The sequence below is a fragment of the Typopeltis vanoorti genome, chromosome 15 (genome assembly GCF_054136105.1).
Source record: "Typopeltis vanoorti isolate ZY-2024b chromosome 15, IOZ_Tvanoo_1.0, whole genome shotgun sequence".
Taxonomy (NCBI): domain Eukaryota; kingdom Metazoa; phylum Arthropoda; class Arachnida; order Uropygi; family Thelyphonidae; genus Typopeltis; species Typopeltis vanoorti.
The window spans coordinates 71,555,642-71,843,999 of NC_143563.1; the positions used below are offsets into that span (position 1 = coordinate 71,555,642).

A 288,358-nucleotide genomic window follows, 5' to 3' on the forward strand; every position below is an offset into this window, starting at 1 on the left:
TTATCAAACATAGCAGTAGTTTACAATATTCGTTTCGATGCAAATATTTTGTATTATGATGGTGCCATCTACACTGCTTTCTAGCATAATTTTTAATTCAATGTTTTTTTAATAAATTTACGAGTATGATGTCTTCTGCGCCGAGATGCAAATTCTCTTGTGTATTATAGTAGTTAAATAAGAGATATTTTTATACCGAAATTGTATCTGTGATCGCGTAAATTACGTTGTTTTTCATCTGTTCAGTGAAAGCGTCATTATTGCGTGCAAGTTTGGTTCGTTATTAGCGCGTGGCTATGTTTAGAAACTTCTCGTTTCATTTTGTTGACTCTATCAACTTTTTTAAACTAGACCTTGATAAAGAAAGGTTATTTTTATTTTCTGTGAAACCCGCTATTGTAATTCGGTCTTGTTAAATAATGGCTAACTTACGGTTTAGTTTTTTAAGCCTTTTTTTTTTTTGGCAGAATTGTTAAGAAATAAAACAACCTTTACTCGGCGTTTTCTCTTTGCTAAATTTATCATATGACATTGATTTTGCTTTGTTACATTGGCGGTTAAGTAAATTTACGATCTTGGAGATATTGTTTCACCGTAGGCACCTCTTGTCTGATTTATGTGAATCTTTGATAGTGGCAGATTGAAACATGTGTTTAATCTAATTGCTTTATTGTGAACTTCGTTACTTTTCATATTTCGGTCTCAGCGAAGTGTCTGATTGGGAATTAATTATACAAAAGAAATTAATTTTCTTAAGAAGATGATTTATTTTATTTATTATTTTTTAAAAAAAGTTATATAAGAACTAGCTTAGTAAGCTGGGATTCGTGTTGAAAGACTCCTCTTAAATTCTTGCACCATCTCGGTAGTCAATGTTAAAAATAGGCTTACCTTGAATTCCCAGGTAAACTTATTATGTGACACCTCCATGAAGTCCAAAGACTCATCGAGGGAGAGTGTGCCAACACCATCGAACGATTGAACCCCTTCTAACTGCTAACCGCGCTCAAACTTGTTTAAGTTTTTGCGAGCGATTAACAGCAGAGGCTCTGCCAATCGACCAACCTTCGCTAAAAGGTGGAGGAAGCAGTTTTGCTGCGTTTTCATACCCTTTTTTCATAAATATTTATCTAGGATATAGTTGCCAGTTCAGAACATCGTAAAATTTCATCTGCTAATTATATTTGAGAATCTTGAAGAAAAAAAAAAATTACGTCAACTGGAATGAATAGGTGGAGCTGTTGTCGTTTACGATGACAACCTTAGTATTATGAAATATATTGTTTTTAAAATCTCAAACGAGACTGCACTTGCATCAAAACCTGGATGACTTTGTTTGTTCTTGTTGATTCAAATCTTCCATCCCTGAAAATTAAGAGGAGAAACCGATCGCCAACCATAATTTTTATTACTTGATAGGTTATTTATATAAAAGTTAAATAAAGGCTTCTCAAGACGAATCTTGGTCAGATAGACGGCTTATTTGGTAGTTCTGGAGAATAAATGAAGATAATCTATTAACAACATTTGTAAATACGCGTGCAGTAAGAAAAGTGTCATCTGTCATATTTACGCTTGCAATTAATCTCTGTTTGCTTTAATAATTATTCTGCTGTCTTGTTTCTAGCAGACAATACTATACACATCAAAGGAATAGAGTAGAGGTGCTTTCGTAAACAATGTTATGTATTTAATTGCTTCATACAGTAGTACTAATAATTAATTACAGTAGCGAACAAATTAATCCGAACACTCACATTTGAAAGAAAAATTTTAATTTCACAAGAAAAATAAGTACAAAAATTAAACTCCAACTTTACCTGATAATTTATGTGCTCCTCTGTTCCTAATAAGTTCATTAATTCGCTTAGGCATGGACTCTACCAACATAGAACACATTTTTCTTATTTTTGCATCTCGAAACCATACTTTTATAATGGATTGTATTAAGTTATCGTTCGTATCACAATTTAAGTTTCTAAGTCTTTTTTTTTTTTTTTTTTCACTGTGGCCCACAAATTTTCTATTGGGTTAATATCAGGAGAATTGCCTGGTCACTGAAGCAATTAGATGTTGTGATTTTTGAGGAACATTTTCACTTTTTTTGAAGTGTGGTATGGAGCGAGAGCCTATTGGAAGACGAGTTCTTTGTCTTTCTGGATCTGTGGGGCCACTCTTTTCTCCAATGGTCACTTTTCATCATACCATCAACAAAAGATCATCATGTGTAAAAAAAAAAAAAACACCCAGAACATATTTTTAGCTGGATGTTTAAGAGCTCATTGAAGGTGGGCGGGAAGAAGGCTTCTCAGCCGCTGATTTGCGAACATAAGGTAATCGCTTTCCTTAGACAAAGAAATGGCTGTCATCTGAGAATATGACTACCTTCTACTTCTCAACAGTCCAATCTTTGTATACTAGAGCCTCTTTATCTGCAAAGCCTTCGTCAACAGTTTTTTTTTTTTTTTTAGTTTGTGGGCAGTTCTCCCCGCTTCCAACAATCTTCGACATTAATCTACTAGCTGCCAAGTCTCTATTTAAGTCTACAGTAGATAATCTTGGATTCATGTTGCTTTTCCTTACTAGTAAACGATCTACACTGAGTAAGTGTAGCTTTCCTTTTTCACCCACAGTTTTCTTTTCTGCCAAGAGAAAAGGTACCTGTGTCCCTAAACCTCTTTAAAATCAGCAGTACCCAAACCAACACTGCACTCATTGGCAATTTGCCTTTAAGTCATGGATGTGCTGAGAAAGAGTACATATTTTTGAACTCTTTCTTGGAGATGTATCCATATTTATAACTACACAAAATGAATAAAACACTATGGATGTCAACTTGTTTACACTATTTAAATTGCACAACACTATTAATAAACATTGTAAAGAGAATTAACACATGCAGCACTCAACCAAAATAGGAATGAACCAAAACCGAAAATAGTAAACCGAACTAAAACCAAAAACTTGACGAAACTTCGACTTGTTTGGATTAATTTGTTCACTACTGTATTTTCACTATGCATTTCGAGTTCAACTAATATTAGCAATTTCGATGGAGCTAGATTTGGAATACGAGGAGAGCTGAATCTGAAGAATTTAAGGAATAAGTTCGAGTATTTTATTTCCGAATTATATAAAATTGGGAGGTAAGTGGAATGTTGTCCTGATTGAGAAAGAACCACCGGTCTCTTTTTAATCACCCCCAAAGATTTTATCTTTAACCGTACTTTTGTATTTTATGTTCAACATTGGATGAGGTAAGAAATGAAAACACGAGAGTAATTTTTGCTGATCGTTCTGCGTTAATAGGAAACGGAAATTTAAGTAAATAATTATTTACTTAAGTTAATTGATGAATTGCAGTATCTTGATATTTAATAATAAAACCTCTAACGCCTTTTTATTCCCCAAAGGTAAAGTTCCTCCTTAAACTCGGATTTTAATCTCTCTCAAAAAAAAAAAAGTCACACTAACTACTTTTGGAAATGGGGAGGGGTGAAAAGTCGGAGCCTGCTCCCTTAACTACCCAAAAGCTGAGCCTGTCAGTATCGATGATTTTATAAACACAAGGGTAAGAGTATAGAAGACAACTATCACCTTGTGATTCTCCTAACACGCGAATTGTCTGAAATAGTGTTACTTTTTTCTTCTTTTTTTTGGAGGAATTAAAATCCGAGTTTGAGGAGAAAAACCTACCCTACTACTTCCCTTTTTCCCAGAGCTCGACTAACTAGGTAACTGGCTGGAACAAGGCGTAGAAGGAACTAGAGGAACCAATAAAGATCTTTCTTCTGGCGATTTATTATTATCAAAATTTGTTATAAAATACACGAAAAGAAATTTTAGTTACAAAACTTTGTTTTATTAACAATTTCATCTGCAGAAATTAGCACGCAGATGTATTTACTAAAACGGATCACAAAATACAATGAGTAAACAAGTTCTATGGCCACTGAATTAGAAATCTTTATACAGATGTACGTAAACGTCAATTACGCAGCGTATATGCAAAACACTTCACGTGCCTCATCACGTGAAGTGTTTTGCATATTTGAAATGGCTGCTAGTCAGCAATCGTCGATAGTGTTGATCGCAATTGGATAAACAAAGCATCTTTCGGAGTTCGATAAAGGACTTATTGTGAGTGCCCGTCTGGCTGGAGCCACGATTTCAATAAAGAAACAGCAGAGCTGACTGGTTTCTTAAAAACATGAGATATATGCTGGGTGTTTAATCAGTGGGAAAACAAACATTGCTTGTATAAGAGGCGTAACTATGGTCCTAAGACAGTCTGTCAAGAACAAGATCTGAGAAGGCCTGTACGGACAAACAGAACTTCCTGCGTGCAGCAGTTGATCGAAGTATCTAATGATGACTGTTCCCGATCCACATCTCACCGAACAATGCGCAGAGAATTGAAGGGGATATATTGGCAGTTGCATGTCTATACGTAAAATAAAATTTTCTAATTCAGTGGCTGGCATGCGTACAAGTTACTTTTTTGCAGAGTGGTTTGACCTTGCCAGCAACAGTTCTGCACTGGCCCTCGCGTAGCGTTCTGAAGGGAGTTCCTAAACAATCTTTGATCAAGGCGGATTGATATTACGTTTAGGATACAATTTTAACCTTCTTAACTGCAATGTATTTCCTATATATTGAATTCACTCTCTCTCTGCTGAAAAACACTACTGAATAACTACGATATATGGTATGGAGTAAACGGATTTATCAACAAAGAAATATGTTTCCACATGATGATATGTACATCCACAGCTATCGGTGGAATCTTGGTCGAATAAAGAATTAATGACAATAGATTACGTGCTCGAAATCGGCACCTTGTGTTTCAAGACGGGTTTTGTAATGCATGCGAAGGTTCCCTGTCATCTTGGAGACATCTGCTGGACGTATCGTGTAATTTTATCCTTTAGTTCATCAAGATTTGAAAGTGGGTCATGGTGGAATACCCATTCCTTCGACATACTCCAAACGAAGGCATCAACTGATGAGCGATCAGGAGAACCTGAAGGGTACCGGAATTCTGTGAACCTCGAAATGGGCCTGCCAGGGAAGTGTTCTGATAAATAAGCTCTAGAACACGATGTGTGGCAGGTTGCTCCGTCCTGTTGGAATACCTGTGCACGAGATGGAATGTTTTTTTGCACGACACATCTTATGCAAATTCTGGGTGAATGGAACTGACACATTCTCGATGTAACGTGCGCTATTCTAGGTCATGGTTACAAAACCTTTTCAGTGAAGTAGTGCCCAATTGTGCCATGGCCAGAAACTGCACACCATGCTGTTACCTTCTCGCTGTGAAGAGGTTTCTGTTGGACAAATTCAGGTCTCGAGAGAAACCTGTAGGTTCGTCTGTTTACATGACTGCTTCGATGGAAATGCGCTTTGTCCAAGAACCAGACATTGAGGAAGGACGGATCTTAATAGACATTGACCAGCACCCGTGCACGGTATTGTCGCCGTGCAATGTAATTAGTTGTTGTTAAACACTGACTCTGAATGACGTACATAAAGGCACCCAGCTCCTTAGGATTCTCTGTAGTGACCGCCTCGGTATCCGAAGTTTTATCGCCGTTGACTGTGTTTCGGAGACTAACACTTGCTCCAGCACATGCCCGTGATTCTCATTTGAATTAATAGTTCGTGGTACCGATGTGCTTTGCATTGCGGCAGAACACTCCTGGTACGTCGGAACCTCTCGCTTAACGTAATGATGACATTATTGCTTGGAGAACGCTTACGGAAACGACGAACAAAAATAATGCTCAACTATAAACGTCTTTTCTTCCAATGTCACCCGTGCTACAGTTAAATATAATGACGAAGACCCTACACGTGCTCTTGTATTAATTTGCATGCAGTCGAACGGCATATCTCATAGCGCGTGTACGTCAAGAGTGGTGTCGAAATTCACTATTCCCCCCCCCCCCCGGATGTACTATATTTTCTCAATTGACACAATAGTCATTGGTTATCCTTTCATAAAGTAAAATTATGTGCGTTTAATAAAACGCACGTACATGTGACATCCAAAGGGGAATCCTTCTAATATAATATCGATATTATAAAGAAAATGCGACTTTTGCATACTATGTGCAGCTATATCCAAAGACAAAAGTGTTTCTAGTTGTAGATAGTTTATGAATGAAAAATAACCAACTTATTATCCTCATATTATTGACATTTTGTTTTGGACATCGTATGTGCATTTTTTTCAACTCCCATGATTTTAATATCTTAATATATTTGAAATTGTGAGTTATTTTGTAAGCTGTCAGATTTAAATCATCTGAGAGTACAAAACTAGTAGATATAAACAAAGTAATCAGAAAAAATCGTTTTTTAATTAATGCGTTACACGTTGAAACAATGCTAATTGTTGCTGTTATGTTCTGTGGTATGACATGTCATATTCCAGGTGCATGGTTGTTAGATTTTTTTTATCTGATCACACTTGATGCAGGATTAAAACCTTCCTTTTTGTTATACTGTAAGGATGCTGATAATTTCTGATGTTTTTAACCTTTCTTATAAAACAATTATGATCGAGATATGGCATTTCTGTTTCTTTCCAAATTACTTGGTGGCTGTGTTTGTTGCATGGAAGGCGTTTTGATTTGTGCTGTCTTCTTTTCTAAGCATCATTTACATGTTCAGACATGAGTGTCTTTCCAGCCCACCCCATCTGACTTACATAGGAAATGCCACAGGAGTAATGAAATTTGTAACCCTCCCCCCCCCTTTTTTTTTTCATGGGGAGGATGTGGATGTGAAAACTTCGAAATTTTATACATTGCAAAAAAGCCACTTTAGTATTGTAATCATGAAGCAACATTCTTGATGTGAGGTAATGTAATCCCCCCCCCCAACACACACACACCAGATTTAGGAAACTTCTTTATGGAAAATTTCGTTGTTAAAAATTATCATAAAATACTAAAAAGTTGCTTGTGTTATATTGACAACTTTAAGATTATCTGAACAGCTCACCCCAATATAAAATTCACTATTGAACTGGAAGACTCTCCAAAAATTATCATTCCTTGAAATCCATCTCAAAGTAAATGAAGAAAAAAAGAATGATCTTTTCAGTACTGGAAGATTTTTACATGATGCTTCATACCACCATCTATTACTAAAGATAAACACGATTAAAACATTACAAGATAGAGCCTACAGAATTCCCAGTATGCCAGAAAAAAAGGAATGAAGAATTATGCCACTGCGGACGACATAACAAAATTTCTGATAAGCCTTGAACAGCTCCTTTACATAAACAAGCTTTCAAAAATGCAAAAAAAATTTCAAAAAAAATGTTACCTAACATCAAGAATGTTGCTTCACAATTACAAAGTTAAAGTAGCTTTATTTGCTATTTCTTTAAATCATGAGGTTCTTACCACCAAAACAAAACCTCCATATCCTTCTGTGGGGAGAGAAAAAAAAAAAAAAAAAAAACAGGAAATTACAAAAGTCACTACTCCTGTGCCATTTGCTAGGTAGGGCCAGATGGGACGATCTGGAAAGATATGCAAGTCTGAACAAGTAAAAGATAGATGTTGAGAAAAATATCAGAGTTTGCCTTTCACACAACAAATAATAATAACAACACAGGCTGCCCAGTAGTTTGGCTGGAAACCGAAATGCCATATACAGATCATAACTATTTCACAAGCAAGTTTAGAAACCTTTAGAAATGCTCCATGTCCCTGCAATGTAACATAAACCAAGGTTTAAATCCTGCATCAAATTGAGTCAGTTTCATTAAAAAAATCTAACAACGACAGACCTAGGATATGACATGTCATGCCACAGAACGTGACAGCAACTAGCATTGTTTCAACACATACACGTTAATTAATACTAGGTTTTTATGGGGGGGGGGTTTCTGTCACTGTTTATATGTACTAGTTTTGAAGTTCTGATAACACCTATGTATAATTAAATTTTTTATTACAAGTTTTGTACTCCTGACAATGTAAGTCCAACAAGTTATGAAACTTGTTGGATTATATATTATTGTAATAAACCTGTTTTATTTTAGAAACACGTGGTCTGAAAATTAAATGACAATTTACTAAACCATTAACCAGAGATATTCGTGTTTCTAACAGAGCTATGCCCAAAATTATTTTATAGTTGGCTTTTATGAGGGGCTTCCAAAAAATAAGGTAACACATTTTCTTAATAATGGTGAAAGGAAATGGGATAAAACATGGTAGACCTGTTAATAACATTCAAAAAGACTGCCGTTGCAATTTGGTGCTACCGTCGTCTCACAGCTAATTCCAGTTGCAAGATGGTGGCGAGTGTAGTCTAAAACATGTCTGTGAAGTTATTTGTTTTTCATCAGTGGGAGCCAGACCCAGAAGTGATACCAAGGTTGAAGTAATATTTCCTTGGTATCATTTCTGGGTCTGGCTCCCACTCATGAGACCTCAATAAAGGTCGAAACCAGTCTGGGTAGTAGCCCTTTGCATAATGCATTACATTATACATGTCTATAAGGATAAGTGTGTGTTGCATTATGGGATACTAAGGCAAGTGATGTAAAGTCTTCAGCCTCTATATACAAGTAGCCCAGTCATGTTGATACTTCATGTGCAAATTTTTATTTGCTTACACTTGGATAAATGATGAAATCAAGAATCTAATTTCTTGGCATCTTTCATTTATAGTATAACCAAGTGAAAAAATGTTCAACATCTAATCCATCATTCTTTTATATCATGATCAATCTCATTTGCTGGCATTTTTTCTTTCAATAGCCAAATAAAGCTTAGTTTACATATTTTTGAATATTAATACCAAGTTCCCTTTCAATATCTTGATTTTTAACATGGTTCTGCCACAAAAGTGAAATAAATAAAATGCCTCACTCAACTAAATCCTTATTTCGACCAAATATGGAAGTTGATTAAGCCTGCATGGGATGCACATCATATAGTTTGAGGTAAAACTTGTTTCTGCTAGGTGTGTTGAAATGCTTTATTATAACAGTTGATATAATAACTACAAAAATTAGTAACATTTCCAATACTTCACACAAATCAAACTGGCATCACAACTTGCATGCTCATGGTTTAGAATTAGGGCAGAAGCAACTAAGGCTATGATGCTAATGTACTATGTCTATAAACTGCTTGTGTTCAAGCTGGCTGCTTCACCTGTTTTGCAGAATGAAAAAGGATAAGTGAAGTTTTGGGGAGCAATATGGGCATTGGTGGAAACTCTTGCTTATTGGTTTAAAAGTCTTCCAGATATGTATGATTACTTTTTGTATCTAAATTTGTTAGGGGTTAGGTTGGTTCTTCAAGCAGAAGCAGATTTAATCAAAAAAACACATTTCAAGCTTCTGTGAATGTCCCCCCACTCCCCCAATTTTTTTTTTTTTTTTTTTGCGATCTTGCAGACCATACATTGTGTTGTCACAGTGTATGGTCTGCAAGATCTGAGCATTATAGTGGCAAAACTGGATGTAATCCTTACATTCAGCAATCCTGATGTCAACTATCCTTATTCTGACTAAATTGGAGTTAATTTTTAATAGAGAAACTTAAGAGTAGCTCTTCCAGGAATTTACATTAGCCCAACAAAGACAATGATGCCTACTGGATAGTTACCCATGCAAATGAAGACTTCACTTATTTTTTCTAGTGAGTCATTCTTACTAAAAAAGGTAAGATGAAATGATGTTGCTTTGATGCTGGAAATAGAAATAGGCTACTTGGGTGTGTGTGTGTGTGTGAGAAAGAAATGTTTGGGCAGAAGAAAGTGACTGTGCTGAGCAAAAATGACTTGTCTGCAAGTTTGGCAGATAGGAGGTAATATGAATGAGACATACAAGATAGTGAGAGGAGCCTTAGAGATATTGCACTTGGAAACTATATAAGGTTCATGTAAGGAAGTGAAGAGATGTTTTGCATGGTGAGTGAGTGAGTACTTAATGAGTGGACTGCATTACCAGAGCAGGAGATAAATGTTCCAGTGCTAAATGATTTCACAGCAATGTACTGTGGTCTGTGAGAGTTTGGCCTGAAATAAATAATTGTGGAAAACAATTCAAACTGAAACAAACTTAGTTCTACCACAGCTAACATGGATCCTCCACTCCTGCTAGTTATCCCATTTTTGATAGCTCTCTCACATAGTGGAATTATTAAAAACCAATATAATTCAGACTGGTTGGCTGAGTGGTTAGCATACTTGCTTTCAAACAGGCTGCATGTTTGAATCTCACCGTGAGCATGTCTTTAAGAGGAGATGAATTTTATTGCCCAGTGAGAGACCAGCGCCCCTTACTGGCGGCCTGAAAAATTTCCAAATATTTGGTTTCTAAAGCAGGTTTTTCATATAATTTACAAAAATAAAGTAAAAAAATCTCTTGTCACCCATGATACAAATGGATTATAAGTTGACAACCTTTCATAGGCAAGAGAGTCACATAGAAAAGTCATTCCTTCCCACCACCCTATAGTAATGCCAGTAAGTAAAATTACTTATTGGTACTGTTGGTGGACTAAGGAATTTTTTTTCTATTTTTATTAATTTTATATATAGATTATTATTTGTTTTTTTAATAATCCATAAACCTTGCTCTAGAGACCAAACATGGAAGTTTTTCTGCTGCCAATAAGCATGATGGCAGACTCGCACTGGGAGATGTAATTCATCTCCCACCTGAAGACAATCAGAAACATCCATGCTCAAGGCAGGATTTGAACCCAGCACCTGCCTTGAGCATGGATGTTTCAGATATATATACTCAGACTAGCAACTTTATAGTGACTGTGCATAAAGATAACTAATTCAGCAATTTTTCACAAGTCCAGTTTGTTGTACAAATTAGAATACAGTTAAGAATACAAGATGAATCAAATTAATCATCTAGTAGAGTATAATCAAAGGATTAAACATGAAACATACTATTTCTGGAGATATTCCTACAGCAAACCTAAAGGACTCTTACACATGCATTCCATTGGTTTTAAGTAGTTTGGACATTAACTTTCCATTCCCAAAAAAGGGAAAAAAAGTTTCCTTTTTTTATTTTCCCAATGATCCACTGCTTTTGTACATCCTCAGAAGGGAGATTAAATAACTGTAATAATAATTTATTACCTACCATACTTCCTTAAATGATGTGGTTTATTTACTCCAGATGTAATGTAATCTAACGAACAACAAAGGAGAAAAACAATTTGGTTGTTTAATAATTCATTTTCAATACATTAAATATCTTAATTACAAACATTTTACAATAATTCCATATAACATGGAAGGTTCAGATTAGGAGGTTTTCTGTTCACATATGTAAAATACTTTAGTAGACTATATATATATATATATATAATAAACAGTTTAAGTTTGTGAGACTTTAACTTTGCATTCACTTTACTTACAGGTGACTGGATTTATATACAACTTCCTTTCAAATAAGTGTAAGGACAGATTCTCAGTATCTAAACATAGATATCGGTTTTGAAATGGCTGGATCAGTGAGTTCAAAAACAATTTTCCTCCATTTTGGAGCTAACTGAGGAATATAAAGGAATACCCTGAACTACGCTCTCATTGGTTTGGCTCCAAGCTGTAGTAACTTCACCTGCACCTTTATTTCCATGCAAGTTTCTCGTTCCTGTTGTATTTGATGGCTTAATTCGGCATTCTTTTTCTAAACAAAGAATACAATAAATATTTTATATTAAAATATGCATAATACATCTGAAAGGTTTTATGCTTTAAGTGAGTGTTTTGCAAACTGTATGCCACATATAATTCAAAGGATGTTTTCATATTTGAAGATATTTTTTTTATGAATTTTATTTAAAAGTAACACCTGAACAAAATATATTGTTATTAGCTGTTTATCACTACTCATGACTTTTGAACAAAACAGCGAGAATACTATCACTGAAAAATGTACATTGCAGTTTTCAATTATTTCAATTCAAATATGTACACATTAAAATATCTTACAATGATTTACATCAGTGTAATATAGTAAACAAGATGTATTAGACTTAAAAAGTTTAAGGGGGAACAAACTCCTTTACTATATTACTTTTCCATCAGGACACTTTAATACATAAGATATGAAAATTTTCCTAGTTCCATTAGCATTAGAAATAAAGGATCAACATTTGTGATTATATATATAATACAATAGACGCCGCTTATTGTGATCACTTTAGGACAGTCGCATTTTGATAACAATATCCGGCTGATAACATTAAGTAAAGGATATAAAAAACTGCATCATTTATTTTAATTTATTGTTATAAACAACTTTTAATAAGGAACAACATAAAATTTATTTTAAAAACTTATCTAGTGTTGTCTGTCGTGTCTTTGAATATAGTAGTTCATGAATAAATTGCTCCTATTCATAATGCCTTTCGAAGTTTGTCACTCTATGTTGCACACTGCAATGAAGTATTCGTAGAGCTTCTTGCATCTGGGCATTGGTTGGAGGAGCTTCTAAAATTTGTTCTTCTATACTTTACAGAAATGTTTCAGCACTTGGCTAGAGCAGGCAGAACAAGAGGTCATATCTGGAAGTTGAGTATGTGAGAATGTGATTAGCAAGGGCATGAAGACTAGATTTTTCACTTGGAGAGTGGTGAATGAATAAAATGGGTTGCTTGAGAGATAGATAAGGAAAGGATAGATATTGTGTTGATAGTTTGAGTCTCATATGAGTCTTAGGACTCCATGGAGGTGCACTGTGCAATAATAATAATAACAACAATTAGTGAATATAGCAAAATTTTTATTTTATGCACTGATAACAAAAATTAGAGAAAACAGTCACTGAAGGGGTTAACAAATACAAAAGAAAATAAAAATACCAATACACATGCAAAACTCAAATAATTAATTACTATGAATCTTATATACAAAGCTCCAGATATGACTGAACTGAAAGGACACCTACCTCTAGTTTAAAGTTATCTTTCATGAGACACTCTAACAGCTGCTGTAAATCTTCTTCATCATCTCCATCCTAGCACTAGTTAAGTTTTTTTTTTTTAATTAAAAAAAATACGAGCACAAAACACTGAAATAGGGAGTGTTTTTAGAAATTTTCATGTTTAATGTGAAAACTTTAAAAAACATCTTTAGAACGGCATCCAATGTAATTCTAAAGAAAATTCTCTACAGAAAACCTACTAAATAAATTATTCCTTTGTCTCTACAAGTTTACTATATGAGAGTTAACTCTTATATAAAATGCCATGGTGAGAAAGAAAAGTAATAGTTATTTCTTGAAGGCTTGGTCATTTAGAATTAATGCTAATGCAGCTAAGATCATAAGACAAGTATAATATGTTTGTCAATTATGTATATTCTGTGTTTCTTGCAACCTTGATGAGATTCAAACCATAGAGACTTTAATCTGAGAATACTAAATCAGCTTAAGCTGAAAAATCCCAGTTTTCTGGGATTCCAACTGAAAACTAAAGGAAAAACCTTGGGCATATGCTTGTAGAGGCATTTCTGACAGTATGAAAAGTTATAAGTAATTTTTAAACAACACAGCTGAACACAAATAAGTGCTCAATCAATACTGATTATGTGAAAACACATGGAATATGCACTTCTCATAATGCTTCTTATAAAACTTAGTTCATCAATTTTAAAAAACATCTAAACAAAAACCTAAAAGTGTGATCATATTTATAAAATGACCAATATTGTGTTTATATTAATTACAGTATAAGAAAATAAAAATGTCTCATTTAAAGTTTAACATCACAGTTTAATAGAGGATACTACAGATAAATGCTGAGGGTATTGCAACAGAAGTCTCAACTTCCTGTTGAATTTCTCAGGAGTTTTTGCATAGCTGTTTTTATTTAATATTCAGTATGACTGCAAGTAATTTGTGCCTTTTTTTTTATATTTTTTTTTTTAACTTTGAATTATACTGGCATACATGGCAAGTGATAGTGCAAGAAGTCACAGTGTTCAAATGATTATCTGTATTAATGCCCTTACTTATATAAGGCATTAAGGGTATCTTCACTCTTTGTCTCCTACACTATAATTTACGATAGCCATACCTCTTGAAGTTTCTTTACATCCTGGATTTACTACATGAACTTCTTGAAGAATGTGGTGGGCCTGAAACACATGAGGCATAAAAATGTCGATTATGTGTTACAGGTGTCAGTATATGCTAGCTGAGAGGATAGGCTATCCAATCTTCAAAAAGTAGGTTGTGGGTTTGAATCTCACTGTACACATGGATATTTATGAATGTTTTAGGCGACGGATATTTGTCATCTGGTGTAAGATCACAGCCTTGCTTACTGGAGGTCTAAAGTGGCTTGAAAAAGCATGATGTTTGCTCTCTTTCAGAGCAGAGAACCAGATTATCCCTAGCAAAGGCAATAGTAACCATGAATGACAGGTTTAAAACCTTTTATGGATGAGATTCACAGAAAAATTATATATATATATATATACACACACACTGCTTGGAAAGAAGTCAACACAGACACCATAGTATGAGGAACAAACAGCCATGGTGTCCACCTTAATAAGAAGTAGGATCTCCTTTCGCTGCGATGATTGAATTCTACTTTCATAAGCATACAATAGTGATCAATGGGAATTTTGTGCCATTCTTTTTGTAGGCATGTAATGAGGTCCTGGACTGTTGTGGGACAGACATCCCTTACCTCACCTCATGCTCCAGTTCATTCCACAGGACTGAGATCAGGGTTCTGTGGAGGCCAGTCAAGTGTAGTGAGGATCATGTCTCCAAACTATGCAGTTACAGCAGCAGCCTTATAATACAGTGCATTGTATTGCTGAAAGAGACAATGGTTAGGTACTTAGAAATGCAACAAAGTAGGAAGAACTGCATTGTCCACAATGTTAAGATAGTTCTTGGAGTTTAATGTTAACGGTACCAGAAACATGTCCAAGACCAAACCAAGAAAAACAGAACTACGCCATCACACCGCCACCTTCAAATTTCATAGCTGGGATTACGCACTCTGGTAAGAGACATTCACCAGGCATCCACCACACCTGCTTGGTAGAAGGTGTAGTAGTAGGAAGAAATGCATGATTCATTGCTCCATAACACTTCCAAGCTTCCACATCCCACTGTACACGCTCTTGCACCACTGAAGATGAAGCTGCATGTTTGTTTGGGTAATATGGAACTTGCATATTGCGGTCGTACCATGTAAACCATGTTGTGAGCCTCTGTTATGAATGTGTTTGTGCAAATTCATATTCCAGTCACTGCTTGTAACTCTGAATTCGAAGAAATGCATGATTCATTGCTCCATAACATTTCCAAGCTTCCACATCCCACTGTACATGCTCTTGCACCACTGAAGCTGCATGTTGGTTTGGGTAATATGGAACGTGCATATTGCGGTTGTACCATGGAAACCATGTTGTGAGCCTCTGTTATGAATGTGTTTGTGCAAATTTGTATCCCAGTCACTGCTTGTAGCTCTGAATTCGACATATCAGCCAATGAATGGTAGCTTTTACATATTATCCTTGGAGTATCCTACAGTCACATTCAGTGAGTGTGGTGGGTCATCCACTGCAGGTAGCACTTGCAGTTGACTCCCTGTGCTTCCATCTCAAATATGGTATCACTCATTATTGACCTAGAATGGTCCAATTTATCAATAATTTGCTGAACAGATAGGTCTGTAACATGGCATCCTATCGCAATGCCTCTTTCAAACTCTGTCAGTTCCCTTCTCGCAACCATTTCACTTGGACACAGTTGCACTGATTTAGGAGCATAATATTCCTCCAATTTATACCAGCCACAAACACAACATGCATTTGTCACCAGTATAAATTGGTCATTACATGGGGTGATGCATCTTGCACATGGGAGTGTCTGTCCATTGACTTCTTTCCAAGCTGTGTGTGTATGTAGGTATGTATGTATATATATATATATATGACAGAGAGAGAGAGAGATGGGAGAATACATGAATGAGAGTGTAAGGTGTACTAGAGAGGAATGAGTGAATTGGTGAAAAAAACAGTTAAAGAGAGATTAAAAAAGAAATTTCAAATATAAAATGGAGTGATTGCAGAAAGCAGACAAATGACAAAAATGCAAATTTTAAAAAGAGTGAGTAGTAGATAGATAAATATGGGAGATTAAAGAATGAAAAGCAGACATATGAATACAGAACAATGGAAGAAGTGATAGTTTTGGAAATGAAAGGCAACAGATATGAAGGAGTAATAAGTGAGGACAGTATGATGTGCAAGGTGAAATATTAAGAAAAGATTGTATGATTTACATAATACAAATATAAAAGATATATTTATTTACAAGTGACTGCCAGGAGGTGTGAATAAGCATGTTACTATGGCACTGGAGCAAAACTTTTATTCACACTTCAATGACAGTGTTAACTGGTACAAATGATCTGAGGAGGTCCAATCATGTGGCAAGGTATACGAGAGAAATATTACTGATATGCAATGGAATAATAAATGCCATATAATTTTGTGTCCAAGGGTTGACAGTCTTGAGCTAAGAACAGCAAAAACTTAAATGAAATATAGCCAGAATGTATGGGAAAGTCTGGTAGTAGAAAGGATTTGTATGTATTTGAAATAGTACTAAGCAGTAGGCTTGCCAAATGCAGAAGGTGTGCATTTGGGGAGGTTACTATTTAGTAATCAAGTACTGGATATCATAGCACTGATTAAAAAAAAAAAAAAAAAAAAAACTGAAGAGAGGAAACTGGTAACCTAATTGTCAAGAGTAGAGGGAATATAAGATGATGGCAGTTTGGTAAGGAGATTTCTGTGCTAGATTACATCAAATGACCTAGAAACATTATCATCATCATCAAATTCCTGCCATGCACCCTCAAGGGATGTACAGGATACGATAGTACTACATGAAAAAAATTACTTCATTACTAACTTCCTATCTACAATTTTCCTCCAAATCAGTCTGTTACTTGTCAAGACTACAACATTATCAGATCTTATATTTCTATCGTCTAAGGCACTTTGTACCGTATCAATCCACCTATATCTTGGTCTTCCTCTGGGTTGTTTTCCTGCCAACCTGGCAGAGAAGACTTGTTTTGCTAATCTTTCCTCTCCCATTTTATTTAAGTGACCATACCACATGAGATTAGCTCTGCTAACGCATTCCTGGATGCTGACAATGTCAAGTTCTTTCTTAATATCCTCGTTTTTAATATGATATTGCCATTGATGCCATCTGTTCATGCCTGTAATCTTTCTCAGGACTCTCATATCTGCGGTCTCCAGTCTTTGGTCAAGTGTTTTACTTCTGACCCACTTCTCAGATCAATAAGTTAAAACTGGTTTGAACACTGTCCTCTATACAGCTAATTTAGACCATTTCTCTCTTATTCCATATGAATTTATTCAATTGACTTCCCACCATACTAGCCTTGTTGATTCTGTTGTCTATTTCCATATTCAATTTACCATCTTCACTAAAAATCGTGCCTAAGTAGCTGAAATGTTTTACTTGTTCCCACAGGTTCCCCGTTCACAACACAGTTGACATTTTCAACAATTCTACCTATTTTCATTGTCTTTGTCTTTTTAATGCTGACCTTCGTACCATATCTATTACAACAGTTATTCAATTTAGTCAGGGAATCTTGCAGACTTATAGTGGATTTATTTAGAAGTATAACATCATCTGCATAAAGTAAAGCGCTGACATTAACATCTCCAATTTTGATATCATGTTTAATACCACCTTTCCTTCATAATGTGATCCATATAGATAATGAATAACAGAGGGGATAATGTACATCCTTGTCTCACACCAGATTTAACATTAAACCATCTTCCTGTACTTCCTTCAATTCTAACTGCTGACTTACAACTCAAATAAAGACCAAGTATTGCTTGATATAATGCCCCATTGACACCATATAACTGTAGCATATTGAATAGATTCTCTCTTGGCACCTTGTCATATGCCTTTTCCAGATCGACAAAATTTAAATACAGATCTTTGTTATATTCCCATGCTTTCTCGACTATTTGTCGTAAAGTGAAGATCGGTTCCTGACAACCTCTATTTGGCCTGAATCCAGCTTGTTCTTCACCAAGCTTTTCTTCCACAATTCTTCTCAATCGTTTCTCAAGTATACTTGCATAGATCTTGCCAGGAACACTCATTAGGGAAATACCTCTGTAATTCTCACATTCAGTTTTATTTCCCTTTTTATATATGGGGACTATTAGACCTCTACTCCAATCATCAGGAATTCGTCCCTCTGACCAGGCTTTCTGAACTATGCAGTGCAGCCACTAAGACTTTTATACCACCATACTTCAGCATTTCTGGTCGAATATCATCTACCCCTGCTGCCTTTCCACATTTCAAGCCTTTGATGGCTTTTTCTACTTCAAGTATGGATATGTATTCCTGACTGCATGGCTGGTCAGTGTTTTTTACCACTGTGCTGTCATCATTGCTTGTTTCATTTAGCAGTTTTTCAAAAGTAATTACTCCATACTTCAAGGATATCTTTTTCTCCCATTTTCATGTCACCTTTATCATCTGTAACTCCTTTTACAGCCCACTTTCCTCCATTCCACTCCAGAATATTTTGCCACCTTTTTGATTTTTTTTTCTATATTCTTGCCAAAGTTCTCCCATGACTTTTGTTTAGCTAGTTTTACACCCTGTTTAGCATTCTTGCATTTGTCTCTGTATTCTTTAAGAGCACAAGCTGACTTATTTGCCAGGAACTTTTGATATGCTTTCTTCTTTTCCTTCACTGCTCCTTTAACTTCCTGTGTCCACCATGTAGTTCTAATTTTTCAATCCTTGCAGACAACTTCACCACATGCCTCTCTAGCTGAATCGATCAGGGCTTTCTTCAAGGCTTGCCACTGAATCTCCAAAGCTTGATTCCTGTTCTCAAACTCTTTCATTTTTTCTTCAATAATCATTGTGTATTTTAGTCTACAGTTCACATCTGAGAGCTACTCAACTTTCATTCACTTTAAAACTTTCTTACATGTTATTCTTTTCAATATGAAATTCAATTTTATCCTGCTCAAGACTAAATAGTGATTACTTCCAATTTCAAATCCTCTGTACACTCTGGTGTCCTGCACCAAGAAGAAAACATCACTATCAACAATAACATAGTCAATGAGACTTTTCTTATTTCTTGCCTCTTCTCTCCATATGAATTTGTGCACATTTTTATGTTGGAACATGGTGTTAGTAATAACCAGTCCATGTCCTGACTGAGCAGAAATCCAACAGATATTTGCCATTATTATTAGCTTTGCTCTTTTCTCCAAATATTTTTGTATGTCTCACAATCATTTCCTACTCTGCTATTTAGATCCCCAACAAGGACCAACTTTTCCCTTTTCATTGTGTCAGTTGTTTTTTTCTAAAGCCTCAAAAAATTCCTCCATTTCTACCTTAGTAGAACCTTCTGTGGGACCATAGGCACAAATAAGTCTCATTGTCCAGTTCCCCATTCTCATATTTGCCCATATTACTCTACTTGAGACTGACTGCCATTCAAGAAGATTAGCCTCGTATTTTGTGTTGAATACTATGGCTACTCCTTCTTTTCCTTGATTGTTATTGCCTGAATATAACATTTTGTATTTATTGCTCAGAAAGATCTCACCGGTTTTTGTCTTTTTTGTTTCAGTCACCCCTATTATGTCGATCTTGTACTTATCTAATTTTTCAGCTAGCTCCATTTCTTTGCCATTCAGGCTTCTTATGTTGATAGTACTGATCTTTAACTCTGGTGATGTTGAGTTGGGGTGTGTTTTCAGATTTGTTCCAGTAGCTGACTTTTCGCTGTTCACCCTGGTTCCCTGGTGAAAACAACGGGGGCCTTGTTTAACCGGGCGACGCCCCAGCCGGCATGAAATTTTGTCATGTTGTACCATCATTTTTTATTTTTTTTTAACTAATAAGAATACAATTTGGTCAGCTAAATCCCAAATTGCCAGCCCATCCTCGTTCGTTCAGTATCCAAGTAGATACCCAACAGGGTACACCATGAGAAGGTGAGGATTGGACATTAGGTCAGAAGCCCTGGTTGGTTCTCTGCATTCCTTTAAAGGCTATGTGGAGGTCTTCTTTCAGTTATACAGCTTTGACCCTTAAGAGTGACCAAATGACTTTTCCAAACTGATTCATGGCATGATCGATCTGTTGCAGAGCAATGGGATTATATTTTGAGGACTGACTTCATTTTGCTTTTTAGGGATGAGTTGGATATAGATTTGCTTCCATGTTGTTTAGGTAGATACTGTGTAACTGCAAGGAAAATAAAATGGTGCCACTTCACAAAGTTGGTACAAAAGTAGAAATCTGAATTAAAAATCAGAGTGCATTCTATAGTGGTATTTAAGGTTTTGGAGAAGTGAATTAGAACTTGGATCCAGATTGGGGTAAAAAAGAACATAACCCTTTGGCAGAATGAGCAGGGATCTGTTTAAGGGACAATTGTGTTTAGTAATCTAGTTACATTTTATTACAGAGCAAGGGGTGGAGTTCATAAAGGACATGTATAAACTTTTTTGTATTTTTGGATTTTGCAAAGGCATTTCACAGTTTCTCCATGGAAATTAGTACTTAAACTGCAACATATAAGGTTAGATACTAGAAAAGTTAGATTGAGAAAGGACTAGCAGGAATCAGACTAGTACAATTACAGCTGAGAGAAAGTTATCAAAGAGTTGTACACAAAAGAGAAGGGATAATATAAGTGGAGTACTGTAAGGCTTCCTACTTAGTCCACAGCCATTCAACCTGCAAAGTTTCTTCACAAAGTAAGGTAAGTGAGGATTTCTATCAGTTCAACATAGTTAAATGTAAATTTCTGTACCTTTGGATTTGCTGGAAGGGGTATATACTGCATGGCCACTTTATAAGGAACAGCATTTAATAATGAGTTGGGTTCCCCTTTTGCCTTAATGGCCTGTATTCTCTGTGGTCGATTCAACTGTGTCTAAAATGTTTTTCTGGGATGTTTGTTCACAATGGCATTGCCCAAATGTTAAAAATTGAATGGTGGCACACTGTTCTGCAAACCCACTTCGCCCTACCTAAGAGATGCTCTATTAGGTTGACATCTGGGAACAGAGCTATCACTGAACTAAAGGAAACTCACAGTCACGTTCCTAGAACCACTTCAACATGCTATGCATTTTGTGGCATGGCACAATCTTGCTGAAAGTACCCATTTGACAATGATTAAACTACAGGCATGAATGGACGAACATGATCAGTGATGATGTGAAGATAGGCTGTGGCATTTAGGCAGTGTTCTAGTGGTATTAGGGAACTTAATGTGTGCCAAGAAAACATTGCTCACAACATTACACCTCTCCCAGCATGAGCTGTTGCTACTTGGCAGGAAGAGTCCATGGCCTCATGGTTCTGCCATTAGCATGATACAGTACAAACCAGGATTCGTCAAGGCCAAGGAACATTTTTTCAGTCATCAGCTCTCCAGTGTTGGTGATCATGTGCCTACTGAAGCTGCATCTTTCTGTTCTTAGCTGACGGCATTGGGACCTGAGATGGTCATCCTGTACTCCATCTGTGACAATGCATAACAAACTATGTGCTCCAAGATGATGTTCTGACTACGACTGTTGTATTGAGCTGTGATTTGACTGTTTGTGGCCCTCCTATTATGTTTCACAATCACTGCCATTCTTCTCTGACCTCGTGCATTAATGAATTGTTTCCGTCCAAAAGACTGATGTTGGCTCGAAGTTATGATTATTATACCAATCTGGGTACATACCAAACACTGTTATGTGTGAAAAGCTCAGAAGAGTGGATGTTTGTGAGATACATCATGGCACACTCAAAGTGACACCTTTTACTCATTCTGGTGCATCAAATCCCCTGAAAAAACAGAACCATTGAATGCCTATCTACCTGATTTATATATCAGTGTCTTCAGGAACTTCTAATAATGTGGCCACTCGGTGTACACTATATTGGTGGTGAGGTGTTGAAAGAAATGAAGTGATTGTGGAGAAATGACAATGGGGCATTGAAATTCTCAGGGCATCACTGCAAAGGTGACAAACAACCCAAGGTGCTGTGGTGAGGAGAATAACCAATAGAGACAAGAATGTGTAATTGTTCCCTTTCAAACTTTCTAAGATTACATTTTCCTGGTGTTCTTTTGATGACGTCTTAAATGAACCAAACATGGAAAGTTTTCAGCGCGGTTACTTCCAGTTTTTTAGGATCTGTTAAAACTGACAGTTATTACAGAAATTTTGTAATGAAAAGTGATGAGATGAAACCTGTGCTGTCAGTGACAAAGACATTACTGTATGCCCACAGATGCAAGACCTTTCGACACTTCTGCACATGTCAAAAGAAGAAGAATCCATTCCGATATTAGGGTAATCAATGCGTTTCGTGGGATGAGTGTTTATTATTATATGTTGGAAAATCAGCTTTTCTTTTATGAAAATTCTAGTTCTTAAAGTGGTAACTATTTTACTTGTACAACAGCTGGAAAATTTACATACAAAGCATGTGTTGGTGACCAATTCGTACATCCTTTTTCTTTTTTCCCTTCAGAATGAACTGACTATTCTTGGCACATTGCCAAACTCAGTTCTATGAAGTGTGGGCATATAATACTAGAAATAATATTCAGCCAAGTGAAACATCAGTATGCTTGTGTTTTTTGTTGCTGCTTGATCAAAAAAACATTAAGGCTAGATGCAGAAAAAATTAAGAAAGACTTAATTTTTTTTCACAGGTCACCATCCAATTTTTTACAAAATACATATTCTGTAGGTTCATATGAAATGTAATTAATTGGTAGGTGACAAGGCAATTTTCAACTCATGTTCAAATTCATCACATTGAAATTATCTGGATTCAACTCCTTTCCCTTCAAGGCAAAGCAAAATTTTTCAGTTTGTTGATCATTTTAACATGCTCAAATGTGAATCAGCAACACACATGTAGATTACAATAAGTGAATAGTGTGATATGGTGTCTTCTAAAAAGTCCATGCCTTTTTTGAATCGTTCATTTTATCTACATAAGCAGCTAAACGTTTTATGTGTATGTATGAAATATCATCCCAAAAATCTGAAAATGCTTAGCATTATTACAACACTTCTCATATTGTCTTTAAATTCTTTCACAGTTATAGAAATTTTTTCCACTTGGTTACAAAATTAAACTTTCTACGACTCGCTCTGATCCAGAACATTATAATCATAAGGTGATACACCTTTTTACTACTTGTATATGGGAAATAAATTACTTCTGCATTTCAACTGATATCTCAATAAAGGTCAAAATTTGTCTGGGTGGTGACTCTCCCATAATATATAGCATTATGCATTATAAGATACTAAGGCAACTGATGTGAAGTCATAAAGCCTCTATATACAAGTAGCTTAGCTGTGAATATACTTCACATAAACTTTGTTTGCTACACTTGGATAAAGGATTAAACAAGAATATAATTTCCTGGTGAGTTTAATTTAATTCTTTCCATTCTTCACAACTGTTATCTGGCAACATGTGAATGAATCTTTTACTACTTTCCATGGAACACTGAAATTTTTATATAAAAAATGATGATACTGACAAGTGCTGGAATAATATTAAGCATTTTCTTTTTTACAATAGGATCACACACAAATGTAGTTCAGCTACTCATGCAGAAGAAATGAACATTTCAAAAAAAAGAGTGAACTTTTCAAAACATATCCTATAATATATTCACTTCTTGTGGTTGGCATATACTGCTGGTTCACATTTGATTGCGATTTCAATGATCAACAAACTGAAAAATTTTGCTTTGCCTTGAAAGGAGAGAAGATGAATGTGGATAATTCCACTGTGCTGAATTTGAACATGCCTGCCACTCTCCTCCAATTTTTCAGAAATCAAAACTAGTACAAGTTTTCTGACCATAATAATCATGTTAATTATTTAGCATATGATGATACAGCAGTAATCTATTGGTTATAATCTATTTTTTTTTTGCTGTCAATTGCATGTGTTCTTCTGGCTGGTTTTGCTTGTTCTGAGAGATGAAAAACTCAAGTTTCTGGGAGAAAAACCCACTACCTCTGTATAAGACCAGGTAACTCACTCATGTCATGAATAAGAAGTGAACCCAGGTCCTTCCAACCAAAGGGCTTTGTCTATACCAACTGAGCTATGGAGACTCTTAATAATCACATATTCATGTTTACCATGGTATCTCCCCTCACCACAATCTTGCCCTAGATTCAAAAAAGAGCATTAAAATTTATACCCCCTCCTAGATTCAAAAAGAGCATTAAAATTAAGAGTCATAACAAATAAAAACAGAAATATTATATTACAGAACATGGTCTCAGTTGTATTGGCACTATAATGAAATCATTCCAAAACTACAGGAAATATATAAAAATCAAAGGATACTGTTTCACTGCTGTCTGATTCTGAGGAACTATTTTCTGATGAATCAAAAGAATATTGTTTATATCTAGAAGGAAAAAATTAAACATTTACAATATTGAAAACAGTCTTCATTTGATAAAATGCTAAAGATCATATACTTGCCCTGTGAATTAACAAATATCATGCTTTTTTATAAGTAGAAATAAATTTAAAGTAAATAATTTTTATTTCATGCTGATGGAAACAAAAAATTACACTTACTTGAATTACAATAATTTCAATTTTCTAAGTGAAACTGAATTCGAATACTATTATTATTTAATAGAATTTAAAGATAATATCCATATTTAACATGTACTTATTATATCATATCTCTGTATGATTAAACATTATTTACCTGAATTCTTTATTTCAATTTTCTAAGTGAAACTGAATTCAAATTATTTAATAAAATAATTTGAATTATTCTATTAAATAATATTATTTAATAGAATAATTATTTATTTGGATATTATTTAATAGAATTTAAAGATAATATACTTATTACATCATATCTCTGTATGATTAAACATTATTTACCTGAATTTTTTAAATGACAATTACCTTAAACATAGCTAATAAACCAATTTCACTCTTAGCACCACAAACAGGTGGAGGGTTACAAGACAAAAAAATATTACATTTTAAATTTATAAATATTTTAGTTAGGTCTATATTGAAATATATCTTCCCTAGATGCCACTATTAGGAACAGAAAAAATATAAATATTACTTCAGAAGAATGCTAAGAAATAAATATCTTGTTACACCCTGATACCTTAAGAATGTAGAATTCCCAGCTATCATGGTGTAACATGAAGAGAAAATAAAATAAAACCCCTGTATAAAAGCTAATAGATGAATTATTTAAAAGAAAGAAAAATATTCTTGCATCCAAGTAAAATATATAACAAAAAAGTGTTTGTTGAACTAACTAATAAAAGAAGCAATATATTAGTGTTGTGATATAAAAAAAAAAAAAAATTTAGCTAAGTAAGACAGAAAGGATTAGTCATAAGAAATTGTATCTGAGAGGCTAGAGATTAAAATATTAAGTAAATTCTTAAAAATTTGGAAGGGGGATTAATTTAGAGGCTAGCAAAAGAAAAACAATAGACTATCACTCAGGGTCAATTCCCGGATCTGAGACATCGTCACGGGCTCGCCGACCAAAGGATGTTTGGCAGAAAAACGCCACCCTAATTGGTCGGTGAAGTCGAATCAAGTAAGAGGTGGAGAAAAGAAATTAAAGAAGGTGCCGTTAGGAGTCAAGGTATAAAAAGGTTAGAAATGCCCCCCACAAGGGCTTTTTCCCCGGATAGTTTCTTCACGAGCTTTTTCGTATAGGTTTCACGTGGTTTTCCTGAGTGGCGGGATTGGAGTCAATCTCCGTCGTCACAACAAGGAAACAAAAGTGAGCGGGATTTCGATTCCGTATTTCCTATGGTAAGAAACGAGGAATGCCACTTAGCTAAAGGAAAGAAAGTACTATCTGTGTGTTTCATCATCCAGTGACAACTACGAAAAAAGGAAATCTGTAAAGAAGTCGGTGTCCACGTGGTGAGTTTCACAGCCATGGTATAGATGATTCTAAAGTGTGTTCTTGATTCAAGTACGAAAAGTAAAGATCACATAAGCACAGTTTAATGCCAAAAGAACTTAGGAGAGATCATACCAGGATAGTTCAATCGGAAAAAGGTAGAGGCCAATATAGAAAACTCAAGAGAAAAAGGTACTGTAAAATCTTGTGTTAACTGAAAATCGTCTGTAATTGTAATCATTATTCTATTACCGAACTGTTCAAGAGACTAAGGAAATTTATACTAGGACTTTAGTACATGACTAATTATAATGAAAGTATGCTTGTTAATATTAATATTATATAAGTAATTCATGTGTCCTGAGAATTATGCATGTGTATTGTAACGTATAGGAAAGTTTTAAATGTCAAAGTTGTGTTAGTACAGTGAAAGGATAATTTAATCTACATAGTTTTGGATAGTTAAATAGAGTGAATTGATCACATGTTCATGTGCTACAGCATATAACGTATATTCAGACTAATATATAATTAGATCTGGGATTATACATATGATTGTATGTGTTGAATTTGTTATGGCGGCATGATTGCAATACCCATATAGGATCATAGCCAAATTACTTGTGATAAGCTAATATTATTTTGTAAATGTTTTCTTAGTATTGAATTATATTAGAAATTGAATTGTACCATACTAAATGAGTTTAATAAACCTTTGTTCATTGATTAAACAGTTGTCTGAAATTGCTGCCCAAATGCACCACTTGAAAAACGTACGAACCTAATCATGCGGGAAATTAATGTGTTAAAAAACGAGATAAAGTGTCACGACTGCAATATTGTTTCACATTCAGACATATTTTAGTAATTGCTCCTTGTTTTTGTATTTAATATCTCAAACTAAATGTCCCAAAAGGTGCAGTATAATATAAATATTAGGGACACTAAGGGGAGAAATAGCTTAAATATTTGTATTTTGGGGTGATATCTCGTGCATAGATAATAGTTGAACATAGATAAGCAGAATTTCACTAGATAGAATAATAATCATAAATTGGGACACAACAATCTGTATACAACTTTAGAGGATTAATGATTGAATCTCACTTCTTTTGCATGCTGAGATGGTAAGGGGAGAAGGGTTCAGTGATTAATGTAAATTAGTATTTCTCAAACTGGGTATTTATATAATTTCAAAAGTGCAAATTTTTAGATTTTTTTTTATTATACCCCCCCCCCCCCCCAAAAAAAAAAAAACTTAATTTACTAACCATTTAAAGAGAAAATAATAATTACTTAGTAGATGTCTATCACTACTCATTTGATTTTTAAAGAGATTCGTACTGGACAAACTGATGGGACTGACATTTTCATACAAAATGTATGCTGCAGGCTTAATTATACATGCATAATTAAATAACTAAAAATGTTACTATATATATTCCAGAAATATAATAAACTTCCTTTAGCATAGTGTCATAACTATAGGGCTTTGGTTGAGACTTTTCAGTAGTTTGTTAGACAGCTGATGTAAGTTCATAGTGTTCTCTTAAAATAGTAAATTAAAAGAAATAGGGTACAAATATACGTTTCTTTAATTTGAAGTTTAATTAAAAAATTTATTAAGTTAAAGTAACAGTTTGTTTTGTTTTTGAAAAATTCTTTTTTTAGAATTTATCTTATGGATAAAGAATTAATTTTTCAAACTTCACCATTTTTATTAAAGAAATATGGTATAATGTATCATATTTATTTTTAAGAGAAGAGTATCAAATGCCAGTTGTCCATTAGGAAACCAACTTTTTCACATCAGCTGTCCTAACTGCTTCTCCTCCCTCCCCTAGGCTGATATTATGCAGCTAGTTGTTCATCACTTGTATCGCTCTCTCTCTCTCTGTAACTGGAAATAATGACCAATTATAAAATTGACTTACTGCCAAAGTTTTCAGGTTATTTTTGATTTTAATGGCAGTGTACTCATATATATATATTTAGGTTCATTGTGAAGATTTCAGGTAAATAATATTGAGCTAATGTAACATTTTGAAATTTAAATGCTAATTCTGGATTTTCATTTTTATAATTTCACACTTTCTATATCATCTATATGAATCATATTATGAAAGAAAGTGGCATTAAACCTGATATCATAATTGGAGATATCACACAGCTCTTTGTTTTATGTAGATGATGCTAAACTCATCTAGTGCAAGTCTCCAGGATTCTCTAAATGAAGTAAATAACAGCTGTAACAAATTTAGCATGAAAATCAGCAATAAAAAGATCAAAACTAAAAATAAGCTGGAACATAGAAAACTTCAGCTATCAAATTTTTCTCTGAAGAAAAACTTCCTTTTATGATGAAGAACAAACTGTATAGGGTGAACAGAGACCCTACAGAACAAGTAATTATTTCAGCTATTTGGGCACAGTTTTTAGTTAAGGTTAAATTTGGAGATAGACAACAGAATAAGCAAACTGGTATGGGGACAAAGATGATTTATGAAGAATCAGGGACAGTCTTTCTTCAAAGACTGTCCTTGATTCTTCAAGGTTAGATTCTTGTTTTCGAACTTTTTAATTTTTTTTGTTTAATAAAATTCATATATTTCATCTCTAAAAGCTGCTTAACTTGAATGATATAAAAACAATACCATTTGTGCATATATTTCTTTTCAATATCACTGTATTAGTAGGTCAACATTTGATCTCAGAGAATTCAGAAAAAAAAAAAATGTAAGAAAAGAAAGCACCGTGTAAAACTAGCTGTAGTAAAATCATGAGCAGATTTTGGCATGAAGATAGAACACAAACATCACCTACTGATGTTGGGTTCAAGGCTACACAGTGATTGGTCAGTGAATTTAGTGCTCGTGTCTATATTTGAGTTGTAAGTCAACAGTTAGAATTGAAGAAGGCACAGGAAGACGCATCATCTATATGGATCAGGGAGAAACCGTCAGGTGGCGTCTGTGAGTAAGTTACTATAAACTAGTGCTCCAGCATTTTATCGCTACTGCAAGAGTTTTCCATTCAAATTAAATGCCAAAAAAGAAATCTTAGCAGCAGGTACCAAGAAGCAGATAACCTCACCACATGCTGTAAGTACTTTTATTGCATTAAACCAGTTATATTTCAATCTTAAAATGGGCCATGTGCAAGTGCCCACTATGCCTACCGTATGAAGCAAAGATGGTGGCAACAAAAGCCAACAACAAACAAGCACCCCATGTCTCACTAGCATAGCACCATCGATTGCTGACAAACTCACAAAGTGCCGCAGCTGCAAAATCGATATCAGCAATAAAAAAAAAGGGTATAATGTGCGAGTTCTGCTGCCACTGGTTACATGCTTCCTGCACAAAAATGGACAAAATGGCACACAAGATATATATCGACCTTCACAGCCCTATTTCTGTTCGCTGTGCCTCTTGTCTGTAAAACAGCTCCTGAACTTAAGCAAATAAATAGAAAGCCTCAAACAACACGTCAGTGTTATGAAAGAAACTCTTTCCTCCAAAATACGGGCACTAGAAACCAAGCTCGAACAACTGACGATCAGTGGCGCAACGCAAGTTCATCCCTCCCCGTGAATAAACTCTGTGAAATAATCGCAACAACGGTACATGATTCGATGGAGGCCAAAAACAAAAAATTCAACACAATCATTTTGAACTCTCCAAAAGAAAACATCAAAAAAGCGAAGAATGCGACATCAATCCTAAAAATATCGTTAGATGCCATCGTTTCGGATCAATAAACAAACGCAAGGACAGAACGAACTTTTCATGCCTTGTAAAAGGGATTTGCGACATGCCGACAAGCACATCAAAACTAATAGCAGCGATCAACAACAAATTCAAAGACACTTGTCCCCAGTTGCGCATACATGCTTGACCAGACTTATCATTTGCACACATGGAACAAGGACACCATCTTCTAAGACAACTTGCAGAAAAATGTCAAAATGGTGACTACAGTTGGACAATTGACTACAGCACCTAACCTAGAATCGCTCAACTTTGATCTCCTCCGGATGAAAATATCCCTATCCAACTCAGTCAAATTCATATGCTGTCTCTATCGCTCCCCAAATGCAACCAGCCACACTCTTAATTTCCTCTCCCTAAAAATTGACTTTCTCCAGTGTCCCACTTTCCCAACAGCGAAATCATCCTCTTAGGAGACTTTAATGTCCACAATACCAACTGGCTTTCCTCGTCCAGCTGTACAGATCTTGCAGGAAGAAATGCTGAAACATTCATCATCACTAATAATCTTACACGACTCATTTAAATGCCAACCAGAATACCTGATACCAGAATTGACTTTCTCCAGAATACCTGATAACCCAAACCACTCTCCAAACACCCTAGACCTCTTCCTGACCAATGACCCTTCCAAATACACAGTGAAAGTAGAGGGCTCACTAGGTAATTCTGACCACAACCCAGTGCTCATCTCCTTCTCCATGCAACAACACTTACACAGCCACTCCCATACAAGAATAGTTTGGCATTATAATAGTGCTGTGGGACAGCCTCCGCAACTTCTATGCCTCATTCCAATGGTTAGACTATTGCTTCCGACCTTCCAACCCCACCTCACTGGCATGGAATTATATATTCCCCACAGTACTCTGACCTGCCATTCCCTAACTAAACCTTGGTTTTCCAAAAGATGTACCAGGGGTACAAATAAAAAACCAAACATACCATCACTGGCTCAGATCAAGAATCCCATCCTCCTTTAGAACTTATACCCAAGCTCAAAATAAATGCAAAAAAACAATCAATGCTTTCAAAATGGAATTCGAAAGAGCAAAAAGCAGGAAATTAGCAGCCTGTCCAAATGGCAGCTGAGCCTTTTGGTCTCTCGCCAAAGCAATCGGCCGTAACTTCTTCCCAACACTATTCCCACCTCTATCATATTCACATGACTCCATTGCATCATCTCCTACAGAAAAGGCTAATCTCCTGGCCTCACACTTTGCTCCAATGCATGCACAATCGACAATGGCAAATGTCTCCCAACCATTTCAGATGCCCAACATACAATGCTCCCCTACATCCTTTTGCTAGAAAGAGATTAGCAAAACACTGTCTAAATTAGACACAAAAAATTCTACTGGCTCTGATGCCATTCCTACAATTGTCCTGAAGGTTTGCACACCAGAATTGTTTCCTGTCCTATGTCGCTTATATATACTGTCTTACTCTACTGGTATCTATCCCACAACCTGGAAATTGGCCTATATTCAACCCATTCCCAAAAAGGGCGACAAGTCACCATCGTCCAACTACCGCTCCATCTCGCTCACCTCAGTCCTGTCTAAAGTAATGGAAAAAATCATCAATTCTCAACTCCTACACTACCTTGAAGTTACCGATCTAATAAATAACCGCCAGTATGGATTCTGTTGCAGCTGATCAACAAGAGATCTGCTCACATATGTCACCCATCTCTGGTCAAATGTCATTGAGAAGTTTGGCAAATCTCAAGTGGTTGTACTTTATATTTCCAAGACATTTGATAGGATCTATCTCAATACCTCTGTAATTGGATTGCAAGCTTTCTGTCTGGACGCTCACTATGTGTGTGGTGGTGGTGGATGGCTTATCCTCTCACCATTCAACTAATGCTGGAGTTCCTCAAGGTTCTGTCCTCACCAACCGTCTTCCTACTATATATCAATGACCTACTTCAGCTTACCTCCAACCCAATACACAGCACTCCTCCCTTTCTTTTGATAAACCTTACTCCACACAACTCACCTCAACCTACAGATTAGCAACCACCACTGCCCTTAATTCAGACCTCAAAGACATCCTCCAATGGGGTTCAGATAACCTAGTCAATTTCAATTCCAGTTTCCCCCCAGTAGTATTTTTGACAATATCCAAATTTTCACACAATCTGAGATTTCTCTTCTTGGAATTACCCTGTCATCAAGCCTCTTTTGGAACAAACATATAACAACCACTGCATCATCAGCTTCTAAAAAACTAGGATTTCTCTTTCACTCAAGACGTTAATTCACCTTGAACAGCTATTACCCTTATACAAATCTGCCCAACCATTGAATACTGCTCCCACATATGGGGTGGGGCCCCCAAAAGCTCCCTCAAATTGCTGGACTCCATACAGAGGAGAGCAATCAGGCTTATTAATGACCCATCTCTTACCAACTCACTCCCCCCCCCACTTTCGCACATACGATCGGTCTCTGCACTATGTGCTTTCTACAAATATTTCCATGGAAAATGTTCATCTGAAATAGCATCAATAATTCCCCCACTTAGCATGTAGCAGCTGCACGTGATCTCATTGGAACACGTGCAGCTGCTGCTCAACATCCCTACACAGTGCACCTTGAAACCCACAGAACAAGTTTCTTCTCCTCCTCCTTTGTCAATGCAAGCGCTATACTATGGAACAGTCTTTCCTTTAATGTGTTCCCTAGGGAATATACTCTACAGCCATTCAAATCTAATGTGAACACGTACCTTCTTTCCCAACCCATACACGATACTAATGTACTACTATAGGTTGATCTACCAACCTCTCATTTATGGACTCAACATAAACCAGAAAAAAAAAAAAAAATGGATCACATTATGAAGTAAAGTGATATTAAATCTGATATCAAAATTGGAAATGTCAATCTCAACTCTTTACTTTATGCTGATGATGTTATACTTCTAAATATATCCAGTACAGGTGTCCAGGATTCCCTGACTAAAGTGAATAACTGCTGTCAAATTTGGTATGAAAAGCAGCAATAAAAAGATAATGATAACAAGCAAAGACAACTTTGAAAACTTCAACTGTATCTGAATGGAGAATCTATGGAATGAGTAAAACATTTCAGCTATTTAGACACAAAGCTGGTATTGGTTGGAAGTCAACTGAATAAATGAGAACTTAGTCAAAACATTAAACTAGTTGTATACAACACAGCATTCAAACCAATTTTAACTTATGGATCTGAGAGACAGATTAGAAATAAAATACTTGACCTTAAGACCACAGATATGAGAATGCTGAGAAAGATTAGGGGAGTGAACAGATGGCAGTATCATATTATAAACAGGGATACAAGGAAAGAACTTGACATTGTCAGCAGAGCTATTCTCAGGTGGTATGGTCATCTGAACAAAATGGGAAAGGAAAGGATGCAAAACAGATGTTCCTCTCCAGGATGGCAAGAAAAAGACCCAGAGTAAGACCAAGATCTAGATGAATTGATACAGTAAAAAGCATCTTAGAAGAAAGAAATATAAGATCTGATGATATTGGAGTATTGACAGATAACAGGTTAATTTGGAGGAAAATTATTGATAGGAAATTAGTAATGATGTAATCACGTGTACTCTACATCCTGTACATCCCTTGAGAGTATATGTTAGGAATTAGACGATGATATCAAATTTATTTTTATCATGCTCAAAACTAAATGGCAATTACTTCTTATTTCAAATTCTCTGTACACTCTTGTGTACCAAACCAGCAAGAATATACCACTATCAACAATAACATAGTCAATGAGACTTTTCTATTTTTTGTGTCTTTTTCTCCACGTGCACATCTTTATCCTGGAACATGGGGATAGTAATTTCTAGTTCATGTCCTGAACTGAAGTCCAGCAAGTATTTACCATTGTTAGCTTTGCTGTTTTCTCCAAATTTTCTCAAACATGTATGATATTCATCATTTTTCATCATTCATTCATATGATATGATCCCTATATGTATGATATTCATTTCTTCTACTGTTTAAATCTCCAACAAGGACCAACTTTACCTTTATGCCAAGAACCTTCTCTAACAATTAAAAAAAAAAAAAAAAAAATCGCTTCTTTTGCAAAACCTTTTATGCATCCATAGGCACGTATAAGTCAGATCAAAATGGACAATTCGATAATTGTCCATTTTGATATTTGCCTGTATCACTGCTTTAAACTGTCTGCCATTCAAGATTATATTCATGTTTAATATTGAATACTGTAGCTACTCCTTCACCGTGCGGTTAGCCTAGTGGCTTTGCGCTTCGCAACCATATGCCTGGGGAAGGAGTGTCCCAGGTTCGATTCCCGTTGTAGACGTGAGAAATTTGAGGATCTTCCTCAGGTAAAGCCAAGTTAGCCGGTCTTGGGCGCGGTCAGTAGGGTTTTTTCCGCCAGTTTATCTGGCATTTTTCATCCCGCAAGCAAACCGGCCCCGTGAACATACGCCTCTACAGTCAAAAAAAATATACCCCCCCCCCCAGCGGCAGACCAGGCAATGGGTCGGTTGGGAGTAGTACTAACAAGAAATCGCATCTATGTAACACACGGACCCTGCATAGGAAGCGGGAATAACGCGTAGAAGAAGAAGACTGTAGCTACTCCTTCCTCTCCCTAATCATTACTGTGTGAATATAACCTCCTGTTATTTAGAATCCAACCTATTTTTGTCTTCTTTGTTATGGTAATACCAGTTATACTGACATGCCATTTATCAAATTCTTCTATCATTTTGATATTACAAGTAGAGCCTGAATTCTGCTGATGTTGAGTGGAAGTTTGTTCCAGTAGCCAACTTTTCGCTGTTCTTCCTTGGTTCATTAATAAAAACAGTTGAGGTCTTGTATGACTGGAACACCCCAAGTGGCATGTCATCTTGTTGTATTAGCAAATCTTTTTGTTTAGGCCAATACAATTTTTGTCAGCTACCTCCCAAATTGCCAGCCCATCCCAACAGGTTTTTTTGCATACAGAATTGTGAATGATTGGAATGCCCTGCCTGAGAGTGGTGTCTCCAGAGCATTTGAATGTGTTTAAGGAACAGTATGATGAGCTGTGTGTATGGCAAAGGGACCTGCTAGATGAGTCTTTGACTCCATGGGGTCTTAGGGTAATAATAATAATCTTGGACTCTATGGAGGTGTCACATAATAATAATAAAAAATAACATGTGATGATAGTGTTGTGGATTTGTCTCTCATATTCTATATCTCTGACATACTCCTTGATGCACTGCCCAATAGATTTCTCAGTTACCTGATTTTTAAAAGGATGAAGAGATGTTGGAGAGGGTCAAGAGGTGATTGACTCAGTGTCAGCAGTATGGATTCTTGTTACACCATAGGCAATAAACTCCCAAGTATTTCAGCACTATATCTACATTAAGCAATTCAAGATAACAATTTATTTAGATGCTAGGGGTAAACCTGTTCTTACTTTACAAAGAATTTTGACTAGTGACTAAACAGAGCTAATATAGGAAAGAATAAAATCTTTAACTTCTCCATTATTGGGAGTGTTGGAGGGCAAGTAGTCTGGAAATGGTACATCACATTTATACCATTTGTAACTATCATGGCTATGAGAATTCTACACGATGCTGTACCTAATGTCACTGGTATTCTTTTTTACTACATCTTTATATTTTGTTTATTTCACACCTGAAGGATTTCTATATAATTAGGATCAGTCATATAAATCATTTAGTATTAAATAATTTTGATATTAAGTTTTGTTGGTGTTATACACACATCAACACAACAGCTTCATGAGCAAGAAATATGGGGTATACCATCACAAATCCTAGTGAATTTTGTCAAACTCCTGCAAATACATAACAGAAAAAAGATATGTGACCTGAATATTAACTTATTAAGTTTATTAATACTTTGAATTATTGAATTTAATATAGAAGTTCTTCAATTCAGGAAGAAACATATAACAAGATTGTACTTAATGTTTATTCCTATACAAAGCTAGCAGAGTTTATTGTAACCATTTCATAAACCTTTAGAAGTATATTATACATTAAATTAGAAATTCAGTAGGAACCTACTTGTACAGCTGCTGATACTCTGCTATTTCAGCTTTCAACCTATCCACCTCAAGACGTTCTGTATTGATTTTTCTTCTCAGTTCATCTCCGAGTAGCAGGAGTTCTTCCTGATGCAAGAGTAACATTCTTTCTTCATGTAGCAATGCTAGCAACTCTTCATCATCATCTTCTTCTTCCTTTTCAGCAGTCTTTTCATACTGTTCAATCTGTTCTACTGCGAATACAAACATTACATATAATGATTATTTTATTTCATAAGAAGAAGATCAAAAAATCATCAATTCCCAATAATACCCTCACAGGGTGTACAAGAGACTGTGATAGTACTATGTAATAAAGTTTAGATTATTAGTTCCCTATCAAAGATTCTCTTACAGATTCAACATTATACACACACACATGTATTATATTAAAAAATTGATGTTAATGTTAACATAATGTTATGAAATATCAAATAAAATGGTATATATCACTTAGGAAGTACACAGAACCAGTAATGAGCTGCCAAGATCTTAACAAATGGTTCTCTACATAAATTCTGATTTATAATAGGGATGTGCCACACTGTATTCTCTGACCTTTTCTTCAATTCCATTTGCATTAATAGTGTACTTTTGCTATTCTGAAGATGTGTGTACAAATTTTACTCTGAAGTAAATGTGATGCGCATAGTGAGAATAGCCAAGTTTTTTTCTGCCTTCAATTATCAAACCACTGTATTTCTTTAAAAAATACTGTCTGCTTAGAAGTCAAACAATCAGGTACTACATTTTTTTTATTTAAAAATATCTATATTTAAAAATAAAAAAAACATCTAAAGTTATTTAAATCCTCTTCCATTTTGATAAATCTCAATCCATCTGCTGTAGAAACTGAGTTTTCTTAAAATTTCACATTCCTCTGAAGTTTATTTTGTACATCATATGTTTTTCATACCATTTTATGATTAAGATAATTTTGTAACAATATATTTTGTTTTTGTAGAAATTTTTAACAATCAGTTCTAAAACTGCTTCAAGCTTTAACAGCTAGTTTAGCTACAGCTCATCACCAGGCTATAACTAAATCATAAAAAACTTAAACACATTAATATATCTCTCTCTATATATAGAGAAAGATAAACAGATACATAAATATGCATACAGAATGATTACCAAAATGCAAAAACAACACTTTAAACCAAATTACTATTTGATATAATCAAATCATTATGTTTTGATATAATCAAAACATGATTAATCTTTCAAAATTACACGAAATATTAATGTTTTGAAAATATTCTTTGTGGGGACAGTATTCTATTTAAAATAAATAAGGCATTGACATTCGTATAGATAGAGCTTTAATTCAACTCTATTACCAAGTCAAAGTTTTTTTTTTATGATGTTATAGCATCTTTAAAACTTAATTTACTTTAGTTTATTATGTCGACAAGTTTTTGAGCAACATTTAAATTATTATCTTTGGAATACAAAAGCATAATTCTGATGAAGAAAGCTTTTCCATAAAAGTAGAAGCATCAGGGCTTGACTGTATATGTCACATAAGTTCTAGTACCATAAAATTTCTATAATGTAGGACATGCACAAATGTTTAGAATATTAATATAGCACCTAGTAGTCATGGTTCCATGCACTATGGATAGTACACATTATCCATACCACAAGAAACAACCCCCCTCACTCTCGCCAAACTTCATCAGTGAGACAGCACCCTGAAGTAAAATGTATTCTAAATGCATCTTCTATACCTAAACAGGTCTATCAGATGAAAAATGGCATGTAGCAAGACTGGTTACTCCACAGGAACAACTTCCATTACTGTATAGGTCATGTTCCATATGCTATGTCCCATGCCACTGACAACATGCATTCAATGTTGGTAATAAAGATTTGCAAACTATATTTCTTACTCTGTAAAGATTAGTATAATGCGGTTCTCATTCTCTTCATATATCATAGAAACTTATGGAATGATATTAAATGGCTGACCAGTACGTATAATGACATCTTAGAGGAAGGAACATAGCCAACACTCTTGAAGAGATCAAAATAATAACTTTCTTTTTTAAAAACTGGGAAACATCCAGCTCTTGCTGCAGCTATTGATATATATATATATATATATATATATATATATATATATATATATATATATATATATATATATATATATATATATATATATATATATAGCATACATACACATCCCATATCAATAGTTTTGTTAAGTATCCTCAAAAAAACTTCTTGAGAGACTGCTGTACAACAACTGTACAGCAAGTCTGAAGATTGCTTTTCAGTCTCTACACCAATACCAATGACATTTCCATCACTGTCTCAGAGAAATGTACACAGATGACATCACATTTCCAACTCATAGTACCTCTTTCAAGTTACAAAGAATACACCAATAGAGGATACTAATCAAATTACTTGATTACTTTAAACAGCAGAATACAAAATGAGAAGCATGAAAAGCATTACGCTTACAACCCAGTCAGAATAAAACTGATATCACTGCTTTCCATTCAAATAACAGCCAATCAAAACTATGTTCCTAAACGTTTTATACTCTTTAGAAATAGTGTTTATTTTAAAAACCCTTGGCTTTCAAAGACCATACTATTGAAACTAAAAAGAAAATCATGTTAAAATAACAATCTTTAATATTAAAATTTTGCCTATTTGTGAAACACGACTTCAATACAGAAATGGAACAGCATAATATACAACCTTGTCCAAAAAAGAAACCAAACTTTTGATAGAAAATAAAACACAGGCCAATTATAATTATTCAGATCATTTATTTCAATCAATATACTCTCCATCAGTTTCGATACAGCATTTGGCATGGTCAATTAATTCGTTAAATGAGTTTTTTTTATATCGGTTTTTGGGATACTGTTGAGGGTTGTCGTTACTACCACTTGAATGTTTTCAATGGTGTCATATCGCTTTCCTTTCATCGGCAAATGATGTCAGGGGAAGAGAAAGAAGTCACAGGGTGCTAAATCAGGTGAATACGGCGAGTGATCCAACACACAAACTTGATTTTTGCTCAAAAACTGTCTCACAATGTTCGACCGATGAGATGGTGCATTATCGGGCAAAAGTGACCAGCTGCCTACATCACGATATTCATACCATATGCGATGAATTCTCACCATCAATCGTTTCAAAACTTCGAGATAAAACTCACCGTTGACGGTTTGGCCAGGCAGAAAGAATTCTTTGTGGATAATGCTCTTGGAATAGAAACAAATCAGCATTGTCTTTACTTTTGACTTCTCCAAGTGACTTTTTTTTTGGATGCCCCCTCTTCTAATCTTCACTCAGCACTCTGGTGCTTTGTTTTGGGCTCATACTCAAAACACCATGTTTCATCACCAGTAAAGATCATTTCAAAGAAGTTCGAGTCCTTACGAGCGGTTTTAATGAGGTCCTTGCAGTGTTCAATTTGATACTTTTTTTTTTTTTTTTTGGTTGTCGGTCAACTTGTGGGGAACAAATCTCGAATTCAATTTACGAAGGCCCAAACTCTCGGTCAAAATGTTGTGCACAGTTGATTTTGGAATCCCCAATTCATCTCACAGACGATTTCGGGTTTTCCTTGATGAAATCAAGCACTTTTTGGATGTTAACTTCGCTCAGTTCAGTTTTTGGACAGCCCGGTTTTTCATCGTCCTCAAGCATCTCACAACCACTTTGAAATTGCTTAAACCACTCATAAACTTGAGTACAGGATAAGTTCATCACCATATGCTTTTTGAAGCATTTGATGCATTTTGGTAAAACTTTTACCATGTTTAACACAAAAGTCAATCGCAGCTCTCTGTTTGAAATTCATTTTCCGACCGTTCGTCAAAACACACTGTCACTCTTGCCACTATAGCTCGGCTTCTAATGAAACAAATGTCATAAACAGTTGACATAACACTAATGAAGGTTGCCGCTTTTGACAACAAAAAGATACAACAGGTGGCACCACTAGTTTCTTCTATTTTCGAAAAGTTTCGTTTCTTTTTGGACAGAGGGTGTACAAATAACACAAATAGTCTAAAAATACTACATTTATTTGAATGCACTAGTTTCATCTTCTCAGAAGACTTCATCAGACACATAACATGAAAAGAGAAATACAAAATACATATTACAAGAAAACAACAGCTATAAAACAAGCTGAGAGTTAGCCCTTTACCATCCACTTATGGCATGCTCGACAATACTGTGGTATCCAGAACACGTTTGAATGTCAGCAATCTGTTTGTAACTCAATTTATAGTTTATAGTTGGAGCTCTCCTATTGCAATTAATATCATGCATTATAACATACACACTTTAATCACAATAATTATTCTAATTTGGTCTATCGCTTTTCCTATGTGCATTCAGAATGGCTGGAAAACATGACTGAAAATTCAGCTGATAACAAATGATAATTTTTCTTAATGCTAAGTTGTTATTCAATAATTAATTTTTACATCATGTCTTTTACTTTCATGTCAATATTTCGCAATAAAAAACAGCTTGCTTTTAAGTGCTTCTGGAATTTCATGCAGGATGGGACATTGCCAAGTTAAACAAGGCCTCCATTATTTTTGTCAGGGAACCAGAGCAAACAATGAAAAGTCAGCTACTGGAACAAACTCAAACCACAACTAAACATAAGAAGCACCAATGGGAAAAAATGGAACTAGCAGAAGAACTGGATAAGTACCAGATTGACATAATACGTATTATTAAAACAAAACAGACAAAAACAGGTGAGATCTTTCTAAGCAACAAATATAAGATGATATATATACAGGAAATAACAATCAGAGAAAAGAAAGAGTAGCTATAATATGAAACACTAAATATTAGGATAATTCTCCTTGAATGGCAGGAAATATCAAATAGAGTGATATGGGCTAATATCAGAATAGGGAGCTGGACAATGAGACTTATCTGTGTTTATGGCCCCACAAAAGGTTCTAATAAGGAAGAAGTGGAGGAATTTTTTGAGGCATTAGAGAAGGCAGCTGACACAATGAAAAAGTTGGTCCTTATTGAAGATCTAAACAGCAGAGTAGGAAATGATTACCAGACATATAAGAATGTTTTCAAAAAATTTGGAGAAAAGAGCAAAGCTAATAATAATAGCAAGTACCTGATAGATTTTTGCTCAGGACATGGACAAGTTATTACTAACACCATGTTCCAACATAAAAATGTAAAAAAATAACATGGAGAAAAGATGCAAGGAATAAGAAAAGTTTCACTGACTATGTTATTGTCCACAGTGATGTTTTCTCACTAGTTCAGAACACAAGAGTGTATAGAGGATATGAAATTGGAAGTATTCACCATTTAGTCTTGAGCAGGATAAAACTGAATTTCATATTGAAAAGAAGAACATATAATAGAGTTTTAAAGTGAATAAAAGTTGAGCAGCTCTCAGATGTCAACTGTAGACTAAAATACACAAATATTATTCAAGAAAAAATGAAAGAGTTTGAAAACAGGAACCAAACCTTGGAGATTCAGTGGCAAGCCCTGAAGAAAACATTGATTGATTCAGCCAGAGAGGCATGTGGTGAGGTTGTCTGCAAGGATAGAAAAATCAGAACTCCATGGTGGACAGAGGAAGTTAAAGAGGCAGTGAAGGAAAAGAAGAAAGCATATGGAAAGTTCCTAGAAAATAAGTCAGCTTGCGCTCTTAGAGAATATAGAGAAGACAAATGTAAGAAAGCTAAAAACACTATGTAAAACTAGCTAAACAAAAATCAGATATATAAGATCTGATAAAACTAACTAAACAAAAGTACTTTGGTAAGAACATACAAAATAAATATCAAGAAGGTGCCAAAATATTCTGAAAGCCATTGAAAAAGCTCAGAAATGGAGGAAAAAGTTCTGTAAAAGGAATTAGAGATGATAAAGGTGATATGAAAACTGAAGAAAAAGATATCCTTGATGCATAGTGTAATTACTACGAAAAATTGCTAAATGAAACAATCAGTAACAATATGGTGGTAAAAACCCTCATATGGAATGCAATCAGGAATATATATTGATATTTGAAGTAGAAAAAGTCATCAAAAGCCTGAAATGTTGAAAGGCAGCTGAAGTAGATGATTCAACCAGAAATGCTCAAGTATAGAGGTATAAAAGTCTTACAGTGACTGCACTGCATAGTTCAAAATGCCTGGATAGACAGACGAATTCCAGATGATTGGAGTACAGCTCTCATAGTCCCCATATATAAAAAGGGAAATAAAACTGAATGTGAGAATTGCAGAGGTATTTCTCTACTGAGTGTTCCTGGTAAGATTTATGCAAGTATATTATTATTATTATTTGTCACCTCCAGGGAGTCCAAAGACTCATCGAGGGAGTGCATCTACTCTACAATTCTGCTTCTACCACTCACAATCTACCAACTGACCGCAACTACACCAATGCCATCTACCACCAACCACCACCACTAATATTTCCACAGACAATCACAAACATCCATGCCCACGGCAGGATTCGAACCCACAACCTCTTGACTGGAGAGCGGACACGCTAACCACTCGGCCAGCCAGCCTGGCTGGCTGAGTGGTTACTTGAGAAATGGTTGAGAAGGATTGCAGAAGAGAAGCTTCGTGAAGAACAAGCTGGATTCAGGCCAAACAGAGGCTGTCAGGTTCAGATTTTCACTTTACGACAAATAGCTGAGAAATCATGGGAATATAACAAAGATCTGTATTAAAGTTTTCTCGATTTGGAAAAGGCATATGACAAGGTGCCAAGAGAGAAGCTATTCAATACGCTACAGTTATATGGTGTCAATGGGGCATTATATCAAGCAATACTTAGTCTTTATTTGAGTTGTAAGTCAGCAGTTAGAATTGAAGGAAGTATAGGAAGATGGTTTTATGTTAAATCTGGTGTCAGACAAGGATGTACATTATCCACTCTGTTATTCATTACTATATGGATCACATTATGAAGGAAAGCAGAATTAAACATGATATCAAAATTGGAGATGTTAATGTCAGCTCTTTGCTTTTGCTGATGATGTTATACTTCTAAATAAATCCGTTATAAGTCTGCAAGATTCCCTGACTAAATTGAATAACTGTTGTAATAGATATGGTACGAAGGTCAGCATTAAAAAGACAAAGACAATGAAAATAGGTAGAATTGTTGAAAATGTCAACTGTGTTGTGAACGGGGAACCTGTGGGAACAAGTAAAACATTTCAGCTACTTAGGCACGATTTTTAGTGAAGATGGTAAATTAAGTATGGAAATAGACAACAGAATCAACAAAGCTGGTATGGTAAGAAGTCAATTGAATAAATTCATATGGAATAAGATAGAAATTAGTCAAAACACTAAATTAGCTGTATACAAGACAGTGTTCTAACCAATTTTAACTTATGGATCTGAGAGCTGGATTAGAAATAAAATATTTGAACAAAGACTAGAGACCGCAGATATGAGAGTCCTGAGAAAAATTAGGGGTATGAATAGATGGCATCAATGGCAATTTCATATTAAAAATGAGGATATTAGGAAAGAACTTGACATTGCTAGTATTGTGTTAGCAGAGCTAATCCATTCTGTTTAAGTGACCATAATAGTATGGTCACTTAAACAGAATGGGAGAGGAAAGATTAGCAAAACAAGTGTTCTCTGCCAGGTTGGGAAAAAAAAGACCCAGAGGAAGACCAAGATAGATGTGGGTTGATACGATAAAAAGTGCCTTAGAAGACAGATATATAAGATGATGATAATCTTTGAGTTTTGACAGGTAACAGATTGATTTGGAGGAAAATTGCAGATAGGAAGTTAGTGGTGATGTAAGTTTTTCATGTAGTACTATCATATCCTATACACCCTCTTGAGGTTACATGTCAGTAATTTGATGATGATTATGATGCCTTTTTCAGTCTTGGTGAAGATTATGTTTTCTATTGCCTACTTTGGAGTTTCGTTTCAGAGTCATCAAGCTTCATCACCAGGAATAACTCTATGAAAAAGCCAACTGTGAAGAAAAATCAGATCAAACAAAAAGCCACTGCTGCTTTTGATCTTCACTCAAAATTCAGGGAACCATCTTTGCAGAAATGTTTCATCATCATCATCATAACACTAATTATGGGTATAGACCATATTGGTCTGTTCCAGTCTCATTATCCATCCAATATCCTTTTTTGAGGTCTACCCTGCAGAAATTTTTCTTATTCCGAAATCATCCATCAAAATCTTCCTCACTGTTTCTCTGTCTAAATTTAATCATGGCATTATCACCATAAAACATGTTTAACATGTCTGGAGTTTTTGCTTGCACTTTTTCCTAACTTTGCACAAAACTGAATGTGTGTTTTTCTAAATTCTGTTCACTCATTTTTCGACAGAAAGCAATAAACAGACACGTGCAAACTCTACCACAGTTTGTCAACCACTCGTTTGATTGTTTTGATATGACTCAAAGCATCCTCCCACAATGAGTCTCTGACTTCATGGAGATCGGATGTTAATAATAATAATAATTGCACAGCCATATGGTTCTGCCTGACCTGTCATACACACAACAGTACAAGGTCATTCCAGGAATTTAACTGTTATGTCTCATATTAAAAATGGACTTTCATATCTAAAAACTTTTCATCACTGGATGTATAACTTTCCCAGATGAGTCTTTGACTCCATGAGGTCTTGGGTAATAATAATAATAACTTTTTTTATAATTCGTTTTGCATGCAATTAAATTACATGCAAGTGCCAATACTTAACAAGGATGGCAAATTGTTACTATGTGCACTCTTGAAGATATGTATGTTGAAGAAGTATCTTCGACATTAAATTAACAATAAATTAATTTTTAATCAAACATTGTTTTTATCCAACAAAGTATTAAATGTAATCAATGAAACTCATGTGGAAATTAAGAAGAAAACATTTTCCATACACATCATTTCAAAAGTTACATTCATGGTACTTCAACATTTCTTTAATCACCATTCTGCCTTATCAATGTTGTTTAACATTTGGATAATGTCTTGTATTCCTGTTTGTAAACTTTTTTTTTTTTTTTGATAAGTCAGATCACTTTGGCAAAGGCCTTAACAATGATCATCAAGCATTTCCCTTAGAGTAGTACTTTTAATTTAGGAAACAGATCGAAGTTTGGAGGGCTAATGTCAGAAATGTGTGGGGAAAGAGGATGCATTTGCTATCCATATTTTTCTCATAAGATCAGATACTTCATGTGAAATATGTGGTAGGTCATTGCATGATGTCTGACAAGTCAGATTCTTCCTCCGTTTTGAAGTCTATTTCATGGGACAAGAACACCAGAAGGAAACAGAAAATTAGCGCACAGTATTTTACTCAATTACTGGTTTACAAATGACATCAAGGTAGAAACTATTACATCCCATTGGTCACAGATGCACAATGTACAGATCTTTTGAACCAATTCTTGTATTTGAATAAATATAATATATTTAACAAAAAATTCTTCAACAAAAAATTTCATAGAACATCTTTATTATAAATACATTTTAGTATGTTTTACTTAAAACATGAGCTTCAGCACCTGGCATTTTTTCCCTGACTTCAAGCTGTTGATCGGATGGAATATTTTGCGTAGTAGTCATTTCTGAGTTTTCTTCTGTTTCTTCCTCGATCTTCTCCTCTTTGCTATCTTGACTCTCAGATGGCTATTAAAATTTAAATCAGTTGTCAAAAATCTTTTAAATTCTTAGAAAATAATTCAAATTAACTTTCTAATTACATTCCTATAAACATGCACAGCAGTTTCTGAGTGTAATTCTAAATATTGCTAATAAAACTATACGAGAATGAACAAACTGAAATGGACTCCAAGTTATTGCTCTTTTTTTTTAGTTACAATTGAGACAATTAATGCCTTGAGACCAGTATTTTGTCTGTTAATTAGGTGTGTCTCCAGTTGGTTTATGTTTTACAAGAGAAAACATTTTTTCACATATTAGAGCATTGTACACATACGAAGGCAGAGATATCTGCAGTGAGTTGTGATATTTCTCAGCCTATTATGGATATTGCACCAATTATTATTCAGAATACTTAGACACTAATTATTATTTATGTTTATTCTCAAGTTGATTATCCAGTCCATGTTCACTAGTATGGTAAACAATCAATATTTGAACTGGATGAAACCAGAAAATACACCTACACTACTGCTCTGAAGTTGCAGGTAATATTGACACAGATCACTGGATTCAGTGTTAAAAAGCCTGTCAATCTCTCTCTCTCTCTCTATCACTATAAAATGAAAGCATAAATTTGAGACTGTTTCAGTAATTGGCCACAACTCCACAAGATTCTCTACAAACTACATAAATATGGCTGCCTCATGCTACCAAAAATCTGGGAGACTCATCACGAGTATCCCAGATTTTTGGTAGCATGATTATAAGTTCATAATAATGAGACTGTCAAATGAACATCGTGCCTACGAAGATGCCTTGGTGACCAAGGCTAATATTGGTTAATTCTTTGATAATTAAATAAAAGTTAGTTAATTATTATCCCTAAACATATGTTTCTTTCTTTAAACAAAAATACAAGCATATTTACAGCCATACACTAGTTATGTAGTGTGTGGATGGATGGTAGTTGTGTGGTGCCTTCTCACAATGGCTACTTGAACTCTTTGGAGGTGCCATGCAATAATAATATCACATGTCCACATGACTTATCACTCTGCAGGTGAACAAGGGGATTTAAACATGAACTGAGCTGTTCTAGAGCAGATTTATATATATATGAATTTAACCCATGAAACTTATTGTAAATTTAGCACCTGGAGTAGGGTAAGAGATAATCCAAGAACTAATAATCTAAGAGATTATCTAAACTAAGAGATATTCACTTTTTCAATTTCCAGCCACTTTAGGCCTTGGATAAACAGGATGGTTTCAGAACAGGTGATGAAAATCATCTGTCATCTAAAGATATTCACAAATATCTATGCCACAGTGGGATAGTTTGTTGCAAGGTGAATGTAATATCCAACTTGGACAACCAGGTCAGCATATAAACTGCATACTTGATCTTTAAAACATTCTAGTAATATCTGAGCTTTATGACCTGCAGCATTTATCATCTTGAAATAGTCTATCACTTCTGGGAAAAAGTGATAAGTAGGTGCATCTGAATCATTATGTTATTAAACCAGTAATTCAAGCATTCATCCAACTCCCATGCCATTACACTATCAAGCATTGGTCTGGACTGTATCCCCAGAATGTGAAAAGAATCATAACTTCATTGTGAAACGAAATTAGATAACATTCAGTAAGTCATAACATTGCATTTTATACTATTTACAGAGATAGTTGTTTTGGTTATAAGAAATTAGAGGTTTATATTGCCTCTATTATGGCATTATTGTTATGGAGGTTTTATGGCTGAGACTTTAGCAGTTTGTTATAATGAGAGAATTCCCTGTGGTGGTGTTTGTTATAGAGAGAGAGTCAACTGTAATTAGAATTTACTATATATAAATATATATTAAAATCAAATAATTATTAAACAATACATAAGTCACGATGATATCTGCCTATTTCATATCTCTAAAGTTAGATTTTTTTTTTTATATATATTCTCCTATTTGAAAATGGCTAAGGGAAGAGCATCCTGAAAAGAGAGGGGGGGGGAGGGAGAGAGAGAGAGAGAGAGAGCTCACTAAAGATCAGGATCTGAGTTACCAGTTTCAGTTTAAATAATGAAGTATAAACACAACAAACTATATTATATTGGAAAGAATTCAAAAGAGTAGGCTTTTCGGTAGAATGAAATGACAGTCTCTGGGCTTCAAAAACTAGCTGATAGGCAAAAGCATATAAGATTATTAAAGGGGTTTAATAGGGCTGACACTGAAGACTTTTTTTCAGTACACTTCAAGAAGGGAGAGAACAATCTTTAACATAAGAAACATTAAAAATGAGGAGAAGGGTTTCTGGCACTGGTCAGGTAGACATGGCCAAAAATACAGATGTGGGAAAGACCAAGAGGTCAATCACCAGAATTCATTAATGAATGACTTTAAGGAGTATGATAGACTATGTGAATAATGGATTTCCCACAATGAGTTTTCTGACTCCATGGAGATACCTGTATAATAATAATAATATTAATTAGTGAATTCCGAAATGTTTGCAATAATGAGTGCGGTTAATATAGGAACTAGAACTTTTTCAGAGTTCATGCTAAAAAGTGGCTGTGCTTCTGTACACTTTCATTCACTATGAAAACTATATTTATTTGGCAAAAAAATTAGGTCCATATTACAGTTAACTCTCATCACAGCAAAAAAACTTGCAGGGTGCAAAGAAAAAGTATATTGAAATAAATTTAGTTTAATCCTTTATCCAAGTGTAAACAAACAAAGTTTGCACCTGAAGTATCTTCAGGACTAAGGCAACTTGTGGAAGGTGGACCAAGCTCTCATCACCTTGTCTTAGTATCTCCCATAATGCAAAGCACATCTCCTTGTGGACATGTATAATGCTATGCAGAAATGTTAGTTTGTTATAGCGAATTTCAATTACAATGGCATTGTAGTTAAGGAGTTTTTATGGCTGAGACTTGAGCAGTTTGTTATAATGAGAGAATTCCCTGTGGTGGTGGTGTTTGTTATAGAGAGAGAGTCAACTGTAACTAGAATTTACTATATATAAATATATATTAAAATCAAATAATTATTAATTAGAAACAGAATTACCTTGGCATCAGTGCTATCTGGCTCATCCGTTTTCTCCATTTCATCCTGTTCATAAATACAAGTATCTGATGTCTCCTGTATAGTTTCCACAGGAGTTTTATTTTCACTACATTCTTCTTCTTGGTCGTGGTCTCCATCTCCCATTCTGACTTCAGTTATTTTTGATTCTGCACTTTCTTCTACTGGCTGTGGCTGTTGTAAACGTGTATCAACATGGAAATCATCTCCTTCAGGTTTTGATACGACTTGAGATTCCCCACCTCCAACTTTAGAAGTATCCTGTACTTGTCTTAGGAACCTTAGCTATAATGGTTAGAAGGAAAAGATTTATTAAATAATTTTACTTTTCCAGTAAAAAGAATCAAAGAAAAAATTTATTATATTCATTATTTTTACTAAATAGCTTAAGGAAATTACAATGTATACTAGGATATACATTAAAATAAATTTTAAGACACTTCCAATATTTCGGCAATGTCACATTGCCATTTTCACAGGAACTTAAAAACAAGACACGTGCACGCAAGTACAACAATGTTTGTTGTGCTTGCGTGAATGTGTCTTGTTTTTAAGTTCCTGTGAAAATGGCAACATGAGATTGCTGAAATATAAGTGTTTTAAAATTTATTTTAATGTATATCCTAGTATACGTTGTAATTTCCTTAAGCTATTTAGTAAAAATGCATAACCAACGTCTAAGCCTTTCCATGAGAATTACTATATTTAGTACCAAATTATGTAGAGACTAATGTCAAAATTCTCTGCTATTATCTGCTGGTTTGGTTGGCTGAGTAATCAGTGTATCTGTTCTCCAACCAACAGGCTCTGGTTTCAAATCCTGCTACTGCATAAATGTTTATGATTGTCTTTAAGTGGGAGATGAATTTTATTGCCTAGTGTGAGACCACCATCCCACTTATTGGAGGCCTTAAGCAGCTTGAAAAAGTTTCATGTTTGGTCTCGGAAGCAGGGCTCCAAACTATGTACAAAATAAATATGTAAAATTAATAAAAAAAATCCTTAGCCCACCTACGGTACAAATGTAAGATAGGTTAGCAAAAACTTTTCGTAAGTCAGAGTTATATAAAATATATATATATATGTAGAAATTTACATGTATTACTATGCTTCTTGTGTGAACCAGACCTATTTTATTACATGAAAAGGTGTTATAGGATATCAGTTCATGAAATTTTTTGTTATATGCAAGGTAGGGAGAGGACAAGGGGGGGGGGTATCTATGGAAGTCAAGTTTGTGTGTGATTAAAAAAAAGAATCAGAGCTAGATTTTTCTCTTATAGATCAATGACTGAGTGGAACAGTTTGCCTGTTAAAGTGGTGAGATCTACTCACCACTTCAAGTTATGACAACTAGTGTGGGTGATGTGTGGTCTCTCTCAATCAGTTCTTGACTCCCTGGAGGTCTCTAATAATAACAGTAAAGGAGGGCATGTTTTTTGAATGTGCATATTATAATAAATGCTGTTTTTGAAACAGCATTTATTATAAGAGATAAATGGGACAATACCACTGAGTAAAAATAACTTTAATCACATTAAAGTATATAATCACTGTTAAAGTATATAATTTGATTATTCTATAGCATACCAGGTCATTTTTGTTTGTGTATGAAATTAGAATTTTATTTCATACTTTATTTAAGTAATTTATGAAATACTAAGATATTTTATAGAATAAGTAGTTTTAGATGTAGTTTTAGTAGCTGTATTTAAAAAATAAAGGTTGCAATGGGCTGTTACATTCCTAAATAAAAAACACGATTTTCACTATCCTAAACTTATTTTGTCTGGTGAATATAAATGAAAAACATTATTATTACTTGACACCTCCAGGGAGTCCAAAGACTCATCGACGGAGGGCACCTACTCTTCAGCTCTGTCTCCAGCACTCAATCCACCAACTACAACGAACTGCAACTGCACCAACGACATCTACCACCCACCACCACTACTAGTATTTTAACAGACAATCGCAAACATCCACCTACGGCGGGATTTGAACCCACAGCCTTTTGGCTGGAGAGCAGATATGCTAACCACTAGACCAACCAGGCCAGCAACATCATCAAATTCCTGACAGGATCTTATGATAGTACCACATGAAAAGTTACATTATTACTAACTTCCTTTCAACAATTTTCCTCCAGATTAGCCTATTATCTGTCAACATTCCAATATTATCAGATCTTATATTTCTGTCTTCTAAGGCACTTTTTACTGTATCAATCTGCCTACATCTTGGTCTTCCTCTGAGTCTTTTTCCTGCCATCCTGGCAATAAACACTTGTTTGGCTAGTCTTTCCTCTCCCATTCTGTTTAAGTGGCCATACCACATGAGATTAGCTCTGCTACACATTCCTGAATGCTAACAATGTCAAGTTCTTTCCTGATAGCCTTGTTTTTAATATGATACTGATTGATGCCATCTGTTCAGCCCCTTAATCTTTCTCAGGATTCTCATATCTGTGGTCTCCAGTCTAATGAAAAACGTACATAGTAAAAATAATATATTAATGTAAATAATGTGAAAAGAAGCAGGTGTTTCTTTATTTGCAAATGAATTATAATGGCATTTTGAATTGTACAAAACATTTCTTTTCACAAAAACATTTTGTAGTCTGACAACTTTGCTTACATATTTCCCAAAACTCTGACCTGTACCAGTTGAGTGCACTGCTAAAACCATTTCAAGAGAACACTTTTTCTGGCAGAATTTCCTCAGAGGAAGTAAGTTTTTTCCTAGTAAATACCAAATTGTAACCATGATTAAAATTGTTTTAAACAATAAATTACATGGGAACCACAGTAATTAACCTTAATGAAATGAAAGTATAGATATTTTGTACTGAATATAACAGTACATTATCAGTGTGTAGAAGCAAATCAAAGGAAACGGGAATACAAAGTACAAACGGCAGTTGGTGGTTTACCAATTAAAAACTGTTGCTGTGTACTAGAAATTAATATTGATAAATAATATAATTAAAAATATTATTTATTAAAGACTATTTTTGATGGTTAGATAACATAAGAATCTCCCAAACTTTTGGGAGGGAGAGAGAGAGAGAATTGTTCCGATTCAGATTTGGTGATTTAAAAGGGCTTCGCAATTTTCTTTGAAAAGGTGTTCATATTTAAACCTGCTTCTATGGAGAAGATGAGCTTCATTCCACTGGATACCGTGTTTAGTGTCAATACTATATTGTGCCAGACCAGACTTTTAAGGTTTCATGTATTTGATATAATAATGATGTTCATTAATTCTTTTTACCACAGAACAGCCTGTTTGCCCAAAGTACGTTAGATTAAATCTAAATGGTATCTGGTAAATGGCAGCTAATGACAGAGGTGACAGTTTGTCTTTTGTAGATGGCGACAGATGAGAAATTTTGCTGATCGGAAAATATGGGGGAATGAGATGATACTTCTTCAAAATTCTACCAATCAGTTCCGAGATGCCAGAAACATAAGGGATTATAACCCTGCGGTCTGTTGAAGAATCCTGAGGCACTGGAACATAGCAGTCGATTATCTGCTGGATTTGATTAGGGTTGTAACCATTAAATTCCATTAATGTTTTGATAGTGAGAAGTTCTTGTTGTAAACTTGAGGGAGAGAAGCACACCTTATGTGCCCTATTAATTAAAGACTTGATAACACCAATTTTTTTGAGAGGTGTGATGAACAAACTTTGATGAATGTATCTGCCAGTAAAGGTAGGTTTTTGATAAACACTGGTTGATAAATTACCGGAGGCTGTGCGTGTAAGAAGGATGTCCAAGAATGGTAAACTACCAGCCTTTTCTTTTTCCATGGTGAATTGAATGCGTGGGTGAAGGCTATTGATCTGATGTAGGAAAGTGGTAAGTTCATATTCAGAATGAGGCCAAACAGCAAAGACATCATCAACATAATGAAACCGATGAGGGGGGTTGGGAATGAATGGATGAGAAGAAGGTATCTTCCAGATGGTTCAAAAAATAGTTTGCCAAAGGTGGAGACAGAGGGCTACCCATGGCAGTACCTTCAACCTGTCTATAGATCTTGTTTTTCCAGCTGAAATATCCTGATTGTATAACAAATTCAAAAATCTTTACAATATCAGGAGGGTAATCATCATATAGTAAATTAACAGTGTCAGATAATAGGATGTTGGTAAAGAGGGAAACAATGTCACAGCTGACTAACAAATACGATTCTTGTATTTGAATATCTTTGATTTTCTCAAGGATATTCAACTGTAATAATGTCACACCTTATTACTTATTCAACATCTATCTCTAATCCAGAATATTTTAGTAATAAGGTATGACACCTTTTGACTACTTGTATATGGAAATATGACTTCTGCATTACTTCAACCTTGGTCTTGGTCACTTCTGGCTCCAACTGATTAGACCTCAATAAAGGTTGAAATGAGTCGAGGTAGTGGTATCCTTCCCATAATGCATAGCATTATACATGTCTGTAAGGATATGTGCATTACATTATGCTAAGGCAATTGATGTGAAGTCATTAGCCTCTATTTATATAGAGGCTAATGACTTCATATTCTATATACAAGTAATCCAGTTGTGAAGGGACTTCAGGTGCAAACTTTGTTTGCTTATTCTTAGATAAAGGATAAAATCAAGAATATAACTTTTTGGCATCTTTAATTTATGTTTTTCGAAGCATTCCAATTTCACACTCCTTTAATCTGAAAACTCCATTAATTCCTTAAAGAGCAAAGTAAAATACTTTGAAAAAACACTACCTTATATGCTTACATATAAGGTAGCGTCAGTATACTAGTAAGCTAAATCATTAGTGTGTGTGACAAAGACAACCAAAAACAAAATAAAACAAAGATAACATTCGCCATTTGGAAAAGAAAATGAGATATTTCAATATTAAAATATAAATAGCCAAGTGTTGCATGCCATGTCATCTTCCCTTTTAATACTTTAAATAATCAGTGCTAACAATTGGCCCAAATTGATGTTTTTGGAAAAAAATCGTGTTTTGTAAAATTTTCTTAGGAACGTATTCTGTTTGGCATTTAGTTCTTTGAAAGAAAACTGTGAAAATATAGACTCCTGTCAGTCTCGATTTTTTTATAGGTAGGTTACATCATTATACGTCAGATGGCACACTAATCTCCAAAACATCAATTTGGCACTCGGTCAAGTAATGCATAACGCGGGACAATTGTTACTTTACATTATCCTCTTATTATATTCATTCAAATTACTTTCACATCTGAAAAAAAAAAATTTTTTTTTTTAAATCTAGGACCATTAAACATACTTTGCGCTTAAGCTGTGTAACCACTCGCTGAACTTCCCATAACTGTTCTTCTTTGTGTTTATCTCTTAATCCTGTATTCAATTCAGCATGCAGTTGATTTAGTAAATTTTCTTGCTTCCCAAGCTCTTCCTCAAGAAGTAATGGAGAATCTGGAAGCTCTAAAGATAACCGAGAAGTTTCTGGCTGGAGTGGTGGTGCATACCTACAGGATCCAACATTTTAAAAAATAAATTAGGATGTTTTCATTTGACCAATAACAGACTACAGATTTTAAAAAATATATATAATAAAATAAATAATAATAAAAAAAAACACTATGAACTAAAAGCATCAATTTCAGAACATCTTTGGACAACAGCTGGTTAATGATATAACTATAAGAAGAATATATACACCACAAGGAACATTACCAACTCTAATTATCATAGGATATGGTGTACTCTGAGATTCAGAGGACCTGTGTCATCTTATAATACCAGAAAATCAAGGATCTGATAATGCACTAGGAAACTCACCATCAAACTACCTATTTAACAAACACATTTGGGGTTTATATTTTCTGGTAATCACTGACAGACTTCACAATAACATCTATATAACTGTACACTCTTATGATTATATAATGTTAACAGGACAATGTTCAAAAATTAATATCAGTCACCTGATAAGTGGTGTAATTTTTTTTTCATTTTTATAAGTAAAGATGCAACTGTAATAAAAGAAATTTAATTTTTTGTTTAAAGACCAGCCTTATACACTCAAGGAGCTATATAAACAGAAGCTATATTTCCAGTAAGAGAGATGTCTGAAGAAGATGTAATCTGACTGTACAAGCAATCCAAATGCAATGAAAATTTTTCTTGCAATGTAGCACTTAAACACTGAAGTTATGAGGAAAGCTGGACTGTGATGATTTAACTGGGCTGATTTTATTTGAATTCCAGCAAAGCAATGAAAGCTATGAGCCAATGTATTGTCTGTTAATGTGCATAAAGCCAATTGTCCTGTTTTGATGGAAGAAAAAAATGTATGTTTTTGAGTGGGAGAGGAGGAAAATCTTGTATAATAGCCTTTGTGTGAAACAGGCTAATTCAACTTCAGCTAAGAAAATTCTTTATAAAGATTCCTCATCAAAATCTTTCCAACTGAAGCATAAATGTCACAATGCTTATGAATGATTTAAAATTAGGCTGCTGCAACATAAAAAACACCTACACCTTTAACAGAATAGAGAGACCATGCTCTGGCACATAGTAGATTCTTCATGATTACTGTATTGTTGATGATCCTTAGCATTGCAATGCAGCAAACATTTATCATCTCCAATATTGAGTTGATTCAAAAACATGACTATAAGTTCATTATTATTACAGATATTGCCACGGAGTCAGAAAACTCACTGTAGGAGACCCACATTAATCTTTATGCAAACAACACCTATCATATCTCTCCTTAAATTTATTCACTGCCAGGACACTCATTAACTAATTCTGGCAATCCATTCCACTTGCTCACCACTCTCCAAGCAAAAAAATCTAGTCCACAAACCCTTACTAACCACACTTTTACATAACTTCTAGGGATGATCTCTATTTGTCATCTGTTGAAAAGTATCCTTTGAGTTGACTTATAGAGCCTTTTTAATAACTTATGAGTTTCTATCATGTCCCCTCTTTTCTGCTTATCAACTCAACTTCGCAACCCACACACACCCCATCAACCTATTATTATTATTACAGATATTGCCATGGTAACAGTTTGTTAAGTTAATGATTTTCATTATAGCTAATCTCCTTTAGTCAGGAATTGATGCAATGAACTTCCTATCCTCATAGGAAGCATTCCACAGACTTGTCACCAGCTTGGTCACTCATCTCTGAATCCTCTCCATCAACTTCTGATCCCTAAGAAACCCATGTGGCCAAATCTGTGCACAGTAGTCAAGATACAGCTAAATCAGTTTTATAAAGAGGGGACAATAACCTCCTATTGTTTTTTTCAACATCCAAGTAATCCTTTGAGCTATTACCAACTTTTGCAAAATGTCATCTGAACTTCAACTCTTTGTTTGCCATTATCCCCAAGTCTCATCAATTTCCTGCAATCCAGCCTCATCAATGTGATATACAGTATTTAACCTTTTCAACCCAAAGTGTAACCTTACATTTTGCAACGTTAAATTGACAACCATTATCCTTAGTCAACAATGCTGATTTATGTAGATATCCTGCAGGATATCTATGTCACCTTTATCAACTACTGCCCTCCTCAGTTTTGCATAATCAGCAAACAATTGAAGAATATCTCCCTTAAATCTTTCCCTCTATCATTAACAGACAAATTAAATAGTGGTCCAAGTATAGAACCCGAAGATACTCTAAGACAGACTGTCTGTCTTGGAGTCTGTCTGTCAGCACCCCCCCCCCAATCCATGCTATTGGATTGGGGGTGCCTGAATGGATTGCCACTGGATATGGTGAGTGCAAGTGTGAATGAGTTCAATAACAGACATGGCAGCTGGTGCAGGTAATATGTGATCTCCCTCACTGAGTCCTTGAAGAAAAGCTACACTGCAAACATCTCAAATATTTTTAATGTCTAGCAAAAATGAAACACTTCTAAGTAAAACACAGATTTCTGCTAATTTCTACACATACAGTATTCCCCCTTATCCATGGAGTTTCAAGACCCATAGTGGATAGTACCAAACCCTATATATGCTATGTTTTCTCCTGTACATACATACATACCTATGACAAAGTTTAATTTATAAATTAGGCTGAAATCTGTCAACAGGTTTGGAAGAAAATATACTGGCCTAGAGATTGGAAAAATCAGCATTCATCCCAATACCCCCCCAAAAAAATCAAATGCCAGAGATTGTGACAATTATAGAATTATTGCTTTAATTTCACATGCAAGTAAAGTTATGCTGAAAGTGATTCAACAAAGGTTGGAGCCATATGTAATAGAAAAATGCCATAAGAACAGGCAGGCTTTAGGAGAGGTAGAGGAATTAGAGACCAAATAGCCAACATGAGATGGATTATGGAAAGAACAAGAGAATTTCAGAAGGAAGTATTAATTTGTTTTATTGATTATAAGAAAGCTTTTGATAGTGTGGATCACAACAGACTGTGGATTGTAATGGGATCAATGGGAATACCTGAAGATCTAATTCTCTTGATAAGAGAGCTGTATGATATGACAACCAAGAAGCTTCAGTAAAAACAGTCTTTGGAGAAACAGACCGTGTTTGAGCAGAAAAAGGGATATAGCAGGGTTGTATGCCATTGCCCTACCTTTTGAATATTTATAGTGAATATGCTATGAGAATGGCTGATTTAGACAAAGATCCAGCTGGAATTAAGACTGGTGGCAGGAAAATAATCAAAAATATGCAGATGATACAACCCTCTTAGCAGAAACTAAGGAAGATCTGGAGCTGTTGATTGCATTGATTAAGATGGAAAATAACAAAGCCAGGCTTAATTTAAACATCGGCAAAACATAGGTGATGGCTTCTGGCAATTAAAACGAATTTATAATAGAGGGAGATAAAATAGAAATCATTGAAAGTTATGATTTACTGGGGTTCCAGAATAAAAAATGATGGTAAATGTGAAGATAAAATTAAAAGAACGATAGTCATGGGGAAAAAGGTGATGTTAAACCTGACAAAAATTATGAAAGATAGAGGTGTGAGAGGTCAACTGAAGTTCAGTAAGAAAGTGTGGGAAAAATCATCCTCAGTCTTGGCAGTTATGCACAAGCTTATGAGAGAGAGAGCACAGCAGTGAATGCAAAAAACTATTCTGACCATAGAAATTTAATTCTGAAGCCACTGACAGTCAGTGAAAGACTGTTCTCATTATATGCTCAACTAACTGAATTAAATGGAAATTAGGATTCTAACAGCATTTGTGAAGCATGTCTAATGCAGTTATTAGTTAGGGGAACTATGTTTAATCAAAATTAAAATAACAGTAAATAATAACTACTATATAATAGTATCATTAAAAAGGTATCTTGTAGCTAATACATGATAGTCACTTCCTGATGTAGAGAACTTACAGGGACCAAGGTAACAATTTGTTAAGTTAATGATTTTCATTATAGCTAATCTCCTTTAGGCAGGAATTGATGCCATGAAATTGTGGCTAGGATTTCTTTTTGGTAGTTTATTATACTAAGAGTTGACTGTATAACATATTTCTAGAACTGAAAAGGCCTAAAATAAGTTTTTTTTTTAAATGTGAATCCCATCATCCAAAAAAAAGTTATAAATCCACACTCCCTTAATACTATAGGTGGGCTTATGGTTAGATAATTCAGAAACCTTGCTAAAGGAGTCCATTAGAGAGTTGCTAGATGCCAGGCTGTTGGGAAACAGGCCTGGAAAAGTTCAGTATTATTTTGTGTAGTAAATGGCAATATGGATTGCATTTTAGTAAAATTTTGTTTATTTTTGATAGCTTAACATATCCGTGTAACTGTGGAGCTTTGTTGGTTTGTTATTGATGTTCTTTATTAAATATTTTTGCATTAGACAAAATAACAGTACAAATGAGATCTGCATGCTGTGCAGTGCAAAAATCTAATGTAGTTGTAGATCAGATGTAATTAACAACACAGATTTTTCAAGAATGGGAGTGCAGCATGTATGTGTGGCGGAATGTAGAGGATGTGTTTGTAGAGAGACTGAACAGGAGATGGGAAAAGGTAGGTCTGCAGAAAGTATGATATTTGGATGGACTACAGGTTAACGGTGAATGCAAAGCAAATTAAAGGAATAAAATCTAGCATAATTGCAGGTGCAAAAGACTATATGAATGATGGAACAAAAGCAACTGTGGAAGTAAAAGAAAGTAGAAATGAGGAAATGAAAGTGAGTGAGAATGTAGAAGTGAAATGAAGGAATAACAAAACAACAAATTTATGAAAAATGACAAATGAGATGTAGAATGTGCACACTGAGATTATACATTTGGTGGATAGGAATGAAGGAGTGCAAAATGATAGAATGAAGGAAAGTAGAGAAAAAGAGGTGATGAATGAATGACTTGAGAGTATCGATGTATGTGGATTCCATTATTAAAGGCGTGGTGATGGTTTCACATGGATCCACAAGGTCTGGTTTCCAGGAGGGAAGATGAGCAAGACAATTGATGTTTTGGATAAGAGAAATAAAAGAGCAAGAGAATATGGTGGTGGTTGTGTGAACAAATGATTTGGTTGGATATAAGGAGAATGTGAGGATGGATATCAGGCAGTTATTGAGGAGAGTGAAAGATAACAGTGTGCTAAGAAAAGATGTCAGTATATGTTGCCAAGATATGAGGATGAGTTGAGATGAAAAGCAAGAATCATGAATGGTATGTTGACAGAGCCATGTGAGGAGAAAGGAGTGTAGTTTGTCAATATGTGGGCTGCATCTGAGGGCAAAGATGGATTTGTACAAATGTGACAGACTGCATGTAAATGGATGCAAGGATGTGAGTGTGTCATTTGGTGTGATCAACTGGAGAGACTGTTGCAACAAGGAAGTGCAACAAGTGAGCAAGTGATCAAAGGATAGTAAAAGGTGAAGTGAAAAATTAGGAGAGTGGAAGTGAGACTGAAGAACTTGTTAATGGAAACAGTAGTAATATGAGAGAGATGAAAAAAACACGAGCACAGGATGGACAGGGAAATAGGAGGGGAGTCAGGGTAGACAGACAGTATAAGGAGTGCAGATGTGGGAAGCAGTAGTGAATGTTGTGTGTAGGTATTCATGTTACACTTTAATGGAATAATAATAGCACAGGGCAATAATTAAACAATAGGTTTAATTGTTTCCAATATTTCATCTCAGTCAGAGACATCATCAGGAATACAATGTTAAAATTGTAATAACACACAAGAAACAATAAGTGGAAGAAATGAGATTGGAATAAATTAAGACTAAAGTCCTATGAGGGACGTCCTCTATGGGTACTGTTGACTAGCCTTAGATGTTGGGTGGGTGGCCTAAGAATCAGAGTTTCCTAAATTTTGGGAAGTTTAATACAACATATTTATTAAGATTAGGTTGGATTTTTAAGTCTGCTACAGATTCTAAAAAGTCTTTTAGTTTTGTATTTGCTGTGATGGAATATGGTGGTTTTTCTTCCATCTGATTCTGCACAAGTTATCCAAAGGCATACACTTGACTGATCATAGTTACAGTGGTGGATGTATTTTTTGGATTTTTCTAGGCATATGTTAGCAGATCTCCTAGTCTGACTATAATATCAGTTGCAGAACAAGGAACCTTGTAAACACCTGGAATAGAGAAGGGAATGGATCCTTAGAAGAGTGGAGAAGGGAAGCCAGCTTCAAATGAGGTATGAAAGCAGTGTAGACATTATATTTCTTTAAAGTTCTGGATATTTTTTCTGAAGTGCCACAGATATAGTGAATAGTAATGGCATTACTGTAGTCTTTCTGCTGAGATGGATGTGAGAAGGTGGAAGGGAGAGATAATTTGTAGTTTTTTTTTGGCATTGTAACCATTGGTGAATCAAAGCAAGTTCTGCTGTAAGGGAAGCTTAGGTGGAACAGAGGTTGGAGGCTCTGTTAGCAAGGGTTTTGATAACCCCCTATTGTTGAGAAGGGTGGGAACGTTTATGTAATGTATCTGCCAGTGTGGGTGGGTTTTCTGTAAACTGAGAATGAAAGGGTACCACTGGGCAGATGTATGATTAGAGTATCTAAAAATGGTAAGCTGTTGTTTTTTTTCTTTTTCAATAGAGATTCTGGGATGTTGACTGTTGAGGTGCAGAAGAAAAGAGTCTAATGTGTCTGAGCCATGTTCCAAATAGAGAACACATCATCAGTATATCTTAACCAAATAGAAGGTTTCAGACTGGCAGTATCAAGAGCATGTTTTTCAAACTGCTCCATATAGAAATAGGCCAGAGAGAGGGAGAGAGAGGGGAAAGCCCATGGAAGTACCTTCTATCTGTTTATATACGGTGCCCTTCCAGGAGAAGTAACCAGTATGAATAACAAAATTAAAAAGATCAATAATGTCATGGCAAGAGAGCATTTAGAACATGCAGTAATTTAGTGTCAGAGAGGGGAATATTTATAAATAAGGAGGCAACATCAAAGCTCATCATGATATTGTTATTGTTTAAAACTAAATTCTGGATTAAAGATTTGAAAGGTGTGTAATTTTTATATAAGAAGTATGGCCGTTAAGTGATATTAAAGAGTTTGCTGTAGGGTGACCAGATTTATGAATTTTGGCAAAGTGTATATCTGGGGGGGGGGGGGGGGAAACTAAAAGGTTTGAGTTTTTTGTTTTGTTTTTTTTTCTGAGACTTGGTAGGATCATAATCCAACAGTTTATAAGTGGTTCGGTCTCTGAACAGATTTTTTTTTTTTTTTTTTCAATTATAACCACTGGAATTGATTATATTGATTAAACCTGTTGTTTAATTATTTCTCTCTGTCTGTTATTGTTCTATTAAAGTGTAACATGAATGTAATATTAATCAGTATCAAGCCAAAATACTAGTGTATAGTGACTGTCAGTAAGCAATGGGATATAAAGGGTAGTTGAGTCTGAAGATATATGGGTAAGTGATAATAATGGTGATTAGGTATAGGTGGGTGTGGAGAAATCATAAACAAGTAGCATGGGTAAATTGGTTATAAACCTAAAAGTCAACTGCCATGTTTATTTATGAATGCCAGGACCATCAGAAATTTAGATAAAGAGCTGAGATGTATATCTCAGCTCTTTACTTTATAAAGATAATGTTATACTTTGAAATAAATCCAGTATAAGTTTGCAGGATTGCCTAACTAAATTGAACAACTGCTGTAATAAATTTGGTATGAAAATCAGCAATAAAAAGACAAACTATGAAAACAGGCAGGAACATTGAAGGCATCAACTGCATCCTTACTAGGGAAATCTACAGAACAAGTAAAACATTTCAGCTATTTAGGCACAATTTTTTAGCAAAGACGGTAAATTAAATATGGAAATAGACAACAGAATTAGGGGTAGTATGGTAGAAAGTCAAATGAATAAATTAATATGGAATAAGAGAGTAATTAGCCAAAACACCAAACTAGTTATTTAGTGTGCTCAAACTAATTTTAACTAATGAATATGAGAGCTGGGTTAAAAATAAAACAGTTAATCAAAGCCTGGAGAGCACAGATGTGAGAATTCTTACAAAAATTATTTTGGGAGTGAACATATAACATCAATGACAGAATCATATTAAAAATGAAGTTATTAGGAATTAACTTTACATTTTTAGCATTGAGGAATGTGTGAGCAGAGCTGGTAGGGTCACTTAAACAGAATGAGAGAGAAGTTAGCAAAACAAGTGTTTGTTGTTGCAAAATGGCAGGAAAAAGACCCAGATGGACTGATACAATATGAAGTGCCTTAAAAAAGTGAAATATAACATTTGACATTATTGAAGTCCTGACAGATAACAATAATTTAGAGGAAAACTGTTCACGGGAAGTTAAAATGATGTAAACTTTTCTTGTAGTACTATCATAATATCTTATAACTATGAGGGCTCATATCAGGAATATGATAATGATGATGACAAAGTCAAATAACAAAATAGCAAAGGTTAATGGAGCAGTTTCAATGAGAAAGGGAAATGTGATGTTTCAAAAAAAAAAAAAAAAACTGACTGCAACAAATCTAGATGATAGTATTGTTTCAGCATTACAAATGCACTCAGCAAACACTGATGGTTTTAAAAGTGATAGAAAAGACATGCCAACTTCTTTATAAAATTTTATTAAAGCAACGAAGTTTTTTTTCAACACATGAGTTTCTAGTGAGTTGCTGATTTTAATTCCATCAGCAAAAAAAAAAAAAAAAAAGACTGCATTCAGCTACAAATGTGAGTGATTCCATGCTCTCTTCATCAGTGAGGAACTCCTGGTCCAAAAAAAGATGAAAATTACATGGTGGAAGATTTTGACTGCAATGAAAGAAGTCTTGCAATTCATATTTTTCGGCAATAACAACAATTGTACAGGGACAAGTATTGTGAAACCTAAATTTTATACAAATGTCTGACTCCAACTCATTATACAATGACTCACCATATTTTTAGGCATTTACTGTGAATTCTTTAAAATCATTAAAGTGCATAAAAAGTAACCCAGTAACCCAGAATATAATTCAGTTTTCTCTGCAGACTACTGCCTGAATTTCTTGAACTTTGGAGAAATTGCATGCTTCCATTTCATACTAAAAACAGTGACGCTCCAATTTCACCTAAAGTAATAGCATAGTTTCAGGACAAGAACACTGTGAAAACCACCTATTTTCACAGTGTTTGTGCTACAACTAGCTTGTCTCCAAATGCTTTAGTTTCCTCTCTTGAATACTAAAGTACTCATCATGCACAAAATTAATCAAAATGCAATCGATTATGAAAAATTCTTACAAAAGTTCCATATCCACTTTACTTTATCAACATTCACAGCCTTAACAGCAACATTAATTAAGTGCACCACCACCAGTTACAGTCATCCAAAACCAGACCTATCATTCCTAACAAAACCTCAACTGATGACCTTGATAACTACCACCCATCTCAACTGCCCAAACTACATCTCAGACAATGCCTTATACCACAAGCACGGTGTTTCTGCATTCAGTCAGAATACAAAACCTCAAGTTCTCCCTGTTTCATCTACTCCAACTCAAAGGTTTGCTTTCAGACCACTAGAAATGAACGTGATGATACTAAACCATAATGCATTCATCTGCCTTCCAAACTGTGAAGCTTTAACTATCTATTTCTAAAGCTTGGTTTTATGTAGTCAAAATACCCAAATAGTGAAGTCATCTTCCTCAGAGACTTCAATACCTACAACTGAAACTGGTTCCCCTTTCTCTAATTTCACCAATCAAATAAGCAGTGATGCCAAGGCATTTGCCATTAGCAATGACCACGCAGAGATAACCCATCACCCACCAGAATACCAGGTAATCATCACCATCCAGCAAACACCCTACATCTCACCTTAGCAAGCTTTCCTTCTAAAAGCAATGTAAATGTCAGTCCTCCTCTTGGTAACTTACACCACAACCTCCTCCAAGTTTCCTTCTCTATGAAACATACTTCACTCAGCCATTCATAGTCTTGTGTTCTTTTTCATCACAAGAATACAAAATGGCATGATTACTAAGACTTCTACTGCTCTTTTCTATGGTGTAACTGCTATTTCTGTACTCCAGATCCAACCACCTGCTCAGACCAAATAACAGAAAAAAATCTTCCTGGAATGAAGGCCTTCATTCCCCCATTCCACCCAAAATATTTGCCTACTATCTATGGTTCCCCCCATAAGCAAGTGTAACATTTGACCATGACTGTCCAAGAAAGAAAAATTCAGCATATCACAAGTGACTTGAGCCCAAAATTCAAGTATCACACTAAGCCTATGCTGCAAACCTGCCTCCTGCACACTGGAAACATGAATTGCCCATTCATGTTTCCACTGCTTTCACATCCAGATGGTACCATTATACCAACCCAAACATAAAGCTGATTTACTAGCATCCCTTTTCTCCTCCAACCCTTGCATAAATGACAATGCAAAGCACCCCCCCCACACACACACACTTTATCAAGGGCTGCTTATCCCATGCAACCACTAGTCAGAAGGAAATCAAAAGTATTGCAAATAACTTGGGCATCAATAAGTTCTGATGGCATCCCCTATTTTGCTTAAAACTTTATCCTAGAATTAACCAATCCTATATGATTCTTTAATGTTTCTTACTCAACTAGCATCTATCCTACAGCATGGAAAGAAGTGTATCACCACATCCTAAATAGTCAGACAACAAAATATCATCCAACTGCTCTTCATTCAAGGTCCCTGGAAATCTGCTGATCCATAGCTACTCTTCAGCTTTGGGCAAAAGCCATAGAAGCCTTTTGTCCATATTTCTAGGGCACCTGAGCAGGTCTGACACAGACGCCTGTTCAACAAACTCCCTATAGGCTGTCTTCAATCCTTTGTAACTGAGTGTCGGCTTCCTCTCTGGTCACTCACTATGTATCATGATAAATGGTTTTCGTAGATTTACCCAGCAGGAATACCCAAGGACTGAAGTTTCACCCACTTTCTTCTGCTTATACATAAATGATTTTCTCTCATTGACTTCAAGTCCTATTAATAGTTTTGCTGATGACAGTACACTCCACTCCTTTTCCCATTTAATAAACTTTCAGGTACCCAACCATTAGAAGCCTGAAGATCTTTCAGTTTATGCTAAACTCTGACCCCTCTGCTATTCTTTAGTGGAATGAAGATAACTTTGTAAACTTCATCATCAAATTCCTGCCAAGTACCCTCAAGGGGTATACAGGATATGATAGTACTACATGAAAAAATTACATCATTACTAACTCCCTATCTACAATTTTCCTCCAAATCAGTCTGTTACTTGTCATGACTCCAACATTATCAGATCATATATTTCTATCGTCTAAGGCACTTTGTACCTTATCAATCCACCTATATCTTGGTCTTCCTCTTGGTCGTTTTCCTGCTAACCTGGCAGAGAACACTTGTTTTGCTAATCTTTCCTCTCCCATTCTATTTAAGTGACCATACCACCTGAGATTAGCTCTGCTAACGCATTCCTGGATGCTGACAATGTCAAGTTCTTTCCTAATATCCTTGTTTTTAATATGATATTGCCATTGATGCCATCTATTCACGCCTCTAATCTTTCTCAGGACTCTCATATCTGCGGACTCCAGTCATTGGTCAAGTGTTTTACTTCTGAGCCAGCTCTCACATCCATAAGTTAAAACTGGTTTGAACACTGTCTTGTTATACAGCTAATTTACTGTTCCGACCAATTTCTCTCTTATTCCATATGAATTTATTCAATTGACTTACCAGGTTTGTTGATTTTGTTGTCTATTTCCATATTTAATTTACCATCTTCAGTAAAAATTGTGCCTAAGTAGCTGAAATGTTTTACTTGTTCCACAGGTTCTCCATTCACAACACAGTTGACATTTTCAATGATTCTACCTATTTTCATTGTCTTTTTATTGCTGACCTTCATACCATATCTATTACGACAGTTATTCAATTTAGTCAGAGAATCTTGCAGACTTGTAGCAGATTTATTTAGAAGTATAACATCATCTGCATAAAGCAAAGTGCTGACATTAACATCTCCAATTTTGATATCATGTTTAATACCACTTTCCTTCAGATTGTGATCTATATAGATAATGAATAACAGAAGGGATAATGTACATCCTTGTATCACACCAGATTTAACATTAAACCATCTTCCTGTACTTCCTTCAATTCTAACTGCTGACTTACAACTCAAATAAAACTAAGTATTGCTTGATATAATGCCCCATTGACACCATATAACTGTAGCATATTGAATAGCTTATCTCTTAGCACCTTGTCATATGCCTTTTTCAGATCGACAAAACTTAAATACAGATCTTTGTTATATTCCCATGCTTTCTCAACTATTTGTCGTAAAGTGAAGATCTGATCCTGACAACCTCTATTTGGCCTGAATCCAGCTTGTTCTTCACCCAGCTTTTCTTCCACAATTCTTCTCAATCGTTTCTCAAGTATACTTGCATAGATCTTGATAGCAACACTTAGTAGGGAAATACCTCTGTAATTATCACATTCAGTTTTATTTCCCTTTTTATATATGGGTACTATGAGAGCTCTACTCCAATCATCGGGAATTCGTCCCTCTGTCCAGGCTTTCTGAACTATGCAGTGCAGCCACTGTAAGACTTTTATACCACCATACTTCAGCATTTCTGGTCGAATATCATTTACTCCTGCTGTCTTTTCACATTTTAACCCTTTGATGGCTTTTTTTCTACTTCAAGTATGGATATGTATTCCTAACTGCATACCTGGTCAGTGTTTTTTACTACTGTGCTGTCATCACTGCTTGTTTCATTTAGCAGTTTTTCAAAGTAATTACTCCAAGGATATCTTTTTCTTCTGTTTTCATGTCACCTTTATCATCTCTAACTCCTTTTACAGCACTGTTTCCTCTGTTCCAAAGCTTCTTCAACAACCTCCAGAATATTTTGCCACCCTCTTGATATTTATTTTCTATATTCTTGCCAAAGTGTTCCCATGACTTTCGTTTAGCTAGTTTTACACAGTGTTTAGCATTCTTGCATTTGTCTCTGTATTCTCTAAGAGCACAAGCTGACTTATTTGCCAGGAACTTTTGATATGCTTTCTTCTTTTCCTTCACTGCTCCTTTAACTTCCTGTGTCCGCCATGGAGTTCTAATTTTTCTATCCTTGCAGACAACTTCACTACATACCTCTCTAGCTGAATCAATCATGGCTTTCTTCAAGGCTTGCCACCGAATCTCCAAGGTGTGATTCCTGTTCTCAAACTCTTTTATATTTTCTTTAATAATCTTTGTGTATTTTAGTCTACAGTTCACATCTGAGAGCTGCTCAACTTTTATTTGTTTTAAAACTTTCTTAGATGTTATTCTTTTCAATATGAAATTCAATTTTATCCTGCTCAAGACTAAATAGTGATCACTTCCAATTTCAAATCCTCTGTACACTCTGGTGTCCTGCACCAGGTAGAAAACATCACTATCAACAATAACATAGTCAATGAGACTTTTCTTGTTCCTTGCCTCTTCTCTCCATGTGAATTTGTGCACATTTTTACGTTGGAACATGGTGTTAGTAATAACCAGTCCATGTCCTGAGCAGAAATCCAACAGATATTTGCCATTATTATTAGCTTTGCTCTTTTCTCCAAATTTTCCCAAAATATTTTTGTATGTCTGACAATCATTTCCTACTCTGCTATTTAGATCTCCAACAAGGACCAACTTTTCCTTTTTCATTGTGTCAGTTGCTTTTTCTAAAGCCTCAAAAAATTCCTCCACTTCTACCTTAGTAGAACCTTCTGTGGGACCATAGGCACAAATAAGTCTCTTGTCCAGTTACCCATTCTCATATTTGCCCACATCACTCTACTTGAGACCGCCTGCCATTCATGAAGATTAGCCTTGTATTTTGTGTTAAATACTATGGCTACTCCTTCTTTTCCTTGATTGTCATTGCCTGAATATAACATTTTGTATTTATTGCTCAGAAAGATCTCACCAGTTTTGGTCTTTTTTTGTTTCAGTCACCCCTATTATGTCGATCTGGTACTTATCTAATACCTCAGGTAGCTCCATTTCTTTGCCATTCAGGCTTCTTATGTTGATAGTACCGATCTTTAACTCTGGTGATGTTGAGTTGGGGTGTGTTTTCAGATTTGTTTCAGTAGCTGACTTTTTGCTGTTCACCCTATTTCCCTGGCGAAAACAACGGGGGCCTTGTTTAACCAGGTGACGCCCCAGCCGGCTTGAAATTTTGTCATGTCGTACCATCATTTTTTATTTTGGTTTAAATAAGAATACAATTTGGTCGGCTAAATCCCAAATTGCCAGCCCATCCTCGTTCGTTCAGTATCCAAGTAGATACCCAACAGAGTATACCATGAGAAGGTGAGGATTGGACATTAGGTCAGAAGCCCTAGTCGGTTCTCCGCATTCCTTTAAAGGCTATGTGGAGGTGTCCTCTCAGTTATACAGCTTGGACCCTTAAGCACCCCCTCTTTGTAAACTTTTATTGTGTAAAAATTATGGAGACAAAAACAAGATAAGAAGGTAGTCTTGTGAATTTTAATGATAAAAAACATACGGTCCTGCCTCATTTCTCACATTACTTCCCCTTACTTTTGATAATACTCAGATCTCCAAACACAATCAGATTTCACATCTCAAATTTACTTACACCACCAGTCATTTCTTTCAGACGTAAATATCCTCAGCCATAGATTGTTTAGCCTCCAACAACTAGGTGTACTTTCTGATCAAGACACTACTTCTTGCGTGTTCAATTTCTAACAATTCAGGAATAAATCCCAAATCCATCCAACCACAGAATAATACACACACAGCTGGGATGGTGCATCCAAAATGTCTCTAAAATTGATATTGTACAGAAGAGAGCAACTGGATTAATCAATGACTATCTCTCACAGATTGCTTCATGCACTCTCATTTTTACCCTGTGTTTCTTCTAGGGTATTTGGATATGGACAATGTTGTGCAGAACAGACTACCATCATTTCTCCTCTTTCTTCCAAACTGTTAATAATGAGATCAGCTGCCATTCAACATCCACTTACAATTTAGCAGCAAACTTGCTGAACCAAGTCTTCCTTCTCTTTCATTCCATTAATTAACAGTCTGGAAGAAAGAAACAGCCTCTCTTACTCTGTGTCTTTCCCAAAGATATAACTCTTATCTATTCAAGAAATGCAATCAACAGATTCCTTCTTTCTTCTTACCCTTATTACTCATACATATAGTGCTGCTGTACCATAGGTCTTTTCTGAGTGGGTCTGAACAATGTGTACATCCCAAATCCATCCATCTATATATACAGTATATATAAGGAATACATAGAAATAACATTGACATTATACATGCATAAAAGTTTATCTGCAATGATATGCCTGTTTTTATATAACTACTTGTAGCCATAATGATAATGTCATCACCTGCCACCAAGGCACTTGGTCACCCTAAGTAACATTCCATAACTTCTGAACGGTTCTATCTTTTTACAAATTCTCGCAAAATGAATTTGATGTTCTAGAATGAATTTCAGCTCCTTTTATGCCTTCGGTCCATATAAAATTCACACTGCTACTAGGTTATTTGCAACAAGGAAGTTGTTTTATCTTGGTGCAAATGAAGAATGATGTGTTTACACTGAATCACTGGTACTTGGCATACCACAAAAATATGTTTGTTCTCTTTCTCTTAACCATTAGGAGAAGGCAGCACATAAAGAAAATTCAACACAGAATCAATACTTTGTATCAGAAACTCTCATTCTTTAGTGTAGTACAAAGCATGTCTTGCAGCTCAAATATCCAAGTCAATCTATCAAGCAGTTTTGATCAAAGCAGAGAGTTATTTCAGTTATACACCTGTAGTCACCAGTTTTGGACGTTGCAGAATAGAGGAATGACAAAACTCATGCTATTAATGGAATAATTACAAAACAAAGAGAAATAATTAAACAGCAGGTTTAATCATTTCAGTATTTTGCCTCTGGCATGGAGAAAACTTCAGGAATACAGTGTTAAAATTGTAATAATACAAGAAACAACAAATGGAAGAAATGAAATTAGACAAAATGAAGACTAAAGTCATATGATGGGTACCGTTTATGGATTCTGTTCACTAGCTTTAGATGTTGGACAGGAGGCCTAAGAATTAAAGTTTCCCAAATCTTTGGAAGTTTAATACAACCATATTTATTAAGATTAGGCTGGTTCTTTAAATATGCCACTGATTCCAAAAAGAATCCCAAAAAAATTTTGAAACATAAGAAATTAGAGAAAGACATATCTTGAAATACATAACTAATTTACTATTAGTAATCATAACTGTTATTACTGTCCCACTAATTAATCCATGGAATAATGTTGAAAAATTATGTGCCTTCCACATTTGCTTATTAAGCCACAAATACAACTTTCGATAGCTCATAATGAAAGTTTGTATTACAATGGTATATCTTATTTCAGTTATTTATAAAGTCCAACTGAGGTTAAACTGATATGAATACTTTATGGAGACAAAACACATGTGTTAGAATAATTACTTTACTTAACATTAAGCAAGTAACAATCGACATTTTGACCTCTGTATTGAGGTCGTCATCATTAGGAAAACATACATATGTACAAGATACAAGCTGCATGACAATGCACTATACAAAAGTAAGATGAATCTAAATGCTTGTTAATCATTTATCCTAGCTTAACATGTGGTGAGGAAAAAAAAAAAAAAATGGAACTACATTAAACAATTTCTAAAGTCCTTTCATATTGAGATTTTCTTCTGTCTGGGGTTGTTCTGGTTGCTATATGGGTCTCTCCACATTCTTGGAATAATTAATCTAACATTTTTGTTCAGATTTGGATGATGTTTCAGCATTTCATAAGCTTCTTTTAATTTGCTTTCAAACCAGGTTTTAGTGCAGTGCAAGTGCCTTTCCATTTCCTTAGCGCACTCCAAACATGCCACAGAATTGACTGGAAAGGCATTAAGTCCCTGCACCAAAACCTGGTTTGAAAGAAAAATTCAAAGAAGCTTGTGAAATGCTGAAACATCATCTAAATCTGAACAAAGAACAACCCCAGACAGAAGAAAATCTCAATACTTTAGAAATTGTTTAATGTAGTTCCATTTTTTTCCCCCCATCAGAGGTCAAACTAGGATAAATGATTAACAAACATTTAAATTCATCTTACTTTTGTATAGTGCAGTGTCATGTAGTTTGTATCTTGTACATATGTATGTTTTCCTGATGATGACCTAAATACAGAGGTCGAAACATCAATTGTTGCTTGCTTAATGTTAAGTAAAATAATTATTCTAACATGTGTGTTGTGTCTCCATAAATTCTTCACTATGATATGAATACTGTTTGATTTGAAACTTCAAGAACCACTTACTTTTTTATTTCCACTCCACTGAAAAGAACATTACTATGGGCAAAAAAGGCATGCAATACTCGGTGACTAATATGCATTGTAGAACTAAGAAATATTGAAACATTCTGAAGATTCATTTTATTTCTTTTCTCCTATAAATAAAAAAAAAGTATACAGATTTTGTTATAAATCAAAACAGAAAATCATAAGTATATTTCATTTAGAAATCATTATTAACAAAAATTAAAATAGGTTTTAAGCCTTAGTTTGAGAGGGAAAACATTCCTTTTCATGTAATATACTATTTACAAATTTCATGTATTATTATTATTATTATTATTAATTGAGCACCTCCACAAAATTCCAGGATTCATTACAGGAAGCTTATCTCATACAAAATTATCATACTTTAAAGTGATTAACTCTTAGTGCATCTATCATTCCCTCCAGCAATATATTCTACTTGCTCATGAGAAAAATCTGTTCACTCACTTCCTCTCTCACTCCATTTCTAGGAATGGCTATTCATTCTTTCTTTCTCCTCCTATTATGTACTGAAAAATCATATCATACTTTATTCTTACCCTATCTTTATAAAATACCTTCATAAATTTATTTTTTCATAATGTGCCAATTTATCCCTTCACCACAAAGCAATACTAATCCATGTGTTTCCTACCATTATTATAATTATGGCCAAGTAGGATGATCTTTGCAATTTCTATGCTTCTTGGCTGGATTATTATTATTTTTTCCCATTTGATCAAAACATTTACACTGAAACCATCACTGAACAATTCTTTTAGGTATGGAAATATTTCCTATTCTATTCAAATTATCATTCATTATCTAAATCTTGATTCTTTTCTGCCTATATTAAACTCAAAATAACAGAAAGGAAATTTAATTCTGAAATGTACAAAAGGAGGAAACTTAAAAAGGAAACTCATTTTCCAAAGAGCAGTTATGCTCTCCATTTTTTACTTTTCTGCTTATATTAAAGCTTAACTACTTGCAAAGAAATCTGATTTTGAAATGTTCAGAAGCAGGAAACTTGTATTATGTCCAAATAGCAGTTATTTTTTCTGGTCTCTTGCCAAAACTAGTGAACCTTAACCTTGACTATTTCTTTTAACCTAGATGGTACTATTGTATTGTTATCATAAAAAAGCCTATACTTCTTCCCCCAATTTCTACACTGTCAATCTTTGAAAATATACTCCTACTTTCCCCAAACATGCAATATTCAATGTATTCTTCGATGTTTTACTGGAAAGAGATCAGAAGCCCATTCCAGAAAAAGTCTCCTGGTAATGGCTGCATTTTTTTTTAATGAGGTGCTGGACTGTTGTGGGCCAAATTGAATATCTGTAGGATGAACTGGAGCAATGCTCCAGTTCATCCTACAGATATTCAATAGGGCTCTGTGTAGGCCAGTCAAGTGTGGTGATATTCATGTCCACCAACCATGCAGTTACAGCAGCCTTGTGACATGGTGCATTGTCTTACTTAAAGAGACGATGATCAGTTCCATAGAAATGCCACAAAACAGAAATCACTGCACTGTCCAGAATGTTCATATAGCTCTCAGAGTTCAATGTTCGTAGTACCACAAACAGAGGCCCGAGGTCAAACCAGGAAAAACACAACCATAACATCACATTGCCACCTCCAAATTTCACAGTTGGGATTATGCGCTCTGGTAAGAGCTTTTTGCAGACATCCACCACACCTACACCCTTCCATCTGCTTGGTAGAGGATGTAATGCGATTCATCGATCTATAACACAGCTTTCCAAGCTTCCCCGTCCTACTGTATATGTCTGCGCACTACTGAAGATGATGCTTCATATGGGTCCGTGTAATGTGGAGCTTGCATATTGCAGTTCTACCATGGAAACCCATTTGTGAGCCTCAGTTCTAAGTGTTTTGTGCAGATTCGTGTTCCAGTTGATGCCTGGAACTCTGCATTCAATGTGGAGACCGATGAACAATGGTTTATATGTATTATCCTTCATAGCACCTTACAGTCACATTCAGTGAGTGTGGTGGGTCGTCTACAGCGAGTAGCACTTGCAGTAAATTCCCTGCACTTCCATCTCATTACGGTATCACTGACTGTTGATCTGGGATGGTCAACAATCATTTTTTTTAGTGAATCCAATTTCTATTGGGTTTTTTTTCCCTCTCCATTTTGAAATGTAACTACATTATGTGTAGAAATTCAATTATATAGTTTATTTCTAATAAAGTTTGTATATATAGATGTCATGTAATAATAATAATATTCTGCTTTCTATTTTTATGTTTTTATTAATTAATGAATAAATATCAGCACATTTATAATTAGCAAACATTTGAGTTTCCATTGTTATTATATTGGAATAGCATACCTCATGGAATCCAAAGAAATGCCCATATTAATCATTATTCATCACACAATAACTATTATGATTCTCTTAAACTTGTTCACCAATAGAGCATGCCCACAACTGTCTCTGACAATCTATTTCACTAATTTACCACTCTCCAAGCAAAAACCTTTGCAAACTAAATTTTTCTGCAATTTTCAGGTGTGACTGACCCTTTGTTCTCATCTGCCTCATCTCATACTGGAAAACCTCAATATTTATTCATAACATCTCTTTAGTTTTTTTCTATCACGCTCCTCCTCTTTTCTAGTGTTAAATTTGTGACCCATAAACCTTCAGTTATTCCCTACAGAGAGCACTCCACAGTGCTCTCTATATGGAATGACCATTCAAATCCTCTCCGCCACTTCTATATTCCATATTCCCAAGAAACCCAGCTGAGTAAAGTGTGCTCAGTAATCCACTTGTGATTACATCAAAGCCTCATAATAAGGGATAATAACTACCTTATACTTTTTCTTAACACCCAAGTGATCCTATGAAATATTCTGCCCATTTCTGCAATATGTCCTCTGAACTTCACTCTCTGTCCACCATCACCACCTCTAAATCCCTAACCCCATCAATTTCTTTTCAGTGCAGTTCGATTTATGCAATACACAGCCTGTGGTTTTTACATCACAAAGTGTGCAACTTAAATTAAAATTGGCAGTTATTTATTAATTCCTTTGTCTAAATTACCAGTCTATTCAGATCATCTTACAAGAGTATACATCATCTTCATAACTACTGCTCTTCCAAAGTTTAACATCATTATTAACAAAAAGCTGGATATTCTCCCTCATACCATTCCAATATCTCTGACATACAAATTGAACAGCAGTAGCCTATACAGAGCCTTGTGGCAGATTACTGGTTACCCGCCTTATCTCTGATTCAACTCCACCATATATTACTCTTTGCTGTCCATCCATCAGCCACAATCTTATCTATGTCATCAGTTTCATGTCCAATTCCATTGCTCCAATTTATATAATAACTCTATGCAGTATCTCATCCTTTTGCAAAATTCAGCAGTATTATGGTATAATCATTTCCTTTATCCAGTTTAGCTGTCACTTTAATGCAAATAAAATAAACATTAATAAAAGACCTCCCATTCATAAAGTTTCCCCTATAGAGTATCATACTTTTATTCACCAATTCCTGATTTCTGCACTTAATCAACTTTAACAATACTTTTATCCCCATTCCTGAGATTTTAATTAGTCTATAATTTGAAAACTGGAGAAGCCTGCTTTGCGTAATGAAAATATTTTGCCCTCTTTCCATTCCCATGGAATTCTACTAATTCTACTAGCGCTAAGATTAAACACTAACATTCTGGTTAAGGGCACTGTCATTTCTCTTGTACTTTCTTATAACACGTGCTGATATCTCAACCAACTCAGTGGTTGTATTTACACTGAGATTTCTTAACATCCTAAACACTTCAAGTTCATCTACCTCTGTTCCTGTCTCAATCTCTGTCACATTTGTCACTGCATTATTTCTGCCTGAGTAATGCATATGCAAACTGACCACTCAGTAATAGTATGTTTAGGCTGGATGTTAAATGGAATGAAAACAACACAAGGAATGAATTCAAGAATTTAATGCTTCCATTATTTCAATTTAGTCACAGAGATATCTTTATGAAGCACATACAATATAAATTGTAACAAACACACACGCAACACAAAGTAAAGTGCAACTTAGTTGACTAAAATCTAGAATATTAGCTAAGAAGAGTGCCCTCTGGGCACTAGTAGGTAAGTCAGGATGCCCAAGAATTACTGCTCCCTATATTTTGGAGATTTAATGCAACCACACTTATTTAAATTAAGTTAGTTTTTAAGAGCAGTTGCAGATTCTTAAAAAAGAATCTCACATTTTGAGCTTGTTGTGATGAAGCTTCCCTCCACTCCTTCCGGATTCTGCATGTAGTGTCCAAGGCATGATGTTAGATCTGCAGTCTTTAGTCTTGATTACAGATGTATTTTTTATGTTCCTTCAAGCAAATGTTTGCTGATCTTCCAGTGAACTACACTGCTCAAAACAATTAAGGTATATTTTAGTTTCTGTCGGATAATTATAAATTTCTGCAAATAATTATAACTATTGGGTACTTTTATACACGAATAAATATTTCTTACTTATGGATAGGGTGCAATTGATGAGATATTGTTTAAATAATCAATATTTATTACAAATTTAACAAATTATACATTTTAGTGTATTAGCAAAAATAGCCAAAAACACTTTTGTTAATTTTTAATAGGGTGTATGGTCTCCATTAACAGCCAAAACAGCGACACAGCTTGATTGCATGGACCAGATAAGATGATTAAACAGTTCTTGTGGGATATTTCCCCACTTTTCTATGAGAACAATTTTGAGCTCTTGAAGTGATCGTGGTGGCACCAGTTGAGCAGAAACATGCCATGTTTCTACTCAACTGATGCTCAAAAAGGCATGTTCGATTGGATTACAACCTGGTGAACAGGCAGGCCAGTCCATTCATTCAATACCTTCTGCACGGTGTGGATGAATTATAGGTTCCAAAATCTCATTGCGATATCTTTGGGCTGTTAAGGAACCATTTCTGATAAAATAGAGATCAGTATGGCCACCTATACTTATTCCAGCCCATACCATCAAACTCCCACCTTGGTGTTGGGGTCTTTCACGAACAAACTGTGGATTATTTCTTGTTACACTTCACAGATACCAAGATATGTCGGTTATCTGGTTGCAGACTGAGATACACAACATGTTTGAGCGGCAACTTGCTGCGTTTGTCCAGCTTCTAATCGACCTATGGCTCTCCAAGCCATGGATTCGGGATATCATGTTGCTCTGCCATTTCTAACAAAATAATGAGTGGTAGGTGACACAAGTTTACAATTGAAGTGATATTATGCACTGTGGAAGTAAGCGCAATAAGCCATGCTTTTATACCCCCCACATGTTGATACAGCTAAGACACATTTCGACAAGTCTTAACATGATTTTGTATGCAGTTGCATGTTCTACACTGTTGTATATTAAGAATATTTTAAAATAAATGTGTTACATGTTTAAATTATTTTTATAACTTTATAATTTACAAGAAAACCAAAATATCCCCTAATTGTTTTCAGCAGTATATTTCAATAATAAGCCAATTTGCAGGAACAAGGAACATACACACCAGAAAATGAGAGGTGGGAGTTGATCCTTAGGAGAATAGATAAAGGCAGGGAGTTTCAAGTGAAGCCCGAAAGCAAATGCAGAGATCGTACGTTTTCAAAATTCTAGCCTTTTTTTTCTGACATATTTATTCCAGACAGAGAATAATGAGTGCCCTATGTCTGGGATGCATGATGATGTGCTAATTTGGCTTCACAGCCTAGACAAATTACACACTCTTCATCCTCTACTTCAACAGTCAACACCCAAGAATCTGTTTAATTATGGAAAAATTGACTAGCAATAGTCTCACCTTACAAAATGGTAACCTTTCTTTTGTAGTGTACAGAAGACCTACTCACACGAGCAGATATATTCACAACAATGACCCCCTCCAGCACAGTATGGTATTATTAAAACCATTCCAACGAAACTTCTTGCACAGTTGAACTTAATCACATACATTACACCTTCTTATCTAATGGTTACAATTCCTGGAACTAACAAAAAACTTGATCCTTCTTGCAATCCTACCTTAACTACAGACTGATTATAATAATGCAATCACTATTCCTAGCATGGACTCTAACTTCAGTCTTACTAAGTTTCACTTCACTTTGTGTTACTTGTGTGTTTGTGACAATTTATACTGTACTCCCTGAAGATGTCTATGTGACAGACAAAACAGTAAAAGCATTAAACTTTGTTTAATTCATTCCATGTGTTTTTCCATTATATTTAATAACTAACATGTATTCACTCAGTAATGTAGCTGTCTGTTCTCCTTCTGTCACCTCTTTACAATCAGCAGTCATTAAAGCTCACAATTATAGTAAAGTAACAAAAAAAAATTTTTTTTTTCTTGTTATAAAGGGTGAAAAAGCTTAACTTTTTTTGTGTTGATGTTGAAGATATTTTATGAAGATTTTGTTAAAAAAATCAGTCATTCCATACTAATCTGTATGGAAAAGAGAATACTGAGTCACCCTCTTGGAGATTAGTTACTTGTTTTTTGAACTTGCCTTCAAAATTAATGACAGTCTTATTTTATTCAATAATGTCACTTAAAAAGGAAAGTTATTTTTATGCAAATTAATCTCCATATACTTCCAGTAAAAATTAAGGAAAACTGAAGTCATGAAACAAGACCACCTATGTATATATGTATATCCTGTCTTAGACTTACAAACAAAAAAAGACAAAAACTGGTGAGATCTTGCTGAGCAATAAATACAAAATGTTATATTCAGGCAATGACAATCAAGGAAAAGAAGGAGTAGCCATAGTATTCAACACAAAATACAAGGCTAATCTTCTTGAATGGCAGGCAGTCTCAAGTAGAGTGATGTGGGCAAATATGAGAATGGGGAACTGGACAATGAGACTTATTTGTGCCTATGGTCCCACAGAAGGATCTACTAAGGCAGAAGTGGAGGAATTTTTTGATGCTTTAGAAAAAGCAGCTGACACAATGAAAAAGGAAAAGTTGGTCTTTCTTGGGGATCTGAATAGCAGAGTAGGAAATGATTATCAGACATACAAAAATATTTGGGGAAAATTTGGAGAAAAGAGCAAAGCTAATAATAATGGCAAATATCTGTTGGATTTCTGCTCAGGACATGGACTGGTTATTACTAACATCATGTTCCAACAAAAAAATGTGCACAAATTCACATGGAGAGAAGAGGCAAGGAACAAGAAAAGTCTCATTGACTATGTTATTGTTGATAGTGATGTTTTCTCCCCAGTACAGGACACCAGAGTGTACAGAGGATTTGAAATTGGAAGTGATCACTATTTAGTCTTGAGCAGGATAAAATTGAATTTCATATTGAAAAGAATAACATGTAAGAAAGTTTTAAAGCGAATAAAAGTTGAGCAGCTCTCAGATGTGAACTGTAGACTAAAATACAGAAATATTATTGAAAAGAAAATGAAAGAGTTTGAGAACAGGAATCAAACCTTGGAGATTCAGTGGCAAACTCTGAAGGAAACATTGATTGATTCTGCCAGAGAGGCATGTGGTGAGGTTGTCTGCAAGGATAGAAAAATCAGAACTCCCTGGTGGACACAGGAAGGTAAAGAGGCAGTGAAGGAAAAGAAATCATATCAAAAGTTCCTGGCAAATAAGTCAACTTTAGCTCTTAGAGAATACAGAGACAAAGGTAAGAAAACAAAACACTGTGTAAAACTAGCTAAACAAAAATCATGGGAGGATTTTGGCAACAACATAGAAAATAAATATCAAAAAGGTGGTAAGATCTACTGGAGGTTGTTGAAGAAGTTTAAAAATGGAAGAAAGAGTGCTGTAAAAGGAGTTAGAGATGATAAAGGTGAAATGAAAACAGAAGAAAAAGATATTCTTGAAGTATGGAGTAATTACTTTGCAATAAATACATTATCCCCCCTGATATTCTTGAAGTATGGAGTAATTACTTAGAAACACTGCTAAATGAAACAAGCAGTGATGACAGCACAGTAGTAAAAAACAGTAACCAGGCATGCAGTCAGGATACATATCCATACTTGAAGTAGAAAAAGCCAACAAAGGCTTGAAATGTGGAAAGACAGCAGGAGTAGATGATATTCGACCAGAAATGCTGAAGTATGGTGGTTTAAAAGTCTTACAGTGGCTGCACTGCATAGTTCAGAAAGCCTGGACAGAGGGATGAATTCCCAATTATTGGAGTAGAGCTCTAATAGTGCCCATATATAAAAAGGGAAATAAAACTGAATGTGAGAATTACAGAGGTATTTCCCAAATGAGTGTTCCTGGCAAGATCTATGCAAGTATACTTCGAGAAACGGTTGAGAAGAATTGTGGAAGAAAAGCTTGGTGAAGAACAAGCTGGATTCTGGCCAAATAGAGACTGTCAGGATCAGATCTTCACTTTACGACAAATAGTCGAGAAAGCATGGGAATATAACAAAGATCTGTATTTAAGTTTTGTCGATCTGGAAAAGGCATATGACAAGGTGCTAAGAGAGGGAGCTATTCAATACGCTACAGTTATATGGTGTCAATGGGGCATTATCAAGCAATACTTGGTCTTTATTTGAGTTGTAAGTCAGCAGTTAGAATTGAAGGAAGTACAGGAAGATGGTTTAATGTTAAATCTGGTGTGAGACAAGGATGTACATTATCTCCTCTGTTATTCATTATCTATATGGATCACATTATGAAGGAAAGTGGTATTAAACATGATATCAGAATTAGAGATGTTAATGTCAGCTCTTTGCTTTATGCAGACGATGTTATACTTCTGAATAAATCCACTACAGTTTGCAGGATTCTCTGACTAAATTGAATAACTGTTGTAATAGATATGGTATGAAGGTCAGTATTAAAAAGACAAAGACAATGAAAATAGGTAGAATTGTTGAAAATGTCAACTGTGTTGTGAACGGGGAACCTGTGGAACAAGTAAAACATTTCAGATACTTAGGCATGATTTTTAGTGAGGATGGTAGATTAAATATGGAAATAGACAACAGAATCAGTAAAGCTGGTATGGTAGGAAGTCAATTGAATAAATTCATATGGAATAAGAGAGAAATTAGTTGGAACACTAAATTAGCTGTATACAAGACAGTGTTCAAATCAGTTTTAACTTATGGATCTGAGAGCTGGGTCAGAAATAAAACACTTGACCAAAGACTAGAGGCTGCAGATATGAGAGCCCTGAGAAAGATTACAGGCGTGAACAGATGGCATCAATGGCAATATCATATTAAAATCAAGAATATTCGGAAAGAACTTGACATTGTTGGCATCCAGGAATGCGTTAGCAGAGCTAATCTCAGGTGGTATGATCACTTAAACAGAATGGGAAAAGAAAGATTAGCAAAACAAGTGTTCTCTGCCAGGTTGGCAGGAAAACGACCCAGAGGAAGACCAAGATATAGGTGGATTGATACGGTACAATGTGCCTTAGATGATAGAAATATAAAATCTGATAATGATAATATTGTAGTCTTGACAAGTAATAGACTGATTTGGAGGAAAATTGTAGATAGGAAGTTAGTAATGATGTATAGTTTTCACGTAGTACTATCATATCCTGTACACCCCTTGAGGGTGCATGTCAGGAATTTGATGATGATGATTGATGACTTGCAAACAGCTGGTTTGAATGTCTGCAAAGTTTCTTTTTAATGTTCCAGAATCCTTCATGTATGAGTAATCATTTATACTGTTGATTTATAAAGAGAGAAGAGTTTTTCCTTATTTTGAAGAGCTAAGTAAATTCGGTTGAGGAAAAGTTTTTTTTTTTTTTTTTTTTTTAAATCTTTGTATGTGGGATAGATCTCTGCAACAAAAGAAAGAAAAGCCTTTCCCTTATTTTGGAGAGCCATGTAAATTTGGTTGAAGAAAAGATTAATTTATTTTTCATCTTTGTGCATAGGAAAGATCTCTGAAATAAGTTGCTTCCAAGATATTATAAAAATATACACAATTTTAATGATCTCTCGTGAACTAATGCTTTTATGTGAAACTTGAGACTGTGAATTTCAGTTACTAATGTGAGAAATTATGTTGTCAGTTTTTAGTTTAGCCTCGAGTGTTTTAAACTTTCGTAACTGTGAGACAAAACGTTGACATACTGAGAAAAGCAGTAATTAAATATGTGAAAAGGTCAGAAAAATTCAATTCAGAATTTTTTATTCAATATGAAGCTCTTACTAATTTGACATAAGAAGTTAAATGGACATTAAAGTGATGTTTAAATCTGACATTGTTGGATGAAAAAAAATTCTCATGTAACTATTTAATTATGTATATTCTACTAATAACTGAAATATGATTCTGTAATGAAATTCTGAAAGTTTACTCTCATCATCTGAGAATTAGATTCATTTTTCATCACTTAATCTTTCTTCCCTCAAAAGAATATAATATTGATTAAAGCAAAAATGTTCTCAGAGTGCAAATTACTCACATTTATATTTTTTTGTTATATTCAAGAAATTTCTAAAAATCTAAGTTATACATCTTTGATACACATATGTGGCTAAAATACCCAACACTGCATTACTATTCAGTATAATAAAAATGGAAAATAAAGCAATGGCCTTTTGTGCTGTAATTATCTGCAATTTCGGAACAATGCTGCTGTAGTTGCAGGGATTATTTTGCTTGAAAAATTTACACTCTCAGCTGTGTAATCACTATATGGTTTATTTTTATCGAATTATATGGTTACCAACCCTCAGTTTTAGCAATGGCTGTCTTTTGCCTTTGGGAAATCAAGTTCCCCCAAATCCATTTAAAAACTGAGAACTGCTATATGACATTTACAACCTGTCCACATTCAAACTGACTAAACTCTACTCCACATGGCACCTCACTGCACAAAAATTTCCTCTATCTCATTACAAGCACCTATATTTCATTATTTACATATCACAAATTTATACACAGGCACCCTACTACTTTTGCACACATTTATAGACTCATATTATTGTTAAACCACTCACCAGATTAATTACATGAAGCATGTGGACAAATATCCATGACAGTAATAATCGATTACATGAAGGAAGGCTATTGAGAAGAATTTTCAAAGTTTCAATCTTTTTTGCCTCAATCTTCATTGCTGTCAAGATAGTTATCAAAACAATGAACTAATCTGAATTACATAGTTGAAAAGCTTTTATTATGTAAATTAGGATAAATCAGAAGTTCCCAACATGCATGTCAATATCCATTAGATGTTACCAATTTTTAAAATGATTTGCAAAAATTTGCTACATATTAAAGTCATTATTTAAGATGACGGTGTATCAATCTTTAAGTGCAAATAGAACTTACAAATATTTAAGTTCATATACAAAGTGTGTGACAATAATTAAATGATTCTTTATATTATTAATTAACTAATGTAATTATATTGCATTATAAGTATACCATATTATTATTTCTCGCAAAGTTTCTATCCATATATCATAAAAATTAAATTCCAGTTATATGTGATATAACATAAAAAATGCTGGGAAATTCTGGAATAAACTACAAATTAATTAGATATTTTCTTTCAATAATAATAAAAAAAACATGAGTTGCATAATTAAAAGAATGATAAAAATGAAGGAAACTCATTCTGTGATCTTGTACTAATGATACCTATGATCATTGTGATAATTCAATATTAATAAAGTTTTTTTACATGAGTTTTCCTCCGTTTTTATAATTATTTTAATTTAGATTTTTTTTATAAATTTAGACCATCACTGATGTAAGCAAAAAAATTTTTTTATCTAATATATAATAAGCAAAATGCTTCTTTTTTCATTATGATATGTAGATGTGGCGTATCTGATGAGTTTCACTCAGATATTTTTATTAGCTAACTTTGTATTATGCAATCTTAATCACTTCCTATCCTTAACTGATAATAATTTTCTTTTTGTCTTGAATAAATGAATTACATAACATTTTGTTCTATTACTGGAGAGAAAGACAAGTGAATTTAATTATAGCACTAAAAAGAATTGGAAAGAAATAGAGTTAATAAAAGATTTAATTTAGTGTTATAATTAAATTCACTTGTCTTTCTCTCCAGTAAGAGAATAAAATGTTATGTAATTCATTCATTCAAGACAAAAAGAAAATTATCAGTTAAGGATAGGAAGTGAGTACATATATTGAAGATTGTGTTTAGAGAACTGTAGGGAGAAACTGTTTAGAGAAGCAGTTTAATGCATTATCTTCATGCTTAATTTTCTAGAGTGAGGCAAATGTTTCTGAGAATTGTTTGTGCTCCAGGGGTAGGATGTGTTCCTTATTTTTGCAATTTGTTAACCTTGAGCCAGAATGAGATGATTCCTTATTGGAACTAATTTTATTAAAATGCAATAGGCGTTTTTTATCATACAGAGGATTACTAAAGGAATGCATTTCCTTTGTTTATTGTTTACAGACTGTAGTGAAAAGCTATAGCTGTTTAATCCTAAAGAGGATTAGTAAAGGAATTTGTTATCTATGTATTGTTGCTGGAATTTTTTTAATTCTTGAATTTCAAGTAGATGAGTCTAAGAGAGAAAGAGTATTCTCTTATGATTTTCTTAATGTAAATAATTATGTTTGTATAGTTATTTAATTAAACATTACTTCTTTTGTATTAGGATTTCTATTGTTACATTTCAGAAATAAGATAAGTGAATACGAGAGCGGTAATCCTCTTCTATGTAAGGAGTACAGTTTTTATCCCACTCAATGACATGGTTGGTTCTGGAGAAATGGGAAGATAAGCCCGATATATCTTGTCTGTTGTTTTTGACATATCCGATGTGTTCTTTCTGTCTTATCTCAAGGCTTCTTGAAGTTTGGCCGATGTAAGTTAAACCGCACGAGCATGGGATATTGTAAACTCCAACATATTTAAAGAAAGTATGAAAGTCTTTTGGAGATCTTAAGAGTTTTCGAATTGTATCTTTAGGTTTAAAGGTCACTCTTATTTTATGTGGTTTGAGGAGTTTAGCAACCTTGTTAGAGGCTGACCCCACATATGGAATGACGATTGTGTTTGACACTAAAGTCCTAACTAGTTAGGACTTCAGTGTCACCCACGTGGCTGGGCTTAGTATTGTTTGTTATTTGTATTTATGTTACATTAGTTTTTTTGTAATCCCTGAAGATGTCTCAGTGACTGAAACGAAATATAGGAAGTATTAAATTCTGTTTTAATCCTTTCTGAGTGTTGTAAAAAATCTATTACGCCTCCAACATGATGTCCTGACAACACTTAAGTCTCTACACACGGATTGTAAGAAAACAAGTTTGTGTCTGAACTATTTTCAGGACTGGGGCAAAACTATATACGAGTTGCCCCAGTCCTGAAAATAGTTCAGGTGCAAACTTGTTTGCTTACACTTAGATAAAGGATTAAACCAAGTATATAATTTCTCGGTATCTTTAATTTATAGTATAACCAAGTGGAAAACTTCCAACAATGGCAATATAATATTAAAAACGAGGATATTAGGAAAGAATTTGACACTGTTAGCATCCAGGAATGTGATAACAGAGCTAATCTCAGGTGGTATGGTCACTTAAACGGAATGGGAGAGGAAAGATTAGCAAAACAAGTGTTCTCAGCCAGGTTGGGAAGAAAAAGACCCAGAGGAAGACCAAGATATAAGTGGATTGATACAGTAAAAAGTGCCTTAGAAGACAGAAATATAAGATCTGATGATGTTTGAGTCTTGACAGATAGCAGATTGATTTGGAGGAAAATTGTTGATAGGAGGTAAGTAATGATGTTTTTCATGTAGCACTATCATAATATCCTGTATACCCCATGAGAGTACAAGTCAGGAATTTAATGATGACGACGACAAAGATTTTTTTTTTTTTTTTTTACTCCCAAGCTAATGATTTTACTTCTGTTTTCACTGCCATATTATTTTGCTCCACCATGCAGTAGTGCACTTACACAAGGATTATATGTTTCCAAATAGGAAGAAGCTGAATATAGCAAGTGAGAGAAAACAGTTGTTGATTAGTACAGAATACATTCTGGAAGTTGAAAGTTTTAAGAAAAAATACAATACAAAGGAAGGATATTTTTTAAGTGAGAAAGGAGGATAAGGTTGTTAAGAAGAAGGCAAACAGTTTCCCCAAATTAATCAATGATCTTTTTGATAACAAAAGGAGTTTCCAAAAGAAAAAAAATGGAACTTGAAAGCTATCTTTGTGCTGTATTTCCAAGGAAACAGTAACAGAACTGATATATATTTGAAGAAAATATTAATGGAAAAGCATATTCAAGATATGTGTGTATTTTTTTCTTTAATTTGCAAGAAAAACAGGCACTTATTTTCTTGCAAAATTAAAATTTTTCTTTAAAATGTGTGTTCGAATTAATTTTTTCGCTACTGTAGTTAATGTGAAGTTTATTTACACTTAATATCCATTCCTGGAGTGCATGTCACAGCCAGTAAAGTGATTCTTTCTTTTAAGGTTACATGGTGGTCAGCATTCATAGTGAAGAATTTATGGAGACAAAACACATGTGTTAGAATAATTACTTTACTTATCATTAGGAAAGTAACATTCGATGTCTTGACCTCTGTTTTGAGGTCATCATCAGGAAAACATACATATGTACAGGATACAAGCTACATGACATTAGACTATACAAAAGTAAGATGAATCTAAATGTTTGCTAATCATTTACCTTGCCCACCAAGGGGTTTACAAAATTCAATGTAGTTGTACTCTACCTTACATAGGGGAAACAGGAAGCACCATCCCAATTAGAAAAGATGAACACAAACGCCACATTAAATACCTCCACTATGGAACAGGCCTGTCAGACAACACACTCCAAACATGTCACAAATCGACTGGAAAGGCACAAGTCCCTACACCTCACCAAAACCTGGTTTGAAAGAAAATTTAAAGAAGACTGTGAAATGCTGAAACATCATCAAAATCTAAACAATGATGGATTAATTATTCCAAGAATATGGAGGAGCTATCTTCAATCAGTATAGCATCCAGAACACCCCCAAACAGAAGAAAATCTTAATACAAGAGGTCTTTTTTTTTTCACCAGAGGTCAGGCTAGAGTAAATGATTAACAAACATTTAGATTCATCTTACTTTTTGTATAGCTTGTATCCTGTACTTATGTATGCTTTCCTGATGATGACCTCAATACGGAGGTCGAAGTGTCGATAGTTACTTGCTTAATGTTAATAATTATTCTAACACGTGTTAGGTCTCCATAAATTCTTCACTACGAAAGCCAGTAGGGTGATTAATAATAAGGTCTACTAAATAGACCAAGACATCTTTTGTACATGACGGATATCACTTAGTTTATGATAAACATAAAGAAAGAAAGCTTTTTATATAGTTGCAAACAGTTAAAATCATAAATGAACCATTTACATATAATTAAAAGAAAATAAAAAAAATCAAACACCTGCAGCTTCTTCAAATTTAGGAGTTAATTCTTCTGTCAATATAGGTTCAGGCAATTCACGGAGAAACTGCTTCAATAAACTTGCAACAATATGTGGTTCATGTTCATACAGATACACTTTTTCCCCTTGATTATACTGGTTTCTTAAATTTCGCACTTTTGACTTGACACCAGACATTCTATATATCCCTTCGCAAGCCAACCCTAAATAAGATTGAAAAATTCAATTAATAATTACATTAAGTTACGAGAAAACTGATATATTAATGAAAATATTAACTATTAGAAATAAGCATAGTAACAATATATGTTGCAAGAATGTTCATCTTTCTCAAATGGTGTTAAATTGCAAAATAAAAAGAAATAATCTCCATAAGCTTACATAACTAAATTACACATTGTAGAATTCTTTTATCAAAGTATAATTTCTCATTTTCCTTTTGCATGTGAGGTCCAATGGGCCAGGTGGCTTGGCTTCTTGAAAAATTAATTAATTCTATTCTGTTTTGTGGGATGAAACACCCTACTACCTCTACATGAGACAAACTAACTCATCTTCAACTGAAAGCTCTGATAAAGGTTCTTCATATTCTGCACAACCAAAGTGCATTATCTAAAACAGAGCCACAGAGGCTCCTCAAAGTAATTCTAAATTCTAATTATGAGCACTTTACTATTATTATGGTGCGAAAATTAAGGATGTAAGTGAGAGTATTAGTGCGCAGAAGCTGAGGGTGAAAGAAATGATAGTCATAGTGGGAATGAATGATTTGAAAGGAGATAAATTTGATATGAGAGAGGACATGAAGGAATTATTAGAGGTAGCAAAAGAAAAGAGTGACAGAGTTAGGATAGTGAGTCTCTTGTCGTGCTATGACAGAGAAGAGTTTAGGAGTGCCATAGTTGCAAATGACTTTATGCGCAAGTTATGCAGATGGTGTGGTGTGGAGTTTGTGGATGTGTGGCGTGAATTTGATGGGTGAAAGGATTTGTACAAGATGGATGGATGGCTTACATTTGAATGAATTTGGTGTGCGAAGACTGGAAAAAGTGTTGCTGAGTGAAGTGAGAGTGGATGTGCAAAATTAGGGAAAATAGAACTATTAAGGAGGGGAGGAAGTGGATATGCAGACATCAGTGAGGCAGTGAGAATGTAAGAATGTTTATAATGTGCCCGAGCCAGTACGAAGGACATGGAATCGGAATGGGATAGTTAGTATAACGCATCAAGATAGGGGTGGGACAAATGGACCTCTGCATTTCATGTATACTAATGCCAGGAGTATTAGGAACAAGAAGGAAGAATTTTTGGCCTTGGTTGGCTCTTTCTGGCCACAGGTTATTGGTATTAGTGAAACATGGCTGACATAAGATGATATAGTTGGTAGGATAGAATGTGTAGGGTATAGTGTGTTCAGGAGGGACAGAGAGAATAAAATGGGGGGGAGGAGTGTTATTGATGATAACTGATGAACTGCAACCAAGGAGAATTGAAGTTGTATTGCAGAATAGTGAAAGGAGCTCATTTGAGGCTATCTGGTGTGAGATTGAGACTAACGGAACAAACTGTACAGTTGGGTGCTGCTATAGGTGAGTGATGGAGATAGTATGCATATGCAAATTGATGAAATGAGTGGAAGGAGGGTAATTATTATGGGGGATTTCAAATATAGTAACATTGATTGGAAGGAGGAGAGGACACATGTGAGGAAGGAACTGGATTTTATTCAGTTTACTGAGGAATGACTATCTGAAACAGCATGTAATGGAAAATACTAGGGGTTCGAGGGTGCTTGACCTAGTAATAGCATCTGAGAATTTCACTGTAATGAATATGACCATGTTGCCACCTATTGGTGAGAGTGATCATGGGGTCTTTACCTGGGAGGTGGCTAAATGTGTGAAATTTTCAGTTAAGACAGGGTACATGTGGAATTACCGTGCTGGCAAGTATGGCAAGCTTAGGAGATTGCTTGGTTCAGTGCCATGGCATGTAAAACTGCAAGGGCTGGATGTTGATTAGGGCATGGGAAGTGATCAAGGAGCATTTGCAGGAGGTTATGGCACACTATATACCTAGAGTCCAAATAGTAAATCAAGTAGGGGTTAAATGGATGAATAACACCATTAAACTTGAGTTGCAAAAAAAGAAACAACTGTGGAAGGAATTTCAGGAGAAAGGTGACCTGCAGGCACATTAAAGAGAATCCCAAACAGTTCTTTCAATATGCTGCTAGTAAAAGAAAAACTGTACATGGTAGAATGATTTTAAGGAATGCCGATGGTAGGGAGGTCACTGAATCAGTCGATATAGTGGAATTATTGAGTAAGCACTTTGCAAGAGTATATCATCCAGGTGGTGACGTTGAAGGAATGAAGGAACCATTAGTTTATATGGGAATTATGGTGAATGAAGTGGAAGCGAATAGTCTATTACAGAACCTTAATGTGAACACATCTGTGGGAATGGATGGTATATCAGCACGGATCTTACGTGACGTGACTAAAGAATTGTCAGTGCCCTTGATCTTATTGTTTAATCTGAGTCTCGGGTCTGGTTTAGTCCAGAAGGGGTAGAAAGAGGGGAAAATAGTTCCACTGCATAAAGGAGGATCCAAGACTACTGTTGCAAATTACTGACTGATCAGCATATCAGGAGTCGTTGTCATGGTCTTGGAGAGTAGTCAAGGGTAAAATACAGGAATGGATTGATGAAAATGAGATACTATATGGGGGACAGCATGGTTTTGTAAAGGGTAGATCATGCCTCAGTAACTTGCTCAAGTTTTATACCACAGTGACGGCTGAGCTGGATAAGGGTAATGGGTTTACAGTGATACTGCTGGACCTGGCTAAGGCCTCTGACAGGATACCACATGGAAGTCTAATTTGTAAATTGCAACATATGGGAATGGATATAGAGTTGGTGAGATGCATAGGAGGGTGGTTCATGGAGAGATACCAGAGAGTAATTTACTCAGGAGTAGAGTCCAAAAGACGGTCTGTGACTAGTGGCGTGCCGCAGGGTTCTGTTCTTGGACCACTGCTGTTTAATTTGTTCATTAACGATATAGGGAAGGATCTGAGAGGAACGGTTCATTTGTTCGCTGATGATGCTAAGTTGGGTAGGGCAATAGTGAATGCAGAAGATGTCAAAATTTTGCAGGATGATTTGGATAGATTGAAGGTATGGGCTAAGGAGAATGGATGTCAATTTAATGTGGCAAAATGTAAGGTTATGCATTTTGGGGTGAAAAGATTAGCAGCAGTATATCGCATTGGTGGAACTGTACTCCAGAGGATTGATGAGGCCAGGGACTTGAGAGTGTTGGTGGATAGGGAGATGAAGTTTAGGGGGCAAAATATTCTTGGATGCTGAAGAATACTTTGACGAGCAGAGATAAGCAAGTATTGTTCCTCTGTATCGAGCCTTGATAAGACCCCATCTTGATTGCTGTGCCCAGATATTGTCACCTAGGTTTCTTCTTAATGGGGAGGAGGTTGAGAGGATCCAGAGGCAAGTGACCAAGATAATAGCAGATCTATGGAAATGAACCTTATGAAAGCAGGTTGAAGATTTGTGGGCTGCAGAAATTGGTCGATAGGCAGAAAAGGGGAGATATGATTGAGACATTCAAATTACTGAAGGGTTTCTATAGGATTAATTCAGAGGATATTTTTGAGAACAGGACTGGTGGTGGGAGGACTAGGGGACATCCATGGAAGCTGGGCAAGAGTGTGGGTGTTAGTAAGGGTGTTAGAGCTGGATTTTTTACTTTTAGAGTGGTGAATGAGTGGAGTAAGTTGCCACTGTCTGTTGTGGGTGCTATGACAGTGAATGAGTTATGATAGATACTGTGTGAATGTCGAATAGTTGTGATGGACATGATGTTTAGGGCCTCCCTCGATGAGTCTAAGGACTCCTTAGAGTCACCCGTAATAATAATATTAATAATAACTTGTGAATGAATATACATAATATCTTCTTCTTTGAGTGCCGTCTCCTATTGGAGGTTGGCAAATTTTGAGCGATCCTCAGCCACTCTAAACAGTCTCTCAGAGCTCATGCCAGTCCACTGTCTGATGTCTGCCAGCCAAGATTTTCTTCGTCTTCCTTGTCCTCTTCTTCCATTTATCTTCCCTTTTATAAGCAATTGAAGTATTTTATATTTTTCATTATGAAGCAGGTGACCAAGATATGGAGTTTTCCTTCTTTTTGTGGTATCTAAAAGTTCACGTGATTTCCCCATTTGTTCCAGTACTTCCTGATTGGATGTTTTTGCTGTCCATGGGATTTGTAACATTCGCATGTATAACCACATCTCAAAGGCTTCAAGTGTTTTTATTGATGTTGTATTCAAGGTCCAAGTTTCTGCACCGTACAGCAGTATAGACCATACATAGCATTTAACCATGCGTACTCTAAGCTCAAGTTGCGGGTACACAGTGTTGATTTCATCAGGAGAAAATTTTTTCTTGCCATTTCAATTCTAACTTTTATTTCCATTTCTGGATTGCATTCTTCATTTAACCAGCATCCGAGATATTTAAACTTTGTCACTCTTTCTATTTGTTTCCCATTTAAAGAAAGTGATGAATTAAGAATTGGTTTCTTGCTTATGACCATAAATTTAGTTTTGGTGATATTTATTTTTAATCCCATTTTTTCACTCTCTTCATTCACTAGTTCCAGATGATTTTGAAGATCCTGAATATTGTCAGCCAGGAAAGCTGTGTCATCAACATATCGGATGTTACTGATGATTTCACCATTTATATTAATCCCTTCCTTTTAAGATTTTTTGAAATATGGCTTCTGAGTATATGTTAAAAAGAAGAGGTAGCAGCACACATCCTTGCCTTACTCCTCGTTTGATGTTAATGGGGTCTGTAATAATGTCATCAACTTCAACAGATGCCTTTTGGTTCCACTTTAAGTTTTGAATGATCCTGATGTCTTTACCATCTAATCCAATTCTCTTTAATAGTGCAATCATTTCAATATGTTAGACTTTATCAAATTCTTTCTCAAAGTCAATGAATACTTCCTTGTTTTGATCAATACATTTTTGGAATAAGATTTGAGAGCAGAAAAGAGCCTCTCTTGTTCCCAAATCATTTCTAAAGCCGAACTGGGTATCACTGATGGTGTCTTCACATTTTCTGTATATTCTTTTTTGAATTATTTTCTGGAACATTTTGAGAACATGACTCATTAGGCTGATCATTCTATAGTCATTACAAGTTTTTGCATTTGCTTTTTTAGGTAGCATGATGAAGGTCGACTGTAACCAGTCTTGTGGGAATATGCCTGTATCATAGACCTTATTAAACAGCTTTACTAATATAGCTATAGCAATGTTGTCACCTTCTAATAACTTTACTATTTCTGCTGGTATTCTATCAGGGCCTAAGGCTTTACCATATTTAGCTGAGTTCAGTGCACATTCTACCTCTGATCTTAGAATGCATGGACCGTCCAACTGTTCATAAGTATTTTTTGGGTTCTGTCTGTTATCAGAAAAGAGTTCTACATATTTCACCCATTCTTGTATTTTGTCATCTTTTTTGGATATTATTTCTCCCTTTTTCTTTCGAAGGACACATAGTTTTTTAATCTTAAATATACCTGAGGTCTCTTTCAGCTTTTTGTGTAGATTAAAACTGTCATGCTTTTCTTGTAGAATTTCAATTTTTCTACATTTTTCATTCATCCAGATTTCTTTTGCTTCTTTGATCTTGCCTTTAATAATTTTTTGAACCTCTTCATATTTTGTTGGACTGTGATTTTTATATGATCTGCATTGATCCATGAGAGAAAGAATTTCATCAGTTATCCAATCTTTCTTTTTTACTGCTCTATCAGGACACAAGGTATTGGTACATTTCTCTATGAAGACAGATTTTAATTTGTCCCATGATTCATCAACCTCATGACATCATCATTCTTGATAAGTGCTATCTCTTGATTCAGATCTTGACTCAATTTGTTTCTTATCTCTGGGTTTTTTAACTTTCCTAAATTAAACCTTTTTTGTTGATGTTTCTGAAGTATAGCTTTCAGTCTAATTTTTAACACTGTCACCAGTAGATTATGATCAGAAGCAATATCCACACTAGGATAGGTTTTTGTGCTCTTTATGGAACTTCGAAATCGTTGATTAATTAGCAAGTAATCAATTTGGTTTCTGACTATATTTGTATTATTATCTTGTGGTGATCGGCAAGTATATAGCTTTCGGGATGGTAGCTTAAACTATGTGTTTGTGACTAATACATAATATGTCTAATGTAAAACTAGTCATATGATGGGTCTTATGCTGAACACGAGCTCAAGCTACTAGAAAGCCATTTGGTAGGTGGTAATATGAAGAGAAGAGACTTAGGAGGAGATGAGAGAATGATGTCTTCCAAGAGAGAGAAAGAGACGGTGAATGTAAGGAATAAAGATGATAAAGAAATTATCAATGCAGTATCTCAAAAGACTAAATGGAATGGTATGGTCATTCCATTCAGTACCAGTAGTTCTAAGGAAATATTGCAAATGCAGAAGAAGCAGGAATAAGGGTGAGGTGTTTGGGACATCAATCTGAATATACATAATGAAGACAAGGTTTTGATGAAGAATCAGTAATAAGGGTGAGGTGTTTGGGGCATCAGTCTGAATTGCCAAAAATTAGAGGTGTCAGTGGTATTTAATTGATGGAGAAAGATATGGTCAGAGGAATAGAATGTAAGGGATACTGTTTTTTCAGGATGGACAGAGCAGGAGGTCAGGATGGTGTAGGAAGTAAGGTATTTGAGATTAATTGGCTTGCAACAGACACCAATAAGACAAAACATAAAGCTAGATGCTGGCATAGGTTTGAAGGTACAGAGAAAGATGTAGATGAAACATGTCAGCAAATTTGTTCAATGAAAACAGTGGATAATCATTAAGACTGGAAGGAGGGAAAAGACACATGGAAGAAATTGAAAGTTTATTTTTCACTTGGTTAGACTATAATAAATTTAGTTTAATCCTTTATCCAAGTGTGTATGGAACACATGGAAGAAAGGCTACAGAATTAACTAAGCATCTCTTAGCTAATTAACTAATTAGCTAAGAGATGCTTAGCTAAAACAGCAAGTGAGAGGAAACCTAGGATTTGAGGATGTTTGAATTTGATTATAGCATCAAATTCAAACTCTCTCTCTCTCTCTTTTTAAATATCACTTCCACACAAGGTTTCTGAACCTATTGGAAACTAGTGTCATGTATGGACAAAGGTTAAGAGAGAAGGAATCTATTAATGTTCTTTTTGAATAGCTGAAGATTGTAGATCCTGAGAAATACTTCATGAGTAGATGAAATGGAAGGACAGCTGCAGAAGATTTGATGTGGTAGAAGTTGAATTGTAAATGGATGTTGAGTAACTGCAGCTTGAATATCAAAAAATGGGAGGAATGATGGGATGCCAATTCTGTGGAACAGCACCCATAGAAGTATCTGGGGGTAGGGAGAGGAGAATTGAAGATATCAACTTCTCTGGTATAGAATCATACAAAATATAATTTGGGTAGATAAGATAGCTGTAGTTGCTGTTAGCTCTATTTGACATGCAGACAGAAATAGGAGAGCCTGATCTGGATGTCTGTAAGTGGTAATGCTGATGAACAACATTTAAGTTCATATTTAAATGTTTATAAAAGGAAGTGAAGCTTTTTTCGGTAAGGTTTTTCAAGGATTTGTTAACTTCAGTAGCACTACAATTATTTAATTTTCTTGCTGTGTTATATTTTGATAGTCAGCTAGCCTGGTTGGTGAAGTGGTTAGTGTACACACTCTCCAACTAACAGGCTGCAGGTTTGAATCCTGCCATTGCATGGATGTTTGCGATTGTCTTTAGGTGGGAGATGAATTTCATCACCTAGTGAGACCACCACCCTGCTTATTCGAGGCCTGAAGCGACTTGAAAAGGTTCTATGTTTGGTCTCAAAAAAAAAAAAAAAAAGCATAGCCTGCCCACAGTACGAATGTACTATAGGTTTATAGAAAAACCTTTCGTTGGTGTGGTGGGACCTAAATATAAATAAATGAAAATAATGAGTAAGTAGATGCAGTGAGAAGAGATAGACACTTAGCCATCTGCTTGCTATAACATGAGCCTCGATAGTTTTCAATGCCACATTAACCTGGGCTACTGCCAGACCATCCAGCAGCATAGATGGGAAAATGCTGATCAAGGAAGCTTTCTGAAGTACTACCATCAGGCTCAGTTCTGAGCACTACCTGGCATTTAGACTGTGTGTATTGCTTTACTGCTATAACCTTAAATGGATAAAGTTCTGAATCTCAACAGCATGTCTAACATACTCTTAAAGGACATACTCCACAACATGTAACATGGAAAGATAGAAGCTGGAATTCCTGATATGGAGACCAAATATGACATCAACCACTTCAAGATCTCAAATAAGCAAGGCAGTTGCATTTTTTCAGGCAATAGGTGTAGTTTAGAATTTCCTTCAACCATGAAGATGACCTTTTCCAGTGGAATACTCTGAAATCATCAGACCCCCTTAAGCAAAAAAGGACTACTGCACCATGAGATGGCAGGGTTGACAGACCTGGAAAGGCAAAGGCTGGTCCATTTTTAAGGTTAATTAAGACTATTGATTCCTCTCTCTCAGTTAGGGTAAAAGTCACTCTGTATTATGGATGTGGAAATACAAAGCAGGTCATAATGATGACAAACTCAGAATGTATCTTCAAAGTATCATTGCATTAAAAAATTCTAGGAAAGGATATTAGGAGGGCTTGGGAATAGTCCAAGGAAGTTTGACGGAAACAATGTCAAACTACATTCAGAGTTAGAAGAATAAATCTCAAGTAGGAGTTAAATGGATAAGCAACATTAATAAGCAAGATCCACAAAAAAATTAGAGAAACACTATAAGCAAATTCATATACAGTATATACAACTAGAAGAGTGCACAGTATGATAAGCAAAGTAAAAGCAAATTATTAGCGAAAATTGGCTGAGCAGGCACAGGTTTGGACTATTAGTTCATAATAATTAATGTGAGACATCATTTCTTTTGAACAAGTGGAAGGATGGAAGCTTATTGTGCTTCCAGGTGGCTTTCTTGAGTAAAACAATATATCAAAATTTTGTTTTAATAAGGAGAATCATCTTAAATATCATATAATAAGGAGAATAAGGAGAATCATCTTAAATATTATAATCAATTATGAAATAATTTTTTTAATTACAAATGGTATCAAATAATTATTAGATGTTTTGTTAAGGTCAGCATTAAATGTTTTTGGAATGCATTTTCTCTTTAAAATTCCTTTCAAAATCATGATTTGACACTTCTGATGTTTCAAATTTCTTAAAACTTAATCTCACCATGCTCTTCAATGTAATCTATACATTCTCTTACAATCACTGGTAAGTCAATACCATCGTGGCTACAATTTCTTTCCACTGCAATCTGAAGAGGAACTCCAAATATTGGTTTTTCTTCTGAAAATGAAAAATAAATGAACATCACTAAACAATGTTTAGGTAACATTACTTAAATGCAAAGAGTTAGTCATCAACAGGGTACAAAACTTGCATACATATTTTTTTTGAATTACAGTGATCTCTCAATTATCTGACTGTCAAATAACTAAACCTTTAATTAACCAACTTCTGAAAAACGAAGTTACAGAAAACAAAAGGATAGTTACAGCACCATGTAACTGTACCTTTAGTTAACTCTTCAATTATATGATAGCAAACTGATCTTCTATTATGGTTGGATATTTGATGGATTCCTGTATTTATATGACTACAGTATAACTAAAAACAGGCTTAGCAAGATGACATTTTTCAAATCAAGTTTAGAAAAATATATCAAATTATTTTATACTCAAAGAATAACATCTAAGCCTGACATCAGACTCAAAAAATGTTATAGGGTTGCCTTTCATAATAGAGAACACTGTTAAAGTAAACTAACTCACTTTAACAAAAAGTCCTAACCAAAGTCTACAGGCACAACATTATTCTAAAGGAAATTCAATACAGAAAATTATCCAGTATAACAAACAATTCTTATGATCCCTATAGATTTCCTATATATATATATAGAGAGAGAGAGAGAGCTGACTGTACTAAGTATGCTTTTACTATGTTTATACAATCTTATACTCATCTAACAAAAGTAAAACACTTAAGGCTGAATCACACAATGTTCATAAGAACAGTGGCACCAATAAACACCTGGATTATTAAAGTTACTGTTAATAATCCAAGGTTGCTGTTATTAAAACTTGAAATAAAGTCCAGAAAAAATAAATAAAAATTACTGTTTGTTTCTTTTGACACATTAAATTTGGAATTCAAAAACAAAGTATGGTACCATCATCCACCACTGGAGTATAGCTTCCTTCCAATTTCCTTTTGTCCTATGAAGCAATATTTTATTTATTTATTTTTGTTAATGTTTTTCCCACCTTATAACCAACGAAAGGTTATATGCAAACTCATAGTACACTTTGTAGTGTGGGTGGGCTAAGGATTTTTTTTTTCTATTTTTATCGATTATATATTTGTATTTTTTAATTTATTTTTTACATCGTCCAGAAACCTGCTCTAAAGACCAAACATGGAACATTATCAAGTCACTTTAGGCCTCTAATAAGTGGGGGTAGTGGTTTCACACTGGGCAATGAAATTCATCTTCTGCCTAAAACAATCACAAACATCCATGCTCATGGTGGGATTCAAACCTGCAGCCTCTTGGCACACTAACCACATGCCCAACCAGGCCAGTAATCTAGCGGTAGTTTTATTCAATTTGAACATTTAACATTTTGTGACATGTATAGATAAATAAAAGTATAGCATCAGAGGAGGGAGAGTGTTAGTAAATCAGTGCATTTAACTGAGTGAATGGAGAAGAACAGTGAGCATAATTGCATCTTTTCATAAAAAAAAAATAAAAATTTTTACACAACTTTTAAATTTAAATGTAGATGAAATATTAGATTGGATGAAATAACATGCACACAAGCAACATAAACACAAAACAAGTGAAATTAAACAGACTGAAAGTTTCTCTCCTATAACTTTATGTTTTCAGTCGATTCATTTCCATTTTTATGCATGTATGTATGTGTGAATCCCACCTACAAAAGGTGCAATCTATAGTACATTCACATTACTGGAATGTATAAACTTTAATAAACCCTGTTCTAGAAACGGGGTGCTTAAGGGTCAAAGCTGTATAACTGAGAGGAGACCTCCACATAGCCTTTAAAGGAATGTGGAGAACCGACCAGGGCTTCTGACCTAATGTCCAATCCTCACCTTCTTGTGGTGCACCCTGTTGGGTATCTACTTGGATACTGAACGAACGAGGATGGGCTGGCAATTTGGGATTTAGCCGACCAAATTGTATTCTTATTGGTTAAACCAAAATTAAAAATGATGGTACGACATGACAAACTTTCATGCTGGCTGGGGCATTGCCCGGTTAAACAAGGCCGCCGTTGTTTTTGCCAGGGAACCAGGGCGAACAGCGAAAAGTCAGCTACTGGAACAAATCTGAAAACAAACACCAACTCAACATCACCAGAGTTAAAGATCGGTACTATCAACGTAAGAAGCCTGAATGGCAAAGAAATGGAGCTAGCTGAAAAATTAGATAAGTACCAGATCGACAGAATAGGGGTGACTGAAACAAAAAAGACCAAAACTGGTGAGATCTTTCTGAGCAATAAATACAAAATGTTATACTCAGGCAATGACAATCAAGGAAAAGAAGGAGTAGCCATAGTATTCAACACAAAATACGAGGCTAATCTTCTTGAATGGCAGTCAGTCTCAAGTAGAGTAATGTGGGCAAATATGAGAATGGGGGAACTGGACAATGAGACTTATTTGTGCCTATGGTCCCACAAAAGGTTCTACTAAGGTAGAAGTGGAGGAATTTTTTGAGGCTTTAGAAAAAGCCACTGACACAATGAAAAATTGGTCCTTGTTGGGGATCTAAATAGCAGAGTAGGAAATGATTGTGAGACATACAAAAATATTTTGGGAAAATTTGGAGAAAAGAGCAAAGCTAATAATAATGGCAAATATCTGTTGGATTTCTGCTCAGGACATGGACTGCTTGTTACTAACACTATGTTCCAACATAAAAATGTGCACAAATTCACATGGAGAGAAGAGGCTAGGAATAAGAAAAGTCTCATTGACTATGTTATTGTTGATAGTGATGTTTTCTCCTTGGTGCAGGACACCAGAGTGTACAGAGGATTTGAAATTGGAAGTGATCACTATTTAGTCTTGAGCAGGATAAAATTGAATTTCATATTGAAAAGAATAACATGTAAGAAAGTTTTAAAGCAAATAAAAGTTGAGCAGCTCTCAGATGTGAACTGTAGACTAAAATACACAAAGATTATTGAAGAAAAAATGAAAGAGTTTGAGAACAGGAATCAAACCTTGGAGATTCAGTGGCAAACTCGGAAGAAAACATTGATTGATTCTGCCAGAGAGGCATGTGGTGAGGTTGTCTGTAAGGATAAAAAAATCAGTATTCCCTGGTGGACACAGGAAGTTAAAGAGGCAGTGAAGGAAAAGAAGAAAGCATATCAAAAGTTCTCAAATAAGTCAGCTTGTGCTCGCTCTTAGAGAATATAGAGACAAATGCAAGAATGCTAAACACTGTGTAAAACTAGCTAAACAAAAGTCATGGGAGGACTTTGGCAAGAATATAGAAAAAAAATATCATGAAAGTGGCAAAATATTCTGGAGGTTGTTGAAGAAGTTTAGGAATGGAGGAAAGTGTGCTGTAAAAGGAGTTAGAGATGATAAAGGTGACATGAAAACGGGAGAAAAAGATATCCTTAAAGTATGGAGTAATTACTTTGAAAAACTTCTAAATGAAACAAGCAGTGATGACAGCACAGTGATAAAAAACACTGACCAGGCATGCAGTCAGGAATACATATCCATACTTGAAGTAGAAAAATCCATCAAAGGCTTGAAATGTGGAAAGGCAGCTGGAGTAGATGATATTCGACCAGAAATGCTGAAGTATGGTGGTATAAGAGTCTTACAGTGGCTCCACTGCATAGTTCAGAAGGTTTGGACAGAGGGACGAATTCCTGATGATTGGAGTAGAGCTCTCATAGTACCCATATACAAAAAGGGAAATAAAACTGCATGTGAGAATTACGGAGGTATTTCACTACTGAGTGTTCCTGGCAAGATCTATGCAGGTATACTTGAGAAACAGCTGAGAAGAATTGTGGAAGAAAAGCTTGGTGAAGAACAAGCTGGATTCAGGCCAAATAGAGGCGGTCAGGATCAGATCTTCACTTACGACAAATAGTCGAGAAAGCATGGCAATATAACAAAGATCTGTATTTAAGTTTTGTCGATTTGGAAAAGGCATATGACAAGGTGCCAAGAGAGAAGCTATTCAATACACTGCAGTTATATGTTGTCAATGGGGCATTATATCAAGCAGTACTTAGTCTTTATTTGAGTTGTGAGTCAGCAGTTAGAATTGAAGGAAGTACAGGAAGATGGTTTAATGTTAAATCTGGTGTGAGACAAGGATGTACATTATCCCCTCTGTTATTCATTATCTATATGGATCACATTATGAAGGAAAGTGGTATTAAACATGATATCAAAATTGGAGATGTTAACGTCAGCTCTTTGCTTTATGCGGATGATGTTATACTTCTAAATAAATCCGCTACAAGTCTGCAAGATTCTCTGACTAAATGGAATAGCTGTTGTAATAGATATGGTATGAAGGTCAGCAATAAAAAGACAAAGACAATGAAAATAGGCAGAATCATTGAAAATGTCAACTGTGTTGTGAATGGAGAACCTGTGGAACAAGTAAAACATTTCAGCTATTTAGGCACGATTTTTACTGAAGATGGTAAAATAAATATAGAAATAGACAACAGAATCAGCAAAGCTGGTATGGTGGGAAGTCAATTGAATAAATTCATATGGAATAAGAGAGAAATTAGTTGGAATACTAAATTAGCTGTATACAAGACAGTGTTCAAATCAGTTTTAACTTATGGATCTGAGAGCTGGGTCAGAAGTAAAACACTTGACCAAAGACTAGAGACCACAGATATGAGAGTCCTGAGAAAGATTAGAGGCGTGAACAGATGGCATCAATGGCAATATCATATTAAAAACGATTATATTAGGAAAGAACTTGACATTGACAGCATCCAGGAATGCATTAGCAGAGCTAATCTCAGGTGGTATGGTCACTTAAACAGAATGGGCATAGAAAGATTAGCAAACAAGTGTTCTCTGCTAGGTTGGCAGCAAAAGGACCCAGAGGAAGACCAAGATATAGGTGGATTGATACGGTACAAAGTGCCTTAGACGATAGAAATATAAGAACTGATAATGTTGGAGTCTTGACAAGTAACAGACTGATTTGGAGGAAAATTGTAGATAGGAAATTAATAATGATGTAAAGTTTTCATGTAGTACTATCATATCCTGTACACCCCTTGAGGGTACATTGCAGGAATTTGATGATGATGATGTTCTAGAAACTAAACAGGTAGTTTTATTTCAAAGCCATTACAAGGATACAACAGTAAGTGAGGTGGTGTCACACTGGGTAATGAAATGAATTACTGCTTAAAGACATTCACAAACATCCATGCCCAGAGTGGAATTTGAATCCACAAAATGTAACTGTTGGATGGAGTGTGGGTATGCTATTCACCTTGGCTGCTAGCTTGGTTGCATGCATGTTACAATTTCTATGTTAGAACCCTCAATAACATTTCTGTGACATGACAGACATAATGTCACAGAAATGTTACTACTACTATAATTATAATAATACTATTATTATGATGTCTTTTGACTGATGGAGTCAAAATCTCATTGCAGGAGGCCCACTCTATTCATTCACAATACCTATCATACATCTCCTTAAATCTATTTACTGTTGGGACAATCACAACCACCTTTGGCAACCCATTCCACTGCTCTCAAAGAAAAGAACCTAGTCTGCATACTCTTACTAACCACACTCTTAGACAACTTCCAAGTGTAACCCCCCCTCCCCTTATTTTTTCCCCTACTCCCCATGTATTGAAAAATTTCTTTTATGTCAATCTTATAGTGTCCCTTTAATATCTTATAAGTTTCTATCACATCCCCTCTCCTCCACCTGTCAGCTAAACTCTGCAACCCACACAGCCTCAATTTATCCTCATAGGGAACATTCCACAGCCTTGTCACCAACTTGGTGACTCGTCTCTAAATCCTTTCTACAACCTCCTGATCCTCAAAAAATGCAGATGACCAAATCTATGCACAGTAGTCAACAAGTAGCGGAATTATAGCCTTAGAAAGAGGAATAATAACATCCCTATCTTTACTTGTCAATGTGCTCTTCAGCATCGAAGTAATCTTCTGAGCTATTTTGCCAACTCTTGCAATATGTCCTCTAAATTTCAAATCTAAAGTGTGTAATTTTTTCATCCTGAAGTGCATTACCTTACATTTTATAACTTTGAATTGACAACCACTGTCTTATGCCCACACTACCAATTTATTTAAATCATCTTGTAAGATATCTACATCACCTTTATCAACTACTCCCCCCCCCCCCCCCCAGTTTTGCATTATCGGCAAACAACTGAATGCCTCCCCTACCAATTTTCTGCTATATCATTAATATACAAATTAAACAGTAGTGGTCCTAATACAGAGCCCTGGGGCACTCCACTACTTACCCTCATTCACCTTGATTCCACTCCACCATACACCACCTTCTGATGTCTAACAGTCACCCCTATCCATGCAACCAGCCTCATTCATTCCCATTTGCTTCAGGTTGGTAGTAGATTAGTAGAGCCTCTGCTACTAATGGCTCACGCAAAAAGTTAAGCAAGTTTGAGCGGGGTTAGTAGTTGGAATGTCAATTGTTCGATACTGTTGGCACACTGCTCCCTCGATGAGTCTTTGGACTCCCTGGAGGTGTTACATAATAATAATAATATAATAATAACTCGTGCAATAGTTTTCCACGTAGTATTTTGTCAAATGCCTTTGCAAAGTACAGCAAAGGCATTTGACCATGATGTAGCCATTTCCTTTATCCAATTCTGTTGTTATCTTATTATAAAATGTGAATAAATTACTGAGGCAGGACCTGCCTTTTATAAAGCCATGCTGCCTCTATAAAGTATCATATTCCTATCCACCCATTCCTGAATTTTACTTTAAACCAACTTTCCTAATGCTTTAACCACCACTCCAGCGAAACTAATTGGGGTGTAATTTGCTACTTCTGTCTTGGAGCTAGGGGGTGCTTAAGGGTCAAAGCTGTATAACTGAGAGGAGACCTCCACATAGCCTTTAAAGGAATGCGGAGAACCGACCAGGGCTTCTGACCTAATGTCCAATCCTCACCTTCTCGTGGTGCACCCTGTTGGGTATCTACTTTGATACTGAACGAACGAGGATGGGCTGGCAATTTGGGATTTAGCCGACCAAATTGTATTCTTATTGGTTAAACCAAAATAAAAAATGATGGTACAACATGACAAAATTTCATGCCGGCTGGGGCGTCGCCCGGTTAAACAAGGCCCCCGTTGTTTTCGCCAGGGAACCAGGGCGAACAGCGAAAAGTCAGCTACTGGAACAAATCTGAAAACAAACCCCAACTCAACATCACCAGAGTTAAAGATCGGTACTATCAATGTAAGAAGCCTGAATGGCAAAGAAATGGAGCTAGCTGAGGAATTAGATAAGTACCAGATCGACATAATAGGGGTGACTGAAACAAAAAAGACCAAAACTGGTGAGATCTTTCTGAGCAATAAATACAAAGTGTTATATTCAGGCAATGACAATCAAGGAAAAGAAGGAGTAGCCATAGTATTCAACACAAAATACGAGGCTAATCTTCTTGAATGGCAGTCAGTCTCAAGTAGAGTAATGTGGGCAAATATGAGAATGGGGGAACTGGACAATGAGACTTATTTGTGCCTATGGTCCCACAAAAGGTTCTACTAAGGTAGAAGTGGAGGAATTTTTTGAGGCTTTAGAAAAAGCCACTGACACAATGAAAAATTGGTCCTTGTTGGGGATCTAAATAGCAGAGTAGGAAATGATTGTGAGACATACAAAAATATTTTGGGAAAATTTGGAGAAAAGAGCAAAGCTAATAATAATGGCAAATATCTGTTGGATTTCTGTTCAGGACATGGACTGGTTATTACTAACACCATGTTCCAACATAAAAATGTGCACAAATTCACATGGAGAGAAGAGGCTAGGAATAAGAAAAGTCTCATTGACTATGTTATTGTTGATAGTGATGTTTTCTCCTTGGTGCAGGACACCAGAGTGTACAGAGGATTTGAAATTGGAAGTGATCACTATTTAGTCTTGAGCAGGATAAAATTGAATTTCATATTGAAAAGAATAACATGTAAGAAAGTTTTAAAGCGAATAAAAGTTGAGCAGCTCTCAGATGTGAACTGTAGACTAAAATACAGAAATATTATTGAAAAGAAAATGAAAGCGTTTGAGAACAGGAATCAAACCTTGGAGATTCAGTGGCAAATTCTGAAGGAAACATTGATTGATTCTGCCAGAGAGGCATGTGGTGAGGTTGTGTGCAAGGATAAAAAAATCAGAACTCCCTGGTGGACACAGGAAGTTAAAGAGGCAGTGAAGGAAAAGAAGAAAGCATATCAAAGTTCCTGGCAAATAAGTCAACTTTTACTCTTACAGAATACAGAGATAAATGTAAGAAAGCTAAACAGTGTGTAAAACTAGCTAAACAAAAGTCATGGGAGGACTTTGGCAAGAATATAGAAAATAAATATCAAGAAGGTGGCAAAATATTCTGGAGGTTGTTGAAGAAGCTTAAGAATGGAGGAAAGAGTGCTGTAAAAGGAATTAGAGATGATAAAGGTGACATGAAAACAGGAGAAAAAGATATCCTTGAAGTATGGAGTAATTACTTTGAAAAACTGCTAAATGAAACAAGCAGTGATAACAGCACAGTGATAAAAAACACTGACCAGGCATGCAGTCAGGAATACATATCCATACTTGAAGTAGAAAAAGCCATCAAAGGCTTGAAATGTGGAAAGGCAGCAGGAGTAGATGATATTCGACCAGAAATGCTGAAGTATGGTGGTATAAGAGTCTTACAGTGGCTGCACTGCATAGTTCAGAAAGCCTGGACAGAGGGATGAATTCCCGATGATTGGAGTAGAGCTCTCATAGTACCCATATATAAAAAGGGAAAGAAAACTGAATGTGAGAATTACAGAGGTATTTCCCTACTGAGTGTTCCTGGCAAGATCTATGCAAGTATACTTGAGAAACGGTTGAGAAGAATTGTGGAAGAAAAGCTTGGTGAAGAACAAGCTGGATTCAGGCCAAATAGAGGCTGTCAGGATCAGATCTTCACTTTACGACAAATAGTCGAGAAAGCATGGGAATATAACAAAGATCTGTATTTAAGTTTTGTCGATTTGGAAAAGGCATATGACAAGGTGCCAAGAGAGAAGCTATTCAATACGCTGCAGTTATATGGTGTCAATGGGGCATTATATCAAGCAATACTTAGTCTTTATTTGAGTTGTGAGTCAGCAGTTAGAATTGAAGGAAGTACAGGAAGATGGTTTAATGTTAAATCTGGTGTGAGACAAGGATGTACATTATCCCCTCTGTTATTCATTATCTATATGGATCACATTATGAAGGAATGTGGTATTAAACCTGATATCAAAATTGGAGATGTTAATGTCAGCTCTTTGCTTTATGCGGATTATGTTATACTTCTAAATAAATCCGCTACAAGTCTGCAAGATTCTCTGACTAAATTGAATAGCTGTTGTAATAGATATGGTATGAAGGTCAGCAATAAAAAGACAAAGACAATGAAAATAGGCAGAATCATTGAAAATGTCAACTGTGTTGTGAATGGAGAACCTGTGGAACAAGTAAAACATTTCAGCTACTTAGGCACAATTTTTACTGAAGATGGTAAACTAAATATAGAAATAGACAACAGAATCAGCAAAGCTGGTATCGTGGGAAGTCAATTGAATAAATTCATATGGAATAAGAAAGAAATTAGTCAGAACACTAAATTAGCTGTATACAAGAACAGTGTTCAAACCAATTTTAACTTATGGATCTGAGAGCTGGGTCAGAAGTAAAACATTTGACAAAAGACTAGAGACTGCAGATATGAGAGTCCTGAGAAAGATTAGAGGCGTGAACAGATGGCATCAATGGCAATATCATATTAAAAATGAGGATATTAGGAAAGAACTTGACATTGTCAGCATTCAGGAATGCGTTAGCAGAGCTAATCTCAGATGGTATGGTCACTTAAATAGAATGGGAGAGGAAAGATTAGCAAAACAAGTGTTCTCTGCCAGGTTGGCAGGAAAACGACCCAGAGGAAGACCAAGATATAGGTGGATTGATACGGTACAAAGTGCCTTAGACGATAGAAATATAAGATCTGATAATGTTGGAGTCTTGACAAGTAACAGACTGATTTGGAGGAAAATTGTAGATAGAAAGTTAGTAATGATGTAGTTTTTTCATGTAGTACTGTCATATCCTGTACACCCCTTGAGGGTACATGGCAGGAATTTGATGATGATGATGGTCTTGGAGCTACTTTTATGTAATGGAACTATCTTATCCTCTTTCCACTCTCTTGGAACCTTGCCAGAGCTGAGACTTAGACTTGGATTAAGCAACTTCATCAGAGGCACTCACTTGCTCGTGTGCTATGAGAATGTGCACTCACTTGCACATTCTCATAGCACACAAGCAGACATACTGTCCATACCCACTGCTGTATTCACATTGATATTTTTCAATATAACGAGCGAGTCTCTGTAGCTCAGTTGGTATAGATGAAGCCCTTTGGTCAGAAAAACCTGGGTTTGATTCCCATCCATGACATGGGGAACCTTTATCTGGTCTCTTTCAACTAAAGATGAGTTAGCCGATCTCATACAGACTCTCTACCTCTGTATGAGACCAGCTAACTCATCTTCAGAACTTGGGTTTTATTGTTCCTCAAAAGAGACAAATTGGCCAGTAGATCACACGCAATTTACAGACAAGAATACTTAGAGGAATAGGGATAACTGCCTTATCCTTGTATTACGGATGGGAAGGCCATGGGTGCTTAAGTGCCTGTTAATAGCCACTGATGGATGGATGGATATCAATTAAATTATTTTATTATTATCATTATTAAGTGATACCTACTCTATAGCTCTGTCTCAATCCACCAACTACAACTAACCCCAACTACACCAACGCCATCTATCGTCCGCCATCACCACTAGAAGTATTGTGTTGACATAATTGCTGTTACCACGATAAAGACTAAAACAGGTAAGATACTGCTAAATAATTCCAATACACAATATATTTGGCAAGTTTTTTTTATATTTTTATTTATTAGCTAATCAACCTATAGTACATTAATACTGTGTATGGATTGGGAAAGAAGAAACTTGTTTAGGTTTGATTTAAAAGCCTGTATATTGTATTCCTTAGGAAATACATCTGGGGGAAGACTGTTCCACAATACAACAGTAGGAGGAGGAGGAGGAGGAAAAGAAACTTGTTCTGTGGGTTTCAAGGTGTACTGTGAAGGGATGTTGGATTAAAACTGTAAGTGTTCCACGGACTTAGTACTGAGTGGGGGAATTACTGATGCTATTTCAGATGAGCATTTGCCATGGAAATATTTATAGAATACACCTAATGCAGAAATCAAATGCCTATGCAAAAGTGAGAGGAGTGAGTTGGTAAGAGATGGATTATTAATCAATCTAACTGATCTCCTGTGAATTGACTCGAGCATTTTGAAGAAGCTCTTTGGGCCCACTGCAAATGTGAGAACAATATTCAATGGCTGGGTGAATTTGTGATTTGAATAAGGTTAACAGCTGTTCAGAGGTGAAGTAATGTCTTGAGCAAAAGAGAAATCCTAGTTTTTTTTAGAAGCTAAGAATGCAGTGATTGTGATGTGTTTATGCCAGGAGAGGCTTGATGTCAAGGTGATTCCAAGAAGAGAAATCTCATCTTGTCTGGAAATTTGAGTGTTGTCAAAGGTAATACTAGGAGAAAATGGTTCTTTTTTTTGGGAGAAATAAAACAGAAGTGGGTTTTACTAGCACTGAAATTGATGAGGTTATCTGAACCCCATTGGAAGATGACTTGAAAATAAAAACCGAGGGCAGCGGTGTTGATGTTCTGTAGGCTGAGGTGAGTTGTGTAGAGTAAGGTTTATCAAATGAAAGGGAAGAGTGCAATGTGCTGTCATCTGTAAAATTGTGCATTTTGTTGGAGGTCAATTGAAGTAGTTATCGATATATAGAAGGAAGAGGGCTGGTGAGAGAACAGAACCTTGTGGAACCCTGGCATTAGTTGAATGTTGAGAGGATAAGAAACCATCCACCATCATACATAGTGCGTGTGTTCAGAGAGAAAGCTGGCAATCCAACTACAGAAGTCCTGAAACAGACCAAATGATATGAGTTTGTTTAGTAAGCCTTTGTGTCAGACCTGATCAAGAGCTTTGGAGATATCAAGTACAATGACTTGAGATTCATCAAACTTCTCCATGGCATTTGTCCAGAGATGGTTGATGTATGTGAATAGGATCTCCTATTGATCGTCAGCGAGAGAATCTATACTGGTAGTCATTTATTAGGTGGGTACCTTTGATGTAATGTAGGAGCTGGGAATTGATGGTTCTCTCCATTACTTTAGATAGGGCAATAGCTTAATGGCAGAGATTTGTCACCCTTGTTGGGAATGGGTTGAATATAGGCCAATTTCCAGGCCGTAGGATAGATAACAGTAGAGTAAGAGTGTGTGTGTGTGTAGGCAACATAGGACAGGAGTCAGTTCTAGTGCACAAACCTTCAGGGCCAGACTTTTTTTGCGTCTAATTTGGACAATATTTTTCTGATCTCTTTCTGGCAAAAGGATATAGAGAACATTGTATATTGGGTATCTGGAATGGTTAGGGGATTTATCATTGCCAATTATGTGTGCATTGGAGACAAAGCACACATAACTGTGCTTTGTCCTATGAAGCCAGGACTTTTTGTGTGGGTGATGATGCAATAGAGCCACTGGGATATGATACGGGTGGGAATAGTGTTAGGCAAAAGTTATGACTGATTGCTTTGGTAAGAGACCAAAAGACTGCCATTTGGACAGGCTGCAAGTGCTAAAGGAGGATGGAGTTCTTGATGCGAGCCAGTTGTGATATGCTTCATTTTTTATTTGTACAGCCTTGGCACATCTTTTGGAGAACCATGGTTTAGTTAGGGGATGGCAGTTCAGAGTAGCATGGAAAATGTATGTTTCCATGCAAGTAAATATTACTTCAGTGATGCATTCAGTGTATATATTTGGGTTGGAAGGCAGGAAACAATAGTTCAACCACGGGAATGAGAAATACAAGTCATGGAGGCTATCCCATTTGGCACTGTTATAATGTCAAACTACTCTTGTATGGGAGTGGCTGTATAAGCATGGTTACATGGAGATGAGCACTAGATTGTAGTCAGAATTACCTAGGGTCCATTACATTTTCGCTGTGTACTTAGAAAGGTTAATGGTGAGGAAGAAATCTTTCTAGGGTGTCTGGGGGAGTGGTTCAGGTTATCTGGTATTCTGGTTGGCATGTGAACAATTTGTGTAGGGTCATTAGTGATGATAGATGTTTCAGCATCTCTGCCTGTTAGATCTGTATACAACTGGAGGAGGAAAGCAAGCTGGTGTCGTGAACATTAAAATCTCCTAGGATGATGATTTCACTGTTAGGGAAATGGGACTGGAGAAAATCAATTTTTAAGGAGAGGAAATTAAAGAGCTCAGAGGGGAATGATAGAGACAACAAATGAATATGCCTGTGTGGGGAAGGGAGATTTTCAACCAAAGAAGATCAAATTTGGACAATTCTAGGTTGGGTGCTCTCTGGCAAGGTATGTCAAAGTGGATATATGTGCAGATGTCATCCTTAAGTCAAGAGGAGTTAAAGAGCATATAGTTTGGAAGGTTAAGATGAATAGTGCAGGGGGAGGTGAAATTTGAGTTTCTGCCAAAAAAAAAAGTAGGTGGAGGTTTGGTAGACTAGAGATGATAGTGGACACTATTAAGGTTGGAGATGAGGCCACAAATGTTAGTGAAGTGGGTATGCAAGGCTCTGTGGAGCATATATTTGACTGCAAGGGTCTTGCACATTTCCTATGCAGTGCCTGCATATTGATCTCCATGGTGGCTACTAGTGGCACCACTTGATTTTTGCAGAAATTTAACTGCTTGTAGTCAATGACCCAACTGTTGTCTCAATTTTGGCATTTTTCTCCAAGTTGTTTTCGAAGTTGACATCCTTGTTCTCTCTCTCTCTCTCTCTGGGCAAATGTTAGGTCAGGTCAACCATGTATGCACAATTAGGGCAAGTGTCCCCGAAATTGTTATTAATCACTGTTATTAGTTTAAATGTGCTTATCGGTGTGTCACAAGTCGCTGTTACAAGGCATGAAAAGTTCATTCCATCCTTTCTTTTATTCATTTCTTTCTAGAATCAAAGTTGCATTTGCCTGCTACAAGTCATCAGGACAAACTTAGCAATAAAAAAGGGAAAAAAACTATGAAAACAGGAATAATGATAGCCTTGGTGTTGATGGTTATTCATAGTAGTGCTTCACAGTATAAACACCAGAAGAACAAAATAAATACATAATTTATTGAGTTTATTATTATTTCAACAGAAAGTGAATTTGAAATGAGACATTTAAAATTATAACTAAAAAGGAACTAATGTCCTAATGAGATCCCCCCCCCCACTTCCCCAGAGACTGGATAAAAATGAAGTTAATTCAGAACACTCAAGCAAAATGTTGTCATAGAATGACCATCTCACAATTATAAGACAAATTAATGCAGCCATACTTATTAAGTTAGGGAAGTGTTTCACAGCTGATGTTGATCCTGAAAATAAAATCTCAGACTTTCACCAACTTCTGTGCAGCATAGCTATCTTCTTCAATCCAAAAATATCAGTGTAGTAATCAGTATTTGGAACAGGCATATGGTGGAAGATTGAGAAACAAGCTGACCTAGCTACAGTACCCACACCCTCGTTTTCTTTAATCCCAACATTGCTTGGAATCCAAGAAGTGTATATCCAAGTGTAGCTTCCATAACTGAAAAAGGACATGTAGATTCGAGAGTGCTGGATGTTGTTGTTGTAGTTCCAGTGTTCTTATTGCACATAGCAAATTCTGTGAATCTATCTTGCCATACTGATGATTGTAAATTTAGTTTTTATATTTTTCGTGGCAAATGTTAACAGATATAACTGGTCTGTCCAAAGTACAAGGAATTTCTTAAGAAGCTGATTCTTCAGAGAATGGAAGATAATTGGTGGCTTTAATCCAGCATTAGTACAGGAACAAACTGGTTCCTGAACCTACACGTGTAAAGCTTTATAAAATCAATGCCACTATCACTGCACATCACAAGAACTATTTGAAATGCTAAATCCCAAACTGTGGTCAATCCTCTACAACAGGATTGACCACAGGAGATAGGATACATCCTTGCTTAACCCCCTTTTCTATCTTAAACCATTCTGAGATATTTTGGACTATCTTCACTGTTGCTGTGTTCTTGTCATATAATTGTTTTATTAAGTTGATCAGGTATTTTAGAATTCCTATTTTGTTCAGACATTTCCAGAGTACCTTCAAATTGACACAGTCAAATGCCTCGTGTTGCTGTCAAAGCTAAAACAGACGGACGGACGGACGGACGGACAGACAGACAGACAGACAGACAGACAGACACAGACACACACACACACACACACAATGATAATGTGACCTTCAGATTTAGTTCGATATTGAAATCAAACCATTAAACCTCATTGTGTGATTGTGATGTCCTTGTAGTTTTGCGATTAAATCTAATCTGATTACATCATGAAGTCTTCTGACTCTTGTTTCTGTTTTGTAGTTTAACTGAAAATTACCAGGTCTGATACCTCCTTCTCTCAAGTTTGTTTTAGTTTTCCAATTAAACTTATTCTAAATATGCCATTATATCCTGCAGTTTTCTAACCATAATAATCTAATATCATAAAATAAAATAAAAATAAATAAATCAGCTAATGCCTTTTATTCCCTTATAGGGAGTAGGCGTGGCCTTTTATACTCTATCTAGCATTTGGAAACTGAGTGGGCAGTTCAATCTGTACCAGTAGCTAATCAGAGATAGCTGGCCCATATCTATCGCATTATAGCAGTCACCGATGAAGAGGCTGCCATCTCTTGGTACCTAACAAGATATGTTACTGTTTGAAATAATGTGGGTACTACGGTCGATTTTCTTGAGTTTGCAGGAAAAAAAAAACCTGCTTGCCTGTGCCAGAGATCGACTAACTCGGGAATCGGTCAAAGAAAGATTTAGAAAAAGTTTCTCCAGTCGGCGACTAGACTTGAACTTAAGTCTGACTTCGAGTGACCAAGGCATAGAGGACGCAAGCACCACTTCCACTGAGCTACGCACGCTTCAATCTAATATTATTATCTGATTATGTTTTTCTTCAGTCAATTCAGTTACAAAAACTACCAAAGTTATGGGTTCATACAATTTGGCTCAAGAAAGGTTAGGTTAGGTTAAGCTCCAAATAATAAGTAAACACAAAGCTATCATAATTTGGTGGCTAGATTAGGTTAAAAGGAACTTAACAAATTTGCAAATGGCAAATTTCTATTGTGTTTATGAATCTTCACTTTAGCTATTAACAACACTGTTCAAGTGTTATTATATTCACAGCACTAAATGGATCATCAGTGATGGCTCAGAACATTACAGCAATGATGTGAAGGGGGGGGGGGGTTGTTTGTTCAGCAAAAATGCAAAAGTCAGTTTCTTAGAGCCTAACTATGTGTAGGTTGGAAATGAATGAGGTAAGAAGAGGAAATTATGGTGTGGTAAAACCGATGAAGATGTTGATTTGAAAATAAATCAAAGTTAGATTTGAAATGACAAGCTGCTTTTAAAGAGATTTACAGGTAAAGATATACAATGGTAGTACTTAAGTATAATATTATTTCTTTAATGTTTCTTATGTTTAAGTATGATATAAGTTTTCTTTTATTCAACTTTTTTGTTTCTTCATGCTCTTCAAAAAACAAAATCTTTCTGATAAGTAATTCCCAAATATAAAAAGTCTAATTTTTGTTATATACCTTTCTCTGGTTGGTCTTTCTTTCTTCTGTCACCCCTTAATCTTGATATCATTTTCTTATCTTTTCTTTTTTTCTCTTTAGATTTTTCTTTTTCTTTCTTGTTCTCTTTGCCCTCTTCCTCCTTTTTAGAATCTTTTAGTTCTTTATCTTTTATTTTTAAGGATTTTTCTTTCTTGTCTTTTCCTGGAAACTTGAAAGGTGCCTTGGTCTTTTTGCCTTTTCCAGGACTTCTAACATGACAATAGAGAAGGGCAATTTTATAAATTTAATTATAAAAAAAATGTTCAAAGTAAAGTAACACAATAATGAATTTCAAAAGGTTGATAGTAATTATGGTATAACTGCAATTACTTTTAAAATAATACAGCAGTTAGTACTTATTAATATGTGTATGTATACAGGGCTCCAGAAATCCACTCATCAACTTGCCCCAGGTGAGTAAACAGAGAAATGTGGTGAGTGAATTTTTGGTCTCATTCTAAATGCACTTAACTTTTTTTTTTTTTTTTTGCACAATTTACACTTTTTTTTTATTTAAACATCTCATTCACTGTCAAGTTCTTTAATCACAGGTGGCTGCCATTCATTAGAAAAGTTATATTTCCAGAACTGGAAATAAAACTTCTGGATCTGAAATCCTTAATTCAAATACTACAGGGTTTTGAAAGTTTTTCCCCCCACTTGGTTAGAGACTATAATAAATTTAGTTTAATCCTTTATTCAAGCATAAGCAAACAAAGTTTGCACCTGAAGTATCTTCAGGACCGAGGCAACTCATGGTAAAGGTGGACCAAGCTCTCATCATTCCTTGTCTGAATGTTCAAGTACAGGTCAAACTCCAAAAACTCAGCATTGTTCCCCTCAGTAACAGGCTCAACCTGCCACTGAGAACTCTCAGAACCAGTTGGCTTTACACTGTGGTAGGCTCACCCCACCACCGAGCAGAGCCGCTCATTTGCTCATATCTCATCTGAGGGGTAACAGCAACAGCCATGCCTCAGTTAACTTCACGGTGTTAAATTGCGATTGATAAAATTCCTAAGAGAATTTATTCTTTCATAATTTAACAAGCAAAGAACCAATAATAGAAAATTTGCTTGCATCTAAGAGTGTAAACTACATATGTGAACAAAATTGGATATATTAAACAAAAGGATAATAATTGGTACACAATAAATAACGGAAAAAACTCACGTAGAAAGATTATTTATTAGTATAATTTTTGTCTGTGTGTCACAGGCATCTTCAGTACATTAAGCTCAAAATTAAACACTAACTGACAATTCCAAAAAGCGCCACCTAAGTAGCTGGTGTAAGATAACTAAAAAGGTCAATAACTTTCCTAAAAAAAAAAAAAAATTAATACAATAAAAAGTTAGGAAAGATTAGCTGATTTGTAAAGTACTATCTCCCATAAAGGGGATAGACGTAAGCCGTCGGATCTGTTTAAGTTAGGAGAATGAAGTAGAGTTTCACATGTTTCTTTATAAAGGCGCTCCATGAGAAACTGACTTTTGTGAAGAACTCTTGTCTTTCTCCAATGAACTCTGTGTCTAGTGAAGATGGCATGTTCAGAAAGTCCAGACTTTTCAGGTTTAAAGTATTCAATATAAGATTGGTGTTCTTCTAGCCGAATAGAGGCGGATCTTCCCGTTTGTCCGAAATAAGATAATCCACAAGAGCACGGAATTTGGTAGACACCTGGATGATTAAGATTGGAAGCTTGTCCTTAGGAGAAGTGAGAAAGGTGGCTAGAAGAACACCAATCTTATATTGAATACTTTAAACCTGAAAAGTCTGGACTTTCTGAACATGCCATCTTCACTAGACACAGAGTTCATTGGAGAAAGACAAGAGTTCTTCACAAAAGTCAGTTTCTCATGGAATGCCTTTATAAAGAAACATGTGAAACTCTACTTCATTCTCCTAACTTAAACAGATCCGACGGCTTACGTCTATCCCCTTTATGGGAGATAGTACTTTAGAAATCAGCTAATCTTTCCTAACTTTTTATTGTATTAATTTTTTTTTTTTTTTTTTTTTTTTTTTAAAGGAAAGTTATTGACCTTTTTAGTCATCTTACACCAGCTACTTAGGTGGCACTTTTTGGAATTGTCAGTTAGTGTTTAATTTTGAGCTTAATGTACTGAAGATGCCTGTGACACACAAGCGAAAATTATACTAATAAATAATCTTTCTACGTGAGTTTTTTCCGTTATTTATTGTGTACCGATATGTCTACTCATGGTTTACCTCTTTTAAAAGGATAATAATTGTAAAAATGCATAAGAAAGATGTGTTATTCCATTATGTAAAAGGATTACTTAAGCTAGTTAAAGATTGGCGGTAAAATTCTAGAGAAAAAGAATGTTATAGTATGATTAAAGCAGTATACCATTCCTAGGAATTAAATAGACAAAGTTTAGATGAATGACCCACAATTTTTAACGATAATTGTAGTGTAATCCAAGGCCAAGAGCACAGGATTAAAGGAAATTGCCGCAAGCGTATATCGTGTACACACGGCACATGATGAGTAAGTAGAAAAGAAGAAATCCTCTACCGAGAGATATCGCGTTGACTGCTATCGAGGGGGGGGGGGAATTGTGGAAGGTGCCGAGTTATAAAAGAGTTAGGAACCCCCCCCCACGGGGCTTTTTTCCTGGTGGTTTTGGTTTTGGTGTGTGGACTTCGCGAGTGGAGCTTGGGAGCTTGAGGGGAAATCTCTGCCCTGATGCCCGGCAGACGTCGCGTAGCCACGGGAAAGGTTATGCATCGCAAGGTCTGAGGTGAATCATATTATTCCAGAATAAAAGGGTAGTCTGTGTAGAGGCCTCAGAATCTAGGTAAAAGGGTAACATGAGCAAAAGAGTAACTTAGTCCCAAGAATCCTATTGAAAGGAAGGCATAACTGACTGAAACAAATGGGCCAGCATATAATCGAAGAATTCCAGGTACCAATCCCCACACAAAGAAATCAATTTGACAGTCAAAGGAAGAGTAAAGAGAGGAACAAGCACAGGAGATAACTATAATATGGTACCGTGAAATTTTATTGTTAAATAGTGTAAATGAATGATATGTGAATCAAGATCTAAGGACTTAACAAAGATAAAACTTAGGACTGTAGCAAATTATAAGCTGTGAAAGTAGACAAAGTGTAACAAAGAGTGATAACCTTAGGATGTGTGAATACAAGGTGATAATGTATGTTTACTAGGTTTTAATTAAGAGAGTTATGAGGATCTTATGTGTGAAGTGATATAGAACAGCTCTATTGTTAATCCTATGTGAGTTATGAGAATTTACTGTTCGTATTTGATAACTATGATAGCACATAAATTTGTAGTTTAGAAATGATCTTTCCCAGACTTTCATGAACTGTATATATGTTAGAATGTTAAATAAATCTTTTGCTTACTCTGATTCAGTTGTTTGTTAGTATTATCCAATGCACCACTTGCTAAATATGCGAACCTAAGCAGGAGATTTGAGTAGTGTGTCTACAGTCACGATTGCACAGTTGTTAGTCACTGAGGTATAGCTGGGTGTTCACTTCTTGTTTAAGATTTTTTCCTTTAAACTAATTGTCCTAAGTGGTGCAGTGAAGACAAATAAATGTCTTAGGATTTTATGAGAAGAAGAACCTCAGAAGCTTTGCTACATTTGGATTTCGGCTCTACCCCAGGGCAATTCCCTTTGTACTTAGATAGTACCACGTGACACCAAGGGGCGAATAAACGTAAAGAGCATAGATATCAAAGTTATTAAAAAAAGGTGATATAACAATGGGATATAGCATTGCCATTCATTACCCCCCCACACACACACACAGGACCTGGGTGACAGCAACAGCTGAGCCTCAGTTAAAACTTCATGGGCTACAGCATTGCCATTCATCACCCAAGCTTCCAACCGGTTTCGACCTTCGTTGAGGTCTCGTCAGTGGGAGCGAGACCCAGAGGTAGCGATACCAAGGTGAAAACAATGAAGAAGTCATGTTTACCTATACGAGTTGCAAAAGGTGTCTTAACTTATTATTATTAAATTACTCTGGATTTAGAGAAAGTTGTTAGAAGTTTTTCCCACTTGGTTAGACTATAATAAATTTAGTTAATCCTTTATCCAAGTGTAAAAACAAATATTGGAGGCTTAATGGATTGTATACAGCACTCAGAAAGGATTAAAACAGAATTTAATACTTCCTATATTTCGTCTCAGTCACTGAGACATCTTCAGAGATTACAAAAAAACGAATGTAACATATACACAAATACCACATAACACTAAGCCCAACCACATGGGTGACTAAAGTCCTATCTAGGTGGAGCACCCTCTAAGGGCGGTTGTAGGTGGCCTGGAATGTAAGGTGGGATCTCTGATGATAAGTGTTTCCCAAATCTTAGGAAGCTTAATGCAACTATATTTATTAAGATTCGATTGATTTCTGAGAGCTGCTGCTGCTGATTCTAAAAATAGTCTCTCTCTTTTTTGAATTTGCTGTGGTGGAGCATGGTGATTTTTCTCCATGAGATCCTGTGGATACAACAGGATCACCTTGGATACAACCCAAGATCTCCATGAGATCTTGGGTTGTATCCAAGACATGGTCAGCCAGGCCTGACTGACCATAGTCGTGGTTGCAGATGTATGACTTGTGTTCCTCTAGGCAGATGGTTGCTGATCTGCCTGTCTGTCCAAAGTATACCAGCTTACAGGAACAGGGTACTTTATAAACTCCAGCCACTGAGAGAGGATGGAGCTGATCTTTTGTAGAACGGATAAGGGTAGCAATTAGTAAATATTACTTCTCCATTGCTTCCACCTTGGTATCACCACCTCTGGGTCTGGCTCCTACTGACGAGATCTCAATAAAGGTTGAAACCGGTCTGGGTAGTGGCCCTTCCCTTAATGCATAGCATTATACATTTCTGCAAGGAGATGTGTTTTGCATTATAGGAGATACTAAGACAAGGAGTGATGAGAGCTTGGTCCACCTTTACCACAAGTTGCCTCAGTCCTGAAGATACTTCAGACGCAAACTTTGTTCGCTTACACTTGGATAAAGGATTAAACTAAATTTATACAGGGTTTTCTTTTGAAGAATCGCTGAAACAGATGAAATTTTAGTTGTTTCCTTCAACTAAAAGTCATAATATAAACCAATCATCATCATTTTCTTCCCTTCCTTTATCTCCTTTAAGTTTCAGAACTTTGATTTTTCTTTCTATAAAAGAAATCCAGTACATTTAAGTCCATCTTACTCTACAAGAGGACTTAATTGCACTGGCTGAATGAGTAAATAAGTGAGGTTATCAATTCAATGTTGCAAAGTGTAATGTTTTGAAATTTGGGAAGCAAAGATAGATGTAGAGTACACAATCGGTGCTAATATCTTGCAAGAGGTACAGGAGATGATCTGGGAGTGATTGTGGACAAGGACCTAAAATTTCGGGAACATATTGCCAAAAGTGTGAGGACAGCACAGTGGATAATAGGAATGATGCAGAGGGCACAGACTTGTAGAAGTACAGGTGTATCATTCCATGTATAAGGCTTTGATCAGATCATATATGGATTGGTCAACTGGTTTTCAAAAAGATGAAGATGTATTGGAAAAGGTCCAGAGACAACTGATTAAAGTGAGTTCTGGAATGCTGAGCATGAAGATAGGTTCCAAAAATGCAATTTGCAGAAATTGGTGGATAGGAGGAGGAGGGGATATAATTGAGACATATAAACTGTTAAGGGATTATTACCAGATTAATGTAGGGAAGGTTTTGCACAGAATGGGTGAAGATGGGGAGAGAACAAGAGGTCATCCCTGGAAGCTGTATAAGGAGAGTGTAAGCAAGGGGGTGAGGAGCACACTTTTTGCATGGAGAGTGGTGAGTGATTGGAATGCATTGCTCAAGAGTGAAGAGAGCACAGAGACAGTGAACATATTTAAGGTGTGATATGATAAACTGTGCGTATAACATTGGGACCTCTCATAATGAGTTCTTTAACTCCACGTAGGTTTAATAATAATAACAATTGATAAGTTTTTTTTTTAATGTATGAAAGACTTCATCAATATCCACTGTTTTGAGTTTCAAAAATTTCATTTCTCTTATAGTAATATTATATAATTCTTTTCATTCCATGCATGACCACTATGCAACACACTTCCGGTTTCAGTCATGAAGCAATAAAAATGGGCCACCATTATGTGTTATGATTACAGTGCTTTACTTGAAAACAGTATATCTCGCACACTTGAAATGTGAGAAAATATGTAAGTTGTTCACATCATATATGCATTTAAATTATTATCTGACTCTTCCAGGGAGTCAAGGACTCATTGAGAGAGAGAGAGAGAGAGAGAGAGAGAGAGAGGGGCTATAAATCATCCAAACCAGTTGTCATAACTTCCCTTAAATTCATTCACACTAGATGATGCACTCACTATCCCTAAAGCCAAACTATCCCACTCATTCACTGCTCTGGAGAGAAAAGCCTGACTCTTACCCCTTTCTTGACTGCAAACAAACTTAACTCCCATAGCTGCCCCAGTGTTCTCTCCCCATCTTCCATATAACAAAAAATTTCATCAGATGATATCCTATAACATACATTCAGAAGTTTATAGACCTCTATTATATTACTCCTCTTTTTCCTGTTAACCAGTCTGTAATCCACATACAATCTGTCCTCATAATTTAAATCCCATAATCCAGATATAAGATATAATCTTTGTAACTTTTTCCACAGCTTTTTTATCCCCTTAGAACCTGGAAGACTAATGCACATAATCTTAATCTGCACATGGTCTTATCAAGGCCTTATAAAGAGGCAAAAATGATTTTCTTATCCGTATGTGTCTAAGTTCACTTCAACATTGCAATCATCTTCTGAGTTGTATTTGCAACTTTTGCTATGTTGAACTTTAAATTCCTATCCACCATTACACCAAGATCCCTAGCCTCATCAGTTTCTTGTAGCATAACTCCCACCCTTTGCTAATATAATATGTTGCTGGAAATATCATCATGTCAAAAGACCAGTAAGTGTTAATAAGTGCATAACTTTACATTTACTAACATTAAACTGACAGCCATTTTTGTTTTCCCAAATTTCCAGCCTATTCAAATCATTTTGTAAGTGATGGATATCAGTAGCATCCCTGATTGCCAAAAGTTCTTCAATCCATCATACACCTCTTACCCTTTATCCAATGTAGCAGTAGCACTGTGCACTATGTTACATACACCTGGTTGATATATCTTAGCAAATCAAGCACTCATTAATTGAACAATCTCATTAGTTTTTGATTCATTCACTACAGTATCATCTGCATTCAGTAAAGTTATTCTTCCGCATTCATTTTTTTTTTTTTTTTTTGGTTGCAGCATAATGATAAAATTCTCTTAGAATGCCTTTAGCCTGCATAGCGAATTTCTTTTCATACTCTGATTTAGCTTTCTGCACAATACTTGTTACTTTTCTGGCCTGCATTTTATATATTTCAGAAGTCTTCTCACTCTTATTCTTACAATATTCTTTCCACATCATCTTCTTGTGAACCTCTTGCTTAATAGGGTTGCACATCCATTTCACTCTCAGCATATTTATTCTTCAAACATTAGGGATACATTCAGATACCACCTCATTTAAGCACTCCTTCAAAGATTCCCATGCATTGCTGATATTTTTCCCATTCAGTAATTGATACCAAGGGACCAAAGATAGTATTCTCCTAAGTTGACCATAATTTCCAGCTTTGTAGTTCAACATGTAACTTGTTCTAATGGGAATATCAATATAATCAGATACTTCCCAAGAAAGCATGACATGATCAGTGTCACTAACTGGTGGTAAAATAATCACAATCTTAACAAATACCCATTCTGATGGTTGGAACAAATCTACACTCTTTGACCTCAAGTTCCTTCTTTTACATGCTGCTTGAGAAAGCTGTCTCACAACAATTCAATAAATCCCTCTTCATTCTTATCATGAGATTTCTCTTCTACCCAATCAATGTTTGGATATAGTCACCCATAATGATCACTCATTTAGTACCCAAAAGGCTAAATTGGCAATGCATTTCTTCAGTAATCATTTCCAATAAATAAAATTTTAATTAAATCAGTGTATTCATTTAGTTCAATATTAAACTTACATGTACACTATCTACCAATAATTGTCCAGACACTTTAGCAATTTACAATTGACACCAGCAGGCAAACCCTAATATCCGGTATGTCCACCTTTGGCTTTGATCACCTCCTGTACCTTTTGAGAGAGACTTTCGATCAATGTGCGGCAGATATCAGGTGGAATTTGTCTCCAATCCTCCATCAAAGCAGCACTAAGTTCAGCAATAGATCGAGGACGTGCTGCTCTGGACCTCAATTGCCACTCCAATTCGTCCAACAGGTGTTCAATAGGGTTGAGGTCAGGACTCTGCGAAGGCCAGGGCAGTCGTTTAACATCCATCTCTTCATACCATTCCATAACAGCTGCAGCTTTGTGGCATGGGGCCTTGCCATCTTGATAGTAACATGGGCCAATTCCATGAAAACTCCACAGTGTAGGCAGCACTTCATTATCCAGAATATCAAGGCAGTGAGCTGCCTTCATGGAACCACAGACAATGACCAGCAGTCCCTCTCCAAACTAGCTGGGTGCACACCACACATCATTACTCCTCCACTACCAAACTTTACTGATTCATCACTCCAGACTACTGTTTTCCAACTCCACCTCAGGTTGGTTACTCTGAGTAGTGATCACTTCAGCCAGTCCCAAGCCTGGATAAAGGAGGAGGGTTGTGCACTGGGCTAGCAACCCAATCACATAAAAAATTTTATGCTAAGAAACTGATACTTATAAACGAAACTTTGTTTGTATTTGGATTATGAAATAAGCAGAAAAATAAGAAGCAGAGATATCAAATGACAACATGGAATGTAAGGACAATGAAACAAATAGGAAAGATGAATGAAGTTGCTAATGAAATGCTGAAATATAAAATAGACCTCATTGCACTACAAGAAATGCGATGGCAAGGACAGAGGAGAATTGATAAACAACATTATAGTATTATTTATAGTGGTCCCAATGAACAAACTGGTCAGTTGTGTATTGGCTTCATATTAAGCAAGGAAATATGGAAAAGTATGTTAGAATATGAAGTATTAGTGACTGAATATATAAAATAAGACTAAAAGGAAAATTTAGAAATATTACTGTCATTTCAGCTATGCACCAGCTGAGGAGAAAGAAGAAATTAATAAAGATAGATTTCATGAGCAACTTGATGAAGTGTGCTATAAGACACAAAGGTATGAATACTATTAGTCATAGGAGACTTTGATTTTCATCTTTCCCAATCTTAGCATTAAAAGCAAGTGGCAGGAATATTTACATTACATGATAAAAACAAAGAAAATGGTGATTTACTGATGCAATTTGCAATCAGACACAAATTGTTCATAAGAAGCATCATTCACACATAAAGCAATTCACCTGGGGAACTTGGAGGGTACCAGGCACGAACGAGGCAAACCAGATTGATCATGTTTTAGTCTCGAGATATCATTTCTCCTCTATCATTGATGTCAAGAGCTGTAGAAGCCATAATTGTAACAGTGATCATTATTTAGTGAAAATGATTACAAGAGAAAGATTATCAAATGTGATAAAGATGAAAAAAAAAAAGGCTGGGTTATGGGACATACATAAACTTAGTAATGATGTAAAGGAAGCTAAGAAATACCAAGATAACTTGAAAACCAAATTAACTAAAACTAAAAATAACACAGCTGATAGAGTTAGAAGTATTTCTGGAAAATGGAATAGAGTAGAAAATATGATTAAAGAAGCAGCTTGAAATGATAGGTGAAAAGAAAAAAACTCATAATGAAGAATGGTTTGATGAAGAATGTGATTTATCTATAAAAGAGAAGAATAGAGCCAGAGCACAAATGATGCAGCTAAATACCGTAAGTAATCGGGAGAAATAAATGAACTTAGAAGAAAAGCGAATAATATACTAAAAAAAAATAAAAATAAAATTATTATGAAACAAATAAAAGAAATAAGAACAACTTAATACTCAAAATGAAAATAGAAAATTTATTCTGCTGTCCCAAAAATGAAAAATGGATTTCAACCAAGAACTAGTGGATGTAAAGATAAAAAAGGAAATTTATTAGGAGAGGAAAAGAAAATAGTAAAGAGATGGACAGAATATTTTAAGGACTTAAATAGTGAAGAAAATGGAGAAAATATTCAATTAGAAACAAGAAAGGACACTGATGTAGAAGAAAATACCTCTATAAAACCACTAAAAACTAGTGAAATTGAAGCTAAAATACAAAAAGCGAGAAATAATAAAGCACTGGGAGAAGATAATATAGTTGCTGAAACACGGAGGAAATTCAATATGTTTGGAGCTACAGGATATATTTTTAACAGTCTGATCAAAGGAAGAAATGCCAGACCATTGACATGTTCCCATAATCTGTCCTATTTATAAAAAAAGGAAAATATTAATGTGGATTTAGATCGAACAGAAGTACCATTGATCAACTTTTCATTATCAGACAGAAGACAGACAAATGTTTTAAACATGCAATAAACCTACATATGTTATTTATAGACTTCAAGCAAGCATTTGACAATCTAAACAGAGATAGTCTGCAAAAGGCTATGAAAGAAGTGGAGATACAATGAAAATTAATTAGATCAATGATGACGGAAAAAACAAAAGTTAAACAGACAATAAATTTGGTGACCCCTTCAAATTTAATAAAGATGTAAAATAAGGAGATGCACTATCAACATTCTTCATCATAGCTTTACATTATGTGATTAAAGATTTAGATTAAAGACGGACAATTTTTAATAAATCAATTATGATGATGATATAGTCATGTCAAGAACTAAGAAACGGTTAAGTGAGGTGTATAATGAACTGGAAAGAAAAACTAATGATATGGGATTAGAGATCAATATGAATAAAACTAAATATATGATGTCAATTTCAGAATAAGGGGTGAGGGTCAAAGCTGTATAACTGAGAGGAGACCTCCACCTAGCCTTTAAAGGAATGCGGAGAACCGACCAGGGCTTCTGACCTAATGTCCAATCCTCACCTTCTCGTGGTGCATCCTGTTGGGTATCTACTTGGATACTGAACGAACGAGGATGGACTGGCAATTTGGGATTTAGCCGACCAAATTGTATTCTTATTGGTTAAACCAAAATAAAAAATGATGGTACAATATGACAAAATTTCATGCTGGCTGGGGCATTGCCCGATTAAACAAGGCCGCCGTTGTTTTTGCCAGGGAACCAGGGCGAACAGCGAAAAGTCAGCTACTGGAACAGATCTGAAAACAAACCCCAACTCAACATCACCAGAGTTAAAGATCGGTACTATCAACGTAAGAAGCCTGAATGGCAAAGAAATGGAGCTAGCTGAAAAATTAGATAAGTACCAGATCGACAGAATAGGGGTGACTGAAACAAAAAAGACCAAAACTGGTGAGATCTTTCTGAGCAATAAATACAAAATGTTATATTCAGGCAATGACAATCAAGGAAAAGAAGGAGTAGCCATAGTATTCAACACAAAATACGAGGCTAATCTTCTTGAATGGCAGTCAGTCTCAAGTAGAGTAATGTGGGCAAATATGAGAATGGGGGAACTGGACAATGAGACTTATTTGTGCCTATGGTCCCACAAAAGGTTCTACTAAGGTAGAAGTGGAGGAATTTTTTGAGGCTTTAGAAAAAGCCACTGACACAATGAAAAATTGGTCCTTGTTGGGGATCTAAATAGCAGAGTAGGAAAAGATTGTGAGACATACAAAAATATTTTGGGAAAATTTGGAGAAAAGAGCAAAGCTAATAATAATGGCAAATATCTGTTGGATTTCTGCTCAGGACATAGACTGGTTATTACTAACACCATGTTCCAACATAAAAATGTGCACAAATTCACATGGAGAGAAGAGGCTAGGAATAAGAAAAGTCTCATTGACTATGTTATTGTTGATAGTGATGTTTTCTCCCTGGTGCAGGACACCAGAGTGTACAGAGGATTTGAAATGGGAAGTGATCACTATCTAGTCTTGAGCAAGATAAAATTGAATTTCATATCGAAAAGAATAACATGTAAGAAAGTTTTAAAGCGAATAAAAGTTGAGCAGATCTCAGATGTGAACTGTAGACTAAAATACAGAAAGATTATTGAAAAGAAAATGAAAGAGTTTGAGAACAGGAATCAAACCTTGGAGATTCAGTGGCAAACTCGGAAGAAAACATTGATTGATTCTGTCAGAGAGGCATGTGGTGAGGTTGTCTGCAAGGATAAAAAAATCAGAACTCCCTGGTGGACACAGGAAGTTAAAGAGGCAGTGAAGGAAAAGAAGAAAGCATATCAAAAGTTCCTGGCAAATAAGTCAGCTTTTACTCTTACAGAATACAGAGACAAATGTAAGAAAGCTAAACAGTGTGTATAACTAGCTAAACAAAAATCATGGGAGGACTTTAGCAAGAATATAGAAAATAAATATCAAGAAGGTGGCAAAATATTCTGGAGGTTGTTGAAGAAGCATAGGAATGGAGGAAAGAGTGCTGTAAAAGAAGTTAGAGATGATAAAGGTGACATGAAAACAGGAGAAAAAGATATCCTTGACGTATGGAGTAATTACTTTGAAAAACTGCTAAATGAAACAAGCAGTGATGACAGCACAGTGATAAAAAACACTGACCAGGCATGCAGTCAGGAATACATATCCATACTTGAAGTAGAAAAAGCCATCAAAGGCTTGAAATGTGGAAAGGCAGCAGGAGTAGATGATATTTGACCAGAAATGCTGAAGTATGGTGGTATAAAAGTCTTACAGTGGCTGCACTGCATCGTTCAGAAAGCCTGGACAGAGGGACGAATTCCCGATGATTGGAGTAGAGCTCTCATAGTATCCATATATAAAAAGGGAAATAAAACTGAATATGAGAATTACAGAGGAATTTCCCTACTGAGTGTTCCTGGCAAGATCTATGCAAGTATACTTGAGAAATGGTTGAGAAGAATTGTGGAAGAAAAGCTTGGTGAAGAACAAGCTGGATTCAGGCCAAATAGAGGCTGTCAGGATCAGATCTTCACTTTACGACAAATAGTCGAGAAAGCATGGGAATACAACAAAGAGCTGTATTTAAGTTTTGTCGATTTGGAAAAGGCATATGACAAGGTGCCAAGAGAGAAGCTATTCAATACGCTGCAGTTATATGGGGCATTATATCAAGCAATACTTAGTCTTTATTTGAGTCGTAAGTCAGCAGTTAGAATTGAAGGAAGTACAGGAAGATGGTTTAATGTTAAATCTGGTGTGAGACAAGGATGTATATTATCCCCTTTGTTATTCATTATCTATATGGATCACATTATGAAGGAATGTGGTATTAAACCTGATATCAAAATTGGAGATGTTAATGTCAGCTATTTGCTTTATGCGGACAATGTTATACTTCTAAATAAATCCGCTACAAGTCTGCAAGATTCTCTGACTAAATTGAATAGCTGTTGTAATAGATATGGTATGAAGGTCAGCAATAAAAAGACAAAGACAATGAAAATAGGCAGAATCATTGAAAACGTCAACTGTGTTGTGAATGGAGAACCTGTGGAACAAGTAAAACATTTCAGCTACTTAGGCACGATTTTTACTGAAGATGGTAAATTAAATATAGAAATAGACAACAGAATCAGCAAAGCTGGTATGGTGGTAAGTCAATTGAATAAATTCATATGGAATAAGAAAGAAATCAGTCGGAACACTAAATTAGCTGTATACAAGACAGTGTTCAAACCGGTTTTAACTTATGTATCTGAGAGCTGGGTCAGAAGTAAAACACTTGACCAAAGACTAGAGACCGCAGATATGAGAGTCCTGATAAAGATTAGTGGCGTGAACAGGTGGCATCAATGGCAATATCATATTAAAAATGAGGATATTAGGAAAGAACTTGACATTGTCAGCATCCAGGAATGTGTTAGCACAGCTAATCTCAGGTGGTATGGTCACTTAAACAGAATTGGTGAAGAAAGATTAGCAAAACAAGTGTTCTCTGCCAGGTTGGCAGCAAAACAACCCAGAGGAAGACCAAGATATTGGTGGATTGATACGGTACAAAGTGCCTTAGACGATAGAAATATAACATCTGATAATGTTGGAGTCTTGACAAGTAACAGACTGATTTGGAGGAAAATTGTAGATAGGAAGTTAGTAATGATGTAATTTTTTCATGTAGTACTGTCATATCCTGTACACCCCTTGAGGGCACATGGCAGGAATTTGATGATGATGATGATGATGATTTCAGAATAAAAAGAAAACCATAGAATTTACAAGTTGGGTATAAAATCTTTGTAGGGGTGACTAGATTTAAGTATGTAGGAGATATTGTTGAGAATGAGGCACGATCAACCATAGCAATTAAAGGATGTATTCAAGCTAGTAATAAAGCATGCTATGCAAATATGAGCATGATTAAAAGTAAGCTAATAAGTAGAAATACTAAAATACTTATAACTTATATAAAACACTCATTATTCTCATGATTACATATGGAAGCGAAGCGTGAACTCTTAGTAAAAAAGACCAAGATAATTTGAGAGAGAGAGAGAGAAGATATATGCAACAAGAAAAAAAAGAAGACCGAGATTAAAATGGATTAATAATGTAATCCAAGACGTGACTATTATGAAAGTGAAAGGTTGGGAAAGATTAGTCAAGGATAGAAGACTGTGGAGACAAGTTGTACAGGAGGCTAAGGCTCACAACAGGCTGTAATGCCGGATAGTAGTTAGGTAGAGTACTGTTTTCCTTGGTCAATTGTCCAGTTCACACGCTCTTTGCACCAGGCCAGATGAGCTGCCTTGTTCGTTTTTGTGATGTTCAGCTTGTATGCCACTGCTCTTCCATGGCAACCCAGTAAATGGAGTTCTTTTCATAGCGTATCGGTGTTCACCATGGTGTTAATGGCATTCGAACTCGTCACGGATGGTCTGTGCCGATTGTAGCCTGTTTTAACCAGTCATTTTTGACAGCTGCCCTGGGTGTCTTCCTGCACTAGTGATGCCAGAATGTCTCCATCTGTTGATTGCATCACCAACCATTGATTTTAGTTCAGTGGCAATGGCATGTATAAACATGCAACCAATGTGGCAGAGCATGATGACACCTCTCGAAGTCACTGAGTTCACATCGTGTTGCTATACCACCTGTATTCAACTGGTACGATGAAATACTGCTTCTTACTATCTGCACACCAGTTTTCATGTTATCAACAAACTTGCTGTGTTATGGCATATATTTTAAACACAACTTCAAGAAAGCCTATTTCTGTATAATTACTTGTAATGTAAAGTAAGAATTAAAGAATGCAATATAATTACTTGTAATGTAAAGTAAGAAGTAAAGAATGCAATATAATAAATTTAGTTTAATCCTTTATCCAAGTATGAGCAAACAAAGTTTGCACCTGAAAATATCTTCAGGACTGGGGTAAGGTAGTACAACACCGGGCAACTCATTATAAAGGTGGACCAAGCTAACATCACTCCTATCTCAGTATCTACCATAATGCAAAACACATCTCCTTGCGGATATGTATAATGTTATGCATTAAGGGAAGGGCCACTACCCAGTTTTGATCTTTATTGAGGTCTCTTCAGTGGGAGCCAGGCCCAGAAGTGGAGATACCAGGCAGAAGCAATGGCGAGGTCATCTTTACCTATAGGAGTTGCCAAAAGGTGTGCCACCTTTTTATTAAATTACTCTGGATTTAGAGAAAGATGTTGAAAGTTTATTTTTTCACTTGGTTAGACTATAATAAATTTAGTTTAATCCTTTATCTAAGTGTGAGCAAACAAAGTTTGTGCTTGAAAATATCTTCAGGACTATAAATTTATTATAGTCTAACCAAGTGAAAAAATAAACTTTCAACATTTCAATTAAAGAATGCATTACTTTGTTTTGTCAACATAGCATTTAGTTGCTTTTTTTTTTTATAACATCCACCTTGGTTATCACCAAGTATATTTGTTTTCTGAATGCCATTGCAGAAAGTTTTTTACCTTGAGTTTATTATACGTTAAAGAAATTATATATGTTATATAATTTCTTTAATTTTGTTTTCATTTTATATAATTTCTTTAATATACTCATTTTTAATCCTTTTTCCCAAGGAAAGAAAGCAATGTTTTGCACGTGAAATATATTCACGTCTGAATTACTTGTATTTAGAGGCTAATGACTACATATCACTGGCCTTAGTATGTATCCCATAATGCAAAGCACATCCCTTTCAGACTTATATAATGTTATATATAATGGGAAGGGCCGCTACCTAGACTGGTTTAGACCTTTACTGAGGTCTCATCAGCAGGAGCCAGACCCGGGAAAGATACCAAGGTTGAAGTAACGCAAAAGTCATAAATATATATATATCTCATATACAAGTAGCCAAAAGGTACTTGATCTTATTAATAAAAATCTCTGGATGAGAGAAAGATGTAGAAAGTTTTTTACCTTGTGTTTATTATACATTAAAGATACCAAGTTATTAGCCTCTATATACAAGTAGCTCAGATGTGAATATATTTTTGGGAAAAAGGATTAAAACTGAGTATATAATTTCTTAGTATCTTTAAAGTTACCAAGATGATATCAGGACTATGGAATGTAGATTATGAGGAGAGACTGAGAGTATGTGGACGGCAGACACTTGTAAACAGGAGAAAGAGGAGTGATATGATAGAGTACCCCTGTCATATCAATCCTCTTTCTCTGAAAAGATATAACTTCCGAAAGAGTGTTACAAGATATTGACTGATAAAATTTTTCATTATACGGAAAGTGGGGATACAAGGGGGAAGCATCGGTGGAAGTTAAGTTTGTGTGCAGTTAAAAAAGTGGTAAAAGCTAGATTTTTTTTTCTCTCATAGAACCATGAGTGAATGGAACAGTTTGTTTGTTGAAGTATGAGTTTAAGAGAAGGTATGACAGCTGGTGTGGGTGATGTATGGCCTCCCTTAATGAGTCCTTGACTCCCTGGAAGTCTAATAATAAATTATATCACAGCATGAAATTATCATTGAATAAAATGTGACAGTAATATAAATATGCTAAATTTCCTTTACTATAAAATAACCTCAGTTAACATGAAAACTTTAAACTTACTGAATTATTCTGTGACAGACAACACAATGCTATATATGATGAAGAGATAGAGCAAAAACATTTAAGAGAAAATATAAGTTAAGGAAAGATATTAACCAACACTGATAAAATTATATAAAATTCTAAGAATTGCTAAGCACCTCATTTCTTCTACATCATCTTCAGAACTTTCTCCCTCAAATGCAACATAACCTTTGTCTTTCTTGGACTCTTTCCTTTCTCTTCTTTTGCCAATAAGAAGATCCTTTCTTGATACTTTTTCTTCATCACTATCTGTAATTTAAAAGGAAAAAAAGTACATGAGTGAAGATACAAAAAAACAAAAAAAAAACGTGAACAGAAATACTTGCAGAAAGCTGTGATATATCTTAACATTTATTTAACTGTTTGGCATAACTAAAAAAAAAAAAAAAAAAAAAAAAACATTCAAATTACTTTATTGGTATAATGTAGGGATGCACAGACCCCCATTGATTTGCTAGTGGCCCGCCTCACCATGTATTATTTTAACTTTAACAAGTTACGTGATAGGTAATTTTTAAAAATGGTATATGCGCAAAGCAAAGTAGCTGTGATATCACGATTGCCTGTCTACTTACAATAATTGGTTAGTAATAATGTTAACAAATTTTATAATTCGTCTATTTGTCATATGAGTATTTTGTTTGGTGCGGTAATTGTAGCAACCGCACATAGGTGCGGTTGCTACAATTAATTATCACACCTAGGAATCGGTAAAAAATAAATTCTACAATGGATAAAGCAGGGCCAAGTAGGAAACACAAACTACAGGATGAAAAACGGCAGGTTTCAGGATAGCTGGACCGAAAAACATGGTTTTGTGCAGTTGTTTATTAATATCATGTGCTTGATTTGCAAAAGTGCTGTGGCGATACCAAAAGAACATAATATAAGGAGACACTATGAAAGTCTGCATTCTACATTTTCAAATCTACCCGAAGAACTACGTAAACAAAAGATTTCATTTTTGAAACGAGAATTGACAGATCAGCAAGTGATGTTTACAAAACCTATTCAAGATTCGGAAATCGCAACAGAAATAAGTTTTGAAATATCTCGCCTTATAGCAAAAAGGTGCCAACCATTTACAGATGGAGATTTCATTAAAGATTGCCTTGAGATAGCTGCTAAAAAAATTTGTCTTGAATCAGCCAAAAATGTTGAGAAAATTCAGTTAAACAGGATGACTGTGCAAAGAAGAATTACTGCAATGTCGGAAAATGTAAAGGCCAATTAACATCTCATTCAAAGAAATTTGCCTTTTTCATTAGCTATTGATGAATCAACTGACATTACTTCCACAGCCCAGTTGTTAATATTTTCACGTAGAATAACGCAAGAGTTTGAGGTAAGTGAGGAGCTTATTGTCATTAAGACACTACACAACAGGGCTAAACTTATCTGTTCAAATGACAATGCCCTAACCACAGAACTAAACCACACTCTCAACACTTTCTCAGCCAATGGCTACCCCCCCCCCAAAAAAAAATCCAAAAAATATTGAAACCAGTAAACCACAATCCCCCCCCCCCTCCTTCACAACAAGGATTACTCTAAATTCATCACCATACCCTATATCCGAGGCACCTCGGAAAAAATTACAAAAATCCTAAAAAAACATGACTTAACTTCTTGTTACAGACTATATAAAAAATTGGCATCCCTTATCTGCTCTACTAAAGACCCCCCCCCCCCTAGACCTACATGGTGTATACCAGGTCCCTTGCAGCTGTAAGCTGTCCTACTTTGACCAAACAGACAGGACAGCAAATATCAGAATTTCAGAACACAAGGACTATATACAGCCACTCTGGTCTTGCTGACCATGCGCTGGATACTTGCCATAGAATACGGTGGAAAAAAGCCATGATAATACACCATAGTAAATACAAATATGAAAGGCTTTTCATGGAATCAGCTTCAGCCCTAAGAAACAATCCAAACCTCAACAAATTTGGCTGCATGAGACTGCCTCAAATTTGGGAAACCTACATCAGAAGACCTTCAGCCCAATCGCCCAAGAATACCAACATTGCCTGCTAGGGGGGCACCATCAGGACTTTAGGAGAAATAATAGCTTCCTGCTTCTTCCTCACTTACTGTTTGTTGTGCCTGCATGCACGTGTCTTGTTCTTAAGTTTCTTGAAAATGGCAACGTGACGTTGCTGAAATATTGAAGTATATTAAAATTTATTTTAATGTATATCCTAGTTGACGTTGTAATTTCCTTAAATTATTTAGTAAAAAATTATGATAGGTATAAATAAAATAAACAATATATGGTAGATAACTTTCAAGTTTTTGTTTGGCGGCCCTCCCATAAGTAACAGTGGAACTATGGGGCCCTTGGCCTTAACAAGTTTGTGCATCCCTGGTATAAAGCAAAGAGCTGGGTTTAACATCCTTAACAAAACTATGCTGCATTCTACTCAATAAGTCAAGGATGGGAAGGATACTGTTCCCAATTATTTTTTTCATTACTTTGTTGATAATTCCTATGAGACTACTGGATATGATTCTCCATTTTATGCAATGAATCTTGTCTTCCTTGTGAAATGATATTATCCATGCAAATATCCAGTCAGTAGGGGCAATTCCAAAATTTCGGGACTTGTTGAAAAGCAGTTCAATTATCCCTTACATTTACAGACATTTTAAAATATCACCAAGTTCCTTATATAACCTTTATTAGATTTATTTACTTTCTTAATTTGCATAATTTAATAATTACTTTTCAAGTGTTTATATAGAATACTTCCATTTTATTTAGATGAATTTCATTGCCTAATGTGAGATCAGTGCTGCACTTAGTAACCTGAAGTGGCTGAAAAAGTTCCATGTTTGGATTTGTGTCAAAAATAAATAAAAAAATAATAATTAAAAGACCACAGCCTACCTAGGACTAAAGTAACACATGTTTAAACCTTTTGTGGCAGTGATATAAAAAAAAATTCGATTTTTTTTCTGTATCTAAAAAATCACTTTGAATTGGTATTACTCTCCTAGCTAATGGTAGCTTAAATTCAGCTTTATAACTTTAATTAATGATTTAATTAAAAACAACTTTTCTTATATTTATCAAACTTTTCAGCTGATTTTCCAGATCAATATTCTTCTCAAAATCTGGCAGATTTCCTTAAAAACATGGTTATTCATCCAACCAACTCCAGTTCTATTCTTAAACTTATTTTTTCGGTATAAATTTAGACATAAAATTATGAAATACAACATATCCTTAAAATTTCCCATTTAGTATTAATATTCATTCCATTAAATTTCAACTCCCAATTTATGCATTTTAATTTTCTTATTATATTCTCGAAATTAGCTTTCTTCAAGACTTGTTGCTTCCTTATTACAGCTTTTTCCCTTAGATTTAATTTCCATGCAAAGGTTAAATGAACACTATTGCACATGGCAATCTCTAACTAACTGATATGACTAATTCTTAGTTCCTCTAATGCTAATATGAAATCTAAGACTCTACCACCCTGAGTGGGTTCACTTATATGTTGCTTTAAAAAAGCTATCTCAAATTTACTCTAAAAAAGTGTTACCTACTCATTTCACTACTGTTTCATTTACCCAGTGTCAATACTGCCTATATTACAATTATCTTTCCTAATTCACTGAATAACTGGCCCATAATACCATCAATGGTTTCCTTACTGATAATATACTCCCACTCTTAATTTCAGAGCCCATATATTTATCACACACCACATTGTTTCAAATTCATCCCTACTACATGTATTTAATGAATCATAAATTTCCAAAGTTATATCCTTCCTAATAAAGCAATACACCTCCCACTCCCCTTTTTTCTACTTGGCCTCTTCTGAGAATATTATTATTTCCCTTGTGTAATTCTTCATTACACAAGGAAGCTTTTATATTAAGTCAAGTTTCTGCAACTCCAATGAGTGGCACACTCAAGATTTAATATTGTGTGTGTGTGTGGGGGGGTGCCCCCTGAGCACTCAAGATTTAATCTTGGGCGGGAGGGGGGGGGAGTTGAGTACACGATTTAAGAATAGACACTACACATTGTATACAACTATGACTGAGCATCTGCAGTGATCACCAATACATGAAACCCGTGATCTCCTGTGGTTAGGCTCGGACAAACGAAGTAGCGCTCGGTCTGCCCGAGCACTACCTCGTTCGCCTTGCGTTTACAGTGGCCATGATTCCCGAGAATATAAGGTATTCCCACCTTATGTGACCGCTAATTCATAAGTAGTATAGAAATAGAAGACATGACACAACATAAATAAAAAAATTAATTTCAATTAGGAAACGATTTTTAGAAAATCTAGTGTTGTTTTCCTTTTTTTTTTGGCACCCCCCCCCCAGGTGCACTACTGACTTCAATTACATATGGTTTATTATCTTCAGCTACTAATTTAAACCACAGGAGTTTATTTTTTTAAGCTGCATATATATGAAACTTTAAAACTCTCAAATTATACCTTGAAGTTTCTATATTATCTAACTTTTCGGCCATTCACATAAAAAAATAATAATACAGTGTAATTCAATAATAAAATTAGACTGGAATATATTGGCCAAAGATTTTAATAATAAATTAAGCCGACTAGTTTCGCCAACTTGACTGTTGGCTTTATCTGGGCATACATAAGGTGATAAAAGGTGATGTAATGCATCTTTTGAATTTGTATAATGTTTAGTACTCATTTATGTTTCTTTCTTGACCTGTTTTAAGCTGTTTTTTTTTTTTTATCACCTTATGTATGCCCAAAAGAGCCTGTGTAGCTCAGTGGATGTGGCGTTTGCACACCATCGCGCTAGGCCGCACGAAGGAAGTCTTGGTTTCGAGTCTAGTCGGCGACTAGAGGAAATTTTTCTAAGCCTTTTTTCGACCGGTTCCCGAGTTAGTCGATCTCTGGCACGGGCAAGCAGGTTTTTCCTCCCGGAAACTCGGGTTTTTCGTCCTGTAAACTCAAGAAAATCGACCGTAGAACCCACATTATTTCAGACATTAAATATATTGTGTTAGGGTTAGAGACCACGAGATGGCGGCACATTTGAGCCGTCTCTCTTCACTGCGTACCGCTTAATTAGTGATAGCCTTGGGCCATCTGTCTCTGATTGGGTACCAGTGGAGATTGAACTGCCCACTCAGTCTCCAAAAGTTAGATAGGGCTAAATGGCCTCGCCTACTCCCGTATATACGGGAATAAAAAGGCGTTAGCTGATTTTTTTTTTTTTTGTATGCCCAAATGAAGCCAACAGTCAAGTTGGTGAAACTAGTCGGCTTAATTTGTTATTAAAATCTTCAGCCAATATCATCATCAAGTCTTTCCGTGCCTACTGGCACATAAGGCTGCAATGCTGGTTTTCCATCTGCCCCCTGTCCCTCGCAGCTGCTCTTGCTTCTGCCCAACTCGCCCATCTTGCCTCCTTCATTTCGGATTCCATCATTATTCTCCAAGTTAATTTTGGACGACCTCTAGAGCGTCTTCCTTCTGGAGCCCAACTCGGTGCTACTTGGGGAAGTCTGTTTATCCCCATGCAAAGAACATGTTTGGTCCATTTCATCTTCTTGGGTGAATCTCCTCATCTATTGACTTGGAGAAGGTTTTCTTTAAAAGTTCCTTGTTAGTAATTGTATTTGGCCAGAAGATTTTTAAAATTCTTCTTAAACACTTGTTTTGGAAAATATCCAATTTATTACTTTGTGCTTTGGTAAGTTTCCAAGTTTCAGAGCCATATAGCAGTATTGCATGCACAATAGATTTATAGACATTAATTTTCACTTTAATTATAATATTTGATGCTTTCCATAATTTGTTTAGTGACCTGAAACAATTTTGTGCTTTAGCAATTCTTTGTAAAACATCTTTGTCAGTGCTGCCTTGTTTATTTATTACTGATCCAAGGTATGTAAAAGTATCAACATCTTCAATTGTTTCATTTTTTAACTTAATTTCTTTATTTGATTTATTCATATGAACTTGGTTTTCTTCTTTATATGTAGACCCACAGTTTATGCGCAGCAAGCAAAAACATCAGTTTTTAACTGTAAGTCATTTAACTTGGAGGACAGGAGCACTATGTCATCAGCAAAATCAAGGTCTTCCAGTGTGGATGTAAAGTCCCAACATATTCCTCTCTTCTGATGATTAATTGAGTTTTTCATAATCTAATCAATTAAAATTATAAATAATAGACCAGATAACACACAACCCTGCCTAATTCCAGTTTCAATGATAAAGAAGTCTGTAAGTTTTCCATCTACTTCCATGCAAGATTTGCTGCCATCATACATATTTTTAATAATGTTGATAAATTTATAAGGTATTTCTCTAATATTTTCCAAAGTTTCTCTCTATTTACTGAGAGAAATGCTTTACTGAAATCGATGAAGTTTAGGTAAAGTGGGGCTAGAAATTTTATACACTGTTTGATTATATTTCTAAGAGTGAATATTTGTTGAGTGGTCCCCCAACCAGTTCGAAAACCTGCCTGTTCTTCTCTTAGTAAATTTTTGATTTCCTTTTTTAATCTATTAATTAAAATGTTGGTAAAAACTTTTGCAGGAATTGACAGCAAACTTATTCCTCTCCAATTTTCACATTTAGTCAGATCTCCTTTTATAATTACTGCTTCTTTCCATTATTCAGGAATTTTTTCTGTCTTCCATATTTCATTATATAACCTTTGTAATTTGGCAGTAGTTGTGTTGAGATCAGTTTTAAACATTTCGGCATTAATATTATCATTTCCGCATGCTTTGTTAGATTTTAGTGCCTTCAGGGCATCTTTGACTTCGCTCAACGAAATCTCGTCTTCGAAAATGTTCAAAGTGGGTGTTACACTAGTTGTAATATTTTCTGCCTGTTGAGATCCTGTATCTACCTTCACATTTAAAGTTTCTTCAAAATAGTCTTTCCATCTTGCTTCGATTTTGGAGTCAATTGTCAATAACTTTCCTTTTTTGTCTCTAATCGAGGAAGGGATTGCTTTTTTGTTATCGCTGATTTGTTTTATAATCTGATAAAGTTGTCTAATTTGTCCATTTTCTGCAGCATGTTGTGCTTCTTTTGCTAATTCATCAATATATTTTCTCTTGTCGGCTCTTGCAGCTCTCTTTACGCTTTTATTTAGTTCATTATAGCAATTGCTATGCACCTTATATAATCATTCTGAATTTGTATTGTTCATTAATGATTTAATCTTTTTTCTCTCTTCAATGATCTTCCAAGTTTCTGCAGTTAACCATTCTTTATTTTTCTTTTTTCTTCGTTTACCAATTACATCTTCAGCAACTTCATTATATGTATTCCTGAAGTTTTTCCAATATTCTTCTACTTTGTTTTCTACTGTTACATCTTGATTTTCCTCTATTTCTAATATATTGAATCTGTTCTTTATCTCCAAAGCAAACTTTTCTCTTGTTTCTTTAATTTTTCAATATCAAATGCAGTTCTTGAACTTCTTTTCTTTCTTAATACACTTTGAAGTTTTAATTTCAACTTTGTCACTAATAAGAAGTGGTCAGAACCAACATTTGCACCACATTTGACTCTCACATCAAGCATGGATCTTACGAATTTACTATTGATAGCAACACGATAATTTTTTTTTTTTTTTTTTTTTGTGCTGCCGTCCAGTGCATCCAAGTCAATTTATGTATTTCTTTATGCTTGAATTTACTTACTCAAAGTTGCTCATTTCACAAAAGGATACAAACATCATGCCATTTTCATTTCGGTCTCCACAAGCCTCGAAACCTACGAATTTTTTTTCTACATATGACCTTTTACCCACTTTTGCATTAAGATCGACAATGAGTATTATCATATCATGTTTTGGAATAGAATTTATTACTTTTTGGAGTTGTTCATAAAAACATTTTATTTCTTCATCTGCATCATTAGTAGGTGTGTAAACCTGCACAACAGAAAGTTTGATAAATTTGGAATAAAACCTGGCTTTTATAATTCTCTTCTTTACTGGTTCCCATTCCATCAGGCTTTTGGTTACTTTTGGGTTCAATATTAGTGCAACTCCTTTTTCATGTTTCTCCTCAGATCCAGAGTACAATATTGTCTTGTTGTCTTTAGTTGTAAGTCTACCAAAACCAGTTCATCTGAGTTCACTGATGCTTAAAATGTCTAACTTGTAATTATCTATTTCATTTGTTACCTGCCTAGTTTTTCCTACTTGGTACAGTGTTCTGACATTCCATGATCCAATCTTTAAAATTTTTTGTGGCTTCATAAGTGACTCTTTCAACAACAAGGGTTCCAAAAGGCTTTCCCCTTGGTGTGTCATATATATACGTTATCCACATCAGACCATGCTAGATAACAGTCTTCTGGGAGTCTCGCAAGTCACATCTGTTGCCAGGAGCATTTGTTCATCCAGATTTGCAGTTTCCATAATCAGATAATTTTTTACAGGGAGGGGTGATTAGCCCTTCGTCCAACCCCCGAAGGGGACCCAGCTATACCCCTGGGGACTGGATCGCCATTTATCGCCTCTTATGATACACAGGAGTGCGGTTGGAGTATTCTACTACCAGCCCCAACATGGGGACCTCAGTCAATATATCCCAGTCTAATTTTATTATTGAATTAAAGTCGGTGGTCAAAAAAATAGAATTATAATAATACAGTACACATACACACACACATTATTTCTTCTAATAATCATTTTTGTTGATTTTACAGGTGTGCAAAATATGAATTAGCAAAACACAGATACTGTTAGACTGAATACCACCTGTCTGTACTACAGCATTGACAATGCATGTCTTAAGTGACAATTTCTAAAGTAAAAATTATTGCTTCACAAAAAAAAAGTTGCCAAGTATTTTGTAAATGCACATTTCAAATATATGGGACAGACAATTCATACATTTATTTTATAATTTTATTACTATCTATGGCAGATAAAGATTAAAACAAAATATAAAGTTCAAAAAAAAAAAAAAATATATATATATATACACAGAGAGAGAGAGACAGTTACAACAGTTTATAAATTGCATGTTTAGTTTTGAACAAATTATTAACCTAATCTGTTTGTTTCATACAGTGATTTATTGTTAAGTAATGACATTTTTGTAAAATCTCTTAAGAAAGCAATAAAATAAAATTTCTCCCTTTTAATTTCTTTCTTCATGTTTGAAAGAACTATGCATCAATAGAAAGTATGCACCCTCTGCATGTAAAAGAAACAAAATATAGCTTAATAACATATAACAAAGGAACAATGACTGAATGATATTCATGGCCTTTGTTACTGCCATGGTAACATTGCAGGTATACATACATGTTTTCCATGTATAAAAGAATGTATGAATTGTGAACTTTCAAATTAACAACTATACAAAAAATCAAAATAATTCTTTAAATTATTTCAGTTCTTAAGCAACCTAATCCAACAACAACAGAGTACAAGACCAAAATACAATCAAAATAAAAATTTTGATTCAAAGATATAGTGTTTCTGAAAATTCAGCATCGTCTTTTTTTACAATATTACTATGTGTGTGTGTGTGTGTGTGTGTGTGTAATTATTTAGTTTTATAGAAATCTAAAGATTAAGTTTGTTCATTAAATAGCTACATATATCAAACCCATTTAAGTAAGTGAAATTATTTTAACAGCTAAAGGCCAACAAGGATATGACATAAGACACTTACTTCCACCATGAACACATGCCAATGCATTCACTATTACCTTTAGCATGTCAACTGCAAATGAAACTTGTACAGGAAATAGTTTGAGATTTATTGTTAGTCATGTGCATAAATTATCCCTTTTCACTCAGCATTCTAACTGTTAAAGAATCCACTAGCATTATGATAAACCTTATAAGTAGAATACAACAATTTTCCTCTATCTCAAATGAAACAAACCTACTATAGTTAAAAAATGAACTGGCAGTGACACAGCATTAGAAGAGGCTATCCACATACACTTGAGTGAACAGTGACTAAAAAGCCAGTACTTATGTAATACCTTAGCAATAATCATATAAAGAATAAACTCAACTCTGCTTAAAGAATTAAAACAGAACTGACATTACCATTTATTTCCTATAAAATATGCTACTTGAGAGCAAGCTTTCTTTTAACTATAAGGATAGTAGTATAATAAAGAACCTTTAATACAACAAAATTTTATCCACTAATATTAAACTTTGGTCATGTTACACCTGCCAACTGATAAGGATAACAAATGCTCTCAATAAAGCTTTAAAATAGTTTGGCTATCTAATGAAAACACACAGTTCTGAAAGAAAGTGAAAATAAAAAAATGTTGTGTTAACTATTGAATGACATGCAAAATATATATTCCTTAAATTTATGTTTCAATAGAAATTATGATTTACAATAGAAAATAAATTTTGATTAAAGATTTTTTAATTAAAAAAATAATTATTTTACTTAGTTTAGTATATCCTCTCATTCATATTATAAGAATAAATATCAATCAATACATATATATATATCAGTTGATATTTATTTATAAAATTAAATTTATAAAATTTATTTGATATTAGATCAGTTAATATTTATTTATAAAATTAAAAAATAATAAATTATAAGAATCACAGTAATGATACATTTATTACCAAAAAAACATTTCTGTTTAACTACAAAATTTATTTTTTAATTTTACATAATATTTGGAAACAAAATGTTTCTTTAGGAAACATTGTTTTTTTCTAATTTGTCCAAGAAATGCAAATCAAATTAATCTTCTGATAAACAATACTTATCTTTTAGGGGAAAAAATATCTAAAACAATAAAAATGAAGGCTAAATGAAAGGTATTAATAAAATGTGAAAACAAAGAAATTGCATCTGCTAAACCAATAAGAAAAATTTACTCGGGCTTCTCATTTAGCTAAGTGTGACAAATTTTTATAAATCACTAGTAAGATATTGAATTGATTTAAATTATTCATCAGATACATTTTGGTAGTGCCCTTTTTTATCTTTCAAAATAAGCAAAATATGGTTCTTTTCATGTCTACATCTTTTTAATATTATATCAGAATTTAAAAAAAAAAACACTCAAGGCACTATACATCCTGATGATTTTTCACTTGATTTTCGTCTCTTATTGAAACTTTTTTGTAGTCATGAAGGTCATCCATATTTTTTGAAAGGATATGAAAATTAAAGATTTTGATGAATTTATTCACCGAGTTAATAGAAATTTCATGACAGTAATGACTAATCATTCTTTTTTTTATACATATATATTTCTCTGTTTATTCAATGACTATTACATAATAGCACATAAAGTTGAACACCAATAAATAAAAAAACAACTAAAATACAAAAAATTTAAAGAGAAAAACTTGTTTTATGATATCAACGTTTTAAGCCTCAAAGAACAAACCACTGTACTGTTTAATTAACTGGAGGCTGTGATGCATGCATTATAATGTCTCACAGTATGTTGTCCTTTGTTGTGTGGTAGCTCTATTAAATACATGGTAGAATAGTGAAAAATCCTTTGATTTGCTATTACATAAAATGACATTCACTAGGATTCTTAAAAGTTTAGAAAAATTTTAAGAATTCTCAATCCTGCATATTCAAAGCTTGAATGGCTTGAAAAAAAAAAAAAAGCTATGTTTGGTCTAATGAAGGGAAACCAGATTATCTAGTCTTTAGCCATCTATTGTAAAACCAATCAGTACAACTTTTTGTAGTGATTAAACATTACATAATCACTATGATGTTAAATCTTTTCTTAATCTACACTGGTGTCCAAAAGTTAAGGATGAGCTACATTTTTACTTGTATATGAAAAAATTCTCTGACTACAGTGAAATGTAGACATAAATTTATTGCCAATTATGAATAAATTATATTACACAAAAAATGTGTTATAAATTTCATACAAATTAAATTACAATATGTTTTGGGCAAAAGTTACAAATTTCCTAAGGATGTAGTTAACAAATTAATGTACAGTGCTTCGAGAAAACTATGCAGAAAGACATTTCAGTATGATATATGTCCACCCTGAACTGTGAGGCAGCTTTTACATCATCATACCATGCTTAGTGATTCAGGAGTTCTTGAGGCAAACTAACCCACTTCTCCTTCAGAGCAAGGATAAGGCCTTATTTTTTTCTGGAGAGGAATTTCGAGCAGCAATGTGTCTCTCTATTGTGTCCCAAATTCTATGGGGATTGAGATCTGGGGAAAGTGCTGGTCACTTGATTCGATTAATATCCTCAGTTTCCAGAAATATCTCCACTGCTCATGTATGATGTGGTGTTGCACTGTCATTCAGAAAAATGAATTCTTTGCATACAGCACCACCGAACAATTGAACATGATATTGAAGAACTTCGTTGCAATATTGTTCAACAGTCATAATCCCTTTTTCCAGCACTTGTAGCTTGATGCATCCATTAAGCATAATGCTCCCCCTATTTATTCCTTTCAAGAACATGCTCGCGATGGTAAGTAGCATCACTTTCATGCCAGATCAAGTGTCACCTAGAATCGAAGGAAAGACTAAAACAACTCTCATCTGTAAAGAGTACATTAGCCTACTGGTGTCTTATCTAATTTTTATGGATACAACAACAGTGAAAATTTGCTCTACAATGAGATGTGGATAAAGGGATGCAGACTATAGGCCTTCAGGCATACTTGTCGCAGATGTCTTGCCACAGTTTGACCTGCCATGGTACATTGATTATGTTTTGCTGTTATAACCAAAATCTGTCTTCGTGCTCTGTTGTAGAGTGAGGGTGACCTCAACAAATGTCTGGAACAAATTCCATTGGCTTTGAACACTTCCCACAGCCTGGATACAATGTTCTAGCAATATCAGTAATTTTGTGACCTTCTTCAAGCTTTCCAATAATTCTTCCCTGCGTGAAATCGTCTAGTGATGTTTTTGAGACATTGCAAGATATCCAAGATTGAAACTTTATTCCTTCACGAAAAGAGTTTCCTTCAAACAGAATTAGCTTAGTGCAGCCTTTTGCCTTTTATTTTGTTGAGTGCTACCACATGATCTCTTTGTGCATGATTCAAAAATTTGAATGTGTATCCGTTTTCTACTCAAAACTGTCAGTTATACAAATTGCCACAAGCTGATTCATTTGAATTTGCAATTGTAATCTTCAGAAATAGTGTTTGTCATTAGGTTTTGGACACCTTTTTATATATCAACACAAAGCAAATGTTTGCTTTGTATTGATATACAAAGCAAATGTATTTGCTATCATTATGTTACTTGGACTTAATTTTTTTGTGCATCTCAAACTTTCATCTGACAGCCTAAGTGTATTCCATCCAATATTTTTTCATCATACTATCACAAGTTTTTCCCACTGGAAAGGAAAGTAAATTATACTTTACAATTATATTTGAGGAGAAGTTATATTCTTGTTTTCATCCATATTTTACAAAAGCACGAGCAAACAAAAGTTTGCATATGAAATATCTTCATGAGAAGACTACTTATAAATGTGGATGCAGAGCACACTCCATCCTCAGTGTGTATAATGCTTCATGGAGTTTTCATACAATGACTTCAAGTTTTATGCAATGACACAGGTTCAAGCAGAAATAACCAAGAGGTTATTGTCTCGACTCAAAATACAGGTGGCCAAAAATAGCCAGATAAGCATAAGTTAATATTACATTAATAGAATTATGGCAAAAGTGGGGCTATAATCAGCTATGAGAGAAACTCATGAAGCATGTGAGTAAAGGCAAAGTACAGTATGAGCAGCAGCATTCAATCAGATAAGAAAAAACGTAGGAAGTTCTTTAGTTATGGGACTTGTAAAAAGAATGATTATGGGAAGATGTTAATTTGAATATTTAATAGGCAATTCATTAAGGTATTTTATACTGGTGATTGTGATATTGTATAGTCTGAGTGAGAATGGAATGGTAAAGAGGAACTGAGAAATGAGTGTGCAAGAGGTATGAGGATTTTAAACCTATAGCACATTAACAGTGGTCTAGAAATTGTGTACAAGAAACCCAACATGGATTTTTTTAAAATATTTCATGCAACCAATAACCAGTATAACAGTCTCACACCGAGCAATGAAATGAAATTTATTTTAGGTGATAAGCTTATAGTGTACTTCATGTTAATAACACTCACATTACATTATGATGATAAATCAATGCATGCTTCAAGGAAATATTACAGGGAGATAACCATGCTGCTGATATGCCTCTTTATCAAGTCTTGCAACAGGGAAGAAAGATGTAAAGGATTAAATTACTCCATTGCACAAAACCAATGTTTCAAATCCATCTCTGGAGTGTGGTTAAAATGCATTTTAAGTTGATGATGGTTGGGATTCAGGGTCTTGCTGTTATGCAAGATTTTATAAAAGGATCAGCATGAATTTGTTAAGGGAAGGTTGTGTTTTAGCAATTTATTTATGTATTACAACAGGGAATGGATATACTATACAAAGGAGGTGTGTGTGTGTGTATACTGTATACACATATGTATACAGTATAATTTATTTAATGTGAATTACATTAAAAGAACCTAATGTACTACAGTTTATAACTGAAAGGTTATAACCTATAGTACATTAGTATTAATACTACAGGCAGATTAAAAAGCAGATGGAAGAATGACAGGATAATGCAGCCTATAATCACAAAAGACCTGAGTTTGATTCTCATCTTGATGAAAGGAATTTTCCCATTAAAAAAATCAAATATACTATAGGTGGGCCAAGGTTAGATACATACCTCTGTAGAGCAGTCAGAAGAATGATGGGACAATGCACCTTCCAAATGGAAAAAACTAAGTTCAAGTCTCATCATGATGAGATGAATCTTTGTATGGACTTTTTCCAAGTGAAAGTGAGTTAGCTAATCTCATACAGAGGTTTGATGTTGACAAATTCAATTTGCCTGTATCCTGAATACAGGCAAATTGACCATCAAACACATGCAATTAAAAGACAAAATTACTATTAGTGGATAGTAGAAAGATATAGTGTGTATGATGAATTATATAATGTGTAGCTGATGGAAATGGATGAAGAGGCTAATTGACTGGAGAGCAGATATGCTTATCTACTCAGCCAACAAGGCAGGTATATTATACAGTACTATACATAGATTTTACAAAAGCTTTGACAGACCTGCTACATGATGATGATAGTGAAATTTAGGCAGATTGGATGGGCTAATAAATTAGTGAGCTAATTAAGAGTTAGTTGTCTGATAAATATCAGCAAGCTGTGTATGGAGAATAGCATGCTCTTAAAAGAGAAAGTTCACTAGCAGTATATGCAAGGGCCTGTTTCAGGGAGCCATTATTGTTTAGCATCTAGCCATGACGTCTATAGACGTCAACTAATCTGGATATGATTCTGTAATGGATAAGAAATGCAATTTGGTCTCACTATTTCATCCACCTCACTGGTAGGGAGGTTAAATGGGAATATGCAGTTGTTTGAAGATGATGAAAATTTTGAAAGACTCAACAAAACAAATGCTGTGGCTCTTCAAGAGGGTTTTAATAGACTGTCTATTATATGGGCAGGTGTGGTTCTACTAATTTAATCCTACAGAAGTGTTGACATTTGGGAGGTAAGAATTGTATACAGTGAGTCAACTGGTAAGGATATAGAAAGTTTTCTCCTTTGGTTACAAAGTAAATTACAATAGATGAGAAATTATATTCTTGTTTTGATCCTTTACTCAAGTGCAAGTAAACAAAGTTTGTGCATGAAGCATCTTCATGACTAGGCTACTTGTATACAGAAGCCTCAAATTTAGAGATTACATTTTGAGAATTGTAAGACAATAAAAGGAATTATGGCAATACTAAATGAGACAATGACAAGTAAAAATAAACAAATTACAGATCCACTCTATAAAGCTTGGAACACGAATCAACAGACCTTTCCTGAGAATAGTCCATCGCCAAGTGAAGGTGTTTTTTTTCGCTCTATATACAGTAGTATAGTTAAGAAGTACTTCATGCATAAACTTTGCTTATGATTGAGTAAAGGATTAAAATAAGAATATAACTTCCTGGCTATTGTAATTTACTTTGTAAACTAAGCAGAAAAAACTTTATACAACTACCTCTGATCCAGAATATTTTAATAATATTCTGGATCTACTTTAATGATGATACACCATTTTATTGCTTGCAAAATGGAAAGCATATGATTTCTACATTGATCAAAGATTGGTTGATTGGTAGAGCCACTGCTACTAATGGCTTGAAAAAAGTTAAGCAGGTTTGAGCGCAGTTAGTAGTTAGAAGGAGTCAATCGTTCGATGGTGTTGGCACATTCTCCCTCGATGAGTCTTTGGAGGTGTCACATAATAATAATAATAATAATCTAACTTTAGTATTCCCCTGGATCTAGTCCCACTGATGAACAATAAAAGGTTGAGTGACTCTACCCTTAATGCACAGCAACATATGCTTTGAAAGGAAGCATGGTGTGAATAATTATAAGATAATAGGGCAATTTGATATGAAGTTAACAGCTTCTATATATATATATATATACCAGCACCCTAGTTGTGAAGATACATCATGCACAAACTACTTACACCTGGGACTAAACAATTATATAATTTGTCTATTGTAATTTACTATAATGAGGATGTGTTGAAAGAGATTAATAAGGATTTCAAATTTAGAGACTTGAACAGGAGTCAATAGATCTCCTTCCCCTGTACATGGTGTCCATCCAAGCCCAGTGGACATGGTATCATGGTACAGAATATATTTTACTGGCCAGAATTAAGATCTCTTGCACACTGATCAACATAATCAAGAGCAACATGGCAATGGCACAGTGCGAGCAGACACGCAACACACACACCGTCTTCTTGAACCATCAAGTAAGTCACACTATTGTGTTGATCAGTGTGCAAAGGGATAGTAATGTGGTCATAATTCGTTAAGTCAGTGTTACATATATGCATGCATAATAAATTTAGTTTAATCCTTTATTCAAGTGTAAGTAAACAAAGTTTGCACCTGAAAATATCTTCAGGACTGAGACAAGGTGGTACATCTATTGGCAACTCACAGATGTACCACCTTGCCTCAGTCCTGAAGATATTTTCAGGTGCAAACTTTGTTTGCTTACACTTGGATAAAGGATTAAACTAAATTTATTATAGTCTAACCAAGTGCAAATAAACTTCCAATATGCATACATACAAACCACAGTAACAGAAAAACATATTTTATGTTTAACATAATAAAATACTTAACTATACCACTGGACAGTTATTTTATTGTGTGTTACAGTGTTAAAGATAGTAACATCAGTTATCTAGTAAAAATTTTAATCAATAATTTGTAGTCATGTAATAGTGAAGAAAAGAAATTTTGCACTTGGAAATTTATCCCATCATGACAATATTTTATCATTAAAAAAATCTGGAAAATGTGAACTGACAAAAAAATTAAGATAAGCATGGAAAATATATACTATTAAACCTGAACTATAATGATTTGAGGGGGGGGGGGGTTGTTCCCCCTCAAAATTCATTGTATTACATTGTATCAGTGTATTACTATTTATCTTATTATCTTGAAAAATGGATCAATAACAACAGAATTTACCTACTGGAACAATAATGTTATTCATTTTTAACCAAAGCTCACTCATAAGTGAGCTACATGGTTAAAACCAAATAAGATAAGCTCACTCATTTTTTGTTTTCCCACTTTCATAATTGTGCAGCAACTGAGTGGACACTTTAAAATGCATACAAATGAACTACACAATTATATAAATAAACTGCACAGTGGGAAAGATGACACGAGTCATTTTCCCCAAAACTTGGGGGGGGGGGGCAAGTTTAACTTCCTAGCATCATTACTTACTTCATCAATTCTGTTATGCATCTTTTACTAGAAGTGAAATGAGGTGGTGAGAAACCAGTGCCCAGAACAGTAGCAATTGTACTTATTAAGAGTCAAGCAAAAAATGCATAGCATGCAATTTTTGCTTGACTCTTAATAAGTACAATATGCTTGACTCTTAATAAGTATATTAATGAAAAAAAAAACACAATTTAACAATAAAATTTAGTTTTAAATTTTATGCATATTAATTTTTAAAATAGGTCTGTTGATTTATACCCCCCCCTTGACACCGCAAGGTAAAAGAGGGGAAAAAGGAAGATGAGATGAGATTTTTAAAATAATACTGAGAATTAATGAATCATAAGGGTTATTTTTTTTTAGAGGAAGTTAAGCCTCCTCTGATAAGTTGGCCTCTGCTTCAGTTCAGTTTGAAATATTTCTTCGTTGACTGGAAAGCCCCCACCATTTTGTAATTTAATTTCTAATCCCATATGACTTGTTTCTCTTAGTATATCATTAATTTCATCATACTGTAGTGGAATTGCTAGATGCATGGATATTTTATTTAGTGTGCTAACACTAAGAAAGTATTACTCCAATGCATGTATATTTATCTGAAGGGCTGTGTTCATCATTAAGTTGATATCATACTTGACTGCTTCTCTGTGCAAGTGCAGGGTCTTTAGATGTAATTTTTCTGAGAAAGAAAGGAGAAGAATTGAGTTGTACATAAGACATGGAATCAAGGATGATATAATAAGTGATGAAGATTTGTTGAAATATAGTTATATTATTAGAGTTGGTGTCTTTCGTGAACAAATTTAAATAATCAATTCTTATGTCTTATGTACATAGGACATGAAATCAATTCTTCCCCTTTCTTTATCTCAGAAAAATTACACCTTGTAATAGCAACTTATTACAAGAAAACTTGTAATAAGCAACTTTTCATTCTAAGAAAAAAAAAGTTACACAATTTTGTATGTTATGCAATTCAGGATATTGTATGATTTGATTAACTGCACTTAGTTTGAAAGATGCATGCTATTGTAGTGACAATGTTTCAACAGAACTTGAAGTGCATGTTTGAGTTATCTGTTAGTATGGGTATGAGATATTACAGATCACAACTTTGATCAAGTTTAAAGAGCAGTTTCTCTATTGCAGATGATTATGTCTACTATATTAATTAATTGTTTAGTTCTTTAGGCTTTCATTTTAATATTTTTATTGAGAAAAACAATTAGAAACAAAATATATAACATTATATCTTATTTGATTTTAATAAAACCATAAAGATGTAATCAATAAGGACATGACATTAGCACATAAGCCTTTGCAAAAATGCAGTTTTGAGGTACTGCATTTAGCTTCTTGTTTCATTAATGAATTTTTGTGGAACCACTGAATATATCAAAATCACAATTTGCTTATATTTTAAAATTCTCATTAACTTAGCTATTATAGTCACACAACAACATTTTGTACAAAATTAGGTCTATAAAAGCAGTTCCCGAGGATAATACCTCACAGAACTTTTCTATTGCCTCAATGCAGAATGTTCAAGCAGAACCACTATTTCAATGAGGATATATTCTCTGCAATAGGATCTCTTCAAGATCTTTAGGATTCTTAATATTTTCAGGACTGACCAAAAATACAGTGTGAAAAGAAGACAGCCACACAAATGCCTTTGAACCAAGTTACTTCTAGAAATGTGAGAGGATGTTTGTTCTACCTGCTTAATCATTCCACTTCTGAAGATGTTTTGCTAGTCAGTCAATTATATAATAAATGAAAAGTTCTGGATCCATAAAACACAATGCTTCTCCTGATGAATTGCCATCAAACTGATATGCAATGTGTGTGCTAGTAAAATTTCAGTGGATGCATTGGAATATAAACATAAAATCAATATTCTGATCCAAGATCAGTCTAATTAACTGATTACATATATACAGGGTGTTCGGGATAAATTTGACAGTTTCGTAAGGAAAAAGAAAATCTTCTTTGTATCTATTAAATTTAATGAATTGACAAAAAAACATTACAGGCAGAGTTAATTACAATACTATCAACAAGATTTACTCAAAATAACCACCATTAGCATCGATCACAGCTTCAATTCTGCTTCGGAACCTCGAACAAGCTGATGCTACAGTCTCCCTGGGAAGGGCCGCAAAAACTGTTTTAATTTTATCCATTAACTGGGCTTTTGTATTACTGGAAGTGCGATTGGTGTCTTTTTCAACTGCGCCCCATACAAAATAATCCATGGGGTTAAGGTCTGGGGAGTTTGGAGGCCAAACATTTGGACTGGTGATGTCGTAGAAATTTTCAGACAACCATTTTTGACTTTTCCCAGAGGTGTGGCAAGGGGCCAAATCCTGCTGCCATACATACGGCCTACCATTGGCTACCCTTGTTATCCAGGGCTTGACTACAGTTAGCAACTCCACGAACAAAGCCCGAATTCCAATGCCAGGGTTCTTCAACACCTGTTCCTGCAGATTTGCGAGGAATTCTGCTGTACGAACGCAATCAGATCGTCTGCTAGGGATCTTTCTTCTTGCTACATCCTCGTAGTCACCATTGCAAGTCTCTAGTTCATGCCTGATTGTTTTTACTGTATTCAGGGAGCATTGGGCAGCAGTCATAATATCCTTATTTTGATGGCGGGCATGAATCATCATGATACAAGTTATTCTCTTCCATGATTCAGGTGGGTTCCAGCTATCCATCCTTTCTGACATCTTGTATATGAATGAAGAAGGGTCCAAACTTTTAAATGAAGAGAAGTGTGTGTTAATACATGTAACTTACGGAAAAATATAATTAATTATAAATATGTCAAATTTATCCCGAACACCCTGTAAATAATGTAATGAAATAAAGAATTTAATATATCTTACTAATATTTCATGATGTGTATCACATCATAGTGAAACATATAACAAACTACTGAAGTTGCATGAAGTAAGAAAGAACTGAACTAAGGTTACAAAGTGTTTCTATTCTGCCACTCTCTGGCCAGTCAAGAGGGTACTATTAGAATTCTGGGAATGTAGGACTTAAGTCATTAACAATTGTAAGCAAACATAGCCAAATGGCATAGGAGAGTGGAGTTAAATTGAAGATAAGGTGTATAAAATATAGAACAGTTTTAACAATAAAATTACTAAATTTAATTTTATTACTAACATTAAATTAAGATATCTTGAATATTATAAGAAGTCATGTATAAAAAAAAATATTATTTGCATACACGAACATGGGAATATTTGTGGATATATACAGGATGGCCATAATTAAAGGGGTGTTCAGAGCCCTGTAGCGAAAAATATGTTGGATGAAATTCAGCCATACTTTGGTGTAAGCACTCTTGAAGTTTTTATTTACAGAAAATAAAAATAGTACAAAATTCTGCCACCAGGGGAGTTATTTGGTGCTAGAATCACATGATATTTGCATAATATCATTGTTTCTACTGACAAGTTGGTGGATATAATGGATACCAAAGCAGATTCACATCATTCTGATAAGACTGAGGTACTATGGATCTCACCTTACCAGAACGTGTGTTGCTAGTCAAGCTTTACTATCAACAACGCAGTAATGCTAATGCCGCACTTCAAGAATTTCAGTGTTTGAAGGACAGGAGATAACGTCCAATGACAATAACAAATCTTGGAAAAATGATTTTATGATTTGAAAATAGCAGATCTTTAGCAGTGAGGCCAGGATCATGGCACAAACAGATTATTCTTCAACAAGTTGGCGAAGTTACAACTGCTATCATGAAACATGGAATGAATAACACACAACAGTCCAACAGTGCTTGGGCAATATCAAGGCCACTAGACATGCCATACTCAACTGTGTGGAAAATCCTTTGACAAATGCTGAGGTTTTTCCCCTACAAGATCTAACATACTCAAAGATTTGATTTATGGTGATGTGGAAACTCAAATGCAGTTTGCCCTGACATTCTTAGCTCAAATGGAGGTGAATGATGCATGGCTGTGGAAAATCTTGAGAAGTAATGGAGCACATTTTTAACTGAACAGTACTGTTAAACTCACACGTTTGATGCATTTGGGCTGTGAATAACCCAAGTGTTCCACCTTAACACTCACCAAAAGTCACAGTGTGGTGTCACCGCATCATTTATTATTGGTCCGTATACTTTTTCAAAGAACTTCACCCAACAGAACCAGTGACTTGTACCATCCCTGCTGTTAGGCATCGAGAGATGCTGTGCAACTTTGTTGTTCTGCGACTGCAACAAGAAAGATGCCTTGACTCTAACATATTCATGCAGGATGGAGTACCACCTCACAATGGATTACTGGTACAGCAAATGCTACAAAAACACTTCACAGAACAAGAATGATTAGTCATACATTTCCTACAGCATGGCCATCTCATTTGCCTGATCTCAACCCCTGTGACTTTGATTGTGGGATCATATGAAACATGGTGTATGAAGGCCATGTTCCTGATTTAGCAACCCTGAAAGACAGAATAAAATAACGCAGCATGTGAGGCAAATCAATGCAGATCCATTGCATACTGCTGAAGACATTTCATTCATAAAATGTAGTTATTAGAACATATTAGGAAAGCATATTGAACCACATCTGTAAGATATACAAGCACGAAAATTGATTTCTTGTGTTGCTTCTAGCATTCCTATTTAATTAATCTCAAACCACGTGCTTATATCACTAAATGTCCCCTGGCAGAAGAATTTTGTACTATATTTTATCTTCTGTAAATACAAATCCCTTGTTCCAGAGTGTACTTACACCAAGTTGATTGAATTTTGTCCAATACATTTTTTGCTACAGGGCTCTGAGCACCTCCTCTTTAATTATGGCCACCCTGTGTATGTGTGTGTGTGTGATAAGCATTTTTTTGTGTACTAATTACAGAGCATTTTTTCTGTTCTACTGGAGAGTAAGTTAGATAAAAATTTTAATAATTTAAATGTAGAACTGCCAATACAGTCAACCAGTGGTTTCATGGGAAAGCCTGTTTTATGTATTTTTGTCCTACCATATATAGTCTAGGTGTGCTAGCATGCAAAATCTTTTTAATGGTGTCATTCAATGAGTTTGTACTGTCTAGCAACTGATTTGTTCACTTGTGACTTGGTGGGATCTTTAACAATAGATCTGAAAGTAGACAAGTTTTGAAGCTTTATGTTGATTTTATATTTATATTCCAATGCATCCATAATGACAGTGCAATTTTTTTCCTTTTCTGCCTTAGAAATTGTAATATTGCAGCTGATCTTTAGAGAGTGTAAGGCTTTTAGTTCAGCTCTCAGGATGTTTAGTGGTGGTAACTTTGCACTATATAAAATCTGTGCCTCTTCAAGTTATAAATGGTTAGATGAGCAGAATGACCAGTCTTCTCATAATAACAAAGGCCACAAGAAACAAGAGATCCTGTAAACTAACAGGATAAGAGAGAGGAGGATATTTGTCTTTTGGAGAGACAAGGAAGGAATTTAGTTTACTAAGTGGTTATTCTGCTCAGATGCATCTGGAAGAACATCAAGAACTTATTTTACTTCAAGAGTCAAAAAAAATCTGGTTTAGCTACCCATGCCTTGTCAACTAGCCATAGAATTCATTGGAATAAAGCTAAAGTCCTACACAAAAGTTATTTTCTTTTTGAAGGATTATATACAGAAACCGGCAAGGCATACATTCACAATCCTAACCTCAACAAAAAACAATTGCCTTAAACTTTTTTCAATTTTGGGAAGTCATCCTAAATAACACTCCTCATTCATGTGTTTCATAAATTTGTGATTTAAATTTTATTTTTATTTCTTTTAATTCTACTAGTCAGATGGTGTTAACCTCCAGCAGTTGATAGCACGTATACTGTCACATGTTTGCAATTTAAGTGCAATTTATTTCTTTTCAACTATATTGATAAAGGCTATGAAACATAGCAAAAATTCTGCAAATAAATAATAATTTCATGTGTCATCTGTATTTAATTTTATCATTGTTATCCACTTACGTCTTGAATCTTAAATTCAGTGAAATGGAATCTTTGTATAAATTCAACAGTAAATGTTACTGTTCAACATTCAGAGAAGATTTACAGAAGTTTACATTTTTGTACTTATGTGACTGAGGCAAGGATAGAACATTACATGAAGAAAATATAACTTTCCCAAAAAAAGATTTTTCACCAGAAAGAAAGAGAATATCAAACACAAATTTCTCAAATGAGATGAAGAAAATATTTTTGCCAGTACTGAATATTAAATTGTCTCAGGAAAAGCTCTGGATAAAATGTGAAAATTATTGGTAAAACAGTGGAGATTTTGCAGTTAAAGTACTTAACTGCAAAATCTCAAATAAGTGCAAAAGCCACACTTCATAGATATTATATTGTTCAAAGGTTTTTTGGGTAATAACAAAACTAGGGAAAAAAAACTAAACTATAAAAAGTTGATCAACTTATGATAAAGTGGCACAAAATGATGGACCAAACTGTCACTAAAGATTTTTTTCATTTTCACATGGATTTCTTTCTTGAAAATTTGGTACAGCCAGCCACAAATTTCATATAGGATCATGGTAATGAAACAATGATATCAAGGAAAATGCTATAGTATGGTTGAAGATTATGTTCCTTCAAGACAGATGAAAGAGTATATGTGAGGAAACAAAGTACTTGCAAGAATTTTTAAATGTGTCCATTTTAACAATCTTTCATTTTCTTATTTACTGAAAATACAGTAAAATACATAAGTGCTTGAATTTTGAATGCTTATATTCATTTGACAAAATACGAGGGTGTGCTGAAATGTTGTGATAATCACCATGAAGGAAGTGGGGGGGGGTGCTTAAGGGTCAAAGCTGTATAACTGAGAGGAGACCTCCACATAGCCTTTAAAGGAATGTGGAGAACTGACCATGGCTTCTGACCTAATGTCCAATCCTCACCTTCTTGTGGTACACCCTGTTGGGTATCTACTTGGATACTGAATGAACGAGAATGGGCTGGCAATTTGGAATTTAACCGACCAAATTGTATTCTTATTGGTTAAACCAAAATAAAAAATGATGGTACAACATGACAAAATTTCAGGCCGGCTGGGGCATTGCCCTGTTAAACAAGGCCCCCACTGTTTTCGCCAGGGAACCAGGGCGAACAGCAAAAAGTCAGTTACTGGAACAAATCTGAAAACAAACCCCAACTCAACATCACCAGAGTTAAAGATTGGTACCATCAACATAAGAAGCCTGAATGGCAAAGAAATGGAGCTAGCTGAGAAATTAGATAAGTACCAGATCGACATAATAGGGGTGACTGAAACAAAAAAGACAAAAACTGGCGAGATCTTTCTGAGCAATAAATACAAAATGTTATATTCAGGCAATGACAATCAAGGAAAAGAAGGAGTAGCCATAGTATTCAACACAAAATACGAAGCTAATCTTCTTGAATGGCAGTCGGTCTCAAGTAGAGTAATGTGGGCAAATATGAGAATGGGGAACTGGACAATGAGACTTATTTGTGCCTATGGTTCCACAGAAGGTTCTACTAAGGTAGAAGTGGAGGAATTTTTTCAGGCTTTAGAAAAAGCCACTGACACAATGAAAAAAGAAAAGTTGGTCCTTGTTGGGGATCTAAATAGCAGAGTGGGAAATGATTGTCAGACATACAAAAATATTTGTATGTCACAATCTGGAGAAAATTTGGAGAAATGAGCAAAGCTAATAATAATGGCAAATATCTGTTGCATTTCTGCTCAGGACATGGACTGGTTATTACTAACACCCTGTTCCAACATAAAAATGTGCACAAATTCACATGGAGAGAAGAGGCAAGGAATAAGAAAAGTCTCATTGACTATGTTATTGTTGATAGTGATGTTTTCTCCCTGGTGCAGGACACCAGAGTGTACAGAGGATATGAAATTGGAAGTGATCACTATTTAGTCTTGAGCAAGATAAAATTGAATTTCATATTGAAAAGAATAACATGTAAGAAAGTTTTAAAGCGAATAAAAGTTGAGCAGCTCTCAGATGTGAACTGTAGACTAAAATACACAAAGATTATTGAAGAAAAATTAAAGAGTTTGAGAACAGGAAATAAACCTTGGAGATTCAGTGGCAAACTCTGAAGAAAACATTGATTGATTCTGCCAGAGAGGCATGTGGTGAGGTTGTCTGCAAGGATAGAAAAATCAGAACTCCCTGGTGGACACAGGAAGTTAAAGAGGCAGTGAAGGAAAAGAAGAAAGCATATCAAAAGTTCCTGTCAAATAAGTCAGCTTGTGCTCTTAGAGAATACAGAGACAAATGCAACAATGCTAAACACTGAGTAAAACTAAGTAAACAAAAGTTATGGGAGGACTTTGGCAAGAATATAGAAAATAAATATCAAGAAGGTGGCAAAATATTCTGGAGGTTGTTGAAGAAGCATAGGAATGGAGGAAAGAGTGCTGTAAAAGGAGTTAGAGATGATAAAGGTGACATGAAAATGGGAGAAAAAGATATCCTTGAAGTATGGAGTAATTACTTTGAAAAACTGCTAAATGAAACAAGCAGTGGTAAAGAACACTGACCAGGCATCCAGTCAGGAATACATCTCCATACTTGAAATAGAAAAAGCCATCAAAGGTTTGAAATGTGGAAAGGCAGCAGGAGTAGATGATATTCGACCAGAAATGCTGAAGTATGGTGGTATAAGAGTCTTACAGTGGCTGCACTGCATAGTTCAGAAAGCCTGGACAGAGGGACGAATTCCCAATGATTGGAGTAGAGCTCTCATAGTACCCATATATCAAAAGGGAAATAAAACTGAATGTGAGAATTACAGAGGTATATCCCTATTGAGTGTTCCTGGTAAGATATGTGCAAGTATACTTGAGAAACGGTTGAGAAGAATTGTGGAAGAAAAGCTTGGTGAAGAACAAGCTGGATTCAGGCCAAACAGAGGCTGTCAGGATCAGATCTTCACTTTACGACAAATAGCGGAGAAATCATGGGAATATAACAAAGATCTGTATTAAAGTTTTCGATTTGGAAAAGGCATATGACAAGGTGCCAAGAGAGAAGCTATTCAATACGGTACAGTTATATGGTGTCGATGGGGTATTATATCAAGCAATACTTAGTCTTTATTTGAGTTGAATTTTGAAGGAAGTACAGGAAGATGGTTTAATGCTAAATCTTGTGTGAGACAAGGATGTACATTATCCCCTCTGTTATTCATTATCTATATGGATCACATTATGAAGGAAAGTGGTATTAAACATGATATCAAAATTGGATATGTTAATGTCAGTTCTTTGCTTTATGCGGATGATGTTATACTTCTAAATAAATCCGTTACAAGTCTGCAAAATTCTCTGACTAAATTGAACAGCTGTTGTAATAGATATGGTATGAATGTCAGCAATAAAAAGACAAAGACAATGAAAATAGGCAGAATCATTGAAAATGTCAACTGTGTTGTGAATGGAGAACCTGTGGAACAAGTAAAACATTTCAGCTACTTGGGCACGATTTTTACTGAAGATGGTAAATTAAATATGGAAATAGACAACAGAATCAGCAAAGCTGGTATGGTAGGAAGTCAATTGAATAAATTCATATGGAATAAGAATGAAATTAGTTGGAACACTAAATTAGCTGTATTATACAAGACAGTGTTCAAACCAGTTTTAACTTATGGATCTGAGAGCTGGGTCAGAAGTAAAACACTTGACCAAAGACTAGAGACTGCAGATATGAGAGTCAGAATGATTAGTGGTGTGAACAGATGGCATCAATTGCAATATCATATTAAAAACGAGGATATTAAGAAAGAACTTGACATTGTCAACATCCAGGAATGCGTTAGCAGAGCTAATCTCATGTGGTATGGTCACTTAAACAGAATGGGCAAACAAAGATTAGCAAAACAAGTGTTCTCTGCAGGTTGGCAGCAAAACAATCCAGAGGAAGACCAAGATATAGGTGGATTGATACGGTACAAAGTGCCTTAGACGATAGAAATATAAGATCTGATAATGTTGGAGTCTTGACAAGTAACAGACTGATTTGGAGGAAAATTGTAGATAAGAAGTTAGTTATGATGTAATTTTTTTCATGTAGTACTATCATATCCTGTACACCCCCTTGAGGGTACATGGCAGGAATTTGATGATGAAGTGAGGTAGAACCATGTTACTTACACATTATTCTACATATTACCCATGAAGTGTTATACACTTGTTACAATGCTACTGCATCATTTGCAATCCTCAGAGAAAAAGGTCTTTCCCTTGTTGCACAAACCAGTCAGCTGCAGATATGACTTCATCATCTGTGGTGAATTTTGTTCCTTTAAAGTGTTTCAATTTGGGAATAGGAAATAGTCAGATGGGCCAGGTCTGGCAAGGTGAGGCAAACAATGAAAGCCCAAGTTGTGTATTGTCTGTTGGGTTTCATGAGCAGTGTGACCAGATGAGTTGTTTTACAAAAGCAAATGCCTCTGCTCAGTTTCCTGCAATGTTTTTCCTTCAGTACCTACTTCAATTCCTTCAGAGCTGTTGACTAAACTGCTGTTGTAACAGTTTCACCTTTTTTGAGGTACTTAATATGGATTACACCATCCATATCCCAAAAGACAATGGCAAGAATCTTCCCTGCTGACTTTTGGGTTCAGAACTTCTTTGGCCATGGAGAAGAACCTTTGTGTCTCCACTCCATTGACTGTTGTTTGGGCTCTAGGTCATAGTGATGAAGCCATGTTTAATCAACAGTCACAATACAAGCCACAAAATATGCACCTGATTTCTCAAAAAAATGACCTCAAATCCTTTGAGATGACAGCACACATTCTCTCTTTTGGTCAGCATTCAAACATTTGGGGACTCACTTTGCTGAGAGTTTCTGCCCCAACTCATTCTCTGGATATCTCCAGAGTCTTTGCAATGTTTTTGGCTCATATTCATCTATCATAGCATGCACTGCATCTATGTTTTCAGGTGTGATCACTGTGGAAGTTCTTCCTGACCTGGGGGCATCTGTTGTCTCAGGATGCCCAGTTTTAAATTTTGTCACCCATCTGGCAACTGTTGGGTACGCTGGGACACAGTCCCCTAAAGTCTCACACATAGTTTGGTTAATCTCAGTTGCGGATTTTTCTTGCAGCACAAAAAACTTGATGGCCTGAACCTTTGTCTTAGAATTTCTCCAAAACCTCTGACATGTCTTCAAATACATCCTAAAAGAAAAAGAACAAATTATGAAACATGGGAGTTGAAGGGTTTTAAGATGTTTTTTTTTTTTGGGTTATATCAGTTGCTTTAATATCATTTTTGCTTTCAGTGTTTATCAGAACTTTTCAGCCCCCCCCACCCATACATCTTTTTTTTCCCTCTAAGCAACAATTGTTTCTTCATCATCATCATACGTATCAAGGATTTAGGCCTAGTATGGCCTGTTCTGGCCTTAGAAGTCATCAATGAATCGTTTAAGAGGACGTCCTGGTTTTCTTTTTCCTAATGGCTTGTACTTTAAGGCTTGTTTTGGTAATCTTTCTGTTTTCATTCTTTGAACGTGTTCCATCCATCTATGTTTATATTTTTTAATTTTTTCAATTACTGGTTCTTGGTTTAATTCTTTCATAATATCTTCGTTTCTTTTGTGATCAAATAGGGTATACTTTGCAGTTTTTCTCATAAACTTCATTTCTGCTGTTGTTAATCTTTGTTTGTCTTTTTATTTTATTGTCCAGATTTCGCTTCCATACATTAAGACCGGTAGGGCTAATGTATTGTATACTTTTAGCCTGGTTTGTTTTTGAACTAGGTTTGGTTTAAATATAGAGTTAATTACTCCTGTTATTTTTAAATATTTTGCAATTTTTATGTTTATACGTTTTTCATTTTCATAAGTGATCATACATCCTAGGTAGTTAAATGAATTCACCTGTTCTAAGATCTTGTTATCTAATACTATTTTAGTTCTTGCTGGATCTTGTCCTTTAAAGGCCATAGTTTTTGATTTTTCCGTTGATATTATCATACCATAATCTTTGGATATCTCATTTAGATTTAAAATAGCTTTCTGTAAGTTATCTTCAGAATTTGTAATTATTATTTGGTCGTCTGCAAAAAGGAGAGTGTTTAAGTTAACTGTAGGTGAAAGTTTAATTCCTTGATGTAAATTTTTACTCCATTTTATTATTATTTCATTTAAGTAGATATTAAAAAGAGTTGCTGAGAGGGGACATCCCTGTCGGACCCCTTGGTTTATCTCTCTTGTATATGATAGCTCATGATTTAATCTTATTTGTATTTGATTATTTTCATATATACTTGAGACAGCTTTTAGGATATTATTTGGTATTTGTCTTTCTTTTAATATGTTAAATAATATGTTTCTTTTAACTTTGTCAAATGCTTTTTCAAAGTCAATAAATGCAATATGTGTTTCTAAATTATATTCTCTTCTTTTCTCTATTATTAATTTTAGGCAGAAGGCTGGGTCTATACATGATCGTCCTTTTCTAAATCCATTTTGTACCTCTAGAATAAAGTTTTCGGAATATTTCATTAGTTTGTTATTTAAGATTCTGCTGTATATTTTGTAACATGAATTTAGTATACTGATACCTCTATAGATTTTAGGGTCATCTCTATTACCTTTCTTAAAGATAGGAATCACAATTGCTTTTTTCCATTCTATTGGGGGGATACCAGTTGAGTAAATTTTATTTAAAAATAATAAGAGTCTTCCTTTGAATCTTGTTCCTGCGTATTTATATAGTTCTGAACCTAGCTTATCTTCTCCAGGTAATTTTCCGTTTCTTGTTTCTTTCAGGCTGATTTCTAATTCTTCTTCAGTTATTTCCTTTTCATTAATTGTTTGCCAGTTGTCTTTTTTAAAATATTTGTCTGTCCACAGTTCTGTGTAGTAATTTAGAAATTCTTCTAATTTCAATTCAGTGTTTAATTTTATGTTTTCTTTGGTATCTGCATTTAGGTGTTTCAAAATCTTATATACATTGGGTCTTATTTTATATAAATCATGTTCTAAATTAGAAACAAATTTATTCCATGATTCTCTATGTCTTTTTCTGACTTCTCTTTTTGCTATGGCTCTTATTCTTTTATATTCTATTTCATCTTCTAATCTTTTACTGCTTAACCATTTGTGATAGGCTTCTTTTTTCTTTTTGATTATTTCTTTGATTGTATCATCCCAGATCTTCAGTTTTTTTCTTTTATTGAATTTTTTGGTCTTTCCTAAGCTTTCAATTGCTGCTGCATTTAGTATCGTTTTTATATTAAGCCATTCTATTTCTATTTCTTCATTTTGTTTTATTTTATCTAGATACTGGTTAATTCTTTGTTCATATAGCCATTGTACATTTGTGTCATTCAATAGTCTAGTTTTATAAACAAATGTTTCAATTTTTCTTTCTGTTCTTGTTACTTGTAGCCATTTAGGTGGTAATCTTAATTTTATTTTAACAAGGAAGTGGTCACTGCTTATTTCATATCCTCTGTGAACTCTAACATCTAACATCTAGTGAAAATTTTGATGTCTTTTCATTTAATATGAAGTAATCTAATATTGATTTCCATCCTCTTGCTGCCCAAGTATATTTATGTATGTCTTTATGTTTATAGAAGGAATTCATTATTTTTAGGTTATTATAAACTACAAAGTCAATCAATTTTTTACCATTTCTGTTTAAAGTGTGTTCTCCATGTATTCCTATATTATTATTAATTTTTGTGTTTCCAATTCTTGCATTTAAGTCTCCTGCTAAAATTATGTAATCATTTTTATTTATTTTATTATATATTTTGTAGCTGATTATAAAAATCAATATTATCCTGTTCTCTTCCTTCTTCTGGGGCATATAAACCAATTATTGTTAAATAGGATCTATCTATTTTTATTCTAGCTTCTATTATTCTTTCATTCCATAATTTATAATGTTTTAACTGTTTTGAAAGGGAGTTATGAATCCAAATCATGACTCCTGCTTGTGCTCTTTGGTCTCTGTCGACTCCACTTTATATCACATTAAAATTTTCAGTTCTCATAGTTCCTTTTAATTTCTTTTTTGTTTCAGTGATTACTGCTATTTTAAAGTTTCTTTCATTTAATAACTGGTCTAATTCTATTTCTTTATATGCTATTCCTCTTACATTCCAGTTTGCTATGTGTATTATATTTTGTCGTTTCCATTTTCGTTTTCCCTTTTCCATTCCAGGGTCGTTTCCCATAGATTCAATCCGATTATCTTTTTCTGTCAGCTTACAAGTATGATTATGTTCTCCATGTCAGGGGACTAGCCTGACGATGGAATAGTTCAGTGGTAGGGCTGCTACCTTAAGGCTTCTGAACTCGCCTTCTTCCGAATTTAAACCCATAGGAGGAATAGGGTATATTGAAGGGGAAAGGGTAGATTATAGAAGAAATATAGTAAGGTTTATAGAGAGGACATAGTTGTAAGGCCAGAAATGAAAAGACCCCATGGCCCTCGAGTACTCTAATAGCACAAGGGTCATAAAGTAAGAAGAGTTGGCTGATAAGGCCTTATAGGAAAGATTAAAGTAAGTGGGTCTTCCTCAAAGTAGAAGAAGGAGAGGATAGATCCAGCTAGGGGTCCATGGGAGTGCCGCTTCCCTTACAATCAAGATGATTGCCCCTTATGGCCCTGTTGGTCCACGAGTCCTTATTCAGTATATTCGGACCACCCCACCATATATATATACAGGGTGTTCGGGATAAATTTGACAGTTTCGTAAGGAAAAAGAAAATCTTCTTTGTATCTATTAAATTTAATGAATTGACAAAAAAACATTACAGGCAGAGTTAATTACAATACTATCAACAAGATTTACTCAAAATAACCACCATTAGCATCGATCACAGCTTCAATTCTGCTTCGGAACCTCGAACAAGCTGATGCTACAGTCTCCCTGGGAAGGGCCGCAAAAACTGTTTTAATTTTATCCATTAACTGGGCTTTTGTATTACTGGAAGTGCGATTGGTGTCTTTTTCAACTGCGCCCCATACAAAATAATCCATGGGGTTAAGGTCTGGGGAGTTTGGAGGCCAAACATTTGGACTGGTGAAGTCGTAGAAATTTTCAGACAACCATTTTTGACTTTTCCCAGAGGTGTGGCAAGGGGCCGAATCCTGCTGCCATACATACGGCCTACCATTGGCTACCCTTGTTATCCAGGGCTTGACTACAGTTAGCAACTCCACGAACAAAGCCCGAATTCCAATGCCAGGGTTCTTCAACACCTGTTCCTGCAGATTTGCGAGGAATTCTGCTGTACGAACGCAATCAGATCGTCTGCTAGGGATCTTTCTTCTTGCTACATCCTCGTAGTCACCATTGCAAGTCTCTAGTTCATGCCTGATTGTTTTTACTGTATTCAGGGAGCATTGGGCAGCAGTCGTAATATCCTTATTTTGATGGCGGGCACGAATCATCATGATACAAGTTATTCTCTTCCATGATTCAGGTAGGTTCCAGCTATCCATCCTTTCTGACATCTTGTATATGAATGAAGAAGGGTCCAAACTTTTAAATGAAGAGAAGTGTGTGTTAATACATGTAACTTACGGAAAAATATAATTAATTATAAATATGTCAAATTTATCCCGAACACCCTGTATATATATATACACACACACACGCACGCGCATGTACACACACACACATGGTGGGCTCCCCTATCTGCCACCCAGGGGACGCGCTCTCTAGGGGTTACAGGGTCCCCAAGAAACAATTGTTTCTTGCTTATTATTATTCTCTAGTTTTTTTTTTGGGAGATTGAACTGCCCACTCAGTCTCCAAAAGTTAGACAGGACTTAAAAACGGCCTCGCCTACTCCTTATACGGGAACAAAAAAGGCGTTAGCTGATTTTTTTAAAAAAAGAGCCTGTGTAGCTCAGTAGAAGTGGTGTTTGCACTCTACTCTACAGCGTTTGACCGCAAGACAAAAGGCGTTCGAATCTAGTCGCCGACTAGAGGAACTTTTTCAAAGCCTTTTCTCGACCGGTTCCAGAGTTAGTCGATCTCTGGCACAGGCTAGCGGGTTTTTCGTCCCGTAAACTCAAGAAAATCGATCGTCGAATCCACACTATTTTCAGAAAATAAATATATTATGTTAGGGACCACCAGATAGCGGCATTTACTAGCCGCCTTCTTCACTGCATGCCGATTAATTAGTGATAGCTTTGGGCCAGCTATCTCTGATTGGCTACCAGTGGAGATTGAACTGCCCACTCAGTCTCCAAAAGTTAGATAGGGCTAAAAAAAACGGCCTCGCCTACTCCCTATACAGGCACAAAAAGGCGTTAGCTGATTTTGATTTTTTATTATTTTTTTAACAATAAATCACCATGTTATGGCAAACTCACATCAAAGAACTCTGATGTGCTAGAAAAACAGGTTCCATTTATCTATACTTTAATATGGAATACACCTTTTGATCCTAGTAACAAAATTCTTATCGAAACATGTAATTCACAAGAATACTGGATTATTTCAGAAGGTTATTTTGTCAATCAACCTCGTTCACTCTGTAAACTCTACCATTAGCTGTCTCCTACCTTCCTCTGTGCTTAAATGGACGTTAACATATTAGACAAGCAAATTTGAAATGTGCAAGTACAATTCTCTATCATTTAACTTATGTGTGATGTACAGAACTGAGCAAGGACATCATTCCCAGACTGCAAATTTTTACACATACATCTCAATTTTTTTTTTCTCTTCTGTACAGAGTATGGCTCATATGTTATAAATATTTGTTTAAGGCTTAGTAAGCAATATGGTCCATCACAGGAATATTTTGTTACAGTAGATGTTTATAAACAACTGCATATGTTGTGTGTGTCATAAAAATATATGCAGGTGTTTCAAAAAAAATAAGTTAGCAAGTACTCATATGAAGAACTTTATTCTAAAATGGATGCATGTATAACATTAATTCAAATTTCATACCCATCACATGGTTGCCAACAACATATATCCCACCATGGTTTACAATATAAAAGATACTGTATCAAGTTTAACCAGGAAATGACAGTGTGTTGCACTTTATCATTGAGCAGTTGTTCAAAGAGACTGAGTGTTCAATGGATCCAAAATCAGGACTGACACTCGAGATACTGAGCTAGGCCAACATTCCCAGACTGCAAATTTTTACACATACATCTCAATTTTTTTTCCTAAGTTATACAAAACCCACATGTGAATTTTCACATTGCCTTATCGTTAATATCATGAAATCAGATCACTGTGCAGTTCTAAGTGTAATCATGTTCTCAGGTGCTTTGCTATTTAACATGGTGTGGCTGTAATAACATCTACATGATACTGTCTCATGATAGTTACACAAAAAGATCTGGAGATCTGGGTAATGTCAAAGTGAGGGGGGATATGAAGTGCAGTCTTTCTTGCGTGAAATAAGATGAGACTATGTTTTGGAAGCATCGAAATTGATATTATCCTAATCCCATTGAAGCATAGTAAAATTCATGTTTAGGAAACCGATTATGGAAGATCTTCTAGGTTGAAATATATGGACATTGCAGAGTTTCAAATGAAAAAGATGAAGAGTGTATACTGTTGTCAGCAAAACTGTGAATAGGATTTGAGGTTAGTGACTGAAGGTCATTTATGAATAGGAAAAAAGAGTGCAGGCCAAAATATAGAGCCCTGAGGTATTCCAGAATTTGCAAGGAAATCTGAAGAAAAAAAAGTCATCCACCATGATACAGAGTGAATGAACAGAGAGACAACTGCCAATCCAGTTGCAAAAGGTAGAAGGCAGACTATATAATGATAATTTGATAAGTAGGCTTTTCTACCAGACCCAATCAAAAATATAAATTTATGCAATTGATAAAGCTAAACACAATCACTCTTGATAAGGAATACCTAATGAGATTATTTTGTCTGCGTGCACAAGATCAAAGGAGGACAACCAAAAGTGAATTGTTTGCACCACTACTCATGCAATGCTTGCTCAACTCCATTATATCCATCAAAAAAATAGTGGAATATGTTTGCATGAATATTTTTTTAAACAATCTTATCCAAGAAAAGTGAGACTGTCACTTAAAATAAAAAACATTGCAAACCTATATTGTGAAAAGCTAAAGAATACATAATCTGGGAATCCTGCTCTGCAGAATGAACATTATGCTTGTCAAGTGCCTTTATTTCACTCTGTTATCAATAAAAGGATGATGGTTTCACATCACACAATGTAAATTATCCCATCCTCCATATTGTGTAGACTCAATAGCTGTCAAAGATGAGTACCCTGGCTTCTTAGAAAACTGATATTGCTTATGATAGAGCCTAATCTTACCTGCATTGTTTGACATGACTGTATTTAAACTGCACTGCATGTGTTCTTGGCTAGTTTGCTTGTTTTTTGGAATGAAAAAACTACCTGAGCTTCTTGGAGGAAAACCCTGCCACCTCCATGAGATTAACTCACTTTCAGTTGAAAAGCCCTAGATAGGATTCAAACACAGGTGCTTGAAATGCATTCTCTGTATTCTAGATAGGATTCAAACACAGGTGCTTGAAATGCATTCTCTGTATTCTAGATAGGATTCAAACCCAGGTGCTTTAAACCAAAGGGCATTGCCTATATTGACTAAGTTATGGAAGCTCAAAATAAATAATGTACTACCTAACATATGATATATAATGCTTACAATGCAAATCAGAGAAATGATTTACCAACAAAATCAATAATATGAATGAATCAGATGTAATGGCTTTGTTCAGTGAGGGGGGGGGGGGGTCACAAGGACCTCACATAATTCTTTAAGGTCTTTTGTAGTGGAATTTGTTACTATACAATATTTCAATTTTATTACACTCCAATCCTATGAATGGTGTGAGTTATAAGTAGTTCTAGCATCCAGTTGCGAATTATAGATTTTTGAATTTTTTTTTTTTTATTCTAAATATGAAAAGTTGCAGAACCTACAGCACATTAGTGCTGAATGTATGGATATGTTTAAGTGCTATAAATTTAACAGTAGCTGGGTGTCTTTTGTATAGAAAATTTAACTGATTCTGGGCAAACAGATTAGCAAGGTGAAAGCTTTTTCATTAGCAAACATGATTTACATATACTAGGTTATAATATTACCTTACTTATTGGATGGAATGATAAACTCTGGTAAATTATGTTCTCTCACAGCTGAAATATATTCAAACACATCCATCTAATTTGAAAAGCATACATTTCATACACATTTTGAATGGTCTCCAATCACAGAAAGCTCTTCAAAATCAAACTTGAGCACTATGCAGTCCTACCATGGAAACAGAGCTATGAGTAAGCCATCATCATATTCCTGAAATGTACCCATATGTATCCTGATATTTACAGGATATCCTGATGGTATCCTGATATGTACAGGATATTTTATGATAGTAATGATGTAACCTTTTCATGTAGTACTAACTTCCTATTGACAATTTTCCTCAAAATTAATCTGTTATTTGTCAGGACTTCAATATTATTGGACTAATAATTCATTCTTCTAAGGCACTTCTTATCAATCCACATAACTTTTTCCAAGTGGTGGTCATATTTTTTTTTTTTAGGTCTTCTTCTGGGACTTTTATCCTGCCATTTTGACAAGCAAAAAACTTGTTTAACCTTTCCTCTCCCATTCTGTTAAAGTGACCAAGCCAAATGAGATTAGCTCTGCTAACACATTCCTGAATTATAACAATGTCAAGTTCCTTCCTAAATATCCTCATTTTTAATATGATTCTGCCATTCATACCATCTGTTCACTTCCTTATTCTTTCTCATAACTCTCATATGTGATCTCTAGTCTTTGATTAAGTGTTTTATGTCTAATCCAGCTCTCAGATCCATAAGTTAAAATTGGTTTGAACACTGTTGCATATAGCTCATTTGGTGTTTTGACTAATTCCACAAATTTATTCAGTTAAGCTTTGCTAATTCTGTTGCCTATTTTCATATTTAACTTGCCATCTTCACTAAAAATTGTTCCTAAATAGCAGAAATGTTTTACTTGTTCCATAGGTTTGTCATTCAGGATGCAGTTTGTTTTCATTGTCTTTGTCTTTTTATTGCTGATTTTTTCACACAAAATTTATTTCAGCAATTATTCAATCAGTCAGGGAATCCTGCAAACTTTACTAGATCTATTTAGAAGTTTAACATCATTTGCATAAAGTAAAGAACTGAGATTAACCTCTCCAATTTTGATATCAGGTTTAATTCTACTTTCCTTCATAATATGATCCATATAGACAAACCTCAAACAATTTTAGTACCTCCCTCAATTCTAATTGTTGACTTACAACTCAAATATAGACTATGTTATGGCTAATGTCATATCCCATTTCAACTATAACTGTATTGTTTTGAACAGCTTTTTTCTTGATACCTTGTCATTTGCCTGTTTCATATCTACAAAACTTAAATACAGATCTCTGTTAAATTCCCATGATTTCTCAACTATTTGTCTTAAAGTGAAATTCTAATCATGACAACCTCTATATTTGGCTTGAACTCAGCTTGTTCTTCCAAACTTCCCTTCCACAATTTTTCTTACACACAAAAATCGTGCCAGGACTTAGTAGGAAAATTCCTCTGTAATTCTCACATTTAATTTTATTTCCCTTTTGAGAGCTCTACTTTAATCATTTGGAATTCGACCCTCTGACCAGGGTCGAATTCTGAATTATATTATGTAGCCACTGTAAAACATTTATGTCCCCATAACTTATTTTAACTGTATTACATCACCAAAACCTACTTATAAATTTGCAGAACAGTTAGCTAAGTTGCTTTAACCCCTTTACTGGTAACTCCTCTACTTTTATATAAAAACAAATTCTGTCCATTTCAAATCACTAGCTAAAAATTACATCCTTAAAAATTCAGACATAATGGTTAGTTTGATGTCACTTCTTTATTTATTAATGTATGACTAATAGACACTTGATTTAATAAAATCTAATTTCTCTCATGATATCGTCAAGCTATTCAAATTTACTATGTATGCAGGTTACTTTAAACGGCAAGGAAAAAATCTACAAACAGATTAATGGTATTGCAATGGCACCCCCCCCCAACCAAGCTAACTTTTACATGGAACACTTCGAAAACAAAATACAGTACTTTGACAGCTACACACAAGTCCTTAGTGTGGTTATGCTTTGTTGATAATATGTTTGCCATTTGGTCCCATGGGCAAGACACTTTGGATTATTTTGTTATCTACCTAAACAGCCAACACCCCAAAATTCACTTCACAGTAAAAAAAAAAAGAGTCTAATAAGTGTCTGCCTTTTCTTGATACATTAGTCAGATGGTACACTATCTTTTTTCCATTTATAGAGAGCCAACATACATACACGCACACACAGGATGATATCCACATACAGAATCACATCATCATTCAGCCCAATAGCATGGTATTCTAAAAACACTTACACACAGAGCTAGGGCTATTTATTATAATGATGCAGCTCTTTCCACAGAACTTAGATATCTTCACCATGCTTTCCTGGCCAATGGCTACAACTTCCGCAAAATAGATGAAATGCTACATGGCCCTCTCACACAAGAACAAAACACCACTATTCCTATTCCATATGTCAAAGGTAAATCTGAAAAGATAGCCGAAGTACTAATAAAATATGACCATCACACCATACATTAAATTAGCAACTTTGATCTGCCCTCCTAAGAATAAACCCCACCCCCCTAGCATATCCTGGAGTGTACGAAATTTCTTGTGACTATAACTTGGCCCACTATGAACAAACAGGAAGATCAGTCTTGGAGAACATAAAAATACATTCGTTATCATTACTACGGCAAGTCTGGACTGGCAGACTATGCTTCAGACATTCCTTCACAGGATTAGATGGAAGAAAACCAATGTGCTATATAGAAGTTGTTACAGGTCAGAAAGTTTAATTTTAGAGTCAGCCATAGCTTTGAAGCATTATTCTAACCTGAACGAGCATGGTTACATTAATTTGCCAAAAATTTGGGAGACTTATCTTAAGATCAATTCATACACAGCTGTAATATTTCTTTCTTACAGCATTAGAGTGTGTCAAATTAGAAATTTAGATCTTTTTCCCGTTACAATTTGAATTGTTTCACTCAGTGTCACGTGTAAACTGTAACATGTTGTTTTGTGCTCTGAAGATGAGGTTTTGAAATCCAGTGAAATATAAGCCAATTAATAAACATCTTTTTTATAATTAAGTTTGTTTTGGTGTTGTAATACCGTTAAAATAAGTTATGAATAATGTCAACACCTAAGCTTGTCTGTTAGATTTTGTGTCTCCATATTTGAGCATTTCTGGTCAAATATTATCTACTCTTAGATATCTTTCCACATTTAAGGTTTTTGATGGCTTTTTCTACCTCAAGTGTTGATTAGTACTCTTGACTGTATTCCTCTTGGATGTTTTATAACCACCATGCTGCCAGTGTTTATATTTAGCAATCTTTAAAGATAATTATTCCAGATATCTAGAATATCTTTATCTTCAGATGATAAAGGCAACATGAAAACCTCCAGAATATTTTGCCACCTTCCTGATATTTATTATTATTATTATTACATAACACCTCCAAGGCCTCATCAAGGGAGGGCACTCTACAACTTCCCATCTCCACCATTTAATCCACCAACTACATAAAATTCCACTATCATCGTCATCATCTACATATAAAGCAGTCTACTGACTACACCACCACCACCACCACTAGTATTTTTTTTTGTGTAAATTGTTTCTGTTGAATGTATTTTTTTTAATCGAACATATTTTCTACCAAAGTCATCACAGAATTTTGCTTAGTTAGTTTTACAGAGTGCTCTTTCCTTTCTTAAATTTTTCTTTGTATTCCATCAGAGCACAAGCTGACTTACTTTCCTAGAACTTTCAATATGCTTTCTTCTATTCCGCAACTGTATCTAACTTCCTGAGTCTACTATGGACAACCTCACCACATGCCTCTCAGGCTGAATCAATCAATGTTTTCTTTAGTATGTTAATGTATCTCCAAAGTTTGGTTCTTGTTTCTAAACTCTCATTTTTTCTTAAACAATATTTGTGTATTTGAGTCTATAGTTCACCTCTGAAAGCTGCTCAACTTTGATTAATTTTAAAACTTTCTTACATACAGTCACTCTTCTTTTCAATATGATATTCAATTTCATTCTACTCAAAACTAAATGGTGATCCCTTCCACTTTCAAATCCTCTGTATACTCTTGTGCCCTAAATTAGCATGAAATATCACTATAAATAATAATATAGTCACTGAGACAGGACCATTCTTATTTCTTGCATCCTCTCTCCATGTAAATTCTTGCACATCTTTATACTGGAACATGGTGAGTAATGATTAGTCCATGGCCTGAACAGAAATCTATCTGGTACTTACCATTATTATTATTTTCTATTTTCACCAAATTTTTCCAAAACTATAAGTGATATTCATTTCTTAAATCTGCTGTTCAGATCTCCAACAAGGAATAACTTTTCCTTTGTGCCAGCTCCTTCTCTAATGTCTCAAAAAATTCCTCTGCTTTCTTAGAACTTTCTGTGGGATCACAGGCACAAACATTCTCACTGTTCAGTTCTCCATTATATTTTCCCACATCAATCTACTTGATATTACGTGAGATTAAAGAAGATAATCCTCATATTTAGCACTGAATACTATAGCTACTCCTTTTAACTGATCATAATTGCCTGAATATAACATCTTGTATTTGTTGCTTAGAAAACACTCACCTGCTTTTGTTTCTTTCTTTCAGTAATATCTATTATTCGATCTGTATATATTCAATTCTTCTACTAGTTCCTTTTCTTTTCCATTGTTTCTAATGTTGATGGTGCCAATCTTGGACTCTGTATATATTAAGTTGGGGTTTTTCCAGTAGTTGGCTTTTCACTGTTTGTTTGTTCGTTCGTATCTCGGATTCTGAAATTCTATCAAGCTGCACAATCATTTAGTTTGGTTTAAGCCAATAAAAATACAATTTGATCTTGGTCTTGGTTTTACCTTTCAGTCGTTTCCGACCATAGGTGACTTTGTAGGCATTGTCCACAAAGTATTCCTGGTGAGATTTTTACAGGGTAGTTCACCATTGCTTTTCTCAATCACCCAATTTTATCTGGGCTCAGGACTGGCATATGGGACCGACATACAATTTGATCAGCAAATCTAAAATTGCCAATCCATCCTCACTTGTTCAGTAATACAGGTGTGACTATGTGTACACATCTCCTGTGACTATGTAATTTTCTAAAACAATCATCCAAACAGCTATGGATGCCTGGACACTTCTGGTTGGAAGAATTCATTAATGCATAATAAAAGGAATGCAGAGCACTTTTCAATACTTTCCTATCCCTTCTAGCAATTTACATAACCTATCTGATGTTTTCTGGGATTTCTATTCACCATCACAATTTAACAATGTCACAATCTGATGCCCAATTCCCCACTCAGGCCTATAGTAGATGCCACCAATGCACCTTGCTACAGACTGTCTAACAGCTGGCCAACTCTCTGACCCCCCTCACCGGAAGGTCCACTTCCTATATAAAAAACTCGACCCACTTTGAAGCCCTCACAGAAAATTTAACCTTGAATAATGCAGACATATTGGTAAGCTTTGATATCTCCTCTTTGTTTACCAATATTCCCTTAACTGACACCTTATCTCTCTTAGAAAACGTTTTTCCCTCTGACATCTTAGATCTCTTTTCCTTTGCCATTAATTCTGGGTATTTCTCTTGGAAGAACAAAATCTACAAGCAGATAGAGGGAACCACCATGGGTTCCCCCCCCCTCACCCCCCTTGCCAATTTCTATATGGAAGATTTCAAAAAACGAGCCATAGACTCAGCTCCACTCAAACCTTCTATCTGGCTAAGATATGTAGATGATGTGTTCTCTATTTGGCCTCATGGCCCAGACACGTTACTCCTTCCTCAGTCATCTCAATAGCCTACCAGTTTACTATGGAAAAGGAAAAGAACAATTGTTTACCCTTCCTAGACACCTTAATCACACACCTGCTTAATGATACACTTGCCTTCACTGTATACAGAAAACCCACACACACAGGCAGATACATTCACAAACTCTCCCACCACCACCCCTCACAACAATATGGCATCGTCAAAACTCTTACCAAGAGAGCCCACAATCTTTGTTCCAGTGGAACTGCCCTTACTACTGAGCTTAACCACATACACAACACTTTCCTCTCCAATGGCTACAGCGAACACAGTATCAAAAAAATAATCAGTTCCTCCCCCATTTCCCATCCTTCTCGTCAACAAGATTTTAAAAATACCATCACCATACCCTACATCCGTGGCACATCTGAAAAAATAGCCAAGATACTAAAAAAGCACAGCCTACACACAGCATATAAGCCCTACCGCAAACTTGCTACCCTTATCCGTTCTACGAAAGATCAGCTCCCTTCTCTCTCGCTGCCTGGAGTTTACAAAGTACCCTGTTCCTGTAAGCTGGCGTACTTTGGACAGACAGGCAGATCAGCATCCATCCACCTGGAGGAACACAAGTCTTATATCTGTAAACACAACTATGGCTATTCAGGCTTGGCTGACCATGTTTTGGACACTACCCACAGAGTATCATGGAAGAAAACCACCATGCTCCACCACAGCAAATTCAAGAAAGAGAGACTTTTCTTAGAAGCAGCAGCAGCTCTCAGAAACCAACCAAATCTTAATAAATACGGTTGCATTAAGCTTCCGAAGATTTGGGAAACACACATCACCAGAGGTCCCACCTTACATTCCAGGCCACCTACTACCGCCCTTAGAGGGTGCTCCACCTAAATAGGACTTTAGTGTCACCCACGTGGTTGAGCTTAGTATTGTAAGATTTGTGTGTGCATGTTACATTAATTGTTTTTGTAATCCCCGTAGATGTCCTAGTGACTAGGACGAAATATAGGAAGTATTAAATTCTATTTTAATTCTTTTTGAGTGTTGTAAAAAATCCATTAAGCCTCCAACATGATGCCCTCACAGCACTTAAGCCTCTACACACGAACACAATCTGATGTTCTAATTGTACTGGAAGTCATATGATCAAACTGATGATGAATTTGGCTGATTGTTGATGCTGTTTGGATTTCTGACTAAAGTGATTTCTGACTAAAGTGAGTAATTAAGATTATGAGAGCAATGTATTATGTCTGTAAATTGTGCATGTCCTTCTGAACTGAATAACATAACCAAATCCATTTAGCATACATTTGCTTACCCTCCCCCCTTTTTCTGTGCCATGTGGTTTGTCAAGTTCAGTGTTCAAGAAAAATGGAAGAGGGAGATTATAAAAGATTAATAATGCTACTTCAATGAATTAAATTACATGAAATAAGAAATTATCATCATTTAATCATTTTTATCCTTTACCCAAGTGGGATGTGAAATATCTTCACAACTATGCTACTTGCATGCAGAGGCAGATGACGTCACATTAATTGTCTTAGTAATCCAGAGTATTTTAATAATATGGTGATATGCCAATTTCCTGATGAAATGAAAAGTGAATATGAAAATTAACTTCTGCATTGATTTAGCTCTCAGTATTTCCACAGGTCTAGCTCCCAATGATGAAACTTCAATAAAGGTCAAAATCAGTTTGGTAGTGACCCTTCCCATAATGATGCATAACAATATATACATCAAAAAGGAATTATGCTTTTCATTATGGATAACAGAGCAATTTGATGTGATGTCATCTACCTTCATACACAAGCAGCATAGTCATAAAAATATTTCATGCACAAACTGTTTGCTCATGCAGGTTAAAGATTAAAACAAGAACATAATTTCTTGTCAAGTATAATTCACTTTGTTACCAAGCTCTTTCTACTACTTAAAGAAAAAAACTGAATCATGTGACTGAACATAACTAAAACTAAATTATATTAAAAAAATTTCTATTAAATGTAAATTAAGTGTGAAGCATTAAAATTATGTGTGTTCTCAGAATGAATTCAGTGATGCACAATGGAAGGAATGCACAACTGTCAAACTTCAGGGGTTGATTCTTTGAGTAACTTAAGCCAAAAAAATTATTACATCAATGTGGGCCCTCAGGATCTACATTGATATATATAAACATGTGAAATGCTCATTTTCATGTTTATATATGTTCAGCTGCTGTTACTGCACTGTAATATAGACAGTGTCACCTGACCACACATATATTTTTGGGCATTATGCAGTCTAGTTTTGCAAGCATTTTCAAAGTTTGGGAACAGTGTTTCCACTGGTGTGTTATTTGGTTGAATGTTTTAATTGCACGCTTTTACAGAAACAATAACCAAAAACTTAGTTTTCAAACAAGAAGTATGCTGACATTCATTTCATTTACACCAACTCAATAGCCATCAGTATTTCTCAAAAGCTGCTGTTGAGGAATAATGATGACTAGTTTTCCCCTAAAATAACAGTTTTGGTACATGCATCCCAATGTCTGTAGGAAACTAGATCACTTGGTAATATACCTACATGTGATTTTAATCACCATATTCAAATAACATTCTCGAATGGAGTGACAACTGTGTAAAATACATTAGAATAAAAATGTATTCCCAGTAAAGAAGTTTAATTAAAGGTAAAACTTATTGTTGTTGAGGAATAATGATGACTAGTTTTCCCCTAAAATAACAGTTTTGGTACATGCATCCCAATGTCTGTAGGAAACTAGATCACTTGGTAATATACCTACATGTGATTTTAATCACCACATTCAAATAACATTCTCGAATGGAGTGACAACTGTGTAAAATACATTAGAATAAAAATGTATTCCCAGTAAAGAAGTTTAAAATTAAAAAGAAAATTAAAGGTAAAACTTATTATTGTACAGGCACCTCCATGGAGTCCAAAGACATTCAGGAGATCCAAACTGTCCATACACAATCTATCACAGCTCTCCTTGAACTCATTAACAAAGCGCAAACGACTGACTCTGCTAACCCATTCCATTCATTCACAACTCTCTAAGTGAAAAATCTAATCCTCACATCCCTATTAACCATACTTTTACTCAATTTCCAGGGATGACCTCTTGTTCTGCCCCTCTAGCTAATGCTGAAACATTTATTTCCCCTGCACCAATCCTATAGAACCCTTTAAGTAACTTAAATGTTTCTATCATATCCCCTCTTTTTCTCCTACCAACCAACTTCTACACTTCATACACCTTCAATTTATCCTCATAGGGCACATTCCACAGGTCACTCACCATCTTGGTTGCTTGCCTCTGAATCCTCTCTACCATTTCCTCATCCCAAAGAAATCCAGAAGACCAGGTCTGAGCACATTAATTCAGATTTGAATGTAACAAGGCTTTACAAAGAAGTTGTAAGGTTCTAAGATTACTTGGCTGTTGAAGACCACCTTCAACAACCAAGTAATCTTATGAGCTACCTCAGCAATATGTCCTCTAAACTTCAACCCGGTATTATTATTATTATTACGTGATGCCTCCAGGGAGTCCAAAGACTCATCGAGAAAGGGCACCTACTCTACAATTCTCTGTCTCCACACTCAATTCATCAACCACAACAAACTGCAACTACACTAATGCCTTCTACCGCCAACCACCACTACTAGTATTTTCACAAACAATCACAAACCTCCATGCCCACGGCAGGATTCGAACCTGCAGCCTTTTAACTGGAGAGCTGATTTGCTAACCACTCAGCCAACCAGGCTGGCTGTCACTCAACGCCTATTTACACTTGCAATCCCACTACTGCATGAAGCAGAAGCTTTTGCCTACTGCATTTCTGCCCTGGGCAAGTTCACTTCTCATTAGTCAACCTGGTAACTCTGAGCTCCCTCCAAGTCACCATACTGATGTTGTGCTTAGTGTGGACATCGGATTGACACAGGAACATTGCAAAACAGAACTCTGTTCCTCAAACCATCCTTCAGTTCAAGCCTCCAAGCAGCTGGATTACATGAGACTGCCACAACTCCAAGCACCTTAGCCCCAGTAGCCACCCATCTTTGCATAATCCAGAGAGAGAGTGCTAGATTAAAAAGTACTGTACTATTACGATCCCCTCACATACACAGGATTTGACAAATATGCTCGGCTATGGTGAGTAGATTTTGCTAGACGGCAAGTAGTTGAAGACAGAACAAAATATAATATTTTGTTCTGTTTTTATAAAACAAAAATCTTCTTCCTAACATGGATTTTAGGCCAGGTGGCCAGTTCCGGTCTCATGCCATCTCTTTCTTGGTCTTCTGATTCTTCTTTTACTCCTTATTTTATATCTCTATAATATTTGGGTAGTCTGCTGTTGTCCATTCAATTTAAATGTTCTATCTAGTTTTGTTTATACTGTCTTATGCAGTGATTAATTGGTTTTATATTCAGGGATTGTAAAATTCCTTCATTTGTTTTAGGTCCCACTTGGTATATCCGGCTGTTTTTCTGAGAAATTTCATTTCTGCTGTTTGAATTCGTTTTTCATCTTTTCTTTTTATAGTCCATGTTTTGCTTCCATATAGTAGAACTGGTTTTGACAAGACATTATATGGTCTGATTCTAGTGTGTTTTTGTACTAGGGATGGCTTAAATATATTATTTATTATGCCATTTACTTTAACAAAAGTTTGATATTTTAGTGTCTATGTCTTTTTCTCCTTCATATGATAAATCACATCTCAAGTATCAGAAAGCATTTACTTGTTCTAATATTTTATTATCTATCACCATTGGGTTTTAACAAGAGTGCTATTATTTTGTGTTTTTTTCCTTTAGATATTGTCATATTATATTGTTTTGAGATATCATTTAATGATCTTTGTAAATCATCTTCTTTAATGATCTCTGTAAATCATAAAACAAAATTAACTTTTCGAATCACTGTACAGCACTATTAATCATTTTATGGAACTCTTACTGGCTTATTGCAGTATGATTTTGCATAATTTGTCAATCCCTGAACACACACACACACCTATTAAAAAAATTCATCATCATAATCAATCTTTATCTGTTCACTACAGCCTCCATAGCTCAGTCAGTATAGACCAGGGGTCTCAAACTCAAACGCAGCAAAGGCCAGTCAATTAGATGTATATCAGACATGGGCCGTATTCAATATTATTCTATGAACCAAAACATAAACTAAAAAAAGAAAGGCTCTAACAAAGGCCCTTTTGTTGCTGGGGCTTTACGACTTATGTAAACAGTTCCACCACCATTTAAATTATAATTTATAACCATTTTTATTTTTAAATTTTAAAAATATTTGTCAACTGCAATGAAAAATGCTACAAAACTCTTTATTTTTTCATGCAATATATCTTGGAAGTTCTCTGCTATATCTTCAACACGCTTAGCAACTGTATTTCCTGATAGGCTTATACTTCGAAATACTTGCTTTTTTTCCAGACATATGATTTTGACTGCACTTAAAATACAATTTTTAATAAATTCTCCATCAGTAAAAGGTTTTCGAAGCCCAAGCAATTGTTTCACTTATGACGTAACTACATTTAACAGCAGGATCACTTGTTGTAATAACATTCGAAAATATCCTCTGTTGAAACATGGTACAAAGAATTGTAGTAATAAGTTTTACTTTTGTTTAAAGCTGTCATAAGACATTTAGAAGTTTGAATTATTTCTGTTTTAATTCCAGCAGGATGTTAGAAACATTGATTTTTAGAAAAGAAATCATTAAAGTCGCAAGCCAGATGTGAAGCCTTCGCAGGCTGCATCCGGTCCGTGGGCCGCCAGTTTGCAACCCCTGGTATAGACAAAGCCCTTTGGTCAAAAAGACCTCAGTTCAATTCCCGTCAGTGATGTGAAAAACCTTTATCTAGTCTCTTTCGACTAAAGGTGAGTTAGCCGGTCTCATACAGGGGTAGGGGGAGGGTTTCACCCAGAAACTCGGTTTTTTGTTCCCCAAAACAGGCAAACCAGCCCCATGAACACACATGGATTACAGTCGTGAATACATCCCAGCCATATGCTGAACCCTGTAAAAATTTCACCAGGAATACTTTGTGGGCAATGCCTACAAAGTCACCTACGGTAGGAAATGACTGAAAGAGAAAACCAGTCAGTCATCCGTCCACTGCTGGACAATGATCTCTATATTTTTCCACATTTTTCTGTCTGTGGCACAGAAGCTAGTCATTTCCCATTGAATGATGTAGTGTTCATCTCTCTACCTTGCTGATGATCTTCCAGGTCTTTTTTGCAAGACAGAGAGACAACCACTGGACAAAAAACATTTTAATGATAATTTCCCATATTTTTGACCATTAAAATCCATCACTGTGATTGAGATTTGTATGATGAAGAACTTCAGCACTTTCTTTGAAAAGACATTCAAATATGTTCACACAGAGCATGAAATTGATAACGTCAGCCAGAGGATCATTTGAGATAATGCTAAGCTTCTACATAGAAGCACTCTATAAATTTGAAAATCTTTTCACAGAAAGTGTTGAAGTTCTTCATTGTCCAAATCTCAATGATGGATTTTCTATGCCAAAAATATAGGAATCTGTCATCAAAAATTGCATTTCTTAATTTTTATATATATATATATATATATACACAAACAGAACTCAGGTTTGCCCATGGGCAGTCCACTTGCTCCAGTTTTAGCAAATCTTTTTATGGAAACATTTGAAAGTAAGGTCCTACAAGAATACTATTCCAAGCCTAAATTATGGAAAAAGACTTGAGATGAACATATCATCTCAAGTCTTCTTAGCCAGCATACCATTCAATACACTTCCAATAATGAGATCTTCTTAATATGGAACCATGGATAATTTTCCTTTTTGAATTTCTTTGAGCACCTCAATAACCAACATCCTCCAATAAAATTTACTTATGAATTGGAATCAAATGATTTGCATCCATTTCTGGATCTAAGACTAAAGATTGTGGTAAATTAAAAGTCTCCATCTTCCAAAAAACAACACATACTGATAGTTATCAGCATGCCTCTTCTCACATTACAGACCTCAAAAATTGGGTATAATTTCAACATCAGGAGAAAGAACCTGCCGCCCACCTCATTACTGACAAGGAGGAACTATCTAAAGAACTCCAGTTTTAAAAAAAAACATATCATCTCAAGTCTTCTTAGCCAGCATACCATTCAATACACTTCCAATAATGAGGAAATCAAATGTTTGATTTCTCTACTCTATAATAGTTTTATTTCCATAAAACTTGCAAAAATCCTTACAGAACACAAAATCAAAACAGCATTCACTCCCTTTATTAAGATGAGATTGCTATTTCTATCCATAAAACCTCAACATGGCTCTATAAAATATCCAGATGTGTATCAACTATGGTGAGAGTGCACAAAACCATACCATGGACAAATTGACTGAGAAATCCAATTAGCAGCACAATGAAGAACATTATCATCATCAAATTCCTGACATGTACCCTCAAGGGGTGTACAGGATATGATACTATTAAATGAAAAATTTACATCATTACTAACTCCCTATCTACAATTTTCCTTCAAATCAGTCTGTTACTTGTCAAGTCTCCAACATTATTGGATCTTATATTTCTATCGTCTAAGGCACTTTGTACCGTATCAATCACCTATATCTTGGTCTTCCTCTGGGTCGTTTTCCTGCCAAGGCAGAGAACACTTGTTTTGCTAATCTTTCCTCTCCCATTCTATTTAAGTGACCATACCACCTGAGATTAGCTCTGCTAACGCATTCCTGGATGCTGATGTCAATTTCTTTCCTAATATCCTTGTTTTTAATATGATAATGCCATTGATGCCATCTTTTCACGCCTCTAATCTTTCTCAGGACTCACATATCTGCGGTCTCTAGTCTTTGGTCAAGCTTTTTACTTCTGACCCAGCTCTCAGATCCATAAGTTAAAACTGGTTTGAACACTGTCTTGTACACAGCTAATTTAGTGTTCTGACTAATTTCTCTCTTATTCCATATGAATTTATTCAATTGACTTCCTACCATAACAGCTTTGTTGATTCTGTTGTCTATTTCCATATTTAATTTATCATCTTCACTAAAAATCGTGCCTAAGTAGCTGAAATATTTTACTTGTTCCACAGGTTCTCCGTTCACAACACAGTTGATATTTTCAATGATTCTGTCTATTTCCATTCTCTTTGTCTTTTTATTGCTGACCTTCATGCCATATCTATTACAACAGTTATTCAATTTAGTCAGGTGATCTTGCAAGCTTGTAGCAGATTTATTTAGAAGTAACATCATCCACATAAAGCAAAGAGCTGACATTAACATCTCCAATTCTGATATCATGTTTAATACCACTTTCCTTCATAATGTAATCCATATAGATAATGTATAACAGAGGGGATAATGTACATCCTTGTCTCACACCAGGTTTAACATTAAACCATCTTCCTGTACTTCCTTCAATTCTAACTGCTGACTTACAAATAATGACTAAGTATTGCTTGATATAATGCCCCATTGACACCATATAACTATAGCGTATTGAATAGCTTCTCTCTTGGCACCTTGTCATATGCCTTTTCCAGATCGACAAAACTTAAATACAGATCTTTGTTATATTCCCATGCTGTTTCAACTATTTGTTGTAAAGTGAAGATCTGATCCTGACAGACTATTTGGTCTGAATCCAGCTTGTTCTTCACCAAGCTTTTCTTCCACAATTCTTCTCAATCGTTTCTCAAGTATACTTGCATAGATCTTGCCAGGAACACTCATTAGGGAGATACCGCTGTAATTCTCACATTCAGTTTTATTTCCTTTTTTATATATGAGTACTATTAGAGCTCTACTCCAGTCATCGGGAATTCGTCCCTCTGTCCAGGTTTTCTGAACTATGCAGGGCACCCACTGTAAGACTTTTATACCACCATACTTCAGCATTTCTGGTCGAATATCATCTACTCCTGCTGCCTTTCCACATTTCAAGCCTTTGATGGCTTTTTCTACTTCAAGTATGGATATGTATTCCTGACTGTATGCCTGTGGATTATTTCTTACCACTGTGCTATCACTGCTTGTTTCATTTAGCAATTTTTCGAAGAAATTACTCCATACTTCAAGGATATCTTTTTCTCCTGTTTACATGCCACCTTTATCATCTCTAACTCCATTAACAGCACTCTTTCCTCCATTCCTAAGCTTCTTCAACAACCCCCAGAATATCTTACCACCTTCTTGATATTTATTTGCTATGTTCTTGCCAAAGTCCTCCCATGACTTTATTTAGCTAGTTTTACACAGTGTTTCGCTTTCTTACATTTGTCTCTGTATTCTCTAAGAGCAAAAGCTGACTTATTTGCCAGGAACATTTGATATGCTTTCTTCTTTTCCTTCACTGCCTCTTTAACATCCTATGTGTTCTGATGTTTCTATCCTTGCAAACAACCTCGCCACATATCTCTCTGGCTGAACCAATCAGGGTTTTCTTCAAGGCTTGCCACTGAATCTCCAAGGTTTGATTCCTGTTCTCAAACTCTTTAATTTTTTCTTCAATAATCTTTGTGTATTTTAGTCTACAGTTCACATCTGAAAGCTGCTCAACTTTTATTTGCTTTAAAACTTTCTTACATGTCATTCTTTTCAATATGAAATTCAATTTTATCCTGCTCACGACTAAATAGTGATCACTTCCAGTTTAAAATCCTCTGTATACTCTGGTGTCCTGTACCGGGGTGAAAACATCACTATCATTCATTCTCTACCAATCGACCATAACGTTGGTCGATTGGTAGAGCCTCTGCTATTAATGGCTCAGTTAAGTAAGTTTGAGCGCGGTTAGTAGTTGGAATGGGGACCAATCGTTCGATGCTGTTGGTACACTCTCCCTCGATGAGTCTTTGGACTCCCTGGAGGTGTCAAATAATAATAATAATAATAATAATAATCAACAATAACATAGTCAATGAGAATTTTCTTATTCCTTGCCTCTTCTCTCCATGTGAATTTGTGCACATTTTTATGTTGGAACAGGGTGTTAGTAATAACCAGTCCATGTCCTGAGCAGAAATCCAACAGATATTTGCCATTATTTTTCTCCAAATATTTTGCTTTTTTCTCCAAATTTTCCCAAAATATTTTTGTATGTCTGACAATCATTTCCTACTCTGCTATTTAGATCCCCAACAAGGACCAACTTTTCCTTTTTCATTGTGTCAGTTGCTTTTTCTAAAGCATCAAAAAATTCCTCCAGTGCTACCTTAGTAGAACCTTCTGTGGGACTATAGGCACAAATAAGTCTCATTGTCCAATTCCCCATTCTGATATTTGCCCACATTACTGTACTTGAGACTGCCTGCCATTCAAGAAGATTAGCCTCGTATTTTGTGTTGAATACTATGGCTACTCCTTCTTTTCCTTGATTGTCATTTCCTGAATATAACATTTTGTATTTATTGCTCAGAAAGATCTCACCAGTTTTTGTTTTTTTTTGTTTCAATCACCCGTATTCTGTCGATCTGGTACTTATCTAATTTTTCAGCTAGCTCCATTTCTTTGCCATTCAGGCTTCTTATGTTGATTGTACCGATCTTTAACTCTGGTGATGTTGAGTTGGGGTGTGTTTTCAGATTTGTTCCAGTAGCTGACTTTTCGCTGTTCGCCCTGGTTCTCTGGCGAAAACAACAGGGACCTTGTTTAACCAGGCGACGCCCCAGCCGGCATGAAATTTTGTCATGTTGTACCATCATTTTCTATATTGGTTTGAGCTAATAGGAATACAATTTGGTCAGCTAAATCCCAAATTGCCAGCCCATCCTCGTTCATTCAGTATCCAGGTAGATACCCAACAGGGTGCACCACGAGAAGGTGAAGATTGGATATTAGGTCAGAAGCCCTGGTCGGTTCTCCACATTCCTTTAAAGGCTAGGTGGAGTTTTCCCCTCAGTTATACAGCTTTGACCCTTATCAAAGAAATGAGGCCTTTCCTGTCTTCTGTGCACCCACAAGATTCCAAAACAGAGAAACATCGAGTCTTATGGAATAAGCATGAACTTTACATAGGTGTTATACAACATGACAGAGAAGAATTTGGAAATCTTTGGAAATGGCATTGGATCTCACACACCTAAATATGAGGGTGGTCTGAAAAGTTATCGTCCTCGACCATAGATGGCAACACTATCGGCAAGATTTTTTTTTCTAAGTTGGTACATCTGTCATAAGCATCCATGTGAAATTGCAAGTCATTCTATCAAGTAATTTGTTTTATACAGCTGTCTGTAGCAAAAGTGTTGTCTGAATCCCTTGAAATGGATAAAATTGGGTATCATGCAGTCATAAATTTCTTTGTAAAAGAAGATTTAATGTCAAAAGAAATTCATTCAAAGTTGTTCTGTTTCGTTTTCGACAATTAAGAAACGGGCTGCCAAGTTTAAAAGTGGCCGTACCAGCCTTGAAGATGAACCATGTGAAAGACATCCAAAAAAAAGTGTAACAACACCAGAAATCATTGAATAAGTGCATGATATGGTATTGGATGACCAGCAAGTCAAAGTGCGTGAAATTGCTGAGACTATAGGCATTTCAAAAGAATGTGTAGGATATATTTTGCATGAAGAATTGCAAATGAAAAAGTTTTGTGCAAGGTGGGTGCCTTGCTTGCTCATAGCAGATCAAAAACGCACTCGCATGAAAATCTTTGAACAATGCTTGGAGTATTTTAACAAGAATAAAACTGATTTTGTGCATCGATTTATTACTATGGATGAGACTTGGATTCACCATTACACACCAGAATCCAAACAGCAGTCAAAACAATGGACAGAAGCCAGTTGTTCAGCACCAAAGAAGACAAAGTTGGTTAAATCAACAGGAAAGGTCATGGCATCAGTGTTTTGGGATGCTAAAGGCATTTTGTTTATTAATTATCTTGAAAAGAGTAAAACAATAACCAGGGAATATTATTCTGATCTTTTAACCAGACTAGATGAAAAAAATTCATGAGAAAAGACCTGGTTTGCAGAAGAAAAAATCAAATGCCCACAAAGGTGTTTTGGCAATGCAAAAATTAAGGGATATGCACTATGAATTGTTGGAACATCCACCCTATTCCCCAGATTTGGCTCCCTCTGACTTCTATCTCTTCCCAAAACTAAAACTCTTCCTCGCTGGTCAGATTTTTCTTCGAATCAAGAGATGATTGCAGCTGTAAAGGGGTATTTTGCAGATCTTACTAAGAACCACTACAGGGACAGGGATAATGGCGCTGGAGCATCGCTGGAATAAATGTATTAGTCTTAAGGGAGATTATGTTGAAAAATAAAAATAGTTTTGAAATTATAAATTTGTTTTTTCATTCTTAGGCTGAGAACTTTTCAGACCACCCTTGTATAAACCATAATATCAACTTACTGGAATATATCCTGACAATAGTTAGCCAAACTAGCAGGTGTGAAAGTGAAAATGCACAGCAAGCTCAACAATATAATGCATGTCAAACAATTTCAAATTTTTGGATTCGCATATACTCTATAATAGTTGCCACCTTGTTAATCTTTTACTGTTTTTTTGTATTTTAGCTTTTCTTTTGTACACCCTGTTCTAGAGACCAAACACAGAATTTTTCAATCCACTTTAGGCCTCCAGTAAATGGGTTTGTGGAGGTATGGGATAAATTTGAAGGAGAGAGCTGTTTACTATTGATAGTCTGCATCTGAGTGAAAGTGGAAGTTGAGTAGATAGTAAGTTAGATGAGACATTTTTATTTTATTAAAGCAGTCATTAGATCATATACTGGTTTACTGCCTTACAAACTGTTGTTTTATATATATAGAATCCTAATAGCATAATAGTTTTTTAAAAAACAACAATGTAAGTGCACAGAGAAAGATACCATTCTCTATGCACTTACAACTGTTGTTCTTAAATTTTCAATTATTCATTTGTTCACATAATCGTTGAAGAAACTTAAACTGAAATAGTTACATGTAATTTTTACTTTTAATGAAACCTTCCTTTGAATAAACATTTTTATTCAGATTCAAATAACATGTTTTGAGCTGTATAACACAGTACAATAAACGATATTCCTAGAACAAATGTAAATATACATCAATAGGACTCAAAGTGTTAACTGTTTAGACTATTGCATCTGGGATCATATGAAAAAAAAATCAAAAGCTTATCAGTCAGAGAATTCTGGATGCTGTACAACTACATTTTGAAACAATCAACTATAGAGAGAACAATCTGCATTATTAAGACAAATTTGTAACCAAGGAGAAGGCAGATAATTTCAATAACTGTTAGAAGACTATCCAGATTCATTTCATAAAATAATTGATTTCCAACTTCAGAACAATTTATATGATATTAAAACATTTTCCAATTAACTTCTAAATTATAAAATAAATATTTAAGATGATATTTTTCCCTTACAATTGCAATATCTCTAAGCCAGTTAGAAATCAAACCCATGTTGAAATGAACTTTTGTGCTTAAAAATCCCTCAGGAATCAGATGTAACTACTACTCTGTCTGTGTGTGTGAGAGAGAGAGAGAGAGAATGTTATCTCATTATAGTTATATCTATATAGACCATTTTTATGCCAGGACCATCAAATTGTATTTACATATGCAATAAACATATCATAACAGACATCTCATTTAATAGTAAATACAGTACTCACAATCACTTCCTCGATCTTGACTTCTTTTGGCAGCATCTGAAGCATAGAGTCCAGGAAAGTCTTTCTCTACATCAGGACTTTCAAAATCCATAGTGAATAATTACATGAAGTTTATCTGCAAAATAAATCATAATCTTATTCTCAATGCTTAGTGTTCATGAACAATGAATATACCATAAAATTACAAGAATTACGTAATTTGTGCGATGCAAAAGAAGGCGGAATGGTAGAATAATGAAAGAAGAATGGTAAAGAAGCTAGCATGTGAGAAGATATGAACACGAGCTAGACTATTGGAAAAGATTTGGTAAGGTAGAGGAATGAACTGAGAAATGTGCAGAGTGAGATAAGACATTTAGAGAAGAGATTAGTAGTTGGATGTGTAAGGAAGATGCCAGTGGCAGACAAGTCAAAGATGAATGATTGCAGTAGAATGGTGGAAAGTAGTGTAGTGTTGTATGAAGCTCTATGTGAAATATGTGAAAATGGAACAGGGTGTCAAAAGTATGTCTGAGAGGAGCAATGATAGGAAGAGTGAGTGAGGCTGTGGAGAGGAAAGGAAATGCAAAGGAATTGACTGTGATGGTAGGAACAAATGATTTGGAAGGAAGTGTAAATGAAGTAATGCCCATTTCACAAGTCTTGCTAGACAGTGAAATGAGGGAGAACTGTGAGTGTGTTGCCAAGATATGATAGCAGAGCTGAGAAGAACAATGATCACAAATGGCATCACAACAGCTAGAAGGTACAGGAAGAGAGGACTTACTTGATTTTTTTTAATGTAGTTCCTACCCATGAAAGGTTTTTCTGTAAACCTATGGTACATTCATACTGTGGTTAGACTAAGAATTTTTTCCATTTTATTATTATTACATGACACCTCCAGGGAGTCCAAAGATTCATCAAGGGAGGGCACCCACTCTACAACTCTATTTCCAACTACAACAAACTACAACTACTATCATCATCATCTACACCAATGGCATCTACTGCCAACCACCATCACTAGTATTTTCACAGGCAATCACAAACATCCATGCTCATGGCAGGATTCGAACCCACAGCCTTTTGGCTGGAGAGCAGATAAGCTAAGTAATTGGCCAACCAAGCCAGTATTTATATTAATGTTATTTATATTTTTTGGTATTTTTTTTAAAATTTAGTTTTATATAGTCCAGAAACCCTGTTCTAGAGACCAAATATGGAACTTTTTAAAGACACTTCAGGCCTCCAATAATTGGGTTTATGGAGATATGGGATAAATTTGAGCTATTTGCTGCTAATGGTCTGCATTTGAGTAATTAATTAGTGTATGATGATACAGTGGCTGTTGTATGATGATACAGTGGCTGTGAGTCCCATATGGATAGTACAGCACTATCTTATGAAACCAACCTGAAGCTGTTGGTTATAATGTATTGTTGTCTGTTAATTGTGTGTGTTCTCCTGGCTGGTTTGCCTGTTCTGAGGGATGAAAAACCTCTAACTTAACTTTAGTCGAAAGAGACTAGATAAAGGTTCCTTACATCATGGACAGAAATTGAATCCAGGTCTTTCAGACCAAAGGGCTTCGTCTATACACACATATATATATATATATATATATATAATCAAAATTCCTTTTAGCAAATAAATCAGTGATTACGAATTGCCAGGTAACAGGTCATACAGATGACAAATGACCTGCCATCATAGAGGCCAACCATTTCAGTAGGAAAATGTGAGCACTACTTTGACCTCCTACATATACTTCACATTTGAGTGGTATCCTTTAGCTAATTAAGTTCTTAATTCTCAGCAATATTGTTAGTTGGCTTGGGTTTATCCTCTGCTGTGTGAAAGATATAGCTGCTTCTATAGAAGATTGACCAACATAAAGACATACATAGATCAGTGCACAGCATGCATGTTTACACTTCCAATGTTAACATGGTATTTATAAATGCTTTCAAGTATCCTTCGAAGATTGTTTGTGATCACTATGAGAGCCAATACTTAATACGCCATTCCAAGGAAGCAGTAGGGGAAAGAAAAAGTATATGAAAATTAGAACAGATATGTCCAGGAAATAAAGTTTGGGATCTTTTGACAGCTCTATTTTCGGAGCAAAGCATCAATTATTATTATGTGACACCTCCATGGAGTCTAAGGACTTATCGAAGAAGAGCACTACCACACAACCTACTGTTGGCCGATACCAATTTTATAACTGCACCAGCTACTGCCTATTAATAGTACTTTTGTCCATTAATTGTGTGTGTTCTCTTAAAATGTTCTCTTACTGAGGTAGCAGGGGGAAAAACCTTATTACCTCTGTTATGAGATTGGCTAGCTCACCTATAGTTGAAAAAAAAAAGTCCATATAAAGATTCCCTCATCATGATGAGAATCACGCTCAGGTCTTTTCTAATTGAAGGGCACATTGTTCTGTTGTTTTTCCAACTGTATTACAGAGGTACTGTTAATCCAATAAAATTAATTTAGTAAATTAATTTCAGTAATTTAACAATTCATATTTTTAAACCAACCAGAGAAAGAGAGAGAGAGATCAAACAATTAAGTTGAGATTTCTAGCTTGATTATACATAATTAGATTATATGTTAAATAAACTAAACTAATTATGGACTAAAAGTAAATTATGATTTTGTTGAAAAATCATTGGCCATTTAAACATGTTAAGGTAAAAAAAATTTGCACTTCTAAAAACAGGAACTTCTCTAACGTCAGATATTACTTGAAATAACATCAGTGCTTTACTCTTTAAGTTATATTATGAAGCAGTCTTCTCCAAATGCTGTCTTGCATTTCTCATCAAAGCAGTATTCGAAGTAGGTAAAAGCAATGACAGATTAAAAATTAACTTTGACCTCTAAATTTAGGTATCTACTTTTTCTTCATACTGTGAGTGCAGAGATTGCAATAGGCATTTAAAACCCTTTTAGCGTTTGTCAGAACTGCCTTTTGACCAGCCTGAACTTGGTATAGCCAATGATGCAGCCTTGTTATTAGAGGAAGGGGGGGGGGGAGCTTTCCTTTCTCTTAAGACTGGCTATACCTTGTAGTGTTTCTTGGTAACATGGTTTAATTACTCAGTTGTTTGTTCTGTAATTTTTTAAATAACTGATATTAAAAAAAAAGTGAGTCTGAATCAAGTTTGAATCTGAAAATGTCTTCAGAAATCTTTGAAATTACCAAACAGCCATCAAGGAAAGCAAATAGAAGTTTATCATTACCATTTCAAAAGAAAGTCTGGCAAGTATGATGGAAAAGCATGAGCACAATGATTATTTTCTTTAACCATGAAAAATTGTGCATCAAGAATTCATTTCTGCTGATCAGAAATGACACAAGATAGCTGGTTGTTTCATCAGTTTCCCCAGTGCATACTCGTGTCTGTGTAATAGATTTTGATCAAATAACAACATGATTGTGGTCATGGAGCCTCCATTCTCCACAGAAATGGTTTTGTTGACTTTGTAATTTCCCTATGATGAAATTATAACTCAAATGGAGATTTAAGAACTTTTTTTTAGAGATAGTATTACTTCCAAGCCTTCATGACTCATCGCAGGATATTGAACACTTGTAGACCACAATAACTACCTTACCTTGAATAAGTTGAATTTTGGAGCACTTACCATCTACTTTGGCAATACATTCCACTCATTCAACATGCCCAGGGAAAAATCTCTTTTTCACTTCCATTATCACATGACCTTTGTACAGTTTCCAAGGATGACCTCTTATTCTCACATCACCAATTATCCTATGCAATAATTTCCATGTATAGGAATTCCACATTCCCTCAATTTGTCCTCATACTCAATATTCTGGTGCCATGAGACAGTCTTAGTTATTGTATGTGCAGTCTTTCCAATGTTTCTTTATTGCCAACATAGCCAGATAACCAGATCTATGCATAGAAATCCAAATGAGGCCTAATTAGTGCCTTATACACTGCTGGAACTATTATTATCTTCTTATTCTTACATGTTAATATTATTTATGTTATAGCAGCAGTTTTCTGGATAACCCTTAAAACTTTCACGGTGTCCCTCCCAACTTCAGTTCCCTATTCACTAAGATCTCCAGATCCCTCACCTCCTCCATCTTCTGAAGCAGTTCTCCAGTAGGATAAACCTCGTTCCATCTTGCCAAAGTGTATAACTTTACACTTAATGACAATAAAATGACATCCCCATTCTTCTGCCTTGAGCACCCCAAACTATTCATATCTTCTTGTAATAACTCTAGTAGTAAGACTTATACGTTGGTTAGACATAACTGGTAATTAATTTACGGAATTAACAACGCATATGAAGTATTTTAATTAAAGATAACTTTAATGAATCACTTCTATATTTCGGCAATGTCACATTGCCATCTTCAGGAACATAAAGATATGGTATGTGCACTAAGGAACTAACAAAGCAAATGAGGAAGAAAGTAAGAAACTACTTTTGTTCCTAAAGTCCTAATGATGCCCTCTTGCGGGCTAATTTGGTAGTCTTGGCAGTTGGGCTGAAGTTCTCATAATGAAAGTCTCCCAAATTTGGGGCAGTTTCATGCACCCAAATTTGTTGAGGTTAGGAACGTTTTTTAGAGCTGCTGAAGATTCTTTGAATAATCTTTCGTATTTAAACTTGCTGCGATGGATTATTTTTGTTTTCTTCCAACGAATTTTATAATGGGTATCTAAGGCATGGTCTGCCAACCCAGAGCGGCTGTACTGGTGAAAACAGATGTAGTCTTGGTGTTCTGAAATCCTGATATTTGTTGTTCTGCCTGTTTGGCCAAGACTTTAGGAACAAAAGTAGTTTCTTACTTTCTTCCTCATTTGCTTTGTTAGTTCCTTAGTGCACATACCATATCTTTATGTTCCTGAAGATGGCAATGTGACATTGCCGAAATATAGAAGTGATTCATTAAAGTTATCTTTAATTAAAATACTTCATATGCGTTGTTAATTCCGTAAATTAATTACCAGTTCTTGTAATAACATCACATCAGAACTTCCTGATGTGATGTTGTTATATCACATGATAATCCGGCAAACAACTGAATGTCTCCTGTCACACCCTGAACTATATCATTTATATATGTGAAAAATAGTGGTCCCATATAGAATCCTGTGCTGCTCCACTCATCTTCCTTTTTCAGAGCACTGCAACACAACAAGCAACTCACTAGCTTCTATCAACCAACCATCCCTATAACCAAGACACCAAATGTGACTATCCATCTACATCCTGCTCAGTTTCAACAATAGTTTATCATATGGTACTTGACCAAATGCTTTTAACAAAATCTAGATAAATCACTGTATAAGCATCTTCTCATTCCAATATACTAGTCATCCTATTATAAAATGTAACCAAATTACTAGAGCATGACCATCCCTTAACAAACCCATGCTGCACTCTCAAAATATTTCCATTCTCATCAATCCAGATTTGTATTCTGTCTCTAACCTCAATAAAAGTTACTAAATAACTTACTAAATTGCCGGCCTGGTTGGCCAAGTGGTTAGCATATCTGCTCTCCAACCAAAAGGCTGTGGGCTCGAATCCCGCCATGGATGTTTATGATTGTCTGTTAAAACACTAGTGGTGGTGGTCGGTGATAAATGGCGGTGGTGTAGATGATGATGAAGGTAGTTGTGGTTGGTGGATTGTTGGAGGCGGAGCGTTGTAGAGTAGGTGCCCTCCCTCGATGATAGTTTGAACTCCCTGGAAGTGTTAAGTAATAATAATAATAATAATAATAATAAATTCCCATCATTTGGTGTGTCCCAGGACCTCTGCGGTTGGATTGCCAGCTTTCTGTCGGGATGTACAGTATGTGTGATGGTGGATGGTTCCTTATCCTCTCGCCATTCAACTAATGCTGGGATACCACAAGGTTCTGTTCCCTCACCAACCCTCTTCCTTCTATACATCAATGACCTACTTCAGTCGACCTCCAACCCAATACACAGTTTTACAGATAACACTGCACTCTTCCCTTTCATTTGATAAACCTTATCCTACACAAATCACCTCAACCATCACTGCCCTCAGTTGTGGCTCAGATAACCTCTCTTACTATCTCTTATAATCTCTTACCAACTCATTCTTTCCACTTTCACACAAGAATTTGGTTTCTGCAATATATGTATTCTATTATTCAAATTAAGTGGATATTGAATCCAACATGATTTCAAAGCTGAATATAGAAACTATAAAAGTTTCAGTGGATCCAAGCGTAAGCAAACATTTCATGACAGGAACAACTCGTAGTAAAGGTGGAGTAAGATCTGATCACTATCCTTAGTATTTCCCATAATGTAAAACACATCTCCTAGTGGACATGTATGATGTTATACATTATGAGAAATACTAAGGATAGTGATTGGAACTTAGTCCACCTTTACTACGAGTTGCCCCTGTCATGAAAGGTTTGCTTATGCTTGGATCCGCCGAAACTTTTATAGTTTCTATATTCGGCACGAAACTCATGTAATTTCTCTATTCAGCTTAGAAATAATGTTGGATTCAATATCCACTTAATTTGAATAATTGTGCATCGCTGAAGTGAAGCCTTTTGGCTCTCTTATTTCAGTATGTATTCTATAAATATTTATATGAAAATAATGAAAATAAATAGGATTTTATGTAAAGTATCAAATGCACAGTTCATATGAAATAGCATCAATAATTACCCCACTTAGTACTAAGTCCATTGGAACATATGTGGCTGCTGCTCAACATCTCTTCACAGTACACTTTGAAACCCACAGAACAAGTTCCTTTTCCTCCTCCATCCGTGCTGCTGTATTGTGGAACAGTCATCCCACTTATGTGTTTCCCAAGAAATATATATATATAGGCCAGGAGTCTTCAACACATGACCCCCGGCCATTTTGAAAAAAATAACTACTCAACTTTAAAAAGGCGAATAAATAAAAAATAATTTCAATGAAGCCTGCAGGCCACTAAACTATACTGCGGTATTTAGAATTGTAAGCTTTCCAGATTCACAAGGAATGCTGTGCATTTGATACTTTACATAAAATCCTATACTCGTTATTTTCATATAAACACAAGAGGATCTCATCCACAATCAGTTAGTCATGAACAGTGTGATATTCGTGTATAAGCGCACGCAGGTTCGTTGTGTCAGCCATAGTCTTTTGTGGTTTTATATTGCCAGACTTTTTTCATTAGTGTGAGACATATTCAGTGGATAATAACCGTTACACGGCCATTTTGGATCACTTTTTGGGTTCACCTTCCATCACTATGGCGTCTACGAGTAAAAAGCATAAATCAAATGATTCTTGTCGGGTTTTTAATGAAAAGTAGAAATTTGTACTTTTTTGTGCCGATCGACGATAAGCCAGTGTGTTTAATTTGTCGTGAGTCAGTGTCAGTATCAAAAGAATACAATATAAATCGACACTATGAGACAAAGCATGCGATCACCTTCAAGGGCAGCTTTGTGTGCACAAGGTGAACTGTCTCCAAATTGATTTAAAATGCAAGCAGGGTACGTTTAAAAGGCAGAGGGAAGAGAGCGAAGCGTGCGTCAAAGTAAGTTATGTAATAGCTGAAAAAACTGCTAAAAAATCGAAAGCCTTCTTGGACAATGAGTTTGTGAAAGTGTCTCATCGCTGCTGGGGAAATTCTGTACTCAAATAATAAGGAAGTGTTTAAAAAAAATGAGTTTGTCTAGGGTAACTGTAGCATGACGTGTCAAAGAACTTGCCAATGACATTGAAGGAACTTTTAAAATAATGAAAAAAAAATTCCAACATATTCACTTGCTTTAGATGAGAGCACAGATGTGAAGGATACAGCACAACTGGCTATCTTTATCCATGGCATTCATCAACAATTCACTGTGACAGAAGAACTGCTGGCGCTTGTACCTATGAAGGGAGCCAAGAAAGGCACTGATATTCTTGAAGCCACCAAGAAAATGCTCCAGCGTTTCGACCTCAGCTTAACCAACCTTGAGGGTGTGGTAACTGAGTGCCCCTGCTCTGGTGGGAAAGAACGAAGGGTTTGTTATGCTGCTACAGAAACAAATGGAATTAGAAGGAAAAGATTTTGTCCATTACCATGTTTAATCCACCAGGAGATTTTGTAAGCGAAATCTATTGGATTTGAGAATGTCATGAAAGTTATTGTGATTGTCACCAACATTATTAGGACAAGAGGATTGAATCATCATCAATTCCAAGAGTTTTTGACCCAAGAGTGCGAAGCGGATCACGGTGATGTGGTTTATTATAGTGATGTGCATTGGTTGAGCAGAGGGAAGGTTCTTAAAAAAGCCTTTGACTTAAGGAGCGAAATACAGGAGTTCATGCAAATGAAGGGGAAGCCAATTGCGGAATTCAACGATCCAAAGTGGATGACAGACTTTGCCTTTGTGACCAACATTCTTGATGCATATGAATGACCTAAATATGTGGCCACAATCCAAAAATCAACTGGTGCACACTCTGTTTGATCACATCAAAGCTTTTGTTGCCGAGCTCAAACTTTGAGAGGCACAACTCACGAAAAAAGACTTAACTCATTTTCAGCTTCTCACTGAGTCCAACTGTTCATCTCTTATGAATACGCTACAAAATTAGCCGTGTTGCGAAGTGAGTTCGAAGAGAGATTTAGTGATTTTCGTAACCAACAGTCTTCTTTAGATTTTCTTCCTTGAGAGAAAATTATTCAATGTGTCCTTGCTTACATTTTACAAAGACTACATTTCTGAGAACACATTCCCTAATCTTCGCCAGCATGCTTTGAAGATGTGCGCTTTGTTAGGAAGCACATTCTTATGTGAGCAGATCTTCTCCAGAATGAAGCATGTGAAGCCCAAGACAAGAACTCGGATTACGGACCAACATCTCAAGAATACTCTGCGCATAGTGACTTCCAACCTTGATGCCAACATCGACAAGTTGGTCAAGGAAGAGCATTGTCAAGTTTCCCATTGACATTGTAAAAAATGAATGTTTTCTTCATTAAATTATCTTTTTTCGAGTACTGATTGTATTTACTTATCATGAACCCGACTCCTACCTATGCTCTTAAAGTTTATTTTTATAGGATTTTATGTAAAGTATCAAATGCACAGTGTTCCTTGTGAATCTGGAAAGCATCTTACAGTTCTAAATACCAGAGTATAGGCTGGGGGGCTTCACTGAAATTTTTAATGCGGCAAGCACTGTCTGAAAGGTTGAAGACCCCTGATATAGGTCTTTACATTAAATGTAAACAGTTCCTCTTTTCCAAACCCATTACCCATACATGTACTATAGGTCGATTAACCAACTTCTCGTGTATGGACTCAACATTAAAAAAAATCCTTCTTCTCTAACACTTTCGCCACTACACTTGCTATACACAATGGCCTATAGTAGTTTGATACTACTGACTTGGATTCTCTCCTATGCAGTCACTATTTTTCCTTCTTTCCACTCTTCTGGGACTGTTCCTGTTGTCAGACATGTTGAACAACCAAGTCAAGGGCACAGCCAGTTCTTTTGTACATTCCAGTAATGTATATGTGGTGATATCATATCCATTCTCACAGACTTATTAACATCAAAGTTCCTTAATATTGTAAACACTTCACATTCTTGAACTTTCAGCCTTCTTTCCTCCTTCCTATTGCTTTTCATCACTATTCTTAAACTCCCTGCCCCATCCCAACATGAAATGCACTAACAAAATACTCAGTCAATTTTGTTCTCTTCCTAGATCAGGTTTCTCATATTCTAAACTCTAATTTATGTCCCACCTAGACAAACTCTACAGATCTAGGTCTTATATTTCTCAGAGCTATTCCTAACTAACATCTTTCAAAAAAGTCAAAGATTGCCCATAATAGACCCATTATAAAATCATGTTGTCTGCCTTCACTTTTCATTCTTGGGATGCTTTGCATTTTGAAGGATGAAAATATCCATTACTTAATTCAGAAATAAAGATGAAATTTTTCATACCACTGCAGCAGAAGATAAAGAATAAGAACTTTTTTTTTTTAAATATGACAACTGAACTGAAACAGGTTTTAAATCTATAATACACTGTTACTATGGGGGTGGGGGATTTGAGAATTAGATAATTTGGAAACTCTGGTCAAGACTAAATGTGTTACTTTTTTGAACCTATCCAGGACTCCAATAAGTAGGGTCTAGCAATGGACAATGAAAATTATTTACCACATACACATTCACAAACATGTTAATAATTTATCATGATGACAATGTAGAATATTCACTCTTTCATTATTGCCAGTGGTAGAAGACTGATGAGTCTTTGACTCCATGAGGTCTTGTTTAATAATAATAGTATGCCATCTCTGCTCTTCAACTTACAAGCATATCTGTTCTACAACTTAAAAGTTGTAGAATAAATGTGGTTCTCATAATATAATAATCAATATATATAACAGCTATAGCAAGACCATGCAATAACAATTGTATATGCATACACACACACACACACACACACATATATATATATATATATATAGGGCTTGACAGATTATGCAAAATCCCACTTGCTCCAATTCCCCACCTTTTTTTTTTTTAATGATATGCCCTAGTAAGTCAATAGGAGTTCAATAAAGTGATGTTGTATCCATTAGTGGTGATGCATATGTGTTTTGTTAAAAGTTAAGAATAATTTGTTTAGAAATGTATTTTTTTTTTTATTAAATAGCCTGAGTAGCTCAGTGGATGTGGTATTTGTACACCACAGCACTTGACTGCATGAAGGAAGACTTTGTTTCGAATCTAGTCAACGAATGGAGGAAATTTTTCTAAGCCTTTTTTCAACCGGTTCCCGAGTTAGTCAATCTCTGACATAGGCAAGCAGGTTTTTTCTCCTGGAAATTCAGGTTTTTTGTCCCATAAACTCAAGAAAATCGACCGTAGAATCCACACTATTTTCAGACATTAAATATATTGTGTTAGGGACCATGAGATGGTGGCACTTGTTGAGCAGTCGCTCTTTAGTGAGTGCCGCTTAATGAGTGATAGCCTTGGGCCAGCTGTCTCTGATTGGGTACCAGTGGAGATTGAACTGTCCATTCAGTCTCCAAAAGTTAGATAGGGCTAAAACGGACTCACCTACTCCCTATATGAGAATAAAAGGAGTTAGCTGATTTTTTTAATTTTTTTATATATATATATATATATTCTACCAGACAAAAGTTCTGTCTGCACCTACTCATCTATTTGCAGCATGCAAGAGCATATTTGCTGTCCCTGTCAACCACTGTTTTTACTGTTTCTTTCTATTCTTATTATTTGACTTTTCCTCCCTGGAATGGCTTTCAAACCAAGATACACATTTGTTGGCTAAGTGTATTTCTGTTTTCATCTTGGTTTGAGTCTTTCTATTTTGGTAATCACCTGCCCAGTCGAGATACACAATACAACATTTTTCCAACTTTTCAAAGGTGGGATTCATGTTAAAAAAAAATGTAATAATCTTTCAGCCAATCCTGCATAAAAGCTTAATATTTATACTTTATAACTTAATAATAATAATGATATAATTTCATAATAGTCAAGTTTTATGTTTTAAAAGTACATTTCTCAATATTAAAAAACTGGTAAAAGATTTGTCTAACATGTACTGGAAAGTGATCAATGCATCATGTATAATAGTTAATTCTTATTTTAATAAATTCATATGATGATTATAAAGTGAGTGATTAAACAAACTTTAATAATATGAAATTACTTATTTCATATTATTAAAGTTTGAAACTACTTATAATAATTGAGTTTATGTGCTACAATATGCTTAAATTATTAACATATTTCAGAATATGACAATCAGATAAATTACACAATTACATCTGTGATTGCAACATTGTTTTAGCAACCCAGAATATTTTTAGCCTTAATATTTTCAGCATTGATTACCACAGAAATTTTCGTAAATACTACTGTTCAGAGAAGTCTTCAACTATGATGATTAAACAAAGCACTTCAAATACACTGAGAATAAATTTCTGACCATCGACAGCATCATAATTACTGCTGCGATGTTATTCCGAGTTATAATAGTAGGTGTCCTCCCGCGATGAGTCTTCGGACTCCTTGGAGGTGTCACGAATAATAATAATTTTGATTTCCGGCAGAGTATACTCATAACCATGTGCCGGTACACAACCCTATGATGTCGAATAAACAAACCACGAAACCGCCGTATTGGAACTATGTTGCGTTTTAGCTACTACCATAATCCAACCACACCATAAAGAGACAAATGGCTGGTTATGCTATATACTCTTTATTATATTAAATTTACAGTTTCATTGAAAATTAATATTTAAAGGAAGAATTTTATACCTATATAATATAAATATGAGTGATGAGAATACTTCCTATTTCCATTGGAAATGAATGGAAAACGTTACACTACACACTTGAAAACGAGAAATTACACGCTAACGGCTGCAGAGTTTTAAATAAAATTTATTCACACTCAAATAATAACATACGGCAGGATTTCTGTACTTTTTTTGCGAAACGACTTTCTTAAATGCCTACATTTTTGATACTTCTTACAACAACCAAGCCGAGCACACACATACAAACATCAAATTTAATCTCTTCCAATTGTTTGTGTTTTGCAACCCCTGGCGTCGTAATGTAATTTAATTCTTTGCTATTACAAAGGTAAACAGAATTTATTGTGTTCGCATTGACAACGTGCTTTTGTTATTCAATACGGGCAGTGTAGGTGTTTTCAATTAGCTTCATTATATGGCTAGCATTATATCCATTACTTCGATGAAATACAAGTACCGATGTACCAATACATGTACACAAAGGAAATAATCATAATCGTAATAAACAGCAAAAGTTAAAATCCCTTTAAATAGTGCAGAATGGGAGAACACCAGAAATACGTGTAGCCCTTATTACAAATGTAAAAACTTGTTATATTATTAGAAAGGATATTAAAATAAAATTGGATGAAAATTCATATTTACGAACTATATAAATATAAATAAATGCAAAACGCATTTTAATCCCTCAAAGTTTATCCCTCATAAATCCTTTTTAGGTCTATACTTTCCAATATATATTAGCAACTGAGTGCTCTCTCTGCAATGTGCGATGTGAAAGGCAAAAAGAATACTGCAAACCTTCCTACTATTTAGTGTTTCTAATCCAAAATAGCGCTGTACACATAATCGTATGGTCACTGGCGCACCCAGAGAGGCGTCAAGGGACCCTGGTCCCTCAAAGAAAAAGGAAAAAACACTAGAAAATTTTCTAAAAATCTTTTCCTAATTAATAAAATTCGTTTTTTTATTTATGTTGTATCGTGTCTTCTATTTCTATACTACTTATGAATTAGCGACACTGCAGATGCTCAGTCATAGGTAGTATGCGATGCGTAGTGTGTATTCTCAAATCCTCTACTCAACTCGCTCCCCCCCACCCCAAGATTAAACCCTGAGTGCGCTACTGCATATGATACTACCAGGTACTGTTAGGTCATATTAGGATACATGAAGCCTCTAGGCAAGCCCTATTTTGCCGTCCCTACATTCAAGAAAATATGCAATTAAAAAAAAATGATGATTTTATGATTGAGATGCAACTTCGCTAATTTTTTAAGACAATCAATCTTGCCACTCTTAGGCATTATATTTTCTGCGTTGCCAGGTTAAGAGCTGTGTTTCTTTAGATAGAAAGGTTCTACTCATCTGTGTCGATGTAGGTTAACTCAGAAAGCTTATGGAAAAGAAGGTGCAGTGTACCCCATGATAAGTACCTAGACTCGTAGGAGGTGTCACATATTATAATAATAATGATTTGATTCTATAAAGGACTACTACTACTAACAATAATATTAATAATCATCTACAATAGCTTATTCTCTGTCAAAGGAATTACACGTATTCAAAAATAATATAAAAATAACATAACATCATGATACAAGTTTCAGCGCTGAGTACCGTTTCCAATCTGTCACAATCAGTAGAATTAATATAAAAATAAATAAAATCCGCTAGCACCTTATATTCCCCTATAAGGAATAGGCAAGGCTGCTTTAACATTATCCAACGTTTGGACACTGAGGGAGCATTCAATATCCACCGGTAACTAATCAGAGTTAGCTAGACTGTGACAATCACTGATTATAAACGGCATCAGTGAAGAGACGGCAGACAGAGCAGACCTCTTGTGGTCCCTAACCCTAACACAATATATTTATTGACTGAAATAATGAGGGATCTACGCTCATTTATTTAATTATGGGGGAAAAAAAGCCATTTTCCCTTGCCCAGTGGCATAGCTGGGGGAGGGGGGGTCCGGGACTTTGAACTTTACTCTATACATCGGTTTGACTTTTTGTAACATGTTTTCGTGTGTATTGAGAGGGGCGGCAAACTCAGGGACCTCCGAGGGCGGCAAAAGCTTTAGCAACGCCATTGCCCTTGTCTGAGATCGAGTAACTCGAGAACCGGTCGAAGAATGGGTTAATGAAGTTCCTCTAGTCGGCGACTACATTCGAACTGTGAACTGCCTTTTTCAAGCGGCCTAGAGCTATGAGTGCAGAGACATTTTCAAGGATTTACACAGGCCTTCTAATAAAAATACTAATTTACAGTTAGTTGAATAAATTACATTTTACAGTGATTTTTAATGTACAATAAATATAATTTATTTGTTTTTTATATACATTCATTTACATTTATAGATGCAGATATAAGCGCCTGAGTAGCTACGTGGAAGTGGCGTATGCCGTCCATGCTACTGGACCGCCCGAAGAAAGAATGTTGCAAGTTCTATTCTAGTCTCAGACTTTTACTTCGACCGGCTCTTGAGTTAGTCAATCTGTAGTACAGACAAGAGGGTTTTATTCTCCCGGAAACTCGAGTTTTTCATCCTCAAAACTCAAGAAATTCAACTGTAGAACCCACACTGTTTTCAGACAATGAACATAGTGTTAGAATAAGGGACCACGAGATGGCGGCACTTCTCAACCGCCTTTCCTCACCGAATGACATATAATTAGTAATAGTTATCTCTAACTATTACTATCTCTGGGAAGCTATCTCTGACTGACTATTGGTGGAGACTGAACTTCTCCCTCAGTCTGCAAAAGTTAGGTTTGAGACGACCTCGCTTACTCCCTATATGGAAATAAAAGGCTTTAGCTGATTTTTTTTTTAAAGATACACAACTTAGAGTCCCAGAAAGACCTGTGTTAGGTTGCATTACGCTTATCTAATGATAACACCAATGGTCAGTAGCGTACTCAGGATTTAGTCTTGGGGGGGGGGCGAGTTGGGTAGACAATTTGAAACACACTACGCATCGCATACGACCTATGGATGAGCATCTGCATTGATCGCCAATTCATGAGTAGTATAGAAATAGAAGACACCACACAACATAAATTAAAAAAAAAAAGAATTTTAATTAGAAAAATATTTTTGGAAAATTTTCTATTTTTTTTCACTTTTCTTTGCTGGGTGCGCCACTGACACTGGTTATTGTTTATTGGTTGTTACTGTGTTGGAAATAGACTGACACTTCATAAATCTGATATATAGCGCATAGCACACCATTCCAGAATGATGAAAAAACGCACACACACCTAGGAATTAGATGATGTGTTACTGAACTGGATATATATAAATATATATATATATAGTCAAATTGATAAAGATAATCAACGAGAGAGCTACTTCCTGTGGAACTCTACAGGTTACTAGTGCCTCTCTGCTGCGGACTGAACCAATGTGAGTGATTTTTGTTTTGTTTTGAAAGCAATATTTGAACAATGTATGTGCAGAGGTCTCCTATTCCAATATGTCTTAACCTTTCTAAGAAAATCGTGAATGAGTGCATCCAATGCTTTAGTCAAATTGATAAAAGCAATCATGATAATTTTGTTTACATGCATAAAATCTTTCAAGACAGACACTGTCCTCTTATTCTTCTGAAACTCTACTGTGTTTTTGGAATGATATAAAACTTTTCTATTGTACTGTGAGTGTATTAAGAAAATATCCTCCATAATTTGGATGAAAATGGGTCCACTAACTATGACTGGCTAAGGGTGGAGTTGGCTGTTCCTAGTTTCCAAAACTTTATGTGCACCAAAATGCCTCAGCTACTCCAATTGGATACTGTGCTGCAGGTATGTAACTGCCTAAACTGAATTCATTTTTCATGTTCATGTTCATGTGCGGGTATAGTTATAGATGTACTTAGATTTTGATTTCTTTATTTCTTCATCTATTTTTGCAATGCTCTTTAAATGTGGGACACTGCAAAGATTTTTGTTTATATACAAGTTTAGAGCCGTGAAATAATGATTTGTTACTTTGCTTTTTTGACTATCATTGCATGGCTATTTTGTGGTGCCTATATGCCTATCTGGAGGTTTTTAAGCCTCCAATAAGGGGACGTGGCTAGAATAGAAATTCGAACTTTCAATCTAATGACTGGAGAGCAGAAGTGCTATCTACATGGCCAATCAGGCCAAAAATCGCAACTTTAGCAGTGTGGAGGGGCTGCAATCAGAAGATGGTAATTGAGAATATTGTATATTTTATGGTCCGATAAAAATAATGAATTTATATTGGCCTTTCGGCAATGTGTTGTATATACGTGCAGAGAAAAGCAACAAGATTTGTTCTCTCAGTTTCTTCAGTTCTCAATTCTTTGAAAGTTAAGTTTCAATAACTCTCTTTAAGAAATTCTATTTCGTTTAGTGTCTTTTTTTCTTATTAATTTTAATCATTTTAATCATTAATGCTTGTCGGCCTCCTTTAATCGGGGACTAGAAAAATTCCCGATTAAAGGAGGACTGTGCATGTGGGGTATTCTTCAGACAGAAAGTATCAGCAAAGCTAATTGTAGAATGCGCGCGCGCGCGCGCACACACACACACACACACACATACACAATAATGCAAGTAATAAATGTTTATATATTACTTGCATTATCTATTACATCTAGAACCTTCCCGTAGTGAAGGGTAGAAATAAACAGCCTAACGAAAGGGAAGTTTCAAAACTTACTGCGTCTTTCCTCAGCTACTCCCATTTGGGAATACAAGGCATTGGCAGATGTTTTTCCCATTGTTTTGAAAGGAAATAATTGAGGTTGCAAATAAAAGAATAACAGGAAATACTCTGAAAATTACGAATATAATGTTTCTTTAAGTTGGAATTTCTCTTAAATTTTGAATTTCGTTTTCATTTTCTGGCATTTTTTCCTTCTCTCAGACTTAAGAGCATTGGTCAGTGAAAGCATTTGGAAATCAGACTAGTTTAGAATTAGACATTTTCATTATATAAAATTTAGATATAATTATTTCCTATTTATATATTGGATGACTACAATTAATATTATTTGCATATAAGGTGGAAACGTGTTTATAAGTTTAATGTATACATACCGAATGTATACATAATAAAATACCATTGAATTAGAAACTTTTATTTAATACCATTTTGGACCTCATTTAGCTCGGTGGCTAGATTTAGAATTTAGCACATATGCGGTTTCGCCTAGATTCCACAAGGTCAACACCATATCAGAAGCTCACTAGACATTTCTTTGAATTTGACTAGACATTCCTTTATATAATTCTTAGTCTTCTTGCCACATCGATCAACCGTTTCCGGCTACTCGTCCAGGTTAGCTCAATGCACTCAGAGACACTGTTGCAATAATCCGGCAGTTTAATTATTTTCTGAGATACTCTTACCAGGTTGTGTAGCTCTTATGATATTCCATTCCAACTCACTCGGTCATAATATTTTCTCCATTATTGCATACATGAAACCTCGTTGTTATATAACTGAGACAATTTGCTTGACTAATCAATTGCCTTTCCCATTTAACCGAGTTAACATGGCTACTTCGCGGAATTCAATAAACAAAAGAAAAACATTTGATAGGGAGGTTAGATTTCTTTTCGACTGAAGATGTAGAAATTCATCCAAGACTTACAACACAATATAGCGTTAATGCCTTGTTGGAAAGAAAAATTATGACAAACAGAACACTCATACACTTCAGCGACTTGATAAGAACAACGAAAAAAATCAGCGCACTTCTTCTCGACAAACAGAAAAGGTCAATTCAAACGTATATTAGCCATAGTTCTGATTTGAAAACTGTGACATTGCTGGCGATCATTTGTTCTGCAGGTAAATATAAAAGCTTGTACATAGTTTGTATGCAAACAGGGGACTTTATTGTGAATTATTTTATAATATTGTTGAGACAACAACTAAAGATAAAGTGATAAATTGTCTGATAATAGTGTACTCTCCAACCGGTTGGTCTGTTTTGACTGACAGAACCCAGAATATTTGTTGTTATGCTGATTTTAGTTAACATGAATACATTACAAATACTTTCTGCCTTATGTCGATTTAAAAAAAAAAAAAGGTTATATATAATAAAAACAATCGCAAAATATTTAAAAAACAGCTGTCACGGTACTGGTTTAATTTTATTTTTATTAAATTAATTTTGTTTGAACATTCACTAGAAGTTTGAGAGAGTCTCTGACTTTCACGCACCAGTACTAACAGTGTTGTCATCCTTTCCTGTTTTTGCTACATAGAGGGGAAAGGATGCTTGGTATACTGTTACTCAAATCCATTAATTTGCAAAGCTTATTCCACACTGAGATAACGAATCATTTCTTGAGAGTAACGTGGAGTAATGGAGTTCACATTTTATATAGTCTCCCTCATTCTCTTTTCCAAAAAGTTCAAAAGTTGATAACTCAGAGGAGATTTTCCCATACCTGAAGAACATGCGACCCCCCCCCCCCAGTAAATAAGTTCATTATCCAGTAAATAAGTACTGGATAATGAACACAAGAAAATGGCTGAAATGGGGCTTACAGAGTAAATTGTATTTGGCTTAAACTGGAAACAAACAAATATGTATACATTATAATGAAATTTCATGCAGCTGTGTAAACAAGGCCTTCACTGTTTTCGGCAAAGAATCAAAGCAAACATTGAATAGTCAGATACAGGAACAAACTCAATGTTAGCAGAATTCAGGCTAGATGCCATTAACATAAGTACTGAATTGATGGAAAAGAAGTCTAATTGATTGAAGAACTAGAGAAGTACACGTAGATATAATTGGTGTTACTGAGATTGACAAAAACAAACCAAATTCTTCAAAATAGTTACGAGTAATATATGTTATATTCAGGAAATAATGAACAGGGAAAGGAAACAGTAGTTTTGGTGATAAAAAATAACATAAATCGCTCTTGTATTTTATTCCGCTTTCAAAAGTAGCCGTAAGCTTTTAGAGACTGAAAAAGCAGTTCAATCTCTACTAGTAGCAAATCAGCGATAGCTGGCCCAAAATTATGACTATTATAAACAGCATCCGGTGACGAGAAGGCAGACAGTGCCCAGCCATCTGATGATCCCTAACACCATATATTTATTACCTGAAATCGCGTGGTTCTGCGGTTGATTTTCTTTATTGATAACTATAGTATTCAACGAAGATAACCTTCATGATTGGCAGGCAATTTTAAGTAGTGATGTGCACGAATTTGAAAATTGAGAATGAACAAGGAAAGTTCATTGAAAATTATTGAAATGAAAGTTAATTTTGCACCTATAATCACACAAAAGGTTCTCCTAAGGAAGAAGTGGAACTAAGTGTTCCAGGAAAGATTTATGCAAAGCGTACTTGAGAAGAGGGTAAGAAAACTTGTGGAAAAGAAACTAGAAGAACAAGCTGGATTGCAGGCCTTTAGAGATTATTAGATTGCGATTTTCACCTTACAACAAATATTTGATAAATATCGGAAATACAACATGGATCTCTACTTATGTTTTTTATATTTGGAAAGGCATAAGAAAGTGTACAGAGAAAAGCTTTTCAAAACGCTACAATTATTGTATACATGGAGTAAATGGAACATTATAGAGAGCAATACATGGTCTATAAGTAAGAAGTGAGAGAACTGGTGGAAAGTGGTTTCATGTAAAATCAGGGTAAAGACAAGGATGAGATTTATCTTCACTTTTATTTATCATATTCATGAATCAGATGATGAAAGAAAGTGACGTTGAGCCGTTTATTAAAACTGGAGATATCAAACTTAGTTGTTTCATTTATTGAGGATACTCCTAAAGAAGTCTAGTATAAATCTTTAAGACTATGTTACTAAATAATCAAAGTAACAAATTTGCATGAAAAAAAGAAGCAAAACTATGAAAGCATTGTAAACTTCAGCTGCATTCTCAAGGATAACTTTAAAAAGTAAACTAATAAAGCACATTTTTAAGTAAAGATAGGAAATTAAATATGAAAATAGACAACAGAACAAGCAAAGCTGGTATGGTGTGGAGCCAGTTGAATACATTTATATGGTATGATTGAGAAATTAGTCATAACACTAGACTAGCAGTATACAAGACAGTATTCAAACAAGTTTTAATATGGAACCTAAGAGTTGATTTAGAAATAAACAGTAGATTGAAGAGTAAAGTCGCAGAGATGAGAGTTTGAGAAGATTTAGGAGCGGGAACAACTGTTATTACTATTATTATGAGCATTATTAACAACATACCTCCATGTGCTTAAGACACTCATCATGGGAGGTCCCACAATGACATACACAGCTCATTGTACCTCGACTTCAATACACTCACCATACTCTCAGGCAATGCATTCACTGTCTCTGCACTCACCATACTCTCAGGCAATGCATTCACTGTCTCTGCACTCACCATACTCTCAGGCAATGCATTTCAATCACCCACAACTCTCCATCCAAAAAATCTACTCCTCACTCCTTGCTCACATCCACCTTATATAGCTTACAAGGATGGCCTCTCGTTCTTCCCCTGTCTCCAAATATTCTGTAAAAAATCTCACCCACGCTAATCTGGTGATTACCCCTTACCAACTTATATGTCTCAATCATGTCTTCCCTTCTTCCTTCATATCCACTAGACTATGTAATTTGCATTCTATCAATCTGTCTTCATATTCCCCATTCCCAAAACCAACTTAATCAATCGTCTCTGGACCCTCTACAACATCTATCATCCTTTTGAAAACCTGGCGACCAAATCTGTGTACAGTAATCTATATGCGGCCTGATCAAAACCTTGTATAATGGAATCAAAACATCTTTACTTCTATACGTCAGTGGTTCTCCACATCATTCGCATAATCCGTTGTATTATCTTCACAATTTTTAGCAAAATGTCCACGAATGTTCAAGTCCCTATTCACCATAACTCCCAAATCTTTCATCTCCTCCACTTCCTCTAAAATATTGTCACCAATCCTATACTCTGCATCCCATCTTTGCTTCCCTAATTTTAAAACCTTATACTTTCTTTGAATATCAGTTTAAATAACATTAAACTGCTATTCCCCCCCACACACACCCATTCAGTTTATTTAGGTCCTCTTGCAAAGCTACATCTGCTCTACTTCTCAAAATTCTCCACAACTTTGCATCATCTGCAAACAACTGTATATCATCACCACCTAAGCCCTTTATAATGTCATTTACATGCAAATTACACAACAATGACCCTAAGACACACCACTAGTGATTTTCCTCTTCTGGGATATCACTCCGCCATACACAACCTGCTGATACTTATTAGACAACAAATCTGCAATCGAACGCGCTAATTTATTATCGAATTCCATCTGTTCCAATTTAACTACTAGTTTGTCATGTGGCGATCTATCAAAAGAATTTTGAGAAATCTAAATATAGTACTGTATATGCATTCCCTCTTGTCCAATGTATTCGCCACCTTGTTATAATAAGTAAGATCGTGTTGTAGCAGAATGCTACAACACGATCTTCCTTTAGCAAGCCCATGCTATCCATTAAAGAAAATTCTACTGTCCACCTGGTTCTGACTCCTTGTCCTCACTAGCTTCTCCAACACCTTGACCACAACTCCAGACAAGCATATTGGCCTATAATTATGAAATTGAATAATTTTGCCATCTTTCCATTCCTTTAGGACTTCGTTTAATCTAAGACTCATGTTAGAAATGTACGTTAAAACTGTTAACAGGGGCGAATGTTTGAAATTCACACTTGCTCTTGTTATCATTCAGGGAGTGAGAGGTGTGATTGAAGTCTGATTAGCAGAATAATGAATTACTGACCATTGAAACCTATACATTTAGAAATTTATGTACGTTTAATCATACAAATACAACATTTATTTTACAAATGATATTCTATCTTTTTAATTTAGCTACTTGAATACAAATTCTACCCTACGGTTCTTCTTTATGAACTGGTCAATAACATCGTCATAAAAAATTGGTTGTAACTTAATTTTCCCGAGTAACACGCACACTTATAAAGGCTGGCTGAAGCTCACTGGCTAGAGCTACTTTCACTGCGTATGGCCTGTGTTTAAGATGACGTGAAGGGAGTGGAAATGGCTATGCGTGCATGAAATCACAGTGCTGTAGAGAGGATCTGGAAGCTCATACAACCCAGCAAGCCCAGATAGCTTTGACTAGACGAGCAAGCATCGGCCTTCGATACAACGCAAAGCTCAATTATTGCCGCGCATCAACTCCAATGGCCTTGTTGACATTAAGTTTACTCACCTCATATACCTCCTGCTCACTCACCATCAGTGGTTCCTCTCCTAATCCCACTACTCTCAAGTTCTGCATTATGTTACAATCACAAGGATGGAATACTTTAATGAACTGTTCATTTAACACCTGTACTATATCCTCCTCAGCGTTTATCATCTTCCCATAATCGTTCTTACTTCTACTGTCCACATATAAAAATAATTTAAAAAAATAAAAAATAAAAAACTGCCTAGGATGTCTTTTAGTGTCATTTCATGATGCTAACTGCCGCTGATACTGCACTTATGCTACCCTTACTAAGTGAATCACCTTGCTTGCTCTTTGTACTCCTCATGTAACTGATTTACTCTACTCATGTTGTGCCGCCTCCACAATTCCTTTTTCTTCCAGATTGCATGCTTCACCTCTTCAGTAATCTATTTTACACCTACCTTATTTAATCTCCTGACCTTTGGAATATACTGTCATTGCCTCTTCCAGATAATTCCTGAGTAGAGACCAAGCAGCATATTAGAACATATTATAAGCAGTATTATCAGGTGATATTACCAAGCAGAATATTCTAAGCATTATTAATGTTTTATATGACTCTGCCATTAATATTATTAATGGCAGAGTCATATTAAAAATCGTGATGCTAGGAAAGAACTTCACATCGTTAACATTCAAAATTGAGCGTGCAAAATAGAATGGAAGGGTAAGGGTTAGCAAAGGATGTTTGTTAACCTTTCCTATCTAGGTAGATTAATGGAATCAGTGATGTTCTAGAAGACAAAAGTATAAATTTGCCAAGATTGGAATGCTGACAAGTGACAGTCTAATTTGGAGAAAATTTGGTGCTATGTTACTAATAGTATTTCACACACCCCTTGAGGGTAAATGTCACGAGATTGGTGGTGATTTTATTCATATGCTCCGGCATCTGTTCATATATCTTCGTCTAATTTTATTATACCATAATAATTTGCTCTAACTTTAACTCGTGGAATAATCGTTGAATGTTTATGCTCTCCAAAATGTCTATCCTTCTCGTGCATGTGGCTAAACATTTTGAACACTTGCGATATGACACTTTATGATGCACTTAATTATTATATGCAGTGTATTTTAGATAATAATGTTGAAAATATAATTTTTTCTTCCTCCTGCTTCTAAAGAACCTCCACAATCGATCTGTATCGACAATGTCCTTTGGGTAGAAAGACCTGGGTTTGAATCTTGGCTTAGGATAAATATTCTTTGTAATGATCTTATCATCTAATTTTTACAGTGTCTGAATATAAAATAAATAAAAATATAAATAAAAACAGACAGCACAGTTAAATTGAATGGACAATGACTACCAAAATTGCTGTATAAATATGAAATAAAATGTAAAGAAGACAGTTTATTTCCTATTTAAATTTATTTCATATTAAAAAATAGGTGCATTTATGAAATCTCTTATCATTTACAGTTTTAGAGTATCAAAATGTTAAATTATAATATGAAAATTAAACTACAAAAGTAAATTTGCAATAATATGAAATTAAAATTCATATTGATATTACATACTAAAAGAAAGGTTTCCAAAGAAACATTTTTTATGTTTATTTTATACAAATTATTTAATTTTAATGTATAAATTAGATGTAATTTTTAATAAACTTTTCAACAGTCGATGGTAGTCATTTTAAGCATACATTAATATATCCTAACTAACTAAATTGTGACTAACGGCAGTTGAGAAGTGCGAGGCTATAATTTTGAACACACCAGATCCATTCTTCTTCTTTTTCAACCTGGATCAGTCCACTGCCAGATGAAAGACGCCCTAATTTTTTTTCATTCCGTCTGTTTTCAGTTTTCTCATCCATTGTGTTCTAGCAATCTTACCAATATCAACTTGGATCCATAGTGTCTATTCTGTTAATAATTTAGATCATCTTATGTTGTCATATCTTGCCATATGCCCAAGTCCATTTTGAACGTATAATATACCGATGATGCCCTGTACATTTATTCTCGATCTCATCAAATTGGAGAGTGTCCTCTCTTAGAACACTGAGCATACTCCTTTCCATTCTTTTCTGGATAACTTTCAATTTCTTAATCATCGTGAGTTATATTCCAAGTTTCATTATCATATATAACTACATATCGAAAGCTTTTCCTCTTCAAAACTAATGGGAATATAACCACTAAAGATATATATCCATCATTCCTACTTGTGTCTGTTTCAATTATTCTATCTGTCAATCTTTAATTTTTATGATTTGTCCCTTCAATATAATTTGATATCGGACACTTGAACTCCCTTAATTAACTAATTAATTTGTGTGTGTGTGTGTGTGTGTGTGTGTGTGTGTGTGTGTGTGTGTGTGTGTGTGTGTGTGTGTGTGTGTGTGTGTGTGAGAGAGAGAGAGAGAGAGAGAGAGAGAGAGAGAGAGTCTTGAAGGAATAATAGCAAGGATTATTTGGCATATGTTTTTATTGAATAGAATATGAATCATATAGTAACAGTAGAAGTCAACAGTAAAATATATGATATAATACACTATGATATGTATATTAGACACAAACATCTGACCTTAACGAACTACATACAGAAAAATTCCCAAAAGAACTTTACATGTAAACAGGAAATTTCTATATACACTATACAGTTTTCATAATATCAAATCTACAGCATATTCAAAAGCGTATTGCAAGAAATCCTATTTATATTTTCAAATAATATAATAACTTTGCATTAGTTAACAGTGTTTTGCAATATCACAGGGAAAGGAATATGGCATATTCATTAGAAGTGCAGTAAAAAAATACAAGTACATTTATATTTAGTAATTTATGATTAAATAGACGTTGAGCGTAGGAAGAATTTGTTGTAACTTGATTAATTTAAAATAGAATATAATGAGATTTCTAATCTGCTATTTATGAAAAATGCTCTCTAATATAAATAGAAGCGAATTAGTTTTATTCATTTTTCTACAGTAATTTGCTTCGTAATGTGAAAGTTTTGGTTAATCACCATAATTAAAGTTAATTTCAAAATTTAAATTTGGAGAATATATTTAAATAAGAATTAAGATGTAATCTGATGTGCTATAAATATTCAGAGCACCTACAATTAGCAGACTTAAAATTTAGATACATAAAAGTATCTAAATTAAAAATCACACAGTTGGGCTTTTAAACAGAATCTATACGAGATTTAAAAAACAAACCGTTTATAACCCGAACTATTTTTTATTTAAAAATTATATAAAACAGTCTTCTGAATAGAAAATACTGGACTAGCATACAGTATACAGACTTGTAACAGCTATATGAACAAATGTAAAAAAAAAAAAAAAACGGTCCAAATATAACTGACAATTATTAAAATGATTAGAAGTTTCCTATAAAACATCATAAGATGCGCTACATATTGCAATACCAGAGTTAAAATAAAGTAACAAATAAGAGTAGAAAAGTAGATACAAACCGCATAAAAAATTACAAAATATAAAACGGCATGTATTACCACAAGTCTTGTCAAATAAAAAAAAAACGACATCTTGTATATTTATGTGTATATATATATATATATATATATACATAATCATTACATGGATCACCGTCATGGCTTGATTACAGACGTGTGTATTACTTTATCAAGATATTCAGCATAATATAATTTCAACTAATAGCGCCACCTTTACTTTGTGTCATGTAACTTTGTGTCTGAAATATCTAGTTGAAAATATGTACATTTAAAAAAAATGCTTAATCATCAAGGACGGATGTCTATTTCTGTCGAACTTTAATATCGAATGTATAAAGTGCTATAGAAGCTGTATGCATAAGAGAATAGCAGAGTTCTGAACAAACGGACAGGGAACTATCGCCTTCAACTTAGCATTCTTATTTTCCCTCTTATACGTGATTCGATGATATATTTTGATAATTAGACAGCTACTACGATTCCGCCACTGGTTAAGGTGACTTGTAATTTTTATTTTATTTTATTTGTTTATTAATTATTATTTATTTATTCATTTATTTTTGTAAATAGCGTGTGTCTGATTACGTTAGAGAATTTTTTTCGACTTAATCAGCCAATTATTTACAGAAATGTACTCGTACGAGCATCGCTGTATTGAGTACATTTAATCGTCAACATTTTTGATATACTGCCATGCGTCAGGAATGCATTGCTGTCAAATTATTGCCACATCCTGAGCTATTCATTTTAATAATAATAATAATAATAAATAAGCACCATTCTAGATTGGTAGCTATTGTAGATTACGTTTCAATACCGAGAGAAATTACAGTTTGGTAACGAATGAAAGATCAAGATTTTGCTCCTTTTCAATGACTTTCCTGGAAAAAAAACAAAATATCGATTAAGTTATATAATTCCATTAACTTCATGATAAAATCAATCTTTTATATACATATAACATTAATCAAGATAAAAAAAAATCAATTAACGCCTTTTATTCCCTAATAGGGAGTAGGCGAGGCCTTTCTACCCTATCTAGCTTTTGGAGACTGAGTGGGCAGTTCAATCTCCACCGATAGCCAATCAGAGATAGCTGGCCCATGTCTATCACTAATTATAGCAGCCACCGATGAAGAGGCTGGCAAATAAGTGCTGCCATCTCTTGGTACCTAACCCCACCAAGATATGTCACTGTCTGAAATAATGTGGGTACTACGGTCGATTTTCTTGAGTTTTTTTTTCTGGAGGAAAAACCTGCTTGCCCATGCCAGAGATCGACTAACTCGGGAACCGGTCGAAGATAGGCTTAGAAAAAGTTCCTCCAGTCAGCGACTAGACTAGAACCTAGGTCTAACTTCAAGCGGCCAAGCACAGAGGACGCAAGTGCCACTTCCACTGAGCTACACAGGCATATTAATCAAAATAAATTAAACAAATTAATAAAGAGACCTTAGTAATACAATTTTAATAAATTCAAAATTAACGTTCGGTGTTTGATTGTTAGAAGGTTCACGTGATAAAAACTTACCACTCATTTTAACCTTTATAGACTTCAAAAAAGCTTTTGACTCCATTAATAGAGAAACAATGTTTAAACTACTCAGCTTCCATGGTCTACCCTCAAAACTCATACAAGCAATCTCAGCACCTTATAAAGATTACAATGCTACAGTAATCTTTAAAACAGAAACATCTGAATCATTTTCAATGACAACAGGAGTCCTGCAAGGTGATGTACTAGCACCTTATTTGTTTTTAATATGCTTGGACTACATCTTCCGGACCATCAACACAGAAGATCTTGGTTTTAACATTAAAACATCCACCCACACCATGCAAATAACTGATCTTAGCTTTCAAAAACGAGACTTTTTGTGGTTATGAGATCATAGGTTTTTTAATTAATACATATATTAGTATAATCCCGCCTACTAGTTTCGCTAGCGACTGTCTAGCTTTGTCAAGGCTCGCACGGTACATACAAAAAAATACGAGAGAATATAGAAACGTTGCTGTTAGGCAGTTCAGTTTGAACATATGCATGACAATGCGTACATGTGTTGAGAAGCTTCAGTCAGTTATCATGGATACGTGTTGTATGCACACGTCTTACATGATTTTTCACGTATTGTAGTTCCGTTAAACTGAGTGAGTTCATTAAGTTTTTCCATATATCTTTCAGTATGGCACCCTGATTTCTGATGAGGTTGTCACCCGTTCTTAATACCACTGCCGTTTCCTTGAAAATTCTGTAACTGTAATCATCATCTAAATACGGCATAGAGCTATTTTCCTAGTCAATTGCATGGTTGAAAGTAGAAAAGTGATGTGCTAAGCCTGAGGAGACTGTCCTGTTGTGATTGACATCCTCAACATGCTCCTTCTGTCTGATTTCCAGGCTTCTTGAAGTTTGCCCAATACATGAAAGACCGCACGTACATGGAATTCTATAAACACCTGGATATTTGAAATATGGTACACTGTCTTTAGGAGATCTTAATACTCGTTTGATGATAGTATTTGGCTTAAATACCACTCTGATGCTGTGAGATTTTAACATTTTCGCTAATTTTGAAGAGACTGCATCAACATAAGGGATGACTACTGTTGAAGTGTACTGGGAGACTTTTCCTTGTTGTTGGAGGTTGTCTTTATAAAGGAATTTGTTGATGATGTTTGTAGGAAAACCATTCTGAGATAGTGTTATAGCAATTTGGGAAAGTTCTGCCTGTACCTCTTCTTCGTCTGAAATAAACTTTTTGGCTCTGTTCCTTAACATGTGAATGATGCTATGTTTTTGTGATCTTAGCTTTGCTGACAATGTTGTACTTATTGATACAGAACCAACAAATGCACAAAAACATCTCAGTCTACTAGAGGCACAGGTTAAACTTATTGGTCTACAGATCAACATTCAGAAGTCCAAAGTATTCTCGATAGGTTGTGAAAACTTTATACTTCATATCAACAATAAACCCTTAGAAAGAGTCAAGGACTTTCAATACCTTGGATCGTACATCAGCAATACAGAAAATGCTATCAGAAAACGTAAATAGCTGGCTCTAGTCTTCCGTAACAAACTCCGTCCCATCTGGAAATCATTAATAGTATCATTAAAGACAAAATTAAGACTATACCATGCAACCAATAGATCCATCTTCTTGTATGGTTCTCAAACCTGGACAATAAGCACCAAAAAAACTACAGATCTAATTAACTCCTTTGGAACTACATGTCTCAGACTGATCCTTGGATACACCTGGATGGACCGCATGACTAACTCTGCTGTGCTAAATCTGGCTAAGAAAGAACCACTTGTCAATATAGTAAAAAAACTACAACTCAGATGGCTTGGGCATCAACTCGGACATCCTGAAGTCTCGCCCTTTTTGGAATCCCTCATCCTGTACAAACCAGAAGATGGTAAACGCAGTAGAAGAAGACCATGCAAACAATTTTGGCAATACATATGTGAAACCATCAGTAGGCTGAACTGCAAAACTCCATCCGACATCTACTAGTTAGCTCAAGATAGAGAGACTTGGAAGACCATAATTTGCAATATTTAATTTTTAATATAAATCTCTTTTTCCTTTCCACATTGTATCATATTGTGAATAAACTATGTACGTATGTACGTTTGATTGTAATTATTCCTCCTGACTGTTTTTAAATTCATTTGAGCATATTTACTTATGAAACTCAAATAAAATATTATAGTGGAATTTTCGAGATAGAGTTAAATTTCACAGACATGAAAACAGAGAGCAGTTCCAAGTTCTTTTCGCTACGTTCGTGAGGTTGCCATGGTAACTGTTAAATGACGGAAACGTTTCAAAAGAAATGAAGGCCATAGAGAAGTAAATTTAGAAACAGAACTCGGTTGTTACAGAAAAAGTTGACTTTCATTTTTGCTTCAGTTTAAAAACTAATGTAATAAAAATAACTAACACTAGGTTTATTGGTCGTAAAGAATTAATACTACTACTCACCTACTAGTTTCGCCACATAAACTAGTGGCTTCTTCTGGGTTTCGATGAATATATAAATATAAATAAACAACAATCTTTGATTATGAATTAATACATTACTGAAAAAATACCGAATGCGTAGGAACCGTTACACTAGAAAGAGAAACACGTACAATAGAAACACGTGGTCAGTCAGCAGGTGCTTCCGATAGTTAGCAGAGAAAATAAACTCTGGTGTGTTGAGAGATCTGATGAGTGGCTTCCAAATGTCACACAGAATCATCCCTTGGTTTCTGTTTAAGGTACCTGTGAGTGGATTACCACTGTAGGCTCTTTTATGTTGCGGGAGCTGTAGTCTTCTTCTATGTATGGCATGGAGCTCTTATCCCATTCAATGTTGTGGTGACTGTGGGAGAACTGGGATGCCAACCCCGAACTGTCCCCTGCTGTTATTGTTGACGTCTCTAATATGCTCCTTTTGTCTTATTTTTAAACTTCTTTTAGTTTGTCCTATGTAATTAAGGCCACAAGAACATCGAATGTTTTTGTAAACTCCAGGATGTTTGTTGTAAGGGTTGTGGTCCTTGGGTGAGCGTAACAGGTTTCGTAATAGAGGGCTTCCCATTACAAGGCTCGAAAGTTGTTTGTAGATTTTTCCATTCCATCGGAAAAAATTTGAGTTGAGACAGTGTTTATATGGTTGAGAGATGTCTTGAGGAAACAGATTATCTATAAGTCTCATAACTTCGTCTACAGGAACATTTGTAAATAACGATACAATATTCAGATTAGCCAGAATGTCTGTTCGTGAGATAGAAATTTCTCCTAGTTTTTCTACAAAGTGTTGCGTATTTTTGATATAATCGTCCGTGTGTCTAATGTGCTCCTTTAGAAGATGAGCAAGATGTTTTGATAACAAATAAGTTGGCGAGCTAATACAATATTCCTCATCGTAGATGGTATTTGTTCGCCAACTTATTAGACCAAAGAATTAAGTTTAAATATTATGCAGTTACTAACTTTATAGTCCAGATACTTGAAATTTAAAAAAAAAAAGCTATGAGAACAACAACAACAACAACAAAAAAAAGCTTTGGGAATCGTCAGTGACGGAAAAAAATTGGTTCCTTCAGACCATCTTTTATAATAAATAACCATACAGTTAAATTTAGATAAAGAATTAACAACGCTTATTTTGGTAGGAAATTTGATGATGGGGAGAAGTGCTACAGAAGTGATGACCACCTGTCGTTTTTCCAAATCTGAACGGCATCAAGAAAAAAAAAAAAAAAAAACAGATTTCAAAGAATTTGGGTTACTCGAAAGAATGCCAACAAGACTTCGAAGGCAATTACAAAAAAAAAAAAAAAATCTTTTGCACATGACAGTAAGTTGGTTTTAAGTCAATCTCCCCAAGATTCTGAAAGGGACAAAGTCAATTAGAATTACATATGTACCAATAAAACGGTTTGTTAACTTCATCATCGTGAGAGTTAAACTCGTGTAATCTACTTTACTAAAGATATCCCTGATTATTACCTTTTATTCCAAAAACATGGAAGTGAACACGACATATCCTCTCCGAGAGCCTCTCCATCTTCCAGCGTCTCGGGTAAACTCTGATTAAGTGTTTCTGGAAGACACATCATAAAACCCGATGCCAGCGCAGAAAATACTCCGAAAATGATGAGGGGAAGATATCGAGCGTACACAGCCTGAGAAAGAGAAACGTAATGGGACCGTTAAAATGACAACTGAAATGTTGTGCGCTGTTTTATTTGCACATACTTCTTTGTTAAATTATTATTATTATTATTATTATTATTATTATATTATTAACAGCGATGCTGAAAAAATTACTTTCATCCAACTACAAAATTGCCAGAAACCACATATCGTATACCAAAACCTTAGGCAACTAATTATATCACATATAAATGATCACAATTGAATGGAAAATCCCTTTTGTTTAATTAATAAATATATAAAGAGATAAAATCACGCGATAATAATAACAATAATAAACGTCTCGAATTCTCAATCTTATATGTTTATGTGGAAAACGGCAATATAAAACTGGCTCATGATATCGTACTTTCATTAAGATTGGTGAAACAGTCGATCAGGAATAATATCGCAGTCACTGGGGTGGATACAGGGAGATAATTTCAAAGCATTTCACAAATGGATGATAGTCAGTGGTAGGTTTGAAGTAAGAGCAACTTAACTTTCAACGTCTTTCAAAATATAGGGAAAAACAATTACGACACATCTTTTAGAAGAGAAATACGATCGTAAACAAAACTACTGGAAGTAAGGTCAAATATCTGAAACTGTAATTAGGCTTGAACGATAGATCGCTGTTACTACATCCAGTTCAAAAATATTAAATCAGCACCTTCACGATGCGATAAGAATAATAATAAAAGTTATATATTTGGTTTAATCCTTTATCCAAGTGTAAGCAAACAAAGTTTGCGCCTGAAGTATTTTCAGGACTGGGGCAACTCGTGGTATAACTTCTCATCACTTGCCTTAGTATCCCATAATGCAAAGCACATCTCATTGCGGACATGTATAATGCTATGCATTATGGAAAGGGTCACTACCCAGACCGGTTTTGACCTTTATTGAGGTCTCATCAGTGGGAGCCAGACCCAGAGGTGTTGATACTCAGGTGGAAGTAATGGAGAAGTCATATCACCATATACCAGTTGCCAAAAGGTGTCACACCTTATTATTTGTCACACTAGTGGCAAAGGTGGTATAACTTCTCATCAATATAATTGGTAGCATAGCCAAGTGAAAAAACTTCCATCAACTTATCTCTAATCTAGAGAATTTTAATAATAAGGTGTGGCACCTTTTGGCAACTTGTATATGGTGATATGACTTCTCCATTACTTCCACCTGAGTATCAACACCTCTGGGTCTGACTCCCACTGATGAGACCTCAATAAAGGTCGAAACCGGTCTTGGTAGTGACTCTTCCCATAATGCATAGCATTATACATGTCCGCATTGATGTGCTTTGCATTATGGGATACTAAGGGAAGTGATGAGAAGTTATACCACGAGTTGCCCCAGTCCTGAAAATACTTCAGGCGCAAACTTTGTTTGCTTATACTTGGATAAAGGATTAAACCAAATATATAATTGGTAGCATAACAAAGTGAAAAAAACCTCCAGCAATAATAAAAGTTTTTCATAAAAATAAACTTTTCAACTGAAAACTGCTATAGACCTTACATTCGATTAAGAAATGACGTCTGAGGACGTGAGGAAGAAAAAAAAAACTATGCTAAATTAATGTGAGAATATACAAATCCAAAATGTGGATTGTATGTGAATATACAAGCCAAAAACCCAAATGAAATGGGCTGCAAGAAATAGGCTAGGCATTTAGGAGTGCTAGTGGACTGAGTTGAAGTTCAGAGGATATATTGTAAAAGTGGCTAAAACAGCTCATACGATCACTTGACTATTGACGAACATACTGACAAGCAGAGAAGTTACCCTACCTATTTATAAGCCATTGATACGACCCCATCTGGACTATTTTGCACAGATCTGGGTTTCTTGGAGATGTAGAGGACGGAGGGAGGGCGGATCCAGAAGCTAATCACCAAGATGGTGGAGAGTCTATGGGATGCTCAATATGAAGATTTGCGAGTTGCAGAGGTTGGTTGACAGGTGAGAGAATGGGGATTTAATAGAGACATAAGTTCTTGAGGATTTTATAGGACTTATGTGAAAGAAATGCTTTATTACATGACTAGTGTCGGGAAAACGAGGGGTCATCCTTGAAAATTAAGTAAGAGTGTAATTAGCAAGGGTCTCAAGACTAGATTATTAGTTGGAGAAGCAGAATGAGTTGTAGAAATCAAGAAATACATGCTCCTATCAGACGGATGTGTTTGGATACGGAGAATATCACTTGTCAAAGTGTATCGTACCATTTGGTATCGTATTTTGTATCATATCATACCTCCATATGAGACTGAAAAACACCTTCATTTGAAAAACCCTTAAGACAGGTTCCTAGATTCCTGGACAACATTCGAACGCATGACACCAAACAGTATGGCTGATCATCCTGAGTATTAATATGATAGTACATCATGCCACACTGAAAATGGGACCACAAAGTTTACACTGTCAAGTATATTTTCAGATCTGAATTCTACCGCCCACTATTGGGAAGTGTTAGATCTCTTTTCAGGACAAGACCGATAACAACTGAAACTGACTAATATGGTGGAGAAATGAATCAAAACAACCGTGTAGAGTTATCAACCATTAATCAAAAGTCAATCCAGGAGAGTCATTTGTAATAGCTACCAAAAGTGGACCAATAATTGGATAGCTATTACAATGTTAAAAGATCGACCTATAGAAAATCAAAGAATGATCATATTTTTCGCTTTTAATATTGTATTAATTTGAACTTACCAATAACACCACCTGTGGACTAATAAAATTTCCCACTGATCCAAAAGCTTGACGTGCCGACAGAGCCTGTGTCCTCACTACCGTAGGATAGACTTCAGCTGCATACAGATAGTGGATATTGTAACCCACTGTAACCGCAAGACGGCCCAACATTAAGAAAGCCACCATCAACTCTGTATGATCTGATAATAACAATGAAACCATTCAGACACAGCTTTAACTCTAACGACAGATTCAAAATTACACTTCAAGTGTGTATGTTTAATAATACAGAGTATATAATTCATTTTACTGATTTTTAAACAGCATTTTTATATAAATGAAGAGTAATTTAATTGCCATTTTATATAAATCCCACGCATTAATTATTTTAAACAGTACCATGAATTGGCTAAGATATTTTGTAATAACTTTTTATTTCATAATTTATCTATTGTTTATTTTTAATTTTTATTCTTTAAATTAAAAATAGTTTTTATTAATGAATTATTTAATATTAATATTAACATGAATATTAATAATTATTATTTAATATTATCTATTAATGAATTTTTAATTTCTTAAAAAATAATGAATTTTTATTTTTTTATTTTTAAAGCTTGCGTATTTTTATTTTAATATTTAAATCTATTTTTAATATATATTTTTATTTTTATTTAATTGTACATTTTTATATATTTAATTTTTATTTATTTTTACATTAGATTTTTATTTTTTTCAATTTTAATTTTATATTTTTATTTATTTTCATATTAATTATATATAATTTTTAATTTATTATCTTCTTTTTTTTTTTTTTTTTTTTACTTTTAATGTATAATGCAAATGGAACTTCTCTCTTTCAGACACCCTTTTTTTAAACCTTAACACTTTTCAAGGTTAAGCAATGACAGAATTGAGCAAGTATTAAACACTGGGAGATCACGTCGTAGGAATAGCAGCAGCCAAATGAAAAGTACTCATGAGAGCCAAGAAAGTTAATAACCTTCGTGTGATGCCGTTACTTTTGGCAGCTACCTATGACGTGCTGTTAATGGTAAACATTTGCTGGAACAGCAACATTAAGGGTGCATTTTTGTGTGCCATTTCTCTTAAATTATTGAGATAAGTCAATAGTACAATGCACAAAGTTGGGTGCTAGAACATCTGTCTATAATATTCAATACGAATACAAAACTGTGCTAATTGATAAATGTCTATTGGCGTATGCGTCTAGTTTCTAAAAAAGAACTTGTTCATTCATTATCAGAGGTGCTTTCTTTGTCTTCCTCTGTCCAATTTGTTAATCTGTAGATTAAGTGAAGCTATATGTCTAGCCAAACGTTCACTTATAACTCGGAAACTTTTCTATTGATTCAATTTGAAGGTCCTTGTTGGCGTTCTTCTACAACAACAGGATAAACAATAATTCAGATATACCCTATATCCTAACCGAAATGGCAAATACCCCCCAAAAATATCAAAGAATTTATTGCATTTGAATTTATTTAAAATAAAACATTTTTAAAATTAACAAGTGTATTTGCTTTTTATCATAAAATACTTTAAAAGTAAAAAATCTTGGAAGTATTTTAAAATATTATTTTATTTTCTATTATAAAATATTATTTTTCATCAAAAATATGACAAACTGGGCTTTATTTTAGATACTTTTTTTTTACTTTGGAAAACTGCAATAATTTTATTTTACATATTTCATTGATTTTGCGTATTTTTAAACATCTATTCGAAATTTAATTTTGTAATGCAAATTTTCGGATGTCCTTTGCTAAGAAAAAAAAAAGAACAGAAGAATTATTTTCTACTTCTAAATCGTAATATAATTATATAATCTTAAATATTTATATAACAAAAAAAAATAATTAAAAGTAGTTATGAACTAATTCGTTCTTTAGTTATTGGTTATTTACAAGCTTTAGTTTAAAATAGCTATTTTAAGCTAAAAGAATGAACTAAAGTAATGACTGCATCATCAAATAATAATAATAATAATAATAAATACATTACCTGGTGGTATAACAGCATAAACGAAGTAACACAGGCCGCCTAAAAAACAATTGACGACTGTAGTTACTTTGCGACCATATCTCATTGCCAAACGATCAGCAATAGCGTTCGATAAAATATCGCTGGCAGAATTAATAGTAATCATGAGGAACGGATCGTCGGAGACGGTAGCGGCATAGATATAGCCGCCTGTGAAACACAATGACAGAAGTAACCTGGGAATAAAACAGCGAATCAATGGACAGAATTGAAATATTAATAAGTTAATCATTTTTAATAAAAAAATTAGTTTTTTTTTTGTTGTTGTTCTATCATTTGTCATACGTAACGTAATTGAAGACTGTACTATATTATTTCCCGTTTTTCTAACCCAGTAAATCTAATACCCAGACGTCTGACTTAATTAATTAATGGGTTAGTAATAACAGCATACGATAAGTCTCCCATGAAGCAGTCATTTAACGTTTCCTAGAAGCGACGTTTCCCAGAGAGTATATCGCGCGATGCATTGGATTGTGGATGGCTAATAATATGCATTCTTTCAGCTAACAGGAAAATAACTAAAATTAAAGACGTTAAAATACTTTAAAAAATAAAATAGAAAAAAGGGAACGAAAAAAAAAACCGTTCCTAATATATAGATCTAAGTTTATGAAAGTTTTAAATTATACTTCTTAAGCCATTCTCAAGGTTATTAATCTGATAATGCGATTTACATTCAACCCTCCTCTTCTGCCTACGCACAGAGCCTACTCGTTAACGTTCCATTTTAGCTATTAAGTGTAATTGTTGCCTATAATATAATCCGCTTGACTGAAGCGGATTATATTAGCTCCAATTCATTTATGAAGATTTTCTTTTTATTTGCATTTTCGCAGTCATTATAGTTGGATATATATTTTTATATACACAATTTTTATTTTTTTTTATTTTAGTAATAAAACTAATTCTTCTTTTAACAGAATCGTTAGCATTTTTGAAAAGTCACGTAAAATACTAACGCGAACAATTCTTAAGAGAAATAAAAAATAAAAAAACGGGAATGATTGCATACAAGGCTAAATTGTTCGTTAAATTGTTGACAATAAAAAGCTAAAATAAATATTATAAAGCGAATTAAAAAAATTTTTTTTTTGTATTAAAAATTGACTCGACAAGTGTTTTGTCAAGAAAATTTCGGCAGCTCAAATAAATACATCAAATTAGCAATTAGCGATGTAATGAAACACTCTCTAAAAAAAAAAAAACATAAAAAAACATTAAATAATCCATCGGCTTTAATGATCTTTCTTGTAAAATACGTTTGTTGAAATTAAAGTTTTTTGGTAGTTGAGAGGCATTTTATACGGTTGTGGATAGTTTATGACGACAATATTTTTTGAATTAAAAAAAAGCAAACAAATGATGCAATCACGATTTATTTTTTCAAAGGATATTTTTCAAAGGAATTTTTTCAATTTTTTTCAAATTCATAATTCTACTTGCCAGGTATGATTTTGAGTGCGTGGGGGGGGGAATAAATCGACTGTTTCCTCATCTCCATGGAACCCAGGTGAAACTACAATAACATTGCAGTTATCCGATGGGTTGCCTTGACCTTGGGAATGGGGTCCTAATTGATTTCTTTAAAACACTTCAAAGATATAATGTTTTAAAATTATATCTGTCTTTTTATATATTATCTATATAGTATCAACATAATTTCATTATATCTTTATCTAAAATTATAGCTATATAGTGTTTATATTAAAATGCGTACCTTCGACTTTGACTTAAAACACAAAGCAGGTCACTTTTTTATAATCCTTTTGTAATAATCGATATAATTAAATGATTCTTCACTAGAGGGCAGTGGGTTTCGTGATGCATCATTCGTTTAAGAAAGAAATCGGAATTCGAATTTCATATGTGCATGAAAAGAATTTTTGTAAGCTTCTTTCGCGCAAGGTTAAGTTAACCAGTCTTCAGTGAAGAAAGGAAGGTTTTTTTTTTCTTTGCGCGCGAAACAGGTTGGTGCTACGGATATACGCGTTTTATCTCCTTATAACACCGAACTAAATTTGAATGTTAATTATTTCGTCGGTTCTACAAATATAGTGTTGGTGAATGAAGAAAGGAAAAAGAAGGAGAAAAAAACGGGGGGAAAATGTTATGCCTGTGAAATATTTAATAATGGTGTGTGTGTGTGTGTGTGTGTGTGTGTGTAGACGATATCTTGCAAAACATGTTCGACGCATACCACTTCAATGTTATCCTACCAAGCACTACACTACACTACCAAGATGTATTAAGAAAAACGACAGAAAGAGACTTTTAAACCTATAACTACCTCGCCTGGCCTTTACAACAAGTCAAGGTTCCACAAACATATTTACAAAAGCACTGTTGCTGCTAGAGTCATTGAACTTACCATATCACATTTGTAAGAAGGAATATTTTTCTAAGATTCCGTTTACGAAGAAGACTGAAAACTGTCGGCTTCTCCTTAATACTGGAACTGTCTTCTTCAGATGGGAACTGAAGGGAGAAAAAAAAAAAAAAAAAAATATATATATATATATATATATATACATACTGCAGGAGTTTTATAGAATAATAATAAAAAAAAATTATATTTTTATAAATAAAAATATTTTTCTGGAAGTATAATATCGTTCTAGAAATGTTTTAATATTTCAATAACTTTAAATTAAAAGATATACTGTATATATAAGTTTCAAATTACCATTTTATTTTTATTGTAATATAAATATATATAATGTAAATGAATTTGATCATTTATAGTGAAAACTGAGACGGTAATAGATGGCAATGCTGTAGCCAATGAAGTTTTAACTGAGGCTCGGCTATTTCCATCACCCAGCCATGACCAGAGCTTATAGCACCATATTATCCCATCCATACATTTTCTTCTAGAGATAACGGAGAATATGAAAAGCAATCTTGCTTCGTCCATCTAGCCAAAAAAAAAAAAAAATCATTTATAGTTTAGGTGATAACTAATACAGTTTATCGATGTTAATTCCTCATCGTATAGCGAGTTACAAAACTGAAGCAAAAAGGTCTAATGCGTTATTGTAGACGGGATATTATTATTTGTGCGCTTTTGCTTTCGTAACCTTTCTTACTTATTCTATTGGGTACTATGTTTATCCACCTTTCGTATTTATTAGTCATATGCCTATGAACACTGGAAAATTTATTTGTTAAGACTGCGCCACCAGTATTTCTATATCAGCATAAGACTCAGTAATGCGTCCGGTATTTATGCTAGAGAGAGAGAGAGAGAGAGAGAGCTCTCTCTCTCTCTCTCTAGCATAAATTCCTTCAATAAAGTTTACATAAACAATCATGGTTTCTCAAGTACTTAAACTACGCTTATAATGTCTTAGTTGTTTCCCCCTCACAGATCTCTTTATTTAGGAACAGTGCATTGTAAAATAAAAGATCAGGAGGCACTCTATTGACATATAATTAAAACACATTTATTTACATTAATACCAAAGTACATTAATTAAACGATAGGAAGGTTACTCTCTCTATCTATCCGTTAGATTTTTAGTATAAAGAAACAATCTTTCCCTTTTCAATACTAAATAACTATACAATATAATTACTCGGTTACTTCTCCGCTTATTAAATCAAATTATTGAAACTCTAATTTACTCACAAAGAGATTAGCTAGCTATGCCAAGTTACTCACAAATTATATTCCAATTAATAACAAATCAGAGGCCTCTCTTATAGACACTTCTTATTACTATTTCTTATCAGTCCGTCTATAATGTATCTCCTAGATTACAAAAGGAATGCACAACAAAAGATGGAACAAACTTACAGAGGTTCTGTGTCGCACACTCATCCAAAGGTCTTGCACTAAAGTCCCTATGCTTTTCCTTTCATCTCGGGCCTCAGGCTTCTATTTGGAGAGTCTTACTTCAGGGGGCATTTTGTCGCGATATTGGAGGGCTTTGGACTGCAATTTTCCGTAACGTTCGCGGTATAAAGTTCCAGAAGCAGGATCCAGTCCTCTGGATCCTGCTTCTGGAACTTCTGCCTCTAACTGCCGACTCTGATTACCCCTGATGTTCGGCTCAGTCCCTTTTTATTTCACGTTCTCTGGGACCTTGCACGAAGGATGTTGTAACCCCCGAAGAATTCAGCACGACTCCTTAATGTACTGTTAAGACTGACCCGTTCTTTCTTCTCCTCTGTGCACTCCTTTAATCGTATCTTGTCGGGCAGCAGAAGCTTGTCTGAACGTTGACGATCTCTTTAACGCTGACTTTGAAGGTGTTTATACGCAGAGCTCGCAAACAACTTTCTCATACATTTAAATCGTAAACAACTTTCTTATGCCCGTGTATATACAAAGTTCCGGTGGCAAAACATTGCCTTTGTTTTTGACATTCTAGAAATTTTTGTTAAAGCAGTAAATACAATCATTTCTCATAGGGTTATTTACATTAATATTTAGCCTAAAATATATAGAGACGTACTAGGTTATTTTTGAGAGGTACTAGGTTATTTTTGACCTCTGTAAAAATCGATGTAAAAGCGCTTTGGTATTTCCAAGCCTACACCGAGTTTTACAAAACAACCAAATTGGCTCTCATCTAAAATTGATACATTAAAAGTCTTATTTTTACATTGGCTGAAATCTTTTTTTTTTTTTTTTTTTTCTAAACGTATTGTGACCTTCATTTATACTTTTGAAGGGATCACTAAAAATCAGGGAGGGTAATTAATTGTGAGTTTGCCTTATAATAAAACTTTGGTAAGCCATTAAAAATACGTTATACTTGTTTGGACATGGTTTGGTCTATAATAAAAGTTATTTTTCTGGAAATTTCAGGTTAATCTTCTCTCATGGTTTATAACATCCTAATATAGGCAAAAACAAACCACGTATTCAGCCATGCAAAAATTGAAAGAAATGAATAGACTTAGAAATCCGTTTTGCTTACCTTTATGCCACTGAAGAAATCATCTGGAATAACCTTTCCATTAACGACAGCTATTTTTTTAAGGGCAAGTTTAACTTGTTGGTGTTGCCCCTTAGTTATCATCCATCTGAGAGATTCAGGAATGAACCTGGTGAATGAAGGACTAGATCAGGTAAAGCTTTTAATTCAAAGAAGTTACATCATTTTATAGGCATTTTTTTTTATTTTTGCAAGGTAGGACAAGGCACATAGGAAAGAAGGAAAGAGAAAGGGACAGAAATGAGGAGTAGTATTTGTTAAATTCTCATTAATAAACACACGGATTAAAATTATCTTATAATTGTATTAGAACATGCTGCAAAAGTTTAGACTGAAAAGCACTTCGTTATTGAAAAGTGAGGAGGGAAAGAAAAAACCACCAAAAAGTACCCAATTCAAGTCCCAGACACCAGAAGTCTTCTAATTAAATGACCAGAAGTTAAAATTTTGATATCGTAAAAATTTTGATAATTTAAACTTATTCTTCAATGACTATGGTTCCTAAATTGTCCAAACATTGAGTCCTGGGATTTATAAAAACGAAATCGATAATTAAATAAAAATAATTGTAAACAAAGTAATAACATAGACTTCATTTTGTTTATAAGTTATTCCATAATCTTTTAATGCATTAAATATGTGTACTTTATATTTATTTTATTCATTCCAGAAATTAAATATCTAGAACTTTCAAAATCATTTTACACTGCGTTTTAGGCTTTATTTAACTAAAAACAAAATAACGACTCTCATATTTAATGTAATCAAAGAGCATAAGACTGCGCGTGGAACATGCTATTTGCTAACGGAAATGCGCAGATGAAATCAACAATGAACTAAGTCGAATTTCCTGTTCATATCTCAGTAAGGATATAGCAATCATCGAAATCCATCATGTAATTCAATACAAAGAAATAGAGAAGTTTTAAGACAATAAAAAACTGAAACTACCAGTTTTGCTATTTCCAAATAATCGGAAGCTTTCATCAGACAAGAATTAATATTATTCCCGTTGTATTTTAGTATTAAGCGTAATATTCATATTAGTATTATTAATTATTAAAGATAATTCCTACAAAATTATGTTTATATATTAAATTAAATATTAATTTAATTACGTAAATGGAATAGTCGAAACCACGTGAGCTATGGAGGCTCTCCATTTATATATGGATATATATTAAATCAGCACATCTTTCATGACCAGTGAAGGTCATGAAAGATGTGGAGGAAATCTTTAATATTTTTAATATTTCCTTACTTGTGGAGGAAAGATTAAAACCTGCAGTCAGTTCTGAAGGATTAATATTGATCGTTTTTGTGAGGATCACTCACTCGAGCTCATTGGCCATACTTCTTGGTTGCGCAATTCATTTATATAAGCTCAATGAAATAAGGTGTGCAAAGCTAAAACCTCAATAATTATTTCAATCTGCTATTTGGTGCAGCACGATTTAGAATGGTGTGTAAAGTAATACCATCATTAAAAATTTAAAACTATTATTAAACTATTTATCCTAATTGAAAATTTCATCTTTAATATATTTTATTAAATAAATAAAAAGTGACATGACATGCTATTCGTTTAGATATAAAAAATATCTAAACTAATAACATAAAGTTATTCACATGTAATATCAAACATACATGATATTTCTTTGTTAAGACTAAAGTCTTCAAGGTTTGCCATCAATCTGGATTGCGAAAAACAGTTGAAATAACTTATTGGCTATATCATCGATAATTTTCTATGCATTCTCTACCAGAATAACATTAACAATATATTAATGAGCCAAATACTTATAATATTTATATATATATTAAATACATTACTTCATAAATAATTTAACATACTTTAATAAATTGAATTAGCAAATAATTTAAATTAAATTATATTATAATAAGTAATAATATCCATACAGAAATAGTTTAAATTTAATTTTCGTTTTTATGAAAAAATACATGGAATTTTAATTATAGAAGTAATTTCAATGATGTATATGTCCAAGATGGATGACCGCACACTAAACAGATCAATTACCTAAAGATAATACTATGTATAAAGATATATAATAAATAAATAAAGTAACGACTTAGCTAAAGATATTATATAATCATATAATATAATATTTATGTGAATTATTATTCGTATTTAATCTCAATAAAATTAGTCAGTATATAATTTAAATTTATATCTATCTATCTATCTATCTATCTATCTATCTATCTATCTATATAGATCTTTCAAAAGCGTGCACTGTAATTAGTAAAATATAATTTAGATCTGTCGATGAGCCTTTGAAAAGAACTGCTTACTATTTAAGAAGTAACAAACCGGGTGCTTATGGGTATTCGCGCATTCCAATCAAGAATTTTCAGCAGAATATTGTTTTCCCCAAAAATACTGTATTTAAAGCAAAAGTTTTTTTTTTTTTTGTGCTCATTTTTAGTTGTTTTTTTTCCCCTCAAAATAGTATGTTACGACATATAAAATTAATAAGACAGGCCTGCAAAATTCGAGTCATGAAAAGTTGTCTGGAAACTATTAACTGTTTCTGATTTATTTTTGATCGCTGATTTCAAATATCTTTTCCATTTTTCTCTATATCACGTAAGGATTTTTAACAAAATGGATATCAATATTACAGTAAAATAGCTTTAAAACGCATTATATTAAGTAAAATAACAGTATTTAAAATTTTCCTTAAACATGTTTAGAATGAAAGTATTGGGAAAAAAAATGTAAAGTAATCAAAGATTAATATTTAGTACAACTTTATATTTCGTATTGGTGTCTTTTTCTTTTTCCTTCGAAGCTTCTTTTTGAACTTTTTCTGTGAAATTCTTTTCCCGGGTCGTCTCTATGCAACATCCAGCAATAGACCGCCATCATGTTGACATTCCATCTGCCCTGATACCTTCTTTCCATCTCCTTGATGTCTTGGTGGGATCTCTCACCTTGCTCTTCGCTGACATTTCCCACATTCTCAGGAAAGTAGTTTAACTGAGAGTTGAGAAAGTGTACTTTTAAGCTCATGGGGCATCCCAAATCCTTGAATTTCTGTAGCATGTCTTCCACAATCATTTTATATTTGGGGTCCTTGTGATTTCCTAAAAATTTGGTCACTATCTCTTTCAGAGCTTTCCACTTCTTTTCAACAGTTGCCATTTTTTCTTCAAACAGTTTATCCTTCACAAGTTTCCTGATGCCCAGACCGATAAAAATACCTTCTTTCAATTTTGCTGTAGATAATTCCGGAAATTTTGCACAGATGTATTTAAAACACTCTCCTTCTTTCGAAAAAGCCTTCACAAGTTGCTTCTTTCGCAGCTTTATGTGAAGCAGGGGGATAAAAGGATTTTTATCCGAGCAACCAAAGTTTCGTGAACACATTTTTACTTCCAGGTTCTAATGTGACTATTTCTAGCCATTCCATCTTGATCCAATGTTGCTCTCGATCTAGGCTGTCCCATTCGCACAAAAAGCATGGGTATTTGGTGTATCTTCTTTGTTGTCCCAAAATCAAAAGCCATTACTTAAACCACAGTTAAACGAATTTTAACGAATGGCATCAACATTATTACAAGACACTACGTAAAAACATTAAAAAAACCCGAAAACACAATAAATTAAATCTTCACACTAACTTAGAAAATATGCCACCTTTCAGAAATATGATAACCTTACTAGTCAACGACTAAAGGTCAACTAAACAATCACACAAGTCTGTGACAACAGGAAAGTCATCCGTTATCTCGGTCGGGGAATCAGATTCAAAGTAGCACCTGCACTTTATCTGCATTCCTCCCTCCCTTTCCTATCTTAAGAATGAGAAGTTTGTGGAAATTTCTTTATTTACCATAAAAAGGCACTTCAAAAAAACACTTATACAACTAATCAGCCGTAAATAAAGGAGAATGAAAATAAATACCAATGCGCTAATTTAAATCCAAATACTACTGATAAAAACGATAAAATTAGAAATTGGGTAAATGGTGGGTGATGGAATTTTTTTACTATTTTTTCTGAACTCAGCACCTAAAAATCTATAAGAATCAATTACTACTTCTCAGACAACTTTTCCATCGCAGGCCTGTGTAATTTAAAAACCGAATACAACACATATTTAGATATGTTTGGATGAGGGTAAGAACCAGAAAAAAGAAAAATAACCACAAAGAGACGCTTAGGGAAGGAGAGTAGTAGTAAAATGAATGATACAAACAAAATCCGGATTTATAAAGTGTCTTTCATGTCCATGAGGATGGGAAGTCCATCCTCAATAATTTCTTAATTTTTCTTAAAGTTTAAAATTAAATTATAAATGATATTATAAATGCAATGTTTTTAAAAATTTAAATGTTGATATCTTCCTTTTTTTAAATTTAAAGAATGCTGAAGATTCTATGCTTAGAATCTTTTAGGTAACTTTTTGTTTTTATTATTATATTACATTATATATAATGCATAAAAGGAGAAATGAATATACCCTGGTGTACTGCTGGACAAAAGACTAACCTTCAACCGCCACCACATCAAGGACTCGTGTGCAAAGGCATGAAAAGCCATCGCCCAGCTCTATCCCCTAATAAACACAGAAGCAGTAAATTATACACCAGAATCAAACTGCTCTGGTGTGTAATTTACTTACTGCAAACAGTAAATTACACACCAGAATCAAACTGCTCCTCTACAAACTGATGATTCATCCTATAATCAACTATGCTTCGCCAGCATGGAGCCATACCGCCGATACTAATATCCTCAAACTGCAGCGAGTGAAAAACAAGTGCCTTCGTCACTTGTTTTTCAATCAAACTGCTCTGGTGATAGAGCTGGGCGATTGCTTTTCATGCCTTTTCACATACGAAGGCACTTGTTTTTCACTCGCTGCAGTTTGAGGATATTAGTATCGGCGGTATGGCTCCATGCTGGCGAAGCATATTTGATTATAGGATGAATCATCAGTTTGTAGAGGAGCAGTTTGATTCTGGTGTATAATTTACTGCTTCTGTGTTTATTAGGGGATAGAGCTGGGTTGCAGTTTGAGGATATTAGTATCGGCGGTATGGCTCCATGCTGGCGAAGTATATTTGATTATAGGATGAATCATCAGTTTGTAGAGGAGCAGTTTGATTCTGGTGTATAATTTACTGCTTCTGTGTTTATTAGGGGATAGAGCTGGGTTGCAGTTTGAGGATATTAGTATCGGCGGTATGGCTCCATGCTGGCGAAGTATATTTGATTATAGGATGAATCATCAGTTTGTAGAGGAGCAGTTTGATTCTGGTGTATAATTTACTGCTTCTGTGTTTATTAGGGGATAGAGCTGGGCGATGGCTTTTCATGCCTTTGCACACGAGTCCTTGATGTGGTGGCGGTTGAAGGTTAGTCTTTTGTCCAGCAGTACACCAGGGTATATTCATTTCTCCTTTTATGCATTATATATAATGTAATATAATAATAAAAACAAAAAGTTACCTAAAAGATTCTAAGCATAGAATCTTCAGCATTCTTTAAATTTAAAAAAAGGAAGATATCAACATTTAAATTTTTAAAAACATTGCATTTATAATATCATTTAAAATTTCATTTTAAACTTTAAGAAAAATTAAGAAATTATTGAGGATGGACTTTCCATCCTCATGGACATGAAAGACACTTTACAAATCCGGATTTTGTTTGTATCATTCATTTTTTGTCAGAAATGTTCGACTCATTGGGACACCGACATCCCTTATATCTACTCTTCCCTTCAGTCTCTTGCAGCAAAGTATTTCCTAAAATCGTCTACACATCTCAATTCACTGTGCAACAAGCCGCTGACTATGATGAAACGGATCTCTACAAACACAAAAGACCTAAAGCCATCCTAATTTCAAGAAATGGTCTATAATCATTTCTTGAATAATCATCCTTTGCCCTCTCAGGGCGAACATATTGCTCATAAACGTTTTCCTTCCCTGTATCCATTCAGACAGCGGAGAATATGAAAAGCATCTTGCTTCAACCTTGGAGTCAGTAAATTAGAAGTTGAAGAAACGAATTAGGTATTCATCAAAAATGAAATACTATTTAGTGATCAGCGATACGAAAAGCAAGTAGTATTGAATAAATAGCCGCAGTGTAATATTTTTTTTAATGCTATTCATTTTGAAAATATCTTAGCATCTGGGGAGGAGGGGGTGGCAAAACATGCAAGATTTTCCAGATAAAGATAATCTATATCAAAGTATTCCATATAATTTGAAAGGTGGAAGGCATCCAGTTCCTAAAGATTGTCTGTTTAAAAAGAACACGATAAGGACTGCCCTTAATGAAAGAACACGGATCTCACCAGGTGGTGTGCTATACCTACAATAGATATCAGCCGATGTCCTCTATGACAGACTTAAGACGGTCACATCAATCTCTCTGTCTTCGAACAAGGCATCTTTGCCATATAAGCAGAACCTTCCTTTTGGATATTCATAACTGTAAAGCAAACAAAATGTGTCTGTTTTTGCAAAGGAGGCTAATCCTACTGGCTAAGCGAAAATCAGATTCCGAAGGAGGCGTTATAAACTGCCCATGATAAGAGGGGCATAACAATTTATGCCCCTCGCTTTGGAACTCAGTTAAAAACATCGAGGTTTGCTGGAACAAACCTCGATGGCCAAGACAATGAGCGAAAATGATTTGGCATTATCTTGAGACGCCAAATGGACAAATGATAACAACACGTGTAATCCCTGCTTAAAGGGTGGAAGTTATTAAAGCTTGATGTTTGCGATTTATAACTGTGTGTGCTGACACCATCGATCCTGATGAAGCTCCGTGCCTTTATTTATATTTTTTTATTTCACTACTATTCACCTATTGGACTATAAATAGGTGAATAGTAATTTTCCAAGGATGGATACACTTTTAAGACGACAATAAAAGGAATACCATAGTCTGTTTCATATATTATTTATTTATTTTTTTCAGGAAGTATAATGGTTGAGATGATATAGTTGATAAAGGTTGATTAAAAAAAAAACCGCATTTTAGACAGTAATACCAGTTAGAGTTTAGAATCACAAGATGGCGGCTGTTCAGCTGTGCACTCTCTCCACAAAGGTTTATAAACGTTGACAGCCACGAACTGAACTATCTCGGTTACAACTAAGGGTGTCTACCGATATTCAAGTGCCTGTTAGGGCTAAAAGAGTTCCTAAAAGAGTTCGGCCTTACTCCCTTTAGGAAATAAAAACAATGAGTTAAAGAACTTAAAATTTATTAGATAGAATTGAATGTACCAAACTTTTTATTGGGTGCTATCCGGTAATTTAATTTTCATGTCTACAAGCTGCAAGATATTTTTATTATAACTTGATAATTGGTAGACTAATTGTCTAGAATAAGACATTTATTTTCTTTTAATTTATTTTCTGTTAATTTTTTTTTCCTTATCTCAATGTTCATTGGAAAGGAAGGCGGAACTTCTTAAGAAACAAAAATATAAAAATATCGATTTTCTTTATTTGAGACAAACGTAAAAGGTTTTAAAAGTAACGCCGAGAAAATTTTAAAAGGTTTGTTTAATGTACTGCTAGAAGGTTGAATTTAGTCTACCATGCAAGAAAAGCGTGTAGGGGTAAAGGTATATTAAATGAATATAAATAGACCATGCGCATGCATAAACCTACAGTGAATACACTGATCTATTTAAGTGCTTCACACACATATATTAATTACTTTTAAAATAATAAAAAAAGATAGGCGCACAATAAAAATAGAAATATAAACTGAATAATTTGGAATATAATAATTCTTAAGTAAATTCCTAAATGCACTTAAAAGTTTAAATGCTATAAACGAATAACAGAAAAAAATTGTTCGAAGCGTGTCAAATCTGTTTTGTAGATTTGACTATCAGTGAACAATCTCTGGAAAAATAAAAATAAAAAATTCAAAACTTACCTGTTGATTTAGTTAGCAGATCACCTGCAGTTGCAAATAATCCTATTTGTTTCTAATAGTCATAAGTTCAGAATACGGATAAAACTGTCGAATTCGTTAAAAGACCTTCGGAATATATTCCACTTAGGAAAATTATTATAAAGAAATTCGAAAATAATATCATCATCATCATCATCATCATCAAATTCCTGCCATATACCCTCAAGGGGGGGGTGTACAGGATATGATAGTACTACATGAAAAATTTAAATCATTACTAACATCCTATCTACAATTTTCCTCCAAATCAGCCTGTTACTTGTCAAGACTCCAACATTACCAGATCTTATATTTCTATCGTCTAAGGCACTTTGTACCGTATCAATCCACCTATATCTTGGTATTCCTCTGGGTCGTTTTGCTGCCAACCTGGCAGAGAACACTTGTTTTGCTAATCTTTCCTCGCCCATTCTGTTTAAGTGACCATACCACATGAGATTAGCTCTGCTAACGCATTCCTGGATGCTGACAATGTCAAGTTCTATCCTAATATCCTCGTTTTTAATATGATATTGCCATTGATGCCATCTGTTCACGCCTCTAATCTTTCTCAGGACTCTCATATCTGCGGTCTCTAGTCTTTGGTCAAGTGTTTTACTTCTGACCCAGCTCTCAGATCCATAAGTTAAAACTGGTTTGAACACTTTCTTGTACACAGCTAATTTAGTGTTCCGACTAATTTCTCTCTTATTCCATATGAATTTATTCAGTTGACTTCCCACCATACCAGCTTTGCTGATTCTGTTGTCTATTTCTATATTTAATTTACCGTCTTCAGTAAAAATCGTGCCTAAATAGCTGAAATGTTTTACTTGTTCCACAGGTTCTCCATTCACAACACAGTTGACATTTTCAGTGATTCTGCCTATTTTCATTGTCTTTGTCTTTTTATTGCTGATCTTCATACCATATCTATTACAACAGCTATTCAATTTAGTCAGAGAATCTTGCAGACTTGTAGCGGATTTATTTAGAAGTATAACATCATCTGCATAAAGCAAAGAGCCGACATTAACATCTCCAATTTTGATATCAGGTTTAATACCACTTTCCTTCATAATGTGATCCATATAGATAATGAATAAGAGAAGGGATAATGTACATCCTTGTCTCACACCAGATTTAACATTAAACCATCTTCCCGTACTTCCTTCAATTCTAACTGCTGACTTACAACTCAAATAAAGACTAAGTATTGCTTGATATAATGCCCCATTGACACCGTATAACTGTAGCGTACTGAATAGCTTCTCTCTCTCGGCACCTTTTCATATGCGTTCTCCAAATCGACAAAACTCAAATACAGATCGTTATTATATTCCCATGATTTCTCGACTATTTGTCGTAAAGTGAAGATCTGATCCTGACAGCCTCTATTTGACCTGAATCAAGCTTGTTCTTCACCAAGTTTTTCTTCCACAATTCTTCTCAACCGTTTCTCAAGTATACTTGCATATATCTTACCAGGAACGCACACATACACACTAATGCAACTGGGTATGAACTTAGGTGCAGCTAATATGAAGATGGATATATGATTTTTGTTCTGGCAACAAAACTTCGTATCTTGTACTTTATTTTTTATAAGGCTTTTTATTCAGATTTTATAAAGTAACTTAAAGATTTTTATCTTATTTCAATTTATTACTAAAAATCTTCACCTTTTCACCCCATAATTTCCTGATATGCATTATTCGTAGTTTATAACGAAGTAGAACAAAACCCGGATGCAAAATGGAATTTACTGTTATGAATAACTAATTGAATATCAGAAGAATACGTAAATATAAATAATACGTAACCGAAATTTACAACTTCACGTGCCAGAATTCTCAAAATATATCTTATGGCAGTGAAATGATATTTATTTAGTTTGTCATGCGCAAAAGAATAAGTTTATACTCTGGAACGAAGTTGACCATTTCAAACCAAACCTTTGCAGAACAAGTTTTCACAAAATAATCCAAATAATAACAAGAAAAATACAATCCCGATAAACTCAATAATATTATTATATTAATCACTAATTTGTACAATCAGAAAGAGAGAGAGAGAGAAGAGAGAAAGATATATTAACATTTATAGAGAAACAGATAGACACAGAGATAGAAAGATTAGCATTAAAAAACTACTTAAACTTCCGGTACGTCCTTCCTCTTCAAGGAAAAAAGAGGGCGCTCAGATCTTGTTCACCTGAAACGAATTTTATAGTTAGGTATCCATAAAAAAATTGCAATTGAAACACATGGATGTCCCGCCTCCGGGACGAAGGCGCAGGAATAGATCAAAGACAACACTCACTTGCCTAAAAGAAGGATAACAATCAAAGGTGCGGATGTAGCCAGATTGAAGCACTTCCAGTCTCTCATTGTATATGCTACCCATGGAAGAATGCAGCCGATTATAGGATACGCAAAGAGGAATCCTGTTGATACCAGAAGACGATGATTGGTTCCAATGTATTCCATCACTATTCAGAAAAATAGTTCTTAATAAAACAAACGACTGCTAAGGATTTATAAAAGATTATTATTCCCATAAAACTAAATCGAAATTTTATTCATATACGTTCTTAGCAAGACATGGAATTAGTTTGATATAATATTAACAATGCACGTGCGCATAACGTGTGATATAACTTACTACTCACTGCACATGTGCATGACGTCATTCGCTCTTAGTTGTATCGCGAGCTGAAAATAATTGAATGAAAATGTTTATTCAAAGAAGTATAATTATTATGAAGAAAGCGTTCGATTAATAATCCATAATTAAATTCTTTACGGATCCCAATAATACTCTAATCATTTCTTCTCTTCGTGCTATTATACATGCTCTGTTTTTATCATGGTTTTAAATTGTTGTAAAGCATATGAAATTAATTTAATATTTAAGTTTTAATTTTTTTAATTTTTGTTACACGAATTAAATATTTTAATATCTTATGTGTGTGTTATTCTTTTGGGCCCTAAACCATAATTTTGAAATGCATTTTCTATGAAAGAAAATCCTCTAACCTTTTATACCCGAAAGGAGTAGACGGGGTTCTTTAAGTCCTAATTTCGTTGACTAATTAGCACTAATTCCATTTAGTGGAAGTGAGTGTCCATATTTCAAGCATTTATTGATAGCGGGCCTGACCTATCAATAAATAAGCTGTAGGGTTAAAACCCCGAGTTTAAAGAAAACTATTTGTCCACGCCAGAGCCAGATCCGAGGCCTTTTTTTCCTGCGGTTTATTATTGCGTCGTATGGTCTTTGATACAGTCCTTTATTAAATGGTTTTTCGCGTCCTCCTAACTCTAAAAAAAAAGTAATTCCATGTAAAACCAAGACAAATAACAACAGAATTTAGTACTCACCTAGAACATATGCAGTCATACTTTGAGATATCACAACAAATCCAACTAACAGACGGACCACGAGGAATAAAATAAAGTTGGTCACATAATTAGTGGCCACAGAAGCAATAGCACACAGGGCATGCCCTCCTACAATCACAGGAACCCGTCCATAGCTAAAACAAAGAAAGAAAAAAAAAACGGAAGTGATTTCTCAAGTAATTATGATTTGTGCTTTTAATTACAATGTAATTATAATTTTCCTTCTTCCACTTGGTTCAATTACTTATATTAACGTCGAAGTGATATTGTAGTGTTTAAGATTATTTTTTTATTATTAACCCATGGTTCAAAAGCAACATAGACATTACTATAATATTGCATTCAAACTTGGAGTCATTGTATATGCAAATGAAATGGTAATACAGCAGCAACACGGTATTTTGGGACACCGTTAACCGAAAAAAATGAAATTAAAAATGTGGACAACAGAAAATCTGGTATTTTAGTATCCACAAAAATGATTATTCAGCAATCAAAAAAGAATAGCAACAGAGAGAGAGAGAGAGAGAGAGAGAGGTATCGTTGAATTTACAGGTTCGACATCATGGTGTTATAACCTACGTGTGCGAACGAAAACAAATAAGTTTTCGTTCGCACACAAATATCACAAAAGATTTCAGATGAATACGAAAATAAAGTTATTGACTTTCATAAGTTTATTATTAATGCTAGGAAACAAGAGAACTTTGAACTATTACAAATAGGAAATGCGGATGAGGTACCTATGACATTTCATATGCCTTCAAAGCAGTACATGTCAAAGGTGAATAAAAAGCATTATTGTTAATCTTACATTTTTTTTCATGATGCATTATTTTACACCAAAATTCTCATTTTCAAAAATGTATACTTTTTTTCAATAAAACAATTTTTTTTTTTCCAAAAATTTGTTTTCCAAAAAACGTGTGCTTCTCACATGTGTTGTTATATCCAACCAAATAATGAACGCAGAACGCAGAACGATACTGGTTTGATGGGTGAAGCATAAATGCTTTTCATATTCCCCTACATCTGAAAAGGAAAGTTCTTTGAGTGGAGAATTCTTGAGCTTTAAGCTCGCCCTGAAAGAGCAGTGAGATTAGCTGTGTTCAGCTGTGCATAGAATTCATTTGGGTCTTTCGTATTTGTAGAATTCTGCTTCATTGTAGCCTGAAGCTTGCTTGATCAATGGGTTCGGATGATTAATTGTCTTGATGAAGAACTTTTCAGCTAAGTCGTGATGGAGGGATGTGATAGGGAATGTTGATTTCTCTATGAATCTGGGAGTTTCTGCTAAACCACGGGGCATCTAAACTAATTCTCAGACATTTGTTCTGTATTCTTTATAGATTTTGAATATTTGTGTTCGAGGTATGACTCCATGCAGGAGATGCGTAAGTGATGACTGGGCATATTACCATCTTGTATATGAGTAGTTTGTTCTGAGTATCCAATTTACTTTTTCTGTTGATCATGGGGTAGAGCTGCGCTATTACTTTGGATGTCTTCGAGCTTATGTGTTTTATATGACTGGTGAATTGTATTTTTTGTCGAGCATTACGCCGAGTACTTGACTTCACTCTGCCATGGGATCTTAACTCCTAGTAGTTGTATCTCTTCCTTGGTCTGAAACTTCTTTCTAGTGAACAGTATGGCTGAACTCTTCTGTGGGCTTGATTGGACCTCCAGTCCATCAACCATTTCTCTAATGTGTGAATGCTGATTTGGAGTCTTTTGATGGCTAGTTTGGAGCTGAGAGATCTTGCTAATAATGCAGTATCATCTGCATATAACGCAGTGATTGTTGAGCTTGGGTTTTGAGGGATATCAGCTATGTAGATAGAAAACAGCAGGGAGACCAGGAGTGAGCCCTGCGGCACACCTGCCTGGACCTTGCTTCTGGTTGACACAGTTTCATTTATTTTGAAACCAAACAATGCAGAACACAGAGTGTTACTGTCTATAAAGGTGAAGCATAATGCTTTTAATCCCTACTATCTGATAGGTTACTGTGTAGGGAAAATTTTTTGAGCTACGTGCTCAGCTCAGCCCGAGTTGGGCAAGTTATAGATCTTGAAAGGGAACTAGAATGGTGTAGGTCGTCTATATTTGCATAATTCCAATTCATCATAATTTGCTGCTTGTTGGTCTAACATTTGGATGTGAGGACGATTTTGAGAAGTACTTTACTGAGAGAGATTGCAGGAAAGAGTCACAAATAAGGGATATTTGTGTCTCAATGAAGTTGAACATTTCTAATGTACCATGGTGGTGCATTTAAGCATTTGTTTTGCAGTTTAAGGATATTTGAGCTTGAAGTATGGCTCCAGGTGGGGGACGCATAAGTGATAATGGGATGAATCATCACCTGGTAGAGGAGCAATTTGATTTTAACTTTAATATCTAGTTTGCTGTTCCTATTGATAAGAGAATAAACAATGAAGTTCGAAAGACTGATTATAAGGATCAATATAAATATTTTGCTATGGTATTCTAAATTATTTATTAGTATTTAAAAAAAGATCTTCCTAAAAATTTTATTGTTTACTTTTAAAAATTATAATTTTAAAGATGGCATTTAATATAAAAATTTAATTTTTTTTAAATATCAAAATTATATTCATGAATTAATTGTTATTTATTTTGAAAAAGTATTCCAAAATCGATTGTGGCGCTATCTTGGGTCAGATATGTTAAGTACAATTTTTAGATAGTAGAACAACGAAATGTGATACACTTAAAAGGAAAATTCCTGATTCATATTTTTTTTTAATACGAAAAGTTGAAGAACTTTTGAATATAGAACATATTATCATCCTTGTGCAGAGGGTATCACTCTAAGAAAGTAGAAATGAAACTTGGCCAAAAAAAAAAAAAAAACCTTCTAAGTAGCAAGAAAATTCGTAAAAAATCTTAAGATCGTAAAATAAATTGGAAAATACCTTTTGTATATTTGCTGTATACACATAATTTCAGTTTTACATTTTGAGGTCGTATCCGTGCTACTTACCCCCCCCCCCCCCTTTTTTTTTCCCCCCCACCAAGTTTAATACGTGGTTGTGAATGGAATATCATTCCTTGTAGTTAAATGTTTTTTTACAGCACTAGGCTGTAACAAAAAAAAATTCTAATTAATAGTTTCATAGACAGTGTTATCAAACTTTTACTTCAGTTTAATACTTACTGATCAGCTATAAATCCAAGAACTACAGCACCTACAGATGTTCCTGCCCAAAAGACTGTATATGCAACATATGTTCTCCAAGCATCACCGCACACCCAGTTCCACTAATAAATAAATAAGTAAAATTAAGCATAAATTTGCCATAATTACATGTTTGAATTTAAATTAACAGCATATTTTTTTTTTAAATTGAATACTTTTGGAAAAAATCAAGAAAAGTAATGGAAATTAAGACAAGGAAGAGTCAAGGTTGGCTTGGTTCGATTTTGTTGAAAAATCCTTTTGAAAAAAGAAAATGTAATTTATAACATACTCTTTTGTTCACCTCTACTGCCACTTAAACTTTCATCCATAATTTCATTGGCCATCAACAGATGGCGCTATGCACCTCAGTGATGTGCCATACTAATTTTCGCCAGTGGCCCTATCGTGTGAATTTTTTTGAGGCTTTACACTTGCTGAAGACCAATCACTTCAGACACAATTTATCCATCTCGTTGAGGGTCTTACCACTCCCTGTTTTGCAGGCAATTTGCTCTTTACTGTTTTAAGAAGTGCATTGTCCATTCTTTCTGTGTCCAAAATATTTCAGCTTTCTTCTGTGACTGCTCTAAAGCTATTTTTAAGTACTACCGATCCTTTCTGTGACTATAATACATTCCATAAGAACTACCAAAAAGAAGAAAAATAACAGATGTATCCAGAATTTCAAGTTTTGTTCCTGTGGTGATAGATCCGTCTTTCCAGACCTTAGACAAGTTTCTGACTAATGTTCTACCCATTCCTAATTTTTCGATGTCTTCTGAACGATAATTCTTCACATTGATAATGCATCTTAGATTCTGGGCTTTTCAATTATTTCTCCATTAAGGTGCACTTGTCCTTTTGCTCTTGCTGATCTCATTAACTCTGTCAATGATTCTTCCCTGAGGAGTACCGTATCATCAACGCATCTCAGACTGCTGACCCATCTATTACATATTCTAATTTCTGACTTCAGCACATATTCAGTATTATACGTATAATACCTTCAATATTATACGCATAATATCTTCAATATTATACGCATAATATCTTCAAGATAGATATTATGTTGAAGTACTTTCAATTATCTTCGAACTCAATTGGAATCAGAGATACAAATTAGAGAAATAAGAAATTACAATTTAAATTCCAATAATTGCAATTTATTTATTTTTTATTTATCTTTATAAGGACTGACTTAAAGGGGCGAAGCAAGAATGCTTTTCATCTTCCCCGTTATCTGTAGAGGACAGTGTAGGGATAAGGTGTTATTGAGCTACTAAAGCTCTGATCATGGCAGGAGGGTAACAGCAATAGCCGAGCCTCAGTTAGAACTTCATTGGCTACAGCATTGCCATCCTTTACCCTCCAAGGATATTAATCATTATTAATCATTAATCACCGCATCTCACGGTCCATCTCTTTCCTTTCCAATTTATATGCAAGTATTAATCACCGCATCACACGGTCGATCTCTTTCCTTTCCATTACGTAGTACTGTATTTTTTTAATATAAGTTATCATAAATAAAAATTGGTGTCCGAAGAGAATATAAAAATATTTAAAATTTATTAATATTTTTTGAAAGAATTGCAGTAGGATGTAATCAAATATAAAGCTATTTATTAATAAAAATTACAATAAAAAACTTGATTTATATTTGTCTAAAAAGTAACTGCATTACTAAACTGCCTCGTTTTTGAATGAGATCCAAATATCTGTTTACAGTTTGCAAGGAATATAAAATGTCTGACTGACAAAATGCCAGACAATTTTGTAAGCTAGTAACGACCTTCAAACGTGCATGAAAGGTCACGAACAGAGAAATAAATGCTAAATTAGTCAGAATATCTAAAAATGAAATAAGATTGAAGGTCATAAACAGACATTATTTATCCAGGTAATGAACTATGTAAATAATAAATGAGTAAAGTGGGATATAAATACGAGTATGAGTGCTCTTTTCAAGAACAGTTTAAGCTTGATTAGGGTGTCGCGTTCACAGAAAATCAGTGGGATTATTTATTTTCAGTAAATAATTTTTAAAAAAAATTTCCGCTATCTTTTCTTTTCATCTTTGACACTTCTAAAATATTACTTTTTAATTTACTTCTATCACATTTTCAGGCGAAGAATCTAATAATATTTTACAACTTAATAAAGTAGAAAGTTATTTTTAATTAAAACAACTTATATGCTAATTATTATGCACATAATAAAGAATATGTAAGATAAAAACATTAAAATTTTTAGGCACCACTTAACTTTTTTCATGGAAACAAGTTTTAATAAAATACTTTTTGGGGAAATTTTATTTATATTTATAATACATATTTATATTTATCACATAATATAATATAATAACATATATAATATATATTTATAATAAATATAATATAATATAATAAATATAATATAATATAATATATATCTATACTAAATATTTATATTTATATCTATACTAAATATTTATATTTATAACATAATATAATATATATTTATAATAAATATAATATAATATAGAATGTGAATCCAATATCCTTGGAGGGTAATGGATGGCAATGCTGTAGCCAATGAAATTCTAACTGAGGCTCGGCTATTGCTGTTACCCTCCTGCCATGATCAGAGCCTTAATAGCTCAATAACACCTTATCCCTACACTGTCCTCTACAGATAACGGGGAAGATGAAAAGCATTCTTGCTTCGCCCCTTTAAGCCAGTCCTTATAAGGATATAAGGATAATATAATATAATAAATATAATATAATATATATTCATACTAAATATTTATATTTATAACATAATATAATATATATTTATAATAAATATAATACAATATATATTCATAATAAATATTTATATTTATAACATAATACAATAAAATATATTTATAATATAATATATAATACAATAAAATATATTTATAATATAATATATAATACAATAAAATATATTTATAATATAATATAATAAAATACGAAGTTTGTATCGAAATAAATTTTAATACAACAATATATGCGATAATTCATATTTTAAGCGAGACATGGCTAGCCCATGTCTCGAATAGACATGGGCTAGCCATTACTAATCCAAAGTAATTATTGCTGATAGGAATATCTTCACACTGGTTCAGGACACAAGAACATAGGATAAAAATGAATTTCATATGAAAAACATGATTATTTTGAGTCCTATTATAAAAACTTTAAAATCAAAGAATCAAAGTCGAGTAGTTTCCAGAAGCGAACTGTAGATTCATGTTTACAAATATTTTTCCAAAGAAGAATGGAAGCATTTGCAAACAAGAACCAAACCTTAGAGAATTAATAGAAAACTCTGACGTAGACATTGATCGATTCAGCCAGAGGGAGAGCTATGCGTTGAAGCTATCCGCAGAACTGCAGGTTATCGAGAGTTTCTTGCAAGTAAATACTCTTTGAGAATACAGAATAAATGTAAGAAAACAAAACTGCATAAACGTAGTAACTAAACAAAACTCATACCAAGACTTTGGTAAGAATACAGAAGATATATTCTAGATGTCTAGAGCAATTGCTTTGAAATACTATTGAATGAAGCAAGTAGTATCAGAACAATAGTAAAAAATAAACGTAATGAATATATAAGGAGGTAAATATATCATGATATATTTATAAATATATAAGAATGTATTAATAAATATTTATTTAAAATAAACATAATAAAAAACACTTTAAATGTTTTATTAAATGGCATTTTATAAATATATTTCATATTTAAAAACATATTTAATAAATAAAATAAACATAAATATGAATAAATATTTCAAATAAACATTACACTTCATAAAATAAAATTTTATAAATTTATTTTACAAATGTAAATCAATAAATAAATATTCATTTTTATTTAACTATTTAAAATAAATACTTCATGAAATGATTTTATAAATTTAGTTAATAATTTCACATATTCGTGACATATGATGTAACCCTTTAAAAGCTATTACTATTCGATGTCTTTTAAAATTATAATTTCTTGTAGTGTTTTATAAACACATCAGTGATGGACAACCGACTGGAGATCATTTCAAGAATCTCCCACTGTAATCTGCTAGAAAAATTTAAACATGAGTAATGAAAAATGATCAGAAAAAAAAAAAAAAATCAGCTAACGCCTTTTTATTCCCGTATATACGGGAGTAGGCGAGGCCATTTAGCCCTAACTAACTTTTGGAGACTGAGTGGGCAGTTCAATCTCCACTGGTACCCAATCAGAGACAGATGGCCCAAGGCTATCACTAATTAAGCGGTACGCAGTGAAGAGAGACGGCTCAAATGTGCCGCCATCTCGTGGTATCTAACCCTAACACAATATATTTAATGTCTGAAATAATGTGGGTTCTACGGTCGATTTTCTTGAGTTTACAGGACGAAAAACCCGAGTTTCCGGGAGGAAAAACCTGCTTGCCCGTGCCAGAGATCGACTAACTCGGGAACCGGTCGAAAAAAGGCTTAGAAAAATTTCCTCTAGTCGCCGACTAGACTCGAAACCAAGACTCCCTTCGTGCGTCCTAGCGCGGTGGTGTGCAAACGCCACATCCACTGAGCTACACAGGCTCCCCATGAAAAAATGATTAAAGCTAAAAAAAAAAAAAAAAAAAAAAAAAAAGTTGTATTTTTGAGTTAAAATTTAATATTCTCAAATTATTCAAATAGAAATGTAATTATATTTATAAACCTACTGTTATTATATATACTTTGCTTAAAATAAGGGGCAACATGGTTTTCGTATCTGATAACATTTCCTAATGTTGTTTTCCTAACTCTCCATTTAACAGTCGGATTTAACGGACACAAATTTCCGGTCCCTATGTCACGTGAAAATTAACACCCTGTTAATTTTAAAATGCTTTTAACCAAGATTTACTTATAATTAAATTAGTACGTTAATTTTTATTATTAATTTCCTGTTATTTTTTAACAAATTTTGGTGAATAAGCCATCATATGTTGGAAAAACACTGCAGTAATTTAGCCGACATAAATGAGTCACCGCTCATAAAACATGTTCGCAAATAAGTTTTAAATACGTTTTAAAAATAAGTTGTATCAACAAATTGAAGGAACAGCAATGGGTAATCCTCTTTCTCCTGCTATCTCCAATTTCTTTATGGAACATTTTGAACAACGTATCTTTGACAATATTTCTCCCAGACCTACTCATTGGTTCAGATATGTCGATGACATTTTTGCTGTATGGAATGGCTCTTCTGATGAACTTCAACAATTTCTCACTAAGTTAAACGCATTTCATCCTAGGATCAAGTTTACCCTAGAAGTAGAATCAAATAAGCAGTTGGCCTTTTTAGATCTTCTAATTTTTCGCCAACCAGATGGTAACCTACATTTCTCAGTTTATAGAAAGAAGACTCATACAGGCCATTATATCCATGCGGAATCTCATCATCATCCCAGTCAAAAGGCAGGAACTATTAAAACACTGGTTCATCGGGCCCACTCCTTTCGTTCTACAGACGATCTTTTACAGAAAGAACTACAATATATAACTTCTTCCTTTCTATTTAATGGTTATAAGAATTGCTTCATTAAAAGAACTTTGAGTAGTTTTAATATGTCTTCCTCTTCAAACACATAGGAAATAACGCGCATTACTATCCCTTATGTACAAGGCATCAGCGAATAGCGAATAGCTTTTGCTATACGAACACGTATAGCAAAAGTTTTAAAACCACTGAATATTTTTGTTGCTTTTCGACCGTTTAGAAAAATCTCCATCTTTTTCACTTCTCCTAAGGACAAGCTTCCACATCTTAATCATCCAGGTGTCTACCAGATTCCGTGCTCTTGTGGATTATCTTATTTCGGACAAACGGGAAGATCTGCCTCTATTCGGCTAGAAGAACACCAGTCTAATATTGAATACTTTAAACTTGTCTGAAAAGATGTCAGAAAGTCTGGACTTTCTGACATCTTTACTAGACACAGAGTTCATTGGAGAAAGACAAGAGTTCTTCACAAAAGTCAGTTTCTCATGGAACGCCTTTATAAAGAAACATGTGAAACTCTACTTCATTCTCCTAACTTAAACAGATCCGACGGCTTACGTCTATCCCCTTTATGGGAGATAGTACTTTACAAATCAGCTAATCTTTCCTAACTTTTTATTGTATTAATTTTTATTTTATTTATTTTTTATTTTTTTATTATTTTTTTATTTTTATTTTAGGAAAGTTATTGACCTTTTTAGTTATCTTACACCAGCTACTTAGGTGGCGCTTTTTGGAATTGTCAGTTAGTGTTTAATTTTGAGCTTAATGTATTTCGCCTGTGACACACAGGCGAAAATTATACTAATAAATAATCTTTCTACGTGAGTTTTTTCCGTTATTTATTTTGTATCGATGTTCGCAAATGATTAGGACGTGACCACACCAATCGGAAGTGATCATACCAATTGTAATTTTAGGGAGTTAATTATATATATATATATATATATATATATATAAAACAGCAGAATTCAAAAGTTCAAAAAAAAAAAAAACTTGATAGATTTTTCAAAGCAGGATTTCCTAAACCAAGCGCCTCAACATTTAACATTAACTTCACATTAACTTATGATATATATATATATATATATATATATATAAAGTATTTTACCTTGGGTATAATAAATGTTAAGAATACCAAGCAATTTTTAAACCTGGTTTTACTCCATTTCCCAAGTAAGCAAACAGACAAATAAGTCAAGTTTGCGCCTGCAAGTCTAGCTGATCCTACAGGTAGTGCAAGACCAAGGCAACTCGTGGTAAAGGTGGCATGAGCTCTGATATATATATATATATATATATATATATATATATTTTTTTTTTTTTTTTTTTTTTCCTAAACCAAGGATTTCCTAAACCAAGCGCCTCAACATTGAACATTAACTTATGATTATATATATATATATATATTTATATATTTACCAGAAAGAAACAAACGTGTTTAAAACCACTGTACGCCTAACTGGCAGATTTATCCATATTCGATTTTAGGCTATAGGTTAGAATTCCATTGTGATCATGTGTTTGCAATTGTCTTATACAACAACAACAACAACAACAACGTTACTGGCTTGCTGGGTGAAGCATAAAATACTTCTTATTTTCCCCTTTATCTGTGTTGAGAAGCTTGATGGGGGGGGGGGGTTGTGAGACTTATGCGCGCACTTTGTGAACTATGGAGTTAGCTCTGTTCTGCTGAAAGCAGGATTGCCTTGGGTCTTTTGTGTTTTTGATAGTCATGTTCACTATAACTGGAAGCTTGTCTGATTAGTGGATTGGGATGAGAGTGTGCCTTGCTGAAGAACTTTTCCGCATGGTCATGAAGGAGAGAACGGATGTCAGGGGTTCCGGTTTCTCTGTGGATCTGCGTGTTTCTGACGAACCATGGGGCGTCTAAGATCATCCTCAGGCATTTGTTTTGTATCCTCTGTAGTTTCTGGATGTTAGATTTGGATGTGTGACTGCATGCCGGGGATGCATATGTGATTACTGGTCGAATTACCATCTTATATAATAACAGCTTGTTGCGTTTATCCAATTTGCTGTTGCGATTGATCAGGGGATAGAGTTGGGCTATGGTTCTGGATGTCTTTGTGCCTATGAGCTTGATATGGCTGTTGAAATTTAGCTTTTTGTCTAGCTGTACTCCAAGGTATTTGGCTTCTGTCTGCCATGGTATCTTTTTCCAGAGAAGTTCAATATCATCTTGGATGAAGGCTTTGCGTCTGGTGAACAGTATAGCTGAGCTTTTGACAGGGTTTACTTGTATCCTCCAGTCGGAGAACCATTTCTCTAGCTTTGTGATAGTATCCTGGAGACGAATGATCGCCAGGTGTGGGCGGAGAGATCTCGTCATTATGGCTGTGTCGTCAGCATATATAGGGCTGTGATGGTAGTCCTCAGGTTCTGTGGAATGTCAGCCACGTAGTTTGTGAAAATGTCTTATACGCCTCTTAAGATTGTCTTTAGGAGAAGCGACATGAATTTCATTATTTGGTGTAAGAACACTACTCTGTTTAACTCAAGTTCTTTGAAAAATGAATGGTTTTTCTTGAGAACAAAGTTTCCGTATTATGTAAAATATAACGATATATATATATAATTTAAAAAAATAAAAATATAAAAAATCCCCTAGCCAATCCATGGCTGGGATTTTTATAATTTGTATTAAAAATAAAACAAAATACAAGGTTTTTTCTTTTAGTGTTACACGGTGATCAGCATTCATTTGAAATTATGGATTCTACAACCGTGTTAGAATAACTCTTTTTATTATCCCGACGTTTCGATCTTCATATCAAGGTCATCATCTGGAGCATAGATAAATATACAAGACAAGCTGCGTTACATTTCAAACCGTAAGCTAGAGTAAGAATGATTTGATCACATGCTACTCACTGGCGTGACCTCCAGTGAAAAGAAAAAAGAATTACATCAAGCTAATTTAATTTGATTACATGAATAATTTGATTACATGATTCTCTTCATGTAATCAAAAATTAAATTAGCTTTATGTAATTTTTTTTTTCACTGGAGGTCACGCCAGTGAGTAGCATGTGATCAACTCATTCTTTCTGTAGCTTACGGTTTGAAATGTAACGCAGCTTGTCTTGTATATTTATCTATGCTCCAGATGATGACCTTGATATGAAGATCGAAACGTCGGGATAATAAAAAGAGTTATTCTAACACGGTTGTAGAATCCATAATTTCAAAAATGAAAATACAAGGTTAATAAGAATATATATATTTTTTTCTTGTTATATTATAATATCTGATCTTTGGGTCTAATCTGTGTTACTCGATTCTGGCAAAATTAATGAAAAATAAAATAAAAATGCATTGCATTATATCATATTATTAATTGTATTCTATTATATTATAAAAACTATTACATAGAAATCCAAATCGCTGATGGATCAATTGTTAGATACAAAATAATAATATATGGTTAAGTATTATTTTACATTGAAAAATATGACATTATAACAAGATAAATAAAATAACAAATCTATTACATTTATGCAAGTTTTTTTTATCAAACATAAACAAGTCTAAAAATTATTTTTCATAGAGCCCAACACGAAACATTTCAAATTTTATATAGACACCATAAAAATTAAACGATAACTGAAATATATACCTCAGAGACAAGTGTTTCATAAATCACCGTATGATTGTATATCCATCCACTAGAACATGTGGTTGTTGGCCAAGAAACATTAGGCATTGCAATCACATCACCACTGGTGGAAGCCAAAAGCTGGGTGAAGTTGACATCGTATCGTAAACACTGACTATAGCGTATTTCTCCATCTACTTCTGCTAGTGGAATACCAATGTGTTTTCTCTCAGATGTAGTCAAATTCAGATCTTCTAGTTCTTCTATCGCGCACCAGTGATCAGGAACTAACAATAGAAGCATATTACCGTACATAACGAAACCCAGAAAGGGTGAAACCAGACCCCATAAGAAGGCAGCTAGAAACTGTTGATAACGACCAAAGCTACCAATATGTTTCAAAGCCAAATCCATTCTTTGCTTTTTCTTTTCATTTGGCTTAGCAGAGTTTTTTATAAAACGTTCATTTTGCGATCTTGTTTTCTGCGCATCAGGGCTGCCATCATAATGATAACGAAGATCAGTTGGATGAAAAGGAAAGACACCATTGGCGTGTTCCGAATGTCGTATCTCCGATTCAAAGGCGAGTCTTTCGTCGACAGAATGACGCTCAGCTTCGCGAGACATTACTATCTCTTCGTTTGCTAATCGAAATCCCCATATCTCCGGCATTGCGATAATACAACACTTTACTTGACATTCGTTGTCGTCTGTTGCCAGCAGACGAGTTAACTGCGCAGTCGCGCAAAACTACTATATGAAACAGCGCAGCGCTCTGTGGTCACATGAGAAGGGAGAACGTCTGATTGATCTGCTGTAGCAAACGATATTATACAAAGGCGATCTGTTTAGTTTTTATAATTCCTGTTGTAAGTTTGCATGGATAAAACTATTTTAAGTATTTTAGTGAAAAATATAACACTTTATTTAAAATAAATACTAATTTAAATAAATAATTAATTTAGACGTTTTTTCCAAATATGTTATAATGATTTTAATGACCGCATTCTATTGGTTTTTTGTGTTTTTAACAATACCAAAAGAATTAGTGTCAAAATGCGTAAATGACTCAGCGAAAAATAGAATTATACACCAATTAATTTGATACTCAGTTTTGACAATTTTAGTTGTCAAAACCAAACACTAATGTAATGTAATGTTGTGCAACTTCTTGCGCTTGTGTATTTGGTGTGTGTGTGTGGGGGGGGGGATTAATTATATATATCAGCAAAATATATTAATATGAAAAATAAGAGCTATCAAACGAAAGAAAAAAAAAGTTTTTGTAAATTGGCGAATATTAAAGATTTCAAAAATACTCTCTCTAAATTACACTTTCGGATACAATATTGAAACAGAAGGAAGTTATTTTGTACACGAAACATTATACAATAAGAACTTTGCTATCTGGAAGGTTCAAGACAAATATGGGAAGTTATGCCGAAGGGTTAAAGTGTGCTAAAGCAGTGGTTGGTGCTATTCTCAAATAACTAGCAGTCATCTTTAGTAACATTTCGCTATTTTATCCTGCAGACGAAGGACTTTTATTTCTTTTAATATTTACTTGCTTAGCTTTCTGTAGCTAGGAAGGGGGGGGGGGTTCATATCCTCGAAATTCTTCTTATGCTGTTCCTCCTGATGAACTACTGTAGAATAAATTACGAATTTGTTGAAAAGTGACCTGCAATTTTCTTAAATGACATGTGATTATTCTACCTCTTTAGAAAATATTTTTCTGTGGAAATATTTAATGTTTTCAATAATATCTTAAGTTGCATCATATGTGTAATACATTACATTACGATCAGCATGAAGTTGGTTTATTTTGGTTACTAAAAATGTTTTAATGTATTGCACAAAGATCTTCTTTCCAATATTAGAGCATAGATCATCACTTAAATTACCAAGATTTTTTTATTATGTAGTTCGATCCTGAAATGAAACCTGCTTTGTAATTTTAAAACTAAGTGTATCTAAAATTTTACAAAAAAAAAAAAAAAAAAAAAAAACCCCTAAAAGCTATAATTAAAATAAAAAAAAGTAATTTTTTAAATTAATATTTTATATTAAGTGAAAGAAAAGGTATTGTAAATAAGTACAGTATAGTAGAATTATTTAAATAATAGTAGCACCATATTAGCAGTATTGTTTAAATAGATTTAATTAATTAACAAAATGTTTTATATATAAATATTTATATTCATAACAGAATTTTTTGAATTTTTGTGTGTCGTCGTAGATAATGTAGACATCACCTCCATTTTCCTAAACCCTAATTACTTTCTGATATACGTGTGCTCTATGGTCGATTGTTGTGAGTTGTAGTATTAAAAACCTGACAATTCTCAATAATATATATTAACAAGTAACCACTCGTTTTTTATTTATTAATTTTATTATCAGTAAACACTTGAGCTTGTCTAAGGAAAAGACGATGTCTTGGTTACTGAATAAAAGAGTTAAGACCCATTTTGTTTTAGACGTGCTATGCTTAGCGATGTGAAGCATGCCACATTTCATTGTTGATATATTCATTTGAATTTCTAGATTTTATTGCTCTGTCTCATTAGCAAAAACTGGTGTGATGCTTGAGATCCATAGACCATATAAGTCCAGCTAAGAATACGAGTCTTGGATTTATGTTTTTACATAAGCAAAGTGAAGTTAAAGTAGTACAACAGATTCCAGTTGGCTAGATGTGTGTATGCATGGGCATCACTGTAAAGTGGGTTGTTTCACCTTTCGCTATCATGGTGGTATTTATGCGGTGAATTTCGCATCTTGCCATTAACTATGTTCCTATCTGAGGAATAGGTTAGATGATTTGATTTGATTGCATTATCTTATGACAAATTGCTGTATATTTTTGTGTACTCTGCTTGGAAAGAAGTCAACGGACACCCCAGGGGAAAAGTGCATCGCGCCATGTAGCGAGTTACGTGTTAGTAACTGGTATAAATTGGAGGAATATGATGCTCTCAAGTCAGTATGCAACTGCGTTGGAGTGAAATGGCTGTGAAAAGGGAACTGGCGGAGTTTGAAAGAGGTGTTGTGATGTTGCAGGCCTATTTGTTCGATTCGACAAGTTGTTGACAAATTGGGTCATCCCATACTCAGATGGAAGGTCAGAGAGTCAACTGTAAGTGCTACCTGCAGTGGCCGACTCACCACACTCACCGAACGTGACCATAAGGTGCTACGAAGGATAATATGTAAAAACCCACCATTCGTCGGCTGGCACATTGATCTAGGTATCTACTGGAACATGAATCTGCACAAAAACATTCAGACCAGAGGCTCACAAGCTGAGTTTCCGTGGTAGTACCACAATATGCAAGCTCCACATTACCCGAACCAAGATGCTCTTCAGGGGTACAAAAACGTGTAGAATGGGAAGTGGAACCTTGGACAGCTGTGTTAGGGAGCGATGAATCATGCTACACCCTCTACCGAGCAGATGGGTGTGAACGGGTGTGGCAGATGCCCGATGAACGTCTCTTACCAGAGTGCGTAACCCCAACTATGAAATTCAGAGGTCGCGGTGTGAGGGTATGGTCGTGCTTTTTCTAGTTTTGTCCTCGGAACCTCTGTGATACGACGAACATTGAAACTCCGACAAATATCTGAACATTCCGGATAATGCAATGCTTCCTGCTTTGTGGCGTTTCTATTATCTCTTTCAGCAAGACAATTGCACGGTGCCATAAGGCTGCTGCTGTATTTGCGTGTTTGTAGATATGAACGTCATTACACTTACTGGTCTCCACAGAGCCCTGATCTCAACCCTACTGACCACCTGTAGGACGAACTGGGGCGTCGGGGGAGGTCAAAGGATGTCCGCTCTACAACAGTCCACGACCTCATTACATGCCTACAGGAAGAATGGTCCAGAATTCGCATTGATTGCTATCGTACTCTGGTGGAAAGTATGCGCCCGTAGGATTGCTGCAGTCATCGCAGCGAAAGGAGGTCCTACATCTTATTAAGGTGGTCGCTATGGCTATTTGTTCCTCACACTATGGTGTCCGTTGACTTCTTTCCAAGCAGTGTATGTGAAAAACTCGGCATACTCTATCTGGATGCTGGCCTTGAATGACTTTATGCCCAGAAAGTTGTAAGAGAAATGACCAAAACCATCAACGCAAAAAAAAAAAAAAAGAGAAGGTGACTAAAAGTCCTCTTTAAACTCATGATCCAGTACTATCAGAAATATCCTGTTAAGGAGACGTACAGAGTAAGAACATCCGTGGTTAGCATATGGATGTTCAGAAAAATTCGATTTTCCCTTGAAAATAGGAAAAAAAATGGAAATGTGGGAATAAGCAAGAGTGATTCAGGTATTGCAAGTCATAAGGAAGAAAATGTTAAAGACCAGTCTCTGCAGGATGCACTTACACCAAAAATGACATATTTGGAGTATGTCGATAGTCTGCAATTTCTGAAGTTCGTTGCTATGAATGGGATGGCAAACAAATTCAGTTTTCAGCAGCATCTCAATCATCAGACGTAAAGGAGAAGACAGAAGACCTCCCAAGCAAGATCAGGAAAGCAAAGGTTATTGAAAACCAAAGGGAAAAAGATCAATCCAAAAAGAAAGATCCATCGGTTCTAAAGGAATCTCATGAGAAAAAAAAAAAGATAATTTTTCTTTTAGCTCTCCCAAATAATAAAGTTTTGTTATCGTCTAGGTTCTAAATTCCCTGTTAAAAAAGTACCCCTCCTGCGGAACCACTCTCTGGGTTCCTTAAACGAGTTGGAAAAGTAGCAAACACAGTGGGTGAAAAAAAAACAAGGTCTTATCCTAATCTCCTAATGAATGAGGGACATTCTAAACCAACCAAATTTAGTAGCGATGTTTATTGACTTTCTTGGAATAAGCAAGCTCTCATATTCCTAATGATCAAAGCCATTAGCTGTAGCTTTGTTCATGGAATTGCCTTCGCCATGTGGTCTACGTAAATACCACTGTTTTGGGTCATGCAATTATATTTCATCATTAAGAATTCTATATATAAATTCAAATTACTTTGTATATATTGAATTACTGAGGGAAAAATAATAATCCTAGTTTTTGCCGATGGGGATGACTTGTTGAAGCTGAAGCGTCCAAAGCTATGACGTTAGTGTATTCTAATACACTAACGTCATAGCTTTTTCTTAACTGAAGTGCTCTTCCGTTAAGAGCACGTCAGTTAAGTGCTCTTAACGGAAGGCAAATGTGGCGTTTTTCTCGCTAATGCGCCCATCAATGGTGTGTGTGTGTGTGTGTGTGTGTGTGTGTGTGTGTGTGTGTGTGTGTGTGTGTGTGTGTGTGTGTGTGTGTGTGTGTGCACGCGCGCGCGCGCGTGCGTGCTAGGTAGTAATTTCTGGTGTCGTACAAGGATCACAATGTTTGGAAGAGTGATGGCTCAGGACAGAATTGTATTCCTGGCTATATCACTATGTCCTTCTAGTAACAGATGTGTCACTGAAATGAGGCTAGCCTGGAAGGGGGGACAGACAGCTTCCTAGTTCGGGCTGCACCACTATCCACTGACTTTAGAGTCGCATCCTATGCAGCTACGTAAAATCTCACCTAGACCTCGTATTAAACGATCTGTTTATTGTAATATCACACAATTATTTTTAATACCAAATATACAGAAAGGTGTTGGAATGGAGCATTGCAATTGTTATCAGAGCATGCAAGGAACACCGATTTGTTGAAAAATGATAAAGAAATAGACTCATTACAATCCCTAAAACAAAAACCGAACATACATCTCTAGAAGATACACAAGATCATAAGATTTATATCCTTATTTGTGTGATGATGCTATTTTTTTCATATTTTCTTCATTTTTAATAGTTTTATTTATTTATTTTTTTCACGACCCGGAAACCTTGATGTAGAGACCAAACATAAGTTTTTCAAGTATCTTCAGTTCTTCATCAAGAAGGGTAGTGTTCTCAGACTTGGCAATGCCATTTATCTCCCACATAAGGATATTCAAAATTTTCCACCACGGGATTCGAACCCACTTCTTTATTCCTTAAAATGATCGAATAAATTTAACTATTCATTCCATATATTTTGAGCTGTTGCAAGAGTGTTTTGAATCCAAAAACACTCTTACAATTGACTTTCAATGAATATTTGGGATGTACTTCAAAAACATTACGCATATTTTTTTTTTTTTTTTAAGTATACGTTTGTGCATTTCTCTTGGTAATTTGTCTTTTTAAATGGATGAGAGGGGAGATAAAAACGCAATTTTATTCTTTATTTATTTTTCTAAAGTATGACGCCAATTTTGCGAATTTCTTAAATTAGATGGGTTAATAAGAGAAAGTATGCGGCTTATCTCATTCTACGCAAAAGTTGCATGCCAACTGAGAAATACAATAGCAGCTTAAATCACACACACACACACACACACACACACACACACACACACACACACACACACACACACAGCTTGCATAAGACATTTAAAATATTATTTACGACTTCTTTTGTGACTTTAGCCACACAGTGTGTTGTTCTCAGCGGGAAAGTTTTGTCACCTCGACCCATAAAATGTATCTGTTTGGCTAAGGCAATCGCAATCTCATTTTAAGTTTATTTTTAGAGGTGACTTGATTTACTGAGTAGAAGTTCGACATCAGCATTTCTAACTACGATACAAAAGCATTAGGACAACAGAAACGTTTTCAGAGGAGTTGTCTTGTACTCTTAGAGAGAGAGAGAGAGAGAGAGAGAGCAAGCACGTGCACGCACATATATGTACGAACTTAATGGTAACAAACACTTTGCGACTTATTTGGTATATAGTCATATGAGTCTTCTGAATCTACTAATTCTTTCAACATGATTAAAAAAATACCCTTCAAATGAACTACACCTGAAGACATCCCAACAACGCGTAATGTAGGAGGTTTAAATCAAATGACACTTGGTTTTACCGTAGAGGGGTACCATCTAAAGCTATACAAACGCTAACTAATCTCAAGCGACACGTTTCATTGGTTCATGTCTTACCATCCTTAAATCTGAAACGGTTAAAAAAGGACCCTGAAGCAAGCAGGGAAACTGTGCTATCTCAGGCTATTGCATTAACATTTGTAGGAATGTGGCCATGATTCGAACGGGGACAACTATTACAGCATCGAAAACATTCAATTCCCATTACATTCATTGTCTCAGAGTGAAGCAACGAATGCATAATTTTGGCGACTGTCATAAATGCTGAGGCTCGGGCCTAGTTGACTGAATAGATAGCCTCTCTCTCTCTCTCTCTCTCTCTCTCCAGTCAACAGACTACCGATTCGAATCATCGTGTAGACTTGGCGTTCGTGAGTTTTTAAGTGACAAGTGATTTTCACCACCTGCGTGATACTGTCTCTTGTTCGCTTGGAGGTCTCAAATGGTTTGAAAAAAAGTTTTTTTTTTTTTTTTTGCAGAGCTATCGAATTGTCTGATTTCAACACTGACGGTATTAAATGTACAATATAATAAAATTACAATCGTTCACCAATGGGATTCACATTATAAAAAATCTACACTCTACAGTGTCTGTGAAATTCTGTCTCCCCCCCCCCCCCCTCCTGGAGTATGCACGCTAATGTTCTGTTCCATAAAGCCAAATTTATAAACAACTGGGTTGAAGTTAATGAAGTTAAAAAAATAATCTCTTAGATTAAAATTAGAAGCACAGTATATCGCATCAATTTTATTATTTTTCGTGCTACACATTTATTGTGTATCATTTGTGTCTTCTTTAGGTTTAAGATGAACGTACAATTTTTTTTTTTTTTTTTTCTACTACTACTACTACTACTTAATTCTCCAACTACGACACTTCTATCATCAACGCCATCTATCGCCCATCATCTCGACCACTAGTATTTTTTGTCTGTGAATTGCTTGTGTTCTGAAGGTCGATTTTGTCTGTACGCAGGATGAAAAACCAGAGTTTCCGGGAGAAAAAAACCTGGCTACCACCGTATGAGATCGGGTAACTCACCTTCAATTGAAAAAGCCCTATAAAGATTCCCCTCGTCACGACGAGAATCGAACCCGGGTCTTTTCTAATAGAAGGGCGCAATGTTCCGTTGTTTTTCCAATTGCGCTACGGCGGCTTAAATTATGGAAGTAAACAGCTGCTAATAGTAATAACTGTTAAAAAGTTCTCGAAAACAATGTGACTTCTGATGATTGGGCATTGTCATATGCAAAACTCCATATTTAAAAGGGAATCAAAAACGAGCGTGCAGATTACAGAGGCATACGTGTGATGACCATGAGTAGATTATCAAGTAAAATTGTAACCACAAGGTTACAAAAAAGTATTGCCTTCTGTGAACCAGGAGAACAGACTTTAGGTCAGTTTCCATTAGCGGATTCCAGGAATCGACGAGGAGGATGAATTGTGTTGATCATATTTACGTAGCTTCATTCAGACTCTTCACAACCTTCCGACACACCAGAGTTATTCACGTGCTCTGGCTGGCAGGGGAAAGCTACAAGCAGACTAAAGGTACAGCTATGGACTTATCTTCCCTCACCAATCTTTTAATAGCATATTTTAAAAATAAGATACTAAATTCTGCCTCTCTCAAATCCACAGTATGGCTTTGCTACACGGAAGATGGGTTTCTCCATTTCTTGGAAGTTGTTAGAAATTTTTAGCACATCTTAATAGCTGACACTGGAAAATCCGTTTCGCCATTGAAAAGGAAAATATTGTCTGCCCTTCCTTGACACTCTTGGCATCCAACTACCCAACGGAACCTGGCTACAGAAAACCTAGAATATCCATCACGTATCAGATCACCACTCCTCTGAACAATATAGTATCAAAATCTTGGAAAATCGAGCCAGGGCCATTTACTCTAACCACAGCAGTCTCTGAACAGAAATCAATTACAACACAAAAAACCTTGTCAGTATTCATGATGGACAATGGAACCACAAGGCAATGGCTAAGCAGTCGAGATGCCTAGTAAAGTGAAACATAAGTGGATTATTGGGAAATTAAGCGACGTAGCCCACTTCATTGTTATCTATCGCTTCCTTGGTCTCTTCCAATCTTGCTTTTCATCATTTATTTCATATATATATATATATATATATATATATATATATACACACAATAGTTTTAGTAGCCTGTTATTATCCCTTCGATTTATATTCTATCCATTTTTTTTTATATTTACCTCTGTAATACGTATCGGTTTTATCCGTGTGTTAAGATTTAAGGAGAAAATCATGTTAGAAGATTAATACAATGAAACAGCTCTGAGAAAGGATTAAAATATTAATTCTTCCAGCATTTAATTGAAAGTTTCATATTGTACTCCCTGACAATGTCTCAGTCACTGAACGAAATATTGGAAGAATTAAATATTTTATTCATTTCTCGGAGCTGCTTCACTCCATCAATGATTACAAATGTCGTTCTTAGTTTTGTATTCCCACGTGGGATCCAATAATCCTATGGTGGGTATGGATGCTGATGATCGTCTTTAGGTGGAGGGAGATTCTAGAAACTATACCCTAGAGTAGAGTTCAAGATGCTTTAATATTAATATTTGCCTGCCCACTGTACTAATGCATGAAGGTTTAGGACCTTTATTTGGGAAATACATATAAAAATTATAATTAAAAATTATTGTCGAGTACCTTTCGTCTGATATTCTAAAATTCTTCCTCGGATAAAAGATGGAAAAATTGGTATAAGATAAAATGTCCGTAAGACAGTTTTTATTAAGGAAATAAAGACGTATTAAGGGAAAAAATTGAAAAACAATCAACCAATCAAAAAAATTCAATCCGAAAATGTTTCAAGAAAAGACGCATTTGGAGGCATGGCGGTGACATCTTTCCAGTTAGGAAAACTCTCATAGGACATTTGAGAATCGAAAATACTTGTCTCCTCTGTGGTCACAGGGAGACGAGGGTCCTCTATGAATGCTCAATGATCCAAGTATGGGAGGAAAGCTAAACATATTTCGAATAAAGTTTGATGGCGATCACATATTAGATTTTTCAAATAGTTATCTTCTAAAAAGCCTTTAGTGGAAAGAGGGAAAAACACTGAATACAGATTAGCATATCTAAAAGATGTCTACTTGGTGGTCACAGAAAAGACAAAGATAAGAAAATAAAAATGCCCACTAATTTTTTACATCAAATATAGAATTATTAGTCATGAAAAACTTGAAATGCAATGACAAAACAAATTTTATTTATTTATTCATATGGAGTTACCTCCCTTTTCTCTCCCGTCCCTATTAGGGAGAGTTGAGCCCCCTCATGGGGGGGTTAAGTATTTATGGGTGTAGATCCGTGTGTTCAGTGGGCCGGTTTGCCTGTTTGAGGGATGAAAAACCCCAGATAAACTGGGGGAAAAAACCCTGATGACCACGCCCAAGACCGGCTAACTTGGCTATGGCTGAGGAAAATCCTTAAACTCCTCACGTCGGCGACGGGAATCGAAGCTAGGACACTCCTTCCCCAGGCATATGGTTGCAAAGCGCATAGCCACGAGGCTAACCGCGCGGACTGAGGAAACAAATGACGTTTCTCTATTGGATAGAAGTCAAGCTCAAGACTGTAAGGGTCCTCTCCTTCAAGTTTAGGGTATTGTGTCGAGTGAACATCGCCATTTCTGAAACAGGAAAATATAGTTGCCTTACATAGGTGGCTTTCCGAAGCCAAGGGAGTAGATGAATGTGTCCTAAAAAAGACTAACCACATTAAATAAACACTAATATTTAGGAGGAAAAAAAACGTCTGTGCATTAGGTATGTACGTGTGGATAGATATGTATGCATGTGGACACGTCAGAGAAAAACGAAGGGTGTATGCACGTGTAAATATATAAATGTGATGTGCACAAGTACATGCTGACACATAAAATGCCAATGACAAATATACGAAACGTAAGTATTTAAATCATGCACATAAGTAGAATTTAGAATACTGTCCGACCACAGAAGGGAGAGCCGACGCTGGCAGATTGCCAAGAAGAGTCAATTCACCTTCTTTTTCTGGATTCGCCTTCTGCCATGCGCAGAAGTGTCGAGGGGTCTCGCATCTATGGTCGCACAGTAGATCGATGAGAGTCGAAAAAAAAAAGTTCTGAGAATCTCATCAATTGGGATTTGTAATCAATGTAAGGTTAGTTGGAAAACTGTACTCCTAGAGATCAACTGTTGAAATGTTTTTAAGACATTTTAGGCCTCCCAAAAGTAGGATAGTGGTTTCACCACAGCACATAAAATTCATGTCCGGCCTACAATGGGATCATCTACAAAAAAAAAGGGATATGAGAAGCATAAAAATGAAATAAAGAGACAAAAACAAAATCCAATAATAATGATGATGAGAGGAAATTAGCTGAGGGAATACCTGTCTAACACATCAATAGAACTAGAGAACGAGCCGAGAAGCAAATGCGACATGGCTCTATCCCTTAGCTCATTCCTATTTTATGTGTATATTAACGATACACGCTGTCCAAATAAAATATAATGAACACCTCTGTTAATTTGCCACTAGGGATCACACTCGGCTATGTGGCATCCGAGTGAAAGTCAGTTTAAACGATAACTGGAGGTAAGTGACGTACAGTCCATTCGAAGTCGTTGAACGACATGGGCACTGAGCATTATCTGATGGACTTCGAAAGGGCATGATTGTCGGTTACTGATTGAAGGGTGGCTGCTTGTGGAGTGCTGTAATAATGGTGTTTCAAGAGTGAAAGAATACTGGGAAGAACAATAGTCATCAGACCAATGGGGAATTTAAGTGATTAAGTCATTATTATATTTCAAAACACTCCTTCAAACACAAGAGATGTGAAAGTTTCTCATTGTTTATGAATCAAACGTTTAAACTTGGATTATTCAAAAACTTATTTTGGAACAGTTTAAGAAAACTAGTTAGAAGAAGACACTCATTTAACAGACAATACAATGGCATCATAGCCTGAGTTGCTTTTTAGTAATTCCAAACACCCCAACTCAACCCAAACCCAACAACCCTAGTTCGAACATGTTTCAACCATGCGTCTATTCATTTTCAAACTGTCGCTGCATGAATCGATAGCCACAACAGAAAACAATATCAAACACGTGACAACTATTTAAAATATTAACATTATTACTGACTATTAGGATTTTACACTTCTTTTAATTATTTACTCATTTATTTTTAGTGATTATTTTATTGAAATGTTAGGATGAACATGTTCAAATGTTATTACGAAACAGTTCTATACCGTGGTGCCATCTATTGGCATTTAAATGAGATGTAAGTATCATAGGAATGAATCTATTTTTTTTGTGCGTCAAATTTGAGAAGAAAACGTATTAAAATACATGTTTAATTACGCAATATTTTTAGTAAGAAATCGAGATTTTATTAAATCGATACAAGGAATTTCAAAAGATACGTGTGTGAAGAGATAGAAATAATTAATAAATCTTAGGAATTCGAGAAATACTTCCAACAAATAATTAAGCATACAAATAAAAATGACTACATTATATTAGGTGATCTAAATGCTGGAACAGTGATCAGTTAAACACATGCAATTTATAAGCAAAAATACTATTGTTGGTGGTGGACAATAGATGGCGTTGTGTCAATAGTAGTAGTAATGTCGTTGTGTATTATGCAGGAGAGAAACAAAAGGAGTAATTTATTATTATTACTATTATTATGAGGTAAAAGAAGCACCATAAATTGAAATGAACATCTAAAATAGTCAAAGAGAAAAAAAAGCATTTGAAACAGAGATATACAGAAGGAAATCATCAATGTATATCTACAGTATCAAAATAAAGAAATTAAATGAACAAAACACTTTGATATGATATTGCAATAAAAATAAAAATAATTATCTTTCCATAAATTTTAATATCACATTACTGTGATATTAAAATTTATGGAAAGATAATTATCTTTAAAAAATTGTCAGCATAATAAATGACCATAACGAAGTAGAAATTCTAACACTAGCTAAACTAACTGAAATATTAAGAAAAAAAAATCACATTGGAAGAGATTGCATAAATATGGAAATATTTAAATATGTTAGTTGTGAAACTACATAAGACATTTAAATCTATTTGAGAAAATTTGGGAATCAACAGTTTACACTATTAGAAGAAATCTATTATATTGCGTATTTTCAAAATAGGGGATAAATGAAAATGTTGAAATTATAGAAAAGTCTATCAGTAGATTCTGCATAAAGATAATATATAAATTTAAAAAAAATAGCTGAAATTGATTTACCTTTACAATAAATAAAAACAGTGAGTGACATATGAAAATAATATTGTAACCATAAACACCAATAATAATAAATGCGCAGTGTCTATAAATAAGCAGAAGATGAACTACAATTAGCGCCATCTGACATTTAATTATAGAAAAGTTTATCAGCAGATTCTGCATAAAGATAATATATAAATTTAAAAAAATAGCTGAAATTGATTTACCTTTACAGTAAATAAAAACAGTGAGTGACATGAAAATAATATTGTAACCATAAACACCAATAATAATAAATGCGCAGTGGCTATAAATAAGCAGAAGATGAACTACAATTAGCGCCATCTGACATTTAATTATAGAAAAGTCTATCAGCAGATTCTGCATAAAGATAATATATAAATTTAAAAAAATAGCTGAAATTGATTTACCTTTACAGTAAATAAAAACAGTGAGTGACATGAAAATAATATTGTAACCATAAACACCAATAATAATAAATGCGCAGTGGCTATAAATAAGCAGAAGATGAACTACAATTAGCGCCATCTGACATTTTGCAAGCACTGAAACCAACTTTACTAACAATAGATACTTGTATACATTCCGGCCACTGGATTAGATATCTTTATGCAGATGTACGTAAACGTCACATAGGCAGCATATATGCAAAATGCGAAAGTCAGTGCTACTGTCCATCGCGCAAGTATTCTTTAGCAGTGCTTCAGCGAGCATGACAGCGACTTCAACACTTTTCTTTGGCCACCACAAACTCGGATCTGAATTCCATTGAGAATATTTGAGACATGTTAAAAAACAGATCCGGGAGTAAAGTCCTCTTTCATCAAATCTGAGTCAGTTAAAGGATTATCTGGTGAACACCTGGTACGTTTTAGATGTAGATGCGATCCAACACTTTTGTGGAATCTATGCCAAACCGCTATGTGTTGTAATTCAGGCTAAAGAAGATCCAACACGGTATTAAATGAAAGTTTCTAATTAAGTTATGAAAAAAATATATATATAAAATACTAAATACCAAAATAGAATTACTAAAATATATTCCAAAATTAAAAAAGAGAAAAATTAAGACAAAAACAGAAAAAATAGACTAAATCAAGATCAGGGATTTCAAGAGACCTGTCAATGAGCTATAGGAAGAATTAATTATGTGCTTTTTTATATTCACAATGTAAATTTAAAATATACAAAATGTTCATATTAGGTGTATCGATCTGTTGTTTTCAATGTCAGTATTTGAATCACATCTACTTTTATTTTAATTAGTAGCAATCATCTGTCCAAAATTTATACAGTTCATACAGCTGTCTATAGAAATGCATTCTGACAATGATGCCAAAAACTTAATAAATATGATTTAACATGTAAATAAAATTCGAGATCGGTTCTCTTCAAAAGTCAACGAGATTATATAAAATAGTTCTTAAATATGTTTAACAAATTTCATTTCTGATAAATTCTCTGACTCTTTTTATTCCTCAAAGGAAGTAAGGCAGAGCTCGTCAGGCCTTAACTTTTTCTTGGCATTGTTAGACAGCCTGTAAATCGCCGGTAGTTGAGTTCGTGGCTACCAACGATTTGAAGACTTCAGGGATGATAGTACAGCATGCAACTAGGAGCATTTTATGTTTACAAACGTTAAATGATATTATGTATACGAAATATCCGAATTATTGCGAGTTCTATAGCAGGATTTTTTCGAATAATATATGAGTAGATTATATAGCATAATCACTAGTCTGTAGGTTCAAAAAAAGACATACGCATGCGCGTTTTTTCTAAACTATGAGTTACCAGTAAGTTAATTTCGTAGGCGATGTTTTAAAAATCACTCATTCAGGTCTGGAAAATGAGTCCATTGAAAGAGAAAAATATCAGATTTGTATTATATTTCAAAACTGATTTCGATTCTGTTTATTAATAATAATTTAATAATTAGAGGATGTTTATAATTATAACATTAATACAGCATTAATAAGAAAAAAATATCTGGCAATTGGAGTAAAATATGTACAGAGTATTTGCACATATTCAATAATCAACGCAAAGCTATGTACAGTTACACTACACGCATACGATCAAATAAAATAGCGTGAAAATATACAAACTTTCCCATATTTGAATTTCTTCAAATTTTTCACTGATATTTCTGTAAATCAGCGCCTTGTTAAATTAAAATTCCATTTAAATGACTCCTTATTCATATTAATTTGACGCATAAGGAATATGATACATAAGATCCCTCTAGCAAAGTAGGGATGGTCAAATAGGCAATTTTAAGGCGACCTACCTTAAGCCTTTATAATTTTTTATGCAAATAAATAATGGAAATTTTATTTTATGACAATAGATGGCAGCACAGGAGTATACTATATTAAAAGTACTACTGATGATCAGCAGTTAGCTAATGTGGCAAAAAAAAAAAAAAAATCCTAAGGAGTTTTTTTTTTGATATTGTGGCCAGTAGAAGAAAGAATGATTATGATAGGATGGGAATGATTAGTGAAAACAGAGGAATGATAACCTCTGTTTATCAGGAGGATATAGTTGAGATATTTAGCGAACAATAAAGGTATTTCATTCTTGTGAATGGGAGATCATGCAGAACTTGAAAGCAGTGGGAAAGGAGGAACTGTTAGTAAGTGAACAGGAAGTATATGAGGAATTGAATAGACTTGATGTAAATAAGGGTGTGGGACTTGATGCTGCTTCACCACGTGTCTTGAGGAAATGTGCCAGAGAGTTAACAACAGCTTTTGTATATCTTTTCGACATGAGTCTCTCACTGGGCCAAGTTCCAAAATAGTGGAAAGAGGATAAAATTGTTCTAATTCATAAGGGAGGTGATGCGTTTGGTAACCATTTGGAAAAAATGAACCATTTGGTATCGGACCGCAACACTTACCAAACGGTGAAATAAAACTCACTAAACGCATCAAAAAGAAAACCACAGAATTAATTAAATCCGTGAGCACTTGTCCAGAAGAAACAACCAAAACACTAATAAGTCATTATGCTCACGCTCCCAGAATTTATGGCCTGTCAAAAATACACAAAACAAACGCACCATTATGTCCAATAGTTGAAGGAATCTACAGCCCTAATTACCACTTAACCAAGAAACTAGCGGCCACACTCAAGGAGTTGGTAGGTCATTCCCCGTCCTACATAAAAAAATACTCAACATTTTATAAGCAAAATTAAAAACATCACACTCAACGACCAAGATTTATTAGTCAACTTTGACATAACTAACCTTTTCACCAATGTCCCAATCAGTGATACTATTATTCTCCTATAGAACATATTTCTGCCTGACATCACGGCCATCTTTGCTCACATACTCCACTCCGGGTATTTCATGTGGCAAAACACTTTTTACCTACAAAAAGAAGGTACGCCCATGGGCTCACTACTTTCACTGCCAATAGCTAACTTTTACATGGAAGACTTTGCGCAATGAGATCTACTGTAGAGTCGGCCAGCCTAAAGCCCAAAGTCTGGTTCAGATATGTCGATGATATTTTCGCCATTTGGCCTCACGGCCGCGAAATATTAAATACATTCCTTAGCCACCTGAACAAACAACACAAACGTAGTCAATTCACCATCGAGATTGAAAACAACTCTCTTCCTTTTCTAGACAGGTTTTCCCTCAGGCTGTCTCTCCTTCTCGGTCTACTGCAAACCTACACACACAGGCCAGTACATACACAAAAATTCATACACCATCTAACACATAAACTAGGAGTCATAAACACTCTCAAACACAGAGCATTAACTGTTTGCTCGAATGAACAAATTCTAAACAAAGAATTCGAAATCATTAACCATACATTTGTAAAAAATGGCTATAATAAAAAAACAGTTCACAAGATCCTCTATAATAATACCACTAAAAGCAAAAAAGATTACAAGAATGCCATAGCCATACCCTATGTTAGAGGCATTTCAGAAAAAAATAGACAGGCCACTACACATATACAACATCAAGACTACCTTTAAACCCCAACAAAATTAAGAAATTTACTGTTCTTCCCAAAATCCTCTTCCACACCTGGGCCACCCACGGGTTTATAAAATCCAATGTACATGTAACCTACCCTGCATAGGGGGAAACAGGACGCACTGTCCTAATCAGAAAAGACTACATATACGACACAATAAATACCTCCATTATGTAAAAACAGGCTTATCAGATCACGCACTCCAAACATACCATAGAATTGACTGGATACGCGTCAAGTTCCTACACTGCACCAAAACCTGGTTTGAGAGAAAATTAGAAGAAGCCTGCGAAAAGCTTAAACACAATCCACACCTGAACAAAAATGACGGACTAATCATTCCAAGAATGTGGAGGACCCATCTGCAATCCTTATAGCAACCGGAACAAGTCCAGAAAGAAATTTCAATACGAGGACTTTAGAAATGTTTAATGTAGTTTTTTATATCTATTTTTTTTAAATGTTTAAAATTTTATTTTATTTATTATTATTATTATTTATTTATTTTTAATATTATTAATTTTTTCTTTTTCCACTAGAGGTCAGGCTAGATAAAAGATTAATAAGCAGTTTAGATTCATTTTACCTTTGTAATGTGCAGTAGCATGTAGCTTGGTTCTTATGCATATGTATTTTTCTGATTGATGATGACCTCAATACAGGGGTCGAAACGTCAATTGTTACTTTCTTAGTATTAAGTAAAGTGTTTATTTTAACACGTGTGTTGTGTCTCCCTAAATTCTTAGCTATGAATACTGACCACCGTGTAACCTGAAAAGAAACAACGTCTAGACTGATGGATTGATTCATTCAGAAGTGCCTTCGAAGCACGAAATGTTAGATTTGACAATGTTGGAGTGTTCACAAGTAATAGATTGATTTGGGGGAAAATTGTTGATAGGAGATTAATCATAATGTAAACCTAATCATGTAGTGCTGTCATAATAACATGAACACCCCTTGGGGTACATATCAGGAGATTGATAATGATGGTGATGACGACATATTACCACAGCAAACAATAATACACACAATTATGACTGTCACCGAGATTTACGCCTCATGACTGTTATTTTATTATTATTATTTAATTTGAACTTCACAGTGTCGCCATCTGCCTTTGTTGTTGTAAATTATAGTTCTTCACTCTCCATCTAATTGGATTTTTGATTGTCAGAAAGTGTCAAGTAATCATCGAATGTCAACTGTTTGTAGTAGCACCGCTTGTACACTTTATTAAATTCAACATAAAAAATTTTATAGTGGAGAAGAAATGTTCATTTTTCTTTTATGTCTTGTAGTTCACTTTTTAATCACGCCGAAACCTTGTCGCTCTATGTAGCTTACTCAGATTGAAAAAAATAAAAAATAAAAAATAAAAAAATTGGCAAACGTCCAAACGTTGTAGTGTTTATTTCAAAAATTTCCTGAAAAATAATGAGACTGTATTTTTACAATAGGAAACAAAAATAAAAAGCTGTAAACAGCTTTTTATTTTCTTGTAGTCTGATATTTATTCCCTTGACTTTTATGTGCGTGGGGAGGGGGAATTAATTGAGAAGTTTTTTCTGCAGTACTCATTTAATGTAAAGATCATTTAGAGGACTTTCTATATCCTTATATATGAACTAAAACATCACAGGACTTCTTTACTGAATAATAATTTTTGGTTAATTTTTTTAAAATATTTTTTTTAATGTTCAGTTTTGTTTCTTTCCATCATGATTGGCTTCAACGAAATAAAGAAAACGTCTAGTTCTGTAGAGATTCGCTTTTGTTCGGTTTCTTTTGGAGGTTTATTTTTATCGTTATTTCTTCAGTTTATACCCAAGAGACATTTTGTTGTTCTCAACTACCGTTGCAGCTATGCTTCCTTTGACATATTTTTCTTTTGTTTAGCTCTTCTTTGTATAGTTCGATGGCTTTTCTGCGTGAAAAGATAGCTAACTCCAAAGATCACCAACAATCGTATCTTTCAAAAAATCCGATATGATTTTCAGTATAAAAGATTAAACAAAGAAACACGCATTTAGCCAGCCAGTAGTCAACAAATTTAGTTATTTACGTTTGCCAGTAGAGAAATATTAACCAAACCATACAAGAACTAAGTTCATGTATTATAAATTCTTATGTTTCCGCGAGTACATTAATGTCACTAAATATACTGCATGGCCTAGGCCGATTCGGAGTTGTGTATTTGGTTAAATTTATATACCTAACACTAGATGGCGTACATGAAATATTACCATGAATATTTAGATTGCGTTGCAAGGAAATCCATCCACAACTGGAAGACAGAAATAAATAAAATGTGCTACAAAGTCGGATAAAGTAATCCGTGGAGAAGCGTATAATTTGAAACAAAGAAAGCAGAAATAATTCATAGGATTTAAAATTAAAGAGACGTAGCGGTGAAATACCGGGGAATTAGCAAGAATGTTAAAAATATATAACAGCAGAGAGAAGAAAAAAAAAGAAAGTTCCAAGCTATAAATAAATAACATCTGAGCTGGAAAGATAGACAAAATGAAAACACAGACAAGATTAAAGTGTTTTTGTTATTACTCGCATTATCGGATTCTGAAATAACACTTTCATTTTAACTTTAGAAAGTGAAATATAATAAACGACTTCCCATTCGTGCAAAATGGTGACGTCAAGATGACGTTTTTCGAAATTTGTTAAAAGGCGTATTTGTTGATATTGTAGTTATTCAGGCTTCGTTACATTATTTAACGTATTAATTCTTTCTTCTATAAGAGAGTATTTATTAGAAATTATTATATATCTATTACTAATGCATTAATTTCAATTAAAACGTAATAGCTTTTAAGTTAATTTTCAAAACTTAAACAATATTCTTAGATCTTTAAGTACACCTTTCATAAATTAATTTAAATAACGTATATATTTAAGATGAAGAAGGCAAAAAAAATATTTGGACCGTGAGATGCGGTGATTGATTCATTCAATCCAATACCCTTGGAGGGTAACGGATGGCAATGCTGTAGCCAATGAAGTTCTAACTGAGGCTCCGCTATTGCTGTTACCCTCCTGCCATGATCAGAGCTTTAATAGCTCAATAACACCTTATCCCTACACTGTCCTCTACAGATAACGGGGAAGATGAAAAGCATTCTTGCTTCGCCCCTTTAAGCCAGTCCTTATAAGGACTATAAGGAAAAAAAATATTTTTTTTTATATATTTATATTTTATATATAATATAATGAAAATAACTAATGTAATTTATAAGTAATTAATTCAATGCGTAAATATAGTTCAATGTATTGTCTTGTTTATGCAACATCAATGTGAAAAATAACAAAATTATTGTAAAGTAACTGGACACACACGAATACGAGCATGTGGATACAGTTTAGTAATTATTAAATGCAACGTATCATGATTTACTAAGTGTTAAGTAAAGGATTACTCTGTAGTAACCTGATACACGACCAAAGGATAATTTAATATCTTTATACTCACAGTGGCGCGTTATGCTATTAAGAAGAGGTTTTGAATGAGCTTCAAGGAGATCTGAAGTTTTTCTGTATGTTCAAACTTCTGCACTGAATTAGTGTTTATGTAAACTATTCCCACCAAATTTATAAGAACTTGAATGATATATCTACTATTTATTATGAGCTTGTTAGGAATTTTTTGGTTAAAGAAAACACGTGTTACAATTTTTATTGGAAGTTTGTAAATGAAGGTTAAAATGCTTCCTGGTGATATAAAACTAAATGACCCCCCTCATTTATGTCCGCACAGAAAATTCTGTTAAAATGTTTAAAAGTAATTAGTCGTATTAATTCACAGTCATTTAGGAAGAAATCATAACAACACCTTACTTTTTGTTTAAGGTGGAAGGTGCCTTAGAAAAATTGTGTCACTTATCCTTCTACACCATGCGTAAACACTGAATACATCGCCTATCTGATAAGTGATGAGTGCTTTTGCAAATAGCTCAATATTAAGAATGACAAGGCTAAATCATGGTTCTACGACTGACTTTTTTTTAAGTGGACCTATAATTCTTTCACGGTAGCTAGACTCACGATTTGATTTTTAGATGGTATTCCTATCTATCCTTATCCGTCTTTTAGAACGGTTGAGTTCCTCCCCCCCCACACACCTAATGAGGGGTTTATGACGATTTAATGCAGCCGATTCATCACTCCTCTGCTGCATCCCCTCAAGGTAAGTACTCCTGATTGTAATCCGTGTGTTCACGGAATCGATTTGACTGTTTTGAGGAACAAAAAACTGAGTTTTCGGGTGAAAAAAAAAAAAAAACTACCTTCGTAGGAGAGCGGCTAACTCACCTTTAGTCGAAAGAGACCAGATAAAGTTCCTCATGTCATAGACGGGAATCGAATCCTGATCTCTTTGACCAAAGAGCTTCGTCTATACCGACTGAGCTACAGAGGCTCTTGAGGGTATTAACCATCTTTTTTTTGATGGTTAATGCCATCAAGAGCCTCTTGTGAGTTAATTTTCTAAATTAACTCACAAGACAACAAGAGACTTTGAGAGAACAAAACTGTCGAAAAAAATTTTACTGTAAGTGGGGGGGGGGGGGAGTTTGAAGTAATAGCCGGGATTAGAATCCAGGTTTTTCCAACCAAAAGACGTCCTTGATACTGATGCATGTCCCCGGAGAAGCATTCAAGCAATCCATCACGGGATTGAAAACGTCACGAGCAGAAGAATACGAATAGAGGTAGACTAAAATGTAACCATCATTCTGAAAAAGTTGAGACTTGGTTACTTACCTCATCTCACTAATAGACCCAAAAGCCCCTCGAGCTAACAGGCCGACATGTGTCATATTCGACTTGAGTTAGAATTTCTTCCCCCCCCCCAAAAAAAAAAAAACTGTAGGCAGAGGATGAAGTTGAAATTGTTATCTTGAGTCATTTGCAATGGGTAGAGTTTATCATTTTTTAAACACTGCCTTGGCAGACTTGTAAAACCAAATATTTGGGACAGTTGGCAAGAATTATTTTGAAATAAGAATATATACTAGTCTTTTGCAATCTAATTATTTAAATTATATTATTACCTATGTTTAAAGCTATTATAGTAATTAAAATATTGAGATATATATATATATATATTTTTTTCTTATGACTTAAAAACAAGAAAAACTTTGTTACTTAGTCATTGGCTCTGTTTTAAGTATTTTGTGCGCCTTTCTAACTTTCAGGTTTCATTTGCTTAATATCATTTAACGCTGACATCTCTTTAGCAACTCTTGACATATTTTTAATATTTGAAGCTTACCTTTCTCTCTTATTAAATTTCACGTCACTTTTATCCGAGAAATTCTAAACATTGTTTCCTTAGTTGTCGTCTTTCTGTCATTTCTGTTAAGATGCTATAAAACTTTCTCGCTTTTTTGATGAAACTGCATCCCAGTCCATTAATGTCAAATGCTTCAAATCATTAAATATTCATCGTCTGCAAATGTCTTGTACTTCTCTGTAAATTGAATGTTATTTTTCAGTTAGCGCTTGTAAAAGCTTCGTTGTAGTAGTAATACTGTAAGAAAAATTTAACAAAGATTTTTGAACTTGGTCCAAATTCCAGTTGACACCAAAATTATTTTGCTAGCAAAGACTTCTATGACAGAATTCACTTTACCGAAGCAACTGGTTTCTTGATTTCACAAATAATTATAATCAAACTTATTTATTTTATAAAGAGGTGTTTAATTAATATATAAATGTATTTATATATAATAAAAAAAATTATAAAAAAATTTAATTTTTATAAAATATTATATAAAATATACAGTTTTATATAAGGAATCTTAAATAAATTAGGAAAAAATAAAAATTAAACTAAAAGCTGAAATCGAAGTTTCGAATAACATTAACTTTCTAGTTAGACAACTATTTTATTCATTTGTATATTTTCATTTCCAAATTTTTCCAAAAATATTAAATACTCAAATAATACTTATCTAATAGATAAAATAAATAGTCCATTATTACCGAAATGATAATTTGTAGCCTATATACAAACAACACCAATTTTAGACAGAGATAAACGCATTTATTAATAATTTCACAGGAATATTCAATATTCATTCCACAGAGAAACTGGAACCCCTGACATCCGTTCTCTCCTTCATGACCATGCGGAAAAGTTCTTCAGCAAGGCACACTCTCATCCCAATCCACTAATCAGACAAGCTTCCAGTTATAATGAACATGACTATCAAAAACATAAAAGACCTAAGGCAATCCTGCTTTCAGCAGAGCAGAGCTAACTCCATAGTTCACAAAGTGCGAGCATAAGACTTACAACCTCCCCCCATCAAGCTTCTCGACACAGATAAAGGGGAAAATAAAAAGCATTTTATGCTTCACCCAGCAAGTCAGTAACGTTGTTGTATTCAATAGACTTGTGATGGATCGACCGTGAGATGCGGTGATTAATACCCTTGGAGGCTAATGGGGGCAATGCTGTAGCCAATGAAGTCCTAACTGAGGCTCGGCTATTGCTGTTACCCTCCTGCCATGATCAGAGCTTTAATAGCTCAATAACACCTTATCCCTACACTGTCCTCTACAGATAACGGGGAAGATGAAAAGCATTCTTGCTTCGCTCCTTTAAGCCAGTCCTTATAAGGATATTCAATAATTGAATAATATATTAATAATTTCACAGGAATATATTCAATAATTGAATAATAATATAATATATATTCAGTAATTCAATAGTATAATGCTGAACAATGATAAACGCACCGCTATTTCAAATTAACTGTTCAGATTGATTTCGAAAGTTTTCAAATTAAAGTGATTAACCTATGTTTGGAAATTGTGTATTTATTTATACACGTTGCAGGGCCTAGACAACTAGAAATGCGCTATTCTAACATAAAGTCATCTCCTTGAACTCATCAGTATTTATTCACACAGCTCAAAATAACGTTAATTTCACATCGATCTACGACTGCTTATGGATGTGAAGGGATACTTCTATTGACATCAAACAACTATTGCATTATCAAATAGATGTTACTTGATAGAATAACTACTTGCAAAGTTTTAGGAAATATATTAAACACGATAACAGATTAAGTTCATCATCTTCTTTGATGTGGGAGTCTCTTGGATTCTTAAACCTCCAAAGATTTATTTGAGGCTATTCATTTTCTACGAAGTATCTCTTAGATCTTGATACTATCAGGTGTTGTTATAAACAGTCGTTGATCATGAAAGTCTCTTTAAATATTGAGCCTGAAATTTCGTATTCGTTTGGGTGCATAAAATTTTCATGTTAATAAAGATAATGGAAGCACTTGTAATGTGTGCGCGTGGTTGTCCAATTCCATCAATAGGCCACATTCATTACTGAATTATGTGTTCTATAGAGTGGCAGTTATTGTAACATCACCTGTGCACGCTCTTAAACGAACAGCAATATTCAAGGATCGTCGACGCAATAACAACAGGATATTATCACAATGAAACAGCAGACAATGAAGTGCGTTCGAAGACAGGGGGGGGGGGGGAATGGAGCGTGTATAGATGCAAATTTCAAAAGCCAACGTTTGCATATAGCTTCAGTTAATAATATGTGCGAGCGTTGGCTTTTGGCCAACGTTCGCGCTTCGTTTGGCCCAATGGTTATCGTGTCTGCTCTCCAAGCAACAGGTCATAGGTTCAAATACCCTACCCGTGGGCATGGATGTGTATATTACTCGCTGTAATACCCCCCCCCCTCATCTATGCTTACTGGATGTTCTAAAGGGGTTTGACAAGTACCTTGTTTGGTTTATTGATAAGAATTTCTAGGTTCTATAGAACTATAACTCCACAACTTTTTTTTGTAGCGGGATAAACAAACAAACAAAAAAAACGTTTGAAACAGTACAAATGTACTGTATTATGTCTGTCAATATTGTATCTAATGCCACGTTAAATTTAAGTCTACCTGGAGGTCATATTAGATGGTAATTTTTAAATTTACCATCCACAGTCATATAATTTTGTTGAAATATTTTGGGGAATTTCTCTACTAATAAAGTTTCATTAATCTGTGCATGATTGCCAAGATTAATACAAAGCTAACACTAGGCTTAGTCCAGGATTTCAAATTTTCTTCATATAAGTAATATAATTTATAATTATATGTTTAGTACAGCTAAGCTCAACCAATTGTGAAATCAGTAACAGAACAATTTATGCGCATGTGCAAATATTACTTCTACTGGAGCATGCGTAAAATATAACCTACTTTGCTCTATGTACGCATGCGCAAATATATCCCTTTGGCCACTGGATATTTTTTGCGTGTGTGTTTCAATTCTATATTTAAATGATAGTTATATTTTAGTTGCGACTTTTATATTATTAAAATTATTGTTTCCACTTAAAATGAAGTGTAAATTAATGGACAAACTAAGGCAGAATATAAATATTTGAAAATTCAAGCTGCAACAGAAATTTATGTGCGCTATGCCAATTGTAATATAGGTATTGATTTTTCAATATACAAAGGAAGGGCAGATATTGAAGATCATGGTTGCAGTCAGAAACAAAAACGAGCGCTAAATGCATCTCAGTCATTTAGTATTGCATCTTATTTTAAGTTTCGTGACATAATAAATCAGTAATTCAAACACAAACAATTAAAATGACTTATTTTAATTGGTAATCCGTCCATGATTATCTCATGAAAATTATAGCACATCTATCAAACTTATAAGATTGTTTAAGAGTTTTATTTAGCATTTAATATATATATTTAACCATTATATATAAAATTATCATAAATAAACCGCTAGCGCTTTTTATTCCTAAGGGAGCTCCTAAATTCTAACACACTGCATTATTATCTGTTATACGGTCGATTCTCCTGAGATGCGGATTAAAATCAGAGTTTTTGAAGAAAAAACTTGTCCTCGAAAGAGATCGACTAAATCAGGAACGGTCGAAGAAAGGGTTTGGAAAAGTTCCTCTAATTGGCGAATATAATCGAACTTGGAAAGATCTTTCTTCAGGTGGCTTAGCGCTATGGATGCAAACGTCATTTCTACAGGGCTACGAATTTCCTTTATATATATATATATTGCAATGAAAATAATTATGTAACTATTAATGTTCTGCGTGTTACATAAAATAAATTAGCATAACAAAACGAAATATGCATGAAATCAAGCTAAGATTCCATTTTGCAGAACTATTCATAAAGTGAATGCATACACGCATTAATTATTTTCAAGTATAAAGCATCTCCCGGACGTTTTCAATGTTACTATTTGACCTACTGTTTATCTACCATCAATAATATAACAATCAATTGAATTAATGATAAAAAAATAAAAAGATAAAAATAAATAGATAAAAATATAAATATACACTTTTATCTGTAATGATATATGTAATGTTGTCTATGCTAGTTTCTTATATGGGTTATGTCTCTTGTGGAACACTGGATGTTGCCATCATCCGAAATTGCCGGTTTGGTTGGCAGAGTGGAGGGTCTCTGTACTTGGGCCAGTACAACTACACAGGCAACAGCTGAAGAACCCATAACATCACACCATTCACTCAAGAGGGGGGAAAGATATTGGTAGACTTGGAAGTAAATTTTGGAACATCAAAAAGACATCAGAATCAAGAAGAAGGAACGAAAAAATTTAAACGTCAACCTATACAAAACACAGTATCTACTATCGGTAAAGAACTGTCTTCCCCACCACAGTTACATCTGCTGAAAAGAGTGAAAAATCGCAAGCCAGTACATCTCATCTGAAACGGCAAAAATATCATCCTTTCAGTCATGAGTACCATTCAAGGGGAGCTATAATAATCCACTCCTTCTGGGGATCAGTAGCGCGTTGGAAACGCTTCTCTCCGAAATCTACAAGTTCTGTGAACCTTTATTCTATACGTTTAACAGGGAGGATTCTGCAGATGCCCGTGAAAACAGGAAATGGCTTAGCTACTCCACAACTGCCGTAGCAACAATCTCATTAGAAATAAGTTGAGAATTCGTTCTCAGCTACAGAATTGGGTCTCCATAAAGACGACATAAGACATTAATGAAAAAAGTCAAAGGGGATTACCTTACTAAATATTAACAAGTTTAACAATTCTTTTCGTGTTGCCACTCTGAATATCCAGGTTCGCTCAGTACGTTGAAGAATTTTTTGATTCCTCAGGTTCATGGGACATTGAAATTTTACCAAATGTTTCCCTTTACAAAACTTCTAGTGTTTTAGAGAACCTGCACAAAATGGGTGGAGAATTCTTGTTCTTCAGCCTATTCTATGCTGGTTTTTTAATATAAAGAGATGTTGAAGGACATCTAGGCTCTATAAACTGGAAGTTTGGAGGTAGAACCATCCCTAATAATACCCACCAGTGATATGGGTTCTTTATATCCCCGGGATCTTACTTTTACGGTGTTCTGTATATCATTGCACGGGAGGGGAATGGAACTGCATTGTAGACACGGGATATGACAAGGTGGGTGTTAACAACAATTCTGTAACCGGTGGTTCTAGGGAACTGCAACTCTGCTGTGATAATGTCGACCTTATTGACATCTGGAGGAAGCATAATCCAGACAGAATCGATACCGCATGTTCGCGGAGAGGAATGCCGACGAGATTTGAACCATTTCCAGCAACGTAGAGCTAGGTGTTGTGATAGTAAAGCATATAACGGTTGGCAGTCCAATAACATCCCTTAAAATTATTCCGTTAACTATCGAATTACCCGAGGTCGTTGATACATCCAATGGACCTTGGAATCTTCCTCCAAAAATATATAACGAGGATCTATAACTGCTGTGCGACAAATGGAAGAACACTCATTGGGATTGCATCGCATGGGCCAACTTTAAAAACGAGGTAAAACAGCTCTTTCAGAATTGCTCGAGAGAAAAGGCTTACGCACAAAGGAAAACGATGAGAAATCCGTGCCGAGAACCAAGGTGGTACCATGCGAACACAGAAACGGTATTTTTAATGGTTCTCTAATTAAAGACGTGGCATTCGAATTAGAGAGGGAACGACAAAAGAAAGTCGACGACTGTGATTCCGCCCCAGTTTGCTCCTCTGATACGAGGAAATTCCCTCAGTCCCGTTTCACAATCAGCAGCTCATAGCAACATATGACGACAAAGCAATTCAGTAAATTCAAGTTAAAGGTCAAACTTTAAAAACCACGGGAGATATCCTGCAGCAATTTTTTTTAAATTATTATTCGAGAGCCTATTCCGGCGACGCCGGGATAACGGGCGATATTAATGCCTGGAACGTGACATGTATACCTGAACACCTCAGTGCATTTTACGGTAGGCCTACAACTTCGGAAGAGGTTACTTGGACTTAATAAGAATTAAGTTTACTCCTATTTTGGATGGGCTAGGTGTTGAGTGTTATCGGTGTCTCATTTGGTCTCGATTTTTAATGTTTTTATCAGCTCGTCGATTATACTAACGATGTCGTCGGAACCCTTCGTATTCCGATCAAAGGCGAATGCTGGTGTTGCAATTCACGCTTGCTCTTGTTGTCATTCAGGGAGTGAGAGGCGTGATTGAAGTCTGATTAGCGGAATAATGAATTACTGACCATTTAAAACTATATATTTAGAAATCTATGTACATTTAATCATACAAATATAACATTTATTTTACAAATGATATTCTATCTTTTTCAATTTATCTACTTGAATACAAATTCTACCCTATAGTTCTTCTTTATGAACTGGTCAATAACATCGTCATAAAAAGTTGGTTGTAACGTAATTTTCCCAAGCAACACGCACACTTGTAAAGGCTGGCTGAAGCTCACTGGCTAGAGCTACTTTGACTGCGCATGGCCTCTGTTTAAGACGACGTGAAGGGAGCGGAAATGGCTATGCGCGCGCATGAAATCACAGTGCTGCAGCGAGGACCTGGAAACTCCTACAACAGAGCAAGCCAAGGTAGCTTTGACTGGACGACCAAGCATCGGCCTTCGATACACAACGCAAAGCTGAATTATTGCCGCGCAAGCTTAAGACGTCTTCTCTCTACAAAAATAAAAGCCTAAATGGAATGCTTATAAATGCATGCATTTATTAACAAATAAATATTACTTCTTTCTCAATTAATGAGCTTGCGCAACAAGCATGGAGGATTTACCCCTGATTCCGATACATTTTCTTCGGCATATTGCGACAGTTTAGCGTGCTCAGTGGTCTTCGCGCAAACCCAGACTAAACGAAAATCAAAATTTTTGGATTTTCGGGCACTCTCAATCTTCCATTGGTTTGACAACGTTAACAGAGCAAGTAATTGCAACTATCAGATTAGAAAAATAGCAGTCGATGAGTTGCAATAGTAGAACACGAAGACCAATAATTTAAACTTGCACAGAAAATGCTCCCAGTTAAGCAATAGCATGTAAATGGAAGCAAGAAGTTGATGATAAATGTGTTTTCTGTGGTGAAAACGGAAAACAGCAGGTAGGTCGGTTTTATTGCTCTTTCACTATACAAGCAATCAGAAAACTAGTAAGAGATAAATTTAAGAATGCAACATACTGTAATTTAGCTCTTTGGTAAAATAATAATAACAAATCACAGTTACTTGGTCATATTAAGCTTAATTCAGATCACACACACACACATATATATATATATATATATATATATATATTTCAAAAAATAGATTTAATGACTCCAAGACCGAGATAACATATAAAGATTTTAATGATAAATACTACTAGTTTCGGCATATAGCAGCCTTCTTCAGGTATTTATAAAGGAAAGGAATACTAATAAACATTGAATTATTTAAATAAACAAACTGGAAATTACAGGTACAAATTGCCTCACATAATCGATACATAAAAACGTTGTATTTTTCAAGTTGTTCCAACTGGCGTGCCATTGTTTGTTGCAACAAACAATGGCACGCCAGTTGGAACAACTTGAAAAATACAACGTTTTTATGTATCGATTATGTGAGGCAATTTGTACCTGTAATTTCCAGTTTGTTTATTTAAATAATTCAATGTTTATTAGTATTCCTTTCCTTTATAAATACCTGAAGAAGGCTGCTATATGCCGAAACTAGTAGTATTTATCATTAAAATCTTTATATGTTATCTCGGTCTTGGAGTCATTAAATCTATTTTTTGAAATGTATAACAACCGAGTAAAAACTAATCGCCACACACACACACATATATATATATATATATATATATATATATATATATATATATATATATATAATATTTATATTTAAATGTCATTGTGTTATAATTCTAGGGTTTAAGTCAGTTAATTTAAAAAATGAATATTTATATTTATATATATATTTATATTTATAATTATATATATATTTATATATAAGCTTAATTCAGATCATATATTATTTATTTATTTATTTTAATTATTAAAATTAATAAAAAATTATTAATATATATATATATATATATATTTATTTATATATTTATAATTTATATTTATTTAAGAATAAGCCCTTTTTAAGAAAAAGCCTTTCTAAAAAGGTCAGAAAACCTTCAACCGATCGCCGCATCTCACGGTCAAATCGATGACAATTAGTTCTTAAAGTTCTTAAAAGAACTGGGAGATGGACTGAGTCCGTGACTCTTTATCCCGTCATCTGAATGAAGAAAATCTGTATGGATGAGATGTTATTGAGCTAAAAAAGCTCTAGTCATGGCTGGGTAACGGCAATAGCCGAGCCTCAGTTAAAACTTCATTGGCTACAGCATTGCCATTTGTTACCCTGGAAGTCCTAAAAAGGACTATAGATTCCTCAAATTAAGAACCTATCGGGTTCACCTCGATGACAATTAGCTACTCAGAAATATAATTTAAGGGATATTAAATTAAAAACAATTTGGTGTACCTCTAAAATAATACTATAAAATAGAAATAAAAAATATTTTAATAAATAAATCAAATAAAAAATTAAGTAAAAATAAATTCTAAAATAATTCTTAGCTGACCTGGTATAGATGGTTTAGTAGGTTTATTAGATGAAGTGGCTGGGAGATAGATATGAAACGTGTATTGAAAAACTAAAACTATTTTAAGAATAAATTAGAAGTAGCAGCAGGAAGATACAGATTAATATCGGATTAAACAGATGATTAAAGATGGAGAAATAGTTACTAGTATAGAGAAGTATAATCAATAGAATGAGTTAGTTTGCATGTCGAAACTTTGTCTGTCTTTTGAGCAGGCTGAATTAATTGTCAGCTAACTTCTGAAAAAGCAAGTATGGATTGGCATTTATTTTTTGTACATTTATTTACTTAGCTATTTGGAATTTAAATATAGACATACACTCTACAACAAAATCGGCCATCTGGCAAAATTGCTCAGAACGACTAATTGCTCAGAATCAAGTATCATGATTCTGAGCAATTATTTTCATTTTTTTAAAAAAATTTTTATTTTGAATAATAATAACAATAAAATATGTTAGCATTTAATTTATGTCAAAGTCTGTTATGTATCGGTTTATTAAATTATTGGATTTAAATAATTCAAACGTATATTTAGATTATTAATTTTTTCATAAATATAATCACATTTTGATTGAATTTTGATTTTAAACTCATCGTTGCCATTAATTAAACGAAAGTATTAACACAAGTAATTTGGAAATAAATGCGAATCTTATTTGATTGGATTTTTTTTTTTTTTAAAAAAAAGAGGACATTACAAAGTAAATGCGCAGGGAATAGCTTCGTCACAAGTTTGTAAAACATAAATAAACGCAATGAATTACACGAGTAATAGTGAAGTTGGAAGCCGCACGTAAGGTTTAGAAAGGAAGACTGAGAGGCAAATGAATGGCATGAAAAATTTGGTTGTACATAACAATACATCTTAACCGAACATTATTCTAACTTCCCGAAACGGAAAACTCCAATTCCCTTTCCGGTATTAATCATATTTAATAACATACAGTCCATTATTATCAGTCACACAACACTTTTCTTTCGTTGAAGGGTGCAAGTATGAGAACTCTCAATACAATCACCAGATAGTTATTAATGCAAATAATCGTAATAATATTGATGACGTCATGCTCTTTAAAGACCTATTTACGATCGATCCACACTCTTACTGTATACGGCAGTTTTTCAATGCCGTTTTACAGACGTGTCTGAAATATTCTTGATTTGTATCCCGTCTAGACCCTTCTTAAATCTTAGTTCAGTTTTCAACAAAACACTTACTAAACAGTACAGATATCTTAAGAACTTTATAAGATATTTAATCTTATAAAGTAATAATTAGCATTGATTATGGGGGTTTATACAAGTCGTTTATCATTGGCAACTTTTCTTTTATGTATTATGACAATTAAACTGTGTGTGTGTGTGTGTGTGTGTGTGTGTGTGTGTGTGTGTGTGTGTGTGTGTGTGTGTGTGTGTGTGTGTTCTTTGGCTAGTTTGTCTTCTCGGAGGTAACCCTTCCACTTCCGTATGAGACCGTTTAACTCACCTTCAGTTGAAAAAAATGTTGAATTTTTCATAGATCTTGGTGGGGATACGGAGCCAGGTCTCCCCCCCCCCCATCCATATAATTCTTCTGACTATTATAAAGGCAATGTTTCGCAGGCAACTCTCAGAAACAATTATATGTAACGATGTTATAATAACTGCGTATTTACTGGTAAGCCAGGATTTGACAGTTCTCCGTAGCATCGAAATGAACCCTTATCGCATGGGGGGGGGGGTATGTTGTGAATTGGTATCATCACAGTTAAGTCCCATGTGGTTAAACATAATGAGCCAAACTCCTACCACTCTATTTAACTAAAGTCGAATAAATATATACATATATACTAACAACGTAAACTCCACAAATGAACCTTAGGATTAAACAGAACATTAACACAAGGCGCTGGTATATAGCACGTGAGCTTAAGAACGTAATTAACTAAATGGGAATCCAGCCTTGTATTCCGATTTACCTATAGGGATGACGTCATTTGAAACAAATTAGATCAGTTTGTGGAATTTATGGTCAAACATATTGACCTTATTCATAATCACAGTTCTGCTACACCTGGGATAAGAGGAAATCCCACTTTTGACCATTAGGGAACTACAAAAACTTTTGTAAAATTTACAATAATTAATCGGAAAAAAATACCCTTCTTAAATCTTAGTTCAGTTTTCAACAAAACACTTACTAAACAGTACATTAAAAAAGCATTTAAAATAGTTTAAATCAGCAAATTCAAAGTTAATTAGATTTTATTCTAAATTAAGATTAACGAGCAGACCAAACAACTACCTTCAGACTCCACAAACAACAAACACCAATTTCTAGTAAACATGAATCTTGTCATTTTCGTTTAGGAAAGAAAATTATTATTATTTTTTTTTTTTGTTTATTTTATTGTTTTAGAACAATTTTCTACCGCTAGAGGACATTAAATCTTTTCCAAATTACAAGGTCTGACTGCAAGTAATTTTTCTTCTTTCCCCTAAGGAATATCAAAAAAAAAGAAAAGAAAGTGCTTCAAAACATTTGTATTAAAATATGCGAAACCATCAACGTTTATTGGATGCCACAAAACATTCTGTTGTTTGCCGTAGAAATTTATTTATTTTGCATTTAATCACAATTTAGTGTAGCTGTCTTAAATCCAATAGTTTTAAAGACAAACTTCGAGAGAATACAGATTCATTTTTCATCGAGTATAAAAAAAAGAAAAGAAAAAAAAAACATGGAGTGAAATCCAGGTCACTTTTGTATGTAAATAGTTACATTAATGGTCTGAATGTAGCTTACATTCACTACACATCATCTTAATAGTGTTTTTCTTATATTACTAATTCTTAAGGTACATTCTCCTCAAAATACGAAAACTAATTAGCACAACCAAGTTTCTAACATTTGTTAAATACTTATTTAAACAATTATCTAGTAATGTTTTTCTATACCTCCTAATGACAATAACTAAATTAGGCATCGCACTGAAAATATTGTTTACATGAACAACCATAAAATACGCTGCGTCATAATTTCTCTGCGCATGCTCCTGATTGAATTGCCAGTTGACATGCGCAGAGAAATTATGCTGTAATGGCTTTTGTTTTAAATAACTTTTTGTGATAACGCCTTTCTTGTAATACTGCTTAATTTCTCCATCTTATTTCGAGAAAATAAAGCCGCAATTATGATTTTTTAAAACTGAAATTAAGTGCGATATATCACTGACTTGCAAGTTATTTTATTAGAGGACGGCCATTTCAGGAATGAAAGAATAAGTATTTCTTTAGATAAGAGATTAGATAATATAATTCTTATATACATCGTACGCATACATAAAACAATTTAAAGCTGTTACAAAAACATGTCAGTTTAGCGAATGTTAATTTTCTATGTGAAGAGTTTTATATAAACACCGTTTTTACTGAACTGTTTCATACTTGAAAGTTATAAATTATACATATGTTTATTTATTTATTTAAGAAAAATATATTTCTTCCAAATATTTAGTTATAGTTATATTAATATTAATTTATACACCTTTATCTTTATCTGCTATTCTAGATTTTAATTATTTTTTTAAAGACAAGTGTTGTATTCGGATGGTAATGCTGTAGCCCAGTACTTCCAAAACTTAAGGACGTCAAGGCCCCCTTTGGAAAAAGTAAAATATTTCACAGCCCTCCATTGAAATAAAATCATAATACAGACATATGTTATTATAATATATTATATATTATTATTATAATATTTATTGTATTTATATTCAGTACAAAACATACACACCAAGCGTATTTCTTTACCGCGCATCGCTTCTGCCTGTGTACACTAGCAATGAAACATTAATTTAAAGCGCGAAAAACTTGGCCGTTTTAAATGAGTGCAAAATTTTGCGTTTGTAAGCTTTTTTTTTGTGCTTCTTATCAATACTTTTGAAATGAAACTTTTATGAATAAGCATATATTTACTAATATTCAGGAAGCAAAATTTGTGAACCAACACCAACGTGTAAATTTTTCCATTAAAATATAAAAAAATAGCAAAAAATAAATATTAAAAATTAAATATTTATTTTAAGATAAAAAAAATCTACTTAATCATAAAACATTTTAAATTTGTTTTCAGTATTTCACAGCCCCCCTCAACAAACTAACGGCCCCCAAGGGGGGGGGGGGCGTGGCCCAAAGTTTGGGAAGCGCTGCAGTGTTCAACGTTTTTTGGATCATACCCCACCTCAACGTCTCAAAGATTTTGATTTCCCCCTCCCTAGCATAATAGTCAGCCAAGTTCTGAAAAAGTATAATATAAACATGTATAAATATGTACATGTACATTTCCTAATTGCCCCCCCCCCCAAAAAAAAATATTCAAATTGCCCACTTTGAGAAACACTGCTTTAGCTGAATAACACCCCATCCACATTTTATTTATTCAGATGAAGGGATAAAGAGTCAAGGACTCGGTCTATCTCCCCCCCCCCAAAAAAAAAGTTCTACTGAAAAGTGGTGTGTCCTTACCATACACTCATCATCTATCTTTTGTAATTTGTAATAGTACAATACCAAGACAGCCTATGCAGAAAGTTGTAAACAT

At 34.7% G+C, this 288,358-nt stretch overlaps 2 protein-coding genes and 1 non-coding gene across 7 annotated transcripts; all 3 read right to left on the reverse strand.

Annotated features, from left to right (window-relative positions):
- Positions 1 to 11,210: 11,210 nt before the first annotated feature.
- Positions 11,211 to 199,817, reverse strand: Rlip (Ral interacting protein). Of its 5 annotated transcripts, none has more exons than XM_090404629.1 (15): positions 199,561 to 199,817; positions 187,205 to 187,319; positions 130,722 to 130,854; positions 113,342 to 113,571; positions 96,417 to 96,533; positions 87,022 to 87,225; positions 82,568 to 82,686; positions 71,529 to 71,659; positions 53,934 to 54,135; positions 48,625 to 48,927; positions 45,448 to 45,571; positions 35,873 to 36,083; positions 24,476 to 24,539; positions 12,959 to 13,027; positions 11,211 to 11,695 (listed from the first exon to the last, which is right to left on the reverse strand). In XM_090404629.1, exons 2-15 carry the CDS (start codon positions 187,293 to 187,295, stop codon positions 11,585 to 11,587), a joined length of 2,109 nt encoding a protein of 702 aa, XP_090260755.1. In that variant the 5' UTR covers positions 187,296 to 187,319; positions 199,561 to 199,817; the 3' UTR covers positions 11,211 to 11,584. The 5 variants fall into 5 exon arrangements, with proteins under 5 accessions (XP_090260755.1, XP_090260754.1, XP_090260759.1 ...); XM_090404628.1 differs by having other exon boundaries at positions 35,873 to 36,086; XM_090404631.1 differs by lacking the exon at positions 11,211 to 11,695 and adding an exon at positions 11,725 to 12,575 and having other exon boundaries at positions 35,873 to 36,086.
- LOC150098875 (signal recognition particle RNA) lies at positions 177,263 to 177,546 on the reverse strand. The gene has a single exon (XR_016549566.1).
- Positions 199,818 to 212,287: 12,470 nt separating the features above from the next.
- On the reverse strand, positions 212,288 to 253,177 carry LOC150098876 (organic cation/carnitine transporter 2-like). Its single transcript, XM_090405281.1, has 10 exons — positions 252,488 to 253,177; positions 243,274 to 243,377; positions 240,069 to 240,223; positions 239,008 to 239,176; positions 228,705 to 228,831; positions 226,148 to 226,254; positions 223,738 to 223,952; positions 221,731 to 221,912; positions 218,818 to 218,993; positions 212,288 to 214,185 (listed from the first exon to the last, which is right to left on the reverse strand). The coding sequence occupies exons 1-10, from the start codon at positions 253,136 to 253,138 to the stop codon at positions 214,131 to 214,133; spliced, it is 1,941 nt and encodes a 646-aa protein (XP_090261407.1). The 5' UTR covers positions 253,139 to 253,177; the 3' UTR covers positions 212,288 to 214,130.
- Positions 253,178 to 288,358: the final 35,181 nt, after the last annotated feature.

Bases quoted from the DNA above. Each gene is read 5' to 3' on its own strand.
- Rlip (XM_090404628.1), bottom strand. From the start codon at position 187,295: ATGGATTTTGAAAGTCCTGATGTAGAGAAAGACTTTCCTGGACTCTAT. The intron at 45,572-48,624 runs GTAATTCTGTTT...AAATTTTAATAG, and splicing joins CAGATAGCACTGATGCCAAG to CCATCTGAGAGTCAAGATAG. The intron at 24,540-35,872 runs GTAGGTTCCTAC...TTTTCCTTCTAG, and splicing joins GAGTATCAGCAGCTGTACAA to ATATAAACAATATTCTTTTG.
- LOC150098876 (XM_090405281.1), bottom strand. From the start codon at position 253,138: ATGCCGGAGATATGGGGATTTCGATTAGCAAACGAAGAGATAGTAATG. The intron at 228,832-239,007 runs GTGAGTGTTGTC...TTCATTCACCAG, and splicing joins GTTATCCTTCTTTTAGGCAA to GTTCATTCCTGAATCTCTCA. The intron at 221,913-223,737 runs GTAATGTATTTA...TGTTATTATCAG, and splicing joins TTATGCTGTTATACCACCAG to ATCATACAGAGTTGATGGTG.